Below are 288358 nucleotides of genomic sequence, written 5' to 3' on the forward strand. Positions count from 1 at the left end.
CGGAAGTTTCGCCCCTGGTCCCACTAAAAGCTTTAAACCCGACGGGCCAGACCCTGTCCCATGTCCCCCTCCCCTCTAGGGTTTTGACACAATCTGAGCAAACTTGTGTATATAGTATAAATCCTATTTTAAAATACTATAATATATATATATATATATATATATATATATAATCCAAATAGAAAGAGTTGATATCACACAGTCAAAATAATTCAATAAAAAAGCAGGAAAATATACAGTTCCAAAATATATTTAAATATATTTTGGAACTGTATATTTTCCTGCTTTTTTATTGAATAATATATATATATATATATATATATATATATATATATATATATATATATATATATATATATACTGGTTTGTTCAGATTGTGTCGTCAAAACCATGTAAACCCCCCCCCCCCCCCCCCCCCCCACACACACACACACACCTTCCCTACACTGAAATCCGAGGTCTTGGATGCGTCCATTGCTATATGCATACATATTCTAATGATACTTGTAATTTGTATTAAGAAATTGAAGGCGTGTTAGGGGTTGATAACGACCTGTCAATATTCTTGGTAGAGAATGTGTACACGAGTGTACCAAGTGCATACACCACACAGCGTTCACGAGTGACCATTACGAAGCATGCTCAAGTTCATGAAATATTCACTCAATGCATGTCGATACGGGGGAGGCTTTAGATAGTGTCTCCCTCCCTCGGGGGGGGGGGGGGGGGGGGGGGGGGGGGGGGGGGGGGGGGGGGGGGGCAGTGTGGTATCCCGGGTCTAAATGCCAAGGGACATTATCCGTACAACCAAACACAATATTTTACCACTTAACTTTTTAGAGTTATCTACCTTGAAATACGTGCATTATCGTACTGGAAAAAGTTTTTATCTTATTTATTTTGTTCGTTCAATAAATTTGTTATAAAACTCTCTATCTCTGAGCAAACTTAATCAAACAGGACATGAATACCCAAAGCAAGAATAAAATATGTGCGTGGTTGATTATGGTAAAGACAATGGGAAGAAAATGAAATCCTACGTTTAAAATGGTATTTATACTGGTGAAAAACGCCAACATTTCATAAAGGAATGGATGTCCAATTTATGAAGGTTGTCTCTAATTTACAAATTAATACTGTTACCCATTTGATATAGACGATTTGAACTTATCTATTAATTTTGAAATCTAACTTCCCCCGACCTTCCACTATACGGACAGGGGGAAACTTTTAAGTTCATTTAACTTGAAATATGAAATTCAAAGTTTGCAAATTAAAGAAATAAATGTACCAATTGAAAGGAAGAAAAGGATCCCTGCAGTTATTTTCCATCAACAAACAACATTAAAGGATGCAGGATCGTTACAATTTAAAAGTTTACAGAAACAAGAGGCCCAGGGGCCTTATAGGTCACCTGAGTATCATGTAACAACCTTCCAATGTTTGAATTAGGTTTGTGTTTAAATATAAGAATTTTACTTTTGGATGGAAGAAACATTGAATAACTATGTGGTCAGCCCCGCCTTTGCACCAGAACCCCTGACCCAGGGGCCATAAATTTCAGTTTTGAAAGAAGCATCCTTGATCATCATTATCATACTATTAGTTTGTCTACTTCTTCATCCCATGGGTAGTCCATATGTTTGATATGGTGACTGTAGGTGGAAAGGATAACGCTTTAGAGCCCAGAAACCATATTGCTACTTCAATGTCCAGTGCGCTTGACCTTTTGACCCCAAAATCGATAGGGAACATCTTCATCCTATGGGTAGTCCATATGTATGATATGGTGACTGTAGGTGGAAAGGATAACACTTTAGAGCCCGGAAACCATATTGCTACTTCGATGTCCAGTGTGCTTGACCTTTGACCTTTTGACCCCAAAATCGATAGGGAACATCTTCATCCCATGGGTAGTCCATATATATGATATGGTGACGGTAGGTGGAAAGGATAATGCTTTAGAACCCGGAAACCATTGCGTCTACAGACGGACGGACGGACGGACAGACAGACGGACAACCCGATTCCAGTATACCCCCCCCCCCCCCCCACAACTTGTTGCGGAGGGTATAAAGAGGCATCCTTGCTCATCATTACCATGCTATTAAGTTTGTCTACTTAATACCCAGAGACAGAGAAGATTTTCAAAGAATTTCTACATTTTCACTATATGACCAATAGAGCCCCACCCTAACACAAGAACCCCTGCCCCAGGGGCCATGAATTTCACAATTTTGGTAGAGGGCTCAACGCTCATTATAATTATGCCCACAGTTTGGCTTCTTGATGTCCAGGAGTAAAGAAGAAGATTTTTTAAAATTACACTCATTTTGATGGTTTTTGCCCCACCCCTCAGGCCCCAGGGGGCAGGGACCACGAATTTCACAATTTGTGTTCCCCTCCACCCACAGATGCTATATGCCAAAATTGGTTGAAATTGGTTCAGGTGTTTCAGAGAAGAAGCTGAAAATGTTCAAATGTTAACACACGACGACGGACAAAAACAGATAGCAATAGGTCACCTGAATGAATTCAAGTGACCTAAAAATGGGGCAAAATATTTCAGGATTCATTTTGTGTCTTCCATAATATGCCGTAAATTTTTGGATAATTTACGATATACGCTAATATAGAAAGAAACAAAGGAGCGAATTGGTCCATTTGCACTCAGATAAATAAATATACACGGCTAACACCCCCTTCTCTCTCACACATGAAATACTGCATAGGATAGAAACAAGAGACAAAGCATATGAATTTTCATAAAAGCTTTATTATATATAGAATTTTTTTAACATTCACCTCGCATGAAGTACATTAAACTGATATTACGCTCTGCTTCCTGTAAAAGTATATATATGTCCATGGCAAAAACAAGGCAACAGAACATTGGAAGCACACAATAATTTGGTGATGAAGCAAAGTTTCCAAGGGAAACCAGCCAAAGCAAATATTGATATTACAAAACAGTCAGGAGACCCGACCAACAGATTGTCAAATAAACAAGTTATAAAAATAAATAAGCAGTTTGACTTCTGCCATTTTCAGGTCATTTTTTTGCACTTATGTAACTAATGACAACATTTTCACTGAATTTAACTTTGATAACAGGCAGGGAGCAAATAACTTTTTTTTGGAGAAAGCTGTGAATGTGAAGAGTTGTTACTTGTAGATAGAGAGACAGATATCTAAGTTTGTGATCTCTAAACTTTTTAAACATTCATTTAGTTGCTTCTTCAGCTGAAAAATGGACAATAACCATTATAGATGATTTCAAATATTTCTCATTTAGTTCCTATCAACACTAAATAATGACAGCGTAATACGAAATCACAATCAAACAATCCATGTTTTTAAAATAATCACACAATTGTGAATTAGACCATTCTAAAGTTCCAAACCACTCCTGTAACAAGTTCCTAAACACTAAAATAATATCATTTTGAAACAAACAAATTTGCAATGCATGTTTTACACATGTAAGGTATTAAACAAAGAAAAAAATCTGGCATTGCATAATTGAAATTGTGAAAGATACATATATGATTAAGATAACCTGAATGGACGAAATCGATCATTGCTGATTGATTTCCCTTTATTGTGGCAGTGCTGGACATTGTTGAGTTAAAAATAGACTTGATTGCAGTATACAACAGTTTAATTTTGAGAAGAATTGAACAGCTCCACAAAACTATGACCATTTTCCAACATACATTCATTTTGCAGTCAACATCACAAAACAGAAACAAAAGACAATTTTTACATGCTGCTAATGTAAAATATCTGGGGTTTGTAGTCATACATTTACATCTGAAATTTTTTTCTTCATTATAAGCATTTTGTTCATAAAAGCTATAACATTGTAACCTCAAATAAAATCGAAGACATATTGTCCTGCAATGAAATAATTAAAACACAATTTTGTTCCTTTGAATTATTTTCAAAAAGAAAGGAATACAAATCGTGTTCATTAAAAATACCCAACAAAACAGGTAATAGATTTAAAAGAAACAGGGATTCCTTTTAGGCTTTAACACAGTCTTTAATTTGCATGCACTCCTTGCAAATTTAGAGCAAGGGAGAAAACTGCATATATGTCAATAACACAATATTATATGGCAAGAGTTATCTATCCTTAAATGCGTATCCATAATCATCTAGCGTGCTTATAACTCATGATCACAGCATACCGCTATTATCACCATTGAAGATCATTATGAGTAATTCAGAAACATCAATTAAAACAAAGACATATATATTATCTAAATTCAATTAAAAAACAAAAATAAAGCATTTGAAACTTGAACATACTTCAACCTCTGGAAAGAAAATCTACATACATAAATAAAGAATGTAAGATCTAAAATAAAATCTCTGCCATTAAAAGCAATTAAAATATAACTATTCCTCTCCTTCTCTTTAATTGCGGCCGCACTCAGGACACAAGATTTCGCCTTCATTCATAAGGAAACCCTTCCCCACCATGGAGGTGTCACATTTGTAACACACAAAACAGTCGCTATGCCAGTGCCTGTCCTCAAAGGAAATGAACTTTGTTCCTCCAAAACCTGAAATAGAATACATGCAACTCTGTATTATTCTTCTACATATCAATTTTCAATTAATGACATCAAAATTTCATTCATGTTCAGAATGACCTCTTTACATTGTTTTCCAAAATTAGGATTATGAAAAACTAGATTTTATCACTTTTGAATTTGAACAGCATTCTCTACAAAGCATCAATTTTGTTTTACATCTTCACGTTCCTTATGTGAATTCTCATTTCTAAATAGAAATTAAGTAATGAGAAAAAGCACAAATTATGAATTTGCAATAATTTATAAATATGCATTCTGTGACATTGCTTAGGGAGGAATGCTATATATAGCAGATAAATTTGATATGGATGAAAAGTGGAGGATATGTGCAACAATATTTTGAAATTGAAAGTTTTCAAATTGCCTTTTTTTGGTCAAAACAAATGCAGTTTGAGTAGAAAGCAATTTGAAAAAAAATTTAAAACCCCAGCTGGACTCGAACCCGCGATTTACAGTTCAGCTGTCGATATGCTAACCTACTGAGATACTCAGCTATAGGCAATGATATTTGAAATGAATAGACAAATATTACTGATATTTATTTTTTCATCCATGTTTTAAAAAGAAGTCGGCCATTATGATGAATACCTCCTTAATTTTCACACCATAAGGAATCGACAGTATTGAGAATTCCATTTCACTATACACATCAAAAGGAAATTCCTTCATATGTTTGATTTTATTTCTGATCTTTAGCAATCAAATATAACAGGTGATTATATAGTTCATTTATATAGAAGCTGAAACATGTTTTCATTTATAATTAGGTAATAAAACATGCAGAGATATGTCAAAGAATTGCCTTGTTTATATGCTGTTAGAATTAATGCCATGTACAATATTAATGCCCTGAGTGAGAGAGATTGCCTGGAATGACTGGTTTCTTTTGTCAAAGAGATTGTGATTCTCTGCAGGGCTTTCAATACCAATCAAAAGGCGACAAATCATCCAGCAGTTTAATTGTCAAAAATCACCATTGTCAACATCTCTCCCTTGGAGCAAACAAAGCCTTTTCTATTGGAGTTTTACCTTATTGATTGGAGCTTGAATTTGCTCCTCAAAGCCAACCTTTATAGATTGGAGCTTGAATTTGCTCCTCAAAGCCAACCTTTATAGATTGGAGCTTTGCTCCTCAAAGTCAACCTTATAGATTGGAGCTTGAATTTGCTCCTCAAAGCCAACCTTTATAGATTGGAGCTTTGCTCCTCAAAGTCAACCTTATAGATTGGAGCTTGAATTTGCTCCTCAAAGCCAACCTTTATAGATTGGAGCTTTGCTCCTCAAAGTCAACCTTATAGATTGAGTTTGAATTTGCTCCTCAAAGCCAACATTATCAATTGGAACTAGAATTTGCTCCTAAAAGCCAACCTTGTAGATTGGAGCTTGAATTTGTTCCTCAAAGCAAACCTTATTGATTGTAGCTTTGCTCCTCAAAGTCAACCTCATCTTTTGCTTTCTTACTCCGTTTTTGCTTTCTCATTTAAAGCTGAAGTGTCACACAATTTGCCTCAGGCACCATCACCTGCCTCAGACTTTATATTCAACACTAACTTCCTGAAAGCCCTGCATTGCATCACATTCATCATATCATGTGCAATGGGTAGATTTTAAGAGAGGAAGGGTTTTACAAATAGATATTTTTAATTAATATGACTCAGTTTCAGAGATAGGTAACATATGCTAGAATTTGATTCTTATTTATACATTGTATAATGCTTACCATCAAAATCTAAAAACAAAAGGTTCACTATCATTATGAATACATCGAGTTCTGAAGTACAGTTACATTTCAAACTACGGTAAAAGTTAAATGTTCAAGTTAAACACTGTGCAATCTGAAATGATTTGTAAAATGTACACATACCAGTACTGTAAAAAATATTTTGTAAATCTAAATATTGTCTAATCCAAATTTTCCCAGTGCCAAGCATGTCTGGATTAGACACGTTTCAATGTAATCAAGGGGACCAAAAAGATATTAATATATATAGCTATAACTATAACACCTCCCACCCCCAAAAACCATCAACTTGCAAAATAGAATTTTGACTTTGAAATAAATCATTATATATCTGATTTTTTTTTTTTACCTGTAATAGCTTTGGAACATCGGCAGCATTTCTTGGCAAACAGCTCCCCGTAACACTCCGCACAGTACGGCTGGTCATCCTTGGACGTGAACTTTTCCTTGGCTAGTTCCTTACTACACTTGGTGCATGTAAAGCATTCTCTGTGCCAGGGCTGGTTCTTGTAAGCCACACCCCCCTTATTAATCACCTGTGAAAAGTCATGAAATAAGTCATAAATACCAAATAAGTTAGATAACCAAAATTGCGTGAAGAGAAAATATCATACCACATGAACACAATAAAATTCTACATTCTGAGATTTTTTCCATCAAGAGATACTGTATAAGTTGAATTTTAGCAAGAGGCAAATTTAACAATTTTTTCATAAATATGTGTATATATATTTAACGAGAGCTAATTTTAGCAACTTTATAATTCCAAGATATCTATTACCTCTGATATGAAATAAATTGTTACCGACATTCAATTTTAAAGATTCATATCACTCTCACTAATAATGCCAAAATTAAATCCTCGTTAAAAATTCTGCTTATATGGTAATAGGAAAGTATGAAGACTTCCATATTTGGAAAACCATTCTAATTCTCGGGGAAGCATGAATTCAACTACTGTAACATAAAAGTCAGCTATACCACTGTGACAATGTCCTGTACAGAAAATACGATAGCTTTCAATCCTGCTAATCTTACCCCATTACATTTGTTGCACTTTTGAGCAAACTGTTCCTCGTAACATGGGACGCAGACAGCATCGTTGTCACGTGGTATGAAGCTCTTGTTTCTGATTGGCTGCTTACACACCATACAAACAAAACACTCTTCGTGCCACTGTTTCCCCTTGTATTCAAACTTCTTCATCCCTGTTAATAAGTAGGAGAAATATTTCAAAGACTGGTGCCGTATTGACCTTAGTTATCTCCCTTTTTAATCACCAAGGAGGAAAAGCAAAACAAAAACAATGGGCAAAAGGAAAATTAATTTACACTGTTTAAACTTAAAACACTTAAATGGAGAAGAGGAAACAGAGTATTCTATGGAAAAAAATAAGATAGGAAAGGTAAAACTAAAAAAAAATAGTACATTGTACTATTATAATCCCCATAAGATAATTCATTGTCTTGTGTATTTAGAGAAGAAAAAACATGCTGAGAGAGCTAGCATGTTAAAATTGTTATAATTTTATAAATATCTCAATTGTTTTGTAGCATAATTCATTAAAGGTTCTTTTTTTTTGGTGATATCTGTAACTTGTGACATATATACATGTAACAATGATTAGAATACAGGAATACACAGGACAAAGAATGTCGGTCTTTGATGGTTATTATTAGAAAACACAACCACTAGCATTCTGTAAACAGCAATAAACTATCACCTGCAAGCATAATTTACACACTAAAAATAACAATAAGATAGGACACATTTTGAATCCCCTCCCAACTTCAAAGGAAAGGTTTCATTATGTCCAAATTCATATACCGGTATTTTGATCGTATTCAGTTTTTCTGAATAGTATTTAAAAAATCGATACGGAATTATCGACTGTTAAAGTTAAATCAAAATTTAACCATACACAAGTTATACATCAAACAGAGGGAAGAAAAAGAAGAGAGAGGGAATAAGTCTTCACCACGTACCCTTGTCTAAACAGTATAGTATACAAATCAAGAAGAAATCAGAGAATAAAACACGTATTTTAGGTGGCCAGTGAGCAGATTAATTTGCCAAATGCAGTCAAAGGCATTAAGATTGTCGAAAGAGCCATTTCAACATGTTAGTCACCATCTTCACTAACCAACAGTTCCGATCACAAGAGGAGCGGATCAGACCCCTGGCTATTGAAGATGGTCAGTCACATGGCTAACACGAAGGGAGACAACTCAACACTGAATGGCGGCCATATCCAATTGCTCACCTACAGTGGCGAGTTGCAAAAGCATATACCAGGGATCTGAGGGTGAGCACTCAGTATGTTTCTCTAGAAAGAAACCACAATCATTAGCAATTAATATGGGAATTTATTTTTTAAAAAACAATTAATCAATAGGGATGCCACACTGAAAATACAACATTTACTCTCACTTCCTCATTCGTATATGGTGCATCATACAGCGCATTTAATAAACTAAAAGGATTATAATTTCTGCACCTGAAGAAATATTTTTCCTATAAATACTGATCAAGATTTCATCGTCATTTAGCAGCTTAGTTTTGTCACCCAATCATGCCTGTGTTTCTACAGTAACCAAGGGAGAAGCAAACATCGGAACTAAACACAAATGTGGTACATATTTTGTAGTACGAGTTATACCTCATTAAAACTTATACGAAACACACAAAAAAAGGGCAACAACAGAGCTGTGATTACTGAGATATTTCTAACTAGATACGTAGTTACACTTCTAGTTTGATTTGTAAGATCAGAGTATACACATTAAAATCGATACACCGAGTTATATACATATATCAAAAACCAACTAGCTACTAAGAAAGAACGAGTTACATCTGCTAGGAAAGTCTGAAACTTCGTGTAATGGAGAGCAGTTGAGCAGAATATAGAAGAAAATATAAATGCAAGGTGTGGATTTTGGATCTTAATCACCAGGGGTTGTACTTGAAGAAAGTTTCGAAACAACTTCCGAATCATTACAGCTATTACTGTCAATGGACTTCAGGTTCTGATTAATACATAAATGATCTTCATCTAATTGTGCTGTGTACATATAGAAGGAGAAAAACATATTGATCCCTCTTTTGAAATAGAATAACAACACCCTCCCGTCCTGTTCTAGAAGTGTCCAAGACTTTCGAGTGTGGCTATGGTTTAATTTGAGTGAGTAAGAACCTGCCTGAGAGCCAGCGTTAGCGAATTGCCTATCATGCCAAGATAATATACAAAAGCCAGAGGACTGTGTATACCTTCGATGCCTTTTTCTTCATCTCCTGAAGCCACGGAAACAGAAATTTTAACACATTGCAGAATAGTACTGGCAAATACAATTTAAATCTTCTCTTTCCATAGGTATATAGTAAAAAGAGAGCATGCACCACAAGGATGTACAAATATATGTATAGATGTTTTCAGAAATGTTAAATTGATAAATTATAACTTTAATTTCATTCCAACTAAATGAATAAGAATCTCTTCAACTGAAATAAAATCATCAAATTAAGCTGACATGTTAGCTTTAAAAAATCGAGTTATCTCCCTTTGACCTTCAACCAAAAACAACCATGCTTGCTGTACATGAAATTTCTGATTCTCGTACCAGATACTCCAAGGATGAAACCTATAATTGATGCACATACAACCAAAATAGTTTCTGTTGAAAAAAAAAATTATTTTTGGCAACTTAAAATCTCCAATATTATCACTACCAGCTGTTTAAAGAAAATACCCTGGCAGCAATCAAATAATTTGTACTTGAATACTATTATACTCTGGGTTCATATTATACACGACAAGCTACTGCATGAGCAAACATCATCCCTTTTCAGAATTGAAACTACCCTTTTACAAAATGTAAACCATTAAAATTTTATTTGTACTGTTGAAGAAGTGCATATACCTCCTTTGAATGGCTCCCCGCAGCCATCACAGCGAGCGGCAAAGTTTGTATCGTGACAATCCGAGCAGTAGATGTTGTCATTTTTGGGAGCGAACGGTTGATCCACAAGAGATTTCTGGCACTCGAAGCACTTAAAGCAAAACTCATGCCAATGGCGATCCTTATAGGAGAGATCCTGAAATACAACAGAAACCATTTCAGAATTTGAAGGTGAAATTGTTGAATCAAATTTTTAAAAAGCGTCAATTCATTTGGATGCTTGATGCTAAACAGACATCTGTATTGTTTTTAATTGGTTGGAATTTCTATTGATCATCACACATGTATCAATTAAGGGAGTGAAAAATTATCTGTTTATTTTCAAATAATACCAGTAGTCATACATTTTGTATATAGAAAGGATTCACTATTGTATATACAGTATCCTTAATTTACAAATTTATGCACTTTGATCCTCTTCAACAAAACTGAAAGCATCAGTCACTAAACTTTTTACCACTTTTGACAATGTCCTTGTTTACTAAACAAAGTGTTTATACAGCAATTCGATCATTGCTATATATACCAGTAAACCAGATTTGGAAATTTTCAATCTGAAATTTTGAAAGAAGTGACACAGGGCACTGCACTACTGTTCAATGCTTGTGGTAACTGGTGCACAGTGCAGCTGTACGCCAAATCATAACATATACTGTGTGCTATTGACAAACAAAAACACCCTAATGCTCGTTGACCACATTGACCCTGACTCGGCATTCCAACATCAGCCCGTATAACAAGTGCTCCCAGCATTCCTTCCTTCTTACTCATTGTGTGAAGTCTTGACTCAGCTTTGGCAAACATCAAATTCATAGAATATATTACGTGTTGCTTCATTAACTCAACCTCAATCCTCATCAACATCTGTTCTCATTTGGGCGTCTCACTTATTATAAGATTTCTTTTGCATGATATTTAATTAACAACTCATTTTCTTGTACTTTATCCAAAACACTGAAGGCATCGAATGTTTGATCCCGAAATACAATAAACATTTTATAAACGTACATTGCTGTACGATTATGGGAGAGTATGCAGAACACGGAGTGCAGTATATGCAGTGATTATTTTTTCTTGAACAACAGATGGTGCTTACTAAACATCTACACACTACCACATTCCACGCCAGTCTTCGCTTCTCCAGCAGTGTTTATAATGTGATGATGGTTCACCATCAACCTGTTGTTAATGCACAGAATGTCTGGATTGCCATCATTTGTTGATTTGTTTTAGGACCTGAGTGAGTGACATCTCATTTTCCCATGCAACTTCAGAACTACACGACATGGGTGTGAAGCCCCCTCAGAGACAGGGAAACATTCAAATCAAATTAAATCTTTATCCTCCTCCTCCTCATCATTATTGTCATCAAGTGCGATGTTTCTAAACCTAATATCCTTATATTAATTAATTTAATAGTTGCTGCACCACAGAATGTATTACTTTCGCAAAATGTCTGAGCACAAGGATGAAGTGTTTTGAATTTTCTATACACTACTGTAGTCCCTAGTGTATCTGCACTACAGGTTTAAGGTAGCTCGACACTACATCAAGGCTTATACTCTTTATGACACCACGTCACAAGATGGCGATTTGAATGTATTGTGAAATTATTTGTATCGATCGAAATGTTTGTCTTATTCACATCATAGCTCAGTGGTTATAGCATTGGTCTGATGAACCGCAGATCCTGAGTTCAAATCCGCCAGTCTTTTGTTCATATGTACTGAATTTTTGTTGTTGAAAACCATGTTTTTTATCCAAAATTGCATATTTTCCACCATTTTGACATAAGTATTCATTATATGTCATCATATCTTTCATAATGAAATCATTTCGTGCTGATTTGAAAAACTCTTTCAAGATGTAGTGAGCCACCTTAAGAGGCGGGTTACAATGCCACCCAAGTAACCTTTAAAAATTCATGATGTTAGTGTGTCTCTGGGGTCAAAATTAAATCTACACAGTATGACGATGCTATAGCATGTTAATTTGATAAACTGTATCATTAAAAATTAAAATGATTTTTCCTTAGACTTGCTCAAGTCTCTATGTTTAATAATCAGTGCTCTCTTTAATACTTTTTGATAAGGCCAAACATAGATTTTGATTTGGGGAAAGGTCATAAAACACCCTACAGAGGGAAACATGATGACAGATTTAATAAGGAGGCCAGCTGATAAGCCCTGTGCAGGGTTTACAAGTCTCTATGTTTGGTGACATTAAGTATGGTAGAGAGCAGATATTTAGACTTCTGAAACAAAGTAAAATTTGGACAAAATGATAAAGTAATAAATGCAACATAGAGACTTGAGCAAGCGTAATTTTTCCTGTGTGTTCCAATGTAAAACTTTAAAGCTTTATTGCTACCCAGTGCCTTGTCTTCCCCGACAGTCATGGTTTGACCTGTGTCAATCCAGACTGTATTTTGACTTTATAAATTTAATTGAGTGGTTCAAGAGAAGATTTTACAAACACCTCCACCATTATTTCCCATTCATCTCTCCCTTGGAATGGGCAGGACCCTTCATATTAACAAATTAAATGTTCTCCACCCAAAGGAATATATTTTGCTGTGTTTAAGACTCAATGGTTCTGGAGAAGAAGTTGAAATTGTGAAAATTAAGACAACACCAAATTCACCAACTTTGGTATATTAGTCTGTTGCATTCAACAGACTAGAAAGCCTCACCTATATATAGCTCTGAAGATTGAGCTAAACACCACTAAAGAATTATATATAATACACACACACACATATATATAAATATATATATATATATATTATATATATATATATATATATATATATATATATATATATATATATATATATATATACATACATACATATACATGTATATATATATATATGATAGATAGATATAAACTTAAACTTCACAATTATATTTTTATATTTTTGTGAACTTCCTTTAAATCTCATCCTATTTCCTTACAGATACACGATCTAGTTTTTTCTGAACGTAATCTGATCGTAAGAGTGCACGTTTTAATTATAACTTACTCATACTTTTCAAAATGCACAATCAAAAGAATTCATGGCTGAATATTTCGCTTGTAATCATAATGATAAATTCCTTCATCATCATCTCCATCCCTGGGTCCCTTAGTGCAGGTACATTATACGTGTACTATTAATATATATAGTGTGTGAACCACAGGGAAAAATTCCACCTTTCCCAGATTATTATCATAAACCCCTGATAAAGAGAAAACATGATGTTCAACAGAGTCATTGCCTCATCATAAACTACATTTATGTCAATATGTTTATGAGCTATTCATTTCTTAAGTGAATAAAAAGATACCATATAACCAATTGTCAGTTTTTACAGAGTCTGTTTGGAGTTCAATCACAGTACTAAAACTTAACAATAATCCATTCTCATTGGCCTAAGGACCCGATTGACCTATTTGCCCTTTTATCTACACAGATTGCTGAATGAAAAGTTTCAATAAGAAATCAAACAGAAGCTGCAGAAAAATCAACAGATAATCTCTCTGCTCCACGGGATGATGACAAAATGAGATACAGATACAGGCTTATCACAATCCAGGAATTCTACTCAAACACCCTTTTCCCAGCATGCATTGCATGAAAAGAATGACAGGATCCCCCCCCCCCCCCCCCCCCCCCACTGCGCCACCCTCACCGAGAAGCAACACAATAATCCTCCATTACGAACACCAAGTGGTTGAATGTTTTTCCTCTCTAATAGATGATCTGCCGCATCATCAAATCACAACATGCCTATGTTATGCTACAGGGAGATTTCCCTCCTGATCTGCAGAAGATAAAACCCCAGGAGCACTTATCAATGATAATTTTGACAAAATGTTTATGTAGAAATGCAGACATTCTGAGAGAAGAGTAGCTGTATAAACAGAAATTATGTAGCCAATTAAATAGAATGTAGATATGATATATATCTGATGTCAGGACACCGACTGTAATGAATGGGTTCTGACACATCTTATGAAAGTTTTTTTACTCGGAGTTCAAGGGGCATTTCAGGCAAGGGGGCCAATTTGAATTAGTAAATGTATTTTACCACTAAGATTTGAATCAAAGATTTAACACTTCAGGGTGATATTCAAAATTTTAATCATAAATTGAATAAGTCAGACCAGTGGGAGATCCAGGATTTCCAAAAGGGGGGGGGGGCATGTGAAAGTCAAACATTAGCCAAAATACTAACCATTTTGGGTGCCAAATCTGGAGTTTTCACCTATACATTTTAGTAATGCCTTGTGAATTTGTGTCAGAAGAGAGGGGGAGGGGGTTCTCCAGGACCCCCTATAAATTCGCCACTGCGAATGGTCAACCCCTTTCTTCACTGATGCACTGCCCATGGGTGAAGTGTCAAATAAACCAAAACTTCAGTGTGCTGTATATTGTGTTTGTCAATTTGATATTAGTTTTCAATCTTCTTAAAACATCCATACCGAATCAGTAGTGTCTGCAAGGTCCTATAAAATAGCATTGATACGATTTCTGTATCTCGGTAACAATTTCTGGATGAATGGTGAAAGTTTCCTCCCTGCAGGTAATTAATGGTAGCATAACCCAATTAGACAGAGTAACTCATGAAAGTTATTCTGGTACCACGACTACAATTCCTAAAATATATCTCCACGGAATTCCAATATTTCATGACGCAACATTCAGATCAATACCAGATGGTGACTGCTTCATCAATAATTCACCAGCCCCACCATACATCACATATCCCCCTCCCACGGTTACATACTTCGTAACCATTTATATAGCACCACTTCTGTATATACATGTATATCATTTTGGAAAAAAGCAGTTCTAAATTCTAAACCTGTGTGACTCCTTTAAACCAGAGGTAGGTAATTTTTTTTAATTAACCTTATATAAGCTAGTAAAAGCAGTAAAAATATTGAGTCTGAGGTTTATGAATTTCTGCATTCTTGCACAGTATAATCCATAATGATGACCATTACACAACAATGGAAGTAAGTGGGTGGAGATGGATGTCAGAGCCCCTCCTAAGATGCGAACCTATTTTTAGATTAGTGCAATAACTCCTGCAGGAAATCGACCACCTCAGGGGAAAATTATAAGAGGTGAATCCCCTCTCATGAAAAATTTCTGACATCGTTTTTGATTATAAGATTTCAACCTTCTTCTTCTTAGAAAGTGTAGAGGGAAAACTTTACCAGCTGCCAACTGCACAACATGGAACAATTTGCCAACTAGCTGTATTCTACAACGTGCTATTACAGCTTACCATTCAAGAAAAGATTACAAGCTTTCTCTGTTTTGTCTTATTAGAAGTGGCAGTTTCTTTGCCTCAGAAACACGTTTATTAAACCCACAGGAGGCTGCTTCAACATCTTACGGGACAAAATACAGACAAAGAGTGATACACCTGCACTTTGTTTTAAAAACTGCCAAAAATCAAAAGATGGTTTGGAAATCGTTCTTCTTTCCTCAATCACATTTAAAACAAACGGTAAGATAGCATGTTTATTGTTCTAATGTTATTTAAATTTTTTGAATTGCATGTTTTATTTGTTATCATGCATTCTCTACGGTTTTACACTTAGATCACTAGGTATATTTTTTATATATTTACCAATGTTCACAGGATGAAACTATGCCATTCAGTCGACTGATTTAAAGTTCACTGTAAGGTCAGGAAAGGTGACTGAATGACAGAGCTCTGCTATACAACTTCATTTCAGTAACCATTCAGTACCTTTCAGTAACTATTCAGTCATCTTTCAATTAACGAAATGGCATTACATTCCATCTTGTGGTTTATGTTTAAACATGTAAAATACCAATGAAATTTCAACCATTTGGTTGTCATTGAACAACTAAATATATCTAAGCATCTGAGTTAAAACAAAGTTTGTCTTCCCCATGTTGTAAGCTTGAACCGTGATCTTTCTGTTCATCAAGAAAGTGTATAGTTACAAAAGTTATGAACAATTTCAGATTCATTGACAGACAGAAAAACAGAACAACACAATACAGGTCCCTGCATGAAGATCTTGAATCATTAAAATTCATCCACTTTATGTTACAAATATTTCAGCTTACAAAATTACAAACCTTGTAGTCGGGACCTATCGGTTTCTTGCACTCCTCACAATTATGGGCATATAACTCCTGATAGCAGGGGATGCAGTGAGGGTTCTCGTCCTTGACGATGTAACGGCAGGCCACCAGCTTCTTGTCACAGTTGTGGCAGGCTAGGTGATCTTTGTGGTAGTTCTCTTCCATAGCTTTGGTGTACTCTCCAGAAAATATCAGCTACAAAAATCAACAGGATTCATTATAGCACAAAATATCAGCTACAAAAGTGAACAGGATTCATTATAGCACAAATTAACAGCTATAAAAATCAACAGGATTCACTATAGCACAAAATATGCTACAAAATGAATACATGTAGCAGTATATTCAAAAGACATTTTACACATGATACAATAATGTACTAATAGAAGGCAAAACAAGGAAATGAAGGACAATAGTCTTTTCTCATTGATATAATATCCCACCCCCCTTCTTCACTTTTTATAAATGTACATTTATGTACCCTGATATTATCTAGTGGAACCCGGAATAGCGAGATCAGCTTTCATCCATTGTTGAGCATGAAATTGCAGCAAAAACCTACCAGCATTTGATAAATATATTGATCTGCGATAAGCATGCATATGGCAAATGCAAAAGTGCAAGAACCTTGAATCTGCAGACAGTTAGTGCTGTATAGCTTAGAGGACCTTTGCAACCAAATATTAAGTTATCATGTAACAATGTCAGACGCATGATGGACAGAAGGATGCAGATATCAAAGGAGAGAGGGAGGGCTGGACAGAGCTTGTCACCAGGCATTAAAAAATTCACCTTCAAATTGGAGAACTATTTAGTATTTCTAAAAGAGGAAAAGCACTCAGTCTGACAGTACAGCATAGCATAACTATATGAATGTGACTGAAACTGACAGGAATCCTGGTCAAATATTAATAAATTTCCAGATCATCAGAAATCGATTTAATATTAGAAAAATAATTATCAAATGGTTAATTACAAAATAAAACAAACCTATATATCTACGTACAATTTCTATATGGATACCAATTCAGTTGTCAAAGAAACATACTAAGCTCCAATATAACCATTGGTCAATAACCCCACAATATCACATAACAAAAAGACTGCTTCGATCTTCAGTCAGAACAAAATAGTATATTATTAATCCATAAAAACAATTTAAGTGACATGACTTCCTCATCAAGCATAATAAAACGCACAAAGTATCCCGGAATCTCTCTCAGGGCTGCAATCACACAGGGGACATGTAACGAGACATGTACGTTATGGCCAGTTCATTGTTTCAGGAAACTGGAACACCTGTTTTTGTCTATCCTTAATATCTTTTCGTTTAATTTGAGACCCCTTCCTCGATTTTTGTTAACATAGCTTCTGGATATAGTCACCACATAATTTGTCAATTAGACGGCTTTATAACCTTAGCTGCATCAATGCACACTAAATGCAGGGAATCTATTTCAAGCTTGCATAACCATGGAAACCTATCACCATGATTCATATTACCAATTTTCTGGTCACAATTTCCGTTGTTTTATTGATATTCTGTTGGCTTAAAATGTTTTTAAAAAAAATTTAGCTCAAGGAAATTCTAAAAGCTGTAAAATCTGTCTTCATATTCCCATTTCTATTTTACAATACGCACCTGAAACTGAGAGGAAATAACTTACAGTTTAAGCATGGTCATTACAGCTGTCAAACGAACTTGTCAGGTTGAGAAACTGTTTTTTGGAACTCTCAGAATGTCCCAGATTTAATTTCCCATCTACTAAGCAAAGACAAGGAATTCCGTGATTCTGAAGATCTTCTTACTTATGTGAATTCAAAGCAAGTTTAACAAGCACAAGTGACTGTAACAAGGACTTCCTGGGGAGACTCATTCAGGAAGAATGTCTATTTGATAGAGGTCTGCAGAATAACTCACTGCTTGTTTCTCAATATAAGATAAAGCCCTGTAAGACATGCAAGAAATTTATCCATGTCTAATTTCTCCTTTTGTGATTAGAAAATGTTTAATTGCTTTTAACGATTCTACAGATCAGACAAGAGATGAACATTCTAGTTAACTACCTCATTATAAAGCTAGTGGGGATAATACGATTTCTTTCAATCTTTAAAACATTAGACCCACAATCAATTTTTAAAAAAACAACATTTTTAACAATTTTTTGAAGCCTAAATAGTTTTGACTTGTTAATTATTTAGAAAGAAATATAAAATACCCTTAAAATTATCATTAACTTGAGATCCCTTTACAGTAAAAAAAACTTCGTACTATAGCATGCAAAAAAATGAACGTGTAAAAATTATGCTTACCTAGAGGAAAAGCTTTTGGTTTAATTAGCAATCAGACCTCAGTGAAACGAAAGTGAAAAGTGAAAACACCAAAGTCTGCTGAAGAGACTCTGCCTAATCAAACGCAAGACAACGGAGAGGGGAGTTTTACTTCTAAATTAGTCTTGGAAAAGTGAGCACTTCAAAGAGTGTCGTGTGCAAAATGTACGAGTGCAAAGTATTAGGAAGAATTCCTGCGAGCTCTCTGATTTTCCACAGACCCTGTCGTTGTGTTTTATGAGATGGCTACTTGCGTAGAATCTCTCCATTTATTAATCCTGTTTATCAATGTTTGGATAGCAGAAAAGAAGCTGGTACATTACTGAATAATTAAGTATTTAAAGCTACTGTCAGTGTTCAATGCAACATGGTTCCATATAGCTCAGCTGGCAGCTATTAATCTTATTCATTCTGCTGACTAAAGCAGTCAGATTGATTAATGAAAACAGATTCCCCAAATTTAATTGGAAGACCATAAAGAACATGTATATATCATATTTGTTTTTTAAAAAATGCAAGATTTCAATTTCCAATCTGAATTTCGATGTTTAAAATTCATCAATTTTGCATCAATAAATGTGAAATATTTAATGAACACTTCTATTTATGATATACCCTGAAACTACATATACCACATAGATAGATATACGAGTTAATGGCTGGTCACAGTAACCCTGCGATAAGAGAACTGACACTTAAATTAGCGCTGACAGGATCCAGTTCAATTCTTGATACCAGCACCTCATCAAACCAAGAAGTTTAACATAAGTATATAGTGCCTGTTTCTTCACCGTGTGCTCACCATATTATAAGTAAAAGTTGCGTGGGTCTTTCAAGTTAATTCTGTTATGACCTTAAAAAAGAAGGTCCCGTGTCACAGGAAGTGTTAAAGGCACAATAAAAAAACCCTCACTGCTATGGCCTTGATTGCCATCATCATTCATAGGTCAAAATTTGTGGTATACTTCACTTAACACCGAAGTCTATAGACCAGTGAAACATTCTCAAATGAGGCTAATTAAAACAATATACAAATACCGGTAATAAAACATACAAATTACATGACATCCCTCTGCAATGTCCTGACTATTATACTCTCGTCTGGGAATGACTACATGTATTTCACATCATAACCTCCATCATTTATGTTCAGCATCATAACACTTCCATCTCCCACCAGCTTATGACATCGTAGCATTAAGTGGTAAAAGTATAGGACAAAAACTCGGCAAGTAGGATGAAGGATATTCAAATATTTCATCTGATGCATATTTTTTCAAAGCAACAAACAGTTTGTGAATCATTTACATCGCGTATATATCATATAATTAAGAAATCTATGGATGGCAGGAAATAAAACTCAAACAGTCAATCATATTAAAGTATCCGTGGATTTAACTGTAGCTTAACAATCTTCATCCGTCAGGATCTGAGGGATGTTTAAATTAACCTTTAAGTAAGAGAATATACCATGCAATTACATGCTGAAGTCTTATCAATTCAAAGAAGTGGAAAAATCACCCAGAGAACATTTGATATGAATCCTCCAACAATACCCATGAATCCTCTGACATTATAGATATCAGGGGCGGATCTAGGAATTGCGGTGAGGGGAGCGCAACTTAATGTGGCTCCTGAATTTTACAGATTAATACGTCTCTTACGTAGTCATTTTTACTAGGTATATTTTTACTTCTGTCATTTCTAATATGGTGAAATTAATAAAATGACGCAAATTTTAAGGGTTTTTGGAAAAATGTAAGTTCTCCCAATAAATTTAAAGTAATTCAATAAATCAGAAGATTTTGTCATTTATTTCTCACCAAGTGGATGAAATTATTGCTTCTGTTATCATTTACAGTTTTCTAAACAAAAGATCATGATTTACCTTAAATTTGAAAATTTTAGGGGGAGGGGGCGTGGACTGCAAATGTCCCCCCCCCCCCCCTTTAAATCCGCCACTGGATATGAATTCTTGATATTACTAGATAGGAATCCTCCTAGTACAACATTTTAAACAAAACAGCTAGTATCTTATTCCTGTTTGGTGTTCAGAGGAAAAATGAAAATGCTCTAAAATCAGTTATTTTTGTTGGGTAAAATTTTTGTGGTCCAAATGAGAAAAATAAGCATGTTCACATGGACTCGTCATGGTTAAGAAATCTGACTCTTTAATCGTTACTCTTATTTGTGGAGAATTTATATTTGTAGGTGTGCTGACATTTTGAAAATTCAGGGCAACGATTTATAAAGCAGCTATTGATTTCTTAAAATCAGATATGTAAGGCGGTCAAAGCTGCATTAATTTTTTCCTGGTGCAAAATTAAACAATACATGTATGAATTTTATCTGCACAGCAACAAAGTGAGTCATAAGCAAAGTGTAACAGATGTTTGCATGTCTGTATTTACATAGATAATTATTTGTTTCTTGCGTAACATTGCTGTAGTTCTTACAGGTCAAATAGTGGAATCACAGACCAATAATTAAGTCAGTAATTAAAATTCTATTAGTTATGAAAATATTAAATATTGACAGGATATTCCATTTCATCATTTCCTCCCTAACGTCTCTGACTTGCATCCCATCTCTTAGTCTATAATATCTGAAACGACAGCATTATTTGGCAACACTTATCAGTTCTACTTCAGCAGTAGCACTGGCGGGGAGGGATCTCCTCGTCGATTACTCATTTACCGTCCATAGTGATCTCCCACCCAACACTACACAGAATTTTATCATCACTGAATCTTCCCTTCCCCTTACATCAATTGTTTTCCCTCATGATACTATTGACGGCTTGCCAAGGGGTTAATAAACATATTAATGATCAAATTCCCATCTATACAGTGATTGGATCTCAGTTTCTCATCGCATTCTTCAGGAGTGTAAGAAACTCAGCCGCATAAACAGGTAGTTCTCGCTCGGGGAAGCTATAAACGACTCGAGATATATTATCTTACAAGTACTTCACAAGTATAGTGATTAGTATCAGGAAGCGTCCTGACATAAGTCCTGAACATATGATTCCTAGAAGAGTATATCTTCACTGAGACAAACTGTCGTCTAGTCATACTAGAACAGGAAGGGAGAAAATGCGCAGGACCAGACAGGGATTTGCAGGTGAAAGTCCTGCCAGGGGCAGCATCTGGGTTGTGTGTCTTTGAGGGCAAAGACAATTTAAGGAGGGAGGAATGTAGCGGTCAGCCGGGTCTGATCACCAGTGACCGGTTAGCTTTGTTGGTAGAGCACCTGACCAGAGACTCAGGGGGCCCAGGTTCGAATCCCTGTCTGCTTCATTGCATTTTCTCCCTTCCTGTTACTACAATACATTGAAAATCTATTGAAGAACATCTATGGGTTTTTGTTCATGGTGGAGTGGGGAGTATACTTTTGGTGCACACATTTGTGTACATATGTAATTATAGCTAAGAATGCTTAATTCACTGGGGTTGTAAATTTTAGTACATGCACCAAAACACACACACATAAACATGGAGGGGACATTAACTATAGACAGTATTAAACATTGATTCAGCTAGCACAGTGAAACTTGGATGTGTGCATCAGAATTTTGAGGAGGAATACATAGAACTATTGAAACTTTTATAGCATTTAGATAATGGAATCCAAAGAAAATGATTTATTTATCAGCATGAACCTTTGGAGAGTCTATAAATTTTAATCAAAGAGGATTTCAAGTGGTCTTGTTCCATGATGTGTGGAATGTCCGAGATCTCTGACTTTGGAACAAGTGCTTACTCCAAGTTCTGAGTGTAAACAAGTGGTCATATAGATATAAACGAAACTCACAACAATGTCAAATTGTTTATGACAAGCATGGACTATAAAATGTGCCACTACATCAAACTGTTTTCCCACCCCCATCTCCCTTCCATTGGTCCAGTTTGATCCATATGACAAGCTGTTGATATCAAACTTCTGAAGCATTCTAACAGGATATTGCCTTTAGCATATATTTGAGGAATTTGTCTGGAACTTGTGATCCTTTTTGAACCCAACATAACGATAAGTTTAATACACTAATTTCCATTTTGTGTAAGCAGTTGTCAGGTGTATGTATAAAATGATCTTTTGAACAGTTTATTTACTCCTTCGTGAAATACCTAGTAAAATGAAAGACCTGCAATTATGTCTTTAGGATCAGAACTTAATACGCGCTTACATGTAGTTCAAAAATACTTATTCAGTGCCAATCATCGTGCATCATCATTCTGCAGCTAATGAACAATTTATCTCGTAGATGAACTCAGTATAATATTTTTATCCCATATCCTAATGCTCAATCATGGTATCACATTCTAAAGTTTGCTTTACGGGTGGCAATATCTATATACCAGAAGCCTGTTGATGTGATATGCGTGGTCAAACAGCCATGCAGAAACATGACATCAGAGATATTGTTTTGAGACCACCTGCAGGAGATCCCCAGACTATATAACATGCTCTGTCAAATTAAATTTCAGTAGAGTTTTTTTTTTTCAAATTTAGAAACATAATAGCTAGTGCATCTGTCTACCAATATGATATGCTTCAAAATGACTGCAAAAGATTCGAATTACTCAAATATTATTTTTATAAAACAACTTGAGGACCATATATAAAACATGTACAAATTGTAACTGGAGGAAAGTGCAGGTACAAGATGTTCCATTGAATCACCTGTATCAGGTATGGAAGACAGCGCAGGTAACTGTAAATTCTACAGCGCAGGTAACTGTAGACTCTACAGCACAGATAACTGTAAATTCTACAGTGCAGGTAACTGTAAACTCTACAGCACAGATAACTGTAAGTTCTACAGCGCAGGTAACTGTAAATTCTACAGCGCAGGTAACTGTAAATTCTACAGCGCAGGTAACTGTAAATTCTACAGCACAGATAACTGTAAATTCTACAGTGCAGGTAACTGTAAACTCTACAGCACAGATAACTGTAAATTCTACAGCACAGGTAACTGTAAATTCTACAGCACAGGTAACTGTAAATTCTACAGCGCAGGTAACTGTAGACTGTACAGCACAGATAACTGTAAATTCTACAGCGCAGGTAACTGTAAACTCTACAGCACAGATAACTGTAAATTCTACAGCGCAGGTAACTGTAAATTCTACAGTGCAGGTAACTGTAAGTTCTACAGTGCAGGTAACTGTAAATTCTACAGCGCAGGTAACTGTAAACTCTACAGCATAGATAACTGTAAATTCTACAGCGCAGGTAACTGTAAATTCTACAGTGCAGGTAACTGTAAGTTCTACAGTGCAGGTAACTGTAAATTCTACAGCGCAGGTAACTGTAAACTCTACAGCATAGATAACTGTAAATTCTACAGCGCAGGTAACTGTAAATTCTACAGCGCAGGTAACTGTAAATTCTACTGCACAGATAACTGTAAATTCTACAGTGCAGGTAACTGTAAATTCTACAGTGCAGATAACTGTAAACTCTACAGCACAGATAATTGTAAGTTCTACAGCGCAGGTAACTGTAAATTTAACAACGCAGGAGACTCCATCATCATCATGTGCTCCAGGTTTTACAGACATTTTTTTGTTTGAAAAAGTTTAATACGTACGCTCCTCAGACATCATTTTCATAATGGGATTTAAATTCTGATATAAAGCATTTTCTATGGCAATTTAAAACATTATTTTGTGCAAGAATACTTCATAAAGCGCCGCATACGCGTAATAGCACTTCACGAGCTGGCGTGGAACATTGCTGTTCATACCCTCGTGTGTTTTCAAAAATGAAATTTATTTTTTATATTTAATACATTTTACTTTGAAAATCGTTTCTGTCAGAATATTCCGAGCCATACTTGTACGTGCATGTACTATATTTATCCAGTGTTCTTAAAATTTGCCAGTCCTAAAGGTTTTGACTGCTTGAAATGTCCTTGGACAGGTAAAATTTACGTTATACATTCCATTATTCGGACTGACAAAAATCTTGATATGTTTGATACCACAGAAATAGATTTCAAGTACTCTGTTTATCAAGATTCATATGCACATTGTTCACATTCACAAGGAAATGACTATAATTTCAATTGGTAAAGATATCGAAGGTAAAAACATTGGAAAAATATACTCAATGTATACATGTAACACAAAATTTGATTGGTTGATCAATCAGCATATATAGTACATTAAATAAATTTATTTCAAATATCATATTCTGTCCCAAACCATTGTATATCGTAAAATATTGCATCATGCATTATATCCTTTATTTGATTTATATATATATATATATATATATATATATATATATATATATATATATCTTCATAATTACATGTAATCTATCTCATCTAGGGAAATCCTGTATTTTGGGGGGTTCAAATTTAGACATGTAATTAATGGTCATTTAGCATACAGGACTCATCACCATAAATTAAACCAGATGGATTTCTAAGCCTGAGGACACTATAATACATTCACTGATAAAAAAAACAAACCAAAGGAATTTATAAAGTTAAGAGATCAGTTATATTCACTACCTGAGGAGGGATCAGAATACTCTAACCAAAGAGGAAAAACCTTATCAAAATTCAGCAACCCCACCCCATCCCCACTCCAAAAACTAAACAATGCTGGCTCATGAAAACAATAACAGATTGGTTGACAAATGGAAATTACCACCAAACTATATAGGTGTATTCCGCCATGGAGATAATGACCGTGGGAGAGGAGGGAATTACTGTAATATAGGTGTAACAACGCTTCAGTACACGTCTTAATTAATTCACACAGGTATGTATGTGTATGCTGCCAATATGCAACTCAAAGGTGGAGAGGTCACTTAAGGCTAACCTATTCTTTTGAATTCAAAATACCCTGGGGACACACCATGGATGAGCCAGATGCCTATAATGGTGAGTGCATTCCAAAAACAAAGGGGAAGGGGGGCACTAAAGTAGGTCCTTCTTCAGATACCAAAGAGGTGTTGATAGAGGTAAACACTTGTCTCCTTTATCAAGTACACAAATCTGCCTCATACATATCTCAACCCACACACCTCAATGCTTATAGTAAAGTACATTAAGCACTTATTCTGCCACACGACCCAGATATTGGAGAGATATGTTTGAAGCAAAGTTACATAGAACTATGCCCGGTTACATAATTCTGACAATGAGCATTATGAAGATTAGAAAATTACCGTGGGCTGTTTCTCTGCCTCGATTCTCTCTACAAGTCCATCCTTGGTGTCCAAGGAACATGCTTCCATCCTTTCTTCCATGATGATAAACAGAAAATAAACACCTGTTGATTTGGGTTCAACGGTTTCAGATCAGTTTCTCTGCTTCTCACTTCTAATTCTACTGATCCAATCCCAAGTTGTTTGTTTTGAAATTTAACTCCGTTATAACGGGTACTTTCTCAATGCAGGAACTTTAATAGCCTAGTAAAACTACACCTTTTATTGTCATTTAAAATGACTGTCGGCAGATTAAAATGTTATACGTGCAAGTCACACTGTCCCACACACAGTCACAAGGAATGCCCCTGGATCCGGCAATTCGCAGTTATCCCAATCAGCTCTGAAACCTTTTGGTTCTGTTGGACCTGTATCATCGATTTACTGTATATATGAAGTAAATTCTGTATATCATAGTATACCACAGCTGTCTCCTGTACGATTGTTTGACAGTTGATAAACACAACCAATAAAATCTTTCGCTTTGAGTGATTCTCAAAAGTAAACAATTGATATATGTCTCAATGCAAAAGAACCATTGCATTCCTGGTCAGCATTGAGCTGTTAACACTTATATGTCCTGGAAAGTCTTGTAGTGTAGGAATACCTACCCAGATCTCGGTCCAAGTAAACACACTTCAAAAAAGCGAATGTCCAGCCCCTTTCATAAAAATGTCAAACCCTGAAGGCCTGTCCATGACACAATTCGCGAAGGCGGCTATAATTAACTGATCGGACCATCCCCAATTTTTTTTATTTTCATCGCCAGACACCAGAGGGAGACAAGTGTTGCAGGACGTGACTCATGAGATAACAGGCAGGTGAAAATTTTTAAAGGTAGAATTTTGTTTACGCTACACCTGGAATTTAACAAAAGCCATCCTGTATCAAAACTATAATACCAAGAGACATTCAGGTGTTGCCACAGGCCACTACAGAGCAAGGTATAACCTCACGACAGCTCCATGATGACTTCATTATTAGAATTATTACAATCAGTGACCACTTATTACTTAACCCTGCTGGTAGTGCTGGGGTTAGGAAGTCAGAGCACGCATTTAATATAGTGTATTTGTATAGTGTACTTGACAAGTTTGGTAATCTGCAGTACTGTAAATAGAATAATCCCCATTATATGGTACACCTAAGTCATTCTGAATTAAAGATTGTTTCTATTAATGTCCACTACTGCAGCTTGATAAAGCACACATGGTATTAAATGTACAATGCATTCAGATTTCAAACTTATTAAGGCAGAAAAAATCAGTCAAATTTTTAAAAAAAAATCACAACCTTGTTGTATTAGTTAAGATCACAAGAACGTGCAGGTAGATATGCATTACTCACACCTGATTATTGTGTAATGCTTTATATGGGTTATTTAAATTTCATATACTCAGAGAATGTTGATTTCAATCATTCTGTATATGCTCAGTGTCAAACTACAGAAAGTTAAAGGGTATACAAGTAGTCCGCTTTCAAAATGGCTGTTAAATGTACAAATGAAATCATCTCAATGAAATCATCTCAAAATCAGCTGCCTCAGGGATGTGCGTCTCAGGAGTCTGGCATGCATCATATTTACTATCATAGCAAATTCTTCTTCATGCCTTAAGGATAGATAAACAGAAACTTACCAGGAAGAAAAACTTGTGAATCATATTCATTTTTACATTTATTTTTTATTAAATAAATGACACACATAAACTCTTTGTTCAAACAAAATTTGAATTCAATTTTTTTTTTTTCATTTTTCTTGCTATATATTGGAGGAGATTAGATTACATTCACCACTATATCAAAATGAAGGATCTATCCCTGGGGAAAAAATATTAGTCTGTATCCAAGACATCCGAAAATGGAACATTGGGCCCTTAATTACGACAAACTGATAAATGCTGCGCATTGCAGCAGTAATAGCTAAACGAGACTATCATTGCCTTCAACTTTTTTTGTTACTAACAGGATAATCACAATTCCAAAAATTTTAAGTGTCACCTGTCGTGACCTTGATATTGCATGTGACCTTAAAATAATTTTTTACCATAAAGATTTTTGAAGTGGCCATTTGTGCAAGTTTGTGACTCCATAAAATCATCCAAACAGACCTGTGTACCATACAAGCAATGAATGAGGCACAGGACAGACTGTGTGTACCATGCAAGCAATGAATGAGGCACAGGACAGATGTGTGTACCATGCAAGCAATGAATGAGGCACAGGACAGATGTGTGTACCATGCAAGCAATGAATGAGGCAGTGACGTAAGACAGATGTGTGTACCATGCAAGCAATGAATGAGGCACAAGAAAGACTAAATGTATCAAAATGACATTGAGATGACGTCACCAGCTGTAGGTGATCACAAATTTAGCACTTAGAGCCATAGCAGTGAAAGTTCTTTAATGTCCTATCGATCACCTGCCCATCATATGAGACCTTCATTTTTAAGGTAATCTTCTAAAAACCCATAACACTCGCATACAAATGCGGAGTGTTTAGTTTGGTGAAGGAGCAATCACTACCAACGTTTACTCCAACTCACTACCTCTCGGCACGAGGCTCATTTTACATGTTTGTATCAGTATATTGTTCACATGAAATCAACTCACTACCTCTCAGCACGAGGCTCATTTTACATGTTTGTATCAGTATATTATTCATATGAAATCAACTCACTACCTCTCAGCACGAGGTTCATTTTACATGTTTGTATCAGTATATTATTCATATGAAATCAACTCACTACCTCTCAGCACGAGGCTCATTTTACATGTTTGTATCAGTATATTATTCATATGAAATCAACTCACTACCTCTCAGCACGAGGCTCATTTTACATGTTTGTATCAGTATATTGTTCATATGAAATCAACTCACTACCTCTCAGCACGAGGCTCATTTTACATGTTTGTATCAGTATATTATTCATATGAAATCAACTCACTACCTCTCAGCACGAGGCTCATTTTACATGTTTGTATCAGTATATTGTTCATATGAAATCAACTCTGTACCGATGATTCCTGTCGATTGTACAACTTTGGAGGGTGTGCATCTAGTAATAAATAAGGTACAAGTCTCTCAGACAAAGAGATGGATGGGCCACTCGAAATTAAGGAGGGTCATCATGATATTATTCATCAAACCTAGAAATCACATCATCACATGTGACAAAAGAGGCAAGGGAGATAAATCTTATCACCTCTGCAGATTAGGACACACAGCATTTATAAAAACAATTCACTGATGTCACTAATTTATGTGAGGGATGATAGTACAGAAATCAAAATAACATGCCAACTAAATTTCGTATGTAAAAAAAGAATTCCTTAAAAAATGAGAGTTAAGAGGGTGGAAAAGGAATGCACATCACAAGAACATATGCAGGTTTTTAACAGCTTGAAATCTCTTAAATTTCCGATGAACCAGAAGTATCTCCTTGAGGGTCAGGAAAACAATAACATACACGACATGTGCCAAGTCTGAAAAGGATGACTTGGGAGAGAAAGAAAGAAGGAAAGAGAAGACTATTAAGAAGAAAGCTCTGCCCATTCCCATTCAGGAATATTGTAACTGCATGAACTTCTTTCATCAATGTTGATGGGATTTGTGGTGTGTGAATGATCAGGCATTAGTGTGGTAGTTGTACTTAGTTTAGTTTTATATTTTTATATTGCCATTCACTTCAATACATATTGCACTGCACTACTTACTAACTTTGTGTTGTGTGTTAAAGAAACCTAAACACCCTTTTAAATATAATGGTTTAATCCGTAAGGGTCCAGTTAGAACATAACTCGGATTAGTTCATGTACCTCTTAGGTGTCATACTTGTTCTGTCATCTGATTGGTCTTAGTATTTTGTTCTAGCCAATAGGAATTCCTGGCGGGAATTCCTGAGTTCTTTTTATGAAATAGTTCAGGAAAATCTAGTTTTGAAAGAAATTCCAAAGGGTGTTGCCACTATTGAGTTCTAAATAAGCATAAAGTATATATTTAATTTATAGAGGATTTGCTAACACCAACAACTGTAAGTAGCTGATAGTTTTACTATATAATTAAAAGCAAGTAATGAATTTAAATAAGTAATTAAACTTTTCTTTATTCATAAAACTTGTGTGCAAGTCATGAGTGAAAGATTTACTGAAAGTAGAATTGTGGAAAAACATAATTTCTGTTCTTTAACTAAATAATGAGTTTTATGTAATTTAAATGCGCAGAGTGATATATGTGTACAGAATTTAGTATTTTAGTAAATTATTCAATAGGTCATCATAAGAGTTTTAAGCAGCTTCACCTTGATTTCGGAAGCTGTAGCCCAGTTCCATAAACTGGTATGTACATGTACATATGCAATTCACTGCAGTACATTATATTCATTTTTTTAATATCAATTACTTATAATTGATGGTTCAGAGAGTTATGTCCTTTGACGATAAAATGATGACCAATATATATATTTGTATCATTGCATATATCATATGTTTGATAGTGTCTTTTGTCTTTGTATTGTTTGTCCTTATATGTTTTTATTGTTGTTATAGGGTTTGTTTTCATTGTTTTCAAAGTAAACGAATCTACGACCTTAACCATCTTGTGGATTATCTTTATACCCAAGACCGGTTACATTAGGACAGAATAGACAGGGAATAAACAAAGAACATTAACTCTTACCTCATCACAGGCGGGGCAGCGGGGCCGAATCTGTTCAGCATAATGTCTTTCACAAAATAACTTCTTTGTGTGACAACAATAAAGCAGGTCTACTAAGAGTTCCTCACACCTCGAGCACACGAAACAGGCGGGGTGCCAACACAGGTCTGCCCCCAGTTTAGGGGCGTAGACCGCCAGATCTGTGCGCTCAATCTCTCCCTTACACTGGTCACAGGTCTGAAATCGTATTTTGAAATTTTAATCAAAAATTACGATGAAACCTCTTTTATTTTGATATTCTATATATGTATGAGGGAAATGATTACATCTTCTATTGCAATATACAGTTGACACTCTACACTGACTATAATAGAATAAAGGCAATAGTCTTTCCTGGATTCATACACAGATTCTGAGATTTATGACCCTATAAAATTAAGTATCTCACTAATATGATCTTTAACAGTATGAATTTCACTACAAACATTCCCTAACATCTTCAGTCCAAAGCTGCCTTCGCGGGTCTACAGACAGAGGTTTTCAAACTGTAAACAGACGCTGGTCTACAGAGGTCATAATACTAAACAGACAGAGGTCAATGAGACTAATCAGACACTGGCCCACTGCATTCATTCTTTTCTGTTAAGGAATAATCCTCAAGGTTTGTAGTCAGTTATTGACTGGCCAGCTATATAGAGGCTCTGATCAGTGATACATTTATTCTAGCTTAACATTTATATGTTATAATGAGCCTTTTTTTAATTACATTTTATTTGTATTCTACTTTTTGTCAAAATTTTAATTCCAGAGTTAACAAGGACCAGAGACTACTTTATACAGAAGCTTAAAATTACCATCCAGCAAGTCTGCAAGAGTTATGTTTCATTGCAAAGCAAAATCTTAAGGCATTTTATCCAATCAATAATCAGTGCAGGAGTATTAATAGAAACACCAGCAGAAGTCTGCAGAGGTCTTATCCTCTATCTCCTTAATGTAATTGCTATTGGCAAATTCAGCCATCATGGCAAATTATTACAACAATGATAAGATGCTTAATCCAGTAGCATTCATCATTGGGCATTCACTGACAAATCAATTTTGCATCAATGTAACACAAATTTGTCTGGTTCCCGTTCAGTTGTACGGTCCTATCATCCATCAATGTTTGGCCTGCTTCACATCAATGTTTGTCCTGCTTCTGAGATTTTCATAATGATATGTTCTTGAACACCAACACAGACATTTAGTATGGGGAGTACAGTTAATTAAATTATCAAAAACTGTCAAACTTTATAGAGATCAATTTGAAAATAAAATTTTTAATACAAATGTCAATCAATGCACTTAATAGTTCATCCTATGAATCCTTATAAATGTATATTAAGCTGTATTTTTGCTAAAAGAGACAATTTCATTGAAGCTTTAAATTATATCAGCTTTGTCTACACTAATATTAGAAACATAGAGATACTCTATATGCACATTAGGGGGACATTTCAAAGTCACAATCACAATATAATATCAAAATTACTGTAGTGCATACTATATATCAAAAATTGGAGACTTGTAAAAAAAAAAAATGTACAAAAATTGCTTTTGTTAAAAACAAGTGTCGATCTCCTATAAGCTCCCAAATTGAAAGTGCTCCAAATTACCCACTCCCCTTAAAGTACAGCATGGTATTGAGGAGAAAGCATGAACAGGGACATAGACATTATGAACTGCACTATGAGCATTGAGGAAAAAGACAGAAAAAAGATTCAACATCAATGTGACCAATGTCATTGTTGTATGTGATACAAAACTAATGACTGTTATGCTGAAGTACCAGTAGGAAAGTGCAGAACATACTCTTGTACATAAAAAAAGCTATAAAACACTCCTCTTTAATCCACTGTAAATTGTAGACAAATGTTAGATCCCTGGGTCAGAATAATGTGCATCATTAAATAAATTAATGATAAAGTAGTGTACAAAATTTCAAGGCTATCAGATAAGCCATATATACATGTAGGAGAAGTGTTTGCAAGCTATTATACACCCGGCTCCACCCCTCATAGATCAGATATAACTTTAAGGATAACAATTGGATCCTCCTGTCCTGAAAATATGCACATCTACAAGCAGCAATAGAGCATTGTACAAAGTTTCAAGTCTATCGGATAAGCCATATACAAGGAAAAGTGTTCATAAACTATTTTACACCCTCCATCCCTCTTAGATCCACTGTAATTTTAGGAGAATAATTGAATCCTTCCGTCCCAAAAATGTGCAAATCTACAAATGGCAATGAAGTACTGTACAAAGTTTTTAGTCTATCCTATAAGCCATATTAAGGAGGAGTGTTCACAAGATTTTGTGACGGACGGACAGAAAACACAAAAATATGTCCCACCCTGAAAGAGGGGATCGAGACATAAATAAAGAATCATTTGGCAAGCTGATTCACACGTACCCATCGTACCTCCTGAGAGTGGTAGTAGCTAGTTTTAAAACGACAAAATATTACGACGTTTTCTCCGCAATACAACTATAGTAACCAGTACATTATGTCATCCTTTCTTATTGAGACGTCATATAGTGTGAAGTGCACTGAGGTCAATTTTGCACAGCAATTTGATTTTAAGCCTTAACTATAAGCTGCATAATTATAACCTGTGTATTGAGCACCAAATTCACATAAACTTAGATCATTAAAGATATCTTTAACTATTTGAAGATGTCATATCTATCCATTTAATGTGTGCAACAATTCATTTAAAGATCTCTTCAAATAATATAGGATTAAACATTCTTTTTGAAGAATTTATCGATGTGTAAACTCCGGACATTTTACTCACAAACTGAATAAAAGTGCAAAGCACTTTTATGTTAAGTTTGTGAGTAAAATGTCCGGAGTTTACACATCGATAAATTCTTCAAAAAGAATGTTTAATTCTTATAATTCCAATTCATTCACTTTATTTACAATTGCAAAAATTTGAATAGTTTCCCGCACTATGTTATTTGTTTTCAGGCGTGTATGAATACATCGCGTTTTCGGATTTATTGATGTATAAACTCTTGTTCAGTTTTATTTTTGTCCAATCAAAACAAATGTAATAAATAACATTGGAATTATTTAATGATATCTTCAATTCTGAATTATTGCAGCCATTGAATTGTTGATAGCATTAATCATTCTGCTAAATTGATGAGCACTACACCTGAATTGTTGCTCTCTTCAAATGAATTGTAAGACACATTAACTCAATTAATACACACAATAATTGAATTATTGCTCTCCATGCAGTGCAATAAATCTTTCAGAGAGAGCAACTATATAATCTGTCTTTACTCCCTGACATATTTCACGTACCGACAGACTGCCAGCCTCCTGGACCATTCCTATATCCATGGCGATGTTGTCCCTGAGCTCCCTGAAGATGTTGTACTCTTTCTTCTCTACACTGGAGGTTAGCATTCTACAGTACTCCATGGAGAGGTCTTGTTTGGGGAGCTGCCTGATGATCTGGACGTCGCGGTACCTCTCCCCGGGGTGACCCAGAAGCGGGATCTTGTGGTTGGGGAGCTGTTCCATATATTCCTCAATCTGAAATAGTGAATATTCAAGTTACATAAATCTCACATAAAAACTACAAAAGTCTCACAGCAATACAACACAATTAGTCTCACGTCGAGACAACACAAGTCTCACGTCGAGACACCATAAGTCTCACATCGAGACAACACAAGTCTCACATCGAGACAACACAAGTCTCACATCGAGACATCAAGTCTCACATCGAAACAACACAAGTCTCACATCGAGACAACAAAAGTCTCACATCGAGACAACACAAGTCTCACATCAAGACATCACATGTCTCACATCGGGACAACACAAGTCTCACATTGAGACAACATACGTCTCACATCGAGACAACACAAGTCTCACATCAAGACACCATAAGTCTCACATTGAGACAACACAAGTCTCACATCGAGACACCATAAGTCTCACATCGAGACAACATATGTCTCACATCAAGACATCATACGTCTCACATCAAAACAACACAAGTCTAGCTTCATGTGGCATTACTTCATGAAGCACATTAATGCTTCATGACAACTATAAAGCTGGTGTGTGCAGTGTTGCAGTTATCATACCCTCATGTATTTTCAAAAATGAAGTTCTTACAATTATTCTACTTTCATTTCTATTGGAATTCACAGCCATTAAGATAGACGTACTATATTTATCAATATTCATACACACATTGTTCACAACTGCAACACATTCATGAAGAAATTTGTAAAGACATTAAAAGGCAAAAACATTGGAAATGTAAATATTTTCATGTTTAATACCATACAGAAGCTCTGATGATTGGCTTTTATAGAGATAGGAAATCCACAATGTTGAGGTTGACAAACTTTTCTAATTGTACTTGACAATTATTGAGTCATACTGGTAAATCACGTAATGCAGCATTTCTTATTTTACAAATGTAAATGTCAGAGTCAGATATACAATTTGTACTGCATGTAATTCTTCAAGAAATGTGGAGAAAACAGTGTTAAAAGGAAAGGGGGTATGGGGGCAAGGAGGGGAAAAGAAGAAGGGAAAAGGAATGGAAGAAAGGAGGGAAAGACAATGGAGGGAAAGGGCAGGATAAGGGAGAGATAGACCCTCCTGTAAACCCCTCCCAAGAAATGCTTCAAAAATGCAAACACCATGCAGCTGATGTGACCAAAAAAGCCAGAGTTTAAAGAGGAGCCATTTCTTTCTGAAATTTTGGCTGACATTTATATTTCTGGTAACTGAGAAAATCAAACTTCTATCAGAAGTTTATGATAAGATCTGCGCACTTGAGCTCTCACCTCAGGTGAAGTAATAAAACAAGATCTTTTTAAGACCTCTATGATACCCATTAAGATAGTCATCAAGGAAAAGAAATGAGCAAGAACTCAGACTTAATATTCCTGGCCATATCCAATAAGATACATTGCACTGGAATGTATTAGCACTGCTTTAATGAAGAAAGACAGTTCATTTGATGCTGATCTGCATGCAGACAGACAGACAGACAGATAGATATCCGTGTGTGTGTGTTTATAGACCTACCCTAAATTAACCTTACTATCAAAATCAAGCCAATTGATAAGATTATCATTCATTCAATATCTATTCACAATTGTTTATTCTTGCTGTGTTTACAATAGGCATTTGATGTTACATTACAAATGCCTATTAGTCTCTAAGATAAAACTTATAATACATACGTGCAATACATGTAACATCAAAGCACGTCTGTTTCATAAAAATGTAAAGTTGGGTTAAACATTCTTTCTTACAAGCCTTCTTCAATAAATTCTCTACCTGTGAGATGTACCCCGCAGGTGTTACATGCATTTGTATGTGGAGGCTGCGATTATATCCAACGTCTGCTCCTGTATTTGATAATTTGTTGTGTATAGGTATGTGTGTGTGCATGTTCATCAAATACATCTAAAGTTACAATGTGCAGTGGGTATATTGATATTCAAAATTGGCCTGTCTATATCTATACAGAAATACATCTTTTTCACCTAATACTTCAAGCCACTGTAACCACATTAGATTTCAATCATTTTAAGAGATAAATTTTATTTTGGAAAACACATGAGGGCATAAACAGCATACTTCGATGTGTATGTTAGCACTTCAGGAAAACTAATAAATGCTGGTGTGAAGTGTTGCGGTTCATAACCCTCATGTAATACATCTTTTTTAAATAATTAACATTCTATGTTCATTTCTGTTGGAATTCCCGGTATAGCTAGAATAGACGTATAATTTATCATACATTCATATACACCTTGTTCACAACTTCCTTGCATTCATGAGCAAATGGCTATCATTACAATTTGTAGAGATATTGAAGGCAAAAACATTGTAAATGTAAATATTTAAGTGTATCAACATCATGTAAGTTTACTTTTTTGTAAATATTTAAGTGCATCAACATCACGCAAGTTTACTTTTTTGTAAATATTTAAGTGCATCAACATCATGTAAGTTTACTTTTTTGTAAATATTTAAGTGTATCAACATCATGTAAGTTTACTTTTTTGTAAATATTTAAGTGCATCAACATCATGTAAGTTTACTTTTTTGTAAATATTTAAGTGCATCAACATCATGTAAGTTTACTTTTTTGTAAATATTTAAGTGTATCAACATCATGTAAGTTTACTTTTTTGTAAATATTTAAGTGAATCAACATCATGTAAGTTTACTTTTTTGTAAATATTTAGTAAATATTTAAGTGTATCAACATCATGTAAGTTTACTTTTTTGTAAATATTTAAGTGTATCAACATCATGCAAGTTTACTTTTTTGTAAATATTTAAGTGTATCAACATCATGCAAGTTTACTTTTTTGTAAATATTTAAGTGTATCAACATCATTAAGTTTACTTTTTTGGATTACACTCCACAACAAAAAGATGTAATGCTGATCATTTTAAATATATCGTTGTAGGGCCGGGAGTACAAGATGAAGGTGGTCTGTTACGTCAATTCAAAAATATTTTACTCGTTAATACTTATTGAAGTACAGCATTAGAATGAGGAGGCCAGATACATAAAAACGGGGACCTAAATTAAACTATATGTATATATGAACCTGAAGAAAAGAACAAAATCATCATTAAAACATAGCTGTAAATACTTCTAAAATCACATTAATTTCGCCCCTCTGAATTGCATGTTTAACTGTTTAGCTCGTCTCTGGAACATATAATTGTTACATCGTGAGTTAATTGATACAGAGTAGGGAATTCTAGTGCTATTTATAGACTAAATGTGATATTTTAACTATCACATTTTTTACAGAAATCTTTTCCCTAAGAATCTTGTCCATGAATTCTTATTCAATTTATAGAAAAACCCATTTTCTTTTGAATCGAGGGTATTTACTAGGAGCATTGATTTTCCTTAATGCCAACTGTTTCATGACCACATTTAGTGTCTGTATGCACCTCAAACATGTCCTCTGTTTCTTGTTGAAAATGTAGCCCTAAGTGTACCAGAATTTACTGCCACAGAGGTAATACGAGATCAGCATGTTTCAATATCACAGAAATATTTACAATGGTGAATCTCAGACACACCTTTGATCTAGACGAACTGCATTGTTACATAATCCCAACACAAAATTGAACAGACTGTGCACAAAGAAGCAATTTTAAATCACTATACAGGGTTACATGCATTAAAATTCCTCTGTAGTATAAGGTAAATAGATTATAGTTGTGCACAAAAAGAAATCAGCCAATTTACAAATGGAGAAAAAGTTAATAAAGTATTAAAACATGAGGCTCAGGGACCTTAATGGTCACCTGGGTATCATTCACTCAATCAAATTAGAAGTGTTTATAGAAAAATCCATTTTGTTTAATGAAAATCCCATATAATGTTTGATGCACCATGTGAATCTTTCAAACTCTTGACAAACTACATGTAGATCTCCTCAATTTTTTGTGAGGTCAAAACAGAAAAATAAGATATATGTGATTATGATGTTTCTCCAATACAAAATTACCGCCTGGACAAATATTTGTAACGTTTTGGAAGATACGCGATATTGAGCTTGAAAAATGACCATCATCCAGAGTGATGACACAGTCTGGTATAAGCCAACTTTGTGTCAAATAGATGAGCCTCTGATTTTGATTACAAACTTTTTACTTGATTAAGATAGAGGGCTCATGGTGGGTGTGACTAGTCGACAAGGGATGATTACTCCTTCTAGCCACCTGATCCCACCTCTGGTATGTCCAGGGATACATGTTTGCCCTCCTCTCAACTTTGTATTCGCAACAGGAATTACAAGATTGATCACTGTTTATTATCTTCACCATTTTCTTTTCTTGAAATGTCTATTGTTACAAATTCAAGGCCTGAAACAAAAGTCTTTTTACATCTTTACCGGTATCCAGCTGACAATGGTCAAATGGCCTTGGTTTGGAGTCAAAACTGATAGTCTGAACAAATCTGTTATGTTTCTTTTAAAAAAAGTTACCCTTGACCTTGACTTTAGTACAGGGTAGTAACACACTGTGTGGTCATTAGCAATCTTAATGTCAAGATTGTGCTTCTCCAATGTCTCTCCATTACAAACCTTTGGCCCAAAAAGTTGATTCAGATTTCTTTTATCAGCGACTAAAATTGAACTTGACCTTTATAATGGCCAAATTCAGTCACAGACAATGACAAATTCTCTGTTCATGAATAACTTTGAGGAAAGTATGACATTGCAATGTCTTTCTGGTATAAAGTTATAGCTAGACATGAATTTCTAACATTTTCACAAGTAACCTTGACTTGATGGTCAGTTGACCTTGCTTCAAGGTTATAATGACTCATTGTCTTGTCAAAAGCAAACATATAAGCTATTGTTTAAGAGTGAAGACTAACTTTATAGATGTACAACACATTTTCAGTTCATACGCCAAATAGCCCCACCCTGAGGCTTTAAACATGATTCCTAATTCTGGGCCAAAAGGTCTCAAAACTCTAGTAGCTGGCTTCAAATCTCATTTTATGTGCTACATCCTCAGCAGTAAAGAAGATCTTTAAAGATTTCATGAATTGTCACGGTAGGATCCTCCTTGAGGCTTAAAGAACCAATTTAGTCTAAGGGCCATATCAGCAACTTCAATGCACATTAAAACTACACAAGTTGGTTTGTGCTTCATATCCAGTTATGAATAAAGAGATTCTTGAAGAATATTTAATTCTAGCCATGTTAGTAGTTTTCCCTCTGTGATTAATCATGAAAGTATGACCTTGACCTTGAGAAATCACAGGCATCTTCCTCTCACCATGGGGACCTTGTGTACCAGATCTGATTATCATGGCCTTATTAGTACTCTGGTTGAATATGTTATCAGGTTTGATAGTCCTAGCCTTATTAGAACTGTTTCTATCTTGTTCTGCAGTGTCTATGAAATTGACATGTAAGTTTAACCTTGACCTTAAAAATTATATGCTTCTTCCTTTGGTCATTGGAAACTTGTATACCATGCAAGATCAGATTATAGCCTTATGACTGCTGTTTTTAGTCTGACCTACACAGTGCTGACAGACAGATGAACATTGTTATATAGTGTAGTAGTTAGCTGGCTATAAGGACCATGGATATCGGCCCGAGTAGCTCAGCGGTTAGAGCACCTGACTATAGTGATGCAGGGTTCCTGGATTCGATCCCGGTCCAGCAATAAATTTTCTCCTCTCTCCTATACTACTTTTGGTGCCGTTGACCACCCCTGCACTGCAGTTTCTCCTGCCAGGGGCGAAAAAGAATCTGGGTTGTGTGTCTTTGAGGGCGAAGACAAATTAAGGAGGGAGGAATGTAGTAGTAAGGGCTATACGGACTGTGGATATCAGCCTGGGTAGTTCAGTGGTTAGAGCACCTGAATAGTAATGCATGGGTTCGGGGTTCGATTCCCGGTCCAGCCACAAATTCTCCTCTCTATAATAAAGGAGATAAATTTTCTCCTCTCTCCTATACTACATTTGGTGCTGTTGACCACCCCTGGATTTGCAAGTGAAACTACTGCCAGGGGCAAAAAAAATCTGGGTTGTGTGTCTTCGAGGGCAAAGACAATTTAAGGAGGGAGGAATATAGTAATTAGGGCTATTACAGACCGTGGATTTCGGCCTGGGTAGTTCAGTGTTAGAGTACCTGACTTAATAATGCATGGGTCCCGGGTTCAATTCCCAATCCAGCCAAAGATTTTCTCCTCTCTCCTATATATACAACAACAGTAAAGTTACATGAACCGACAGATGAACAGACACACTGCACCATACCATAATACAACCTATTTATGATACATGTATAAAAAAGGGTATCATATAATATGCAAGTAAATGTTCACCTAATAACCCAAAATATTTCTCATATGCCACTTCATTAAGTCACTCAACATCTAAGCGGAATCTTTTATCACATTTTTTGCTGGAATGCTATAAAAATCTTCTATCTCTCCCCACCATTTTGTCATAAAAATTTCCCTGGCAATATAATGAACAACATGCAGCACAATATTCATCAAAGGCTCATTACATTCCAGAGGTGAGCACATATCACTTTATTGACTAGGGAAAAAACCGAGAGTCTCAATCTAGTTACAAGTTTATGAAGTGTTGGAAATATTAGATTCTTTTCATGTTCCTATCCAAGTTCATCTTAGTGTGTGATACTAACAGCCTACATTTGTAACTTCATTTAATGAAGATTAAAGCATCGATTCAGACTACATGAGCTGTTTGCCAGTAGTTATAGATGAAATCTTCTATGTGTAGGCATATCTTTAAAACATATTGCCATGCACTACATTAAGTCCTTTTTATTATTATTCCTTGGGTATCTCCAATACACCAGTTTCGAGATACGAACTCTTCTGTATAGGAGGTGCATTTAGTGGAACTTTGAATGCCTAAGTGGGACAGAGTGGATATACAGCCAACGAGGAAGACGATGAAATGTATTAAAAGCGGCTTCTCTTTAAATATATAAATGTGGGAAATACTAAATACTATCGAAAGAAATGTTTTACCGAAGTGGAAACATACAAACAATGTCATATTTGCAAGAAATATCTTGTATATGGTACTTATGACCAGCGAAATAATGTGATAGGATAAGAATTCTATGTATTTAATTACCTCCTTAAATACTTATCACTTACTTAGTTTGTGTATCAGTCGAATTCGAGTTATCAAACAGCGTATGAGAAACTTACTGAGTACATTCTCTTACGCTGTGATGAATATCTGTCCCACTCCCGCGTGTAAACAAATTCTTTCGCGCCTTACTATGTACGAGAGTTCTCCAAAGGGAAATAACTCGGACGTATCTCGAAACCGGCGTATTTGAAGAAAATGAAAACATATACATGTATTTACATAGATATAGGCTAAAATTATGTCAATCTATTTCCTGTCAGTGGGTGACATTTTTAAGTCATTTGGTTCTTCAATTCAAAAACGCATTGGGTTTCAGTGTTCAAAGAAATGTCAAGGATTACATACTATACACTGAGTTATAGCTTCTTAGTATTAATGGGGCTAGGAATCATACGTCATCTGTTTGATGAATATACCAACAGACGGAACTACTTAAAACTTGAAATACATTGTACCAACAGACAGAACTTATACCCACAGATAGAACTTATACCCACAGATAGAACTTATACCAACAGATAGAACTTATACCCACAGATAGAACTTATACCCACAGATAGAACTTATACCCATAGATAGAACTTATACCAATAGATAGAAATACCAATATCTACCAACAGATAGAACTTATACCCACAGATAGAACTTATACCATTTAGATAGAACTTATACCCATAGATAGAACTTATACCCACAGGTAGAACTTATACCCACAGATAGAACTTATACCCACAGATAGAACTTATACCCACAGATAGAACTTATACCCACAGATAGAACTTATACCAATAGATAGAACTTATACCCACAGATAGAACTTATACCCACAGATAGAACTTATACCAATAGATAGAACTTATACCCACAGATAGAACTTATACCCATAGATAGAACTTATACCAATAGATAGAAATACCAATATCTACCAACAGATAGAACTTATACCCACAGATAGAACTTATACCAATAGATAGAAATACCAATATCTACCAACAGATAGAACTTATACCCACAGATAGAACTTATACCAATAGATAGAACTTATACCAATAGATAGAACTTATACCCACAGATAGAACTTATACCCACAGATAGAACTTATACCAATAGATAGAACTTATACCCACAGATAGAACTTATACCCATAGATAGAACTTATACCAATAGATAGAAATACCAATATCTACCAACAGATAGAACTTATACCCACAGATAGAACTTATACCAATAGATAGAACTTATACCAATAGATAGAACTTATACCCACAGATAGAACTTATACCAATAGATAGAACTTATACCCATAGATAGAACTTATACCCACAGATAGAACTTATACCCACAGATAGAACTTATACCCACAGATAGAACTTATACCCACAGATAGAACTTATACCCATAGATAGAACTTATACCAATAGATAGAACTTATACCCACAGATAGAACTTATACCCACAGATAGAACTTATACCCATAGATAGAACTTATACCCACAGATAGAACTTATACCCACAGATAGAACTTATACCAATAGATAGAAATACCAATAGATAGAACTTATACCAATAGATAGAAATACCAATATCTACCAACAGATAGAACTACTAAAAGCTGGAAATACCAAAAATACCAACAGATAGAACTTATACCAAATGATAGAAATATCAATAAGTAGAACTACCAATATATAGATATGAAATACCAACAGACAGAACTTTTACCAACAAACAGAAGAACTGCCAACAGATGGAGATAACAACATATGAAACTATATACTAATCTCGACTGGATATTTGGACTGACGCCTTCACCGAACCTCAGAGCAGGCCTTCGTAATTTACATCTTGAAATTTACTTTCAGCTTTGGTAACACTGCTATTTGCTTCAAATAAGTTATTTGACTGTTAAACTAACTCTTTATCACTATTAATTTTGCATTGCTTAACTTCTAGGTATGAAAATCCCAAAATGAAAACTGTCACTTTATTTTCCGTTCAAATGAGGACTCCCATTAAGGAATTGTTTATCTCCCAATACTGAAGAGTTCCTTTAGTCTGTTTTTTTTTTATTAAAGATATGTAGTAATTGACCATACCTACTGTATACCACTAATGAAGAAAAACAGACAATAGGAACTTTTCAATAGGAGATAAGCATTTCCTTCATGGAATTATGAAATTCATAAATTATGAATGGTCGACTGCTCTGAGATTCGGTGAAGGCATTGGTCCAAATATCCAGTCAAACAGAATTTCAGCCAAAGTTGATGCAACTAATTACCAATGGATGGAACTACTAACTACTAAAAGATGAAACAACAGAACAGATATGGAACAGTGCGTGCCCATTCCAATAACACACATCCAATGTTAAAGCTTAAATCTAATGACTTTTTACCTGTTCAGAGGTCAAGCCTGGGGGGATCCAGGTATACCCCTCCCTGAGGGTGCGGTCCTTTGTGACCTGAGCGGTGGGGTCATCATCTCTCTTCCATCCCAATCTGTCGCGAATGTTGATAAAGTTTTCGTTGTAGATGTCGTGTAGATCCCTGGGACATTTGCATACATTGCATGTATTCCTGTGAAAACAGACAAAAGCACACAGCTTTCAATTTTAGCTGCACTTTGAAAATTAATTTTAGTATCTTTTTGAAGGTTTTGAATCCACACCCCCAGGGGGCCAGGGACCACATTATTCAGAGTTTGTTGTTCTTACCCCCAAGATACTATACACCAAAATTTGGTCCAAGCGCATTCTAAGAAATTGAAGATGTTCAATCGTTAACACACAGCAACAGAGAAGTACAAATCACAAAAATATGAGCCATCAATGTATAATCCCAAATTTTTAGGATTTTATGATGCATTTGCAGTTTGGGTTTTTTTGGGTTTTTTTTTTTTTACAGAGGAATGGGCATTTGCAGTGTTTTGATTAGGAGTTGTAACTTTACATATTGCATTTTCAAACAATTTGGCAGATCAGCCAAACCAATAAGCAATCAATCTACTGCTGCAGCACATATATGTATACTAATTATTAAAGTGACATTGTAGTTGTGTTATCTATTATATCAAATTGTTATTGGAAGGGAGAAAATGCAACGAACGAGACTGGGATTCGAACTCGGAACCCTTCAATCTCTGTTAAGGTGCTCTACCAAGGTATATCTGGCCACTGGCAATCAAACACAGCTGACCGCTACACATAGACTTTGATTAGTTCAATAAGTGGTTTAAAATATGGACTCATGTCGAGGGATATCAGCCAATGACACAGGGTAATATTGACTGTGTTTGTAATGTAATCATGATAATATACTATGAATGGTTACCTCCACTTGTGCTGAGTAAAACCTTGACACCTCTCTCCACAGGCCAAACATGGCTGTCCTTCATCCACTTCATGCACCACTATATCCTACAAAATTACAAGAATATCGTCAGACCACTATATCCTACAAAATTACAAGAATATCGTCAGACCACTATATCCTACAAAATTACAAGAGCATCGTCAGAACACTATAATCCTACAACATTACAAATGCATCGTCAGACCACAATGCCCTACAAAATTACAAGTGCATCATCAAACCTGATACAAAGTGCATGTATAGCACTAAAAGTGAAAGTAAGGGGTCCCTCCAAATGAGGCCCTATAACAGAGGTCCTGGCATGTCTAGATAGGCGAAGACATGATCAAAAGTTACCTGTAGACAGGGGGGGGGATCTAATGAATTTTAGATATTCTTGCTGAAACATTTCAATCAGTAAATTACTGATCACCCTGTTTTACACAGTAATTCACTCTTCTGCTCCGAGTTCTCACTGACATGCATGCACCTTAATTACACAGTCATTCACTCTTCTGCTCCGAGTTCTCACTGACATGGATGCACCTTAATTACACAGTCATTCACTCTTCTGCTCCGAGTTCTCACTGACATGGATGTGCCTTAACATAATATTCGTATACACTAGCTGTCACAAAGTTCACAACGATCTGCACGACCAGGGCTTAGTTTATAAACATATAAATTTTCAACAGTTAGATTAAAACATAAAAACATAATAAGATTTTAAATGTTACAAAGGTACAATCAGAGTCTGGAAATTTTAATTATTAAAAAAAAAGTTAACTTGAAGAATTCATCAAGATACTAAAACAATAATATATACTATATGTATACAATTAGCCACATTTCTTCAATATTCAGTCTAATTATCAGACAGGTGCTCTTCATGAAGTAATTAAACAAGTCAGTGAATGAATTTGGGGAATCACAAATCATACATACCCTGGCCATGATATTCTCCATTTTTTTTTTTTCAAATACAAGCTTAAATTAATGCATTACACTCCCCAAATAAAGAGTAGTTGTGTATATTGCCATAATCGCATCTATCAGTCGTCATGTGCCAACAGAGGCGGAACCACATTACCTAATTTTGCATTTATAATTAAAAGGCCAAAGAAACACCTGTACGTTAATATTGCACGGTTTTATGAATAAAATACTCCCCCTGTTAACTCGGAGTGCATGCCAATGCTATATAGAAAAATGAAATATTTGTTACATAATTCCCATTGCTTTTAATTTAAATCCCCCGTAAGAAATAAATATTGATAGAAGCAAACCCCAGGAAGTGGATGAGTACAACCTATCTGCATAAATTGTGGTCTACACGGTGCAGCTTTTCGGAAGTTCAATAATGCCTGCATGAATCCACGTTATAAAGGTAAAAGCTCGTCAGAAGGGGATTGTTTTAATTCAATTGATATACCAAAAGATGTTTTCAAGTGAATCCATGGAGCAACCATTAGGATTACATATATTTATGACTCACTGAAGAAAACCCCAAAAAGCACTGATATATATATACATTAGAACAACCATTACTATCAGACCTTTAGGGAAAAATATTTCAATTAGTATTATAAAGAAGAGGAAAATTTTTATTTTTATCAGTGGTTGAACATGCTGGGTAATTAAAAGAGTGGAAATGTACACATTTAAAGACCCTAATCAAAGCGTGCTAATCTCCGTAAGATGCCTGGTTATGGGTCAGTGAAGTGGTTTATCATGATCAAGAACTCCCCGCAGAGAGGAGAGAATACAAAGCCTTTCTGAGAGAGTAAATATTACTTTTGGCAAATTATACACATCAAACTTTCAAACCACCACATTTCTGAGAGTTTGTTATTAAATATAACCTCAACTCTAGACTTAAACACACATCCCCATCCCCCAGGAGAGTATGAAGTGTAAACTACCAATATGATCTAAGTACTCAATAATATGGCACTTAATCAAGAGATTTTTTTCCTTCATTTCTAATTTTGGAATAATGATATTGGACTGTCTGTACATGATGCACCTAATTATCTCTACAGATTTTTAATAGGGACTGCTTAATAAGGTAATCTCCTGTCATCAAAGGACAACAAATGTCAAAAGATGAACATAGTCAATAAAAAAAACCATAGCGTTAATAAGTTTGTCAATAAAATCTTTTACTAAATGTACACCTCGCTATAAGAGGAAATTTCCTCTGAAGTGAATATAGACATTTGTTGTGTGTTCACCAGTTGTTCCCGAGTTTGATTCTCTACCATTCCTAGCAGTCATGCAGCGTTTAAGTTATAACTACTATATGTAAAAGACGAACAATTAATGATTAAGGAGACATTTTGAGAAGCTGGTTATCTCACCTCTCAAACCACCACTATACGGTGCTCAATAGAGTTCACAAGTCTGGTTATCTCATCTTTCAAACCACCACTATACGGTGCTCAATAGAGTTCACAAGTCTGGTTATCTCACCTCTCAAACCCCCACTATACCTCTCAAACCACCACTATAAGGTGCTCAATAGAGTTCACAAGGTTATCTCATCTCTCAAACCACCACTATACGGTGCTCAATAGAGTTCACAAGTCTGGTTATCTCACCTCTCAAACCTGTGACCACTATAACGGCTCAATAGAGTTCACAAGTGGTAGATTCTGGGTTCAAGTCCCCACCACGACAGATATACGAGTAGTTAAGTCATATGAGCCCCTACTTGTTGCTTTGTGAAACTTTACTCGTTAGAATATATTAATTTGAGTGTTAGACATGTCTCTAGGTTTGGACGATGTGACACAAATTTAGACCCGTTTCCCACTCAGGTCCATCTAGCAGTGAGGATTCTCTGTTGTGTCAATGTCTAACCAATGCACAGGCCTCCTTATTTCATGGTCTCCTCTGAAAGACTTCTAACGCTGAGCTCTTGGCAAAAGAACACTTGCTCCCTATCTTACAATGAACTGGGTATGTTGCAGTCTGGGATGGAGCTCATATGCCCCCCCCCCCCCCCCCCCCCCCCCCCCCCCGACACACACAAACACATCCCCCCCTACAACAAGTGAATCTGCTACCCTTTCAAATCGTGGAATCTCTCAGATGGGACTTAGAAAACTGAAGTCGTGTGTCAGTGACAGTATTTGCTGGCATGATATAGCACCTTATATTCTCATGCATGCAATGACCTGGATCTGCATAGGAATAGTTCTAAATTTGCTACATTTCATCTAGAGCTGGGGATGAAATTTTCTTGCTAAGGATGTTTAATATGCAATAGACAAGACCAAGATTTATCCACTAGGATCCCAAAGTCCTTGTGCAATTGGACTACTCCTCTCTGAGAAATCTGTCATTTCAAATAGTCATGCTCAAATTAAGATTTAATGGGAAGTTACAAGTTACAGATTAACTGCTTCTGTTTGTCCATCTGTCTGTATGATGTTTGTTTGGTGAATTGTGAGTTTAACCAGGTTAGTTTGATAAACTGACTAAAATTAAGTGATTAAATTGTGTTAGAGATATACTGATGGTGTCAGATTTTAAACTTGATAGGAGTGGAAATGTCTGCATACCTGTACAGCACATACTTCAGGTATTCTACATTTCCTATCAATTTTTTTCCAACAATTAGAAAGTACTGCTCTTGGTTTCCTAATTATTTTTTAAATACTGATTTTTCTTATTTTTAGCTGGTTGTCGTGTCAGACCATGAAAATATACGACCAATGAATAAAATTACACTTCTCATGAAATTCCGCATCAACAAAACTTTTGACAGAGATAGCAATGTGACTATATCATTGATAAAAGTTAAGATTAGAAACTATGTGTAAAACAATTATTACCACTAACCTGAACACACGAAATTACAATTTTGGGAACATTTTTGAGGTCCATTGTGTAAAATCCAAACAATCAAACATGTCTAAAAGATAGGCCTTCGTCACCTGGAGGCCACACCTGTGAAATTTAACCCCAGAGGCCACAAAGTTGTAGTACAACTCCTTAAATGTTTGAAATTTCAACAACGTTCAATATTTGTTCACCGTTATCTGGTGTTGGTTGCAATCAGCCTTATACACACACTCAACCATTACAACACCCAGGTTTTCGGCCACCAATTCATCGTCATTCTCTCTGATGACCTTACTGGTAACAGGCCAGATAAGATGTCATCTGGAGGACCTTTCACCAGAAACAGAAGGCAATTATGCTGATTGCATACCATCAAATCTCTCAGTAAATAATTCTGATAACAATCCCGGAGTCCCGACTAAAAATCTCCACCAGCTCGTGGTAAAAGTAAGCTAATCCCTTAATATACATTTCTAATGTGACAGAACGAACATTTCTTTCCAAACTGTTAAATGGCAGCGCCTAAAATTTCTTCTTGTCATATTCAGCCAAATAAGGAAACTGAGAGGTAGCTTGATCATCAATAACAATGTTCCCAATACAGATTGGATATTGTCAAGGAGATTTGCCATCAATCTAAGAGATGCTCCCATCTCTGTTACAGTCTCATGATAGGATTTTCTTCAGCTTTCTGGCAGGGGGGATGTTATATAACTGTTCAATAATTATCAGGCCGGTAATTAGTGATTATAAAAGTATCGTCAAATTGCAGTGCAGAGAGGGTAGACCCCATAAAACAAATGGAAAGTGAACATTTTGTAAAGTGCTTTGTTTTTTCCCGAGCATGTTCGTTAGGTAACCACACAATCTGAACACATGTCCAGAAAAATTTAGTACATCTATATCTATATACATGAATGGTTTTTATTCAGACAACACAGGGATAAATGGTTGGGCCATATTTTTATTTATCAAGTATGTGCGACCAGATACAAAAAGTACCGGGCTGTATTGGACAGATGATTAAGCAGATAAAACTCAGTCTTTCTATTCTGTACAATATACATATTGCCTAGTTTAAGTGAATGAAATGTTGAAGGTCTCTTTCCATTATCCAATTTACTACGTATCAAAACAGACTACGAGTGGAGAGAGAGAATAAATCTCACCTAGACTTTATCTAAAGGTAATAGTCTACTAGACTTATTATTCAAGCATGCTTAATGAATCAGCCATAGGGCATTAATCGCAAAATCTACGGTCAGCCATCAAATGAATAAAACTGTGAATTTAACCACAAACTTACATTCATTCTTATGTATCCATCAGCGAATTCACTTCTGGGAATAAACTTGTCAAAATATCACACTTGGGTCGGGAAGTTTTATAGCTCCACCTGGTGAGGAACAACTAAATTCAGCGCCTGCAGATTCTATTTCCAAGAGTGCCTATACTGACTTCAAAGATCGTTATCATCTTTAACCTGCTCCCTTGTTATACCATTCTGTCCTATACTGCTAGACTTGATCAATTACTAGGCATCTATATAACATTTTTATGATGTGTCTCACACCTCTCTCTCATTCATATTCTCCCTGCAGTGTACTGGATGTTCAGAAGATAAAATACTTGTATATTTTCATTGTATTCTGATGTAACATGTATCGACAGGGGCGGATTATGGATCCCACCTGATGCTTTATTCATCGCAGTTCCAGCGTCCACTCTTAAGGTCAAGCCTATACAATACCCAATCAATAATATCACACACTACAGTAATATTACAGCTGTTTATGTAAGAACTTCCAATGGAAAGCAGCAGAAACATATCCCAATGCTTGAAATGTTTCAGAAGCGGTCTCTCTCTCCCTTATATTGTTCTGCTAGGGTTAACCATTGTGGTGAATTCAGAGCTCTATAAATGCTGAGAGTATGATGCAGTCGGAGGAATCAATTCAACTTCCTTGCAATTCTTCATTAAGGATCAAGGACAATCAGATCAATAGTGTGTTGTTCATCAGTCCAGAACCACCACAGACAGTTGGTTTAAAGCAATCATGTCTTCTGCAACATCTGCCAAAGTTGAGCCCAAGTGGTAAAATACAATGGTATAAGATTACAAATTAACACGTCACTGGTTCAAATCCCACCTTAATCATCAGGCTACTTATCAGTTATGTTAATGATACTCTCCATGGACATAGCAATTTATCTACATTGCCTCCATCAATCCAGCTTTTATTGATCGTCAATCCAGCTTTTAATGATCGTCAATCCAGCTTTTAATGATTGTCAATCCAGCTTTTAATGATCGGAATATTGGTTCTACTCAAGAGATGGGGGGGGGGGAAGAGGGGTCTATATCTGCAACATCACACAAGCACCCTCAGAGTTTCAGACAGTTAGGGAGTAAGTATGTATGCATCTGTGTTTTAAAAGGAAGACAAGTTATCCATTACCACTCTGCACATTAGTATAGCCTATTTATCTAAACAAAGGGAAACAACTCATATGCAAAAACACAATGTCACAGAAGTTTGGGCTCATTAATTGATTCATCTAAACTTTGATAAACCTTTTACAGCATCTTATCAATTATTATATGTGGTTCTCTCTCTCTCTCTCTCTCTCTCTCTCTCTCTCTCTCTCTCTCTCTCTCTCTCTCTTTCAACTCTTCAGAAGTATACAGATATCATTATTTTCATAGTACACTACTGCAATTTAACAGCCCCCTGCTGTCCATTCCTTCCTCTATCTCAAAAAACATCGAAAGGGAAATAACTCAAAAAGCATCCAAAGGGAGATAAATCGGTGTGTTCATCTCATAAGCTTCCGAATGGCTGGGTTTTTTAAAAAAAAAAACCAACAAAAACATAATAAGTCTGGAGATCTTTATGTTTTTGCCGACACACCTTAGGGCATTGTGACCTATTCCGGTATCCTAGCTATAGTCATTTAATGAAAGAGAGAAAAAACACAGAATTGTTTCACTAAGAATTATCTGTGGTGTAAACTGTAAACCCGTTCCCTAAATTGAGGGCGCATTGTGTAAGCTTGGTTCATAATCAGTCTGTAAATTATTTACCTTAGGACTTAACAATGCCAAGTCAAACACTGTACTTACTCAATAACAATTGTTGTGTGTCGTTAAAAACCACATTAACATCTTTGGAATGATACGGTGAAAGGATCAAAAACTATTAGAGAGAAATCTTCTTTTTTTTTACCTTGTGACTTCACTAAATGACATGCTTAAATAGTATGCCTAATTAACTTTTTGTAGAGTTTAGGTTAAAAGGGTAAAATCCTTACAAATTGCCTAGTAAAACTTTGTTAAAAATATTCAGTCCCCAAAAATAAATAAAAATAAATGAAAACGTTTCTGTTCTTTTAAATAGGCAGGTGGATATAAGTTTTTTGATTATCAAAAAAAAAAAAAAAAAAAAAAAACACCCATCAAACCCACGATCAATATATATCCATGCCTAAGCGTGCATTTTGCCAGAAAGAATTACACATGATAAAATACGTAATTCACCTGCCCCTGTTGATAACTGCTGCGGAAAAAATCAATACATCAATAGAAATTTTGCTATAAAATATTTGAAACTGCATGTTGTATACAATTTTAAAGATTTAATCACGAAGTAATACTTTCTTCTTTTTTTTTACATCTTTTATTAAAAAAAAAAAGAAAGAAAAGAAAGAAAGAAAAAAGAAAGAAAGGCAGATCAATGTATCATTATCTCGATATGTCAATCTTTTAATTAGAATTTTGTTAATTAAAATTAACAAAATTAAACTTGAAGGACTTGAATGTAGTGGGTGGTCATAAACATGTAGCATAATTTAATTACAATGACGTTCAATCGCGACAATAGAGGTCTGCGTACAAACGGGCACCTGTTATCTCGTTCTTTCGTACTAAGAATCGAGGTTACTTACCGGTTCTTTGTAAAGAAGGGGTGTATCCCCGCTGTCGCGATCAGTAAAGGTGTTATCCACTATTTCCGAAGTCCCCTCAAGAATCAACAATCCTTCGCTGTCTGCTCCCGCCATCGGAAAAAAATTCAGAAATTGGGCAAGGTATGGGGCGCAGTTGTTGTCTACAATTAAAAAACGCTTGAAAGTGCATGTTGCATTTAAGCATGACGACTTATTATACACGTGTAGACGTGTGCAAGATCTATACAGGGTGTGTCGAAGAAGCCCCTCTCCCCTGGAATTAGCGAAGTATATATCATCAAGATTTATGAAAAAGAATTGACATTTGTACTGTGCGCTAATTAAAGAAATAATTTATGTACAAAGTGTTTTTCAAGGAAGTGTATACAGGAAAGATTTGTTTGAAATCCTTCTCTCATTAACATTTAACATAATTATACCGTTATTTGGCGTAACAATTTTATCTATACTCGCTGTTTAACTATATATATTAGGATTCATCTTATCAATATATAAACCTATCACTTTTAATTAAACTTCTTTTTATGACATCTGGACAATGCAAAACTTTGACTGACGGTGCTGTATGCTACTGCATTGTCTTCAAGTCACTGACTTTGGCCGAGTTTGGACTGTCACTACATACATGTAGCTCATCATTACAGATTGATAGAACAAAACTAGTATACAAGCATTTATCAGGCAGAAGGGCTTTGGCTAAATTAAGCCCCGACGTTGTAAATGGCAGCGGGAATGAATTTTGAACCGATAAATTGCATAATTGCACTGGAGGATCACACACACGCGCGGTTTAGGAGTAGGATTTTGAGCTTTGGATTAAATTAGACCCTTTACACCTCCACCCCCCCCCCCCCCCCCCACCCCACCCCCGGAAAAAATCTGTATCCGCGCATGTTATATAATGGGGGGGGGGGGGATACAGTGATGCCGTTTTCAGAAGTGAGCGCACGTAAAATTAGTTCTTCTGTTTATTAATTGTAAGTAATATGAATGAGTCTACTTTCCCTGCTCCCCCTTGGTTCAAAAGATATAACCAAGGGTGATGTTTTTGTAACGTAGGTCAAGGCTCAAGGTCACAAGTCTTGATACAAATGAAAAGCTGGTTGAGAGGCGTCTAAAGAAACCATCAAATCCCTATCCCACTTGGTTCAAAGGATATGTCCAAGATTAAAGCTTTAGAAAAGTATGTCAAAGTTCAAATCTAACATCACTAGGTCACAAGAATCGGTATCTGATGGAAGCCAGGGTCATAAGGATATATATATTGTTTATTCACCAATCAAGGACCCTCGAGGGGCATGTACAGGTTAACAAGCAATTAATTGTAATTATGATTAATTATATATGTGACATATCAAAGCCCTATGAACCTGTTTGGTTCAGAAGATACATATGTAAGCAAGGTTAAAGTGTGACGTCGACGCCGCCGCCGACATCAGGGTCATGATATTCGTCCCGGCAAGCTAAAACTCATATAAAACAATCCCCAAATTCTGGAACTAGAACGGCTTCCCTAGATGCTTTTAGATGATACAAATAGTACTTGAAATATTTTCTCTAAACATCACTAAATGATATGCCGTAAAGAACATGCATGTTTAGGCTCAAGTGTTTTTGTAAAACGTCACGCATGATCGTGCTGATGTAGTGACAGAGCTGTAGCTTATAGTGATAGAACTGTAACTTATAGTGACAGAACTGTGGCTTATATTGACAGAACTGTAGCTTATAGTGACAGAACTGTGGCTTATAGTGACAGAACTGTAGCTTATAGTGACAGAACTGTAGCTTATAGTGACAGGAATGTGGCTTATAGTGACATAATTGCGGCTTATAGTGACAGAACTGTAGCTTATAGTGACAGAAATGTGGCTTTCTGTCGATCCCGAGTTTTGTCGAGAGAGCTACAGTCCATATCTTACATTGGTGTTTAAATGAGTTTCATTCTACTGGACTTTGTTGTTTTTACTCAACATGCATGCTCACGTGAGCTGTTCTGATAACGTTTTGTCTGTTGTAAACTCTTCATATTGCTCTAAAAAATGGGGCTAGGACGGGGTACAAGAGGAGTTCAAGGCCGTTCAAATGAATGTACTCCCACCCCCACCCCGGACCTAGACGGGACCACAATAGGTTTCAATTTTACCTAGCCAGAATTTTTTTATAAATTCATTGAGAATCTTCTCAAGATCAATAAAAGTACTATACATGTCAAAGTAATACGTAGACATCTTCAAGCAGTGTATATTTAAGAAATAAACTTCATTTTTAAAATTACATGAGGGTATGAACTTTAACACTTCACAACAGCACACTTTTTATGAAGCTCTTCATGAAGTATATCCAGTGGCGGTTTTAAGGGAGGCGCAACCGCCCCCACCCCTAAAATTTTCAAAATTAAGGTAAATCGTGGTCATTTGTTTAGAAAAATGTGAACGATAAAAGAAGCAATAATTTCTTCCACCCTCGGAGAAATAAAGGACAAAAACTTTTGATTTATTGAAGGATTTTTATTGGCAGAACTTACATCCCTCCCCCCCCCAAAAAAAAAAACCCTTCAAATTTGCGTCATTTTATTGATTTTACCTTATTAAAAATGGCAGAAAATAGTAAATATTACTACTTAGGAGACATATTTCAAACCCTATCAAATCTGTAAAATCCAGGAGCTTTCGGGGGCTTTGTCCCTCTGGGCCGCCCCCACCAGGGCTTCGCCCTGGACCCACTAGGGGCCTTAACTAACGGCCTTAACTAACCACAATTCCTGGATCCGCCCCTGATGTCGGCTTGAAGCATCGCAGTTCATGCTCTCATGTATTTTCAAAAAATGATGTTTATTTTATATATTTACATTCTACTTTGAATTACTTTGAAATTTCCAACAGACGTGCTATATTTATTTGTATCCATACACGTAATGTTTACAACTGCAATGCATTCACGATAAAATTGGCTACCATGCATCAGAATTTGTACAGATCTATAGGCGGAAACAATGAAATATAAATATTCAACTTTGTCCACAGCATGACTTCTGGTACCTGTTCGGGACCACATGAAGGTCCATGGATAGCAATGTATTGGAAAATTCTTAGAAAACTTTCTGAATTCAGAATATCACAATGGTACGAATAGTCGAATTCTTTATTTAGTATACGGATTCAAATGTGTTTATCTCGTGACACCCAGGGTCATTGTGGGGATATACGAGAGGTTCAAGTTATTACATAGGAATACACGCGGTAATTCTTCTAAAATCTTCTCAATGATTCGGTCTGCTAGATTATTACGCGAAATTTTCATTCAGCGTAAATTCAAGTTCGTGGACACCAGGGGGAAACTACATGCACAAGTATAGGGTTAACGGTTAAAATAACTAAGAATATCTAAAATATTTCTTTAAAACTGTTCTTCTCAAGAGCCATGAGGGTATGATTTATCAAATTATTATACGTCTTCAAATATCAATGTAGATTTAAGTTTGTTTACATCATGATTGGAGCTGCTTTTCTTGGGGAAAATATGGATGAAAAGCCGTGGAGATTTCAACGGTGAAATATATAAAAATGTATTGGTCGACAATGGAAAAACCATTTTCAGTTCAAACTTGAAAAGCATTTGCAGCCCAAAGGTTGGGTTGGAGGATTCCAAATTGAATTTGATTCAATGCTGTGGATGACAGCCGTGTGTACGCTAATGGTTTCCGCTTCCGGTTATTTCAAATGATGTAGATACATCTGGCCAGGGTAAAAGACCGAAATCAATTTTTGCTGTTGCATTTTTATCATGTAACATACCATAAAATAGGTCTTCTAACCATTATACCAACTTCGCAAGCCAAGAGTTTACGATCCGCTCCTGTCTTCTACAGATACAGTGGAGCGAAAACCCTCGGCTTACGATATTATTATAATTGTAGAGCTTTTTTCGTTTCAAAATCATCCATTCTTTAATAAAAAGAGTTGCATAGCTTGTATATAATCAAATAAAACAGAAGCAAAATACTAATGGAATACTATATTTGTATTTAATGAAGGACGAGAGACGGACATTCACACACGTTTCAAAGGGTATAAATGACTAATTCATCGGAGAGAGAGAGAGAGAGAGAGAGAGAGAGAGAGAGAGAGAGAGGGGGGGCTATATTTACAGGCATCCTTTTCCCTACTTTCTCCAATATTTACTATTTAATGAAAATGTAATATACATGTAATTCAACGCGTGTTTGAAATAAAAAAAACCCATAATTTTCTCATATATATAGAAACTTGTACAGTGTATTAAATTAAATGTTGTACTGTTCTTTTTTTTTTTCAACATATACTTGTATCTGAGTACCTACATGTATAAAGAAATCAAAATAGTTACACACTCCTCTGGTTAATGATACGAGGAGTTAAGAGTCAATTGGTATTATCTTTCTAAATGTTTAGAAACCTGAACCTACCTTTATCCAGAAAGACTGTAAAAACAGATTGGAAAATAATGGCCAGGCGAAAGCAAAGTTAACGGTATTCTATATTTTCCTGTACATATTCCGAAAACAAGTGCGCGTGCGATATATATCTGGTGGTTACATTAAGACATATTTTTGTTCACGCGGTTGGCAAAACTGCACGGGTCTATCAATTGATCGAATTGGCGGATGTCGGAGCCCAAATTACCACTTCACCATTAATGAATTTCCATGTAAGAAAGACAACAATTAAAAACACCATCTTTTCTTTCTTCCTCAAACCGCAATGACTGGGACATAGCTCAAAAGGTTCACGTACCAAGATCAGTTTCTCTTCTTCTATAATGAATGAGCGGGAATATCTCCACTGACCAAGAATTTAATGAGAAAAACGTGTAGTGGCGTCAAGAAAGTTATCAAAAATCAGTCTTCACTGGACTCTGTCAGAAGATGCCAACTAAAAATTCACAAATCATCTATACAAACACACACAAATATATGATATTATCTGTGTGTCATTTTTATCATATCTAAATAATCGATGACGTTCGATAGTTATGATTTTAAAATTAGAATCACATCATGTGAGTTTCAACTTCTTTCAATTTAAGCGGAGAGAATGGAGTAGGTGCGAAATTCTAGAGAAAGGAGTAGGTGCGAATTCTAGAGAAAGGAGTAGGTGCGAAATTCTAGAGGAAGGAGTAGGTGCGAATTCTAGAGGAAGGAGTAGGTATGAATTCCAAAGGGGAGAATGGAGTAGGTGCGAATTCGAGAGAATGGTGTAGGTGCGAATTCGAGAGGAGAGAATGGAGTAGGTGCGAATCGAGAAAAGATATTGCCAGATTAGGTGCGAATTCGAGAGGAGAGAATGGAATACATATGAATTCGAGAGGACAGAATGGAGTAGGTGCGAATTCGAGAGGAGAGAATGGAGTATTTTTTTAGAATTTAAAAGGAGAGAATGGAGAAAGTGTGATCTTCATGGACTTAATTGAAATCTAATTCAATTTCTGTACTGTTACTACATCCGTTCACGTGTACTTTCTCTGTAGTAGAATGTGAATATCAGTAGATATGTTTTATTACCATAATACATAATATGAATTAGTTTACCGTGAACTGTTCTTTGAAAAAGGTGTTCAAAGCTTGGTCGTATTTTGAATAGAAATATAGAAAATTAAACGGGATAGAGAAAAACGAGCGCAGTGATGGAATGTTGAAGATAAAACGTTGGAAATAACGTTATATTGGCTCAGATGCTGCTTAAGCACCCATTTTATTGGACTACAAACTGTTCCTAAATATTTATTTATCTTTTACACTTAAAGGGGCCTGACAACGTATACGGTAGTACGAGAGTTTATGTAATCTTTTAAATTCCACAAACTTCAAGCCTCAGACATTACCTGCGTCTATGGGATGAGTGTGACCTACTGACATTACGAGATCAATTTCACTTACGTTTATTACTCGCCATCAACGAAGAGGCGAAATGTTGCGCTTACTGTATTCAAACAACTTGCATTGTTAATTTTTGTATATACAAGTTTACCTAACAAAACAGATCCTTGGAATAGATAAAATAGACATCGAATTTAAGTGTACAGGGGTTACTTCTGCTTTTCATAAACAGGGATGGTTCTCTAAACCCTTTCTTCAGAAAGTGTTGATCTGAGAGAGAGAGAGAGAGAGAGAGAGAGAGAGAGAGAGAGAGAGAGAGATTAACAAATGGTTAGCTTTCAATTCATTAGCATTTATAACTATCGAAACACATGCATGTAATTTTAATTATTTTCAATTATGCCTTTAACCGTACATGGTTTGAGGTTTGTTTCCATTGACACGGCGGAGGTGGGGGTGGAAGGGGTGCAGTTTCTTCTACGTACTTAATGATTATCAGAAAGGAAATAGTATAAACCTCTCTCTCTCTCTCTCTCTCTCTCTCTCTCTCTCTCTCTCTCTCTCTCTCTCTCTCAGACTAATTCTCTCCTAGCTGTGTGACCCTTCCTACAAGTAATGTATGTATTCAATTCTTAAGTGTTTATGGTAAGGAATTGTATTGGCTCATTGTCAGTAATACTGTTTTCTGTGAACATATCTGTACATGTGAATACCTGTAGAAGTGAAAAATGATTTATCTATTTATTTATTTTTCTTCGTTTTTTATTTGTTTATTTATCATATGAGTTCCATCAGATAGGTCCACTAATGGCATGTTAACAAAGTAAATTAATAGTACTTAAAACAAAAGAAACACTATAGAAAAGTGTTCAGAATTATGTACACACGTAAATAAACACTCCAAGGGGAATAAAAACATCTTAAACAGCTGTTGAAAGCAGAAGGCGCCAATCAAGGAGCGACACAAATGGCTTGCCGCACAAGTGTAAGTGTGACTCTCTCTCTCTCTCTCTCTCTCTCTGGTGGCTCCTGTCACGTGTCACACGTTTCTTGGACTGTGTAAGGTAACTGCTGGATACACTATAGGACGATGTGTACAAAATGATACGCACCCCACCGAGGCAATTTTGATACCAGCCCACACACAGATATGTAGATATCGATATCCTCTAAACACTAAGTAACCAAATCAATTTTTTTGACTTGCATTTAGAAAATCTGAGTTTACACAGAATTCGTTTATCTTATCAAACATATATTTTCTGGCATTTTGCATGGTTGCACTACATGGAAAACAAAATATCATCACTCTTCATCCATTTTACTACACGAGCAGCTGAAACCTCTGAAACATTTCCTTTCACGTAGTGAGGTAACCTGTTAACCTGTACAGTCATCATCCTGTGAGGAGAAATTCGTAATGTCTTGAACAAGTAAAATGCACAGGTACCTGATGTTTGGACCCGCAATCGATACATCTTTTTAATGTGTACAAGAAATGTGTGAATTCCCAATTACAATGTACTTACAAACTTTTAATTGATGTACGCGCAGTGTAACGTAAAGGTAATAGGAATTGGGTTATTCTGAAAAAGTTGGAACATGAGTTTTCAACTTCGTCTCAATCATGTTTTTTAATATTTTGTTTACTATGAATGTTCTTCTTATCTTTTAGAAAAATTTTCACAAAATGCCACAAGAACAAATAGATATATCAAACTAGATTTTTTTCCCCCAGAGTTGAAAAAATTTAGTGATATGCCTTTTATTACAATGGCATTAAGGATTGGAACTCACTCTAAGATGAAATTAAATCCATCAATAATCAATCGCAAGTTTCAATTTAGAAAGGAAGAAAAAAAAGCACTTGCTGACAAATATAAGGTATATGGCGTATATATAATATATATTTAATCACTCGTTCTACTAAACACACCAAACGAACGTATAATAAAAAAAGGGGGTGTAATTATTTTGTACCTTCTCCATTTAACCGCCTTCATACTACACACAACTTGTGCTGTCCCTTTTAAGGAGAGAGACTAGTAAGTTGTTAGAACTTGTTCCCAATCCTTTTGATTTAATCAATAAAATATGTTTAAAACAAAAACAATTTGTGTTTAGTATGAAGTGGTTTTGGAAATAGGCCTATATGAAAGGTGCAAAATAATGGCAACCCCTTTTTAAATGAAAATGGTTGCATTTATTCCATCACTAATATTTTTTTATTTACATTGAAGAGAGAGAGAGAGAGAGAGAGAGAGAGAGAGAGAGAGAGAGAGAGAGAGAGAGAGTTTATCATGTTTATTATAGACATTTAACTCGATATGACTAATTTGGACCCATCCTTGAGTCAAAAACCCGAGGTTGCGAAATTTTGGTATCCTTTTTTGCTTCACTTTTAAAAATATTCTGAAACTTAATTTTTGATAAGTAACATTATGAATAAGCAAGGGACTCGATGTCTGTCCCCTCCTCCTCCAATCTAATTAAAATTAGATGTTAGATCCGCTCACATAGATTGCTCCTCCTCCTTCTGCGTTTAGATTCGCCGGGGTGAGGGGGTGGGGGTGGGGGTTACAACAAAATGTACTAGGGTCATTATTAAATTTTGCAGAGTTTTTACTGATGCCATTAATGACAATATGAAAAATTGCATTAGAAAGTACACTTCTACATGATGCAAGTTTATTTTTAAAATGGAACATGTTAATCATGGCATTCTACAGTGAAAGAGAAGATGAGGATCATTGACGGTCTCAGAACGCCGATTTCGTAGGTTGGGGCCAATTTTCTTCTTTAAATGTATGACAAAAATATAAGGAAAAAAATTGCATTGAAATATGACATCTTATTTATACTTGATTCATGGATATTCATTTTTTCCCATTTGTAAACATAGCTGTAATATCAGTAAAGATTTTTTGGGAGTTTCAGTAATGTTAGAGTTATCTTTCTTTGTCTGCAGAAATGACCTTTACCCTTGTACCCTACTTTCAATTTCAGTTTGGAAACAAAATGATTGCATACGCTTTAACTACTGTTGGCTTACTGTATCTTGTGAAATTGTATTTTGCACCAGAACCAAAGCCACTCGCAGGCGTATATAAACAGCCCAGTGCGCGATACACGATAAAATACTGCTTCTTCAGGTTGATTTTATGGCTGAGACAGCGAAAAAACAAGAAACTGAAGGCAACGTCGGGCCAGAATGCTGGGTATGGGGTGCGGTCTAGAAGCTCGCCTGAAGAAATGGATCAAGTTCAAGATCTTCCAAGCATTGATGAACACCCAAAGGTAAAGGTTCTCAGGAATCCGCCATGGTATTGGTGGGTTGTTTTTGTTGGGGGGGGGGGGGGGGGGGGCTTTTCCTTTTCTTTGTTTTTTTTTTGGATGATTTTTTGAAAATTTGTTTTGCTTTATCCATGATAATGTTGTTTTCGATTTGTTTATTCATTTATTTGTGTGTGACAGTGTGTTTCTTTGATGTTTTTTATTTGTTGGTTGTTTTTTTGGGGGGCCGGGGTGGGGGTGGGGTGGGGGGAGTGGGTGGCGGTCTTTTTATAATTAGTTGAATGACCCATATCTGTCGATATCTAAACTGCTCACCTATCATCTGCTTTGGACACAGAAGTTGTACAAGCATGTACCATTCACCTGTGCAGTCATGTGATACTTCAGTACACACATTGTATTAAAGGACTGGATGTTGTACATTAGTATGTACATGTAATGAAGAGGTCAGAAGGGTTCAATTGCTGGTGGCCAGCTAGATCAGTTTGTAGAGCACCTGACTAGAGATTCAGTGGGCCGGATTCAAATCTTAGTCTAGTTTATAGCTTTTTCTGCCTTCCTGTTACATTTGGTGCCATGAACCACCCCTGGATTTGAAGGTGAAAGTCCTGCCAGGTGCAAAAAGAATCTGGGTTGATGTCTTCCTGTGTGAAGACATTTAAAGAGGGAGAAATGTAGTGGTCAGCTGGGTTCGATTGCCAGTGTCCAGTTAGATAAGTTGGTAGAGCACTGGGTTCGAATCCCAGTCTGGTCCGTTGCATTTTCTCCCTTCCTGTTATAGTACATATTCATGTATAGTTTTAAAGTACTTTAGTAAACATATTGTTTTATAAAACAGAAATTTCGTCATTTTCAGGCAGTGGATGCTGTATATTTTAATGGAGGAAACAAAGATGGTTATTTTCTGGTCACTGCCACGGCCAGGAGACAAGACAATGTGGTCCAGACATTGCTTTATCTCAGGGTAATCCTGTTACAATTCATTTAGTAAATCAATCAATGTTAGAAAATACCTGTATGTTCCGCCCCCATTCAGAGTGCTTCCATTGGGCCGAAAACAATGAAATTCTTTTTAATATTAAAAAAAAAAAGACTTAGAAGCTTTCTATCTAAGGAGGAATATTACACCAGAGAGGTTCTAAGTTGCTAGAACTTGTAACCAATCCCCTTGTATATAATCTATACAATAAAATATGTTCAAATCAATCAAAGAATTTTGATGTGGATGAAAAGTGGAGGTTGCATACAACAATATTTTAAACTTGAAAACTTTCAAAATTTATTTAGTCAGAAATTGTAGATTTAGTAGAAAGCAATCTTAATTTTTTTTTTAAAAACTTCTGCTGGATTCAAACTTGTTCAGCAGTCGACATGCTCACCTACTGAGATACTGAGATGTATTTGAAAGGAAGACATATATTCCTGATATTTATATTTCAATTCATATTTTAAAAGGACGTCAGCCATTATGACAATGTAGTATACTTCCTTAAAGAGACATTAAAGAAAAGGGATGGTGATTGACTAAGATTATGATGGAGAGGACTTACATAGGCACTATTAGACAGATTTCCCACTGCCCCAATTGAATTCCATATAGTGACAGTAATTTAGGTTATTTATATTATTAGACACCAGGTCTTGGAATCCTGCAAGGTACCTTTATGTCGGACAGCACCAACCTGAAGGGAACAGATCCCAAATCTTACGCTGCTGGAGGCCTGAAAATGACTCCACTAAAGGCAATGGAAGAATGGCAGCTTACCTTCTCAGGGAAAATGGTGTATGTATAATGGACTGAAGGTTCCAACAATATGCTTTCTTCCTTTCTTGACTTTAGATATTCCACATAAAGCATTTTTTTTGGTGGTAATCAGAGAGGTGTTTGTGTTCAACACAAATTGAGGAAGTCTGAAATCTTTAAACGTCATAGATACAGATAGAGGTGAATGAGACGGTCACTGTGTTCCATGCAGTTTATACAATTAACAGAACAAGAATGTAACTTCATGCACATATATCTCTATCCATATGACATGCTGTATACACGTACATGTATATGATGGGTTCATTTTTCCATATCTGACATATGAAGAAATTATTGATATCCAGGCCAAGTGCCCTTATAACAACGTAAAATTTTCTAAACATGTCTAAGACTTGTGATGTCTCGTCCGTAATTGAGTGAGACAATACAATACATCGGTCAAATTTTATTAACTTTTTCTTGTATTTTCAGAATCACCAAGACGGGAGAAGAAGTGGATGTGACCTTTGACCTTTTATGGACAGCCTTTACTCCGTATTTTGATTTTGATACAGACATGAATCCTGTCACAATGGCTGATGCTATATGTAGAGAGACTTGGTCAAGGTCATATTTTGATGACCTCCAAAGGTTAGAATGAATGGTTTAATAGCCTTAAAATTTTCTAATATACATGTATGTATGTACATTGTGTACATGTAGCAGGGAGTGAAATTGATAGTAGATAATTATAAGAAAGCAGAGTAAAATGTGAAAACAAGGGGAGGGAACTTATGGTAATTCAACAGAGTTATTAATCTAGGTTATTGTTAAGGAGGTATACCACATTGTCACAATGACTGACTGGATGAAAATATGAATATCAGCAATATTTGTCTCTTCATTTCAAACATCATTTCCTAGCTGAGTAGCTCATTAGGTTAGCATGTCAACTGCTGAAATGTAGATCGCTGCTTCGAGTCCAGCAGGAGTTTTGAATTTATGCAGATTGATTTCTACTAAAACTTCACTTTTTGACTAAATAAAGTGAATCTGAAAGTTTTCCATTTTCTCTGGTGTAGTATTCCTCCTTAAAAATTGTTTTTTTAATTTTTGTTTGTTTTTTGGAATGCAGCAGATTCACCCAAAACTATCCGACTCAATTTGCCACTTTTTAAATTTTTTTTATCCATTTTCATCCAATCAATATTCTTTTGCATGTCTCGGTTATATACATGTAGACGCTTATCTTTCTATAAATCAGTGAAAGCATCTTAATGACCATGAGTGAAATCAATATTGCCAGATGGGAGTTGAGATATGATACACTATATACATGTAATTACCTTCATTTAATTGTATGTCTTACCAAACAAAAAAAATTACCTACCTACCTACCTACCTACTCATATTAAAAATAATTAGTTGCATTATGGCAAAAATTAGAATTTTTTAAGGATGGCCAAATATAAAACCAGAGAGCCTATGTGTCAGCTAGCAATTCAAAGATTACATTGGCGATAAAAGGTTTACTAGTTCTCTTAGCTCAGTCACATGTATTGTGTCAGTGGACAGAGTAAGTTGTCTACTAACTGTAAAGAGGAGACAGGTCCTGGAGTGCATTATCAATTAGAAATAAATTTCATTTTTGAAAATAAATGAGTGTGTGAACTGCAACGCTCTTCACGCTGGCATACTTTATGAAGGAAGTTAACACTTCATGAAAAGTATGCCGGCATGAAGTGTCGCAATTCAGACCTTCGTGTATTTTCAAAAACTAAAATTTATTTCTTATATTAACATTCTACTTTCATTTCTGTTGGAGTTGCCAGCTGTATAAAAGAGACGTACTATATTTATCAAGATTCATACAGGCATTGTTCACGACTGCAGCGCATTCATGAGGAAATTATTATTATATCATCACAATTTGTAGAAATATCAAAACAAAGGTAAATGTACATACATGTATTCTTCTATAGACTGCTGTTCCATTGGGGGAGAGGGGGATGGGTCATCCTCCAGTTAGCACCAGAAACTTCGAATAACCATTTGTTTATACTACACAGTACTTAATCTGAAATCTATTGAATATATAAAATTTGATGACACATGTACCATCCAAATATTTATCCTCTGTCTATAGCTCTCAAGATTTGAACTCTATTAGTACTTAATCTGAAATCTATTGAATATATAAAATTTGATGACACATGTACCATCCAAATATTTACCCTCTGTCTATAGCTCTCAAGATTTGAACTCTATTATATAATATATATTATATATATCTATCCATATAAAAAACAAACTATTTGATATAGGTTTGGGTCATATTTGGTGTAATCAAGAATATAATGGCGTATATTGTAATACTTATTTCCCAATAATTAAGCAAAGAATTTCTGATATTTTTGTGCAGAGTATTGTTGAACAAATCAACTCCTCACCAAGATGTAAAATTTATATGTACATTTATGACTATTTTTCATTGCAATTTTACTTGATGAAGGCTATACCACATGTTTATAAAAAACATATTAGTAGAATTAGAATGTCTTCGCATAATCTTGCCATTGAGAGTGGACGTCATTTTAATGTAGCAAGAAATAACCGCTATTGTAAACTTTGTAATTTAGATATTGAGGATGAGTTTCATTTCATTTTAAAATGCCCTTGCTTTATTGAATTACGCAGGAAATATATCAAGAAGTATTATTGGAAAAACCCATCTGTTTTTAAACTTATACAATTATTAAGTGTAAAAAATTTCAAAGAGTTGTGTAATTTGGGGAAATATCTTTACTGTGCCTTTAATTTACGTAATGATTTACTTATGTAGCATTCTCTGTCTATAAATTCACATCAGTATTATGTAACATACCATATAATGTCATGCCATGCCATACTATACAATTGTTAACTTGTTTATTATTTTTGTAAACATGTATGCCATAAGACGTATGTCTTCAGCAATAAAGAATAATAATAATTATTAGTTACATAAAATGAGTGAATGGTGTGCCTTACTTTAATCAGGGCTTACCAGACCCACTATGATCAATGTGTCTTTATAGTTCCGTAATAATGAAACCAAAGGGGATTATAGGTTTCCACTTCGTCTGTCTGTCCATCTGTTGAGTCAGTCTGTCCTGCTTGGCTTTCCGCACTTTTTTCATCATGCTTTGAGTTGGAAAGCTGAAATTTAATCAGGGTTCACTAGAACCATTATGAACAGTGTTGTTTATTTTCAGTTAGGGTTCAATAGACCCATTATGAACAATGATTCTTATTATCTTTAATCAGGGTTCATCAGACCCATTACGAACAGTTTGGTGACATTACTGGGACAGTTAAAATTAGCGGACATGCTGACGTCAAACTGAATGTTTCGGGGGTCAGAGACCACTCCTATGGTGAGTGGTATTTGTAGAATATGTGAGATTGTATGTATTGCAGCTATCTTTAGAATAAATAGACCTTAATAAGATGCTGTGTATCTGAACATGTGTATGTATATTAAATGTAATTATTGAAGTAGGATTCAGTCATACACACATGTATTGATTCAGAAGCAAAGATTTGGATATATCAAATACATGTAGCAGCCTGTGTTTCCTGTAGTGAAACCCAGAGTTTTAAAGAAAGACCAAGTCTTTATTTTCTTCCTATTAAATGAATATGTATATCAAATATAACTTCATATGATTTGTTTCTGACATTTGTGGTCATGTAAAGCATGTGGCATCAGAAGTGACACAATGTCTCTAAAATTTTTAGTGAAGCACTAATTGTTGTGAATGGGTTTTTTTTTTTACTTCTGTGTTTAACACTGTAACAGAGAGAGGAATCTCTGTCACAAATATGTCTTGTCTAAGCCTGCATTGAATGTTGTGAAGAATAGAATTATACCAATAATGATGGAAAATGATCACCTTTATGATTTGGGAATTCTAAATCAATGTAGATTTGGTCAAATAAGGATTAGCAGCTTTGTTCCATCAGATTTTGTGCACAAAATACACATAATTTGGAAGGAAAAGCATTGATCAATGTTAATTCTAGGGAGCAAATCTAGCCCTTATTCTGAATACTTCTTTGTTAAAACTTCTTTGTATAAACTTCTTTGTATTTTTCTTCTGTCTTTTTTCTGTCTTATGTTACCATGGTAACTGTTATTTGTTCCCTTGTAGCAGATTTGTGGAGGGATGTAGTAAAGTTGCCTGTAAGTTTGTGTGTTTGTTCTTCAGTCTTCTGAATGTGTACACGATCTCTGTCTTTAGTCTTCTGAATGTGTACACGATTTCTGTCTTTAGTCTTCTGAATGTATACACGATTTCTGTCTTTAGTCTTCTGAATGTGTACACGATTTCTGTCTTTAGTCTTCTGAATGTGTACACGACTTCTGTGACAATGCTCACCCAGAGCTTGTCAAACTTGCTGGAATAGTACCTTGTAGAAAGATTTTTATATTGATATTGGTTTCCAAGGATACAAATGAAAAGTCAAGGTCACTTGAGAGAATTTGTGTTGGTAAAAGATTTAGGCCAAACTTGTTTTACTCTCATTTCCCCTACTTTTGTTTGAGTCATAACTTTATAATGGAGAGATAATAGAGGCTTATACTCAGCTCAAAGGATGGTATGTCATGGCCCTGACCCGTGATTGTAATCATTCTCTCTTGTAGAAGTTCATGTGTAAATACATGTGTTTAAATACATGCATGTTGGATGAGCCTCATGCTATTATTGATCCCAGTTTATTCAAATTTCATTAATCCCAGTTCATCTAAATTTCATTAATCCCAGTTCATTTAAATTTCATTAATCCCAGTTTAGTTAAATTTCATTAATCCCAGTTCATTTAAATTTCATTAATCCCAGTTCTTCAAAATTTTATTAATCCCAGTTCATTTAAATTTCATTAATCCCAGTTCATTTAAATTTATTTAATCCCAGTTCATCCCAATTTTGTCAGACTTTAAAGTTGCTGGAATGATACCTTGTATAAAGTCTTTGGTGCCCATTGGTTTTCAAAGTTACAAATGAAAGGTCACTGGAATTGAAATTCCAAACTTTCTTGTGTACATGATATAGGCTTCATTTTTCATCAAATTTTATCAGACTTACAGAAAGAGTACAGGTACTTTGCTATCTTAGTGCATGTGTATTTCAATGACCAAGGTTGCTGAAAGAGTAATGCTAAATTCTGTGTACAAGATTTAGGTTACATTTTTTACTCAATTTTCATGAATAATTAAACCTTGCATAAAGATTCGAATATATTATGGTTTACAATAAGGGGTGTAAAAGCTCAAGGTTACTGGAAGTTTAATTTCCTTAATGTAAACAAACTATTTGTTTAGAAATGTATATGTGTTTGATTTCGAACACATACATGCAAGGATACTTTCTTACAACAAGATCATGTCGTCAGCTGGTTTTCAAGTATGAATATCAAATTCACATGTATTGAATGGAAATTCAAAAATTCCCAGTGTTTCTGATTTCAATAGTACTTTCAGAAATGCTGTCTTATGATATGCAAAGATATTCCCTGCTTTGTGGAGCCCTTTAATTTGAGAATGCTTAGTCATTCTACAGTGTTTTCAATATACATGTAAGGTAAGGCAGTACACATATATGTTTCTGTTGGCAGGCAACATCCGTGACTGGACAGATTTACACCGCTATGCAATACAGTATTGTACCTTAGAAGACAAGACTGCCATATGTCTTGGGGTTATATCCATGCCAAGGTCGTTGTCAAGGTAAAAGATAATACACTATCCAATTAACGAGGCATGCTACACCGGAGAAATTTGATGTAGATGAAAAGTGGAGGATATTTATAACAATATATTGAAGTTGAAAATTTTCAAATTTACTTTATTTTGTCAAGAAATACAGATTTAGTAGAAGGTAATCGGAAAATTTTTTAAAACCCCTGTTGGACTCGAACCTGCGACCTACAGTTCAGCAGGCGGTATGCTAACCTGCTGAGCTACTCAGCTAGGTATTTAAAGTGAAAAGGAAAAGTCGAATATTGCTGATATTGAGTTTTTCATCCTTGTTTTTAAAGGAAGTCAGCCATTATGACCATTTTTTCATAATGGCTGACTTCCTTTTAAATCATGGATGAAAATCAATATCAGCAATGTTTGTCTATTCATTTGAAATATTCTCACCTAGCTCAGTAGCTCAGTAGGTTATCACATCAACTGCTGAACTATAAATCTCGTGTTTGAGTCCAGCAGGGGTTTTAAATTTCTCTCCGATTGCTTTCAGCTAAAACTGCATTTTTTGACTGAATAAAGTAAATTTGAAAATTTTCAATTTCAAAATATTGCTGTACATATCCTCCACTTTTCATCTACATCAAATTTCTCTGGTGTAGCATACCTCCTTAACCTGTAATCGAAAAGGCTCTTGAAATATACAAAATGTTTTTTGTTAAAGATTGAGTATAAGTGCTGAAACATCTCTACCTAAACAATCTGCTGTAAACTATGTTTGAGCCAGTTAATGACATTTTGCCTTAACTAGAGACGAGGATTGTCACACAGTGTATGATTAATTTGCAGGTTAGTAATGGGGTATGTTTTTCACCCTGACGGTGAACTGGACACAGTCACATGGACATCTTTTGAACTCCATGAGCATGGAGAAGATGGAATTCCTCCAAAAGAATTCATTGCCAAATTTTCTGCTGGTATTAAAAAAATATTTGCTCTTTTATTGAAATTCGCATCTTAATCAAAGAAGATGTATACTGACTTAATTTGTATAAACAGTCCAGACCAGAATATACTTCAGAAGAGTGTCCCCTCCCCCCACCAAGGATTAATTTTTTAATCCTGGATTGTGTTAATCATGCATTAAATTACTTTAAATTAAAATTTTATATATATTCTGTGTTATTGATCCTGTAAAAACTTTAGAGAAAGCAATGAGGATGGTAATTTACTACTGTCCAATATTTCTGAATAAATCGAAATCAATCTTCAAAACTCGCATTTCTATACCTTTTAATTGTAAAAATTAAGTAATATGTTACATTTTATCTTGCGTCACCAGAAGGATAGACAAATCCCGTACAGGACCAGTAACTCTGCATGGTTACTTGTCTAGTGGACCAGCAAGTTAATTTATGCTATTGAACACTGCCTTGCAGACAGCAGACATTCCCTGCATCTCACTAGGTGTCACTAGGTGTAGTGTATATACAGCTGTACCAGCAGATCATGTACAATTCTTTTTTCTTCAGGTGGAAAAATGTACAATATGAGGTGCACTGTTGTGGACATGGCCCGGTTTTTCATTGGCGAGGGGAAGGATGCCAGGATATTTGAACGTTTCTGTGACTACGAGGTGAATGAACAGAAGGGGTGGGGCATCAGCGAGTGGGATTACAGGTAGTGGAATTTATCGTGTATTTTATCGCTTAACTTCTTTAATTCTTTTCATTGCAATGTATTTTTTTTATGATCCCCCAACATTCAAATGGTTTATAAAACTCAAAACTAGGCTTAAACTGTATGTAAAGTAAGTTGAAAATATTGATATAACTTTGATTGATACTAGTATTAGAATAGACACGTATATATAGTTTTAGTAATTGGAATATGTATACAGTACAAGGCCAGAAAAACAATGAAGCCAATGGATTCAGACTGTGCCTCAGGATGTCTTTAAACGTTTGGTATTTTTTTTTTTCAGGAACGGCAAAAGATTTTTTGATGATGGAGAAAGTATATGATGCAGTACACATTGTATATTGGATGTGATAAACCACAAAGTACTTTTTAAAATTTCTGCTTAACAGATTTTGTGATGTTCATGATGTAGGTATGCGAACCCATGCATAAGAGCAGGGAGATATATAACAGACTGAGATATGTCAACTCATTCGGCGGCATGTTAACCTTAAAAAATATGTGGCAATCCCACCTATAAATTCTTAATTTCTATTTATTAGTTTAATGAATTTAAACTAAATTAAGTTTATATCATTCCTATTATAAATTGGAATTGAACATAAAAAGTTTTGAAATTATTTGACGATTAATAAATGTGTTATAATTAGCAAAAATTAGGCAAATTGTAAACATCAATTGACTGAAATATCGATTTTGGGTCATGTATCATTTATAATTGAAAGTTCACCTTCATTTTACTTTCAAGTGATATATTTTATAAAAATATGTTCCAAATGATTTGTTGACAGCTAGGATTTAGAAGGTTTGAACTTGATATTTTTGATTTTTGAAATGGTATACAAAATTCAAATCGGAGTGCTGTCGGCTGGGCTATAATATGAGACTTCAAATCAGAGTGCTGTCGGCTGGGCTATAATATGAGACTTAACCTGTTATCTTGTGTCTCTGATATGAGAAACTAAAATATGACAATATTAGTCTGTGATAACAAATAAAAAAAAATTCCCTGTTTTCTGTTGTTGTCTGTGAAAGGAAGTCATCTAATCTTTCTATCTATTTATCTAATTATCTCTCTCTATCTACTAATCTTTCTATCTATTTATCTCTCTATCTATCTATCTTTCTATCTATTTATCTCTCTCTCTATCTATCTAATCTTTCTAATTATCTCTCTATCTTATCTTTCAAATATTCACCTACCACCAGCTTTATACTTGAAAGATTTCCCCCTTTTACATGTTATCAGTAAATTTATTGATACATTGTACATGTGTAATGTGGCCAGTGAGCTTTAATACATTTTTGGGGAGGTGAAATACAGTCAAAGTGCTAATTTATGTACACAAGTATGTAGTGCCAAATTAACACAAACTCCAATAATTGAAGATATCTTTAGTAATTTGAAGATACATTGTACATGTATTATCAATTGAATTAAAGATCTCTTCAAATAATTAATGATATCTTCAGTTCTGAATTATTGTGCACATTATTTGAATTGTTGATAGCACCAGTTATTCTGCTGAACTGATAAGTGCTATAATTAAATTGTTGCTCTCTCAAAATGAATTGATGATATCAAGAATTGAATTAATGTGTGCTACAATTCAATTGAAGAGAGCAATAATTCAATGAATGTCCTCAATAATTGAATTACATGTATTGCTCCATTCAATTGAATTGTAGTGCACATCAATTCAATTAATGTACGCAATAATTGAATTATTTCTCTCTTCCATTGAATTCATGATATCCTTAATTCAATTGATGCACGCAAAAATTCTTTTAGAGAGAGCCACTATCTTATTAGAAATATCTTCAATTCAGCATTGCTATAATGATCTCTTTAATGAGATCATCAAATCGTTTATACCAAGCACTACCTGAAAAGTATGCCAGCACAATTTGTAAAGATGTCGAAAGCAGAAACATATTGGAAATGTAAATAAATATGCCCACATTTTGCAGGACTACATCAATATTTGTCCACCAGTATTCTACCTGTGTGTGATGTGTCCAGTCAAGATTCTCATTGGCAGAAACATGATGATCCATTAAATATTAGATAGTCCAAAACGTCCTTATTTTTTAATATTTTTTTTATCTATCTAAGACTGACCTTGACCAAAATACAAATTGTGTTTTGTAATACGGGAAGTATATCTAAAATGTGCTTCTGACTAATGCAAGGCAGTCTGCATGGTTGGTTGTATATTGTTTAACATCTCTCTCGAGAATTTTTCACTCGTATGGAGATGTCAACATTGCCAGTGAAGGGCTGCAAAATTTGGGCTTGTGGTCGGAGCTTACAGCCTTTGAGCATGTAGGGAGGGATCTTTATCGTGCCACACCTGCTGTGAAACGGGACCTTGGTTTTTGCAGTCTCATTCCAAGGACCGCCCCATTTAGTTCGTATGGTTATATGTTGTAAATGTTTCCTATCTAACATGTAAAGTTCTGTCTATAATACATTCTGTAGTCTTATTCATCCAGATTTAAATGGCCAAAACTTCTAGATTTATTGTATCTGAAAAATATACACTAAGAGTTGTATTTGAAAAATATAAGATTTTATTCCAATTTATGAAATCAGTTTGTAATACTATAAAAGTACAATGTAGGAAAATAAATAAATCACATAAAAGAGCTCTTAATATCAGCACTTAATTATCACACTGCTGCTAACGAATCACATTACATGCATACAGCAACATACACATATTTTATACATCAGTACATACATAATTACAAAACATGTACTTCCAAATACACATATATAACCATATATATACACAGTTATTTAACAAAGCTGAGCAAAAACAATACATCTAGTGGAATGTTGTTCGTAAAAAAAAAATCCAAATATTCTCGGTTATCACAAAGCCTACCACTGGGAAATATTGGCCTATTAATTTGTAATGGCATTTCAAATTGTGTTGAATTTTCTACATGGGAAACATTTTTCTATCAAGATATAACATTTGAACTTTGTAAAGTTTGTGATTTTGCTGAAATCAAGCACATTCGTGGATATTTAAAAGCAAATACATCTGTTTATAACGCCCAATCTGGCAATTTACAAAATCTTTACAGATTACATATATCGATATTCCCATATGGCATTTTAAACATGTAATCAACTACATGAAGTTCATATTGCCTGTTGTAGTATATGTGAAAATTTGCTCAAAAGCTTTCAATAGAATGGCATATTGTACACAGTTTCAAGAATTTGGGTACACAATGCAAATTCTCATGCCATAATACCAAGGTCAACACGAGTATGATGTTATATTACAAAGGTCAACACAAGTATGATGTCATAATGCAAGACAGGTAGGCAAAGTAAATATTGATTATCTATGCGACCTTTATAAGTAGCCATTTTGAAAATTGAATTGCGAGGTTGAATTATGCCATTAATTCTTTGTCATCTGACATGACAGTTTACATTCAGCAAGTGTATTTGGAGTTTTCCTGTCTGTGTTTATTACAATATGCTTTATATGCTCTCGGGGGTCCAGAATTGGTTTAATAAATCTTTTCTATTTTGTCTTGATATCTGATAAATTTCAAATAATCCCTTGGAAATTCATATGATCTTTGTATATTTGAAATATATGTGTACAATAGATGTACTTCATTAACAGATAAAGAAAAGCAGACCTTTCCAGCTATTTGCTACAGAACTGTAGAACTCTGGGAAAAGATTGGGACAGATTTTTTTTTTTTGTCCAGAGAGAGAGAGCAGACCGGTTCTGCAGCTATCCAGTTCCTGGAGTACATATATCTCATAGCAACACGGCTGTAGTTCACTATCAAAGTGAAAAACATAAAAAAAAAAAAAAGATGAGAGAGAGAGAGAGAGAGAGAGAGAGATATGTATGTCAAATAGACTTTACAATGAAACATAGACTAATTATAAACTGTTGAATAATAAGATTTTTTTACACTGTAAACTGACCATAAAACAGATATAATTTACATTGTACATCATACATAATTATGTAAAAAAAAAAAGAATTTAAAGGCTTTGTTTTTTCATTCATACTTCAAAAATAGAACCTTGTGCAATTTATGTCTCAATTTAATAATACAATTCCAAAGAAGAAAATCCACAGGCTGAAATGTGGAGAGTCTCAAACATTGATATATTCTCATCTTGATCCATAAAAGGATACCCCCCCCCTCCCCTTTAAAAGTGTACCTTGGAACACATGTCAGGAATATAATAAAAACTACAATTTGTATCTGCAGGACACTTATGGGACACCCCCCCCCCCCCCCCCCCTGTAATATCACTTTGCTTTGCATGTAACACTGAAAATGACACACAGAACAAAGTGATAATTCAGTGACAAGGTACAAAAGTTAGCTGTAAAGAGAAGTTGTTCACCCCACAGGCAATTATAATGCTTGGGTTTGAATTTACTATAAATTTCGAACCCAAGTGACTGACATAATTGCCTGCAATTCATCTGATACGATTGAAACTTAAATCTAATATCACACCAAAATGTGCTCCCGTCCATTAGTCCATCACAGAATCTAATAAATCTCCAATGATTGCATAGTAAGCACGAAAAATAGAGGAATGCCACTATAATATGCTACAAATAACACTTATTGTTTGTTTTTTTTCATTGCACTTTCTGGAGAAAAAAAAAAAAATACTGAAACAGTACTATATACAGCTTGTATAATAAAATCCAGTGACCTACCTTATATAGGTCACGATGTTTACATTGAAACTAAGCAACAACGAATTGCTTTAATATATCACTAGGATGATTAACCAAATCTGGAGACAGATAATTATCTAACATTTACATGTATATATACTGTAAATAAGAAGTTAATCTACTTATGCAGAATTCCTGGATTTTCTACATAATTGGCCAGCTGTGTAATAAAAATCTCAAAAATTCCATTGCACACTATATCTAAAAAGAAAGAGATGGAAATTTGTATCTTGCAAATGAGTTCTAAAACTACAAAACACATCATTTATTTCAAATTTTTAGATAATAAAACAGATCAATCCAGAAAAATGCAAACATCTTTCTACGACTAATGTGGATAGAATTTCATTTATCACAATTTCTAAAGCTACATGTAGATCTTTGATCTTTTTTTTTTCACAATGAACAGGGAAACAGAGACATATAAAAAAAATCATTCATCTGATTTGGATCGGATATTTATAACAGTAACAAATAATGCTGAGCTACATATAAAATCATGAATAAATACTAACACCAAGATTGAGATTGGTCACAGGCGTGAGTACGACCCCCGAGGTGTTACTGTGTATGGAGGGAAGCGGTTTATCAGTAAACCCAGCATTCACCACCCCGCCTTCCTCAGGCACTGATCCAGATATGGTGGAAATCTCGGCATCTATCGGTGGAAGGTCGGACTTTTTCTTTGATCCTGACGGCATGTTGATGTCACTGGATAAATGCATCGCATGTCCTCCATTTCCCTCTCCGGCTTTGTCTGTCTGTCTGTCTAGTTCTTTTCCTCCTGTATTAGAGCTTCCATTGGATTGAGTTCCTCCATTACTCACTGTTGTCCCTTGTGATGGGGCACTGGGATCCTGTCTTGGATAATTGCCTCTACCCTGTAAATCCAATACAACGATCAACAGTGAAATCACTGTATGGGAAAAACTGAGTTACTTCATCCTATCAAATGTATGGGGGAAAAACTTTGCGTCATTTTAGATATTGCCACTTCACTTCATTGCAAGGAGTGAGAAAGTAATGAGGTTTAAGAAACTCTGTATACAAAATATGGAATTTTAAGAATATCATATTAATTTATGTCTTCATAGAATTGAACTGAGACCAGTACCTCAGAATTTGTTTACGAATACATATGTACATGTATCATTGTCTGCAGAACACAGAGAACCATCAATAATATTGAGTGTTTTACAGATATCACTGTACATCATGCTACATGTACACTGCATAAACTTTTTTTTTCAAACAAAGTAATCTATTGATAATTATTCCTAATTCACATATTGGAAAGAAAATTATCTGAGGCTGAGGAACAAACCGTAATGTATTCTCTTGGAACTCTTCGGTTATATTTCTTGTAAGCATCACAGCAGATAAGCATCATCATAGAGCCAAATAGCAGACTAGTGCTCAAGAATGTGATGACCCATATTACCTCTCCAGCAAGGCCTGCAATAGAACATTATAATCAGTCCTGACATTCATCACCTAGTCTATCACATACATCACCAAGTCTATCACATTCATCACCTAGTCTATCACATGTATCATCTAGTCTATCACATGAATCATCTAGTCTATCACATGAATCATCTAGTCTATCACATGTATCATCTAATCTCTCACATGTATCATCTAGCCTATCACATGCAACACCTAGTCTATCACATGCATCACCTAGTCTATCACATACATCACCTAGTCTATCACATGTATCATCTAGTCTATCACATGTATCATCTAGTCTATCACATGTATCATCTAATCTCTCACATGTATCATCTAGTCTATCACATGCATCACCTAGTCTATCACATGTATCACCTAGTCTATCACATGTATCATCTAGTCTATCACATGTATCATCTAGTCTATCACATGAATCATCTAGTCTATCACATGTATCATCTAATCTCTCACATGTATCATCTAGTCTATCACATACATCACCTAGTCTATCACATCCATCACCTAGTCTATCACATCCATCACCTAGTCTATCACAATCATCACCTAGTCTATCACATGTATCATCTAGTCTATCACATCCATCATCTAGTCTCTCACATGTATCATCTAGTCTCTCACAGGTATCATCTAATCTCTCACATGTATCATCTAGTCTATCACATGAATCATCTAGTCTATCACATGTATCATCTAGTCTATCACATGCATCACCTAGTCTATCACATGTATCATCTAATCTCTCACATGTATCATCTAGTCTCTCACATGTATCATCTAGTCTCTCACAGGTATCATCTAGTCTATCACATCCATCATCTAGTCTCTCACATGTATCATCTAGTCTCTCACAGGTATCATCTAGTCTATCACATCCATCATCTAATCTCTCACATGTATCATCTAGTCTATCACATGAATCATCTAGCCGATCACATGTATCATCTAGTCTCTCACATACATCATCTAGTCTCTCACATACATCATCTAGTCTATCACATGAATCATCTAGTCTATCACATGTATCATCTAGTCTATCACATGCATCACCTAGTCTATCACATGTATCATCTAATCTCTCACATGTATCATCTAGTCTATCACATACATCACCTAGTCTATCACATCCATCACCTAGTCTATCACATCCATCACCTAGTCTATCACAATCATCACCTAGTCTATCACATGTATCATCTAGTCTATCACATCCATCATCTAGTCTATCACAATCATCACCTAGTCTATCACATGTATCATCTAGTCTCTCACATGTATCATCTAATCTCTCACATGTATCATCTAGTCTATCACATACATCACCTAGTCTATCACATCCATCACCTAGTCTATCACATCCATCACCTAGTCTATCACAATCATCACCTAGTCTATCACATGTATCATCTAGTCTATCACATCCATCATCTAGTCTATCACAATCATCACCTAGTCTATCACATGTATCATCTAGTCTCTCACATGTATCATCTAATCTCTCACATGTATCATCTAGTCTATCACATGTATCATCTAGTCTATCACATGTATCATCTAATCTATCACATGTATCATCTAGTCTATCACATACATCACCTAGTCTATCACATGGAACATCTAGTCTATCACATGTATCATCTAGCCTATCACATGTATCATCTAGCCTATCACATGTATCATCTAGTCTATCACATACATCACCTAGTCTATCACATACATCACCTATTCTATCACATACATCATCTAATCTCTCACATGTATCATCTAGTCTATCACATGTATCATCTAGTCTATCACATGTATCATCTAGTCTATCACATCCATCATCTAGTCTATCACAATCATCACCTAGTCTATCACATGTATCATCTAGTCTATCACATGTATCATCTAGTCTATCACATGTATCATCTAGTCTATCACATGTATCATCTAGTCTATCACATACATCACCTAGTCTATCACATCCATCACCTAGTCTATCACATCCATCACCTAGTCTATCACAATCATCACCTAGTCTATCACATGTATCATCTAGTCTATCACATCCATCATCTAGTCTATCACAATCATCACCTAGTCTATCACATGTATCATCTAGTCTCTCACATGTATCATCTAATCTCTCACATGTATCATCTAGTATATCACATACATCACCTAGTCTATCACATACATCACCTAGTCTATCACATCCATCACCTAGTCTATCACATCCATCACCTAGTCTATCACAATCATCACCTAGTCTATCACATGTATCATCTAGTCTATCACATCCATCATCTAGTCTATCACAATCATCACCTAGTCTATCACATGTATCATCTAGTCTCTCACATGTATCATCTAATCTCTCACATGTATCATCTAGTCTATCACATGTATCATCTAGTCTATCACATGTATCATCTAATCTATCACATGTATCATCTAGTCTATCACATACATCACCTAGTCTATCACATGGAACATCTAGTCTATCACATGTATCATCTAATCTCTCACATGTATCATCTAGCCTATCACATGTATCATCTAGCCTATCACATGTATCATCTAGTCTATCACATACATCACCTAGTCTATCACATACATCACCTATTCTATCACATACATCATCTAATCTCTCACATGTATCATCTAGTCTATCACATGTATCATCTAGTCTATCACATCCATCATCTAGTCTATCACAATCATCACCTAGTCTATCACATGTATCATCTAGCCTATCACATGCAACACCTAGTCTATCACATGCATCACCTAGTCTATCACATGTATCATCTAGTCTCTCACATGTATCATCTAGTTTATCACATGTATCATCTAGCCTATCACACATATCATCTAGCTGATCACTTGTATCATCTAGCCGATCACATGTATCATCTAGTCTCTCACATACATCACCTAGTCTATCACATGTATCACCTAGTCTATCACATGTATCATCTAGTCTATCACATGTATCATCTAGTCTATCACATGTATCATCTAGTCTATCACATACATCACCTAGTCTCTCACATGTATCATCTAGTCTCTCACATGTATCATCTAGTCTATCACAATCATCACCTAGTCTATCACATGTATCACCTAGTCTATCACATGTATCATCTAGTCTATCACATGAATCATCTAGTCTATCACAATCATCACCTAGTCTATCACATGTATCATCTAGTCTATCACATGTATCATCTAATCTATCACATGTATCATCTAGTCTATCACATACATCACCTAGTCTATCACATACATCACCTATTCTATCACATACATCATCTAATCTCTCACATGTATCATCTAGTCTATCACATGTATCATCTAGTCTATCACATGTATCATCTAGTCTATCACATGAATCATCTAGTCTATCACATGAATCATCTAGTCTATCACATGCATCATCTAATCTCTCACATGTATCATCTAGTCTATCACATGTATCATCTAGTCTCTCACATGTATCATCTAGTCTATCACATGAATCATCTAGTCTATCACATGCATCACCTAGTCTCTCACATGTATCATCTAGTCTCTCACATGTATCATCTAGTTTATCACATGTATCATCTAGCCTATCACACATATCATCTAGCTGATCACTTGTATCATCTAGCCGATCACATGTATCATCTAGTCTCTCACATACATCACCTAGTCTATCACATGTATCACCTAGTCTATCACATGTATCATCTAGTCTATCACATGTATCATCTAGTCTCTCACATGTATCATCTAGTCTATCACATGTATCATCTAGTCTACACATGTATGATCTAGTTTATCACATACATCACCTAGCCTTTCACATGTATCATCTAGCCTATCACATGTATCATCTAGTTTATCACATGCATCACCAAGTCTCTCACATGTATCATCTAGTTTATCACATGTATCATCTAGTCTATCACATGTATCATCTAGTCTACACATGTATGATCTAGTTTATCACATACATCACCTAGCCTTTCACATGTATCATCTAGCCTATCACATGTATCATCTAGTTTATCACATGCATCACCTAGTCTATCACATGTATCATCTAGTCTATCACATACATCACCTAGTCTCTCACATGTATCATCTAGCCTTGAAATTTTGTACAAATGACTTCATTATTATTTAATGATATATATATATATATATAATTCAATAAAAAAAAGCAGGAAAATCTACAGTTCCAAAATATATTTAAATCACCAGCGCTTTCTGGACTTTAACATCCATCCTCAGGTGAATACAAATTTTTAAAATTTAACATTTAAAATTTGTATTCACCTGAGGATGGATGTTAAAGTCCAGAAAGCGCTGGTGATTTAAATATATTTTGGAACTGTAGATTTTCCTGCTTTTTTTATTGAATTATTTTGACTGTGTGATATCAACTCTTTCTATTTGGATTATATATATATATATATATATATATATATATATATATATATATATATATATATTCATAACTGATACATGTACTTCAGCATAACAGTCATTATTTTTGTATCATACACAACTATGACATTGGTCACATCAATGTTGATTCTTTTCTCCATCTTTTTCCTCAATGCACAAAGTGCATTTCATAATGTCTCTGTTTGTGCTCATGTTCATAAAGTCTCTGTTCATGCTTTCTCCTCCATATCATGCAGTGCATTAAGGGGGCTGTTTTATTGATTGTATATAATTTAACGTCCCACTCGAGAATTTTTCCCTCATATGGAGATGTCACCATTGCTGGTAAAGCGTTGCAAAATTTAGGCCTATGATCGGCGCTTACGGCCTTTGAGCAGGAAGGGATCTTTATCGTGCCACACCTCCTGTGACACGGGGCCTCGGATTTTGTGGTCTCATCCGAAGGACTGCCCCATTTAGTCACCTCATACAAGTATGGGATACTGAGGACCTATTTTAACCCAGATCCCCATGGAAATAGGGGGTGGAGGTGGTTGTAAATTGTAACACTTTCAGTTTGGGGAGCTGGGGAGACATTTGTTTTTGACAAAAATGAATTATATAGATAATAAACTATTTCAATGAACAGATATGTAGACAGCAGTGAGCTTTATACTAGATGAACGAACACATGGATTAAGGGCTGAAGAGTATATACTTAAAAGTCAATTTACTTCACAGGTGGGAAATTAACAGAGCTCACAAACAAAAAATATACATGTAGCTATTAATAAAAAATATAAATCATACCATCATCAGATGAGCTGGTAGAGGTACCATTAGATGTCATCAATTTTTGTTGTGTTATATGACCATCAGCACCATATTTTCATAAATATAATCTAAAAGAGATCATGATTTGGATTTATACATTAAAAACATTACTGATGGAATGTGGAATATGAAAAGAAAGTTTATACAATACATTGTATTAAAATCCACACACTTGGATCAAGGAAGTTTGATGCAGAATTTTTTTTTTAATGGAAAACCTTGTGACCCTTGCAATGTCACAGTACATGTCCTAACTAGAACCCATGCTGTTCTGGTCAAATGGCAGTACTGTAAACATATGGCAGTGTTTGATGACTTTCTTAACCGCAACTTCCTACTGTGTGATGGGCTACCACTTAGCTAATCTCAGTGAGATTCGTCGAGGCTGGATATTTGGACTGATGCCTCTTTCGAAGAGTCCAAATATCCAGCCTCGACGAATCTCGCTGAGATTACCGTTTCGCTTGATCAATAAAGGACTACAATGTTGTACAAGAGGTCACGGGTTCACATTAAACCTGTCACCCACTTATAGTAGAGTTACTATAGAATTGATACCTGCAAATAGTACTTACTATATATATAAAAACCTCCCTTATATCAGATCTGAAGGTTATGACTCATGTGTCTCTTGTTACCACCGGCATTATCCTGTTATTCGCTCCGCGGAGCGAATAATATTTGACGTTGTTGACGTTATTTATTAATTTGTTTTCGTACTAAATTGCAATGTTGCCCATTCAATGAACATCACTGGGTTTAACCCGTTAACGTAAACAAATGTACATATCAACAACCTCTCCCAATGACTTAAACAGGGGGTCCAAAATAATCGCCGCACCAGTATTGGCCATTGTGCCGCTGGTCCTACAACATCTTGAATGGCCATCCAAGATTCGTGAATGTGTCTGTTGCGTGATAACATTCTGCTGTCGTGGTATTGATTAATAAATTCCCGCCGCACAAAATTTTTAAATATAGCGTTGATTATGATTATGATTATGCCTTATTTTGTAAACCACGTCTATATATATATACTTCTGTGATTCACACCGGTGCTAAAAATTTTAGCACTATATTCACTGAAATTCACCTGAAATTCTTCCCTTTTTAGAGCGTTATAGCTTGAAATTGGAAACTTCGTCTGTATATACTCCTGTTATTCGCACCGGTGCGAATAATTTTAGCACTATATTCATTCATTAAATGTCGTATTCATTGAAATTCACCCCCAAAACTTCCAAGCCCCATTTTTTATATACTCTCCCCCAAAGAAACCCTTTCCCCGGGAATTCTTCCCTTTTTAGAGCGTTTTAGCTTGAAATGGAAACTTCGTCTGTATATATATACTCCTGTTATTCGCACCGGTGCGAATAATTATGGCACTATATTCATTCATTAAATGTCATATTCATTGAAATTCACCTGAAATTTTTACCTTTTTAGAGCGTTATAGCTTGAAATGGAAACTTCGTCTGTATATATATACTCCTGTTATTCGCACCGGTGCGAATAATTATGGCACTATATTCATTCATTAAATGTCATATTCATTGAATAATTATGGCACTATATTCATTCATTAAATGTCATATTCATTGAAATTCACCCGAAATTCTTCCCTTTTTACCTTTTTAGAGCGTTATAGCTTGAAATTGGAAACTTCGTCTGTATATACTCCTGTTATTCGCACCGGTGCGAATAATTTTAGCACTATATTCATTCATTAAATGTCGTATTCATTGAAATTCACCCCCAAATCTTCCAAGCCCCATTTTTTATATACTCTCCCCCAAAGAAACCCTTTTCCCGGGAATTCTTCCCTTTTTAGAGCGTTTTAGCTTGAAATGGAAACTTCGTCTGTATATATATACTCCTGTTATTCGCACCGGTGCGAATAATTATGGCACTATATTCATTCATTAAATGTCATATTCATTGAAATTCACCCGAAATTCTTCCCTTTTTACCTTTTTAGAGCGTTATAGCTTGAAATTGGAAACTTCGTCTGTATATACTTCTGTTATTCGCACCGGTGCGAATAATTTTAGCACTATATTCATTCATTAAATGTCGTATTCATTGAAATTCACCCCAAAACTTCCAAGCCCCATTTTTTATATACTCTCCCCCAAAGAAACCCTTTTCCCGGGAATTCTTCCCTTTTTAGAGCGTTTTAGCTTGAAATGGAAACTTCGTCTGTATATATATACTCCTGTTATTCGCACCGGTGCGAATAACAGGAGTATATATATAAGGCCGATCTTTCAAAATATCATTCATATATTTCTGAATAAATCTTATATTTAAAATACAATACGAATACAAACGCTACAAATAAAATAAAACTTCAGATTTTCATGTTTATTACGAAGGTATATTCTCTCTATTTAGTTGCACCTTCACCTATTTTTAACACTTGACCTTCTCAAAATGGATGGTACTCGAGGTTTTGCTTTTTGTTTCAGTTGCTATTTTTCCTCCATTGACAGTTTTGGCGTAACGTCAACAACGTCAAATATTATTCGCTCCGCGGAGCGAATAACAGGATAATGCCTTACCACCATTTACAGTCCCATAATCATCCCAATTTAATGTAATTTTCACGATACTCAACCAGTCAGACTGTTTACAATTCCTGTTTAGTTGACAACAGTCAACGTGATTGCGAAATCTAGAACATGTGGTTATTTAGGTCATGTTATCTTGCTATGCGTTACATACACCACAGATTCAATTTTCAACATTGAACTAAATCATATCTGTTTCTACCTATCAAACGGATGCGATTCGTTCACTCCAGCTGGCTAGTTTCTGCATTGTTTACACCAAAATCCTGATCAGCACCAAGTACAAATGTTACACTCAAGATTAATGCTTAAGCTCTTTACTTTAAACGTTTAACTGATTACAGATTAAGAAAAAATCAACTGGAACATATTATTTTCGTGAATGAAACATTTTGAACTTCATAATGTGATATAGTTTTCTTTATACAAATTAGGCAATACCTGGGGTGGTATAAATTCAACAAAATTTTATTTCAAGATGCATGTTATAAAATAAATTACATAGTTTATGAATAATAATATTTGATTTCGAACAACTTATCTAGCACCTGTCGGGTGCAGACTAATACCCTAAAGTACTAAAGGCACAGATCTGGAGTGATGTCCATGCTTCTAGTTCAAATTGTGCAATATATAACAGTTGTAAAATAAAATTATGTATACGTGTTTTATATAGTTCTTGAAAAACGTTTTGAACCTTGTATATTATGAATATATGGTGTTCCTTAAACTCGGTTATATAGGTCTATGTTCCCACGGGTCTTTAGCATGCTCGTCGTTCATAAACTGCACGAGTGTATGAGTGTGTTTTATAGAACAAACGAGTACCAATGGATATCAACAAGATAAAGAATAATTTAGTGCACAGTGTTTCAAATGGCGAGGTTAGTAATCTTGAAAATAAAGGTGGGTGTGGTAGGAATCCGGGAAACGCCCCTTTTACAAAATACTGTAGTGTTAAATCTAGGATCTAGAGAGGGCACACAAATCGTGTTCAAAAGGGCACTTTTCGTCGCGGCAAGACAATTTTGGGGCACTTTCATTGTATCTTACTATGATAATAATAGAATAATCATTTAGCCTCTTTAAATGTTAATACCTGCTGCCTTTATTTCAAACTTTTTAATCAGCCTTGTGAAATAAAGAACAATTGTTTATATTAGCAAATGTTTTTGAAAATTTTATAGAGAAAAAAGGGCATGGCGCCAGCCAAAAAGGGCATGACATGGCGCCATGCTAGTTTGCTTTAGATTTAACACTATACTGTCAGTGTCTGTACTGTACCTGTGTTAGACACACAGTGCATAGTTTGTCTCTTTCAGGTGTCCATAGTCCCATCCATTCATTTTCTGTTAAAAGGTAGTTACTTTTGGCAGGATATTATCGCCTCTTAAAGAATTAAACGATGTTTGTATTGGCAAGAAAGGAAGAAAATGCACAGACCGGGATTCAAACCCCGATTCCCAGAATCAATCTCAGTTTAGTGTTCTACTAGGTACAGTTCTGTACCTCCATGGTCATAAAAATTGCTGATCTATCTGGTTGAACTTGGTTGACCACTATATATCTGTATATTCCTCTCTCCTGTTCAAAAGATCTTAATTTGCCCCAGAAGATGCCTGCAACTAAGAATCTTTATCATTTGGCATGGTTCTTTATACCAGGTCCAGCACAATCTCTATATTTAGCTATATAGCTTTACAAAACTATATGAAATAAAATATCTTGATTGAGCTAGTTTAGGTGAATTAGATTGAATTTCTTAAGCACGTTTTAAAAGTGCAATGGCATAGCCTAAAAGTCGTCTGATGTTTATACTTTGAACTAACCATAACACTATTCTAATCAGAGTTCATAACAATACTACATTGTTTTAAGAATTTTCATGATAAGGGATTTTCTTGGGTGTTGTTAAATGTCCATGTCCCTGTGTGTGTTGAAGCATAGATAATTATGATGACTTTGGATATCTCGAAGTTGTTTCTCATCCTCATCAAGTTTGATATAATGAGGTTGGACTGTATGTGGTTTTGATCAGTATAAATACTTTGAATATATTTATTTTGAAGGATGTCCGGTTGGAGAGTTTTTGGGAGAAACAGACCTGTGTGATCCTGTTTATGCGACGATTTGGATGACCTACATGTCGCCTCCACATAAAGGAGGTTTCTAGCATTCATCCACGCCTGGAGGCCAACAATATTCGCTTTGTTGGAATCGGTGTGGAGCAGTTGGGGGTGGAGGACTTTGTCAAAGGAGAATTTTTTAGTGGAGGTTAATACATATAAATTCAATACTCTCAAAATAGAAAGGATGAAAAGCATTAAAAATTACGTATTGTGGTAACTGATGTGATCCACCAAATACAAGTGTCACATGCGAGGGCATCATTAATATTTTTCCTAATTAAGACAGGGATGAGAATGAGAGAATTTTGTAATCTAAATCAGTGCTAGTTTTAATATATCACACTGGATTATGTATATATAGAAAATACATGGATTAGATCTTTAGAAAATTAGTTAGATTACTCTTGTTTCCAATAAGAAATGTTGACTTTATGATACATTATTATTATATTATATATAATCCATAAAATAATGTAGAAAAATCTACACATTAAGTATTAGTATAATAAGAATAAAATAAAAAAAACGTCTGAAGAACTAAAGAAAATAGTTGAGTTTATACTCAATCAGCTCTGTGACTCACACTCACAGATAAGATTTTAATTAGATTGTGACACAAACTCATAGATATGATTTTAATTAGATTGTGACACAAACTCATAGATATGATTTTAATTAGATTGTGATACAAACTCATAGATATGATTTTAATTAGATTGTGACACAAACTCATAGATATGATTTTAATTAGATTGTGACACAAACTCACAGATATGATTTTAATTAGATTGTGACGCAAACTCATAGATATGATTTTAATTAGATTGTGACACAAACTCATAGATATGATTTTAATTAGATTGTGACACAAACTCACAGATATGATTTTAATTAGATTGTGACACAAACTCATAGATATGATTTTAATTAGATTGTGACACAAACTCACAGATATGATTTTAATTAGATTGTGACACAAACTCACAGATATGATTTTAATTAGATTGTGACACACACTCACAGATATGATTTTAATTAGATTGTGACACAAACTCACAGATATGATTTTAATTAGATTGTGACACAAACTCACAGATATGATTTTAATTAGATTGTGACACAAACTCACAGATATGATTTTAATTAGATTGTGACACACACTCACAGATATGATTTTAATTAGATTGTGGCACACACTCACAGATCTGATTTTAATTAGATTGTGTCACAGATATGATTTTAATTAGATTGTGTCACAGATATGATTTTAATTAGATTGTGACTCACACTCACACATGATTTATGAATAAACTTTTATCTTGTAGAGTTGTACATCGACCTGAAAAAGCAGTGCTACAAAGACTTAGGATTCAGGAGGTGATGAACTTGATACTTTTGCTGATCATTTGATTGGTGTGATTTCTATATTTAGAAAGTACAATGTAGTTATGTTCTTAAGTCACATTCAAACATACATGTACCTACATTGATTTCTTAAAGTAGTGATAACTCTGAGCATATAACTACCAGTATTTATTTCTGAGCATGTAAGTAAATGTCAATTCATTTGCCATGTATATGTATTGCTACATGCATTCCGTCTGTTTGAATTAAGACTTTTAAAGATTTATAAGAAAAATATTAATTATTTTACATGTTTTTTTCTCTTTTAAAGATTTATAAGAAAAATATTAATTATTTTACATGTTTTTTTCTCTTTCAGACTAAATATATTCTCTGGAATAGGGGCATTGTTTGCAAAGACAACGAGAGATGGTCTTGCAAAGGTAATGTTTTCATAAATAGGCAAATCATTATAAGCAACGTTTTCTTGTCTTTGGTACTCATATTTTGGCTTGCTTCAAATACATAGTATTGTCAGTTTTGATATTACAAATTACAACGTATTTTTCACAATTTTGGTAAATAGTATCATAATCACCACAATTAATGCCAAAATGTGATGCTCTCATAAGGTATTTTTAAAGGGGGCCTCCATGGCCGAGTGGTTAGAGCATCACGCTCAAAGTCACACGGCCTCACACCTCTGGTTGACGCGGGTTCAAATCTTGATCACGCTGGTAAGTGTGAAAGTTTCCCAGTTTACTTGTGGAAGGTCGGTGGTCTCTTCCCAGGTACATTGTATCTGGGTTCTCTCTTCCACGAATAAAAACTGGGCGCCACCAGATAATTTAAAAATTGTTGAGTGTGGCGGAAAACAGCAAAACGATTGTAGGGTTTTTACATTTGAAATATGTACAATAAGTGTTGAATGGTACATGTAGATGTTTATATGTATCAAGAATTTAAGATACACTTATAAAGTTCCTTGATATCGTTTTTGTTGGAGCTCTCAAGGTTGTATACTTTAGTCACTTTTTCAGATAATGTTAAAATTATTGCACTTTCAGTCCCTAAATGATAGTTAAAAGGAAAGGCAACTCTAACCACATTGTTGCTTTTCTGAACCAAGTATTACTTACTGATAACGTAAATGACAGTCTTTGACAACAATAATCCTTGCTTGACGATTAAATCAATATTAATCTGTCATATATTTTAAATTACCCGCCGCTAAGAGAGCAGCCATTGAAGTTTAATTCATGACGTCATACCATCAGTTCCAGTCTATTTCATCAGCAGCAGTGTAAATATGACAAGTCACGAACAGTTAAGTTTGGAGTCATATAGATTTTAGCCCATTCTTTTGCAAGAAGGAATTGAGAAAAGAAGACATTTATTTGAGTCGCAGACCAGGCAGATGGTACACATTTCTTCATACCAATGTCTCGAACCTCATCTTGTCATTACTCAAATGATGGATCCTCCGTTTACATAGTCTTTTCTTTTCAGATGACTTGATTGGGTCACTGACAGGAATTTGAAGAGAAAAACCTTTTTCACATCTCCCCTTTTACATTAGTGCAATTAGAAGGCATCAACCTCTTTATTTAAAAAATCTACCACATGTACATCTTTGATGACCTTAGAATCTTATCAAAACTGGAACAGATGGTGTAACATGAAAAGTATTGATTTTTGTGGTCTTGAATACAAAAGAGTTCCATATCATGGCAGCTAGCCTCTATAGATGGCGGGAATTTCAATTTTGAACATTTTCAATTAGTACTCGGAAACTGATCTAGTCTGTATTTCATCAGATTAGTATGACAATTTTTTATTATATAATTAATCCTATCATTTATCATGTAAATATTTTTTGGGTTGCCTTCCCCTTTAATATTCAGATACACATTTATTTTACTCACCAGGCTAAGGAACAGAACATCGATGGAAACATGAAAGGGGACGGATTTCAAAATGGAGGGGCCCTTATTGTTAAGGCTGGTAAGTTAATTCTACCAAACATAGAATAAAGTCCATAGGAAAAATTTGAAGTGGATTTTTAAGGATGCAATGATCCATTTCCATCTTTTTATCTCAGAGTCATGTATTTCCCTATATGGGTTGTAATAATTATAAAAGCGACGAACTAGAAGAGTAGAATAAATTATCGACAAAATATACTGAACATGATTGTATAATGTACTAGTTTGGCAATTTTCTTGAAAAGCAAACAGTTTTTCACTTTTACCAAATGAATGATTGCAACATATCTGAGGTAAAAGCAAGCATATCATCTCCATGAAGATTTGCTTCTGTAATCAAACCTTGATCAAAGTGAAACTGATTCCCATATTATTTTGAAATACTAACCCTACTCTAAACAGATGTACTTTGTACTTATTAATTACATGTATTTCATTAAGGTGGGACAGAAGTGATATACAGCTATAAGCAAGAGGATCCCAGTATTTATGTTAGTCCCAATGACATCCTGAAGGCCCTGGGGTTAGCGGAGAACACAGAGGAATCAAAGGTGGAGGAGGCCTCAGGAGGAGGATGATCTTAGTGGATGCTTGTGTCGAGTCTCCTTAATCAGGGAAATACAAGGGGATTCCACAAGCATTGTTCTCTGTACATTGTAGCGATTCACATGCAGCACCAAGTGTTGGGGAAATGCAGGAGGGAAAGTTAATTCTGGATATCTCAAAATTCCATATCAGGATCATTGTGGTATTTCCACTTTCAGTATCACTGTGGTCTTTCCACTTTCAGTATCACTGTGGTTTCCACTTTCAGAATCACTGTGGTCTTTCCACTTTCAGTATCATTGTGGTCTTTCCACTTTCAGTTTTGATAGTTCATGGGAATTCATGAACTTTGTTGAAGTTTCACAAGTTTAAAAGGTTTAATTGTAAATATGAAATTAAAGCACAGTTTGGGGGGAACAAAATCCCCCGTTTCCTTATCTATTTCATACCCTTGTTAAGAAAAAAAAAAAAGACTCCATCACATTTTGTAGAAAGCACTATTGGGGTATAAACTGCATTGCCAATTTGATCAGTGTAATGCTACCTGTCCTCTAATTGTTTATAGGTACTGGCATTTTCTGAAACAGAGGCACAAGCTATGAATCCTTTTGTGTCTTAATAGAAAATGTGCATCGTTAGCTGTTTGTATTTTTTCACATTTTGGTGCTAGTAGTAGATGTGTATTAATGAACTTTGATGCATGTAATCCATTTACAAAATCAGGTTTTACTGTGTGATATTAATACTGTTCTATACATTTCATACTGAATTTCATGTCAGAGGATCATGCTTTGGAAATTTTTTTCACTCAATTGTTTAATATTTTTAAACAGCTGAAAGTTGAAATACATTTCCATATATACATTAGACTAAAGTTTTCAACCTTGGTAAATGGTTGTTGAGCAATTCAGTTTTTAAAAATGATCGTTTTATAGGAATGTATTTTTATGTCAGACATATAGTATACACCACACTTATATCGCTTGGGGCCTAATCACTATAGATATATATACTCTTATATATATAGTAATTAGGCCCCAAGCGATATAAGTGCCTGTGGTATACACATGTAAATCTATCGGGAAATTAGAAATCAATACATGGGGTACTGATGATAAAGGCAGATTTGTCTGATGATGGACTGATGACGTTACTGACCAGTAACCCGGAAACTGGGAGGTCAATAATCGAGAAAGTATCCATCCACAAACCTGTCCTTATCATCAGTAGATGATGTGGAGAAACAACACATCCAGACATCATTTCACTTGTGTCAATCATGAAATGCAGTAGTGTACATTTTTTTCCCCATAAATTTGATATAGTAGAATTGTATTATGTATGTGCCTTAAATATTACAATTTCTCATATTTTGTATTCTCATTTTCAATATTTATATTTTTTATTAAAACTCTTGCATAACTTTCCATATACACATAATTATGATCATGAGGACATAACATTTTGGAAACAAAAGCACATCATTTAATTCATGAGTTGTGCAAATATTCAATGTACATGCAACTTAATGGGAAAGTAAATGGACGTATGAAGTCATAATCTCAAACTGACTTACACGAAAGTGGTTATGATGGAAGGGGTTTCATTTTGTACTTTGCCATCAAGATTCATTTACAGAGAAAACATTCCACAGATAAAGAAATCTCCATTTCTTGTGTACATTTATTTTGTATTGTCCTTAAACATCTCCAGACGGGGGAAAGTTATGCTACACATGTATGTATGTAAATAAATATATGTACATAAATTCAGTTTTGACATTTTATTTTACGTCCATGATTGTGATCATGATGCGTGTCTTTGGAATCATACCAAAATTTATCATTCAGTAAGTCAGGTATTTCACCGTGCAATGCAGGCATACTTGCTTCATTTTTATATAAACGGTTTTTGTCTGAAATATTAAATAATAATATCAAAGTTAAGTGGAAGGGTGGGGTGTGTTTAGGTGTTAGTTTGAGCAAACGATGGTCTTTTGTAATTATGTTGTACGCGAATTTAAAACTAGAAAGTTTCAGGAAACGGTTAGTATGTACTTTACATGTATTTCCAATTTTGGATCCATTGAGGGTTATGCAATGATAATGTGATACACGAGAGGATATCCACGTCAGTTAATTTCAATTACTATAGTGATGCATACCCGCCATCTTGCGATAATACTACATGTATTTCTTTTGCCAAAGCATCGCTATACATATCCGCCATACTATTTCTTTTACCAAAGAATTCCGATATGTAACACCCCCCCCCCCCCCAAAAAAAAACCCCACACCCCTTTCATCAGAAAATGTTGCTAAAAATAAGGTAAAAATAACACATTTTGAGAATGGACCCCTTTTGAAAACCAAAATGAATGGTAGATCCCCCCCCCCCTTAAAAAAATTCCTGAAACCGCACCTGGGACAGGCCTTTTCCTAGTCCGTTGGACATTATCACTGTAACGATAGAACATTCTATCTAACGCCGCTATACTCCTGATATAGAACATTCTATCTAACGCCGCTATACTCCTGATAGAACATTCTATCTAACACCGCTATACTCCTGATAGAACATTCTATCTAACACCGCTATACTCCTGATAGAACATTCTATCTAACGCCGCTATACTCCTGATAGAACATTCTATCTAACACCGCTATACTCCTGATAATTGCCAGAGGCCATACTTCTAAAATAATACTTGTATCAAGAATTTAACCATGGTGTAATTTGTTTTAAATGATTTATTTTGTAAAGATCATATGACAAAATGAAAAACATCACGTGTTCACACTTACATTCACATGAACGAGACATCAGAAAATCTACACAAGTAGATGCACTGCATTATGCACTGCCAGATGACAATAACTAGTTGGAACAAATGGAAGACTCTTTTTAAAACAATTTTTAAAAAAATACAATGTGTAAAACAAGTTCCCAATATATACATGTATAAATGAATTACAGGGATTAGAACAAAAGTTTAAGAAATAAAAAACAATTTTCACCATACGATAATGAAAAAAACATTTGCATTGTACAGAAAGACGGAAATTAAGTTTACTGACCAAACTGTAAATAAGATGCTACAGTACCCCCCCCCCCCCATGTTTAAACATACAAGAGGTCCACATGTCTTATTGGTCACCTGGATACTTGTTAAAAGCATCACTAGTCCTATTAACCCAAGAGCAATGCAACCTAGAAAAGGTTTCCTGTCTAAGCTAAATTCTAATATTCAGCAACAGTATAAAACAAGATGTGTTCTTATAACTTCACTGCCCTCAAAAGTGCATACACTGATGAAAAGGTTCACATAATATATGTATTAATTAACATAAAACGATATGACTAATTTGGACACAAACTTGAGTCAAAAAGCACTACCTGCTCTTTATAAATATCGATCTTGTTTCAATAGCACTAAAGAAGATGTTATTTAAGTGTTTTACACATAAACACTATAAACCCAGTTTGGCCCCGCCCTGAGGTCAGAACCCCTACCACAGGGATAATGAAATTTACAATTTTGGTAGAGGCCTTGCTGCTCTACATCACTAATTTTTCTTACACATGTGCAATTGCAGAGAAGAAAACTTTTGAAAATTGGTAAATGTTTTGGCAATTTTTGCTCAGGCCCTTGGGGTGCAGGTGTCCTGAAATTTACAATTTATGTTCCCCTTGTCCAAAAGATGCTTCATCCCAAGTTTGAAAAGAATTGGAAAAGCAGTTATCAAGAAGTTAAAAATGTTCAATTGATAACGCACGACGACGGACGACAACCAATTTCAAATGGAAAAATGGAATATATACACATCAATGAAAGGCACACTTCAATAATCTAATACCAATATATATATCATCATTTACAACACGGGAATATTGAGCAAACACATGTACAGTTACACTTATCAATATAGGCAATCTAATTAAAGAATGCCATTGTATCTAATTTTGATTATATATATATATATAGAGAGAGAGAGAGAGAGAGAGAGAGAGAGAGGCGTAATCTACTTTGAAATCTGACAGTATGGACACTATCGACGGGGAGGGAGTTCATTTAAACAAATCCCTGTCCTTGGAATTTACACAACAACAATCAAATAATAAATGCAAAATGACTTAAATTTTATGGCTTGGGTTATAGAATTCTGTATTCTACATGCAATATATCAATCTTTCAGCAATAGTAAAGTCCAACCTAAGCGACATATTTGCCTGTGATCTATGCTATAAAAACCCAAACCTGTTCGTAACACAAAATTAAAGAACTGTGGAATCATCATTGTTCGTGGGGAAACGATGTTCGTGGATTTTGTGGGTCATTCATACCTACGAATTTACGTGTCCTCGAACTTTTTTTATTTAAACCACGTTATCTCTCCTTGTGACATCGTATTGCTTAACCACGAAATCCAGCAAAACTTTGCTTACCCACGAACATTGCCCCCACGAATAAAAATGATTCCACAGTATTTCAGAGCAGACCGTTCCATTCACATTTGATTTGCACCATATGCCTCGTCAGAGGGAGCGGAATGGGGTCGTTCCAGACCGAGTCTTGGGACGGTGGACTTTCACATTGGCTTGGGACGATGGACTTTCACATTGGCTTGGGACGGTGCGTGGATTTTCACTTGTCGGACTTCCCTATCTCCTGACTTGCTGATATTCAATAGGTCCTCCTTGTCCTTTGAATTCACCGAACTGATTTTGAATAATATTCAGCCACACCACGTCATTATATTATGTACATGGTATTGTAGGATTACTATTGGATTTAGTAATTAAATACACAGTACAATGGGGACTTTCGAAGATCACACAGGTAGTTATTGTTTACATAATCTGACGGTACATAAGTGTAAACATCTATGTTCTTGGGAAAAAAATTGTTCGAATAAAATTTTGACAAAAAATTTTACGAAACAAAATACGATACTCTAAATGAAAATAAAGGATGATATATTTCTTGAACATTGGTACCTGGGAAAATAACGAAAGAAACAGATATATGTAGTGTCCTATGTACTATATCACTCATAACCCGTAAAACCGACAAATCCTACAGAATCTGTCACATTGTGACACGATCACAGAGCCATTTTGTAGTCATTGGTCTCTGACGCCACTTGAATGTTTGAACCCAGGAATTTTCCATCTACATTCCACGTGACGCACAGTGAGTGTCCCGGCACAGTCGGGTTTCCAGCGTCATTAGTCAATCAGTAAGTTCATGAACTCCACAGATACAAGGAATACTATTCCTAGGGAAAAAAAGTTCGGTACAATGTGAAGTGTGTGAATGTGACAAATTAAATCACTTTATTATGATGAATATTTTTTTTCATAGTTAATCTGCAAATGTTTAACTTTTATGATGAGGTCTTTTATCACCCCTCCAATATAATATTAGTAGTGAATTACGTATGCATAATAACAACATAAAAAAAAAACCACCACCAAAAAAAAAAGGGCGAAATGAACCAGGGATGAAAATAGTTCAGCATACAGTTTTGACTTGCACTATGGTAAGCGGTAACCACAAACACCGAAAGTATGGATAGCGTGCATAGATATGATGCACATAAACCCACCAACCCCCGTAAAACAATAAAATATAGATATGAATACAATTTCTCAAAAACATGTGATATAATTTCCCCACCATTCACCTTCATAAATCATTCTGAATAGTCAGTTTGATAAACTTTCTATAAGCTTTTAAGATGACCGCTTTTGAGCAGTCTTAAATACATGTACATAGGCTATAGCCTAGATAGATAAATACCCCGTATATTAGTATGGTGGTCATCTCAAAAGCTTATCAAACAGAAAAGACAAAGACTCTCTTACCGGTTAAAACTGCACGATTTGTTGATTGGGAGTTGGATTTGCCGGATTGAGAATCAAACTCCGATGATGGGATGGATAAACAATCATCCAGGTTACCTTAAATCAAAACCATCAAAATCTGCATTTAAGTTAGGAACTTCCAAATACAAAAACAAAACTCTGAATAATATACATATATGCATGGAAATACTTGTAAGATACGCGTGAAAACACGAGTAAGATACGTTTATTAATATCATAAGGTAAACTATTAGGGGTTTCTTTTGAAGTTATAAGAAGGGAACTCTGGGAATTCGATCTGGATTAGTCACTAGGCATGTACATGTAGTTGTTTTGGAGAAGAAATCGAAAACGGCACAATTACATTGTATAAATCATTCACTACATCGTCGGAAACCCACGGTTGATTACGCTTCGTTCCTCTGGAGAGTGGGTTTCCGACGATGCATTCACTATGGCATGTAGAAATGTGTTCTATCTGGAAAGTTTCGCGCCAAATTGTGGCTTGTTTTCCATATCTTCACCATTGAAATGATAGCCATGTCCTCACGAATGTGAACGATGCGTGTACGAATCTTGATAAACACAGTTTAACTTGGTATTTCAACGGCTGGGAATTCTCCCAGATGAAATGAAATAAAATTAAAATGCAAATATAAGAATTAAATTTCATTTATGAAAATACATGAGGGTATGAAGAGCAATAAATATGATCGATACCTTGAACAATGTCCTCTGAATCACACATCAGCTTGATGTTATGATTTACCGTTAGTAGACAATATCGACTTCGGAACTGTTCACGACAGTCTGGCAGGGACGAGAGATTTCCTGGTTCAATTTCTTTACATTTAATTGTCTGAAAATGTTAGTTTATATACAGCTTTTGAATCAATAATCTCTTTCATCAGCATATATAATTAATTGGAAATTTGGTATAAAATAGATAAATCATTTTTATTCTTACCCCATTATATACATCACAGTAATCCCCACTGTAGTCTTTCTCACAAACACATATAGCATCATCAGCCAAGGCATCATCACCCTTGTACTCTGCGGTCAGATTTCCGTTATTTTGACAGGGCCCATTCTTGGAATGACTGTACTTCTTGCAAAATCCAACTAGAAACAAAATATATGAAAAAGAATTACTAATGCTCATGAAATATGAAACTCTGGAGACAATGGCCAAGACCTATTGTGTATTTGATCTTTAATCTCAACATTTCAATTCTATGTCTGCAGGTCCATAAACTTTTTCACAGGAGGGAGAGGTTCCATCCTTGGTCAACTTTGTCAAGAAGGGGATCCAACATATAAACTAGCGTCTATAATTCGAGAATTTTATAACCAAAACAGCTTCAACATATATATTTTGGGGACAAAAAAAAGAAGGTAAAAATAAATAAAAGAAAGTCACACAACAAAACATTTGGGAGTTCTGAGCACCTTTGAAATAGTTGACATCAATAATGTAGTATGTATACTGGGGTGGGGTGGGGGGGGGGGAGAGAAAAAATCATACTTAGAGGCAGATGCAGAACATTTTCTATAATTGGGGAGGGGGTACTATAGTAAATTTAATGATGTTTTGCAGCCCAAAATGAAGGATGCAGCCCTCAAAATAGCAAGAGATAACCTTTTCGGTAAAGTTCTAACAATCATGCGGGTGCAACCTCCTAATTCTCATATATGATAACATCAGACCTAATTCTCATATATGATAACATCATATGTATAAAAAAAAAAAAAAAAAAATCTTGAAGAAATCTCAAACTTTGACAAAAATCTCAAACACTTGAGTTTTCTTTTATTTGGGCGGTCAAAATTTTAGCAAAATTTCAGACTTAAGTCCAAGTTTCGAGAAATCCAGACCACACTGAAGAGTTTAACTACTGAATTAACATTTATACAAACATTTATACTTATTCAAAGGCTATACACCAGCTTAACGACGATCGAAGACATTTTTACTTTAGAAATATTTTAAAATATATCATGAAATCTGTTATAATGACGAAGCAGACTTACTTGTTGTGTGTTCAAGACTTCCGTTTTTCTTGGGGTCTGATGTATCACAGATATCTTTTATCTCCCATACATACATATAGTATGAGCAGATGCACTTTGGATTCAAAAAGTACCCATTGCACATAGTTACCGAATCACCATAGTCTACGAAAACAAATGGAACAAATTATTTACTGTATGATCAACAATAGAAAAAATATCAACATGAATCTCACTTGCGAATGAATACAAATGAAAAATTCATGTTTGACTTCGAACCTAAGGTTTACTCTAATGTATTATGAAGAATAAATATTCCAAGACATTGAACTATCTTTATTCAGAGAAACCCAAAACTGGCTCAGTTGAGTCGTTATATATGTACTGTAAAAAATGTTTCCGGGGGTGGTGGTGTCTTATCCTCATTTTCAAAGTATGACATACTTATAAATTCAAAAATCAAAATCATCCACTTAAATGAAAAATATGGCAAGCCCTTTTACTATTTATTCGAAAATAAGATAGATATCTCTTTAAATTAAAGAGATATCTCTTATTTTAAGAGATATCTCTTTAAAATGAGAGATATCTCTTTAAAATGAGAGATATCTCTTAATCTTAAGAGATATCTCTCTAAAAAAGAGATATTTCTTTCATTTAGAGAGATATCTCTTTCATTTGAGAGATATCTCTTTTACTTTTAGAGATATCTCTTACACTTAAAGATATATCTCTTTTACTTTTAGAGATATCTCTTTCAATTAGAGAGATATCTCTTTCAATTAAAGAGATATCTCTTTTACTCTGAAAGATATCTCTTTTACTTTGAGAGATATCTCCTTCACATAAAGAGATATCTCTCTAAGAATTCCTAGAGATATATCTCTCAAAGTATAAGAGATATCTCTTTAATTGTTGAAAAAGAGATATCTCTCAAAGAGAGATATCTCTTTCCAATATTTTTATTACTTTGAATACTAAAGGAATTCTCCCTAAAACGGAAGCCCGCCAAAGCAAATCTTACCATGATTGGCTGGGGTACCTGTAAAGTGCGAAACGAAATCGAAACGAAACGAAATCTACCGAAACGAAACGAAACCCACCGAAACGAAACGAAACCTACCAAAACGAAACGAAACAGATTGTATAATCGAACTCTTTTAATTATAATAATTAAAAATGGTATCTCAGGCCCCTGTTAAAATTTACACATATAAATAAAATTCGCCTCCCCTTTGATGTAGGCTTTCGGCTTGACTGATACAAAGTTTTAAAAGTTGGAAAGGGGGGGGGGGGGGGGGTAAGCACAAAGCACATAAATACCATGTGCAATTAGCTTCGGATCCATAAATTTCAGAACGGGAGGTTACAGTCTCAAAGGTCAGAGGTCTGGGGAAACACGCTAAACGAGGGATGGGGTCGTCGGCGTTGGATCCGCTTTTGGGCATAAATACATGTTTCAGTATTTTTGTTCTAAAGACACATATATGTATACATGTGGATATTGTGTATTTGTATGTAGTATATCAAACGGTGGATTCTGAATATGTCCTCCCGTTCTCTTTGTGATTTATGCTTAAAATGCCCTTGTTCATAAGCCTTTTCAGTTTACAAAATGCCGACCTCCTCCTAATATTATTACATTAAAAAAAATTCCGTTTTCCGTCCCGTTTTCAATTCCCCGTCTTAGCAACACCCCAAATGTCAATCTCTCACCAGAGGTCGTATTACGCTACGCTACAACGATAACTCTGGGTAGAGATTGCCCAAATGTATAGAGTTTTTCCATTATTGAAAGTACTCGCACCTCAGCAGTTAGAGATAAAATAAGAGGTTAAGAGCTCGTCCTGCTTTCAATTTTCTCAGACACCAGCTTCTTCAAACAATGTATCGATGCCCAAAGGCGGATCCAACGTCGGCGACCCCACCCCTCGTATAGTGTGTTTCCCCAGATCTCTGAGACTGTAACCCTCGGTTCTGAAATGTATGGATCCGAAACTAATTGTACATGTCATTTAATCAACTACGGATATGTACTTTGTGCTTACTCCCCCCCCCCCCCCCCTTTCCAACTTTTAAAACTTTGAAACAGTCAAGCCGAAAGCCTACATCAAAGGGGAGGCGAATTTTATTTATATGTTGTAACTTTCACAGGGGCCTAAGATACTATTTTTAATTATTATAATTAAAAGAGTTCGGTTATACAATCTGTTTCGTTTCGTTTTGGTAAGTTTCGTTTCGGTGGGTTTAGTTTCGTTTCGGTAGGTTTCGTTTCGGTAGATTTCGTTTCGTTTCGGTAGATTTCGTTTCGTTTCGATTTCGTTTCGCACTTTACAGGTACCCTGTGAAATGTACACAGGTAGCAAAAAATAAACACAATAAATTGATGAAATATGCGTGTTAGACTAGATTTCGTCTCTCGGCAACTTGATAATGTTACCCCAACCACCTCTTCAACCTTTTCCGCCATTTAAACACTATAAGTATTTTGCTTGGTTAAAAAATAGCGTTACATCATTTCAATGACAACGCAACAGGGAGTAGTTATTATGATCACCGGGGGGGAAATCTAAAGAGATATCTCTTTTTGAAAATTTAAAGAGATATCTCTCTAACTTAAAGAGATATCTCTTTTTACATTGATAGAGAGATATCTCTTTACGCTAGAGATACATCTCTTTTTATTTGAGATATCTCTTTAGCTTTGAGAGATATCTCTCAAAGAGAAAGAGATATCTCCCAAGCGTAAAGAGATATCTCCCAAGCGTAAAGAGACATCTCCCAAGCGTAAAGAGATATCTCTTTGAACAAAAGAGATATTTCTTGTTTAAAGAGATATCTCTTTTGGTTAAAGAGATATCTCCCAAGCGTAAAAAGATATCTCTCTAACTTACAGAGATATCTCTTTAACCAAAAGAGATATCTCTCTTATTTAAAGAGACATCTTATTTTGCGGATAAATAGTAAAAGGGCTTGCCATAGAAAGAAGTTATCCAAGAAAAATAATTTCAACATGAACAATATTACGTTTGTGAAACACAAATGCCCTCGATAATGGCCAATTCCAATGATGGCCAAGGTCACAATGACAAATGTCTTGGTACCAGTAGAAAGATATTGTCAAAAGAAATGCTCATGTGCACTATGAAAGCTTTAATATTTACCATTTAGAAGTTATGACCAATGTCAAATTTTAAAAGTAGGTCAAATGGCAAGGTCAAAAGTTTAGTACCCACGAAAAGGTCTTGTCTCAAGTAATACTCATGTGAAATATCAAAGCTCTTACACTCACTGATCAAAAGTTATTAGCAAGGTTAAAGTTTTCAAAATGTAGGTCCAACTCCAAGGTCAAGGGTAAAAAATGTTGATACCCACGGAAAGGTCTTGTCAAAAAGGATACTCTGTAAAATATCAAAGCTCTAGCACTTACTGTTCAAAATTTATTATCAAAGTTAAAGTTTCAGACAGAATGACAGACAGGACAAAAATCAATATGCCCCCTCCCCGATTTTCGATCTCGGGAGCATAAAAAAATCATACACAGACCATAGGTTCTCGACCACTTGACCTAAATTTACAAATATATTTATCTATATCCAATAAAATATGTACCATCAAGCAGTATCCATTTAGATGTCGAGGATCAAACATGTACTTTTTCCTCGGTGTACTTGTTTGACCCTCGATGTATAAATATGTACAAGTTTCTAATGGTGCACATTAATTGAGAATATAGGGAGGGGAACATCTTTGTATAAGAAATAAGAAAAATTTAGGCCCAGTGGTTGAGAAGCTGTGACAGGGACTGGCATAAATCTGTACTTACTACTAAGAATTCCTTCACATTGCTTTTCGTAATTAGTCTTGTTGAATATTTCTGCAATATATATACATTTTATGATATTTTCACATGTGAATCTCTGTATGTAATGGCATGTATTACATGCACGACACTATAAAAACAACAAACAATCAAACAAAAACAACACCCCCCCCCCCCCAAAAGAAACCCCACCATGTCATTCCTCTCATTTAAGGAGGAATACTAAAGCAGAGATGGATTGACTGATTGTTGTTTAACATCCCGCTCGAGAATATTTCCCTCATATGGAGACGTCACCACTGCCGGTGAAGGGCTGCAAAATTTAGGCCTATGCTCGGCGCTTACGGTCTTTGAGGAGGGAGGGATCTTTATCATGCCACACCTGCTGTGACACGGGACCTCGGTTTTTTAATGTTGAGGTTTTAAGTGAAATATTGTTTACATGATTTGACAGCAGCGAACTCAGACTGACTCTCTTATCAGATTCACTGCTTATACGTTCTCACGGATTTTTATTCACATCTAATGAGCTGTTTGTTGTTCTTATAATCACCGTGGTCTAGTTTGTAAATTGAGTTAATACATAACATTAGTACCAGCAACACGCGTTCTCTTTATTTCTTATGAAACTAAGAAATATTACAGGTTTTTGTTGACTCATCCGAAGGACCGCCCCATTTAGTCGCCAGTACAAGCAAGGGGTACTGAGGACCTATTTTAACGCGGATCCCCACGGGACCTACAGCAGAGAATGCAGGTAATTTCTACTAAAGCTGCATTTTTTTGACTAAATAAAGTAAAATTTTGAAAGTTTTCAATTTCAAAATATTGTTGTACATTTCATTCATATCAAATTTCTACAGCAAAGAAAGGAGAAAGTACGCTTATACGAATGGAAAGTGGATGATATGTACATCAATACTTTCAAATTGAAAACTTTCAAAATTTTGCTTTAATTAGTCAAAAAAAATGCAGCTTTTAGTAACAAATAATCTGAAAAATATTTAAAACCACTAGTGGATTCAAACCCGCGATCTACAGTTCAGCAGTCGACACGCTAATCTAATGACCTACTCAGCGATGCAGTATCAAATCTAAAAGAAATAGATAAATATTGCTGACATTTATATTCAAGGAAGTCAGCCACTTTATGACGATGTATGGTGTGTGAATGGCATACAACAACGTACATGTAATAGAATATTGACATAAATGATATAGAAAGTAAAAAAAATCCACCAGTACTTAATATGACTTTCCACCTGTTGTACATGTAATTTCAACATACGAGTCAATTAAAGAATTGGTGCTCAAAGTAGAATGAAGGGGGATACATATACATAGCATACAAATTTTGATAAATGAAGATAACGGTGGGGTCCAACAGGTGCCCGACAGCGTGTCGACAACCCGACAAAGCGCATTAAAGGACACATTGCATGTTTTTAAACTTTTTAATTTTTTCAGCAAAATTAATTCATTTCATGCTTAAAACTACTTTACATGTGTTTTAAATGAAACAGTTTGCGTAGTTTTCGAGTTTGAAAGCGATGAAATTCAAATCTTGCAATATGCATATTTTCTTCGATAGTTTACGCGCCATTATCTGTGACGTCATATGCGACCTCGAGCGAGAAGATTTGAAAACAGTTGATAGCCATTTCATAAACAGATTAGATTTAATTGACAAACAAACAATTATCACATTAACAACTTGTAAATAACACTGCATTAGGGTGTTTTGTGCCGTTTAAGGGTGTACTTGCTGTCAGTAGAGAGGATTTGGACTGTATCTTTTTTAACTGTCGAAGGAAGGTATGAGGGACAAGACGTGAATATTTTTTGTCGGCACAACGACTTTGCCATAAAAACCCCCAGTAGAATTTGTCCCTGTACTTTTTAAAACAAACACTTGGACAAAGACGTAGATAAACTGCGAGAAAATGGTTCTATCGAAGCTACGCACTGTTACATATAGACCTACGGCATATGCTTTCCGTTCTGCTCTCGAATTCAATACACACTCGCACCAAATGACCTTCACCTTGTAACAACATGTAGGCAGAACTTTGCTAGCAGTGTCTACCAACTGGTAGTTTTAAAAAAGAAATTTAAAGATAAAAGATAATTGAACTTTCAATTATAAATAATAAAATATAATATTTCCCGACTTTCAATTGAATTATAATGCTTTCATTTTTTTTTAAGGAACGCGTAAGTGTTTACAACAACAGTACGCCGCGCTCCCACTTCCTAAGTAACAACGTGTTGATAACAAAAAATAATGATTAGGCGTAATAAAATTGTTTTAATAAAATAATTTAAAAGTATTGTGATTTTCACAATAAGTTTGATTATTATTATTATTATTATTTTCCGAAATGCTCCCGTGACAGTAGGCCTAGTTGTCAATGATACATAATCGTATCATAATTTAGGCCTATCTAACTTCTCCAAAAATAAATTTAATAATAATTGCACTGTTTATTTTAGAAAAGCAACAACGCTAATTACAGTTGTTTACAGAAATGGCATTACCAAATTGTGTTTAGACAGTGATCCCATGTAAACATTATTTACTCGCAAATTTATGCAGATTTCATACTCGCTTTTCTCGCTACATTTGGGTCGCTGTTTGTATGCACTGGTGGCTAAAAGATATAAGACTCGGGAAATTTGTCAACATCGAAATAAATGTTATCCATGGTAAATAAATTAGGCCCCTAAAACCCGAGCATTTAAAAATATCTAACACTACTTTTACAACAAGTTGATCGACGAAGGTCGCATATGACGTCACTGTACCATGTGACTACCTATCTAATTAACTAGGCTTTTTGAAATCGGGGCTTAGATTTAAGTCCGTATTGTAGCTAATTATCGCAATACTTCAGCGAACGAACTATTACAATTAATTTCTATAAGCATAAGGAAGACAAAATGTATATAATTCTGTATACTTTGAAAACACGAGATGTGTCCTTTAAGTGACGAAATGTGCGTGGGTTATTTAAAAAAAACAAACCTGGGGCTTATACAGGTAACTACATGCTGGTTTACACAGAAACTGACAAGATACATGTATAAGCTTTTCTCTGAATGTTGGTAACATCTTGCAGTACAATGACTTACTAGGACCGAAGGATCTAACTTCGCGTACTGAATGTTGGACAGTGATAATAATGGTCGACATTATTATCACCATTGATCATCATCATAATCATTATCACCCATAATCAACACCACAATTAATATACATATTTACATGTAATGATCAATCTAATTAGAATCATACCCTTTGGTCCGCTCACGTATTTTGCTACATGTGTAACAGTGTAGTGATATATACCGGTATGAGAGGATCAAAGGCTCTATTGTTTGAATGATACAATGCTACATTTTAAAGTATTAAAAGTGCTCCAATAATGTTCTCATCACTGGTCGTGTGTAATAGTAGACAACAAATAAAACTTACGTTCTTCTACTTTGATGACCGTGACATTAAAGGAACATTCTGAAATAAAAGATATTCATTCTCGTAAAACATGACATCATACAAGTATTCAATTTTACCTCTATTGTGTGCGTGAGCGTGTGTATGCGTGTGTGTGCGTGAGTACGTATGTACGTCTCAGTTAAGAAAATAGAATCGTGTCTAAATCCATGGCTAAATGCTGAGACGTCCTTGAACAAGAGTGGTCTACAGATAGATAAGTGCATGCTCGAAACAGCAGATGATCGTATTTCTAAAAATCCTACTGTACCGACATTACTAAAGAAGCTCATTATGACGTATGCAAAACTTAAAAGTAATTCCTAAACGCTCCGGCGAAAACATTTCACTATTTACAGTATACTTCTACGATGTAAATCAATAATAAAACGCAAAATATATCAGGTTCCATCCATGGACATTTCAATTGTTTCATGTTATTTCATTAAGTTTTAACATAATTATGATTAAACTGAGCTTGAAATATAAGAATCTAATATTTCTCGCCATTATGTAGAAAACTTCGTGAACGCTCTAATTCTGATCAGACTAATCTCCTACAAAATTAATACAATAAAAACATGCGTGCTCAAGGTGCATTTCTTTACAACATAAAAAAAAAAATCATATTTTACTTATGTATGCATGCTGCAGGTAGCTGCAGAACCGTAGCTCTCTGGGTCTCTCCCACCCCCCACCCACCCTCCCGGAGAGCTACAATTCAGCAGCTACGATGTAAACTGATCAGATTCACCGATGTTTCAGGTAAGTTTATGAAGAGTGGAAAATACAAACTAACCTCTGGCGTTAGTTAAAGATCCAAGGAAGAGTAGAAGGACCGGCAGAAACTCAATCATTACATCCATTGGTGAATATGTATGTGCATATCTAGAAAACACAAATTCATCAATTACTGATATATACAACATTTGGTTTAAGTAAACAGTTATACGAAGAGTAAACGAAATTAAAATATTCAATGTTTCTTTGTTCCTCTCACAAATTACTGATACAATAATTAATTAATGACGAATTAATTAACAGGACAGAAACTATGTGTCTGCATCATCATCGACTGGTGTTTGAATTTCAGTGTGTGAAAACCATGCTTGTATGGCATGTCAAACATTGCAATATTTGATCTTTTCCATTTGTATTGTTAATGTTTCATTTGCTTTTTTTTTTTTTTTTTTTTTTTTTTTAATTCTATTGTATATTTTACATTTGTACATGTATTCTATATGGGGTTTTTTTTGGTTGGTTTTCAGTTTGTATAAATTTTCATTTCTATTCTATTGTAAAAAAAAAAAATCATATCCAGCAGGCATTTATATAATTTTCATTTATATTATATGGTTTTTCAATTGTGACGTCACAGCAATGCGTCAAATTCGCTCATGGATGCCATTGTATTACATCCGAGATCTATGTCGAGTGCGCGAGACATTCGAGGAGTTCCGATTGCCCTTGACACCAATAGGGGTTATCTACTCCTTACAATGTACCAGTGTTCCAAGTTTGATTTCTATCAAGGAAAGGGTTTTCCGGATTTTGAGCGGACAGTATCTTCCTATGTCTAGTGAAGATTGAACCTTGCCCTTTTGACTTCAAAATCAATAGGGATCCTTTTCAACCCATATAACCAACCCACATGTGAAATATCATTACGATCAAGTCAAAGGTTCTCAACATATTGAGCAGGCAACATATGATCTACCGACCGAAGGACCGACATACTGACGGACAGGTGCAAAGCAATATGACCCTCTTCTTTGAAGGAGGCATGCTTATACAATACAAACGGAAAATATAGAATAGAAATGGAAAATTATACAATACAAATTAATGGAAAATATAGAATACAAATGAAGAAAGGCTGATAGGCCTTTATATCGGTGATCTGAGTATTAGTTACAATATCACTAGTCCATACTGATGAAAGTCTTTACATAATACATGTATACTATATGTTATATCAACAGTATATAACCCTAGAGTCAAAACTCTGAGGTTGAACAATTAACAATTTTGGTACACCTTTTTCTGCTTTTCCTAAATATGCATTTAGGTTGTTTTTTTTTATTATCCACTAAATTAAAAAAGTAAATCTTTCAAATGATAAAAGACAATGATCACTATTATAATTTTGGCCCCACCCTGGAACCAAAACCCTGCAGAATTTACAATTTTGGTAAAGGACTAGTACTACCTGCTCCTTCAAAACATCTATTAAGTTTCAGATTATCATCAATAAAGAATATATTATTCAAGTGTTTTACACATAAACACTATACATATACCAACTATGGTCCCGCCCTGGAGTCAGAACCTCTACCTCGGGGATCTTAAAAATTACAATTTTGGTAGAGAATTTCTTTGTAAAGAAGAATATCTTTTTTTTTAAATATTGAACAATTTTAAGCAGTTTTAGCCCCGCCCCTAAGGCCCCTGGGGTGCAGGAGTCCTGAAATCTACATGTACTATTTACATGTATGTCCCCCTGTCCCGAAGATGCTTCATACCAAATTTGAAAAGAAATTGAATGGTAATTATCAAGAATTTAAAATTGTTCAGTTGTTCACTCTGGACGACGGACGCAATAGGTCACCTAAGTGACTTGAGTGACCTACAAATTATACAATACAAATGGAAAAGACCAAATATTGCTACGTTTGGCATGCCAGGTTGGCTTGACACGCGATTTCAAGAACCCCGTGGTTTTGTCAACATGCTCTCTGATATCGCAACAGAGCTCTTTACACAACAAAGTGCATCGTCATAACGAATCGATATTCCAAAGATACACCTTCCACAGAAGCCCTTTATGAACATGTATATATCATTATATATTCACATATGACTTATCTCTCTACATTGTGTGTAAAATCAGAGCCTTCCATCTGTGCAGAGTGCTCTACTGGATTTATATTTATATATTAAGATCGAGGTCATTCAAAACAAAGGTATAGATATATATTGCAGACATAGTCAAAATCGAAAGTAAACATAGCTTTTGAAGTACATGTATTAGTCAAAATCGAAAGTAAACATAGCTTTTGAAGTACATGTATTAGTCAAAATCGAAAGTAAACATAGCTTTTGAAGTACATGTATTACCATTTTGTTTTGAACTGGAAACCCCTCTCCTTCATCTTGGTAAAGATAGAAGACAATCTTTATAATTGGTTTCCTAAGTATTTCTAAATTCCAGATTTTAAACATGGATGGCCAATGTGAAAAAACCCATGAAACACTGATACTAGGTTGCTCTGCCACAATTTATTACTGTACAAACACTTACAAAACTACTTTCGCTTTGCTCATAAAGAAATCTACAGATTCTTAATAATTTGTTTTAATTTTGTTCTCCATACTTACAGGGATGATTTCCCATCACATGTTCTTCGTTGCATGGACAGCGGTACCATGGACAGCTAAACGGGAAATCGATATTGCTAACAAGGACACAAACAAATGGTCCGGGACTCCACTGTTAAATCTGCAGAGCAAAGATAGGACCTGTCACACTCACATGATGCAAAGTTAAAATGATATTCACGTATGAACGATGATTAGCGAAGCATTACTTAATTAAACAATATCTTGCTATGCATGCATGCTGTGAATGGACAATCTGCAGGACGTATTATATACACCCCCTTTCACCATGTTTACTAAATAATAGTATCATTAAAAAAAAAACCCACCATTTTGACATCGTACTACAATGCGTGATGTCACAAAATTTATATTTTACATTTAATTTTTTGGACAGTAATTAACATGTCAACCGGTAAGCATTCACTTAATGAGGGATATATACTTATAATAACAACTATACAGTTGTCAGAGGTATATATAAGAGACAATATGTAGGCTTTAAAAATATACACGCAATATGTTATAATGGAAAGAGCCATATAGGAGAGACTATCAGACCATATCTGTATAAAGGGCCTTGGTTTATTTACCAAACTTTTGCCTCCATCCTTTGATTATGCTGTTATTTGTTGTTATAATAAGGACCCCATCGGAAATATTCGTGGGTTATCATTAGGTGCAAATCAATGCAAAGATTCAACATGTATCTGTGATAATTAATACATTTATTTCATTTCAACTTTGCATAATATTTTTAGATAATACTGGATCTCTCTCTCTCTCTCTCTCTCTCTCTCTCTCTCTCTCTCTCTCTCTCTCTCTCTCTCTCAACTTGTAACATAAAGCATTGTAACATTAACGCTTTTGCAAAATCCATCCTTTAAAGGACACATGACACAAAAAATTATTTGTCTCTAATCATTGTCTTTATAATCCTTAAGTCAGATTCTCACATTGAATCTGTTAAACAAGCATCTGATAACAAGGCACAGCTGGAAATAGTAATCTGTAAACACCAGCCAAAGCAGTTCTGCGAGCAATGCCGACAGTTAATGAGATAAGAGTCACGTGTGTGTTATATACGTCAGAGGTGAGCTTCTTGCAAATTCTCACCGTAACGTATTCAATACAATGGCTGAAGACTTATCAGAACTCTGATTTATTTAAGATATACCAAATTCAATTGCAGTAAAATATTATTGGAAATCCTGTAATAAACTTAAACTTTGATATTCACATTTGCAGCAGATTTAGGTTGTTGATCCTCCTTCCCCCCCAAGCTCTAAATTGCTAAACATATATAAATATGTACCAGTATGTATATCATGTATATATTGAAAAAAAAATCAACAAAAATTCCGTATATGTCTAATGAATTGACATCATGGCATTCTGAACCCCTTATCTATAAAAATGTATGTCACATATAAATAATGTAAGAAACCTACCATAAAACGAATGTAGGAAAAAAAGTCACGGATGAAAAATCACAGGAAAATAAGTCACAGGAAAAAAAGTCACAATATATATTTTGTATAAAAATCATAGATGTATGAAAAAAAGTCACAATATATATTATATTATATGTATAGGGGAAAATTCATAGTATATATTTTGATAGAAAAGGGTCACATATACAAAGGGGGAGAAAGTCACAGTATATATATTTTGAAAGAAAACTATATATATATACCTTGGGTAGGCCACTCAGCATCGGGTACAGCATCATCTTTTAACTGAGCACGAGCATTAGGATAACCTAATTCAGCTAACCGGGGTGGATAACGAGAATACTGATCTGGCGTAAAGTGTTTCACATATTTTACTGTATTTGGTTAATGTAAGGTCTCTTCTATGACAGTAATGTACCCATGCTTTTTGAAGACCTGCATCTTTGGGGAAGCGAAAAAATGACACATTTTTGTCCACTTTTGAAGAGGTTGAACAATTATAAACAGCTCAATACGGCATCCTTACAAACTATATGAACAAAGAAATATGAGTGTGCATGTTCTTTGTTTATGACAGCATTTAACCCATTACTGGTAATATTAGGGAAACTGTTTGTCTTTGATCAGTGATAAGAAAGATTTATAGTATCTCTTCTGTAGAAGCATATAGCATCTCTGTGCTGTAGCTCATCTCTGACGTCACCCCGACTGTTTCCGATCTCTGGGGTTTAGAATATGCATATTGAGGTCAGGCTGCTTATCAGTACAGTGTTACAGCTTTAGCTGTGAAACGGATGCGTGTTTAACAGATTCAGTGTGAGAATCTGACTTAAGGATTATAAAGACAATGATTGCAGATAAATAATTTTTTGTGTCATGTGTCCTTTAAGAAAATCAAAAGTGATGATGAAATAATATTGCGCGAATTTAACAGTATAGCATGTTATCAGGATATATATACATTTACAGTGTTTAGCCATTGTTATCTACCTATTGTATGTCTGTATATTTAATCAAGAAAAAACCCAACAATGATGTTATATCTGTTTACAGCATGTGATGTACAAAATACAAAGACGTGGCAACAGTGACAATAGCAGATGGTGGTGGATGGGCAGTTTTTAATCAACAAAAAAATTAACAAATCTAACTATTTCTAATAAATCATTTAGTCAAGAGGGACATTTCAAAGCAAAATGATATTCATCTTCTGATGTTATGATAGCCATTTCCTGTGAATGCGCTACAGTCGTAAACAATGCACATATGAGTCATGTATATTGTCAGATTAAAGCTAAATTAGTGAAAAAGTATTACCAATACCGGAGTAAACCCTCCATGTTCAAGTTTATACAACTACATGTATTAAGTGTGAACAATGTTAAAGAACTTTGTAACTTGGGAAAATTTATTTGTGAAGCTTGTGAACTAAGAACAGTCTATAATATGTAATTTGTATCGTCATTCTCCTTTTTTACTATCATTATACTATTGTATTGACATCTGCTAGATGTCTTTGTAAGAATTGGCCGTTTATTTTCAGCCTTGTAATTATTACCCATGATCAATTTTGTTATAATGCTATAAGATGTACGTTTTTCGCAATAAAGAATTATGGAATCTTGATAAATAACAATTATAATGTACGTCTAGGTTTTGTAATGCTGAGTACGGCTGAACTTCCGACAGAAAAATTTCTATAAGAAATGAATTAATTCTAGAAAACACATAACGAGCTTCTTGAAGTATGCCGATGTGAGGATTAGCGGTTCATGCGCACTTGTACATTTGTATTTTCATAAATGAAATCTATTTCTTATAAATTCATAAAACATATTATCAATTTGGTACATATTACGCTTTTTGTAAACTACTTTGCACTTTATAAGCATACTCTGCTGTAAATTATGTCATAGCCTAAAAATGAATTTTGCCATCAAATTCATTTATAAAAGTAGATAAAGCATATACATTATAAACATATATACTATGTTTCTAGGAATGAATATCTACTAAGATTGCATATTATGGCGGACCATAGGAGGCGTACTTTATACAAATCGGTAAAGAAGTTGTCCTATGTTTCCCTCTTTTCTTTAAAATCCCCATTATACCAACAACTTTCTCATTCATTCCTTATACTTATAATTCTTGATATTAAAAAAATGGTTGTTGTGTTGTTGTTTTTAAGTATAGACCTTGACAGAAACAATGCAAAAAAAAATAAATGTTTAAACACACAAAAACAATGGCTAATCTTTGTATTTTATCAATTTTCTTGTATTACATGGTTACAACTACGGACATGAAAATTATCAGGTCACAACAAATAATTATTTAGAAATAATGTAAAATCATTGTTTTTATGGAATGGACAAATCCACAAAAAGCAGGGGAAACTGAAATACAAAGATAAAAGAATTACTCTCAACGTCCCAGTCTAGGGCTGAAACGATACGCCCCCTTCATGATGCGATACATATCGCAATGATTATGCAGCGATTCAATATTTTCAATACGATACAATGTACAGAAGAAACCAATAATAACATTGAAGAAAAATTAATTACCAACATTCATAATCATAATTCTAAAAGCAAAATGTTTCCAAACTGCCAAACGGTAAGATGCCTGTTGGCTCTGTACTCTGCAGTTTAAACCGATAAAGTTCATTATTGTTTTCGTCAAACTCAAGGCAAACATCAGTCTGAATGTTATTGGACTCTATGTTGTCCCTCATGCAGGTATGTTAGATAATATTAAAGTACAGACCTGTCAAGTCTGATGTATTTTTTTTCTTTCTGAACGTGTTTGTAATAAACGTATCGAAAATCAAGGCAATAAATCAAACATTGAATTGAGCATTTATATTGAACAGTATCGATATTTCGGTGAATCGTTTCAGCCCTACGTCCCACCAACATGCTTATTTTTCTCAAATCACGAAAATTTGACATTAGAAAAATAAGTATTCCTACAATTATAAAACGTTGAACAACTGTTGAATAACCGATCCCCGAATTGATGAATTTCATTTTACAGTGTGCATTTTCAACAACAGAAATGCTTTCAAAGTGTCTTTTATCTAATAAAGAATTTTCCAAAATCATTTTTTTGCAATACAAGCAGCAATGTAAAAGTACATGTGTAACTAATCAGAAACAACGATGTCAGTTCTTCAGCACATTCATACCTCTATATGGAGATAAATGAGATTTCTCATATTATCCAATGGTAAAAAAACTACTATAAAAACATTTACAGAATCACGTGGTTTATTTAGATATCTAATTATATTTTTTTAACAATGTCGTTCGGCTCGAATAGCCACAGTATAGATACATGTATATTAATTGTATATATTGGCAGTAATTCGTGATCTTCGCGAACGTGTAATTTCATATGACAAAGTTGTGCTATATATTCGTCTTCAAACGTTCTTAAAATTTATATCTCAGATAATATCAAAGTCTGTTAAATGGGATATACCGTAATACACCGACGTTTTACTCGTCCTTCTCGCCAGGGATAACGAGGTACTTTTTCACCAGGAGATTTGAGATATTGATTTTTGATTCACGGAATCAACAAAAAGCTTTTCAATGCACAACTCAAAGAAACATTTGATAAAATTTAAACATTTCCCAAAGTTCTGTTCCCAGCCTACATATATCGAATCACTTGTGCTTTATGTTTTCAGTTCGACGGTTTTTTTTTTTTTTTTTTGGTTTTTTTTATTTGGTGTTCTTTTTCCAGTCTGTTTTCCTTAAACAAAAATATACGAACTAACTTCATCTGATTACGGGCTGTATAAAAACCAGAAACGGACAAAGGGCATCTGTTTTACCGATGCTTCATCTCTTTTGTAAGTGTATTATCTGAAACATCTGTGGGATTCTTTTGTAAGAAAGGGGTTTATAAATTACAATCAGTATGTTACACAAATCAATTGATTCATAGATATACCGAATATAATTTCGTTTGAAAAATACGCATTTGTAACTTTCAAGAAGTATGTTTATTTTTAATTAATAATATACCCTATTATTAATTAATAATGAAATTAATTAATAATATACCTTAGAGGTTTGGTTTTCTGTGGTCATATCAGAAGCATTTCACATGGGATGGTGCACAACTTTCTTACATTGTAATATATTTCATTCGCTTTTCCCCCATTCTCTCTTTATTACTGTGAAAATACATGTACAATGTAAATTCAATAAGGATTTTACAAGGGCTGAGCTGATTCTAATTCATTGTTGTTTATACCCTCCCCCCCCTCTCTCTCTCTCTCTCTATATATATATATACAGAATTCATGTATATATCTAAGAAATTCATGTATATATATAAGAAAATAAGTTCATAAAAGCATTGGAAAGGCCACGACACTGTTGATTATCTAAACCTCAAATTTTCGATGCAACCCGCGTCTATATTATTATATTTATTTATTCACCAATCAAGGGCCCTCAGGGGGCATATACCATTCTAACAATAAAACATTATAACTACAGGATACAATACACATACCATATACACATGTTAAGGGTTTCTACATTGACATAGTTATTGGATTACCATCACAATACTGATTGAAAATGTGCTGTACAACAAGTGTGCTATATGGGAAGTAAAGTAAAACAATATCATAAAATGTTGTCACAAACACAGAGGGTACCAAAGGACAGTGCCTGGGCCAAGTCGATCAGACTGGCAGTCTTGTACCCTAAGTGTTGAGACAGCTTATACACAGACACAGAAATATATATATATATATATATATATATATATATATATATATATATATATATATATATATATACACTCTCCTGAAAAATTGAAGAAACTAGTTGAGTATACTCAATCAATTGGCTTTGTGATACTAAAACAGGCAATTCAATATCTGCTAAAATATTGTATTGAAAAGACTTCATGACATTATGTAAATGCGGGTCTGTGACTCTGTGGGGGTTAGTATAGAAAACATCCTCCCCAAATATCTGTCATAATTTGTTTTCATGCACACTTTGTAGTGAATTCCTTAAATTTTTTAAATTTAACCTTTTTGTTGGCGTGCATGAATGTGTCATGTGCATCAATCTGTATTATACCTGCATTAAAATTGGATAAATAAATGCATATAAATATGCATACATATATTTAAACCCCCATTTCTTTTTTAACACCTCCTGAATCGTAGCCTTGTTGCAGTTCATTACGTAATATTTTTCATATGTGAAATATGCAAATTATACGTGTGTGAAATATGAATAGATGTTCTACTTTTATCCTATTCTTTATAAATACTGCCATATTAAAATGACTACCTGTTGACATGCTGGGAAAGTATTGTAACATGGGATATTTTTCCGAACAAAGAAAGGCACCCGGTGAATAAAGAAAATTTACTGTCTCTCTTGGTGATTTACAGGTGAAGTAAAATTACGGTAGATGTAAAAACGAAAGTTTGATAAACCAAAGCTTTACCTGAGTAACAGCAGCACCAGTACGTAACACATTGATGGATGAACAACCTCACTTTCGATTTAGAACATCTTAATACTGTTACAGATAATTTGGGAATGAGACAAAGTAGGCGAATAACGAAACCAAGCACGTTACATAATAATTTCAAATCTATATAATAAACGGGAAACCCAAACAAAAACTGGTGTCTCAAACGACATGCGCAGGAAATATCAATTCAATACAAGATATGTATAACCTTGACCATTATAGTTCATTAGCTTATTAATTACAAAGAAAGTACAGTGTATATTACAAACTACACTCAATAAGTCATAAGGAGTCTAAATGAGGGGGGGGGGGGGGTGATCAAGTCTTCTTGCATAGAAAACCATTACTACACTGTAGATCTATATGGTTGTAAACACACAAAGCGCATGAATACATGTAATGTAGAGAGAGAGAGAAAAGAAGGAGAGATAGATACATGTACATTGGACAGAGAGAGAGAGTGGATGGATAGAAACATTGTAGATAGATAAATAGATAGAAGAGAAAATACATTGGATCAACATGACAATTTGGAACTATTTAAGGTGGGTCCTTAGTCCTGGATTTTTGGGGTTTAGGTAGCATTTTTTCGTTTGGAATCAATAGATTAACATTCAGAGTAATGAGAAAAGGCAAATTAGTTAAGGATTTCCAAATTTATTTTCATTACAGACACTACTGAAGTAATGCACCCTATGTAGATTTTTATGAAATTCATTGGAAACAGTTATCTGTTGTTATTTTAAAATAAAAACAACAACAAAAAATTTAAATTGCATTTATTTATCAGGAAACATGTCAAGAACTAAAACACATGTCATTTTCACTATGTTCATCAAGTTTTAGTATAATAAGTGCAAAATTATTGAATTAGCCTTACTCTCCAAAATGTTAAAAAACAAACAAATATGGACACAATTTCCTTATAGCATGGTTTACATATCATTTTTTCTGGTTATATTAGTAGATGTACATCTGTTATAGTTATTTATGAAAAAAAAATCCATACCTTTCCTTAATAATTTCAAATCTATAGCTTCCAGAGTATGTATACCCCCATAAAAACCCTAAATCTGGCACCATACAACTAAGCTATTCAAAACCACTCATGGATTAAAATTTTATGTAATTTCATGAAAAGACACAGATAATAATTCCTTATCACCTTGGTAAAATGTTTGTGAAAAATATAGGAAATCTATTGCATAATGGACTTGATAAATAATTTAATGAAAACAGAGTTATTGTCCTTGGATTCAATATTTTGAAACGCATAATTGACTATTCAAATATAACTAAGACTTTTGAAATATTTTATGGCTAACAAGATTTTTTACAATAACTATTGAAAAAGACTCCAACAAAATTTATGTTCCAGTCATTAAATTATTGACTTTGCACAATCTTATGACGTCACAGGAGTGTGGAACTACGTTAAGTGACAAAAGAGCTTAATGAATATTTCCCTGGGTCAACCGGGTAGATGTACATGTGTATACGTCATTCAGTGAAGTGCACTAATAACCGGGGTAGATTTACATGTGTATACGTCATTCAGTGAAGTGCACTAATAACCGGGGTAGATTTACATGTGTATACGTCATTCAGTGAAGTGCACTAATAACTGGGTTACTTTAAATGTATTAGATGATTTGTAGTAATATTTATTCATATGTATTCTTAAATTTACATAATTAGGGCATTGAAATGTGAAAACGAAATTCATCTTATAATATGTTAAATGTCATAAACTTCACACAATTTATCCTGACAGTTTTTTTTTTCGTTTTTTTTTTTTTTTTGTTGTTGGTGCTTTTCAAATTCAATAACAAGCAATGAGTGGAATATTATTGAAATTTTACCAACAAGAACTCTCAGTGTATTGAAGACCAGCAGACTTTTAAGTCCATTCTACTTACTCTAAAAAGGTAACACAAAAGTGTGAATAATTATTTAGCTGTGGAAATATACAGAAGGTACACGCCCCTGTTTATTTAAAAAAATTCAATAAAACAGTCAAACTTATTGAATGAAGCCCTTTCAATCAATTCATTCCGCAAAAATATGATAGCAGAAATCACAAGCCTACCATCATGTTTTTCTTTTTGGGAAACGATTAATCAACATTATTCATACAGAGCTAAGGCACAAATGTATCCTTCATTATGATCCTTATAAACGTAATATTAAAAATTTCCATTTCGTTCATGTGGACATAATAACCAAGGTATATATCATCTCTCTCTCTCTCTCTCTCTCTCTCTCTCTCTCTCTTTTATTTTATTCTTTTTTTTTTTTTGCTTGTAAAAATTACTATAAACGTTTTGATCGCCTTTTGATGCTTGACTTGTAAAAAGTACTAATATATATATATATATACATGTATATTCAGCTATTAACAAATTTATAGATAAAACTGGTAGACTCATTTATTTAATAATCATTGTACATTTTACCTGTTAATTATTATCTTGCATGACATATTGTAATGTTTTAGGAGAGAGACTAGTAAGTTGTTAGAACTTGTTCCCAATCCTTTTGATTTGATCAATAAGATATATGTTCAAAACAATTTCAAACAATTATTATTTTGTCCATTTAAACCAAAAATCAATGCGGTTCATCTACTCCTTACGATGTACATGTACCAGTGTACAAAGTTTGATGTCTGTTAAGCAAACGGTTCTTAAGATACTTCAGTGAACAAAACTTAGTCTACAGATCGACCGACCCTCATGCAGGTGCATGCAAAACATGCCTCTCTTTTTCAGGGGAAGGGGGGGTGTAAAACTATCGTGTAATAAAATTGGGGTGTTAGATTTGCCTCATTCAGGAAAAACTTTCAATTGTAAATTAAAGTCATTTTTTAAAAATGTAAAAAATTTGTGAGACTCGTGTATGAGTACATGAATGTATGCATGGTTTATATACATTGCGTCCAGTGTAACGCCCTACTTCACTGTAAATGGACATTAAATATCATAGTTTCTGATTTTATCTCTACACCATTTGAGTACTTCCGCTTTAAAAATGAGATGATGCGTTATTTCTCGTTAAAGCTTAATCCAAACAAATTTCTAAAAACTAAATTCAGCTTGAAATTGAAATCATAGGATTAAAAAAAAGTTTACATTATCAAGTCTATCTCATTATTGGAAACACAATTTCGACTTAAAAAGATGCTACATTAATATGTTATATATCACTTTTTCATAGCCATCAATAATGAGCTTAAATACTGTCTACACATCCGCTTTCGATCTAAGGATCATCTATGTACTGTCTATCATACCGTAGCCATGAGTGTGTATATATATATATATATATATATATATACACACACACACACACACACATATACACATGTACACAAAAAAACCCTCTCGTGTATTTTCATCATAGGGATTACTTAAATTGAAGGGGGAAAAGATCATAAAAATTATGTTTATTGTATAATAATGTAATTAATGAACACTGGTACGTGTTCATGCAGTATGCCGACGTGAATCGCAGTTTATACATTTCTAAATATAGTTTAGAATTATTTACATGTGCCATACAATCCAAACACCCATTGCCTACATGATTACGTACATGTACAATGTCAATTGCAAGGAAGCAATGTATTCATTGATGTGGATAAATCTAACTAGACGATGCTCCACACTTGAAGGAAAGGGTTCTTAAACAAACAATTGACACGTCGGATTACAAAGTGCCATAAACAGGTCGCCGACCGGTAGTGTTAAATGTACTCCGTATGGTGAAACAAAATGTTGCCAAATCCCGCTAAATTTGGCGTGCTCTAATAAATGAGAAAATGATAAATTGTTCAATCTTTTTCACAATGAATTACAGTACATTACGAAATCGCCAAATGTTTTCAGAGGCAGCTACACTTAGAAACAATCACAGCAAAAGTTTGTAAAATCACCGCAAAGGACGGTTGCATAAATTTCATTCCAAATTATATTTCCCACAAATTTTCTGTTTTGTTTATTATTATTTTGCTTTTTTTCTTCGTTTGTTTGTTTATGTGTGGGGGTTGGGGGGGTGTTAAGTTTTTGTTGTTGTTGATTTTGTTAAAAACATATATTGAACACAGCCGGTGATCAGTAACGAACAACATATTATACATAATATAAATATGATTTTTTTTTTCAAAACAGCCATCGTCGGACACCCACAGCTTATCTTGTCTTCCTCTCGAAGACGAAACCAGACAAATGTATCTGCGACATACGATGGAAATCCACAGATGCTTAATTGGGTTTTAAGACATGAATACACATTTAGCCTGTAAAGTTATTCATATGTGTTAAATACCAGGCACTTGTGATTAAAATACAGTAAATATTTCATAATACATGCATGCATTAAATATATATCCCGTCTGAAATCTTGCATATATCATTGGAAATTATTGGTATTAAAAATAGACTGAAAATCTATGTATTCCCAACACTATCTAACCACTCGACGTATCCAAATAAACAGAGAGTAGATCTCCCACACGATAGGTGGTTTTAAAGCTGACCCGTGAACATTTTCAACAAGTGAACAACGATATCTTAATTTCATTTCACAAAGAGAGAACATGATTACCCAAATTCACCAACTGATTTCAATCCAAAATATAGTTTTTCTTCTGTTCTAAAAGAAGGTCCTTATCAAGTATAGGCTGCACAGTTACATGTAGGTTCTTCCCGACCAGATCATCTACGCACAGTAGGCGTAAATATTGATTTTAATACTCAAATATAACCGATAATTATACCGAAGTCGTCAAATGCATATATCAATCTTGACTTTTAATACTCGATGAAAGTAGAGAATTTATGAAAGTACATGCAATAAAGAAACTATTTCAATTTGAAAAATTCATCAGCAAAATACACAAAAACCGGGCACGTGTCCTAGAAAAAACCACACAAAGTAAATCTGACCTAAATATTAATACACAGTGGTGGAGGAGTGTGGTTTGTGTAGACATATTAAAACTGATAAGTATGAAAAACTTACAGTGATTAAAGTTATATCCCATTCAGTTCATCTACACATTCAAGAATCACGGTTTCCTAGTCTGACGTATACTGACTGTCGAAAGAAACTGTCAGTCAAAAAAAAACTACTTTCGGTTTCGTAAAGTTATCCATGAATATTCATAAAGTGAAATCCGGCAAAGGCAACATCAATGTAAAGTTACTGAATGAGCTTCCGTTACAAGGTATACTAAATCTGAAGTTTCCACATACCCTCTTTAATTTATTACTAGTATCTCACAAAAAATGAGCTATGTAATTATATACCAGTGTGACCGTTGCACGCTGGAAGCGAAGCATTACATATAAAAAATTTCACCTTTGCATGTAATTATAATATGTATACGATGTGACCGTTGGACCGAGCGAAGCATGTACGTAACTCCGTGTCCCGAGTGGTAATCATCCGTTAAGTACGGTAGATTATGATTCATTTAAAAATATATATTTTGAATGAACTTTCCTTGCGCTAAACACCCAGTAACATCTCATTAAAGGAGTTTATATGGGGACAACAGTTTTACATGATCCGCCTATTCATTGAACGCGGGAAATAAAACGCAAGGCGACGTAAACTGTGCATTGTGACGTCACACTTAGCCTCGACTTTTTTCTCTTTTTCAAAGCAAACTATTATACCGAGCGAAGCTCGGACGGGCCGAAGGCCCGTCCGCGAATCAAGGCTTTAAAGGTAACACGTATGTAAAAGAAAAAAGTCAAACTCAGCCAAAGAAAAAGAGATAATCTCTACATACGTTCACTGAAATTTTCGTGATCCATATGGGCGCCGCCATTTATTTTTTCATTACCTGCTTCAACAGTTATTCGTAATTTATTTTGAATGCCAATAATAGAAGACTCTGACGTGCAATTCGTAATTTAAACACTCAGTTTGTTCAAAGTAAATAGTATAATTATCATTATAACAGGTTTTAGCAAATAATTACATATAAAACCGTAATACGACTAAATAGATGAACGAGTTCCCGAGTTTCTTTGAATAAGAATATACGATAAAATTACTGTTACTTTTTTACCATTTTGAATTCATTGGTTAATTTTGTTTAGTTTTATAACGGCCTTTTTCGTTGCATACGGAATGTATTATTGTTGTAAAAATAATTGTTTGCTTTGAAAAAGAGAAAAAAGTCGAGGCTAAATGTGACGTCACAATGCACAGTTTACGTCGCCTTGCGTTTTATTTTCCGCGCTCAATGGATAGGCGGATCCTGTAAAACTGTTCTCCCCATATGAACCCCTTTAATATTGAGATCTTACTGGGTTATCAACGCAAGGAAAATTTCATTAAAAATATATTTTTTTAAATGAATCATAATCTACCGTACTTAACGGAATTATGATTACCACTTGGGACACTCCAATGACCATTTCATGCTTCGCTCGGTCCAACGGTCACACCGTATACATATTAAACAACAATAATACATTCCGTATGCAATGAAAAAGGCCGTTAAAACTAAACAAGATTCACCAATAAATTCAAAATGGTAAAAATGTAACCGTAATTTTATCGTATATTCTTATTCAAAGAAACTCATGATCTCGTTCATCTATTTAGTCGTATTACGGTTTTATATGTATTTATTTGCTAAAACCTGTTACAATGATAATTGTACTATTCACTTTGAACAAACTGAGTGTTTAAATTACGAATTGCACGTCAGAGTCTTCTATTATTGGCATTCAAAATAAAACACGAATAACTGTTGAAGCAGGTAATGAAAAAATAAATGGCGGCGCCCATATGGATCACGAAAATTTCAGTGAACGTATATAGAGATTATCTCTTTTTATTTTGCTGATTTTGACTTTTTTCTTTTACATACGTGTTACCTTTAGAGCCTTGATTCGCGGACGGGCCTTCGGCCCGTCCGAGCTTCGATCGGTATTATTTATGAAATTCCCTGGCGCCCAGTAACATCTAAGTATTAGCTTTCTGTATAACAGGTGACCGTCGTGCGTTCTTGATAAATGTCATTCCAATTCTTATCAAATTTGGCATGAAGCATCTTTGGGACAAGAGGGACCTCACTTGTATATTTCACAACTCCTACACCCCTGGGGGTTTAAGTGCGGAGCAAACACTGTCAAAATTAACGATTTTTAAAAAAACCCCAACAAAAACAGTTCTTCTCTACAACCGCACATCTTTATGAAAAACTAAATGCATAGTGATGTAGAGGAGGAAAGCCTCTACAAATATTGTAAATTTCACGATCCCCAGTGTAGAGGTTCTAACCCCAGGGTGGGTCCAAATCTTAGTATTATATAGTGTATATGTGTAAAACATTTCAAAATATCTGTTTTAATGCCATTGATACTAAATTGAAACTGATTAGATATTTAGAAGAAGTGTATCTATAGGTCATCATTTACCAAAATGATCCCAGGGGGTAATGATTTTAGTTCCAGAGTGGGTCCAAATTTATGATAGTGATTAATGTCTTTATCATTTGAAGGACTTCTTTATATTTGCTGATACGGTATAAAGACTAAGTGCATATCTAGGAAAAGCAGAAAAGGACATATCAAAATTGTGACTATCTTAGGCATGGGGTTTTGACTCTAGGACAGGTTCAAATTTGTCATATCGTGTTAATGTATAATATACTTATTATCTGGCGGCCGCCATATAAATTGACTGGCGGCTGCCACTTATTTTATCTGGCGGTCGCCACTTACTTTATGTGGTGGCCGCCTCTGAATTTATACATGGTGGTAATCTCAGCGAGATTCGTCGAGGCTGGATATTTGGACTGACGCCTCTTCCGAATCTCAGACCAGTGTCACATAAAGTGATTCGGGAAATCTTGCCTGAACTTCGGCCGCTTGTTGCGATTAAAATGGGTTAAATTGAATTTCTTGCCCGCTTCAACTTTTCGCCTCAGACATCTTATTAACTCCCTATCACAATGAAACATGCATTTCTTACCTTTACAAGGTGTAAATCCCACAGTAATTCAAGTTGGCTATTTTCGAAACCATTGCAAACGGCCACCATTTCATATTTTACCTTCTCAACACTGAAGAGTTCCGATATACTACTTCATGACAATTTGTACTATGATTGAAAATACAGAACTTACTGGTTGACAATTACTTTGCACAAAGCATTTAAGCATAAAAATTAAAAGCAATAAAAAGAAAACTGTGTAATATTTAATCAATCTATTAGAAGGCGTCCTAAATTATCGGAACTCTTCAGTGTTGAGAAGGTAAAATATGAAATGGTGGCCGTTTGCAATGGCTTCGAAAATAGCCAACTTGAATTACTGTGAGATTTACACCTTGTAAAGGTAAGAAATGCATGTTTCATTGTGATAGGGAGTTAATAGGATGTCTGAGGCGAAAAGTTGAAGCGGGCAAGAAATTCAATTTAACCCATTTTAATCGCAACAAGCGGCCGAAGTTCAGGCAAGATTTCCCGAATCACTTTATGTGACACTGGTCTGAGATTCGGAAGAGGCGTCAGTCCAAATATCCAGCCTCGACGAATCTCGCTGAGATTAACATGGTGGCTGTCAATTTAAAAAAACAATCGGATTCATATTGCTAAGTGATTATTTTTGAAAGATTTAGAATAGTACGCAAACACGTAGCATCGCTTTTCAAAGTGTAGGGACAGTCGGAGGAGAAATTGTCTTCTACAATTGTTGACAAGCAAAAAATGAACCTAACATTTCTCTTTTGCCCAAACGTCATACTCTTAAGTAGGGGGAAGGAGACTCCGTTCGTCCTTCAATTCATCAATTCATTCATTATTACATTTTCACCATTCATTACTACCACCAAAAGAGTGGGATGGGGGCCAATCCGCCAATTTATCTTATTTCACATGTGAATATAACTTAGTTTGCATATGAAAATATCAGAAAATGAACGTTGTCAAAAAAGTGGAGGGTCAGCCCCCTGGTTCTATGTGCCAGATACGTACACATGAAGATTTGCTCGTGCGCGAATATGTCAACATCTGATATGTGAACATTTATATAAATTTGTAAATTAACAGCACAATCGACAAACAATGATGCTTTTTAATTGTATATCACATACAAATTACTAAGTATTGGAAGGAAGATTACAGGGATTGCGCCCGAGAGAGAGAGAGAGAGAGAGAGAGAGAGAGAGAGAGAGAGAGAGAGAGAGAGAGAGAGAGAGAGAGTAAAACGTGTAAAGTGAGGACAAATTTCAACCAATGGACAGACGTTGTGAGGAAATATTAGCTTAGTGAGGACAAGTGGTGTGATGACATGTCCTTACCAATATTCTCTCTCAAAAACCTTTTTTTCATAATTCAAAAGAGATTATTAGATAAACTTTTATAGGTACATGCATGTATCTCCATAGCTATACCTAACATAGTACATTTTTGTCTTTAGAATAAACAGCACTCGTGTGTGTGTATTCTCTTTTACACATTGTGAGGACGTCCTCGGTAGGTTTGGTCGGATAAAGAGATAAAGAGAGAGAGGGGAGTTGAATAACTGCGGCCGCCAGTTAAATTCTATACTCGGCACCTATCGGCTTCCGTACAAACACGCACATAAACACACACACTTTTGAGACGAACCTTTAATATTTTATATTCCCATTTTAAAGATTACTTTACGGATATGTAGTATATTTTGTCTCTTTTCATTTATCGTGAGCCAGATCATCTTTTGATCATTGTTCATGTTACAAAAGTTCTTGCAGCATTTAATCACCAATTCATATAAAACGTTTCTTTCCTCCTAATTATAAATTCATGATAGTAAAAAAAAAATCCTCAAGTGCATTGGTGCTACATCTAGTACAGTGTCTGTCTTCTCTAGGAATGTTTAGTCTATGAGCTGATATGCAACGGCGTGTGAAACTTTTCCTATGTAATTCTAGGCATTTCTCCTGACCAAAATTCAAACCGGACTATATTTCATTTAGTGCTAATGCACTCTATTCCAAATACATGTTTGGCGATGAGAAGAGGCTCACGCTGCATCATTTAAAAAAACATTTATCTGCTGTTTGAACGATAGTTTTTATAAACCATGCATGTAGTTCACATAATATAGTAGCTGCAATAATGTAGCCCTATCCAATTTTTTTTTAATTCTGACGTTTTCGGGATACCTCTCCCTAAAAAAATATATATATATCACAGAGGGCTACATTATTGCAGCTAGCAATATAGTAGAGTGGAGGGGGGGGGGGGGTCATATTCTATACTCAACAGAAATTGACCAATCTTAACGGAGCGTATTGTAAATCATATAATGTTAAAAAAAAAAAAAAAAAAAGCAGAAAAACAAAATAAAATTTTTCTCGCTTTTACACAGTTAACTATATATATACATGTAGTGTAAAATAATCAATCGCTACACTAAAACCAGATCCTGAGATCCGCTCACTTAGATCGCTACACTAGGCCTAGTGTAGCGATCTAAGTGAGCGGATCTCAGGATCTGGTTTTAATCAGATTGGTACAATAGTTTGCGTGTACTTATGAGATAAACTGTATTTGTGTAAATAACAATTGTAAATAATAGTTTTCACCGTTTGGGAATATAGTTTAGACTGAGAAAAACCTATATTTAATTAATTATATATAATACAAATCCCAGATTTACGGCTCGAGTCTTTCATCATATTGCTGACTGCTCTCTGTAAAAATTTCATTTTATGTTCGGATAGTGTAAAAAGATGACGCAGAGTAGATACATAATCTAAAATAAGAATTGCAGTGTCTGCAGCCAGCCTGTACAAATCTACAGGGAGCTTGTTGAACAAATTCATGCTCTCTTTTTGTTGGTGAAAACCTGGTGTCAAAAATTTCTTTATAGTACATGTATAAGTGTTATGACATATTTGTTCATTGCATTAACGCATTCTGTGGACAAGTTTCCATTCACTGATTATTTGCCACGTGTGTGGGTATTTTCGAGATACGTGACAAGCATCAAATAATCTTTACGTAAAGTTGGACTTGGTATATATAGCAATACAACATTAACGTTTAAAGAGATATTCATGATTTTTATGCCGCTGCACATCGTGGAATTTCAATAATTCACATTTATATATAACCACTTTTCTCTTCATTAGTGATCCACACAAACCATATTTTTAGCCTTTACAACAAAATGAAACACGGCCTGATGCGGTGACCTAAAAAAAAAATCGTTTAAAACCCCTCAAATCCAATCAATTACAGGTCACTGGGAAACGAAGTAGTCACGTAAACGAACAATAAAGCTCAAGTACGTCTATACCATATATATTATGATTCGGTTTTAGTTACTTTATAATTACACATAGTCTAATTTGAATCTAAATACTAGTACAAGCTTGTGAATCTAATACCGTACATGCAAGTTGAAATCACAGGGGCTCGGTTGTCAGATATTGAAGTTTTGTATTATTTGTTCCCGAATAATAAATTGAAGTTTTGCATGATTTGTGTCCGAATAATAAATTATATAAATAAAATCCACCACCAAAATCCGCTTTTTTAGAGGTTTTAAAAAAGGTGTATCATGTGTACATTAAAAAAAGTAAAGGGACGACACTCGCCATCTTGGATTTCTGGGGGGCCCTCGATTCACGGCTTGTTTTTAACAATTTCTAATCTCTGCCTACCGGTTTCTGGCGAGATCTATGTTGGAAAAAGATCCAACGACTTCTCCCTATTGTCTGCTTATGTCTACATGCCGTATTAAAGATCCAGTGACCCGAAACATCCTCGATACCTGCCCCTACTTATCGAAAGCAACGGAAGTTTGCATCGAGTGACACGACGCCTACCGGAGCTCTCCATATAATCACTGGGGTGTTCCGAATGCATACGGTAAGTCCAGAGAAATCAACACCGCAAAAACAGCAGCTCTTTAATAAAAAGTGTTGACTTTGCTTTAAAATGGTCACAATTTTTTGATAGACGGCCAAGCTGCTGACAATGGAATGTTTCCATTTTCATATTTACTGATATTTTGGAGAAGCCTAAAATATGATAGAATTTTGTTTCGTTATTTTGAATAAAGTTCTTGCACGTCGTATTTAAGTTGAATTGTAACATTATTTAAAACTTTGAAAACAAACAATGCACACAGTGTACAGTTTTACATATCGGACCCATAGAATGATTCTAAATTGGGGAGGGGGATTTTTATTTCTCTTCTTAAAAGGCTAAAGCAGGGGAAAGACAGCCCATAAAGGGGGTGGGGGTGGTGGCGAGATTACTCTTAATCAATTTCCCTTAATGATAGTGGAAAAAAGTGGATTTACATTTAATTGGTCAAGATAAGTTGAAATGGGGGAAGGGGGTGGTTTGCATGACACCCCCTCCCCCACACCTTCTATCGGCTTGCAACTTGTGTTTGTGTAATCGAACGAACACTGATGAGTTAACGACAATACACTTACAATACTTGTATGGTATATCGTCCTTCAATTTGATATTTATATAGCAATATGTGGATAAACAGGTGTTCTTTTGATCATGTGCCCCTGTGGTACTTTGTGCGTAAGCTAATCTAATGAGAATCATTCAGTTATTGGTATATAAAATCTCTCCCAAAACTTACATAGTTTACTATTTACAGCTTACTATGCTACGACATTGTCTGAATTCTTTGTTCTTCCCTGGAAAACATTCGTTTACTCAATTCAATTTAAATTCAGTGCTTATTTCAACTTAGACTTCTCTAGATTTATCCTATACATTCGGAACACCCCAGTGATTATATGGAGAGCTCCGGTAGGCGTCGTGTCACTCGATGCAAACTTCCGTTGCTTTCGATAAGTAAGGGCAGGTATCGAGGATGTTTCGGGTCACTGGATCTTTAATACGGCATGTAGACATAAGCAGACAATAGGGAGAAGTCGTTGGATCTTTTTCCAACATAGATCTCGCCAGAAACCGGTAGGCAGAGATTAGAAATTGTTAAAAACAAGCCGTGAATCGAGGGCCCCCCAGAAATCCAAGATGGCGAGTGTCGTCCCTTTACTTTTTTTAATGTACACATGATACACCTTTTTTAAAACCTCTAAAAAAGCGGATTTTGGTGGTGGATTTTATTTATATAATTTATTATTCGGACACAAATCATGCAAAACTTCAATTTATTATTCGGGAACAAATAATACAAAACTTCAATATCTGACAACCGAGCCCCTGTGTATAGGCCTACGATTCTGATTGTATATATGTGGAATGAAAGCAATGACAACAACAACAGCAGCGACAACACCACCACCCCCAATAAATAAAATTTAAAAAAAATAAGAAAAGAAAAAGGAGATGTATAAAAGACATGCATACGATCTTACCTGCCTCTTCTCAATGATAACTATCGAGCCTTACACTACTATACATGTCTGTTATATGCTAAAAATAGTATATAGGAAAATCTTAGTTTATAAATAAATGTTCCAGACTTAATACACATCCCACGTAGAATAAATTTTTAAAAAAAAAATAAGAAAAGAAAAAGGAGATGTATAAAAGACATGCATACGATCTTACCTGCTTCTTCTCAATGATAACTAACGAGCTTTTCACTGCTATACATGTCTTTGTTATGTGCTAAAAATAGTATATAGGAAAACCTTAATAGTTTATAAATAAATGTTCCAGACTTAATACACATCCCACGTAGAATTGATAGTGGTAGTATATATATCAAGTGCGTGGAAAAAACCCTCACATATCATAACGTCCAAACTACACGTACATTCCATCGAGGTCAATGTGGGGGCAGACTAATTTTAACAATAAAAAAGCTGGTAAAAAATGTGTTCGTTTCTCGTTAGTCAGCGTATTAAAGGAACTATTCTAAGACAGCATGCATGTCCGTATGCAGCTCCCAAACCGTCGACTTAAATGTCATTGTATAAAAAGGACAAACAAGAAGAGTGAAAACTCGTAACGGGGGACGCGCCGAATACAATTAGCCGAAATCGACGAGTCCTACTGCACTCAAACGAAGACGAACGATTCGAAATTAAGCACGCTGGGGTCTCTGAATGGTTCGTTTCCCGATCCAGTCATAATTTTTTTTTATCTTGAGGGGAATGCAACACCCCCCCCCCCCCGCCCCATTCAATCACCTCCCCTTTTGGATGGACATTTTAAACAAAAATTGTAAATTCATGGAACTATTTTGAAAGCTGTAGCTGATGATCATATTATATTGTTTATCTATAGAACGCTTACTATGATTGTATATATTCTCTGTACAGTGTATATTTTTTCCCAATAACGGTTGTGTGTTACATGTATTAGGTTATAAGGAAAAGAACTCGTAAATTATACCAACTTGCTTCTGATCCTTTTGTATATGTTATATACAATAAATACATTTAAATCATGTCAAACAAAACGTGTTATTTTGTGCCATGGGGGGGGGGGGGGGGGGTCCCTTGAGAGGAAAGGGGGAGGCGGAAAAGGTACCATTTTTTTGTTTTGTTTATTTATTTTTTTTATTTATTTTTTTTTTTTTACCAGTTTTAGTCTCAATTAAGTCACATCAATTTTCTGGTTCTGTCCTTGGTTTTATGAGCTACAGATCTGTAGAGCTCTGAGGAAATATTAAGTCATTTTATCAGAGAGCTACCGATCCACAGTTAGATTTTTACCAGGAAAACTATTAGGTGCAAGCTGAACAATTGAATGCAGTGATTCGTTTTTATTCAATACTGTGTTTACCAATGCGTAAAACAGGGTCGAAATTAACATATGCTCGTCGGGCTGTGACCGATTTTTAAAAAGTCTGGCAGACTGACTGACATTAATTTTAAAAGCATCATTTTGGAAAATTTACTTATGAAATTTTATACACACATTTGGCATGCTTCGATCTGTGGATATCAGACGAATCTGATTCGTAAATATAAACCCCACATTTAAGTGTGTTTGATTATTTCTGGAAAACTCTGTTGGACTGGTAATTTTTTCTGCGGACTGGTTGAAATTATACACCATCAGTCCGGCTGGACTGGTGACATAAAAACTTAGCTTCAAGCCCTGTAAAATGTATATAAACATTTCAGTGAAGTTCATTTGGGCTTACAGATAACACAATGGTCAAAATTATAATATGTGCATGCAGGTATCTCATCTCGGCTAGAGTATTTGTGTAGGTGTAATTCCAAAAAATATGTCTCTGAGCCGATTAGACACCGGACTATGCTCGTACAATTGTGAAAAATGAGATTTTTTAAAACTTACAAATCTACTTTTTGATTCTATTGGCTCCATTTCATGGAGATTTTAAAAAGTTCTCAACTTAGTATGTATTCAAAATCTAAGCTTCTACAAATCTAAGCTTCTACAAATATTAAGTACATTTCTAAAGATCAACATATTTGGCAATCAAAACATTCCTGGATTTTATCTATATTTAGGCGAAATCGGGAAGTCTTGAAATATTTCAATTTTGAAAATACATGAGGCCCGGTATGAAATGCAACGCTTCATTCGAAGCATACGAAGCGCGTGCGCACTTCATAAAAAAAATATACCGGTGCGAAGAGTTGCTGTTCATACCCTCGTGTAGCTGCAATAATGTAGCCCTCTCCGATTTTTTTTTTGGGGGTTTTTTTTTTTTTTTGGGTTTTTTTTTTTTTTTTGGTTTTTTTTTTGGTTTTTTTTTTTTTTTTTAGTAAGAGGATAAAAAATTGGATAGGGCTACATTATTGCAGCTAACCCTCATGTATATTCAAAAATGAAAATTTCTTATATTTACATTCTACTTTCATTTCTTTTGGAATTCCCAACCGTTAAAGTTGATGTACTATATTTATCAAGATTCACACGTGCATTGTTCACAGCTGCATTCGCATTCATGAGGAAATAGCTATTAACACAATTAGTAAATATATCAACATTAGAAATGTAAATATAGTCAAAAATGTATGGAAAGCCGTAGGGTACCCCCACATTATTATTATTTTTCCCTATATAAAATACCAAAATTATAATCTCTTCCAAAAATAAAAATTTCCCCCTATTTGCCGATATTATTATTATATCGCAGCGATAATAATAATCTGTCCCGATTCTCAGATACCAAATTATAATTTCATCCCCCAAATAAAAATATTCTTCATTTATGACATTATTATAATTATAAATACTGCCGCAATAATAATAAAAACTGACCCGATTTAAAGTCACACTTTATCTTTATAAATATAATATTTCCACTTTTATTTGAACGCTACAAAATATAATCTGTACTGACAATAATAATTCTGGACCAGCCAAAAAGACAAGATTATTATTTGGACGCTTGAAACAGAAAACGTTTGTCTTACTCGGATTCACAATAATAATCTCCGACTTCAGATTGGCAGATGTTATATGAAGCGTGAAGTCGGATATTATTTGAAGCGTGAAGGCAGATATTATTTGAAGCGTGACGAAAAGAAGCACCCCATTGAGAGAGATTAGCACGTGACGCAAGCGGCACGTATGATTACAGTACTTTTGTCTGACAGACCTAACCGTTATTCAACTTATTGACTCATGGATAGAGGTAAGGCTACAATAACATGTACATGTGTGATTATGTGCAACGGTCAGGTACCTCATCATCTGTTAGGAGCTCTAAAAAGCTTAACATTGGCCATATTCTCAGACTAGGGTCATAGGGTCAGGTACAGGGACATCATCAGTGGGTTTTAATGAATTCATTCTAAATTCCCTGTTACAACTGATGTCACCAGCATCTTCCTCTTGAAAGAGTGTTCAAGCCATTGTACCCCCATCATTTATTTGTAGCTTGAAAATGCTCCGATAGATAAATATGTATGAATCACTACATGTACATGTATATTATGACCCTATATATCACTGATAGAAGTATAAGTGACACAACTTAGTCGCTAGTAGTAGTAGCCTGTTGTTCTCAAAATAAAATAAGGCAAGGGTATTCAGACTGTCGCAGTCATCCAGTTGCTTTCGGTGGGGTCGAAGAAAAGGGGGGGGGGGGTGCCAAACATCTCAGTACAATTGTCTCTGTAGATCTATATAGTATATTATGGAGACACAATAATGATATTTTAGAATGTAATTAAATTGTACAGTCCCAGGCACATAGTATTGGGGGATGGGACCCTCCTATTATTTTTTTAACATAAAGTTTAACTGTTACATTACTATGAAAATGTTTATGGAACAACCCCCCCCCCCTCTGGAAGTGAATTGAAATGCAGTCATGTTAAATGGAAGGAAAATAACTTTTGTTCACCAAATAATACCACTATCCCCCCCCCCCCCCCTTTGGTCTGTAATGTTCTATGGTGATAAATGTTTAGGAAAGTTAAATTCAATTGTAGATATACTGTAGAATTCATTTGTTGTATGTAACTGATATTGCTCTCTCCTATTCGTAGTTGCTTGATCACATTATACAATTATTGACTTTTAATGAGGTCTACTCGTAACTATATGGAACTAGTCGGGTATTGGTTGACCAAGACAGAGTAGACTGAATTCAAAAGTCAATAAACATTTTATTGAATAATCAGGAATTTTACAACATTTTTGACACTATAGACTATATAGTTCCCGCCTCCAGCAAATATAAACACAAAAGAAGATGTGTTGTGTAAAAAAAAAAAAAAAACCACCATAATTACTGGGTATATGTAAACAGTTTCTGAATCAAAACTGTTTTTAAAAAGTGGAAAAGAGTATTATAACAATAAATATTCCATCAATAAGTAATAAAGGTGTTTTGTCTCTTTGATACTTGGCGTCTGCCATTGTGTATCTTCACAACGACACATCCGTTAAAATGTGCAATTTGATTGGTTGATAAAATTGTAAGCAAATCTACAGTTTCTTAAGAGGGAAACCCGAATAAACCTCCTGGAACTTCATTTGAGGTGAACTCACTCTGAGTTACACCCATTTGGAAAGAGAGTCTGGACCAATCAGAGAACTTCAGTTCCTGATAATTTGATAAAGTATCATAATCTTTAACCTCATGTTACACCAATGGCAAAAAATTGCTTCAGTTTCAATTAACAATATTTACTAAATATTAATGTCGCCACTTTATTAGGCAGGCGGTCTGGGGGCTGCCTTGAGGCCTCCAGGGGGTCCAAAGCAAAGCCCTGGTGGGGGCCCAGAGGGCAAAGCCCCCGAAGCTCCTGGATTTTTACAGATTTTATAGGGCTTGAAATACATCTCCTATTTAAGTCATTTGTACTATTTTCTATTTTTAATAAGGTGAAATAAGTATCAGTTTTATCGTTTATTGTACTTTTCTAAACAAAATACCACGATTTACCTTAAATTTGAAAATTTATTGGGGGGGGGGGGCTGCAACCCCCCCTTAAATCCACCACTGCCCTTGGATCCCCCCTCCCCCCCTTAAACCCACCACTGCCCTTGGATTTCATAAGATAATGTTTTATATCTATATCATATATGTTCAACTACAACAGAATATAATTATTTCTAAACACTGAGAACTTGTTTTCCTTTTGGACCTGGATATAAAATGTATGGAATTACCCTCGACAGTCCCTTTACACAAGAATTGAAATGAGACAGAATCTGCTCTGATGTTAAAATTCCATGCATGGAAGTTTAAAGTTTGAGATTTTGTCATATTTTTTTAAGGGTGTCCTCAAAAGATCTGTGTGGATCCTGGAACAGAGAATGGAATCGTTGCAGCATTTCATTGAATCCTGTTTAGAAGGAAATGGCAATTCAGTTACTTAGGGAAAATCTGGAGCAAATCAAGGTAACACAAATAAAATAGTGCTACATGTATATATCTATGTGAGATTTTACGCACACAGTGACATGATATATTTATTATTAGTAGATCAAGTGAGCTTTTCTGACCATCTCTTGTCTGTCTGTTTGTAAACTGCATTTTATCTTCTCTAGAACCACCTGGCCAAGTTCAATTAAACTTGGCACAAATAATCCTTCAAAGTTGGATAATTGGGATGTTTAAATGGAGGGTCACCCATCCTTCAAAGGGGAGATAATCAAGAAAAGGCAAAAATTGGTGGGGTCATTTAAAAATCTTTATCTTGAGAACCTCTGGCTAGACAAGTTGAAATGTTTATGAAAGCTTGACGACATAGTGTAGATTCAAGTTTAGTCAAATTGTGGCCCATGAAGTAGGTTTATGTATTCAGAAAGGAATATCTTTTAAAAAGGTTCTTTTCCAGTTTGTCATATTGATATTGAGGCTTACCCATGATACTGTAAACCAACTTTTATTCGCATGTGAGAAATTTTCGTGAAGTTTGCGAGAACTTTATCATTAATGTATTTTATATTTGTTTAAGATTATCTTGGTCGCGAATATTGGTCACAGAGAACCAGTTGTAAATTGCTAAATTGTCAACTAATCGTCATGAATAGAAGTTGGTATACAGTATGTGAATTGAAGTTAGGTTATGTCATGACCCTTAGGTTGGAATTACAATGAAAGGTGATGAACGAACAGTGATCAATCTCATAACTCATATAAGTAATACAAATTAGAAAGTTGGGCAAACACGGACCCCTGATACTAAATTGGTTGTCGTCCGCTGTCATGTGTTAACAATTGAACATTTTTAACTTTTTCTTGATAACTACCAGTCCAATTCTTTTCAAATTTAGTATGAAGCATCTTTTGGACAAGGGGGACATGAATTGTAAATTTTAGGATTCCTGCACCCCTAGGACCTTAGAGGTGGGGCAAAAACTGTCCAAAATTGACCCATTTTCAAAAATCTTCTTCTCTAGAACCGCACGTTTAGGAAAAATTAATGCATCAAGATGTGCAGCAGGAAGTCTTTACCACAATTGTAAATTTCATGGTCCCTGGGGTAGGGGTTCTGACCCCAGGGTGGGGCCAAACTTAGAATATAGTGTTTATGTGCAAGTTTGCTGATACTGTAGAAAATCTAAATGCATTTATACCAAGGAATAGCAGAAAAAGATGTACAAAAAATGGTGAATTTCACAACCCAGGGTTTTGACTCTAGGATGGGTCCAAATTAGTATAATCTTTTAATGTTGATATACCTATTATGCCCCCCTTCAAAGAAGAGGGGTATTTTGCTTTGCACCTGTCACTCGGTCGGTAGACCACATGTTGTCTGCTCAATATCTTGCGAACCATTCACTTGATCATAATGATATTTCATATGTGGGTTGGTTATGAGAAGAGGACCCATATTGTTTTTCAGGTCAAAGGTCAATCTACTCTGGACATAGGAATAGACTGTCCGCTCAATATCTTGAGAACCCTTTGCTTGACAGACATCAAACTTGGTACACTGGTATATCTTCAGAAGAAGATGACCCCTATTGATTTTGAGGTCACATGGTCAATCCACTCTTGACATAGGAAGATAATGTCCGCTCAATATTTTGCATTGATGATACTACTATCAATTAAATAATGTGTGTGTATAACTCTTTTCAATTTTGCACCCTGGGGGCATATGTGTTTTACAAACATCTCTTGTATTATGTGAAGCCTTTCATCAGTGTATGCACTTATGAGGGCATTGAAGTTGTAAGAACACATCTTGTTTTATACTTTTGCTGAATGTTAAAATTTAGATTAAATTTCAGAACAGGAAATTATTTCTAGATTCCATAGCCCTTGGGAGTAGTGATAATTTTTCACTAGTACTCAGGTGACCGATAAATTTAGGCCTGTGGGCCTCTTGTTCAATTTATATACTGGGTATGTTGAATATGTCTAGAGATTCATTGTGCAATTATAATAGATTTTTTTTCTATTTTAGGTGCTTCACAATACTTCTATGCAGTTCAACAAAATACAGCGCCTCATTTACAGAGACTCGTATTTAAACAATTTCCAAGATATTGATGAAGATTTTACATGTGTGGCAACATCTATTTTGCATCAGCATGATCTGCCTTGCCTGACACCTTGAGAGACTGGACCTCTGCTCATCATCTCTACATATATCTGAGGGAGTGCATGATGCATTTGATGATTCTTTAACATCATAAGATGTTGTAGAATATACATTTGTTTCCATGACTTTGTACACTTGCTTTTATTGCCAGCTGATTTCTGTTCCATAGTTTTATGTATTTAACTAATCAGATACATTTTCATGTATTCACATTTTCTGGGGGTGTTTTTTTTATCCTTGAAATATTTTAAATGTGGAGCTTTACAGAATTTCATTTGGTATGAATGCTAAAGGCTATTCATGAACAGAATTTGTTCTTTGAACTCTCCCATCCCACTCCACCATCCCCTACAAAAACATCCATGAATTTTGTCCAAGCCATACCTTTGTACTGTTAAACTTGCTAACCACAGGAGAAGTTTACAGATTTTTTTTTTATTTACTATGCATTTATATATTCAAAATGTTTAGCACCTTCTGATATGTATTATTAATGTCAGATATGTATGATTGTGTAATAAATTATATACATGTATTTATTGAATTGTCTTTGATACTTAAAGTGTTTGTGCTTTAATAGACTATGGTTGCCAAAGCAAGGTTCTGATCTTAAATAGTCATGTTGGTTGCTATAATGTAAATTACAGTATGCATCCACATACTTGTATATATATGTTTTAGACACTATGCCATGTGACATTGTTTAAATATTTTAGGGTTAATGTGATTAAGACAATATAACTCTTTGAACCATGATTGGTGTTGATTTCTCCTAAAACCCTCATTATAACAATTATTTAAAAGTATTTTGGAATTGATTCTCAGTTCAATGAAATATCTTTCTTGTGTATGTACTACCAGTACGTCTCAATGGAAAAAAAATGTTTAACCTTCTTATATGGATGGTTTTCTGGTAGTCATTCTTTGTTAAGAAACACTGGACCACTTGAATATGGCAGATTCTTTAACATGTTTTGCTTTTTATTATATTTCATGAATTGATATAAGGTCCATTTCCCTTTTGGGGGTGGCATGGAACCTGAAATGAACAAACTTAAAAGTTCTTTACTCAAAGATACTTTCTACTAAGTTTCATTGAAATGCCAAATGAAAAATTGGAAGAGGACTTGCAACAATGACATTCTGATCAGACAAGCTTATTGAGGTCTTTGGCTCAGCTGTATGGAGTGCCAAATCAATATAAACTCAAATAATTTAAGGCATCTTTAATTATTTTGAAGATACTATCAATTCATTTGAAGTATGCAACAAGTCAATGATCTCTTCAAATAATTTTAACATATTTTCATTTCAGAATTTTTGCATACATTAATTGAATTGATGATAGCAGTAATTATTCTGCTGAATTGATGTGCGCTATGATTGAATTGTTGCTCTCTTCAAATGAATTGATGATATCAACAACTGAATTGGTGCAAGCTACAATTCAATTGTAGAGAGCAATAATTCATTTAATGTGCACTGTAATTGATGTATTGCTCTCTACAATTGGATTAAATATAACATTAATTGACTGCAGATGTATGCAATAATTCTTTTAGAGAGAGCAACTATATAATTAGAGATATCATCAATTGAACATTTCTATGCATTAATTCTTATACAAAAACAGATTAAAATAATTAGATATCATTTATACTGAGCTCCAAATTTGAATGTGAGCAGTATCTCCACCACATTGATATACACATCAATTAGATTAATGAAAAGCAATAACTGAATCGTGCACAAATTTATTGCATGACAATCATGGCAAATATAAGCCAGGGTTTTTAAAGCTTTCTCCTTGTAATCCTAAGGATATGTACAACAATATTTTGAAATTGAAAATTTTCAAATTTACTTCATTTTAATGTCAAAAATGCAGTTTTAGTAGAAATCTGGGGACTCGAACGCACAACCTACAGTTCAGCAGTCAGTTTGCTAACCTACTGACCTACTTGGCTAGGTAGTACCAAAAAGGAATAGATAAATGTTGCTGATACTGATTTTTTTCATCCATGTTTTAAAAGGAAATCAGTCATTATGACGATGTAAGGTACCTCCTTAATTATACATTGTATGCACCCTTAGATGGTTTTGTGAATAGCTGGGAAACAATTAGCTACATGACGTATGTGTACTTAGTACCACCTTTGTGAATTATCTAAGCAGAAGGATGGTCTATGGCACGCCAAATTCACAAAAATGAGCTAAACATAGTTTCACAGTTGATAAACTAGGTTTATCGACTGTAAACTATAGTTTACGGACCGTAAACTATAGTTAACGACGTTAATCTATATTTCACATCTGTAAACCATAGTTAACAGATAATCTATGTTTCACAAGCGTGAACTATAATTAACAATGAAAACGATCATTAGCGATTGCAAAACATAGTTTATCTGATAAATACGGTTTCACGATTGTAAACTACGGTTTACAAGTCATAGTTTATCTAATAAATATAGTATCACAATTTGTGAAACTAGGATTAACAATTGTGAATCTGTATTTATCAGCAAAATCTATCGTTCACGTTTATTTAAAGACAGATAAACTTGGATTAGCATTTGTAAACTATAGTTTACAACCGTTAAATATAGTTTAACGGATGAAAACTATAGTTAACGAATCGTTAACTATAGTTATAACAGTTCGTAAACTATAGTTTACAGTCGATAAACCTAGTTTATCAACTGTGAAACTATGCTTAGCTCATTTTTGTGAATTTGGCGTGCCATAATGGTCATGTATACAAAATGATGTGGGATTTAGCGGTGGAGGTGCTACTTAGTACTGACACGCCCACTCCCCGGATAGGGTTGTTCCTGTACCAGAAATGGACACCTCATGTGATGACACCCTATTCAGTACATTAAGAAATCAACATAAAACACAGATTAAAGAAATCCATGAAAGGTGAAGATAACGAACAGTGATCAATCTCGTAACTCCTGTAAGCAACACAAAATAGAAAGTTGGTCAAACACGGACCCCTGGATATACCAGAGGTGGGACCAGGTGCCTAGAAGGAGTAAGCATCCCCTGTCGACCGGTCACACCCGCCGTGAGCCCTATATCATTTTGCGTAATTAAGCCCTAGGGTGGCCTGTGTTACGAAAAAAAACTGCCTGTGCAGCTGACCAGTGTGTTTGATAAAATTCCCTTTCTATCTATCATGTCACAAAGATATAAAATGTTATACTCCAGTTCCAACAAAGATTTATTCATTGAATTATTCACATTTATCATCCTCCAAAAGAAACACATACCAGGATACCTTTTCGACAAACAATCATTTCCATAATAAAGTCAAAGTGAAACTACGTCACGTGATTTCCCTCTCGACCAACCGCTTGCACAGTCACGCATGAAATAATATCTGCCTTCACGCTTCATATAATATCTGCCAATCTGAAGTCGGATATTATTATTGTGAATCCGATTCAGACAAACGTTTTCTGTTTCAAGCGTCCAAATCTTTTCCACCAACAATAATAATCTTGTCTTTTTGGCTGGTCCAGAATTATTATTGTCACTACAGATTATATTCTATAGCGTTCAAATAAAAAAGATAATTTTTGTTGGCGATGTTCAGTAATTATTATTGTGGTGGAAAGATTATATTTATAAAGATAATGTGTGACTTTAAATCGGGTCAGTTTATAATTATTGCGGCAGTATTTATAATTATAAATAAAGAATATTTTTCTTTTGGGGATGAAATTATAATTTGGTGTCTGAGATTCGGGACAGATTATTATTATCGCTGCGATATAATAATAATATCGGCAAATAGGGGGAAATTTTTATTTTTGGAAGAGGTTATAATTTTGGTATTTTATATAGGGAAAAATAATAATAATGTGGGGGTACCCTACGGCTTTCCATAAAAATGTATGTTAAAATGCCTATGCATCGATACACATGCCAGCTGCATTTTATTTTTGCTATGTCAACAATCATAGCACCTATAGTGCCCATCATATGCTATGATATAATATATATAGATAAGATAAGTTTTATTCCAATTTTGTGCTAAGAGGGCATAACAGCAAGACAGTTTATAAAGAAGGAAATTTGAAAAAAGAAAGAAAGTTTACAACATTAGCTACAGGTTACATGGACTCCAAACTACATATGGATGTAGCATGTTGGGGAAACGAGTACATACATATATGGATTTCTAATCAGGTGTATACACAAGTAAATGGACAGTATCAGTATTATACCAATATATGAATAATAACTATAATGATTTTTGCAGTTTTATAGCATCACTTCTTTTTCTGACAATTTGACAATTACTGGTTTGTCTTCATTAATCATCAACCAAGTAAATTTGTCCTTATTTGTTAAATAAATAAAAAAAATTGTTGAGCTTGTATAATTATTTTATAAAAATCATATTTTAAAAAATCCTATCCCAGGAGTGAAATGAATTCCAAATCTACGACACTGTTTATAAAGTTGAATTTAAGATGGTATGCAAAATTTGTTATTTTCACAGGGTAATAAAATAACACCAGTTAGGCCTACTTGACGCTATCACATTTCGTTGGAAATCGGCCCATTAATATAATACCACTATTGCAATTCGTTAGAAATGAGTCCATTAAAATAATAATGCAACATTTCACTAATATGTACAGTCACTGGCGTTTCTAACTCGTGGTAAATATATAGGAAAATGACATGATAAAAGAATACACTGATCCTAATACTGCGTGTAATTTGATCAATTCGTTATTCTATTTATAGATGCTGGGAATTCTGATGCATCATATTCTGTATAGTCCTTACTTGGCTGATAAAATGATTATCAGTATGTTAACACAAATTACTTTTTTTTTTAAAAATATACGATGTAGGCTAAACATTCTCTCTTATGCATTTTACAAAAATATCGCGAAACACCTAGAAAATACAACATTTGTTTGGAGTCACGAGTGAAATATTTTTGAATTTGAGTGAGGGTGTGAGCATATTGCGCAGCTTCATTTCAGTGTACTTTTCATGAAGCGCTAACACGTGCAGACGTGAAGTACATGTATTTCTATTCTACTTTTCATGAAGCGCTAACACGTGCAGACGTGAAGTACATGTATTTATATTCTACTTTCTGACTTTCATTTCTGTCGGAATTTCCATTCTGCCGTTGAAATAGACATGTGTATATTCACTATAGGCCTATTCATCAAGATCATACGCGCTTTGTTCACTACAGGTCAGCAATGGCAGTGGTGTAGCTTCCATTGAGGCAACCGAGGCAGCTGTCTCGGTAAAAAAAAAAAAAACCCACCTTTTACGTTGTTAAAATGTCGATAGTCCAAAACAATGGAAATATGTGCATATAATGAAAAGGACAGGTATACGATTCTACGCGGACGACGAAGCAAAACTGTTTTTCAACATTAACTTTGTCAAAGTAGAGTATATAGAGTGCATTTGAAAGGAGAGGGGAGGGAGGGGAGGGGGAGGGGGTAAACACATGGAGAGACAGTTAAATAGATGGAGATATATGATACAAGAAAAGTTGAAGTTAAAGGTACCACCTTATAATATATATAAAAAGCAAGTGAAGAAAGGTAGATATATGGTCTGACGTATTGTTATATAGATTCATGTATAAAGTATTAATCTATGTAAAACAACAGAAACGTCCTGCTCACTGCAAAATACTGTCTTCAAAAAGTGAATGCACATAAGACCCCCTCCCCCTACAAATATTTTTCTTTTCTTTTTTTTTGTTGGTCAATTGACACAACCATTTTTTGGGACGGTTTTAATTATTTGTACGAAATAAAGTTCAATTTTGAAAATAAACAAGGGCGATCGTTTACGCCAGCATACTTCATGAGGTGATTTAGCCATCTAGAGTTGTTCACAGATTACATGTAATAATGGTTTGTACGAAACGAAACGCTTTGGAGGTGTAGTAGCACGCCTCAGGGTCTGTACCAGTAAATACACAGATATTTTGACACACCCCCCCATCCTAAGCAAATAATTCCAAGGACAAGATCTATTCAATTTTCATTTGTACTTTGTTTTACCGGCACTTGGGGCATGGATCATACAACACCCAACTAAAACCGTCACCAAACCATCACCTTTCTGATCTGAAATCGACACACTTATATTTTTCCTTTTATGATTTGTAAAAATGCATTCAAGATAATTTAAAGGTAATTTATTGTCTCTGTTACGTATTAGTAGTGGTAGTGGTGCGGGGGGGGGGGGGGGGGGGGGGGTTACATGATAATCCATAAAGGTTTTACATAAGTAGAAAGGTCGTTAAAAATATTCACCCTCAAAATAGAATGCCCTTATATGATTAGTTATATTGACGTGGAGACATCTTTAGGTACATGTAGTTCAAATCCAAGTTTGTTCAATTCAGGAGCCCCGTGTGTAAGATGGGAGCCACAATAGGGGATCAAAGTTTTATGTGGGAATATACAAGAAATTATTATTATCATTTTTTAAAATGAATGATAGTTCATCTATTATGATCAGTGATATGGCATTTTTAAAAACTATTTTTAGCGAAAATTTGTGTATTCCATTGAAATAAAAACACTGTGTGGTTATATGTTCTATAAAAAATACACCCGAAAGACCCAAGGAATTTAACGTTAAAAAATGCACCCGAAAGACCCAAGGAATTTAACGTTAAAAAATACACCTGAAAGACCCAAGGAATTTAACGTTAAAAAATACACCCGAAAGACCCAAGGAATTTAACGTTAAAAAATACACCCGAAAGACCCAAGGAATTTAACGTTAAAAAATACACCCGAAAGACCCAAGGAATTTAACGTTAAAAAATGCACCCGAAAGATGCAAGAAGGGGGGGGGGGATCCGGAATCATTTCTACAAATACCTGTGTTTTTATCTGTCAATTTCATCGTTTCTTTATCTGTCCAGAATTTTCTCTTCGTTCACAACTTTTGAACTATACAAGATTGATAGTTTAGGAACTAAAAGATGGGACCAAGAGCGAACTATGACAGAAGACAATGCCATTCTTATATAGGTCAAGGTCAAATTTACCATGTTCGACGATTTATAATCAATGCAGTCTGTACAAGGTGATTTGTGATTTACCTGTGATATACATAAAAAATGAAATCATAGATGTGATTGTAAAATGTACTAACCTAACGCTGATCGGGTGATTGGATGTATACAATGCGGTTTGTTATTTTCACAATTACAAAACAAGGGTTGACACGTCCTTTTCCCCTACATAGTTTCTGTAAATTAGATTAATCTCAAAAAATTGTGTGACTGACATAATTAATTGAGAATTTCTATCTTATAAATATAATTTACATTGGGAATAACACACTGGTGTCATCCGTTTTCTATCAAGAGCTGTAATACTAGTTAAATCATAAGAGGAAATTCACTTATTTTTAACTCGGTTTTTCAACCTTCGTACGTTGTTCTCCCTCTCCAGTTTAAGGGCTTCGTTTCCACATATTTATATAAATGGTAAATTTAGAAGAATGTATCATGGAATTTATTTAAAAGTACTTTAGAGGTTATTAGCAGATGTCGGAAAATATAGGAAATTTTCAACAAAGTCCTACGATCCACCGTATCTAGAGGTCAGGAATCCCCCGCCAGGATTTGTCCCCAAATTTGGTTATGCTGTAAAGTTTGAATTATCAGATGACAATGAATACTAAATTTACAAAATGATAAGTTCCACAACTTGATAATTAATTCATCTGTTGTCAGCCACTAATCTCATTTTTGATATAAGAAATATGAAAACGTCACTCATAATAAACAAGTGGCATGATAAGATTTGATAAGGTATTTAAGTTTATCTCGTTTAATATGGTAGCGCTCAAAAGTGGTAAGTTCCTGAATTCCTAAAATAGACATGCCTAGATATCTACCTGGTATTCACCAGGCAGGATAGATGCCTGGTATTCACCTGGCAGAATATCTACCTGGTCTTAACCTGGCAGAATTGATACCTGGTATTCACCTGGCAGAATATCTACCTGGTCTTAACCTGGCAGGATAGATGCCTGGTATTCACCTGGCAGAATATCTACCTGGTCTTAACCTGGCAGGATAGATGCCTGGTATTCACCTGGCAGAATATCTACCTGGTTTTAACCTGGCAGGATAGATGCCTGGTATTCACCTGGCAGAATATCTACCTGGTCTTAACCTGGCAGAATTGATCCCTGGTATTTACCTGGCAGAATATCTACCTGGTATTTACCTGACAGAATAGATACATGTACCTGGTATTCACCTGGCATGTTAAATATACCTGGCACTCATCTTTGAGAAATAAAGAAGTGTGGGATTTTCTATTAATTTTCTGTAGGATCTCAGCAAACTTCAGTAGACGTGATGAAAAATAATCGCACGTGATGTTTATTTTAATACAAATTTCTACAGGAAATTTTCTTTTTGGAGCAGATTGTTTGATTTTATATGTACCTGTATGCGATTTTATTTATTTACATTTGCATTCAGAATATTGCCCCAATAAGGAAGGAAATAACCAACAAAATTTTGGGAAATATTTTTGTATAATTTTGTCAAAATCCTACAAGAAACAAAAGATTCAAGGGAACCCCCCCCCCCCCCCCCCCCCAATAAAACCTAACCAACTACGGGAGCTGATTATCAAGGACACCAAAATTGTGTCAGTATACATGATTGTTCCAGTTTTGATTTGGGCAATGGAAATACGAGTGTTTGTTGTTGTTGTTTTTTTTTTTTGTTTTTTTTTTTTATTAAATCAAACCACGTAGTTTGATGTAAGTTAGTGTCATTTTTACGTACAGCAAAAAGGAAGGCATCGGATTCTAATTCAACGTACAAAAACGCAACTTAATACTGATCTTTATCGTGTGATACACGTTCCTGTGTATTCCCCTGTCTCGTAGTTTATATTTCATAGCTTTGTTGCAGAGAGGCTTTTCATCCTTGTATTTCATTACACGCACTGTAGTAACCCAACCAGATGCGACTCGTATGGGAACTTTGTCTGTCGGAGGTTAAGGTGCCGCGCCCAGCAGGGCAGCCAGCAAATAATCAGACAGCTACTAAGTAGTTTGTGAGTATATGCCAATGGAAGAGATATTGTCAATGCAGTGAAACATATACTGTTCAATATCAATGTTATTGACAGAACAAAATTATATAATTTCATAACTTACGCAATATAAAATGATGTAAATCAAATCGGTTATCTGCATTAAAGTATGCCTAATTTTATAAAAATATCATAAAGAAAAAACCCTAGATAAACATACAGACATTTGTCTCGCATTATTGTTTGCTTATTGTGGCGTTGTGAAAGTTGGTGAGAATGACTCATATTGCAAAACTAAAACTGTTGACAAATATTAGGGTTATCGCCATCTACCTACAGAAATTCGTCACCCCCGTCCACTTCCGTACTAAAGCAAAGATCACAATCTGGTAAAATACAGTCCTACTCCGCGAGACGACATGTACATGCACCTCTGACTTAGCTGCAGACCTGTAGCTCTCTAAAAAATATTTTGACTTGTGTTATGTCAAAATATTTTTTCCAGGGAGCTACAGTTCTGCAGCTACCTCTGACTGTGAATTAACTAGTAGCAGAGGTGTTTGCCAGACCTAGAGAAATGGGAGAGCCCACTAACACTTTTTTCAGAATTATTTCAAAATTCACATCCACGCCCTATGCGTTCTCTTGAAATCACCTATAAGCAGAGAGAGAGAGAGAGAGAGAGAGAGAGAGAGAGATGCCCCACTTGTGTAAAACATGGTGTTTACAATGTTTCACTAAGGGTCTGTGTTGCATGAATGATGATAATATAGACGTGATAAAAACTTCATCTACGTCTAGCTGCAGAATAGTAGCTCTGTAGGGAAAATTGGATTGTTTCCCCCATTGACTTACAGTTCCGTAGGTAACTTTTATACAGCGACATTTCTAGGCCTTTAGGAGATAATTTCAGGGGTTGGGGGGTTGGATTCTGAAATGAAACTATTGTTTCAGGTCTAAAATAAAATGACACGAGTTTGATGAAACAAGGCAGTGCCAATATAGTATTTCTTTTATTTTAAACACTTATACATTCATTAGGTCTTAGAGTCATAGACTATGAGCATACATTCTTGATCAAATAAACCTTACCTCAAAAGGTGTAATTTTTGGAATAAATCGTGTCGATACCATATAAGTACAGTATATATATTAAAATGTGGACACCCCTACCTCCGATATATGTTAACGACCTCAAATAAGAAATACAGTATATAGAAATGTCCCTATCGTGGTGTACATGTAGCTTTACAGTGGACGTGGCTGTTTTCCTGGCTGTTTTTCGGAGTTATGTACAATTATAGCCATTTACTAGTAAGTATAGAGTTTTTTTCCTGATTTGTAATTCTATGACGTAAGAGACATGCGATGAGGAATTCCTCATATCTATATGAAAATACTGTCAACATGTACTCAAACTACTTACCCATGAGTGAGAAAATCCACACACATATATAATTACATTGTACTTGTACGGTTACATGAACTTGTGACATTTTTTTTTTTTTTTTTTTTTGCATTGCATCAATACATCGTACAAAAAAAAAAAAAAGAACCACAGCTTTTCTGAAAGTAATACTAACCAAAAATCCTGTGGAAAAGTACTTTCTTTTTTATCCTTGGGTCTTTCTACAAACCGAAAGTTCATGTCGGACGATTTTCACAAATGTTTATTGACTTTTAAAAAGAACTGTGTGAAGGTCGGCAATATACAATATTTAAGTGCTCGGTCTCCTCAAATGGAAACTAGAAGATTTTCCTCCATTAGTGTGAATCAAATACACCAATTGAAAAATAAAAACCTAGAGGTATATGTAGTGATTTGTTACGTGTGTATGTAGTGATTTGTTACGTGTGTATGGTGCTTTTTGTATTGTTCAATATTGTTTGATATTACTTTCTAGTTATGTATTGTACTTTGAACTATGCTTAATATCATATAAATATCTATCTATCTATCTATCTATCTGTCTATCTATCTGTCTATCTGTCTGTCTATCTATCTATCTATCTATCTATCTGTCTGTCTGTCTGTCTGTCTGTCTGTCTATCTATCTATCTATCTATCTATCTATCTATCTATCTATCTATCTAAAGCACAGAAAAAATCATTTATATTAAATATATATATATAAAGCACAGAAAAAATCATTTATATTAAATATTTCTTCACTTGGGGCAGTGATGTTCATTTAAGAGTTCATTGCTATTTCCGTGCTTTATATAAAATACTTCGAATGCAATGTGTATCATATTCAATTGTCACCGAAAGCAAGTTTTATTAGACTTGCTTAGACGGTCTAGCGCGTTGGTTACGCGCTGCCAGGAGATTTGGTTCCGCAGGTCGTGAGTTCAACCCAGGGTAGGTGCGAAAGTGGGTATCCAAATAAATTGAATTTTTCTGTGCTTTATATTAAATATTTCTTCACTTAGGGCAGTAATGTTCATTCAAGAGTTCATTGCTATATCTGTGCTTTATATATATATATATATATATATATATATATATATATATATATATATAATATGTATGTATCACGCTTGATCAGGGGTTTCAACACCCCCCCCCCCTTTAGAGTCCTTAAGTGACACACCTATGTATTTATTTTATTGTTACATTAAAGTACTGATGGGCTGTACTGCCCAAAGTTGTATCAATTGATTAAAACACATAGTACGTATAATCCTACCTCACATGAAAAACTGGAATTGTATCACCATTAATCAAGAAAATCTGATCCATACAGTCATGTTTATTTTTCATCAACAGATATCGTGTGGACGCAATAGCAGGAAAACTGATTGGGGATTTCAAATATTGTATACTGCAAATATGGTGGTAACCCCTCTCAAACTCAATGAATAAGAAAACGTCGGTGATATCATATCATACGACAAGTAATGTTGGCTTAATAGCTTTATAAACAGTTCCATTACCTAATTATAATCACCTGTTTACTACAGTGTTTATAATTGATGTCTCTTTGTAATCAATATATAATACAGTCGTATTTTCCACTACCTTTACAGTTCGATTGAGTTCGACCTACTTTAAATAATTAATAACATAATTTGTTGATGGCGTGAGATAGGATGTGTTTATGACGTTTACGCACGAAAATAGCTGTTTTGTTTTAATTCTTCCCCTTGACATTATATCATTTGTCTTGTCTGTAATTTATGTCGGGGGGTTCGGAGAGCACGCACTTATTGGTGTCGAAATTGAGGATTGCAAACCGATAGTCTGTTATTTCTTTATTTCAACCATTGACTGTTTTGAAGTATAACTTAGCGGCCAAAAGAAGATTGAGGAAGTCACGCAAGATAGTGACAAGATAGACACCTCCCGACTTTGTTCTGTTAACAAAGAACTGGAGACTGTTTTAAACAGGAAATATTTTTTTCTCATCAATATGAATTCGATGGAAGATACATTCACTCGGCCACGCCACCGGTTGACGATAAGCTTGTGCGGGCTTTTCCCCGCCCACAGGTACATGTACTTGTTGACCTTGGAAACGACCGGGAGCTCCTCCTCCCTGATATACACAAGGGTTTTATCATAAGTTTGACATTGTTGCCTTTAGGTTTTTTCAAATGAAATGTCAGAAAAATGAAGTCAATTAAGTGATTCAGACGGTATTTGGGCGCGCGCCATGTGTGGGGAGAGGTGCATATATAGGCGGATCCAGGAATTTATGAAAGGGGGATCTAGCACTTAATCTTTTAGCTACTTTTCATAATGTCCACCCCACACATTTACACCTTTTTGCTTGTGTACATAACATCTTAGGGGGATCTTGAGACAGTTTATACGGTTTGTTAATTTATTACTTGTTCCCCAAGTTCTAGTCATTGTTATCGCTATACTCAGATCTGATTTTAAATTTTAAAAGCTGATTTAAAAATTACTCGCAAAAGGCGAGGGGTCTGGGTGCCGCCTAGACCCTCAGAAGCTCTACGGTAAGTGGTGTAAAATCTCGTATTCTCTAGATCTTTTTCACTTTTAAATTATCTGCACTTCTTAAACAAAACTTGTATATACTATTTAAGAATTCTTAAGTGATATTTGTATCTGACGAAAACATCGTAAATAAATATATCAGTGTTTCGCCTTATTCGTCGTAGAATTAAATGATATACAGGTGTTGATCAATTTGAATGGTGCTATTACATGTAAACTCCACCTTTCATATCATTTGGACGCAAAGTCTCGTTGAAATTGAATAACTTTATTTTTTGGTCCGCAAAGGGGGGGGGGATCCGGACCCACCCCCTCCCTGGATCCGCCCTTGAGGTGGTGGTGATGGTGGGGGGGGGGGGGGGGGTGCCAGTGTTCTGACCAGTCAGAATATCTAATTTACATCACACCATTCTACAAAATAGTCTGACTGTAAAATGCTGTATATCAATATGGTCTTATTTCAGTCACAATACTATCTATTTTCATTGTCACGTTGTTATTTTTAATCCACCCTCTAATGCGCTTATTGTAATCCAGCAAACCGTTGATCAACAGGCCTACAAATTCTCCAACTTTGAAAAATATGTAGGGTTTGAAACCTGGGTATCGTTGAATTAAAACTGCATGACATTTCAATGAAAAATTTACGTGAGTGAAACAGAACGTGTAAATTGTGGGCAAATAGAGATTATTGAAGACGATTAGCACTTTATATTTATTCGTCCTTTATATGAAAATCTAGGAAAATTACATATTGATACGTTTATCATGAAAACCCGTCAATGTATAAATTATTACAATTGTACTTAAATACAAGTAGTATGTGTAATATTGGGAAATTTGTATATGAAACTTTTTTTTCTAAACTGAAATTAGATGCCACAAAATAAACAGGTCTATCCTCAACGTTTCGAGAAACATGTTCTTTATATTATCTGAAACGCATGCTCTATTTCGTGTTTACAAATTGTTATCATAACCTATTGATATCTTTCTCATTTATGTTATTATTGTAATATATGTTTTTTGTAACCTATAAACAGTACTGCTTTTGGAAATAAACAATACAATTCGTGGATAATAAATAGATCTATAGATTATGTTGAACAATGACAGAAAAAATAAGGTTTAAAAACTTTTGTTATTAATAATTGTGCTAGAGAACCTATCCAGAGACTCTGAATGAAGCAAAATTACATTATTGTCTTCCCGTACAAACACTGATTTTTGTATATAATGCTATATATATATACGTTCAATAGAACCGAAATCTTTATTTTGATTAAATCTTAAATTTAGTTTTAATCTTATCAATGGCTATGGTTAAAGTTACATACAAAACTATCCTAATTGTACATTTTTACAACAAAATAAAATTTTCAGATTCAGAGCTAATATTACTTTAATCCCTTAAGCTCGGTCTACAAATATATAAATGTTTCTGTATAGCGATATATTTATTTCCAATATCTTTACCAGTTGCAATGATAGCCATTTCCTCATGAATGTGAACAATGCGCGGATGAATCTTGATATTATAACACGACTATTTTTAGCGGCAGGGAATTCCGACAGAAATGAAAGTAAAATGTAATAAAGATACATAGATGTATATTTCGTTTCATACATGAGGGTATGAACAGCAATACTTCACGCCGACTGGGAAGTGTCGCAGTTTATGTTCTCAGGTATTTTCAAAATTAAATATGTTTAATATGGCACGCAATATAAGTGGTATCATACAGTTAACAGAAAACAATAAAATATTAAAGTTTTACAATAAGTGTGTATTGCTCTATTATTTATCTTACATTTACATGTGTTTTAAAAATAGAAAGAAAAAAAACCCATTGCACGAGGAAGATTTGATCACTGTCAATTTCAGGCGTCATTTACAAGCAAAGAAGTATCGTGTGAAATTTGTTTAATTTCAATAAATACAAAAAAAAAAAAAAAAAAAAAATCAAAAAAAAAATCAAAAATCAAAACAGCAATATATATACTTGAAACTTTATCATAAATCTAGAGGTAGTACATATTAATTTTATATCATATTGCTTATGTACATGATGCACCATTAAATGTATGGTTTGCGAGAAAAGGAATAACTTGAATACGATATATGACATAAAATATAACATCGAACCAGACATGTATGCATAACGGTATTTATGTGATGATATGACAGGACACGAACGTGCACTACCATTCATTATCAGGACTCTCCAGTTGCCCTCACCTGATTGGTATCTAACAAAAGTTACAGTAAATCCCCATCAACTCTATAGGGGATTAGCTTAGTGTGAGACTTTAGCCCAGATTAATGAACAAACACGTAACACCTACAGCTCAATTCTGACAACGCAGAGACAAAGAGGGCTATAACGGGCAACCTTATCTGATGCCACCGATTTTGTAAAAGATAAAAGTTGACACGAATTATCTCAGCGGCGCGAACAAAAGAACACGATAAGTGCATTTATGTTTTTTAGATGATTTGTTGATTTATTTGTCTGGTAATTCACCTCCTCGTATCAGCCTGTAAACATTATTTTGAATCTTTGATCCGGGCAAACGTTCGATTACTGTTAAGCAAATTTAATGATGAAACAGTTTATCAATATGATGGTATCAGTTAATTTGATCAAATGCACTATAAACAACTGATTTTGTGGTCGTGTTTACAATGCTTTGTACATGTAATATGATCGCATTGACATTACAAAGATATTAGTTTGATAACATATAATCAGATATAGAGACCTTTTAAAATTTAAATGTCATAAGAATTAATATTCGCATAATTACATTTTAAAAAATTGGGATGAAAATCGCCTCTTTTGATACTTTGGATTAATATGAACAATTTGCGTGTATTTTACAAGAATTTTTTGCAGCCATGACTGATAACAGAATACAGCATGCAAAACGGGTCCATAAGACTATTGGGCATGGCCATATACATGTACCATACGTACATGAACATAATTCAAATGTCTCTACCCCACATAGTTATATGTATTTATGAATACTTGGGGACTTCATTCATTTCTGGAGCTGGACCCATTAGCAACACTGATCTTTTTGAAAAAAGCAGGCGACAATCAATTCGCTGAAATTAACGAATACTACATGTAGGTAGCTTTACTGTGGTGAATGCATTGGAATGGTGTGTTTATATCCCTTAATTTTTATACACTATTTTCGAACCTCGTGTGCTGCAAAGGCAAAACTTGTAAATGTCCACACCGACTCACCAGTCGGTGAAAACTAAATTTACAGGGAAAAACAAATCGTAACTCAAGTGAAATTGTAGTTCATTGTTGTTAGCTAGAAAGTTATTCAATCATGGACATGTACCTTGAATTTAAACTTAAGAATTACGGACCTTGAATTTAAAAAAGTTCAGCAATTCATTTTGTGCAGATAAAAATTTAGTTTTGAGCAGATGAATATAACGCTAAGCGCTTATAATTGTGTGTCAATTCACATGACAAGGCAAAGGGCTATAACTCTTATAATACAAAAATCGAATTTGTCAAACATTAATGATTTGAACAGTTGGCATTGCCTTTGTAAGCCCTCTCCATACCAGATACGAGGTCAAAATCATTCTGATACAGTATAGCATTTCGTTAGGTAATGTTATGAATACATGATATAGAGTACTGATAGCAGAATATTGCGCAAGTTCGGTTAAGTATAATACAAGTATTCAAATTAATATCATAAAATATCAAAGTAAAAAAATGAAAGAAAAAAAAAATGAAATAAATAAAATGGGACAGGGTGATTGAGGGAGGGTTGGACGAACAGCAAATCTTCCGCTTTCACAATCAAAGTGCAGTGCTTATTTCATCCTCTTTGATTAAAAATTCAGAGAAAACCAGCAAATTTCAATTCTTACAGACTAAACATTTTTAAAATTCTAATTATATTGTACCTTGAAAGAAAGCTTATATAGGCTGTGTCTGCTTGCCTAATCCTATTATGTTATACAATAACAAGGAATTTATTTAAATAAAAAAAAAAATCTAAAAATTACAAAGTGAGTTTTAATTTTAATATAATTTACCGTAATGAATTTTAAAATGAAAATAAACAATGAATACTTTAAGCTTACTTTTATCTTTTATTATCGTACACTTTATGACAAAACTAATTTTATCATTTTACTTCTGTTTTGAGATAGAAATCTTCTCTGACAAGGCGATCCGTTATTGACCTGTGTTTTAGTTTGTAAATAGACATTGATTTATCGCCGTGTCTGTTTCACGGATTCTTTACTCGCAATGTGATCTGGAGATTTATGGCTCGAAGTTAAAGGCCGAAGGCCAAAACATGTCACATTCTCTCCACCATTCTATCATTAAATTGGCTGTTGGCTACGATTTTATTTTGAAATATCAACAACAACGAGAGAACATGCTTGTAAAGGGGTAGTCTGGTATTGTTCAACATTTGTCATAAAAATATCATGTTTTGTACCAAAGTGAAATATCATTAACGGTGGAGTATCAAACTATTGTTTGATGTGATGTGTTTAGGATGAGAGATTATTACGCTATAAATATATGATTATGAATTGATTGATGCCTTGTAATTGAAATTTCTGTGGACACATTTACATGCGTGCCTATACCGCAATTAAACAATTCAAATTTTTATCATGTACCCTATATAACCATAAGTGTCAATTTATGCCGCTAATCCCACGTGAATTAGACTTTCAAATATGGTACAAGTACGTTACAACTCTTATTGAAAATGACAGGACAATCCTATGCCTAAGCTTTATATGATTACCGTTCATTTACGATAGCAATGAAGACAGTTGTCAAGGAATGTCTAAATCATGAACCGTCGATCATAGACCAGTGTTAAACTGAATGAAGATCAATGAAAAACTGTTCTGTTTAATTTATTTAGTGTTTAAGAAAACCAATCGGATATTGTAATTTGTGTGTCTAGACTAATTTGTATTACACGACATATGGAAAGTCTACATCGTGAAATTTGCGTCATGTTTGTAAACAATTCACACCGGTGATATTGACAAGATCACGCTGTACGTGCCATAGAATGTGACCGTGTTCACTCTAGTGAAATTTGAGACTAACGAGGGTGCAGTAATTTGCAAACTCAATTTCTCCGTGTTTCTCAATGTTAATTGTCCCTCGTCACTCTTAAATGAAATGTAAACATGCTGTTCTAAAAAAAATTTTAATTGAATCAAATTTGTGGTAATTATGATAAATTTGTCTGTGATCAATGGTAATTAAAAGTCACTTTTCACACTCCGTGTTCCCTGCGGGTTCTCAGGCTAACTCACACCCGTAGGTCTGTGAAAGTTTGACACTCTGTGTCTCTACTTTGCCGACAATTACAATCAAAACACCGTTATCATGTCAACTATGGCAGTACAAAGTGAGAAAAAGCAATTTCACTTTCACATCCACACGCAATTTGAATAAAGGCTATGATAAATTTACCTTTTATTAAGTGTTTAATTTTGTATATATTACTAAATAACAAAACATAATGTAATTAGTATTTCCTGTGTGAAATGTACTTTATAGAAATTGTAACTTATTTTCACCCTAGGATTAAATTTTTGTACACAGTATAAATGCTTGTATCCCTTCTTTTACAGTTTAATTTACCTAAATTTTATGAAACAAGCAAGCACTACTCCAACTTATTTATTTGGGACGGGCAAAGAATAAAAACACAGATCAACAAAAGTAATGTCTTATTTACAAGGGTTGTTTAATTTTTTTTATCAGCAATTGTTTGCTTATGTAGCGATTTGTACATTAATGGTATTTTCTTGGCGTTTTTTTTTTTTTTGGCCTTCTTTCATTTGGTTTGTAATCATATTATTAATGATCAAAAGAAGTTTCGTTTGCCGGTATATAAAAGAAGAGCACAGAAAGACTTAAATGAAGGTTTGCTTAGCAATGAAGCAAGAACAATAGTGATTTATATCGAACTGTAGATTCAATGATATCATTTACACCTGTTTCTTTGTAAAAGAAGCCGCAATTACCCGGTGGCTTCATGTTTTTTACGAGAGAGAGAGAGAGAGAGAGAGAGAGAGAGAGAGAGAGAGAGAGATGTCCAACTGACTTTTAAAATCTAGAATGAAGTAGCTTTCATGCACTATTTATTTCCATGGTTTCATGTTGTGTTTGACCCCCTTCTGAAAGTGATAATTTTTGACATCCATTAACACTAGTTCAATATGTGGATAAAGGATTAGATATAGACTAAAATAACATGATATAAAATATAATCTGACTTAATCTGCAAACATTATGGAGTAATCTTTTTTCCAGGTCTAAGCTCACGCAAATGATGTTTTCTATAAACAGTACCAAGATGAATCAAAGCAAGGATATAAAGACAGATTTCCATTTTGACTTCACTATATATCGTTATTTTCATTGAAAATTAAGGTTTAAGAAATTATGATATACTAAAGTGCACTTTTGATATTTATATTTTTATGAAATCCAACAAAGCAAAAACAAATATAAATGACTAATGTAAACAAATTTAAAAAAAACACATTATTTTTCTTTTTTTGCTATTGTTCACGTTTTAAATCATGATTATTTTCTTTTTTAAACCATGCTTATTATTATCAATTAGATATCATTTGTATACTGCTATATTAAAAAACAACTATAGCCATTATATTTTAACAATAATTGTTATTCATGTACCGGCATTCAATGTTCAGAAATGTGACTATTCCTGAATATACTATATAGCATATTTGAAATCTCATTTGAGCTCATGTATATTGTTAAGTGTAGATATATGTGCTAATTCTGAATTAATTTTACGTACCGATCTGTTTACGTGCAAATCATGTTTTCATATATATGATTTGTAAAAAAAAACACCCAAAAAACATTCAATTTCTTCTAAATATAGAACTATGGATTAATTGTAAAAGTTCATTATGGATGAAAGAGTTTTTAAACTTTGAACAGTACTTTTGAGGTTGAGAATATTCTGTGTTCAGAAAAATATTCTATTAAAAAAAACAAAAACATTTCCTGAACATTTTCTGAAGTAGGCTATAGTCGCAGGTTTTTTGATACTGCCTATAATACGGCAATCCTCATTGGTTCAAATTGTCACGTGATTAACGGACCCGCCAAATCACGAATTATATTGGCGTACGCTATGCTATCGTCACTTTGGCGTGTGATCAGTGGAATTCAAAACAAGGAAATACAGTCTGACCGGTGAATAAGTTAGGTGTGAATTTATTGGTCTCGCAGTCGAGACGAAGAAGAGGAAAAGCAGGTATGACGAAGAACAGGGAGGATAATATCATTAGGACATTAACATATGTTGACTCGGAAGGTGAGTTGAGCCCACATGATCACGATGGCGACTTTTCAGTAAATGGGTCAAGCCCTCTATCGTCACCATATGCCAACGATGCCGATAGATCTTCAGAGTTTTTAGAAATGGATTTACCACCATTATCCCCCTGCCCCGTCCCCAGGCCAAGGAGAAGACCCATGAAATCGAGGAGATATTCACCGATCCCATTCGCTTCGTATCAGGACGAGGGTCACGAAGGCGATGTCGACGAGGCCACGGAACAGAGAGTTCCCAACCCAGGGACGGAGTTTGCGTCCCCTGCCTGCCCGGTCTCCCCTCCCCATAGGCGTTTGAGAGCATTGCGACTTTTTGATACACCCCACACCCCGAAATCTCTTCTGCAGAAAGCTAGACGCCGCCGCAACACAGACGATAAGAAACGCCAAAGGGAGGAGCGGGTGGAGGCTAATTTCAACCCCTTCACCCCAAACAACAACCGACCAGGGTCCGCTACTGTTAACGGCAAGAGAAACAGGTCTCAATTTGAAAGGTATGTAGTTAATTTTAGACTTCTTTTAATGGAAAAATGAGTCATGAAATCGTGTACAGTAAACTTTAGGAAATGACTAATCAGGAGATGGGAATGACAATGTCAGTGACATGTTGAAAATCAGTGACCAGAGTCAGGTCTGGTACCAGTGCTCGCAAGTTTATGGGGTCTGTCATGGTAATGTCGGATTTGTTTCAGTAAATTGTAGAGCCCAAATACACAGTTTTCCCAATCTAGATTCTATACTGTAGGGTCTTGGAGACAGTATTTAGTAAAGATGCCCATGTATAAAAAAAGAAAACATAGTTTTTACATCAACCATTCTCATATTGTATATCGATTAGATCTCAATCTGATAGAATTCAAATGAGTACAGTTTTGAAATTATCTTTTAGGAGCTTATTGGAAGACTCAGCTGATGAAATAGAGATAGATATCCCATCAACAAAGGTAACATATATATTGATTTTCAATTACATAAAGAAATTTTATGTCTCTCTCAAATAAAAAATAAATCAAAGATCAAGAAGTTGTTAACAGTGTTGCTTTGCATTATTTTATATGTGGTGTACAAGCAGCAAGTACATATATATATATTTTGTCATTCAGGACAATATCTAGATACAATTCTTTTTTCAGTGATTTTGACATTATTTCTGGAGAACAGGTGGTAAATAATTATTTCAGAATCTTTTACCTTGACTAGTGAACTCAATCACAGGTGCTCTTCAACAGGTGGTTGAAGATTAAAGGGATTTTGCAGTTTTACTCAAGTGTTGTCAACATGTTAAGCATTAGTTTTTATATATGAACTACCCAGGAAGCATTTCACCTGCTTATTGGCGACATGTCGCTATTTTACTTGGTTAATTGAACTGAATAAGTTATTGATTTGATTTTAAAAATTTGACTTACCATACATATTATTCTTGTGTCTGAAGTCTCACAGGTGTTGGTTAAAATTACGGTTTTAATTTTCCACTGTAAATGATGACATGTAATTGTAAAATAGACAAAAATTTCGGACTTGGTCAGCTCATGGGTGTTTGAAGTAGTGAAAGGACCGAGGTTGCTATGGATGCCAGTTACATAAGAGTATTAAAGCAACTTGCCCCTTCCGGTTACAGTGACATTGTCGCATCTGATATGAAAAATAACACGTAAATGGTATGTTTGTGATTATAATATAATCTGAAGCAATTAACCTGTTCAATTCTTTTAAAAATTCTGATTTCCAAATTACTGTCGGAGTGTCTAATAAGCATTGACTCGATAGATTGCAGTACTGTTCACTACGCATGCGCAAGTTTTGTAAAGCGTGTCGTGAAAACATTAACGCAAAGGTAAGCTCACTTATTCTGCAAGAAAAAGTCGCAAATTTGCATTGTTTATTACATTCTAAATTCTAATACTCTTTTAAGTTGAAATTTATCATGACAGGAGAGCATTTCCAAAGCTTAAGAAAATACAGTTAATCACATCCAACTCATCTTAGTATAGTTCATTATCACGTTCAGTAATCATTGTGGTTAATGTGCCTGGAAATGTAATTATGCAGTGGGTGTTACAAAGGAAAATGCACAACATGAATGCAAACATTTAGCAATGTTACTTCTGTCCTGCTGAATTACTTCTCAGAAGTCTAGCTTTATCTTAGTTTTATGGGTAGGTGTTAATTAATGCTTGCAGAGTCCAGTGGAAAAACTAGCCTTCATGGGTATAGCTTGGAATTGCTCTAAACAGTGTGAACTTACTGGTAGTAAAAAAGATTCCACATATTGTTTCAATTCTAAATTTATACATAAGATTACATTTAAAAAAAAAATGTGACACCACCATATTATTGTTTTACTAGATTTGAATTATGCATGTTAAAGGTCATAGAGGAACAGTGTTTTTCCTTCATCAGAATTACTTTCGAATTTAGGCAATTTCCCCTTACAAAAATATTCAAAATTTACCAAAATGGCATTAAAATTTCCTAAGGAGATTAAATGATTAAAAATTTATTTGAACTGTATTAATCAAGCAGTTTCATGTTCATGACATGTGCCATGTTGCATAATTAGAACTATCATACATATGAAAATGTTGCAAAAAACGTTATAGTTACATAATGTCCAATTCATGGAAGAATTCAACATTTCATTAATTAAAAAATTTCCATTATGGCCATATCCAAAATGTCAATTCCCCCCAAATTGGTGTGAAAAACACTGATGTCACTGTAAAACATAAACCACATTGCCTAAAGAATTCCTGGTCCTCATGAATATTCATTAATCTTTGATAGATTTTATACAAGTTTCTGAATTATTGATGCCCTTTACATGTAAATGTTAACATGTTTTTACTAAATTGCAATTTCACAGAACTTTACAAAAACCAGAGAAAAATGGAAGGCTAACAAGCAAAAACACCTGAAGTACGAAAGAAAAAGATGGTCACGATTCTTTCAACAGTTATGCAAGTTTAATCAATGCATCAGATACATATCAACAGTTTCTAAGACTTGTTAAGCTTTAACATACAGAAACTTTGCCTTGTTCACTATTTTATTCTATAAGCATCCAAAAACAAGGCGGAAAATTTGTAAAATTGAGACAAAATTACCACGCTTCACCCATGTAGAACTTACTGCCTGCCATGTGGATATAAACTTTTTCTACTGTTGATCATTGACTTGGTGTAACACCTGTGATGCAACACAAAGTTCTATGATGCTTCTTTTTGCAACATGTGCACAAAGAAATGTTTGCATGGATCAACATTATCAGTGGTCTGATTGCAAATGAAACATCAGTTCGGGCAAGTGGATCTGGAGTCAATTTTTCAGTTAGAGATGTGATGTCTGATGTAAAATTTTAAATTCTGTTCGCTACTTCAGGATTTTATCAAACATAGATTGTATTTTGGAAAATCTGTGGTAGTATTAAGTTGTACAGAATGTAATCAACTTGCTGACGTTGGACTTTATAACAAGTTTCATAGCAAACTCTGACCAAAGCATTAGGCCAATTCAACTTAATTGATAGATTATCATCCCCGCCCGCCCCTCAAAAATTGGCCCGTCCTGAATTTTTTTTATTTTGCGAAACTTGCGATTTCTGGAATATTTTCATGTCCGACTCCGGTATTTACACTTCTTGTTTACATTTCCGGTATAGGAAAGTGAAAAGTCACGTGAAGAAAATAGATTTATATGGTTTTCTTAATTTCTCGCGTTCTTACAGACGTAAATATTGAAGAAGTTAGGTATAGTTCTGTTATATCCTTAAATTGAAGCTTATCCTGGAATTAGTGTATGAAAATAGCACAGATTGATATCCATCTGCCATTAAATGATGCAGATCTGTTGGGGGGAAAAACTCGTTTGTCTTTAATATTTTTCTCAGAAAATAAAAATTAAAAAATAAAATCCTCCCACCCACCCCATACTTTTTACTGACCCTAGATGATAATCTACTAATTAAGTTGAATTGGCCTTATGGAAGCATGATTCTTCAATCTCCTTTTTTACATATTTTGGGAAACAGAAAAGTTAAAATAAAAACTATATGAATTGAAAGGGATTGACAAGGGGACTGGTATGGTGTATGTCATACCATTTGAAATTGTCCGCAATTGAATTGCCACTAGCAATTTTTGAATGGCAATTCAACTTAGAAAATATATGAAGATGGTATTTGTTCACAATTTCCCTCTCCCAAACCTTTATTATGCGAGACTGCTTTTCAAGCAGACCAAGAAGTGGTGCATTGGTGCTGATCCCATGGATGCAGTTCCACAAAAACTAGGGAGGAAAATAACTTTATTACAGTTAATGTCTAGTCTGGTTGTAAAGGAAATTTATAATGTTTTGCAGAAAATTGCCCTGCATGAGATCAACACTTCTCGGTACAATGAAGAGTTTTATGAAGTCTGCAAGCTTGGAGATGGGGAGTATGGCAGTGTGTTCAAATGCGTCCATCGACTGGATGGCTGCACATACGCCATTAAAAAGTCCAAAACGCCGGTAGCAGGAAGCGTGTATGAGTAAGTCACTGATAACTCTTGGATATACTACTCTGTGATTGTGTATCTAGATATACAGCATATAAAGATAGAAAAATTTAGGGTCTGTTAGGTAACTGGAAACACCTTTTTAAAAATTTTTTTTAGGCCTAGATACATAGATACATGTACATGGAAAAAAACCCCACAAAAATCTTTTATTTACAAAATGTTTTCATTCTTTAAACTATTTTTTAACATGTAATTTACCAACTACTGGACTTTGATGTATTTCTCTCTTGCTTTTGATTTATCTATCTAGATCTATTCGTCTGTTTGTCTGTCTGCCAATTCCTGTAATTGTTTTTTCATTATTGTACCAAAGTATGATGAAGTTGACCAAAACTATGTGTAGATGTCATTATATTTATTTTGTTAATTCCCTGATGATTAAATGTACTCTGATTATGATTGTAGGAGAAATGCCATGAATGAGGTTTATGCCCACGCAGTGTTGGGGATCCATCAACACGTTGTGCGGTACTACTCGGCTTGGGCAGAAGATGATTACATGTATATCCAGAATGAATTCTGCAATGGTATGATATAAAAAAAAGTTTCTGTAGAAAAACATATCAGATTTTGTTAGTTTTATTCCCCCCCCCCCCCCCCCTTCCACTTTTTTCTTAGAGTGTCTATTATTCTGATGTGGCAATGATTTTCAAGATGACCCTATGTATTTTAAGAAAGGCATTCAAAATAGTAACATATATTACATCCGCTAACAGGCTCATTTTATCGTAATCATATTTCAGTGTTTTTTCCCGGGTTATTGTTTCGTTTATATATGTATACTGCTGATATATTCAATTAAAAAGAACATTCATCAAATTCCACTAAATTATGACTGCACTGATATTTTCTTTTCTTTTGAAATCGCTAAATTTTGATTTTGCTAGTACCATTATTTATAGTACCCTGTTTCCATCCTAGGAATGATTCATGATATGTACAAGATTGATTGGGCTGTGGTAATTATATCGATGACATGGTTGTAGGTGGCAGTCTAGGTGAAGTTCTAGAGAGCAACAGAAGAACTAGGACAAGCATGAGTGAGAGTGATTTCAAACAGATCCTTCTACAGGTAGCCCAGGGGCTTAGACTGATTCACTCGCAAAACCTTGTCCACCTGGACATCAAGCCAGGTCAGTAGTTGTTTTGTTATATCTCCTACTGTATGGAGTATTATTCTGCCAAGACGTTATTTTCAAACCAAGGGTTAAGTTTGAGTACAAATTTTCATGAACCTCTGATTTTGTACCAATTGGCAAAAGTGAAAACAAAAGTCATGTGAATCTAGTTTCACAAATTTGTAATCTGAAAGGCTATAAATATGACTGCAATTTAAGCAAATCTTAGTTGTTATGATGCTTGTCCTCAAAGTTCCTATCTATGGTTTTTTGGTGCTTGATCTGAATCACTTTAATGTTTAAATAAATGATTATTACAGTTCTAGGACTTTCACATTTCACATGTGTTTTCCTTTTGACAAAACTTTCTTTTGGTTCCAAAATTTTTCACATATGTTTGATTTACTTTTAGAAAACTTCAACCTAGTCATAACTTTTGAATGGTTAGTGACGGGGCTTGCATATATTTAACATGTACATATGTAAATCCTAGAGACAAGACCTTTCTTTAGGTACCAGAATTACATTGCTGTCATACGGAGGCATCAGTGTTTCACAAATGCATCTTGCTTTTTCTATGAAAGAAGTCTGAAAATTATGCAGTTAATATTTTGCATTTTTTATTATTGAACACAATTTGCATAATTTGAATAAGAATAAGGACATGTATAATTATATATACACTTTTGTTAAAGAAGTTTTTAAGTGTCATGTGAATAATCTTAGAGCATATATATATATAAAAACATCCCAGGTCCTAATCTTATACAATATTACATGTATGTTTCAAGAAACAATTTTACAGTATAACATTTTGAATTGTTAATGATAGATCAGCTCAATACAAATTAGATAACAGTGAATAATAACAAAAAAAAAAATATCTTAATTTGCTCTGATTGCATGTCAATTCACAAAAATTTCCTGTGTCTGGGGCTTAGGCAGCCTCCAGACCCCATTCCCTTTTTCAGTTTATAATCATTGATGTTGGCAGCTCTGAGAGTATAGACAGTGAAACACACTTATAACAAATATACTTATAATGAATTTAGGCTTGTTGCAAAGTGATATTTTTTTCCCAATGAGGGGAAAATAGTGAAAATTATTTTGGATATAACGGAAGATCTGTTATTCGCTGGCCTTTAAGGTTAGCTATAACTGTGCCTTACTGTATAACTGGAGTTAAGCTTATTGGTTTAGTTTGCAATTATTACCAAATATACGGAAAAAAAATTATTGACAAATTTTGATGTGTAATTTTTTTTTTTGAACAGGCAATGTCTTTATACACAGAAACGAGAAATTCTTACGTTCTCCTGAGAGTGGTATGGAGTCGTGCGATGAATTTGATGATGAAGAAACTGACGAGTCCCCCGCAATTCTCTACAAAATAGGTATGATAAACATAGCAGATTTCTCAACAAAAGCTTATCATGGTGGCACTACAAACTCTTGTGTAGTTTTGGTTAATAGAAATATTTCAGGCTATTTTATTAGAAAGTTTTGAATTGTTTAGGTCAAGATTTTTTTTCCTGACTGACTATCAGTCATTTACTTTAGGAAGTTTGCAAAGTCCCAGACAGAACTGTGAGAGTCAAGATGTAAAATGTCTTTTTCATTTCACCCGCTCAAAATATGATCGTGAAACAAGGAAACACTCACTCTGTGGATTTGTGTAGGGTCAAGTGTTTGCTTCAGCCACACACCAGTTAGAGTATGACTTGGTAATTGAATGAAAACATTACTTGTCTCCACTGAAGCCTTCGTTATCTAACGGTTTTCTCTTTCCTTGATTTCGTTTAAAGTGTGCACTGTCAGCTCTATGATAATGTGATGGTAAGGAATACTTGTTAACGCCGAAATGATACCTAACCACCCAGTTTTTATTTTGGTTTTTGTTTGTTTGTTTGTTTGGTGTTTATTACTTCTTGTTTCACCTAAATTGTATTTCTTGGAAGTCCTTAGTTTTCTAGTTTTAGTTTATCATACATTGGGAGATACTTTAAATACGGTAGTAACATTAGGGGGTTGTGGGAGGTTGTTGGCAGCCTTGAATATTACTTATTTGGATTACAGTCTGGTATCTACATAATCATTCCATGTTTCCATAGCAAACAAAATAGTTTTATTCCTTTTGTGTATCATATGGAATATATTCGTGTATCGCCTACAATGTTATAATCTTTTCAGCCCTTCTTATATGAACAGACATTGAAATTTTTATCATTGCCATTTTGCATGGTTATGGACAACTTTGAAAATAAATGTGTGTCTGCTCATAAATTTTCTTTCCTGCAAACACAGAGATAAAAATCATTTAAATTGTAGATCATAATCATTATGTAGATAAAAGACAACATTTGAATATTTAAATATATTTCATTAACAGGTGATCTGGGTCATGTGACATCTGTTAGCAATCCTACAGTTGAAGATGGAGACTGTCGATATCTGCCCAAGGAAATCCTGAATGATAACTATGAACACCTGACAAAGGCTGACGTGTTCTCTCTGGGGGTCACAATGTATGAAGCTGTAAGTATCCAGATCTTATTTAAAAATTTTTAAAATATTTTTATGCGCTTAATTTCTTTGTGGTTTGACAAAAATAAGCATACGTGTTTGTACTGGCTTGATTTCGTGGCTTAAGAGTTGTAGTTGAGATTCTCTGGTTCGTGCATTTCAAAACGTGAAAATTATAAAAACTACAACTGTAGCAGGTTTTTTTCTGCAGGGTGATAAATTTGGCTTATCTTAGCAGATTAGAAAGCTTTATGGCAAAATGTCACTTGCACCCAATTGGGAATTAAGTATTTGCAAATTTATTCTGCTAAAATTATTATCATACCTTTGAACCAGCCAATCACCAAATTTTATACCTGGGGAAAAGCAGCTACTTGTCATGGTATTGTTTTTGTCCATCTTTCATTCAGTCCAAAACTTTACCCTTCCTAATAACTTTTGAATTAAGGAAAGTAGAGGATTATTAAATATTTAGCAAAATGATAAAAATATTTGAGAACTTTTAATTTTTTTTTCTTCATCAAACTTTTCACTCTCAACCATTTTTGTGAGGGAAAATTTTTCATTTAAATGGATCAGGATCAGTATTAACATTGCATTGGTGTTCATAAAACGAAATGAATGGGGATCCGTATCAACATTTACGTGGAGACTTTGTCCTCTCAACTGTTGATCAATACAGATGGTCATTCATGGTGGCATGAATCGCATCTTGTTTTCATTTTCTTTTCTTTTTTTTTGAAATATATTAAAAGTGGATCGGCTGTGGAGGCCTCAAAATCAAACATAAAAACTGATTTTAGATAAGTCTATTTTGTGTTACTGCTTCAGTAGGATTAGATGTCTTGATATTGTGGAACAGTCTTATGATTTATAACTTTTCTAATAGGCAACTGGTTGTCATTTACCCAAGAATGGCGAGGAATGGCACGCAATTCGCCAGGGAAAGCTTAGAAAAATCCCGCATTTCTCCAATGAAATCAACAGTCTTTTAAAGGTCAGTCTACTGTACAAGATTATATTTATGAGATTGTAAAATTTGAGAATTTAGAGCATGGTATTCTTATCAGTGTGTGATAAAACTCTTTGTTGTCAAGAATGAAGTTACAATGTATACAAACATTGGTGAGAAAGCTGTGTTTTCAGTGAATGCCAATTTATTATAAGATTTCATGTTTAAAATAATTTTCATGATTGACAAAAGGTTTTATTTTAGAGAGACTTTCATATTGTGAATTTTTTTTTCTGCAGAGCATGGTACACCCTACCCCGAGTTGTCGACCCTCTGCAATGGCCATCACGCAACACTCTGCCCTATGTCCACAGGCCAAAAAGTCACGAGCCCAGTTACGCAAGGAACTCAACGAAGAAAGACTTAAAAATCAAGTGCTCTCAAGGTGATTTTACTCTTTAGGACTTCACATAAGTAAATCACACATTATGTTGCCCAACGTATGAGATCACAACAAAACAATATCCAGCTTCACCAATGTAAAGTGTAATGACATATCTAGAACATCAATCATTTATTTCATGATAAGCAACCCATGATGACCAATTTAGATTTGTTTGTTTTCTGTTAAAATGGAACTTCTTTTAGGGAAATTTTTTAGTATTTTAGCAAAATTGATTTTAAAAAGAGACAAATAGCTACAGTTTTGTCACTTTTTCACAGCCATTTTTGGTCCATGGGGGAACCTACTTTCTGCAATAGATTTGTGGATCAAAGAATGCAGATATTCAGTTTAAAACTCTTATTATCAAACACATCAGATTTGGTTTGGTTATAATTAAACACAGCACTGGTACACACACTGACAAAAGAATACAATGTGTAGAAAGCGCTCAGGAAAACGAGTAGCAATGCTTGTCACAAATAAACTAATATTGAAATCAAACATCTATTTTTGATGCAGTGGATTATATTCTGTGTTGCTAAAGAGTTCACATATAATAATTTGCTTGATAGAATTTAATCAATTGAAGCAATTTCATTATCTTCAGAAAACTGTTGGAGGCAACACAGTGCATACCAAGGCCGTTCCGAGGATTCAGGGGGGATAATGTTCCGATCGTCACACCAGTGTCGCGGAGAACTCGCCTTCTGGGGAAGAACATGAAACGGAGTATGAGTCTCTCAGCATTCTGACCTCACCGCTGACAACAGCCACGGACAGTGCAATAGTGTGACTTGGCAATTGGTTGACTACGTGCAGAATTTCTACAGCTTGTTTTTTTCTATCATTCTCTTCACCGCTATTAAGAATTTAAGACTGATAAGCTGCAAGGATGGAATAGTCTTCTCTGTCACTGGTTTTTGTGTAGAGAGGTTAATGCGTATTTGTTCCTAGACGTAACTATCATGTGTAGTTTATTTATGTATTTCATCTTCCTATCAATGGAATACGAGTGCCAGTATTGTTTTCGCTCACTCTACCTTTAATACATAGAAATCTGTCATAAGATACATGTGTAAGGTTTTGATGTCCTGTCACCAAATCTGTTATCTTGCAACATAGAATTGGAATTTCTCCTTTTCTAAATGTGATATTTTTGTATGCATGTGTGTGTGTATGTGTGCGTGAACAAACATTTTTGATTGAGGAATATAGATTTGTATAGATATATATTTTGTCATTGATGATGCATGTCATTCAATTTATTTTCCATGAGAGTACTTGTCTATTCCGATAGATACATGTATAAAGAATCTTGTCCCGATTTCCATATTTTGATTGGATCATTTCATTCATTAGTTGATCAACTGCATGAAATGGAATTAACAAATTTATTTTGTAGAATAGTCTCCTGTGAAGTTGAGCACTGGGCCCTCACCTTGAAGCATATTTCGTGATAACATAGTTTTCTGTGAGTTAAGCACACAGGCCACTTTTAGACATATTTTGTGATAACAGTCTCCTGTGAAGTTGAGCACTGGATCCACCTTGAGGCATATTTCATGACAACAGTCTCTTGTGAAGTTGAGCACTGTCCCACCCCCTCCCTTTCACACATATTTCATGATGACATAGTCTCTTATGAAGTTGAGCACTGCCCCACCCCCTCCCTTTCACACATATTTCATAATGACATAGTCTCTTGTGAAGTTGAGCACTGGGGTCGCATTCAGACATATTGCATGATGACATAGTCTCCTGTGAAATTGAGCACTGCCCCACCCCCTCCCTTTTAGACATATTTCTTGATTACCTAGTCTCTTGTGAAGTTGAGCACTGGGGCCACATTCAGACATATTGCATGATGACATAGTCTCCTGTGAAATTGAGCACTGCCCCACCCCCTCCCTTTTAGACATATTTCTTGATTACCTAGTCTCCTTTGAAGTTGAGCACTGGGGCCACATTCTGACATATTTTGTGATGACAGTCTCCTGTGAAGTTGAGCACTTGGGCATTCCTTTAGACATTTCATTATTTATAGTCATAACCATTCTCATACTTGTATTTATTTTTGTTAAATAACTATTAGTGTGATTGCATGCAATTTTTTTATTCGGTCTTAAATATGGCATATTGATTGAAAAAAAAACTTGATATTGTAAATACACACCTATTCTACATGGGATGTGATTGTTGATATGTATTAATTTTTGACTCAAATGTTAATTCTTATCCTGCCACATTTATTGTTATTTACCAAAAATTGTGTATTCACGAATGTAACCAGCAGTGTATAACAAATTTTTCTTGTTAAAAAAAATATGTATTTAAAAAAAAAAAAATGGGAGAAAGATTTGGGATTTACAAAAAAGCACCTGCTGGTTAGATTCATAGAGTAACTTTAATGAGATCCTGATCACAGCAAGGTGCTCAATGATTGTACATTTTCTTAATAAAGTTTTAATAATAAATGTTTTTTGTATTTTTGACTTCTGTATTGTTTTCTTTAAACACAAAGTAAACAGGACCTTAAAGGCCTTTACTAGATGTTAAAGATTTCAAAAAGTACGAGAGCCTTGAAACAACACCTGAAGTCATAATACTGAGTGCCTAAGGCCAAGGGACCTGCTTAATGATAAAGTTTTGTAATCAGTACCACCAGGTAAACTTTTCTTTTTTAGCTCACTTTCAGCCCTAGTGAGCTGTTCTGATCTTTTGTCTGGCATCAGTCTGTAAACTTTTAATATTCATGACTTTTCCAAAATTTTAGGCAAGCTTGCCACACAAATTGCTTGGGTAAAGAGGATTCAAATTTGCCACACCCTTTTTGCAGTGAAGAAAATCAAGAGTTTGTGAACATTTTGTAGCATCTTTTAAACCACTGGATCAATTTCCATCAAATTTGGAACAAATCATCCTTGGGTAAAGGGGATTCAAGTTTGTCCAATTAGGGCATTCAGAGGGGAGATAATCAAGATAACGCAAAATAGGGCAGGTGATTTAAAAATCTTAAGGTTAATCGATCCTCGTGTGATGTCATAGATTTTTGCAAAAATCTTTATCAAATTAAACTTTGTGCATAAAGGAAATATATCTTCAGAGGAATTTTATTTACTACATAAAATAAAAAATTTGGTAGACTATTGATATTGAAAAAGTGTATATTTTCTATAGATATTAAATCATTTCTTTATAATTAAAAAAATGTTGTCAAGGGCAATAACTCCTATGCTGGTATTTCTTCTACTGCATGTCTGTCTTGCATGATTTCCCTAATATCCACAATTAATTTATACATATTTATGAATTAACAGTTTTCTTAAGCTGTTGACATTTAAAATTTGTCATTTCAATAAGATTTTATCTATTTTAATTATTCTGTACAACGAAAATGTGTGATTTTCTGATGTTAACATAAACTTCCGTTTTTTTTTTTTATGTCTGACATCTTTAAAAATGTGGCAACATACACATTTTCTATGGTTATTGTTTAAATTTAACTATATTGAATGGAAATTAATACAGTTTTTGCACTTTTAACCATTATTATTGATAAGTCACATGAGGATCGATCGACCTTAAAAATAACAAGGCCAGAAAAGTTTAAATTTATATGAATGCTTCCTGACGTCATGCCTAATGACTGGGTGTTTTTGTCTAGTCTGTCTGAAACTTGAACTTTGCACATAACCTTAATGGAGACTATTTTTAATAGAGCTCCCATATTTCTATTTTACCTTAACCTTGATCTTGCATTTAGACTGACTTTTAAGAAAAGTTAATTTAGGCACCGTCCTCTGAACTGTTTAAGGTAGAAATTTCATGTATTGTATACAAGCTTTATGGAAAGACCTTACATTTCACACCATGATTTTTTTTTTTTTTTTTTTTTACCTTGTATCATGTTCATGTCGTGACCCTCTGGTGCTAGGTTAGAGACACAAATACGGGTTCAACATTTTTATGGAACTAAAGATTGCAAAAATTCTTCTAAAAATCACAGTAGCTGAACAACAGCAGGACCAAGGCGATTCATGTGAGCGATAAGGCTCATGGGCCTCATGGTTGTTTGGTTTTGTGTGTTTCTTTCTCAAACTCTAGTTTTTTTTTTTTTTGTTTTTTGTTTTTTTTTTTTTAACAAGACAAGACTTGCTTTGTATCGCTTGAAAGTTAAAAAAAAAATACTCCAGGGAACGAGAAAACTGGTTGCTAACGAGTATGCGACACTGGACTTGCAAAGGGGATGTTGACCTGATGCTCTCTTGAAATGTACATTTATATGCAAAGTACACCAACGTTCTCTATGATTTGTTGAAACGAAATATACAAAGGCAAAATTCGAAGATTGAAAAATTAAAAACATCCAATCAGAATTGTTTCATAAGTAATGAATGCATGCCGAATACATGAGGGTTTGAACTGCGACGCTTTGCATATTCATATGATGGATTTTCATAAACAATTATGTCTTATATTTAAATTTTACTTGAATCTGTCGGAATTCCCAGGCGTTAAAATTGACGTACTACATATTTATCAAGATTCATACTCGCATTCATGAGAAGATGGCTATCATTACAGGTTGTGAAGATATCAAAGGGAAAAACATTGGAAATAAATAAAGTGAAATTATCAAACTGTTTTGAGGCCCGTTAAGGGCGAAAAGAGTCTGATAATTTTACACTATGAGGCATACATATATATATGTAGAGTGTACTTAAAAAATGGCTATTTAATATGGTGCGCCAAATTAACATAAACTCAAATAATTGAAGATATCTTCAATTATTTGAAGATATCCTCCATTCATTTGATGCGCGGAATAATTCAATTTAAGATCCTTGAAATATTTAATGATATCTTCAATTTGGAATTACTTCGCGCATTAATTAATATGAATTGGTGATAGCATTACAACAAGATAGTTAACATGATTATGAACCCCTATTACATGTACGGTATGATCTGAAGAGTAGTCCATGTCGGGCTGCTTACACAGCTCTTAAAGGTGAAAACCGGAGTTCGTCAGGGGCGCTGTCTCTCCCCCTTTCCTTCTCGCTATTGACTGGGTAATGAAGACAATGACGGCCAACAGGAATCCAGTGGACACCTTTCAAGCAACTTGACGATCCGGACTTCGTAGATGACCTGGCACTACTGTCTCGTACCCGACAACAAACGGAGAAGACCAACAACATAGCATCCACCTCAACTCAAGTAGGTCTAAACATCAACAAGGGGAAGACCTAAATCCTCAAGGTTAACACCATCAGCAGCAAACCAATCAAGCTGGAAGATGAGATACTAGAAGAGGTGGAGTCCTTCACATTCCTGGAAGATGAGATACTAGAAGAGGTGGAGTCCTTCACATTCCTGGAAGATGAGATACTAGAAGAGGTGGAGTCCTTCACATTCCTGGGAAGTTCATCGACCAGCTGGGCGGAACTGATGCTGATGTGAGAGCCAGAATAAGAAACACCAGAGCAGCATACCTACAACTGAAGAACATGTGGAATTCCAAAGAGCTGCTGACTTTGCAGACCAAGATCAGGCTGTTCAGCTCTTGAAAACGTCAAACCAGTTTTTTCTACGGAGCTGAAACCTGGAGGACAACAGTCACGACAGTCAGGAAAGTCCAGGCTTTTATTAATTCTTGTCTGCGAATGATACTCCAGACCCACTGGCCGAAAATTATCAGCAACCAGGACCTTTGACAGCGAACCAACCAACTCCCTGCAGAAGACGATATTCTAGGACGACACAGGGGTCGCCGCAAAAAAAAAAAAAAAAAAAAAAAAAAAATCAGACAGAAGGGGGGGGGGGGGGGGTAGTAGTATCCATACTTCGGGTGCCTGTGGTGTTACTGTTGTTACCCTTTTCAGTCTATCATATTTTCCGGACTTTTTAGCTAACTAAAGCTAAAGATGTAAATTTTTCACAATTTCATCTTTTTCACCAGAACCATTGCGTCAGTTTCAACTAAACTTGGCACAGATTATCCTTGGGTGACAGGAGTTCAAGTTTGTTCGATTCCCTACCAAGGGGAGGCAATCAAGAAAAGGCAAAACATAGGGTGGGACCATTTAGAGATTTTCTGAGAAAACATTCAGGTTTGTCCAAGGCATGGCCTTCAGGATTATGGTGTTGTCTTATAGGAGCGTCAAGTTTTACATGGGAATAAATATCGTAGTTAAAAACCTTCACAAGAACAGCAGGGCCATGATTAATAGTTATCTTGATATGTAAGCATCCCCAGGAAGTAGAGATTAAAGTTTGTTCAAGTCATGACTACCGGTGTGGGGTGGAGGGGGTGGAGTAGGATGGGATAACAATAAGGCAACAAAGTTTTATTTGGAAATACATTTGAATTTTTTAAAAATCTTTTCCAAAAGTATATTATTAAGGAAGCATCGTCAGGAAGTGCAGATTAGATTTTTTTTAAAAATCACGAGAGAGAGAGAGAGAGAGAGAGAGAGAGAGAGAGAGAGAGAGAGAGAGAGAGAGAGAGGTTAGGATGGGGCATCAGGTTTTACCTGAGAAAATCTAGGAAAATATATCCTTTGAAATCAACATCCATGGGTAGGATTGGGCCACAATACGGATTCAACCCTTTTTGAAAATTTTCTTGATCCGCCCCTGCTTTCAGTTTTAACTTATATTAAAATATACAGACACCGAATCCCTCTCTATTGCTTGAAATATTAACATGAAATTGTGTTTCAATTAAAAACTAGTAGTTTTAGTTTTAGTGATGAAAAAATATACCCACAAAAAAGATATTTCCTGAAGTTTGTAGGATTCTTCAATTCTGATATCTCAACCAGGCCAAGATTTTTTAATTTCTTGGTTGATGGAGTTTTTCTTCAAAAAGGAGGAAAAAAGCAATACTGATTTTTAATATTTATCGTTGTTTTATTTTTATTGAAACATTAACACCATTTTCGTAATTAAAGTGGATTTAGTTGAAAGGTATGTTTTATCTCGAAGAGGAAAAGATTTCAGATTTTCGGCAACGTTTTTCTGTTCATCTCAAACAATGGTTGAAAAATTACCGCTATCAATTATGCAACAACAGGACATTACATTATATACAGCATATATATTCTTTTTCAATAGCACTGCATATCTCGTTTACGTTAGCAGCAAAAATATCTTTATCTGGATTTTCTATTCGTAAAATTTAAAATGCATGTTTTTAAATTTCGGTTTAGCATGTTGGATAGAAACGGCGGAATTAAAAAGAAAGTAAAAATTTGCATAGTTTTTTTCCATTCCCCATAATTTAGCCTAGAGTCGGCGGATACGTAAAGCCAGAAATAAAAAAAAGCTGTGGCCTGAACTACGGGGAGCAACACAGCATTTAGCGATAGTCCACTTATACAAGATTTTGAATTATAGTGGTGAAACACCAACAGGTGAAAAGAAATGGAACGAAAAAAATTTCAATTACAGACCAAAAATGGAGAAAAAAAAAAAAACATCTTAAAAATGTTTTTAAATTAACAAATGATAGCAAATTACAGTAATTGCAATATAGATTAAACCAACAAATATTAACTACCATACTTTTTATAAAAAATTAAAATAATCAATCATGTATGGTGTCCGGATAGAGCCGTGTGCAAAAACGTAATAGCACGCACTATCACGCTAATACACATCACGCGCCGTCGTGCTGTCACGCTTATACACAACACGCGCCGTCGTGCTGTCACGGTAATACACAACACGTGCCTTCGTGCTGTCACGCTAATACACAACACGAAGACGTCGCTGCCACGGATCTAATGGGGTGGCATGCAACCCCTTTTTGAAAAATTATATTGATCTGCCCCTGCTATCAGTTTATTTACAGACACTGTATCCTTCCTTTCTATTTGAAATATAAACATGACATTGTTGCGTTCGATTTAAAAACTAGTCTCTTCTGCATATTAAAAATGTAACTGAATTTGAAGTCTGGAAGGTTATTTTGAAATCGTTGTGGTCATAGACGTTCCTTTTGCTAACGCAATACAATGTTTTGATATCTAATGAAGCGTCTTTAATTTTAATGCTGAAAAAATATACCCACAGAAAGTTTAGATTATTATGCAATATACGATACATAAAGAAACTATCTGTTCTCCAAAGAACGAAGTCACACAGAAGACCTAGCCGCAATCTTTTAGAAGATCTTTCAAGAACCATTGAGATAACAATTTGTGAAAATAAATCTTCAAACAAATATATATCTCTGGTTCATATGAACAGTTTGTTCGATTATTGGGGACTGCATATTAGACGCCTATATAAATATGTCCTGAAGTTTGTAGCGTTCATATATCACAAGATTTCAACTACAGGGAGCAACACATCCTTTAGCGATAGTCAAGATGACATCTATTCCTCTATAAGATATCTTCTATTTTGATAAGTTATCTAATGAAATTCATAAGATATCTCATATAATTTACAGCTTATAAGATATCTCATAAAATATCTAAGATATCTTATAAACTGTATCATATATATCTCATAAACTTTATAAGATATCTTGTATATTAAATAAAATACCTTATAAAGTTTATGAGATATTTGATAAAGAATAGAACGCAGCTATGTTAAGGAGTTTGAAATGCGTTCAAAACATACATTCATTGGTAGTAACGATCGTTACTATCATCCCAAGATGGCGGAAGGAAATTCCGGAAAGACCACATTTACTTATTATATTTGTTTGTATTGTTTATTTGATTGCGAATGATATGTAAGTAAGAAATATCATACACTAGCAACAATTACGATCAGGTGTTATTTTATCTTTTATACGGCTCATATGAACAGAAAATTCGTCGTTGAAAAAAACCCAGCGAGGATGATAGTACACTCAAAGTCAATAAAAGCGTGCAATCGATGTCGCCGGCACTTTATTAGAAAATAAGCTATATCAAATCATATATTTTGTATGCTATACATTCATGGACCCATAGCCTTCCTAGGCATGGTATACTTTTTATTTCCCCTTTACTTATAAACTTGGTAGGAAGCATAGATACCCTAATTTTGTAACATACGTGAATGTCGCCGACTCAATTTTTAAAATTGAACAAGCAAATATAAAAATCTGAGAGCGTGCTTTTTAATTTTCTTTGCGTTAATATCATTTGTATTTCCTAAATTTTCATTCAATAAAAGTTTAACACCTTTTGCGTATGATTTTAAGCAATGGTGTATATATTACTCCATGTCGCCAGATTATATTATGTGATCATAGGGTCAATTAAACACCCAATGTATGGACAAAGATTTCGTATTATCTTTATGTTTTTGATCTATTTTGGCGCTAAAATATTCAAAAACTGTGGGAAAATATTCATCAAGCGATATTTGGATGTGGCATTGAGAAGAAGTCATCATTATTCTCAAAATTTTGCATTCTGATTTTAGAAATGTAACATACGATACAATAAACTTTTTATGAAAACGTATTTGCAGAGCAAATGTTGCCCTCTTTTATGAAAATATCGTAGTGTGCAGAGAATGAAAATATAAGCATTTCTTTTGCAGAAGTCATTGGTTGGTCTGAAATTTGACAAACGTGTCAAGATGTAACATTCGTGATGTAATATTCGTTACCGAGAAATTAATTAAAGGGAATGATAGAACAATTTCCGGCGTATTTTTGCTCTCTCTCTGCATGATGTGATATACGACATGAACGTCTACTATGAACATTTAAGTTTGAAAGTCAATACGTGTTAAACTTTGAAAATTAGGATTAATTTTCCCTTACGGTAAGTACTGTTACAACAACTGCAATGTTTGATATACAATATTGATTAAGCAGATGGAATGTTTTGGTCTCAATTTGTTCTTCTGATATCAAAGAATGTATATCGTATTCCAAATATCTCGAAATTCCTCTGGTGTAAGAATTACATTGAGTAGAATGCTGGTAACATACGTTACTCAAAGTAACGTATGCTACTTAATGAAATGCTTGATTAGACATCAAATATTGAACTACATATTGACAAAATATCATCTTTAATGATATGTTTGTTGAATATCAACTATGTTATGAAGAAACAAATGTGTTATTGTTCCTGTATTCACTAGCATATACAGATATCCTCTGCAAGAAATACAGGCCATGTTTTTCTCTGCTACTGTCCTATCTATGATACATGTAACTATGCAACTCTACATTTATCAATTTGCTAGAATTCAGCATCTTTTCATAATATATCTTAGAAATGAAGGAACTAATCTCTGATGATTGTTCTATGCAATCTTATAGAGAAATCATTCAAAAATATTTTATCTGAGTGTAACGTATGTTACCAGAAATTCCGTTACGTAATATTATTCTACTTGTTTTTAACAATTTTTTTTTTTCCAGAAATGGCGCTTGTGAGAGCAGAAGTACAGAATAACTACCATGAAAAAAATGTATTAAAACATAAGAACAACCATGAAAAAATGTTTTAGAAATAATATTATATGCTCCCCTTGTGGCAATACTGAAAAGGTAGAATGTCTGTATAGACAGTGAAAATAAAGGTTTAACTACCGGTCAAAGGCTACCATAATGATACATGTAAGTTTTGTCTCTCAAAATACTTATAAGCAACTGGTCACTTGAGTAATTTTGTATGACCTTTGACCTTGTGACTTGGAATCCAATGGGGGTCATCTCAAGGAAAGATTTCTCAACGGACAATAGCGTATGTCCAGAGTAGTTTAACCGTTGTCCTTTTGACCTCAAAATTAATAGGGGACATCTATGTCTTAAGGTCCACGTTAAATATTCATTCATAACACCGCGTGGTGGATTATACTGACAGTTTCTATGGAAAGATATTCCAAAATAAGCAACAAAAACATAAGATTCGGTATACATTTAATCAAAATGTTGGGAAATTAAACATTTTCTTTATATTACTATTGTAAACAGATTGTTAGAAATGGGTAAATATGATTCTTTCCATTTAAAAAAAAAAGAAATGATGTGGTTATAGTAATGAAAGGAAAAATAAGAAACATACGTTACTTTCATTGTTTATTATAACAAAGAGCAATCCAGGTTTCAAAATATGTGTCTGTTATTTCTAGAAGAATCATAAGCATTTATATAGCGAAACATCAATCTTTTACTTTTGTTTTAATCGCATATTTATTGCAAATTAACAAATTCAGAAGAAAAGACACATTTGGTAAATTTATTTGCTTGTCTACGTTATATTTCTATTAAAATTGGTATTTCCATTGAATTAAGTGATGTCGTTATGATTTTGCAACATCAATCGTAAAGAATAACTGATGGTGACATCGTTTTGGCATAATATTTTCATGGATGTACTGTTGTGTAAGTGTTGAAACATACGTTACATAATTATAGCGCTACTTCATTTACATACAGAAAAAGCTATCGTTCTATATCTATTGCTAGTCTTTTGTTTTCATGTTTCATACATATTGAACTGTTCGAGAATATTTGTTAATCAATTTTATTTTCTGCCATTTCAAAGATATTGAAAGTGATATCTAGTCATTTATTTTGCGCTCTTAAAATCTTATTGCTGACTTTTACAGCAGATAATTTCTTGTTGTGTTGATTAAATATTTTCTTTGAAAACCTGTATTTATTGTCTTTCGCATTTAGAAAAATATATGCTCAGTCAATTCCAATACAAGTTATGGAATAATACATGGAGAATTAATGTATATCTTACATATTATCATGTCAAGGACTCAGTAACGATGGTTACATGTGAGAAAAATCTCGAAAAATATACCATACTTTGACCTACTGTAAAAATAAATCTGTCATACTTAACTTGAAACAATTTGAGGTGAGTGTTCAACAGATATTTACCATTAATAAACGCATGTTACCATATATATTTTGAATGGTCGATAAAGTATGATTTTGAAACCCTCAATTGCACGCTTTTATTGACTTTGGGTGAGTAACGGAAATGAATGATGATAGTAACATAAAACTTTCGTTACTATCATCCTCGAGAAGGTCATAATTACTGGCTCAAATTGTGCCGACAACACAACTGGAACAAATTCCGGCAGTACTTAACTTAATGCGCAAGTAAGTTTAACCTAGGCCTATACACCGATGAAATACCTAGTCCTTTAAAAACACATTGCTCCCGTATGATGGATAAAAGTGGGGAGACTTCCGAATGTTGAACATGTAGACCTGTACATACTAACATAGAGTCGTACGCAGTAGTAAACGCTTGGTAAAAAAGGCTTTTCCCTTCCCGGTCTTTAAATACACCCCCGCTTCAATAATACAGATAAAGCATTTCGCTGAAAGTTTTGCAATTAACTTGTCCAACTTAAACGTATTCAAATTTTTCGCTTCGAAAGCATGTTTTTCTATGCTCTCTAACACTGGAAATATGGGGTCTTTTCATTGGTTGAATATTGAAATAAGCAATTGTAAAACGACCAATCGCATATAGAAGCCGTGACACACCTTCCAGCGAAAATATCGGCGTTGTGCCCCACGGGAGGTAAACGGAGTGCGATCGACCATGGATTTCCGATGATGGATCTCTGGGAGAAATGAATTTTGCTTCGTGTATCGCATTTCCAGCAACCGGTCGGAACCCGGGACCACAATATAGCAGCACCGGGAAGCGGTGTGTGGGAGAGAGAGAGAGAGAGAGAGAGAGAGAGAGAGAGAGAGAGAGAGAGAGAGAGAGAGAGAGAGAGAGAGAGAGAAAGAGAGAGGGGGTCTATCACTGTAAGAAATACTCATTTCATTTAGTTTTCAGAAAATTGTCAAAAACCGTTAAATCCCAGAAGTTTCGCGGGGGCGGGGATTAGCGATTGCATTCATGTTCCACCACAGTTCCGCCCTTAATCCGTCAGAGACGTATATGATATCGTGCTCAGACTCTATAGTTTAATTAGCTTCTTCTGACCTTTGTACCTTGATGCACACATTCACGTAGTAATGACCGAATTTCTAACGTTGACCTCGCAAGCATACAATTATGTTGCACACTGTTTTTAATCATGTTGTTTTTGTACAAATAGTATATCAATAGGTAAATAATCAAACAAGCCAAGCTATTGCATGAGATTTATATATAGTTTCAGTGGTTGTTTCGTTCAGACAGCTTCCGTAAACTCAAAAGGTTAAGAGTTTACGAAAACAGCTGATCGTCTGAATTGTTTTTTCATCTTTCAATTGTACAGAGGCATTGCTCAATGTACTCATGGGAGTTTAACTTTTTTAAACAATAAAAGAAAAAACAATTAAAGTTAAAAAGAAATAATTACTGCATACACATTGTAAATCACAGTAATTCCGCTGGGATTTTGAGTTCAATATTGATTTATTTCCACTAAATGCGAAGTCGTCATTGTTCAATGAATTTATCTTTTCATTTATACGGCGTTAATAATGTGAAGTAATAAGCTCTTTAATTTTTAAATCATAATTTTTTTATTGCATGGGGAACGATGTCTGAGACATGCGTACTTTCAAATAAAACGATGATGTGAAAGGGCCCACACCGCAGTGCGTGATGACTTGGGGAAGTTGAACAAAGTTCAACTCCCTAAATATTGTGTAATCAAGTGGCGGGTCTAAAGGGGAAGTGGTGGGGGTTATGAGAATTGCACCCCACCCCCACCCCCGTTTTGGTTTTGATAATAATTGAACAGAAAAGTTTGTTTTACAAAAAAAATCTCCAACCCCCATTCTGGGTTGAAAAGATACCAATTTGGGTGGCAACTCCCCTTTGAAAATTTGGATGCGCTCCTAAATAAACATTCTGTTTGATAGATAGACTAACTAAGGCTTTATCGTCATTCAATTGTTTTATTACGATCTAGTTAGGAAGTCACAAAACGTAGGTATGATATTGATCATATAGGTCGTAATTATTGTCCTAATTATTGTCCAAATAGTACCGGTCGTAAATTGGGTTTTCTCTGATCGGGTTAGTATCCCTTTTTTCACGACACATCTTTAGTCAAAATGTGGTATTACAATGTACTTACTGAATGTAGCTAAATTGGTTTTGATCAGCTGAATTTCCTTCGTCAGTATTTTGAACTATTTCCATCGGCAATACATGTATTGATGCGATCCTAGAAAACGCTTAGATTTAAGTCATACGAGGACCGTTCTGTGGCCGCATAAGGATTTCAATCTACTTTCTACTATCTTTGAAAATGAAATGTAAAATTTAAGTAGGTCTAGTTTTAGCATTGCAAAAAGGGAGGGGTGCGTGAATGGCAATTCAAACCTGGAAGAGGTTTGATTTAAGATACTAAATATTGAATGAAATACCGGTACTAATTAGAGGACAATTTGGGGAAAACAAATGCTATTACCTGTGTGTAGAGACGCGCAATCCGTATTGTAGATATTAGCACACTATCATGAACAGGCGTACGTAATGGTATACATCTAGTTATGCAACTTATCGCGCTTGATATGCAACATGATAAAATGTGCATCACATGATCGCAAAACTCAACGTTCGTTGTATACATGATACATGTATATATCCTTTCAGAAATTTTAAGAGGTTGCCAACTCTAGCTGCCTTTCATGGACACCTCCCCTCCAATTTTGTTTATCACTTTTAATGATGAAAATTATATCTCCGTTTAAAAGGTTTCACAAAAAAAAAAAAAAAAAAAAAAAAAAAGAAAGAAAGAAAGAAAAAAAATAATAATAAAAAATTAAGGTTATACATATAAAATAATATTTGATAATTATGTGTTTGGAGAGAATATCATAATGACTGAATACCGAATTTAACATGATCCCCGAAATATCTGCTTATTTTCCCCCCTCTTTTAGATGGAAGTCTATACGCATGCACTATAAAAAATTTCTTGGGACAACTTCATGAGTAGAGTGATCGTGAGTCGGATACGATCTAAAGTCGGACAAAGATGCTGATTTTAATAAACTTCATGCGATAAATTCAACTTCCTTCATGGTTGACTTAATAAAACAATAACTAAACTTGAAAGAGTGGTATCCCTGTCACAGTTAATTTACACCTGACCACCAAAAGTACTGAAAACCAGGAAAATCAAAGATCCCTAAAGTAATATTTTGATCGATCAAACTTGTGAAACTTAGCAAAAAGTGTAAAAGAAATCAATTTGAATGTGTTAGTTACAAATTTCTAATAACTCTAACATTGAAAATGCAAAATTCACATGTTTCTTTTAAAAAGATTCAATTCGGTTTTGAAATATTCAACTTGAGTTCGAACACAATAAATCAATTTGAACTTGAGTCGGACAGTAAAATCTTGCTATTTGATAGTCAGACACTGTGTAAGTTTATATCAACATTAAGAATCACGTGAAAATTTGTTTTGAGAATATATAAGGCCCACATATAATGTGAGAATATATCTTACTTTCCATGTTAAACAAGATGTACTGTGAGCAATGCTCACTAAGAATACCCCCCGTTTACCCCAATCTCCCAAAGGGTGTTGTTAATAGGTATAAATAAACTTCAGTATTATGATCCAAAAGGTATATGGTGACGGTAGGTGGAAAGGATAATGCTTTAGAGCCCGGAAACCATTGCGTCTACAGACGGACGGACGGACAGACGGACAACCCGATTCCAGTATACCCCCCCCCCCCAACTTGTTGCGGGGGTATAAATATAAATTAACTTTACATGTAGAGATAACGGGAAATGAACATAACCACCACCCCCTCCTTTCCTGATTGCACGTAGAATCTTTTGAACTTTTGGTCAATATTTAATAAATGTATGTATTTTCATTAAAAACTTTAAAGTTTGATCGATCAAAATATTAATATTACTTCGGGGGTCTTTATAAAATTAAAATCGTAACACAGGAAGGTAAAGTACTTGACTTAAAAAATCCAGTCACGAATTATTTAAAATCAGGTGTAATGAATCGATTATTATCCTTTAAACATTATAAACTATCCAAAATCCTGCACCATTCACCAGTTCTAAGGATATCATTTTATTTGAAATGCATAAAATCTGAAACTAAAATACAACTTGAACACCTGTCCCACTTACCCCAATTCAAAAAGGAAATAGTCATGTGGAGAATAATATACATTTAAATAATTGTTTTGGTAATTATTGTACTGTCATTACTACCAACACCTTAAATGAATAACAAAGATTTGGAAACAGCAGTGATTTTAACAGGAATGGTTGAGAATAACCCCACTCGCAATTATTTTTAGAATTGCACAATGTGTTTATCAAAATTATCAATTTGTGACGTCACAATATACCAGACCACAACATCCGGTACGTTAATTCAATTTTCGTAAATATTCTTGTCAATTTTAATGTGATAAGATATATATACTTTGCAAAAAAAAAAAAAAAAAATAAATGTTTAGATCAATATTAACTTATGAAATTTCCCGCTTGTAAGTATTTTATAAGGTGCATGGTTGCATTTTTGTAAAATCCGTCATGAAAATAAATGGTGTCTTTATCCCGAAGAAATTTCTTATTCTGAAATTCAATGCGTCATTGATAAATTGCATGGTACTCAACATTTTTTGCGACTGTTTGTTACATTTTACAAAATTTAAATTATTGGAAAGTGATACAAGAGGTCCATGGGCCACATCGCTCACCTGAGTCACCTTGGCCCATATCTGAAGACTTTCCATATATATTTGCATGTAAAACCTTAGTCCCTATTATGGCCCAAACTACCCTTTGCAAACTTGAATCTACACTATGTCAGAAAGCTTTCATGTAAATGTCAACTTCTTTGGCCCAATGGTTCTTGAAAAGAAGATTTTTAAAGCTTTTTCCTATATTTGTATGTAAAACTTTGACCCCCCCCACTTGTGGCCCCATCCTACCCCCCAGGGACCATAATTTGAACAAACTTGAATCTGCACTATGTCAGAAAGTTTTCTTGTAAATATCAGCTTTTCTGACTCAGTGGTTATTGAGAATTTTTTTAAACTATATATTTGTATGTAAAACTTTGATCCCCCTTGTGGCCCCATCCTACCCCCGGGGGCCATGATTTGAACAAACTTGAATCTGCACTATGTCAGAAAGTTTTCATGTAAAAATCAGCTTTTCTGGCTCAGTGGTTCTTGAGAAGAAGATTTTTGCCATATATTTGTATGTAAAACTTTGAACCCCTATTGTGGTCCCATCCAACCCCCGGTGCCCATGATTTGAACAAACTTGAATCTGCATTATGTCAGGAAGCTTTCATGTAAATCTCAGCTTTTCTGGCTTAGTGGTTCTTGAGAAGAAGATTTTTAAAGTTTTTCCCTATATATTTGTATGTAAAACTTTGATCCACCCCTTGGGGCCCCATCTTATCCCCGGGGCCATGATTTGAACAAACTTGAGTCTGCACTATGTCAGGAAGTTTTCATGTAAAAATCAGCTTTTCTGGCTCAGTGGTTCTTGAGAAGAAGATTTTAAAAATTTTTTCCTATATATTTGTATGTAAAACTTTGATCCCCCCTTGTGGCTCCGTCCTACCACCGGGGCCCATGATTTGAACAAACCTGAATCTGCAATATGTTAGGAAGCTTTCAGGTAAATTTCAGCTCTTCTGGCCCAGTGGTTCTTGAGACGAAGATTTTTAAATGACCCCACCCTATTTTTGCATTTTTGTGATTATCTCCCCTTTGAAAGGGACATGGCCCTTCATTTGAACAAACTTGAAAGCCCTTTACCCAAGGATGCTTTTGGCCATGTTTGGTTGAAATTGGCCCAGTGGTTCTGGAGAAGAAGTCGAAAATGTGAAAAGTTTAACAGACAGACAGACAGACAGACGGACAGACAGACAGACAGACGACGGACAAAAAGCGATCAGAAAAGCTCACTTGAGCTTTCAGCTCAGGTGAGCTAAAAGACGTTTATCCATATAATTTAAACAAATCAAATTGTTAAATAATGTGTATGATAACAGTTATAATATCTACATCGACACCCCCCTTCTTATTGCGTAACATACGCAAAATGTGCTTACCTTTCGGACCAAAGACTCGATAATTGTTCTGTTTATTTCCTCTTCATCTGCCAAATTTCACTTTTTAGCAGACGACACTGAGGTAATGTTTTCAACAGAAGAATTTCATACTAGGGCTATAACGGATTTTTTAGTTACAGATGAAAAATATTACAGTATCCCAGTTACCCCGATGTCCCCTGTGTCCGACTTGTAACGAACCTCGATATTGAGAGTTTATCGCACCTGAACACTGTCATGATCGTGTGCAGGATTGGACAAAACAAAATGGCAGACGGCATTTCCAAACAAAGGTAGGCTCTTAAAACTCTCCATTTTACCGACTTATTAGACGATGAATTTATGAATTTAAAACACTGCCTGGCCAAGGAGACATCATTAAGTTGATTAGTTGTTGGAATTCTTACTCATGTACACGTACAACTCTAAATTCATTGATCGAAGTTGACGATGTTGCCTCGATAGAATTCGAAGCGGGCGAAGATGTTTCTAATCATGTTTTCATGCATTTTAAGAGAGATACTTTAGGTAAAATAGACTCTGTACATATCTATTGATGAAAACTTGAACCAGTGTATGCGATTTGTCCCTTAAATTGCCTTGGTTAGATAGATATCTGGACTTGAACATTTGCTAATGTGCAGGATTGGACTATGGTCGTTTCCACGATAAACGTGCCGGATTGGACCTCGATTTTGGTTCAGGATTGGACCCTTTCTTAAATACATGCATTTATTTCTTACAGATCCAGTCAGGAGCGGACTTAAGCTTAAAAGTTGCAAGTAAATGAAGTGGGTTCTATTTTATGTCTCCTAATAAAACAGTTTTGACAAACCTAAAAGAGTACGTGGAGCAAGGAACTATCAGTAAGCCGGAAGAGCCAGCTCGAAAATCTTTACGTGTTTGAGAATTGCACCGCGCACATGAATCTAAAGTTCTGCCACACGTTAGAAGGAGTCTTGTTCTCGAAGATCAACATGTTGAAAAGTCTTCATTTTGCAGAATCAAATACATTTATATTGTATATACACATGTAGACCATGTTCGATTCCCAACCACTTAACATTTGTGATATCTGCATGGAATTATTAAAACTGAGCATGGTTTGACGTATAATAATCTCTTCAGGCATGATGGTTTACATTTCACAAAGCTGTTCAATGACAATAAAGACAATAAGATGTTGAGGTGTTCATGTTTCAATACTTAATCATCTGTCCACATGCACTTATGCCTTTCGTATGTATGCTTCTTCTGGAACCAGTTTTGATTGTTAAAGCGGGATTTATTATCTTTTGAAAAAAAATTCCCTTTCATTTTAATTCTAATAATCTTGAGTGCATATGTCGTGCAAGATATCGAGGCCAACTCACTTACAAGGATAATTACTTACTGTAGTAAATATCAGCATTTTTGTATTTTAAAACCTTTCGTTTCTTGTAATTACATTAAATTCAACCTTGGAGTGCATATACTGCTGAAAGAAAATAACAAGATGTGTTTGTGAAACACAAATGCCCCCGATAATGGCCAATTCTGAAGATGGCCAAGGTCACAAGGGCAAATATATTGGTACCAGTAGAAAGATCTTGTCAAAAGAAATGCTCATGTACAATATGAAAGCTCTAATATTTACCATTTACAAGTTATGACCAATGTAAAAAATTTTTTTAAAGTAGGTCAAATTTCAAGGTCAAAAGGTTCAATACCAACGGAAAGATCTTGTAACAAGGAATACTCATGTGAAATATCAAAGCTCTATCTCTTACTGTTCAAACACAAGGTTTTGTAAAACATGTATCACTGAAATTGAGGATGAATACCACTTTTTGTTAGTATGCCCTATATATTGTCAGATTAGAGCTAAATTAGTGAAAAGTATTACTGGAGTACACCCTCCATGTTCAAATTTATACAACTATTAGTTTGAACAATGTTAAAGAACTTTGTAACTTAGGAAAATTTATTTGTGAAGCTCTTGAACTATAAAGAACAGTCTATGGTATGTAATTTGTATCGTCATTTTCCTTTTTTACTATCATTATACTATTGTATTGCCATCTGCTACATAATAATAATAAATAATAATAATAATAATAGCCTTTATTTATCCAGGATTACACAAATTAAAAATATAGCTAGTTTCCATTGTGGTCCTACATATGTAGATATCTTTGTAAGAATTGGCCGTTTATTTTCAGCTTTGTAATTATCATCCATGTTCAATTTTGTTATAATGCTATAAGATGTATGCCTTTCGCTATAAAGTTATTTATTTATTTATCTAATGATATGAACAATTGAATAGATGCGCGCTTTAATTAAATTGAAGCGAGCAAAAATAGCAAAAATTATATTTTAATTGATGAGCGCATCAGTTCAATTAATGCGCGTAATAATTCAATGGTTGCGCGCAATAATTATTGCCCTCTTCAAAAGAGAAAGAGAGATCAATTATTTAATAAGTGATATCTTCAATTCAACATATCTACAACTGAATTAATGAGGCCTTTAAATGAATTGTCGTTCTTTTTTTTTTTTTAAATGTTCGCATTACATGTAATTCCTTATACAAAATCGTTGCGAATAATTGAAGATGTCTTCAACTGAATTCAAAATATCATCAAATCAAGCAAGAATCTCACCACTTTGATGCGCGCATCAATTAATTGATGTACGTATCAATACACTTGATGAGAACAATAAGTGATTTGATGCGTGCATTAATTGAATTATTGAGCGCAGTAATTGAATGTGATTTTTAAAGTAATGAATGAGTTTACCGGGGTTTAAACAGCCTCATTTAATTAGTGTAAGCATTTCGCATTCCAAATGATCAAGTTTTCCAATACAACTTGTCATTGGGTAAAATGCTGTCTGACATGTTTCATACCAATTAATTGTTAAACCGTTTTATATACATGTACACTGATTTTGACTACGGATTACTCCGTTTACCTTATTAAGATACAGGATTCACGGCGGGCGTGACCGGTCGACAGGGAATGCTTACTCCTCCTAGGCAACTGATCCAACCTCTGGTACACCCAGGGGTCCGTGTTTGCCCAACTCTTCTTAAATTTGTATTCCTTTATACAGGAGTTATGATATTGATCACTGTTCGTTATCTTCACCTTTTCAACTTCAATTATCTGCGTTTTTGTTAATTTGGTGCTTCATACTTAGCGGTCCTTAACGTTGAGCTGATGGTTGATGGTCCTTAATGTTTGAGCTTTTAGTTAAAGAATCTTACACATGTACTTAGAATGAATTAAAAAAAAAAACACCACAAAATTCTTGCTGCATATTTATTACATGATTTACTAAATGGTTCCTTGTATAAATACGTATGTACATCAAAGCAAAATGTCTGCCCCCAGTTTCGGATTTGTTTCATTGTTCACACTCCATTTATAGCTGGCATTCGCAAGGTTTTCCCTGTGAAAATGACAGAAAACGCCATCAGCATGAAACACACGTCTGTATTATACATGTGTATATGGAGTGCATAAATTAATATTATATGATTATTGACTTTACTAATGTAATGGTTGACCAAGACCTACGATACACGACCTCGGTCAATCATTTACCTGACCACCATACCTCTTCAAAAGTTAGTAACAGCTTTATATCTAACGATCTATAGTAGTCTTCACAATATTTATTTCTATTCAACTAACGAGTAAAAAAATGTGCATTCTGACACATTCCAACCAGGCATATATCATTGTTTTTTCAAAACGGGGTGGGGTGGGGGCAGTCGTCGGAGAAGTTCTCAAAATCATTGACAAGAAAAGAGAAAGGATTACACCAGATCTTCAAAATCCTAAATCAAAGGGGGTGGGGTGGGGGCTAATTCTTTGCTACATGGCTTCGTTTCATAAATTTCACCAGTTCAAATAAAAAAAAAATCGTGGGGTGGGGCAGTCACCCTTTATACCTTTATTTGCTTATGAAAATCACAGGTAATGTTCATTGACAAAAACTGTGGGGGTGGGGCATTTATCTATTTGTTATTATCATCAAGAATCATATGCACTTTGTAATGACTACCATTATGAATTGTAATCATATCAAAAGTAAAAGCATCGGACATGTAAATATTGAGATTTGACAAACACTGACTATTCCAAACAGAAAGTTAGGAGGTATATGTGAATCGTGTACTTAGGTTTTCGTTGTTTTGAATATGTATAAACATCATGAAGACATTCATGGGTAAGTCTATCAAACATCAAATTTAATCCAGCAACATGTTCACCCTACAAACAACCTATCAGGACCCAGTTGCACGAAGGTTAGTTAACTTTAACCGACAGTTAACTTGCCATTAACTCTCAGTTGTACTTAGCTAACTTTTGTGGAACTGGCCCATGGACAGCAAGGTTGACCATTAATTTACTGTATTAGCGTGAAGAACCAACTTTTCAACAACAAAAATCATTTGAATTTTACATTAGTTCAGTCTGTTAGAGATTCATACTCAAGAAATAAAATCCGATAGAAATTCTGAAAATATCTCACCAAAACTGCCCCCCCCCCAAAAAAAAAAGAACACCCCAAAAACCACACAAACACACACACACACACCCCCAAAAAAACCCGTTGGCTTATCTATTCGAGAACACTCATACTCTTAGTTATACAAAGTGATAGCTTACCCTTTTCATTTCACAGATATATCGGTTTGGCTGATTACAGTCTCCTAGATGCCAGTGATAATCATACGCTTGAAAGAACATGCCACACATGTAGTCTCCGGACGCTTGGTTGACTGGCTCGCCCCCATACCAGTCGTACTTAGTACAGGCTTGCTGAGTCAGACCCCACCCATAAGTCTCCTGTCCAGGGTGAAGAAGTTCGTTCAGACCATTCCAGGCTCCCCTTTCAACTGCGAAGTGAGACATTTAATTTCAAGTTTTATTCTTTATAACGTAAAAGTGGATTTTTTTTTAGCGAAACACAACTTTTGCGATTTTTCCATAAAGGAGGGTATATACGAGAGCTAATTTTAGCGAGTTTATAATTCCAGGAATGGTATAACTATCACCTCCGATGGGGAGTAAACTGTTAGCGATATTCAATTTTATCGACCTCACCACTCGCTAATTATGCCAAAATTAAATCCTCGCTAAAAATCCTGCTTACTGAGTATACGGGTATTCAATTTAGTTTCCACCTTCTTCCAAAGCTCAAAGTAAAATTGGAATATGAATTGTCAGAAAAAGCACGATTTGAATAATAATCATTTATCTGCAAACTACAGAATGTTAATTAACCTCATCAACATCAGCTGCATCAATGTAAACTATCAAGGGAAACTTTTGATATAAAAATTGGTTTAGGATGGGTAACGTTCAGGCCAATTTATTTTTGACACTCTACGACTCATGATGAAAGTAACGTTCGTCATCTTGACCAATAATTCCCCAAAAAATTTACCTTGCATAGCCGTCAGAAGTCTTCGAAGGAAAGCATTTTCATCAGCACTTTCTATACAAGCTAAATGAGCTTTCATACTTGCACATTGTATCTGGAAACAAAATGATTTAGGTATAGTTAGAACTACAAGTAATTGTAACGGGGACCATTACAGATGTTGATCAAGCGTACCCCATGTAGAAATGGCTTACAATCATCCTAAAAGTTTTATAACCTTAATCCCTTGAAGAATGATGATAGTAATAGGAAGCGGTAAAACTAGTTTGACGAACATGATTAATGTAATATATTCATGAAACAAATACATGTATTTATTTTAGCAAAGTGGACAGACACTGCCTACATGATCCACTTCAATTCTTTTACGTATATCCAGGCAGATACACCGGTTCCAGGATTTACACGTTTTCAGGAATCAAAACATGTAGGTTCAATCTCTCACCAGAGGGCGTATTACGCTGCGCTACAACACCTCCGTCAACGTCTAAATGACAAGATTCTTGGCAAACTTACCTATACCTATAGCATCATGGATAATAATTTTATAAGTTTAAGTTTTATGCTTTAAATCTTAAAGTAGGTTCACAAAAACAACGAACTCCATGATTATACTAGTATTATTGAATGAATGAATATTTATATAAACCTTCTAATTCGCTCAGGTGTCTCATATTTACCATCTTCTGATTTTAAAAAATTCAGAGAAGTGTTTGATTTGCTCAGATATTATCATTACAGTTCGATATGCTAAGTTAGTTTTTGTACATTTTGATATAACTTTTTAGACGTTGATAGAGGTATTAGTGGAGCGTAGCGGGAACGATAACTCTGGGTAGAGATTGATGTAGGTTTGCGAAGAAAGGTGGCATTCTCTCACCAGAGGGCGCGTTACGCAAGCTTCCCGTAGTGCTCGTAGCGTACGGAACTCTGGGTAGAGAATGGAAAGGTGGATGTACCTGTAGGCTATGCCTGTCTACTTCTCTAAAAAGAGGTTAATCAATTTAAACAAAAAGAAAGTCAGTTGCATGTAATTACGAATATCTATACACAGGAATTAATAAACGATATAAAAGAAGATAAAATGATACAGGTGCATTATAATTTAACATACGGCTGCATTAACCCACGGTTTTTGGTCACTGCTTAACATATAACAGCTGCCATGGTAACCAAACCATCCATATGGGCATGCTTCGGGACCTAAGTCAGGTTCTGCATGTCCAAACAAGTCGTACTCTCTCTTATTCGGAGAAAGACCCATTGAAGCTGCCGAGGCGTAACCAGGACCCGCAGATGATGCAAGGTTAGGCTTGTGTGGATTGGGATCCGAGATAGCAGGACCATTTGTTAATAAAGAGTCTGTGGAATAAGAGCATGTTGCATACTTAGAGCAAGATCTTAACCACTTTCCTTGACATCATTCTGAAAACGTTATATATACCTTAATTCTGAATAGATATGAATACATATACTAGTAGCTTAGTGAAGTTAGACGTAACTCACCATTTTTGAATAATAAATTTTCTCGTCTTCAAATTTTTGGAAATATTTCTCTTAACCAAACATATGTATTAGGGTGAGTTTTTCACGAACAACGACGAAAATGGTGATTCTATACTACCAGCATAGTGCATGTGCGCAAAAAGTTAAAATTTTACAAACGTCGATTTGATTAATTGTCTGAAAACAAATGTGAATAGAGGCAATTTGATGCTTGTTAAAGGCTGTATGTATGTGATACAGAGGAAAGACACCGTCCAAGGTTTTATTGCATGTCGTGTAGACAGATTGAAGAACTTTGATTTCTTTTACTAGTACTCTTCTTTTTGTTGCTTTGCATTCATCTTTACACAACATCGAGTCTATTGCACACATGTGTATCGATGACTTGTCGGTATCGAAAACAGTATCAAGCCATTGTGCACTTTGCTTCTGTTTAAGAAATGGTGCTCACTTTTTTTTTTTATCGAAAACAATATCAAGTTTTCTGCATGTCGATATCAATTTAAATATGAAAGAAATCGTGAGGAATGCTCATCGGAGTAAAAGGGTTTGATATCAAAGCATTTGTGTACAATGCCTCTAAGGAATAAGTGGGAAAAGGATGGGTCGATATCGTTATAACATCTTTGTCTTTTTATATATTTTGATATTAGATTATCTTAGATTTCGTTTAGCTTAAATCTAATCCCCATGTTCAAATCAATTTCAAACTGCACCCAGTCCTTTACAAATTAACCCAAACAATAACTCCCAATCATAACCCTACCATATAACCTTAACCCCCTCATCCTGACTCTAAACCCTAACCTTAACCCCCTCACCCTGACTCTAAACCCTAACCGTAACCCCCTCACCCTACATATTATTGTATTAGATCTAGGGATATGTATTTTCATCATGAATATTAATGTTTAGTCAATAAATGCGTTTTCTAAATGCATATGATTTTCATGTCATTACATATACAAATGTGCATGTATATTTCACAGTGTGTAAAATACATTATTGCAAAGAGTTTCAATCAAGACGTGTTATCATTATTTTTTTAAAATTTTCATTTCAATGAATAATGATTTCTTAATATAATGTTTTAAACGTAGGGAAATGGTTAATAACCATTACGAAACACCATCAAAACTGAAAGAATTTTTATAATGGCATGATTTCATACAATTGGACAGATTTCCGCCATCTTGGCGTCTATATATATATATATATATATATATATATATATGTATAGCCAGTCACGTGACTTTGCAATAGGTTCTGTTCTCAAAACACGAGTTACGGCACGTCAAACTTTCAGTATGATAAGTGCGGTCACATTCACTCGGTAATATTGCCAGTTATATTGCTACAAATTAAAAACTATTTCACGTATTGAGAAAACTGTGCCTTGCTCTACCGTCATGGGTTTCTAGCAGGGCCATGCGTGCGAAAAATTGCACAATAAAGATGACAATCTACCCTTACCTCCTTAGGATTCTCTAGAAACGTTCATCAGTAATTTTGTAATTTTTGTGATTTATCTCTAATCATCAAAATTTTGATCGCAGTGGGAAGAGTTTTTGTGCATAGGTTCATTGATTTTGAAAGGAACAGACGAACCTATGATCTGTCGATTTCTAGAACTATAAAATGTGTTACTGAAGTGAACTATATATGTATGATTAACAATTCAATCTTTTAGGACTTTTAAAAATGTCAATAAACCCAGATAATCACTGGAGAGAAAAAAAATCTTACAGGTATAGTTAGGCATTTGGATTCAAATTCCTCGATTTCGAAAAGATATAGTTTTTATTTTTTATTTAAAAATTGATAACAATAGAATAAAGATGTAGAAAAGTCTCTGCAAACAAGATACATGAGAGGTGAAGAAAACGAACAGTGATCAATCTCATAACTCCTTTTTCATTCGTTCTTTAATAATGGATGACGAAATGTGGGTGTTGAAATACTTCACACATTTGGATTTCAAAATGACCCCCGGATATTGTCTGGGGCTCCTTAATCAAGAAAATATACTAACAACTCAGTGCTATTTTGCAAATACAAACACTTCCTTTTGGATAATTATGACAACATCGTGAAAAAAAATCTCTTGTGCTTTACTTTTATTTCAGTGCGTAGGATGACTCTTGAATCAATAAACATTAAAGAACCTAATGACATACATAAAATATCAAGTAGTAATTCGCCTTCATTAAGATCATTCTCTCTAGAAACAAGTCCCGATTTATTGAAACACAATAAAGGTCTGTGAAGCATATTTTGCAAGACCCTTTTCTCAATTAATCTGGTACTTCTATCGTTCATAAATAAAAATCTAAATCATTTCCTAGTCATTAAGGCGAACAGGAGTTGTAGCTATTGTCAACTTACAAGAGTCTGAGCGAGTCAGACTGAGGAGCACCACTCCGACGCGGGTAAACCCCCGTGAGAGCCGGTGATGGATGCTCAACTTTCCCCACACATTAGGTTTTATACCAGAAAACCGACTACGAAGTTACTCTTCTCAAGGGGAAAGAGGGTTTACGTAAAATGAATATTTCCCCATTTTAGCCTCTCCGTACTTTTGAATTAGAGTTTAAGAAAAAGTCTATGGAATGTCAATTTCAACGTATTTTACATTTTAAAAGACAAAATACATGTAGAGAAAAGTTAAATTTTGTTTGTGCGTCATGCGCACGATATACATGTAAAACTTATACAGTACCAATTTTGATGCACCAGATGCGCATTTCGACAAATAATGTCTCTTCAGTGATGCTCAACCGAAATGTTTGAAATCCGAAATAACTATGAAGTTTTAGAGCTAAATATAGCCAAAAACAGCGTGCCAAAAAAGTGGAGCCAAATTCGTCCATGGATAAGAGCTATGCATGAGGGAAATAATCCTTAATTTTGAAATGAATTTCTAAATTTTATAACAGCAATTAAATATACATCCGTATTTTCAAGCTAGTAACGAAGTACTTAACTACTGGGCTGTAGAGACCCTCAGGGACTAACAGTCCATCAGCAGAGGCCTCGACCCAGGGGTCATAATGTAAAACTTATACGGTACCAATTTTGATGCACCAGCTGCGCATTTCGACAAATAATGTCTATTCAGTGATGCTCAACCGACATGTAAAAGGAAATATTGCTATTTTCCAACCTCATAAGATTTAACATAGTCATTTGTACAGTGTGAAGCATATTTATAACAAAGATCTACCAGTATGAAGCGTGTTTATAACAATGATCTATCAGTATGAAGCGTGTTTATAACAATGATCTACCAGTATGAAGCGTGTTTATAACAATGATCTACCAGTATGAAGCGTGTTTATAACAATGATCTACCAGTATGAAGCGTGTTTATAACAATGATCTACCAGTATAAAGCGTGTTTATAACAATGATCTACCAGTATGAAGCGTGTTTATAACAATGATCTACCAGTATGAAGCGTGTTTATAACAATGATCTACCAGCATGGGGAGTGTTTATAATAATGATCTATCAGTATGTAGCGTTGCAATTTTAAAAATACACCGGTATCACAGAACGATGAAATATACATGTACGTGTGATCCCACATGCTCTCCATTCCATACGATAATTTGTTTATTCTACCACGGTTATTGCATATATCAAAGCTGCGGTCATTATTCTGTGATGTACCTTCATACGTAATATTTACTGATGACGAGAAAAACTTTACTAACACAACAATAAAGTCGATAACTGATAGTTCAATTTTATAATTATAAGAATTAATTGACATATGTTACAAAAAAAATTTGAAAATGACTGAAGAATATTTGTCATTCTATATAAATCAATCATTTCGAGATCGATACACATGTAAACAAACATGGCGACGCACAGACAAATATAATTATCCTCTTCCACGTGTGTGCAGTTTTCTTAGACTGTGTATTTTAAAGCAGCTGATATAATCCGTTAACATCAAACTAATAACTTGAAATATTTTTCAAAATCGATCTAGCGTACCCTACCATCTTGCCTTTTTCGTCAACAAAAAAGGTGTAAACCTAGTCCGTTTCGGAAACATCCATGACGTCACGTACATGTACACGTTTCTGAGCCGTAGTAAATTCTTGTTTTCGTGGATGATGCAGGATAAACTCCTGGTCTCGAGATGTTGTTTCAAATATTAAAGCCTCAGCTAACTCCTCGGCTTTTATATTTCAAAACAACATTTCTTGACCGAGGAGGTTTCCCTCAACATTCACGAAAACGCGAACTTTATTTCTTAATTATATACATGCTTTTAGAATATATTTGAAATCGGGATAGGGGAGCACACAACTTGGTGTGCAATATATTAATGGCATGTAAAGGTAATGAAGCACGGAAGAGCTATTGTTTCCGGAGAGAAAGTTGACTACGTGAAATGGCTATAATCAAGTATCGGTATATCCACTGTAAACTGTATATGGACCGACATAGTGCTTTCTCCAAAGACACAATTCACAACATTAGGTGACCACGCTGGAATTTGAACCATTGACCATCCGATTGTCAAACTAGAGCTTTACACTTTCGACTACTGAGCCAATGCGTCGCACGACATTCATAAAGGACAAAACTAAATCTAATCTACATTTCCGATATATTACAAACACTAGCGTTGTTGGTTTCTTTTTCTTCAAGGCTTAATGAGATTTGTAATTGGCGTATATCGACAACTAGAAAGCAGATAAATCAAGTTCTCAGTATTCTTTGACACCAAAATTGGAATTTGAAGAAATAAGTACAAGGTTAACGGAAATAATTTTCTGTCATTTTATCAATTGACTTTTCCAGAAAGCAGAATACATACGTAAACCTCCATGTTCTGCCAGTCCGCCCGCTGAATAATCCGTCCCCACCGTTGCAGCCACTGTAAAACATCAAAAAACAGTCTGAATTGTTTTATGATAAATTCTATATTTTGGTAACGTTGAAAAGGAAATACCAAGAATTTAATCTCGCCACGTTTTCGAACAAATTCAGAATGAACACTGCATTCTACTCAAATTTCACTTTGAACAGACAAGCGTAGCGCTGTAGTCAATATTAAAGTGTACATGTATTTATGTATTTTGTTTAATTTGAGTGTTAGTTGTTTTATGCCCCATTCTAGAATTTTGTACAGACGCAACCAGTTCAATGCATGATGTTCAGGACCGTAGCAATGAGGGTTTTTTTTATCGTGCCTACGCCGATCATGAGATTCAACCTTTTTCTTTTTTATTGTAATATCCAAAAGACTCAGGACATTTACTTTTATTGCCTGGAGTTTGTGGTGACGGAACATCGCTATCTACACTAAATGCTTTAGGTTTGATCGGTTTATCGAGATTCAAGTCTACTTGATAAGTTTTAGGTAAAATTATCCCGCATACAGTGTACGTGTTGCAGACACTGAAATAGTATGAAAACATTATTTCTTGTGCTGGTTTACTTTTCGTAGATTTCCTCTGATATGCTTTCATTTACAACTACAACTAAACTCAAATAGCAATAACTAATTCTTCAGAAACTACCCCAATCTGAACGGACCCACAAAATCTTATCCCAATAAAACAAAGAACAAGAATAATCTTACATTTACCAAAATTTGCCCCCACGAAAATAAATGGTTCCCAAACATTTCAAAACAGATGGTGGCATCATACCATGGTAATCAATACAAACTTTCGTTACTGTCAATACGCGAGTACGATAGACTGTTTATAGTGTTTTCAAAATAGTTTATAGCATTCTACGATAAAAGACAAATCACAGCAAAGCTTATCGAAGGAAAAACAAAACCCCCCAAAAAATCAAACAGTTGCTCCGATTCGATCTTGACTTTCACGTAATTTAGTGAACACGTATAAAAGCTATCCTCTCGAGCAATCAGGATCAATGCGTGAACTGTACATCACTGTTTATTTCGCTACAGAGGCGAAGGAACATACTCTATTTAATTCACTCAGGCGGAACTTACCATCACAAATGACGTGGGATTTCCCATCATAAATAATAACTTTGAATGTATAGGGCCGAATCGGGATTAAACCTTTGATTCATGAACGTTTTGATTTCTATTGCAAGCAACCTCTAACGACTTTCTCCCCACTGATTGAGAAATTGACACCCTCATTAAAATGAGTACTAGTAAATCATTGGATTGACCCAGAAGTGAACAGAAATACCTTACCTACTATAATGGTTACAGAGGCCGAACACAAAATCTGCAGACAGTTCATTTTGAGCAACTTAGACACTAAAATCAAGCCTATTCTCACTTTTATACTTATTTTGTCCATCTCGATGAATTTATATGTTTTAATAATGAGTGAACAGATGGTATGAGGTTTTAGATATCACTTATCATTTCGATTTTATGTTAATGAAATTATTTGTCAGGGACCTCTATAAATGATATTATAACAGCCATGGGAAAATATCAATTAGATACAAAAAAGGTATGGTTAAATCACAAAATTATTCCAATTAACGATTATGATCTGCATGTATCTTGAAAAAGTACTAGAATTTGAATTTCCTTTTTTTTAAATTTTCAAAATTCAAATATGATGTATATGAAATTATATGTACATGTATATAGGTAAATGTCTAACTTTTGACCCATATTTATAAGGAAAGTTATTACACGCAATTCTATATCACAGACTTACAAGTGCATTTGATATATATGTATACCTTTGATGGAACGTGGCAGAATAAAGGTAACGAATATACCTACTCAGATTGTCATTCTGATCTGAGATTTTTAGAATGAATTACTGCTTATCCATGTGCTTAGAAATTGTAGCATTTCGTTTCTTTGTACTAACAAAATCCCGCGAAATATGGAGGTGCGGAAGTGGGATTGGAAAAGTCATAGTTACACATAATCTATGTAGATCCATTCATTATCACCAGAGAATCCAAGACAGCAAAGAAGGGGGGGGGGGGGCTCGAAGGTCTGGCGAAGAATAAGGGAGGAGGATACAAACACAAGGAAAATGGGGATTACCACACTTTGATTTAAGAGGAACAGTACAGACCTCGGGTGAAGGTGGATTGACGCAGGGAAAAGTCCGACACTCAGTAAGTCTTCTTAGGAATGAATGATCAAAATTAAGTGTAGAATAATTGGATATAAAATGGTTTTAAGATATTTCAATTCTAATAGACTTGCATATGACCATTCAGTGTGAACATAACTTCGAAATACTGCTGGGCTTATCATCGGCTTCAAAAGAGCAACAATTTTACAAATAGCTGTTCAAACTATAGGTTATTGACTTCCTCAAACCAATTTAAGGTCAACTGACCTACACCGAAATTCGTCTAGGATTTGAAGCTCTGCAAAGTAATACTTCAACCGGCAACAAGTATCGCACAAGAACTGACAACAAGTACCGGGCAAGAACTGGCGATAACTACATCGCCACTCTGTGCTATTCAAAAACGTGTCTCCGTTTCGTATAAACCTACAGGAAACTAGGCTGAATACTGTTTGGCGCGCAAAAGATATATAAAGTTACTATGGTACCGGGTTCAATTCACATGGGGCGACTTTTGTTCGTACCCGAGTTTCGACTGTTATATAACGTATTGTGATATTTGAACTCTACTTAACTAACCATGCCATCTACGATGGTTGTGTTCGCAATATGTCTGTCTTGTAATGACACTGCGCATGTGTCATTTTGCAAACGATGGATGAGATTGGTTGGAGTATTATACATAGGAGTAAGAAAGATTATTGGAATATTTACCCTATTAACTTGGGTACGATCGAAGTCGCCCTAGATGAGAAGTCGTAAATTAGCCCTGATTAAACATCTAGGGCCAGTTCAGTGGAATTAGTAGGGTAAATATTACAATGCTCTTTCTTACTCCCATGTAAAATACTCCAACCAATCACATCCATCGTTTCAAATCTGACACATGCGCTGTATCATTACAAGACCGACATATTGCTATCACATTTACCCTCGTGGAAGACAGGGTTAGTTGACTAGAATTCAAATGCCACAATACGTCAGAAACTCTCTTCGTTCGGTTGCAAGTCGGGTAGCCTGAGTTCGTACTAAGGTTCGAACCGAAGTCGCTCCAAAAGTATGCCATGTTTGAGCTAAATTGAAATATCAAGATGAAGTTGTTTGTTTCATTTTGTACTTCTGTATAGGCGGTATATAAATATCTGCAGTGGGTGACCAACGTGTTTATGGCCTCAAATCCACTGACAGTTCATTTAAAATATCTTTTTGCCATGCATTTGCATCATCTCCGGGTGACGACGCCAGAGAAAACACAATCTTAACCCCTGTTCAGTATTGTATTGTTGAAAATTGGTAAGAACAGCCAAACAAGGTCAGAGACATGTTTGCTTGGTAGTGAGGTCTTGTAAGATTTTAAGACGAGGTAATATATCTAAATACACGCAATTGCACATGTCTGCTAGGAAACAATTTGAGAGATTGAGCGAAGGAAAGGGAAGGGGTGTGAACATACTCTTGAGCACATTTTTACTGATTTTCTATGAGAATGATTTTGATGAAAAATTCGAGAAACGTTCCTATAACTCTAAACGTCCCTATAACCCTATACCCATGATCATATAATTTTAATCGATTTTTAATTTGATATAAATTGGAAATGAAATGAAATGAAAAAAAAAATACCCTAGTTTGTTGTGAACATATTTTGTTGATAAACATCAAACGGATCCGAAACAAGTTATGACAACTTACTAGTCCCTTCTTATATACAGCAAAGACCTATCATACTAAGGAATCGTAGCACTGTAAAATTATATGAGAGTTCTACATGTTTGAATCTACAAGATTCATCAATAAATTTGTGTACAACAGCAGTGATGCTGTGGTTCCGCTCTATAGACAAATTATTGACACAAAGTAAAAAGTGTATATAAAATCTAAGTCAAGTCAAATAGACAGTTGAAAAAAAATGATTTGGAGTATTAGAATATTTTTTCATACAACAAAGTAATGGTATGCCTGTCCGTCCCTCTTTTCCACAAGAATCATCACCAATAGTATTTCGTCTAATTAAATCACAATGAAGTACGCAGTGGTGTTTCAATTCGGTGTGAATTATATCAAGAAAACGACCATCAAATGCAAAGCAAGGCGATGGATTTGAAAGATTTGTATTCATTTAGTGAGTGTAAAATGCTGTTTATTGATATTTATTTGGTTTATATTTTTACAAACCTCTTCATTCCAACCTAACCAATGGATATAGGATATTTTCAAAGCTATCTGTAATATAATGTTTAGGACGGGTTAATTAGGGTCTGTTTGGGTTAACATTTAACTCCTTCGGAGACAAACGATCATCAAAATAATTATCTATTTGTAGCACGTGCACCAGTATCACGTCACTGACATCCATTTGTAAACAACCACACGACATCGCGAGGGAATTTACCCACCCCCATTCCCATCATTCTTTATACATGTTGACATTTTCTGGTTATGACCTTTTTTCTAATTCAGTGCGAATTGATGTTCTCAATAAATGTACATGTACTTTTGTATAAAACAAAATGTAATGTTCAGCACTATGCCGGGTTTTAGTCTATTAGTACACTTCTTGTTTTCGGTGTAAAAGGAAAGTAGTCAATGTCATTTAATCAAACAAATGTTTAATTATATTTCTATTGGCTGTGTCAGGGGAGACCACTCATTTATCAGATTGATATATATATCTCAGATATTTAATTGAACACACACCAAACTAACAACTCAACTTTGTGACAAACGGGATGATTTCATTTTCTACATCGTTAACTTCACATATGGTGTTTCTATATCTCTCAACTGATTCGACACACAGGAGCTTGTTCTGCGTAAGATCAGTTTCTAAATCGAAGTAGTCTTCTAACAAATAAGTTGATGTTACAGGGGTTTCAACAGTCTCGTTTAAAACGGGGATCCGGGTTAAAATAGGTCCTCAGTACTCCTTGCTTGTGGTAAGAGGCGACTAAATAGGGTGGTCCTTCGGATGAGACCGCAAAACCGAGGCTCCATGTCGCAGCAGATGTGGCATGATAAAGATCTTGTTCAGCGTAAAATTGTTTCTACTTATTTTACTTTAATCTATCTGAAAGTATGACTTCACAATGAAAAATTCTTGTCCTGAAGGGATATACAAAATACATGATGTCAGTGTGGTCCGGTCTCTTTCGTGGCCTAGCTGATATCTTTGACGTTGTATACTTTGTGTGTGTTTTGTGCATGTCCACACCCTTTACTCAATATTGTATGGCAGTTGTGGCGTATTTTGTTAGAATGAGTGAAATTTGGAAAGTGAATGGATCGAGCAGAGCGATCTCGCCTATTTAAGATATCCGACTACCTTCAGTGCGTTTATTTAAATCGATGGATTCTACAACAATAAATGCATTCTCAGTACGTTTCAGTCGTTATTGAGTTTTATCTTCATGATACAAGGTTAGAATTAAGATATATTTACATAAACATTGTGGTTAATCACTAGTATTTAGAGTCAAACGAAAAATCATTTACGTAAATATTATAAAAAAAAGATAATTGCGATCAACAAAACACCCGTAAATCAAATACATTTCTGATGAATGTATGTAGTGTATTTGTAACTAAATTACATAGAACTAACAATAAAATGGAATGAAAATTCTTATGAATGTGAAATAAATAGTACCCGATATCAAATTTCTCAATAATTGAGCAACAAAAAATACGTAATTGAATTTTCAGCTCAAACCTGAGAATCAGATCACCTTTATAAATACATATTAGTATGCAATACCAATACTGTATGGCGACTCATTGCATATGGAATCAGTGACTTGATAAGAAGAGTAACAGATAGAATCTAGGACCGAATCATGGTCACTGCAGAAGTCAGATTCAGGGGTCGTACCGAGGTCAACAGAGAATGTTTCAAGGTCACGTTGAAAAGACGCGTCGGCTGTGTAGGTTTGTCATCACAGACAGTCGATGTATCAGAATAGCTAAGTTGCTGAATAAACGGAGTGCTTTCATAAATTTGCAGAGGGGAATATTTCTCATTGACTGCTTTAACATCTGAACCGGCTGAATGAAAAATCTGCTTGTTTGTAAAATCACACTGGGTATTATTTTCGATATCTGTATTACTTTTCTGTGCAAAAGGGGCTGTCGTTTGTTGATATTTTGTTAGTCCTAATACACAGAGCAGCTCGGGAGGTGCTGGCGACATCCGAACTTTGGGTCCAAGATAGAGAAAGGCTGGAAAGATTTTTGGTTTGCACTAGTATCTTCTGTAGATTTTGATTCTTTGCTCATGTTTTTGTTTTCTTCGGGGTTTGCAGTAATGTTTTGTAAAATCCCGGGTTGAATTGCCTGTGACGTAATCCCGGGTTGAAGTTTCAATATATCTTGCGAATTGCCAATGCGAAGCTATTAAAGTGTAAATATGTTAAAAGAGTATTTTATAGACTTTAAATAGTTTCGAATTCAATGTTGTTGACATCTGTATTAATATAGGGAGGTGACCATTCTACATTTGATCAAGTGCCTTTTTATGGGATTCGAAACTGTGACTGTGAGATGTATGAGAGTTTGACTTATAGACGGGCGATTCTACTTTCACTTTGAACGCCAAGTTGAAAAGAGCATGCTGCATCTTTGATGTAAAATATCTCGAAAATGCTTCAAGGACTCTATTGCAAATTTGGTCCTGTTGGAAAGCTTAGAATATTTGCTGAAAGTTGAAATCTGTCATTATACTGGGATTTTTTTCTGAATCACGAGTGGTTGAAAATGGGTATATTTTCCTCATTTTTGTTGATTTTTTACCGGCTTCCAGGATGGCATGTGCCTGAGGGTATCTCAACCCATTTCCAGGCTAGCAGCAGATTTCATCATGGACCTTTAAAAACTTTTACATGTGTACTTTCAAGAAACTTATACATTATTTTTGAAATTTGGTTGCCATGGTAATAAAATCTGAAAATTAAAACAAGGGCTCTTGAAGGCGAATTTTGCTCTATTTCATGGTACATGTAGTTTGAGACCTGGGCTGCCAGTGACGTATTCCCGGGTTGAGCTGCCTGTGACGTCTTTGTTTCTTGTGGCCCCTGATTAATTTTCTTTCCGTTTTGTGATGCAAAGGTGACAAGCTGGTTTCATTTGAAATGATGGAATTCAGATGATGAATCTTCTGTCTGCGTGGTTGAAATGGGACGGGCTCTCTCGCCTGCGTTTTCGTGGTTGAATTGGGACGGGCTCTTTCCCCTAAGTTTTCGTGGTTGAATTGGGACGGGGTCTCTCGCCTGCGTTTTTGAGGTTGAATTGGGACGGGATCTTTCGCCTGCGTTTTCCTAAAGTTTTGAGGTATCCTGTTTCTTTGTATTTGTTGAGCAATCACTCCGATAGAGTTTTCTGTCTTTTGGACCTATGCGGGTTCGTCATGGTATTGTCCTCACATTCGTGTTATTGCAGTAATGGATTGTTTCCAGCTTATGATATTATGTCGACACTAAGGTCTTGCAACTGAAATGCTGCAATTCGTTTGCAGGTGGTTTTATTTCCTTTAAAGTTATTCATCCCTGATAGCGTGTTGAACCTCTCTACCATGTTTTGATCTCGTGGGTAGAGATTTCGCTCATAAGTCATTCCGTCGTAAAATTCTATTAATAGAACTTGCACTGGGAACATTCAAACTTCCGCTAGAGTTTATTTGTCCACAAGTAATGCGGCCTCGACGGGGAGTTTGTGGGAATATTGTCTTCAAAGCAGATGCCATTTTGGATAAGAAGTAGTCTGATTTCGCGCGCAAATATCTCCGGGTTTTCTGTTTTATACTTGACGACCATGTCCACCACGACGTCAGTAGATACTATGGGTTTGGATCCGCCCGCAACAGATGGAGCTATCGATCCTGTATTTTGATACCGGTTTAGAAGCTTGCTCACACATCCATGAGATACTTGGGTGAGGTGGGAAATTTAGCAAGACTTTACGCCATCATGATGCAGCTTCAGTATCGTTTCGCAGACGCTTTCCGGAAGTGATTTAACCATGAAAACCTGCAATTTATATAATATAGAATATTTGTAAATAATGAAATCGAACTGGATTCTGGAATTTTTTTTCTTCACATGGGATTTGATATGCAATCAAGACTTGATAAATTTTATGAGAATTCACAGTAAACATGTATTGGTGATTGGAGATTTGCTGGGTTGACTCCATGCGATTCTTTGTAAGTTTGAAATTGTGTAATATTAAATGAAACCTACCATTTGTGTCAGAAATTAGATTTTGAATCGTTTTACCGGGAGGATTCTGATCAATGAATTGAATGTTGGTGTCCTCCATTATGTCTTGAAAAATGACGCAGGTTCCCATACTGAGATATTTTTGGGGTTTGACTGAATTATTTTGATACGATTTTATATATCTATTCCTGAAAATAAAACTGACCAATTGCGTTACTTAATTTTTGGCACGAGAATTGCATCCCCGGGTAAGAGAATCGCATCTCTCCGGGAACTAATTGAATTATTCGAAACGTGCTAGGTGTGAATTGACGAATGCACGTTTGTTTTCCATTAATTCTTGCAGTGACACTTTATCCATATAGCTGTAGGATAGTCTCCATCAGAAATTCGTCACTCAAGATGACAATTAAAAGATATTTGTGCGACAATAATCAAGATTATTTGGTGCATATCAAATAGTCCACAATTAATTAAGATTGGCTAATACAGTTCCTACCGTTTACGAAATAAACCTGGCTCGAACTATCTTGCCTCTTACAATTCCGCCTAACGGGGAACGAGTTAACTTTTCATTCTGCTCAAACAATAGATTCAACACATTGTGAAAAATAAATATCAAACTTGTATCACTCTTGTCATTCCAGCTGCTAAACAGCCTATGAGGGATTACAGGGCAGCCAGTTAAGCTTCGACACACCTACTGGTCTATTCAGATATTAGGTTAAGGTCACTATTCAATTCGGGCAGTAGGTCAGATGTCTTGCGGTTGGTTGTGCTGTATATTAAGTTTAATTTAGCACACTAGCTTCTCTAGGTAAATTTAGCATACCCTAGGTCTGGTCATGAAGCCAATTCTTTTATTAATTCAGTTTTGATGAATGAGATGAAGAGACATGATATTTGATTTTTTGAAAAAATGATTCCAAAACATATGTTACACTTTTAAACTGTTATAAAATTTTAATACCTTAAGTTACAATTATGAAATTTACAACATATAACAAAAAGGATTTAAATTTTTTGTCAATGCATACATTTGTCACAGATTCCTTGTTAATCACCAAAAACTTTCTTCGGAATAATATATGTCATTTTACAACATATGTTCCAAATGACGTCCCTTTGTCTTTAACATTATTTGAACACGATTTCTCAAGTTTTTTACCACAGCTTTACATGTATCAACAGAGATTGATCTTATTTCTCGTGTAATTGCTGTTTTTAAGTCTTTTGTTGTTTGTGGGGAAGGAGAGTACACTCTGTCTTTTAGATAACCCCACAAGAAGAAATCAAGGGGGTTCAGATCGGGGGAGTGCGGTGGCCAAACATTTGCGGTACGATAAGAAATGCATTGATCACCAAACGTGTTGTCAAGCCACTGAAGAACACAACCTGCAGTGTGTGGCGTAGCACCGTCCTGTTGAAACCACACATTATCGAAATTTACAACTTTTCGTCTAAGAGCTGGTAGAAATTTTGATTTCATTAACTTTAAGTATCGTTCAGAATTTACCGTCACTGCATCGCCTTCGGTGTCTTCGAAGAAAAAAATGCCAATTATTCCGCTTGAATTTAATGCAGCCCATACAGTAACTTTCTCACAGTGAAGAGGTTTTTCCACATAAAAATTGGGTTTCGCCGAACCCCAGAATCTAAAATTCTGTTTATTGACAACATTATTAAGATGGAAGTGGGCCTCATCGGAAAACCATATGGCATCTGTAAAATTTTCAGAGTCGGGTCTACTTAAAATCCAATGGGTAAACTCTAAACGACTTCTAATGTCTGTCTCTTTTAAATGCTGCATCACACTTATTTTGTATGGAATCAATTTTAAATCAAATTTGAGCATTCTATGAATACTAGATTTGCTAACGGTGCCATTCAGTTCATGCAATACCCGTCTAACTGATTTTTGTGGAGTTTCAGCAATAACTCTATCAATGGCATCAATGTTCTCTTTGGTACGGGCACTCCTTGGTCTCCCAATACCAGAATTGCGTCTTGTGTCATTTGTGGTGCCTTTAACTTCAAACTTCCTCACAAGTCTGTAAATTAGCATTCTGTTGAGCACTTTCATTCCAGGATGTTGCTTTCTCATGGTTCTAATGACTAAAGTAGCAGATTTACACTCATAGTAAAGTTTGACAATTTCTGCCAGCTGTTCACATGAAGGTTCCATCTTGAAAATGGGATGACGTCATTATGACGTCATAATTAACTGACTATTTAACAGAATTTCCCGAAATTTTGTCAAATAAAATTTATATTAATAAACTAGATGTTGACAAAATATCTTTGTAATTGCTTTTGTTTTGATAAAGTTATAGATGATTAAAAGTGTAACGCATGTTTTGGGACACCCTGTATTTTCTTTTGCAACTCGCCATTGGAATAGTTATCTCAGTGCAATAATGATAATAGATAGCTAGAAAAACTGTCCAGAAATGAAAAATGGCGATCGAGGCCTCGGCGAAAAAGTTGAAATATTCCTTCTTTTTTTTTTTTTATCAAGGAGTGCAGTATTGGTAGGATCTAATATAAAGCAGGAAATTAGAAAGATCTTAAATATTCACTTTTATGTATAAAATGTAAAAAAGACAGGGTTATTTGGGGAAAAGAATATATATTTATTGTGTAATGATCTTCGTGTTCTACTTTGTTTTGATTCTATAAATAACAGAAACGTCGACCTCTAGGAGTAGTATTCCACCGTTACCACCTGGCACTAAGCGGAGATGGTAACTCTAATGAGCGACATTTTAATTCTAAAACAACAACTGACCACAGTACCCACCAAATTGAAATTCGTTTATAGTCACTCAAATCATATATGTGACACATGAGGTTCGGTACAGGTATAAAGTTTACAAATGCATGCGCTTAACAGCAAGGAGAAAAAAAAACAAACCCCAAACCAAAATACGTTATCTTTTTTTTCTCTCCAAAATTAAAACTAGACTTGTAGAGTTACATAGTTAAATACTGGTATATTACCGCTGTGTATAGTTAAATACTGGTACATGGTATATTACCGGTCTTGTATAGTACGTTGTTTTTACTTAGCGTCGTCATTCGTGCTACAACATTTTAACATCCAACGGTTTGACACAAGAATATATATAATGTGTATGAAAATGATTGCGTTAAACGCTAAGAGTATTGCGTTTAATCATTGCGTTTAATCGCAAAATTTTGTGTTTTTAAAAACGCAATAAATATTTTTTGCGTTTAAACGCAATCTTTAGCGATTAGCCGCAATGATAATTGCGTTTAAATGCAATAAAAAACGCCTTTCTATGTGCTGTCCTCAACAGTCTTCCATATCAAGATTTAGCTCTCACATTTATGATATATACGAAAAACACAAATTGATATAAAATCCTGAAACATATCTTTGCAACTATAAACTAGTTCTTGATTCCTAACTTATTTTGTTGCGTATCTTTGCATTACTTTATAAACTGGTGGATATTAAACAAATTTAAAGCAAATACGTAGAATTCTGATTTTAGCCAATTTCAAAACATAGAAGCAAAGTTTGCTTTTACGACGGCATTTCTTTAACAAATGGAGGCATCGTGAAGCCTTGCATACACAGTATTTTTGTATATTACACGTGCATATTACAAGATGATATTTTATTGAAGCAATATTCACACTACATTACATACATTAGGCTGTAGGAAGTACGAAATTCTAATTGTTTTTTTATAGTTGGGTCATTAGATGCTTACAGGGGATGCATACTTCTCCTAGGCACCTGATCCCACCTCTGGTGTGTCTAGGGGTCCGTGTTTGCCCAACCCTCTATTTTGTATTGCTTATAGGAGTTATGAGATTGATCACTGTTCATTATCTTCACCTTTCATGAGAGAGAATGTGAATCGGGGGACCAAGATTACTTTTGTGAAGAGAAAAATGAAAATGAAAAACAATTGATCTTAAAAATTAAATTTCTTCAGTGTATTTAGTTCAGAAAGTAAAACATCTTTTACAGAATCGTCCCAATCGTGCAAAACTGAGGACACGTTTAAAATCAAATCTGCTTTCTAATATAGTTGTTCAAGATAACATTAGTTCGGAGAAAATGCTGTTGATGTACGGCCTTGCTCGGTTCATTTCCACCAATATCCATATTTGCTGTAACACGCAATCTGTCGCAGGTAATATCCCTATATCATATCTGCCTTCTAGTCCATTTACTTCATTTGAAGCCTTTAATCCTTTTTTATTTCCACGCCTAAGTAAAATAATCAATAACTGAAGAAATATATCGTTTTCCCCTGTGATGAACCTTAGGAAAACGTGTCGTAGGGAGAACATTAACCCGATTGATCAAGATAACGGAATAGATTTAAGTACAAATAAAGTTATCATTATGTATCCGGACACTATGTACAATGTGTATGCCTCAAACGAAAAGTATTATTGGATTAACTAGCACTAGTGTTTTATTTTCTCCAGGAATGTTAAAGGAAAACTTTTAGGTTGTTAGTGTTATGGGGTGATAAAAGCAATGACAACTCGGGAAAATTTGCATATTCTGCGAAGGCTGTTATACAGAAATGACCTCCAGCTTTCATTGTTCTTGTCTCCCTTATTTAATGAAAGAATGCTCTTCTCAACGAAATCAGAACTCGAATTACTTCATCGGCTGTTTGTTTGTTTTACGCCCCGTCGAGAATTTTGCGTCAGTAGTTGTAGGTGAAATACCACAAATTTTGACCTATGCTTAGCGCTTACGGCTGTAATAGTAAGAGTGTGTGAACGCCTGCCACGAGACGGGACCTTCGTTTTTAAAAGTAGCAATTACTGCCTATGTTTACGCACAAGCAGGGCTCAAACTCACGACTTCCAAGGTTGTAAACCCTTGAGCTATCGCGACCGGTTAATAACAAAGAGTAGAATATAGAGAAAACTCATATCACTGGAAACTTAGTAAGAGGATGGTATAAATAAACCTGACATTTATTTCTTATATTTATATTCTCTAATACATAAGTAATTGTGTCAAGTTGAAAGGTCAAATCATGTAAGTACCTGTAACACTTTAGAGCAAAGGTTTACATTGATAATGTAAATGCCTGTATTACTTTACAACAAAGGTTTACATTGACAATGTAAGTACCTGTATTACTTTACAGAGGACGCATAAATAGATAATATGATCTTGATATTGCTCAACTTCTTAAAATGATGCAGAGTAGATGATATGGAAAGGAAAAGTGACTCGCGTGATTTTCATGTGAAATTCGCATGAATTTCACGCGAATATTTCGCATGAGAAGAAGACGAAAAGTGAGCCGTAGGATATTCACATAGTTTCCATGAAAACTATTGCAGGGAAGTCATCTGGACGTGATCGGTCGTGTAATGCGAACATCAGTGACATATGGTGGTTACAATCAGAGATATATAATGTGTGATTTAGAGCACGATTGGGATAGTAAATGAAGTTGACAGAAACTGATAATATTAACTGACGTTATCAATTTTATGTGTGTAAAACAAGAAAAATGTACAAAATTATGTTTTATAAGATTTGTTGACGATAACCGAAAACTATTATATATGATAAAATATGATACAAACTATTTTTTGCATAAAATTGGCATGTTTTAGCATGTATAATATGCAACTAAATTGGCATTATATTTGCATATGTGATATTTCGTATGAGTATCGCACTACATATGCATGCTATTCCAACAAAGAGGAATATGCGTGGATAACGTGTGAGTCGCTTTTCCTAGTGTGCACGTAGGAAGAATAAAAAAGCCTTATGTAATACTAGTGTGGGCTGCTCCCAAAGGATTTTATTTGTATAGAAATACATGTATGTACAAATTTAATTTACATGCAAACATGGCTTTTAGTGTTGTATGGTGTTACATAATAGGAATTTCTTAGAATTAGATAACAGAGAACTTTGATCGCATTTCTTCCGATATTTTTTTTTGCATGCATATGGCAAAAGCATTCCACTCGTCAAGAGGCAGATAATGTGAAGTCGAGTTCGAAGCAAATTCACTAGGGCATTGAATTCTGTGATAACACCGTGCATATAGTTTAATGTTCGACAATGTATCACTAAGTGGTTGCTGAAGAAAGCTGACTAAACTCACAAATAAATAAAGTCAAGTCATGGTCTCCAGGCGACACTCAGAACGATTATACAGAGTTTTCACGACATTCGTGTTGCAGGAACGTACTAGCGTTTTATCAATATGGGGGTTGGGGATTGGAAATGACGCTAACTTCACAATTGCCTGAAAATTCTTGACAAGCAAATGGAATAGAAAGAACAGGGGGGGGGGGATCTCCTATAGGTAGTTCTGCTCAAACCCGTTCTTACGTACCTGTGCTGTACGTGGTGACTTTATATAACGTCCTTTACTTATACATGTACATGTATCAAAGCTATAGTTTGAGATGAGCAAAACGAATTGTTGTAATCCAAAGGAATCAATGCTTGTCTGATTTCCCAAGATTGTGTTATTTGTTGTTAAGCTAAAATCTTCATTATAATGCATTCAATTGCAACGTCACTGTAGAATATATCGTACGTTTCATACCATTCTTTCCATATTGATTTTGACTGAGGATTACTACCGATCGAGAAAAAGGGGTTTATTTTGGATGTGATCGGTCGACAGGGAATGCTTACTCCACCTAGGCACCTGATACAACATCTAGTAGTCCATGTTTGCTCTGTTATGGATTTCGTATCTCTAAAGAATTTATGAAATTTATCACCTTATTTATCTACCTTCAAGGGAGGGCAAGGGTATGGAGAAAAAATGTATCTCCCGAGTGATCAGTTCCTCTATTATGAAAGGTGAAGATAACGAACAGTGATCAATCTCATAACATTATACTATTCTAAAGAGCATTCCATGAAAATACATACTGAATAAATAACTCTTGTAAGAAAGTGTCCATATTTAATATAGAAAATAACATTACAGGATTTAATACTGGCATCTGCAAGGTTTGCCCTGAAAGGTGTAGAATGAAATGCTTTGAATACCATATAATGCAATCGATACAATTCTGAAAGAGTTGGATACTCTCATGAATTTCCCTTTCAAACACATCTTACACATGTACTTTATAGCCGTTGTAAATAAGAATATTTAAAGTTAAATAATTAGCTCAATTTAAGAGATTTAGTCAAATAAATGATATGGTTTATACTATTAAAAGCTAAAATTCAGATGAATACACGTGTTTGTAAATACAGTTATGCTAGAATCATAATACTACTGATAGAGTGAAATTGTAAACCCATACCAATTTCATTTCGCAGACATAGTAATTTCTCTTCGCACAGCTATCAACATGCCAGTGATATTGATAAGATTCCCAGAATGCACCGCAATTCCAGTCACCTTTGGCATGGTAAACTGGTTCCTGTCCGTACCAGTCAAATTTGTGACATCGCTTCTTGCTAAAGCCCCAGATCCATCGGTGTTTGTTGGGAAACAGGCAATCATTCAAACCCATCCAGGCGCCGCCGGTTACTGTAAGATTTTACAAAATGAATATACATGTACTATGACTAACGGCATTCTCAATAGTTACTTCATGATGTTTGCTTTTGATATTTGTATATTTATGATGTATGTATAAACATAATAATTATATACGAAAGAATAAATGTCACCAATCCATTTCATGTCGAAAATTTCTCATATTTAGATGTTTGATATATGAAAGTCTTCATATCTTCTTACTTCTGTATTCAGCGAGATAGCGCCGTATAAACGTGTTTTCATGAGCTGCGTCGATCATGACGAGGAATCCTCCCTGACTAGCACATTTCATCTTTAAAATAGTAAAGCCAAGTAAATTAGTAAATACTATTAGAAGTACTATGCATGAAAAACAACCAACTGTTACAAAAACATCATGCAGAATCTAGTCTACTAAACCAAAACTGCAGGTTAAAAGGATACACATGTAATGCAGTGCAAAGCCATTCAGTGATAGAAATTGAATGCTGGAAGATTTAAAATGACCTATGACCTTGTAAATGTAAGACGATTTTTAGACACATTATGTACTGATTATTTTGACTCTAATGCGGATCGTTCACTCTCTTATTTTCGTACAGTTCTGTAATATATCCACCTTTTTATGGACATCTTCACCTACATGTCCCTAAATGAGTGAAAAACTCTCAAACGGAATATTGAAAAGAAGGAAAAACGTTTCAATAATCATTCTAAATCCTCATCGAAAACAATACCTCTGCCTGCCACCATGACAACTGGTCTCTGCTGAAATAGTAACAGCTTCCGTGGTACAGACTCCACCCATAAGGACATTGTCCAGCCACAACCTTAGCTGCTGCGTACCCAAATTTGCTGTATTGTGGGGCGGCGCCATATCCGGCATGGTGACCACCTCCCATTGAACCACCTAAAGATGGCCCGCCATAAGATGGTTCGTTGTAGTTAGAACCCGGGACTGAAATATATAAAATGCTGCTCCTTAGTAATTTTCTGTACCCTTCAATTCATCTCTTATATTTCTACAGTATCAAAACCTTATGCCTATTTTATTTTCGCTGGAGTCTTTATTTTCACTATTTTAACAACGAAAATGAATTGGTAGCAATAATAAAGTGGTGTAGCAGGTATGCATGTGCATGATCTCGAATCTGATGTGTACGACATGAATATATTTGGGATGTTTTTCTCTGAAAACTCAAGTATTTCAAAACTGAGCAAGGCAATGATATTCCATGAAAGGGAATTGGATACGGTCATTACAACGCGACTTAATTAATCACGTTCAACAGCTACTGCAGATGTAAATAATTACATGATTTATGTATTTCTCATCAACATGATTATTTATAATTACCTTTAAAACAGTATCTACATGTATGTAGTGTTTTGATGAACGAGTGTTTAAGGTTAAAAAAAAAGTGTGGTTAGTTGAGATGATATGTTGTGTCAGTAGAATAGAATAAAGGGAAGAAGAACATCTTCCTGGAAATTTGAACGAAGGTCAAGAGTATGGAGAAACACGTCCTTCCCGAGACGAACAGTCACAAGTCCTTCATTATAATACACATATTCTAAAGAGCATTTCTTGATATTAAATTAGTACTGTGGACGTTAAAGAGGTCATTATTATGAGCATTTGAAAATAAAACAATTGTATTACAGGTGCGTTAATTTATATTACAGGTGCGTTAATGTGCTTTATAAAATGGCTCTGGATGAAACTCACGTTTTGGTATGGGTCCACACTTAGTTCCTGTCCAGACAAATGGTGATTTGCATCCACACACACCCTTCATACAGCGGAGGTTTCCGAGACACACTCGGCCTTTGTAACCGACATACCCATTACATTTACCACCGTTTCCTAAATCTAAAGAAAAATCAGTCAGCAATTTAGCAACTTACTACACAATGCAGATTTCAAAGAGGGAAACTTTAGTAACATATCAACGTAATTTGTTTTTTTTTAATAGATATATTCGGTATTTTATGAATACAAATATTCGTAGTGTTTTTTCTATCTTGTATTCCTTGCACTAATATTCATTTCCTGATGTTAAATTATAAGATTATGAATTCCCAGTACACTTCACAATAGACGCCTTACACTTGTGACAAGTTTTTCCGTTCCAGAAATATCCAGGAGAACAGATACACTTCTTTTTACACCGAAGTGTACTTCCGCACACGTGACCTTTGTAGGCAGCCAATGCACATTCCCCGCCATAGGAAAGTTCTGACAAAGGATAAAATGAGGTAATCTGACTTATCCAATCATTCAATATGGAAAATACAGAAGAAATGTAAGCGAAAGCATTGTATTCGAAAATTGAGCATTCCAGTTATGTGTTTGTTAATTTATTGTAGAATACGTTTGTTTTAGATTTAAACCGGAAAGGTGCCGACTTGGTTTGGATATCAACGTGACGATACAGTGGACTGCATATAAAATGTATCATTTAAAGAAAAAATGCTGAGTGTGTACTGAGGGAAAGCCTGTACTGAGGGTATGCTTCAAGATCACAGCTTCTCAATGTAAACGCACTTTGATTAATTTGTTCCACAGTGAAATATTTATGTAAGTATGTTTTGCTTCTCGGGTTTAGAATCATTAATTAATTTATTTTATTTCTATCGTCTGTCTAACAAAAAAAAAAAAAAAAATGATATAGATAGATAAAAAGGTAAAAATAAACCATACGAGATACGCAGGATTCTCCATTCCAGAATTGTGTGTTCTTACAAGACGCCGCTCCACCTGCAAAATAGGCGTTCAAAATACAATGTGCAATGAAAAAAAATCCAATAAGTATAATTTAAACATTGTTTACATCAATACAACAATCATTAATTCTTGTTCGGTACTGGAATGTATATCATAGATGACTATTTACCGCCGCCTCCAAAACCAGAATCGAAATCGTCCATCCCATACTGGGCGCCTGCAGAGTAACAAACAGGAATATTTCAGCTTTCAATGGCAAATTTTGAAACACAATTTGATACAAATGGGCACCGATTATGTTAAAAGAAGAAGAAAAAAGCAACCGCAAAATCATTTTCGCAAAAAGGAGATGATTTCACAACTATAGTGTAAAATGGACTATTGTAAATCAAGATTGATTTCACTTACTGGCGAGTCCGACAGCCACAATGCCTATCAAGAAAATAGGGTTCATTGTAGAGTTTGGTTGTGGTTTTACTGTGCCTGCAGTGACTTTTATATACCTACTAACACACCTCATTTGATAAATCTACATATACTCGCTGTTTAAAAATGCTTATACTATCAGATGTTACTATTTCTGTACTATATTTACTCGTGTTTCTACAAGTAGATTTTATTGCGGGACCAGAAAGTCCGTGTCAATGTTGAAGCTGTTCCGCCCCTTAACCTGTTCAAGCATACCAAGTTCACGTGAAGACATGCCTCAACTCACTCATAAAATTACATCTTTAGGGCGTCGATATTGTAGAAAAAATTTATGCAGGAATATCACCCTGTCGGAATATCTACCAACAAAATAACAAATTAGTATCGAGCATAAATATGAGGTGGCCATTTATTCTTCTGGTTCTTTCTTTTGCCGTCATTGAAGGTAAAATACTTTGTTGAGTATCCTTAAGATATTTTTCTGGTTTATATTTGGCCGTTTTTGTTTTAATTCATGCGTATTTTTGCTATAATTTCAATCCGTTCATCATGTATAAGTGTATTGGATATAGTGAAATGCTTTTTGTTTTTGATAATGATAGCTTTGTGATTTTAAAACATTTCGCAAATAAAATTTATTACTTCTACAAATAATATTTTTAAACAGAATGCAGTCCATCAAAGACTATCAATGTACCAAAGCCTAAACTTTCCACGAAAGGAAACACAACAGTTAAGCATGCGAAGACTGCTCCTTCTAAAGCAAGTCAACTTGTAAAGAAGCCAGACTCGAATCCAAAGACGCCATCAACTTCAAAAGATGCAAAGGCCTCCAAAACCAAGGTGACCACCACAAAGATCAAGGCAAAGACACCAGGAACAAAACCTGCCATTCATGTGCATATTCTGGCCGACACATCGCTCTCAAATGACAATAGAACTACAAATTCAAGCAAGTCAACAAATACCACATACAGTAAGGTAGTGGATCACACCCCAAAGGACTATACCATTGTTGGAGAGTACAAGATATTCAAATATGAAGACGATCATTTTAAAAAGGGTGACTGTCCTCCATATTGGCACAAGTACGATGGGAACTGTTATTTGTTCAGCAGAGATCGATTGAATTGGTATCTGGCATCTGTAAGTGTGATCATACCAGTTAATTTAGACCTGCTAAGTACGTTTAACGATATAAAGAACAGTTTTTAAGCATACCTAAATATAAATCTAGGTGTTAAAGGTAGTTAGAATTGATTTGATCAAATGTCATCAAGATTAGAATTTAATGAACATTCAATCTAATTTACTTTGGAACCCTTTATGATTCTGATTTCATGGCAAAATAGCAGTGCTACGTTTTTAGTATTTGCATTATTGTGGTTTTTTTAGTATTTAAATTGTCGTGAGTTTACTCAGTATTCGAATTGTTGTGGGACAGGAGGGGTTCAGTAAAGAAGAATATACTATAAGTATATGAATGTATAATAAAAATGCCAGTATTTAAAACATTCAATTAGTAAATAATCCCCTCACTGGTATTTTTTCTCACGTTACGTGAACTTTATTTTACAGATGAAATGTTTCAGTTTGGGAGGTTTCCTGGCAACGGTGGAAAGTTCTCATGAAAACACGTACATCATTAATCAGCTAAAGGCATATAAAAGTATGTATTGAGATAATATCGTAATTTCCCATTATTAAATATATGCTACATTATAGTAATATTAACCACCTTGTGTGCGAGAGAACCGGACTTGATTCACGAGGTATGCTGAAGCGTTAACTTAATAGAAACACGCGCTTGCCCGTAGAAGAGAAAGTTAAGGGTCTCTCCGATGAAACCTTAAAACCGAGGTGTTGGCACGATACTGATACATAAGGTTCATTTCAAGCTACATTATTGTACGTAAATAATGGAAGTGTTTGTATTAAAGTGTTCTTAAGGTTGGTTGGTTGTGTATTGTTTAACGTCCCGCTTGAGACTTTTTTACTCATATGAAGACGTCACCATTGCCGGTATGGAGTTGAAAAATATACTTTATTTTGTACAATGTTGCATATATAAGCGTTTCTCGCCACTTTCGTTCAGGTGGCCAAATATCATCACTTTTCTAAGCATATTTGATTGGAAATTATGGTCTGCTGTATGATCAAATTAAGGCATCTTCATTGTCATATCACAATATTACAAATAGATGAGAGTATTCTTGGTCGACATATACGACCCGTATGCATGGTTTCTTTTCTAAAACTATTTGAAATGTTGACATTTTACCTCACCTGAGCCAAAGACCAAAGTCAAAGATCAAAATGTGTTCGTTGTCTGTCGGAGTTGTCATCGGAGTTGTTTCATTATTTCATCTTCTTCTCCAGAACCACCGGGTCAATTTCAACCACTCTTGGCTCAGAGTATATTCTGTTCAGTTTTGTTCAAATGAAGTGTCATATCCATTTCCAAGCGAAGATGATTAAGAAAAGCAAATAAAAAAGGAAAAAAGGAAGAAAAGAAAGACAAAAAGAGAAACGAATTTGAGCATTTTAGATCTTTTTAAGGACCATAGGTCCAGAAAAGATGAAACGTACGTGGAAGCTTCCTAGCATGATGACGTTTTCCCTAATCATGGGCCTAGGGGCATATTAAATCTTCATCACAAGAGAAAGCGAAGGGGCAATTTTGATCAGTACAGCTAATAACCTAAAAAGGATGAAAAGACCATAACGATTTAGAGACTCAAATACTAATTTTGTATCAATTTTAGATCATTATAGTACATAAAGTATGCTAATAACAAGTCTTTATAAAGATGCAAATGTCTTATTATGTCTATTTTTATCCAAACCACAATAACACAGGTGTTTGACGATTTATAATAATTATTTTAATTTGGGTAGTTAGTGGCACCGGTCAAAATGGCTGTGATAAGTGAAAATGCAGACGGTTTAATAATTTTCAGTCACTTGGAGATATTATGGCCTTCAGTTCATGAATAGGGGTACGAAATTCAGCTTAGAAATGATATCTAACGCTGTACATTCTATGTAATGGCTTGTTGCAATACTCAAACATTCTGTTTAGTCGTATAGTGGCAAGACCCAGCTAAAAGTCGACCAAAAAATAAGTATTTTTCCGAATTCATTTATGCATATCTTGGGAAGTGTACGGAATTTCGGGATGAACTTTGGTAGTAATGTAGATTGATTATGTATGAATATATTTGAAAACAATGTGACTGGTGAACCTTGTTTAACTTTCTCTTCGAAAATCTATATTGTTACCAACTCTGTGACGTCATATTTGAAAATATGGATAAGCTGGGGATGAAAATCAAGTTTCATTTACATTTCATCATGAAAGGTAATTGAATTCGAGGAGGAATAAATCTAACACAATGTCATAATTGATAAGTTCGTTTAAAACATGTATGGAAATATGAATATCAGTAATATTTGTGAAAGGTGAAGATGACCAACAGTGATCAATCTCATAACTCCTATAAGGAATACAAAATAAAGGTTGGACAAACATGGACCCCAGGATATACCAGAGGTGGGATCAGGTGCTTATGAGGAGTAAGAATCCCCTGTCGACCGGACACATCCGCCGCGAGCCCTATACCTTGATCGGGTACACGGAGTAATCCGTAGTTAAAATCAGTTTGCCAAAAACGACCTAACAATCGGTATGAAACACGTCAGACAGCATTTGACACAAAGATGCAAGGTGAAGATAACGAACAGTGATCAATCTCATAACTCCTACAAGCAATACAAAATAGATAGTTGGGCAAACACGGACCCCTGGACACACCAGAGGTGGGATCAGGTGCCTAGGAGGAGTAAGCATCCCCTGTTGACCGGTCACACCCGCCGTGAGCCCCATATCCTGATCAGGTAAACGGAGTTATCCGCAGTCAAAATCAGTGTGTCAAGAACGGCTTAACAATCGGTATGAAACACGTCAGACAGCATTTGACCCAATGCGAGGTTGTATTGACGAACTAGATCGTTATAACGACCATAGAATTTGCGAAATGCTGACTTCAATCGAGACTGTTGAAATCCCTGTACCATCAACTTGTTTGTCAGTAGCTTACCTCGATTTAAAAACTGACTATACCCAGAACAAGCTCTTGTGTATCGAATTAGTTGAGAGATATAAACAGCATATGCAGGTGATAATGAAATGTTGCTACATAAATATGGGAAGTTGGCGAGATTTCTTTATTCTTTTATCCGTTTTATTGTGGTTTTTTTGCCTAGCTGGGTAAGTCAGTCAATTAATGTGTGCACTGCTGATATGTGGATCGTGGGTTCGAGTTCAGCAGGGTTTTTATCTCCCCCATACTTTCCCCTACTAACACTGCATTTTTTGACTAAATAAAGTAAATTTGAAAGTTTTCATTTTCAAAACGTATCCTTCACTTTTTATCCATATCAAATTTCTCTGGTGTGAAATTCCAAGAAAACTAAGTTGTGTCATGTTAATCAATCAATCAATCTATCTATCAATCAATCAATCATGCTTGTAGTAATACGAGGAGCATGGATGGGGCTAAACACAGTTTTATATCCAACGAAACACAATTGGTACTGGGGGTTTTCAGGGAAACAAAACCTTGGATTTGATTGGTTCGGATACGAGCCAGTTTATAAGAAGACAGGCGATAACTTATGCGGTATCTTCTGGAAGACTTACCACTTTCATTGGCACGTGGAGAGCTGTTCTCAGAGAAACTATTACGTTTGCAAGATTAAGCTGGTAAGTAAGATGGAGAGATGGAGTTTCATGGTATGGCAGCACAAAGTATTGGTGTATTCATTGAAATAGTGAGGATATCAAGATAAAGTACATGTATTTCTTTCTGTAGAGGATTTGTATTCCATCGATTTCCTTTTAAGATATAGAAATCACATGCTTTGAAAATCGATATTTTCTAGATGTAAATAAGAATGAAAAAATAAACTTGATAATGGATGTTTGTAACGGTTAGATCCAGTCATTAAGTTTATATTGTGTTTAATCCAGTCATTAAGTTTATAATGTGTTTAATCCAGTCATTAAGCTTATAATGTGTTTAATCCAGTCATTAAGTTTATATTGGTTAAATCCAGTTTTAATTTTGTAATGGTTAAATGCATTCATTACATTTATAATGATTCAATCCAGTCATTAGTTTTAACTTTTATAATGGTTCAATCCAGTCACTACTTTTATAATGGTTAAATCCAGCCTTTACATTTACAATGGTTAAATCCAGTCACTATTTTCATAATGGTTAAATCCAGTCACTATTTGTATGATAGTTAAATCAAGTCATTATTTTCATAATGTTTAAATCCAGTCAATATTTTTATAATGGTAAAATCCATTCATTACTTTTATAATGGTTAAATCCAGTCATTACTTTTATAATGGTTAAATCCGGTCATTACTTTTATAATGGTTAAATCCAGTTATACTTTTATAATGGTTAAATCCAGTCATTGCTTTTATAATGGTTAAATCATGCCATTACTTTTATAATGGCTAAATCCAGTCATTGCTTTTATAATGGTTAAATCATGTCATTACTTTTATAATGGTTAAATCCAGTCATTGCTTTTATAATGGTTAAATCATGTCATTACTTTTATAATGGCTAAATCCAGTCATTGCTTTTATAATGGTTAAATCATGTCATTACTTTTATAATGGTTAAATCCAGTCATTGCTTTTATAATGGTTAAATCATGTCATTACTTTTATAATGGCTAAATCCAGTCATTGCTTTTATAATGGTTAAATCCAGTCAATACTTTTATAATGGTTAAATCCAGTCATTACTTTTATAATGGTTAAATCATGTCATTACTTTTATAATGGTTAAATCCAGTCATTGCTTTTATAATGGTTAAATCATGTCATTACTTTTATAATGGCTAAATCCAGTCATTGCTTTTATAATGGTTAAATCCAGTCATTACTTTTATAATGGTTAAATCCAGTCATTGCTTTTATAATGGTTAAATCATGTCATTACTTTTATAATGGCTAAATCCAGTCATTGCTTTTATAATGTTTAAATCCAGTCATTGCTTTTATAATGGTTAAATCCAGTCATTACTTTTATAATGTTTAAATCCAGTAATTGCTTTTATAATGTTTAAATCCAGTAATTACTTTTATAATGGTTAAATCCAGTAATTACTTTTATAATGTTTAAATCCAGTGATCACTTTTATAATGTTTAAATCCAGTAATTACTTTTATAATGGATAAATCCAGTCATTGCTTTTTATAATGGTTAAATCCAGTCATTACTTTTGCCAAAATCGACTTTCACAGCAGACAAATGTTTTCTTTTACAATTTCTCAACATTGTATTTTTCATATTTTTTTTCAGAAAGAGACTTGCTCGTGTACATTTTAAGAAAGGACAACATAAAAGGGAGTGTACACTAGATTTGTTGTCATAAAAGGAAATGTTCCACGTTTGTGAATTGTGTCGTATTTCTATTTATAAATAATATTCTGGTTACTACGCACAAGGTCACGAGATCTAATGGATCGATTTCGAATTATATAGAATAAGATAAATGTTTTATTTTATGTTTAAAACTGAATATGTAATTATATATTTTCTATGAGACTTCTCTTCCGAAAAGAGTATTGTTGACTTACCTAGAAGAAATCTTCACCGACAAATGACCATATATATTAAATCTTCATTACAAGATGAAGTAAAGGGGCGACATTCTGAAGGAGTGAGTGAGCAAAGTTTTAAAGCGAATGAGCAATAGTAGTTTCGCTCTCGTTGCCTTTGAATTTGTTCCCTGGCCTTCGGAATTTCACCCATTCGCATAGTTCAGAGACCTGTCAGAGAAAAGACACATTTTATATCGTATCATGATACGCCTGATAAGACAGGGTCATACATGACATAAAATGAAATGTATTTCTGATATCAACATGAAAAGGTGTAGATAACGAAAAGTGATCAATCTCGGAACATAAGGAATACAGAATTAAACGTAGTCTAAACACGGACCCCTGGACACACCAGAGCTGGATCAGGTGTCTAGGAGGAGTAATCATCCCCTGTTGACCAGTCACACCCGCCGTGAGCACTATATCTTGATCAGGTAAACGGAGTTAGCCGTCGTCAGAATCAGTGTGCCAAAACGACTTAACAATTGGTATGAAACACGTCAGACTGCATTTAAACATTTAACTCAATAATGTATTAGTTATAACGACCATGAGATTTTGCGAAATGCTGACTTTAAACAAGACTGTTGAAACCCCTGTAACACCAATTTGTCAGCAGTCTGCTTGGATTTAAAAACTGATCATAAGCAAAACAAGCTCATGCGCATCCAATCAGATGAGAGATATAAACACCATATGTAGGTGATAATGGAATATTGCTACATAAATATGGGATATTGACGGTGGAGAAGCTGAACGCATCCCGTTTGTCATAAAGTTGAATTGTTGCCCTTCAAAAAATATCTCAATACAAAACAGATGTGGGATACTCTGTTGTGTCTTTTATTTCGAGTTCACTGGGATATATCAATTCGACATCAGAATGAAAATTGAATATGATTATTGCTAATATATGTAGATAAACCGTTGTCGATATATCTAAATGTCGAGCTGAAGGTCACACCAAGAGCTTTTTTTTTCTTATGTAGAAGCTTTTGAGTAAATTCTACCTCTGAAGAATATAAAAACATGTAAGCTAACAAAATAGCACAATTCATGTCCATGGGAATTCTAACAGACTGTCACCAAAGATTACGAAGATGGTCAATGAGGAACTCTAGCATCTTTCCGAATACGTTTGCGCAGAATCAGATTGATGTTCAATAAAACATTTTTTTTAATGACTGATCGCTAGATATGAATGTTTTCTCTCCTTGTTTAGTGAACAGGGGAAATAATTTTTAATTACCAAAAAGGCTATCTGTTATTTCAACGGACCCATTAAACATATTTCCTGATGACATGGTCATAATAAAGTTATACTATGACAATTCTCTTACTAATTGTATGACACAATTATCAAAACAATTGTGTGGTAAATTTATATAGTTGTCAATATATGCAATTGGAAAAGAGAAGCATTTCAACCAATACATTCTTCTAGAACAAATTCGTGGAAATCTGTTAGAAAAGGTTCTCAGTATCCCTTGCTTGTCGTAAGGGGCGCCTAAATGGGGCGGACCTTCGAATGAGACGCTATGGATGTATTGATGGAAGATCTGAATGGAAAAGCACGTGCGACTCATTCTAAAGACGTTGTGGAATCTACTTCCGACTTTTTCAGTCTAAGGAGCCCGACGTTAAAATTGCAACGAGAAGAGCCCTACTTGTCGATCTGTTGATAAATAAATGTACAATTATCACATTATCACATTGCCATGCAACAAATTTATGAACAAGTGAAGTTAACAAACAGTGATCAATATCATAAATCCTATAAACAATAGGAAGTTATGAGAATGACAGACACGGACCCATGGACATACCAAGGGTGGGATCAATTGCCTAGAAGGAGTAAGCATCCCCTGTTGACCGGTCACAAACACTATGGCGATATTTCTGATTAAGTACTAGTAAAAAAGAATCAACAGCCAAAATCAGTATGCCAAGAAAGGCCTAACAATTGGTATGAAATTCGTTAGACAGCATTCAACCCCATATATTTGCAAATTAAATAATTATGCTGACTTTAAACAGGACTGTTGAAACCAATTTGAGATTCATTTATTTGTCAGTAGCTTGCCTTGATTAACTAATTGATTATATGCGTAGCATGTCCTTGTGTATCGAATCAGTTCAGAAATATGAAGACCATATGCAAGTGGTAATGGAATATAAAAAGCTGACAATTAAGAAGCTGAAATCATTCTATTTGTCATAAAGTTGTGTTATTAGATTGCCGTTAACATAAACATATGTTCAATAAAATATTCAAAGATGTAGCAGATATGGAAGATTATAAATCGTGTCTGTTATTCAATTTCACTGAGAGCATCGACACATGAATGAAAATTAATATTGTTAATAGATATAACGTTGTCAATAATCGTTACCATGGAAACGGACTCATACATATCAACAAGAGGCCCTTGGGCCACATCGCTCATCTGATTTACCTTGACCCATATTTAAAGATTTTTCTTATATATTTGCATATAAAGTTTTGATCCCCATTGTAGCCCCGATCTACCCCCGGGGACCATGATTTTAACAAATTTTAAATTTCACCATGATAGGAGACTTTTATGTAAATTTGTACTTTCCTGGTCAAGTGGTTTTTAAGAAGATTTTTAAAGATTTCCCTTATACATTTGCATGTAAAACTTTGATCCCCTATTATGGCCCCATCCTACACCCGGGGGTCATGATTTTAACAAAATTGAATCTGCACTATGTCAGGAAGCTTTCATGTAAATCTGTGCTTTCCTGACCCAGTGTTTCTCGAGAAGATTTTGAAAGATTTTACCTACACATTCGCACGTAAAACTTCGATCCCCTATTGTGGCCCTAACCTATACTTGGGGGTCATGGCGTTAACAATCTTGAATTAGCACTATGACAGGAAAGCTTTCATGTAAATTCCAGCTCTTCTGGCCCAACGGTTGTTAAGATTTCGAATGAACCCACCCTATTTTTACATTTTTGCGATTATTTTCCATTTTATGGGACATGGCTCTTTACTTGAACAAACTTGAATCCCCTTCACCAAAGAATTCTTTGTACCAAGTTTGGTTGAAATTGGCCCAGTGGTTCTGAAGAAGAAGATTTTTAAAAGTTGTCAATGTATTTTCACTATATCGCTATCATGTCCCCTTCGAAAGGGTAATGGACCTTCCTTTGAAGAAACTTGAATTCCCTTTACCCAAGGATGGATTGTGCCAAGTTTGGTTGAAATTGGTCCAGCGGTTCTTGAGAAGAAGATGAAAATGTGAAAAGTTTACGACGACGACGAAACCGACAACGACGACGGACAACGGACACATTTTGATCAGAGAAGCTCACACGAGCCTTCGACTCAGGTGAGATAAAAATGACGTTTCCTGTTAAAATAAAATATCCATTTGATTCAGGTTTAGATTTTTTAAAATAATGCAGTCCCACGCTTCCTGTTTGAAGGGTTTCAAAATATTTTTTCAACGAGGGTATTTTTGATGATTGTTGCCATAGAAACGAACTCACAAATCTATCTGTAAAATGACCTTTTCTGGTAAAATAAATATAAGTCTATCTATTTCACTTATGTTTTAAAATTTCTTAATTACCCTGAAGTCAGTTTCACACTTCCGTTTCAACAGGTTGTGATTTATGATGTCTCCAGCAAGGGTATTTTTGATAATCGCTATCATGAAAAGGAACTCACAGATCTATCTGAAAATGACTTTTTCTATTGAATTAGATATAATGCTATCTATTTGAATCATTTTCAGATTTTTCTAATTTTCCGAGGTCACTCCCACACTCCTTTTTAGACAAGTGATCAATTTCAGTGAATATAATGTATCCAGCATGGGTATGATCTATGTTCGTTTCCATGAAAACGCTCTTTTCTGTTAAAATAAATAAAATGATATCTATTTCCCTTGTTTTAATTACTCTGATGTCAGTCTCATACATCCTTAAATAATGTAATGAGTTAATCCCTTTCCGAGTGATTGTCTTTTCTAAGTCATTACCAGTGGTATTTGCAGCTGGAGTGGATGGGTCAGAATTTCTATTTTGTGTGTGACACTCTTATTGGCAGACTTGTCAATTTCCGTGTTTCCCCTAATGTAGTCATCCTCTGACACAGTTGTTGAAGAGTGACATTCATCTGAAGTATAATTTCCAAGTAGGTCTGTGAAATGACCCTATGTACTTGATGGGAAAGCAGCCGGTGCATTACTATCAGGTTTGTGTTTAGGTGGAACATCCATGCAAATGACATTCTCTCTCAGCCACGAGTTCCATAGTTCGACCGCAGTTTGCGTGATTTTTTCGAAGTCTTCCACAGTAAGATATGGACTAGCATTTCATAGCTGTATGGTTTTGCTAGATTTAATTTGACCAGTTCTATTCAGTGATCTTATGTCAGCTTTTGGTGCAGACTGCATGTAAATCATCTTACCTGCTATATTTCATTAATTAATTATTTTGATTATAAAAATGTATTAGAAACTGAGTTAAGTAGATATTCATGGAAGGGAGCCAAAATCCCTACTGCTATTTAGAAATCGGGGGCACATTATGACATTGAATTAATGAAATGCTTTGCTATGTGTTTATGGTTCGAAAAATGCAAAGAAAAAAAAAGCGAGGGGAAATGTCACATGACAATGAAATTATCCACTATTTCATAAAGATCAGTGTCAGAAACTGTGCAAACTTTCACATAAATTACGCGAACGGCACAGTGAAAACACTGTAGAATTGTACACTTAACGGTGACATCCTTGGCGTAATGGTCGGTGTCTAATCACCCCAGATTAGGTACAGATGATCAAACAGACGTTTGACAGATGGAAGTCAGGAGAGTAAAAATTGTACATCAATAAATAGTTGGTGGATGATTCGGGTTATGGTACCTCGATATTATATCTTATCTACTAATGATTTCAAGGTCACATGGTTGATTTTCCGCTTTCTCACTGCAGGCCTAAAGATGGCATATATTAGTAATTAGGGTAATTTGAGGTACCGTTCAACAAGTCCTATGGTGTGCTCAGAAGCACTACCCTAGCTTACATTGAGACCAACCACCGGTTATAGTGGGACTCTTGTGATGTTTTAATTCGATAAACACGTACATGTAACTGTACATAAATCGGCGTCGATCGCTCATATTGATCATATAATGAAACCGTAGCTTTTTTTTTGGCGCCAAATTGGCGGAATGTAATGAAGATGAGATAGATATAGAAGTCGATCCTTCATGGAACAAACTTATGTCTGAATATCCTAAATCCAGCCTATCGAAAAACCTGAATAAAAGGTCAGGAAAAGCCAAACATTCCTTATTCAAGGAAATCGACATGGGACATTATGAAGGTGAGGCCAAAATAGTAACTTTTCATACAAATATACAACGTATGCATCCATGGATAAAAACCGTGGATACGTTTTATTACGACAATTTGGGAAAGAGAGAGAGAGAGAGAGAGAGAGAGAGAGAGAGAGAGAGAGAGGAGTTTAATATGAACTGGTATGACGACCCGGAAGTATGGAAAAATTCGTCTGACAGTGCAAACTCCATTGTCATTGAAGTTTTCAACAAAAACAACCTATTGTACACCGTAACCTTCTTTGTGACAACAGGTACTATCAGAATACAAGATCTAACTATAAGGGCTTTATAGACAAACATTTCCCCATTCTAGAACAAACTGTAGATAAACTTTTGTCTTACGAAAACAAGGAATATTCAAGATTAGAAAACCCCCTTGTCTCCATCCAAGATGATAAAAATAAAGAAACATCAGAAAAAACACTTGATGCTAATGAGCAAGATGTAAATGATAGAATTGGTAACACAGGAGAATCCATAGTAAATATACTAAGAATTGAAAATAGCTTAATGGAAACTATTGGAAAACTTGAACATGGCCACAATTGAGACATTGATGGTGTAGTTAAACTTATTAACCAGAATACTGACCACTGTATAAAGAAGTTTACTCAGGTGATCGAGAGCTGTACTAAAAAAAAAATGGACAAGAAACTGAAAAACGCAGAAGAGACAAAACTTGAGAGAAATGAAAAGAAGCTGTTCAAATTAAAAGAAACATCCAGGAGATGTTGAAAGAACCAACAAGTTAATACAAGTCATGTATCATTATGGTATAAATGTTTGAAAGGTAGTCACATGCTACAATCTGCCACACTAGGATGGTGCTTATTTTCAATATTGTATTTTCTTTATTTTTCTGTTTTCGAAAGTAATAACTTGGAACTTTATTTTTTCTTCTTTTTTTAACAATAAGTACTAGAATATACATGTAATTGTCTATATCGCTTTCTTTAATCTGTATGAGAGTGTGAGTAAAAGGTGTATATGTATTTGTTGAAAATGATAAAAAAAAAAAAAAAAAAAAAAAAAAAAAAACAAAAAAAAACAAAAAAAAAAACTTAGAACTTTATATTAGTACTAAGCCTAGATTTGTGTGCCACTCAAAACTTGTTTTCTTCTTCTGAGGTACTCGTATAACTTTTATTGTATAAAATGAGTTTATCCTTTGTTTACTCATCAATTAAAATGGGCTTCTGGAAAGTTGGGGGCCTGTTAAGCAAATCATACAACAAAATGAATGATGCAACTTTCCTCAAACAAATTGAAAAGTTTGATATTATTTTTTTTTTTTTAGCTGAAACTCATATAAGTCGTGAACAAGGAATCTACAAGATTGGAAACTACTATAGTCACTTTGTCTGTAGATCTGCTTCTAAACATAATAATAGAACTTTTGGAGGGTTAGCAATGCTTTGTAAAAATGAATTTAAACCTCATAAAATTTTTAAAAAAAACCCCCACAAAAGCTGACTTTCAGTGAATAAAGCTGGCAAAAGATTTTTTTTTCAATTTTGATAAAGGTTTATTCATTTGTATGATATACAACCCCTCAGAGACTCCTCATATTCAAAGGGTATCGATTACGATATCCTCGACTGTATTGAAAAAGGAATATCATAGAAACAATGGAAACATTTTACAATGTGGCGACTTCAATGCCAGAGTCTCAACAGATTCAGATTTTATTGCAAACGATGAAGATGAGTTTCTCCCCTCTATAGACAATAAAATTACAAATTGTCACAATATGGATTCTAAAGTAGTCAATAGGGGTAAAAACTTATTAGATATGTGCATTGCGAATCAACTGAGAATATTGAATGGTCGTACTTTTGGTGATATGTTTGGCAAGTACACTTGGTTTACACCAAATGGCTGTAGCACAATAGATTGTGTTTTAGCTTCAGAAAATAATTTATTATCATATTTGATTTCCTTTGAAAATCTTAAGTAGCTGGGCGTTTTCTTTATATACATGTACATACAATATACTCCACTCATATTGAAGTGGCTAATATTGAACTATCTGTTGTATTGAAGTTTTGTTTTTTGCTGTTTTCCGCCACACTCAACAATTTTTCAGTTATTTGGTGGCGCCCAGTTTTTATTGGTGGAAGAGAGAACCCAGATACAATGTACCTGGGAAGAGACCACCGACCTTCCGAGAGTAAACTGGGAAACTTTCTCACTTACCGGCGCGAGCGGGATTCGAACCCGCGTCGACAGAGGTGAGAGGCTGTGTGATTTTGAGCGCGATACTCTAACCAATCGGCCCGTTATATTGAAGTAAAAATCCCCAGTAACATTATCCATATAGTTTAACATTAGTTATATTGAACTTAGGATATAATGAACCCCTGAATTACAGTATATCCGAAGTAGACTATCTAATTCGGACCTTCATACATTTGTACTATTTAATATGCCCTCAATTTTGATATCAATATGTCGTCAATATTCAGATATCAGATACTAATAGGTTGAGGTTGAAGGCACGAAGTGGATGCCGTATTGAAATATCAACAATCACTGCTTGTCATGTGTATAGCCCTGAATTAATCACATTTCGTACACAAACACTCAGCTCCTAAAGGTTTTTAAAGCAATTCATGAAATAAGAGTTCTTTCTATCAAAATATTTATAAGGAGCTAGCTGATTGCCATAAGCGTGATACCTGAACATGTACTGGTACTCGCTCACCAACAGAAATAACTAAATCATTACTTGCAATGTGTATACATGTACCTCCGAATTAATTATATATTTCAGGCAAACACGCATGTCTTTAAGGCTTCCATAGGAAAGTGCATATACTGACTTTCAAAAGGTATACGTAGCTGATCTCCTTAAGCGTAATATCTGAAAGTTGATGCCATATTGAGATACCAAATTAAGATCACTCCCGTCATACTCGCAGGTCCTTAAAAAGGTTTTCAAAGGAAACTTGAAATTTTTAGGTACTTTCCTTTAAAAAGGCATCAGTAAACGGTTTCCATTTGCATAAGATGTATAAGGGTATGAATTAAACATGTATATAATACAAACAACAAGCTACTTTTGACTTGTAAAGGAAAATTAAAATTTGAAAGTCATTTCCATCACAATGTATAAGTAGCTGATTTCCCTAAGCGTGATATATGAAAAATTATGATTATAAAGACATCAAAATCACTCCTTGTCATGTGTATAATCCGGAATTATAATCAGATATTTAATCCAAACACCCAGGTCCTTGAAGCTTTCACGAAAAACTTATTTTTTTTTTTAATACAAAACATACAAGTAGCTGATCTCCTAAAGCGTGAGATCTGAAAATTAATGCCATTTTGGAATACCAAAATCACTCCTTGTCATGTTGATAGTCCTGAATCATTCATAAAGTTAACATAAACACGCAGCTCCGTAAGGTTTTCACGAAATCTTGAAATCTAAGGGTATTTTCTTTGAAAGGTATAAGTAGCTGATTCCCTTAAGCAGGATATTTGAAGATTGATGGCATGTTCAGATGTATGGAGATCTAGAATTGGATTTGTATTTAATGCAAACGCTCTGCTACCTAAGATTTTTATAGGAAACTTGAAATTTAAAGGCAAGTTGCCTCAAAATGTATAAGAAGCCGATTTCCTTCAGCGTGATATTAGAAGATTGATGGCATATCAAGATATTAATATCACCCCTCATCATGAGTATAACTCAAAATTATATATTTTTTCTTCTCTGCAAACACTCATCTACTTACGATTTTCAACAGAAATTTGAAAAATAAGAGATTTTAATATATCAAAATTTAGAAACAGACACGATACCTGAAAAATGATGCCATATTCAGATATTAAGATCATTATAATCCTGAATTACCAAAGACAGAATATTGTTTAAATAGGGTAAATGCCCCCCTACCGACGCCCCCAATAATTGATAAATGTAATATTCGAGAGAATGCGCATTTAATGTTGTTTGACCTTGAACTGTGACCTAAAACAATGGTTTCAAGTCACCATGTTTACCAGCAACGAATCGGTTTGAAGTTTCGTTGTTCATAGAGTTGACATGTGTAGTTTTTATCAGGGATAAAAATAATCTTATTCAGAACTCTGTTGAGTATTTTAAAATTCAATTCATAAACATGTAACATATATTCTCTATATCACATAGTAAATTTGGGTTTGATACCTGATCAGGATATAGGGCTCACGGCCGATGTGACCGGTCGACAGGGGATGCTTACTCTTCCTAGACACCTGATCCCACCTCTGGTGTGTCCAGGGGTCCGTGTTTGCCCAACTATCTATTTTGTATCGCTTGTAGGAGTTATGAGATTGATCACTGTTCGTTATCTTCACCTTTCATGTAGCTATAATTATAAAATCAACAAAGAAAACACGGTACAACGTCATCGATGCGGTTCAAAAAACATCAAATATGGGTCACTTCCGGTAATTATATACTTTCATTTGCATCAATTAATCGAATGCTAATTTTCATTCATATGTCGATTCGATGTATCCCTGTGAACTTGAAATAAACGACACTACAGAGTCTTCTACTTCTGCTTCATACTTTGATATTTTATTGAAAATACTCGTAGATATTAACGGCAAGCTAACAACTCAAACGTTATGATAAACGGGATATTTTCAGCTTCTCCATCGTCAACTTCCCATATTTATGTAAAAATATTCCATTATCACCTGCATATGGTGTTTATATATCTCAACTGATTCGACACACAAGAGCTATTTCTGCGTATGATCAGTTGTTTAATCAAGGCAGGCCACTGACAAACAAGTTGATGGTGCAGGGGTTTCAACAGTCTCGTTTAAAGTCCGAATTTCGCAAATTCTATGGTAGTTATAACTATCTAGTTCGTCAATACAACCTATCATTGAATCAAATGCTGTCTGACCTGTTTCATACCGATTGTTAGGCCGTTCTTGGCACACTGATTTTGACTACGAATAACTCTATTTACCCGATCAAGATATAGGACACACGGCGGGTTTGACCGGTCGACAGAGGATGCTTAACCCTCCTAGACACCTGATCCCACCTCTGGTATATCCGGGGGTCCGTGTTTGCCCAACTCTCTATTTTGTATTGCTTATAGGAGTTATGAGATTGATCACTGTTCGTTATCTTCACCTTTCATATCATGAAACTTTTCTTGTGTTAACACATTTATGCTTGATATACATGTAACTGCATCAAAATATCTAAAGAGGTTTGTTGTTTTTCAATATTCAAATACAACATTTGACTTTCAAACTTGAGAGTTATCTGCCTAAATGGGATACCGGAAGTGACGTTGTTTATGATCACAAGGACAAAGAAGGGAATGAGCCGAAAAATGGTCGCAAAAACTATCGAATACTGTGAGTTATACGCGTTGATGAGGATTATTGTTATGGTGGATTAATGGCATAAATATTGAAATTGCTGGATCAGAAAGAACTACGGGATGGTGACGATAATTTAGCAGAATTTCAGAGCTATTTTGAATCGAAGATTTGAGTAAGAATTAGTTTCATTCCTTATGTTTTTGTCAGGGGTGGTATGGTAGATCTATATGTACAGTGTATACCCATATTTTTTTTATGAAAGACAAAATTACCGGTTCCTGTGATAGGACTTTATTGATTGACTGAATATTGTTTAACGTCCCTCTCGAGAATATTTCACTCATATGGAGACGTCACCACTGCCGGTGAAGGGATGCAAAATTTAGGCCTATGCTCGGCGCTTATGGCCATTGAGCAGGGAGGGATCTTTATCGTGCCACACCTGCTATGACACAGGACCTCGGTTTTTGCGGTCTCATCCGAAAAACCGCCCATTTAGTCGCCTCTTACGACAAGCAAGGGGTACTGAGGACCTATTCTAACTCGGATCCCCACGGGAACTTAAAACGGAGGTCCCGTGTCGCGGCAGGCTTTGGTACGTTGCAACGTATAACCCTGAAATCTAAACATAGGTCTAAATTTGAGGTACATTTGTAGTTCACCTACACCTGGTGACGTCTCAATATGGGTGAAAAAATCTCGAATGGACGTAAAACAATCAATCGATTAAAACTAACTGGCTGTCAATCCATTTTCACATGTCCCTAGTCCCGGGTTTAAATTATGTGTTTATCTCTATTACCGGAAGGAGAAAAAATCGAAAATCTAAAGTCGGAAAATTTGGAAAAATTAGTAAGCGCACATTTTGCTTTGACATTTCATTTTTATTCAGACATGTTTTCTTATTGATATCAACAAGAATAATCTTTTTAATCAAAACAAAAAACTTTGCGAGAACCAAAATATGCGTTAATGAATTTCTTCCAAATTATCCAACTTCGGATGTTCAAGTTTGTCTACCGCTGATAGAGATGAACGCATCATTCAACACCGGGATTAGGAACAGTTAATTTCCTTGTGACGAGTTCAGACAGATGCATGGAAAGGTCGCATGTGACGTCACTGTACCAAACGACTACCTAACTAATTACCGGGTAACGAGATTTTTTGAAATTGGGGCTTCGATTTAAATCCGTATTGTGGCTAATTATCGCAATATTTCGGTGAACATACTATTAGAATTAGTAGCTGACTTCTAGAAGCTAACTTTTCTCTGTTGAGGTAATCAGGTAGTAGTAAGTTAGTACTTTACTGATCTATTGTTTAGCCCAGCGATCGTGTAATGATTTGTTTTTGTTTTGCTTTAATAATAGGGCGTATTCAATCTCAGTCTTAGAATACGCCTATTTATCTCAGGGATAATTCATTGTATAATTGTGACCGTGTTTTACGGAATATTTACGCCCGAGCATAGTCGGCTCTAAATAAATCTCCTAATATATAAATAACCTCAGTTACGTCATATCCGCCTTTCTATTCTAGCAGCCGAACAAATTGGTAGGTCAAACCATTCAGACATCTCGATTGCTTTTGGATTGAATATTACACATGTGCTGCATTTTTAAACCACCTACGACATGCTTATCTCATATCGGGTGCATAATTTATCTGTAAGTCAGTCAGGTTCAATTTTATGATATATTTATCTTGCTTGTATTTAGTCTTTGCAAGCGGTTGCTAAACCAAATGCTTTTTATCTGATTGATTGATTGAATATTGTTTTACATGTTCAAGAATATTTGATACTTAATTTTGCACGCAAATTTAGTAATACCATGCCAAAAACAGCCAAGGTCACACAAACCGGCTATGGATGACCAACATCAATGCGGGGAGTAGCTATACTATAAGGCCACGCATCAACGACAAGTTGTCGTCTCAACATCCAATTCAGTGTATATAAAAGGAAAACTGGTCAAACATATATCGTTAAAAGACTTGTAGATTCTTCAAATTCATACGGAGAACATGCCAAGTTTTGTTTATTACGTTTGAAAACATGTTAAGCTTTTGGACAGTGCGTCGTCAAAAAGCTTGAATCAAATTATTGCAATAGCTTGTGACATTTCAATACCACTTATACGTGTTTGAAAAACTCGAGAATGGAACGTAAGAGAGGATGTACACCGTACACAAAGAACCAACCTCTGAGACGCCGTCTACCATAGTAAATAAATAAGCGACATTTATACCACGAGCCGCCGGGTAAAACGCTTAATTAGGTTTAGATTATAGGACATTTAATTCACATAACATGTCCTTTATGTCTTTAGTTTGCCAGTAATACAGATTGAATGGAAAATTGAGCAAGTGGCTTGGTGTAACCTCAATCAACGGCGTTAAGTTTTTTTTCTTTTGCCTGGAAGAATTCTGTGCAAGACTTTTGGAAACCGTTTATGGAAATATCAAGTCCTCGAGTAAATAGTGTAATGTTTCAGGATACCACGTTCACGGAAGGGTGAAAGTAGTGATGAATGTTTAAGATATAGGCGCAAAATGGATTTGCGACTTTCGGCATTAATCTAATCAATATTACTAATATTGTTCCAATGATGAATGCTGATTACAAGAACAACCACCCCTTGGGTTAACATTACGCAAAGGAAGATACTCTAGAAAAGAAAAGGAATTTCAAATATTTATTCAAATTTGATCTTGATTTCCCAGAACAATGAAGACAGTATAAATAAAAGACCGCTTTATAATTATGTAACTTGATAAAACACTCTCTACATTGTGTCCACAGGGTACGATTTGCTTCACGAATGTGGGCTTTTAACGGATATCACACATCTTTGTCAAGGAAATTGGTCTAGAGTATTTTATTATATTTCAAGTCATTCTAATTTCAGTTTAAACACTATGAGAGATGAATGTGACCATGCCATTATTCTTATTCAAAACAGTATAATGATCTATCTATCTATCTATCTATCTATCTATCTATCTATCTGTTTATCATCTATCTATCTATCACCTATCTATCTATCTATCTATCTATCTGTCTGTCTGTCTGTAAACATGCCTTCGAAATCCGCTGTTTGGACATACTTTGAAAGATTGCATGATGGATAAATGGTGAAACGTACTGATTTAGGAAGACTTGTACCCTCTCAGTCCTGGGTTTGCTTTTTTACCGAATACTCGACTATCGCTGGACTAAAGCCTCCGAGTATTCGACCATGCTATCCGAGTAAAGTTATACACAGTGTTTACGGTAGTTCCGGATCAGTTTTTATCCATACCTTGCATGTGCAAATAATAACGGGATTCATCTGAATATCCACCTATTAATCGAAACGAAATTTTCCTAGCTTCCATTTGAAATAGGAATTTCTAATTTACTACTCTACTTACACCCTTTTACATCTTTACCAGCATTATGAACTGCAACAAAACGATACATCTATTGTATGTGTAGACTTCCAAAGGAACACACCCTGAATGTTTAAGATTATGTATGAAATTATAGACATGTTAAGAAAAAAGTTTTTGAATAACTTTATAAGCATGCAAGCCCTATTCATTGCGGTTGGCTAAGTTGACCCCCCCTCCTCCTTATAAAAAAGAAGCATAAGTTTTTTTGGAACTTGATATCTAGAAAGATTCGATATGAGTGTTTTGAGTAACATTTAAACTACTATTCAGGTACATGTAAGCATGACCATCGTCCGATATTGATGTCTGCTTTCGTCTGCAGAACGTAAATGTCTTAGATGATTAATATGCATGGTTTACTTAATTGGTACCATCGCAAAACCTCGATGGGATTTGAACCAATTAGAATTTGTGTTACATATCCGTATACGGCGACAGCATAATGTATTAAATGGTGATTCTTCATGCCTGCGGTTACCGAGTAGTAAATTAACCATGGACGATACTGAAACATAAGATTCAAAGCTGAAAATAGCAACAAAGAAATGTCTATGTACGAAATTTTTTTCATAGTTAGCAAAATAAGTCATCGTCATATCACCGATGGACAGGACAGGACATGTTTAGATTTAGCTGAAAATCCAGGTCATTAATGCATATCACAGTTGTTAGACGGTACTAGCGTATGTCTCAGATCTGGATCAAATTGGTTCAATAGTTAACCTCATTGATACTTTATCTTGTAGGGACCGCTTTATATTAAACAAAAATATAGTGCACCACTATGTCACGTAATATGCCTCTACATGTACATGTACAGATGTACATGATGCATATTTACCGCCTTCCAAGGAAGACAGTATCATATAGTTGAAGTATTTTACAGTCTTCGGACAATAAACTTCCTCTCCTATGTGATTGGTAATTTATTTCATTGGTTGAAATTTTGTTCAACGCAAGGGAGATAATTTCGTGAGGATATAATTTACGTACGACTTAACAATTTTACAGGATTTTCAATCTTAAAAAGAGAGAGAAAAACGAAGAGAAGAAAGAAGTAAACTTGCAATTAAATGAAACTAACATTTTGTTCTTATTCATAACAACTATCAAACACGTTACTATAATTCAACAAATAACAGAAATTGTCTTTTTTGCACGCAAACCTCAAAACTCTCCTTGATAAAAGTTGGGCTATTTTCAGCTATTTAGTAGTCATTGTTTCTTGTGTGTGAAAAATTAAACAAGCTGAACATTTGTTTTTTACTGTTATTTTTATGTTGAGAAGAAACAATGCTTTTTATTCTTAGTACAAATACATGTATCATGTCTACTTCGAGGTCATACTAGAAAAAATATCGTACAGTAGTTTCTAGTACCTTTTTTTTTTTTTTTTTTAAACTTGATTTTATATCAGATTTACCATTTTAGAAAAGTCTGATTATGTGGTAATTCAATAGAAACATAAATACTTAAACCATATCATACATTTTTATCAGTTTACTGTATGAGGTTGTTCCTAAAGACGGCAAGCTTTGTTTATACTTGTTATATTTGCATACACCATGAGCTATCAGCACACCAGGTTTGATGCATCGTCGCAAACCACGGTTTTGAGTCCACACACGCTCCCTCAATGATGATGGAGAGAATCGATTAGAAGCACCCGTGGGTAACCGACGATGGGTTTGATAGAGGTAGGCACTGTAGTCTGCATGATATGATCCGGGCACATTTTGAATATGCACTGCTATACAATTAGCAAATGACCTACATTTGAATCACGACACACTTTCTCTCCGAAATATATGAACATTTACTGTCCATGTTTGATGGTCAGTACTCAATTATAACCCAGATACGATTTGAATTTGTAGTCATAAGTTTTCAAAATGAGGTCACGGCACTTTCCCCCAAGATACATCAACAGGAAAAGTCTGGCGGAATAACTCATACCATAATACGGCCTGTCAAAATATGGGGGTATAACAAATATAAGATGTGCTGTAATTTATTTCGCGATTGCCGGTGGGATATATTTTCGAGTATTCAATCCCGCTCATCAGATTACGAGACAAGAAATTTTCATAAAACACGTTTGCTTCAATCGTCATTTCATATCGCGCAAAAAGGCGGTGTGTTCCGATACAGGTTTTCAAAGTGTACATGCTTTTCTGCGGAATTAATGTTTTCATTTCTGCGGGATTGTTGTGAATGCGTTTTTAAAATATTTCTAAAATTAATGAAATACGTACGTAATTGGAGATTAAAGTTATTGTTCATATTAGCCTTACAGTTGTATAATATCTAGAAAGAAACCAAGCGTATTAACATAAATGCTATAACAAACATTAGAATTGCCAATTTGTACTGCGTTAAATTCGGGTTGAATTTATTTCATTTATTACTTTATATCTATAAAATATGCAATGTTTTGTGGATTGGAGACTATTCTACGGATTCATACAACAAGTGATATATTCAAATCATCTGGAAGTGATAAGGAGAGTTAAGTCCAGACAAGTGAAAACTCCAAACATATATACCTGTACATATTTGCCGTTTAAAATCATTATCCTTATGCGTTAAATTCTTTCTGCTAACTAATTTTGTTACAATAACAATCAAGATATTTTAATTTAAGTACGAATTAACAATTAACTCTTCGTCCTGAGGTAGCAGGGGACAGTTTCGCACGATAGGCCCGTGAACTTTTTAAAAAAAATGTAAATACCCCATATTTGAAGAGATATTACATGTGCAAAAATGTATACAATAATTTTAGGATGCATGTCAAATGTAGCTGAGTGCTTAATACAAATGTTGATAGACAACATGAAGGTGTCACCATGATTCCTAGCATATAGATGGGTGTAAATACGAAACTAAGACACGTGGTAAGTTGCTGAAGAAATTCCGGTGAAAACATGCATGGTCCAGCAAAAGGTCTGTAGGTGAGAGGGAAGGTGGATGGCCCCATATGAAAGGTAGATTTTTGAGATGGGCAGATAGGGTTCTTGATTGTGCACAGTGTCTAAATCCCCATGTTTCGTACTGTGATGGTGTGGGGTGGTGCGAATTAGCCCAAATGAGAGAAAATCAAAGCAAAAAAGGGGAACCTGCTCAGAGCATGTTTTGTGCACCAGCACCAGTATTTATAGATTACATGTAATTTAAGGTCATAATTTATTAACTACACTAATATGAAATACAAGTATTGACATAAAAGGGAAATATGATTTTTTATTAGTCTGTCATAATCTGACATTGATGTATACCCCTATCCATATGTTTCAGAACCAACGAAACTGTCCCCTGCCACCGGAAGGGATCCACAAAATACGTATCGTCAGTGTGGTCTGATCTAAAAATAGATGTATAAAACGATTTTTACCCAGCTTCTGCGTTCTGGTATAGTTGACGTGTGCGTCAAGTTGTATCCTTGTACGTACATTGTAATCAGGACTTCTTATCATTTATGACGAACGATTTGAACTTTTATCTAAATGCCAAACATCCTCTTTATTCGGCGTGAAGTGAACACCAGGCTTCCATACAACGGCTTTTGCAATAGAAATTTACATTGTATTCTCTCAATACGTTAAATACTTGTGATACACTAGATGAAGACCACCATTATTTCTTGTAGAAATACCAAGCATGAATCAGATAACAGATAAACTTCACGTTGTAAATATTCATGTTCAACTGTGGGGTGATGCTTCGTTCAGTAAAAGACGATATTTTTTCACTTTCATTTGTACTTTTATAAAAAGTTCTGCAGTTCAATCTTTGACATGGATTTCTACAATAAGAGCTACAAATCGTTCTCTAATATCAGGCACGCATCATCATTTTTCAAAGTGTGTAACTGTAAGGGTCCGAAGAAGTTGATTTCAGAATAGTCTGAAATTCTTGATGAGTAAAGTTGAAAAAAGGTTATGTCTGCCCCTTACCCAGAATTCAAAATCCTAAATCGAGGTGATGGGGCGTTCCTCACTACACTAACAGGAACTTTACATTCTTAAGACATTCAATACTCCAGTTTACTATGAATAATCAAAGTACTGAAAGTAATGATGGGAGTTTATTTTATGTAGATTTGCACCAAATACTTCTGGAATTGAGAATAATAATAATAAAAAAAAAAAAATAAAAATAAAAAAATAGAGAAGTACGCTCAAAAGTCATAAACTTACGCTAAAACGTATGTTGTGTCTCTATAACAATCAACGCCCAATTAATTAAGTCTACCTACATATAGACACTGGTAAGTTACACCTTGTGTGGATTGTATTTTACTATTCCAACATATTGTATACTCTTAGAATTGCTCAATTCTGTCAAAATATGTCACTAAATTAATATTCTAGCATTCCCGTGGGGACACAGATTAGAATAGGTCCTCAGTACCTCTTGCTTGTCGTAATTCTTGGATTTATGGTAATTTTTGAATTTTTTTTCTATAACTCCTCCTAAAAAATGGGGAAAATGATTGACATGACTTAGATATCTAAAGAATTCCTCATTGCTTAAACTTGTACTTTAACCTCAGACATTCACTTATCCTTTATCTTTAAAATTGTGAATGGTCTTACTTAGATTGATTGATTAATTGTTTAACATCCCGTCGATAATTTTTCACTCATATTGAGACATCACCAGCTGTAGGTGAAGTACCACAAATTTAGACCTATGCTCAGAGCACAGGGCCGTAGCAGTGAAGGTTCTTTATCGTGCCAACGCATGCTGCGACACAGGGCCTCCGTGTTTAAGGTCATATTGCCGGTAATACGTAAACAGATTACGAACTATTTGCTGCTAGCGCTGAACATTACATCTGTTTGTAAAGAAGTGCTAAGGTCCACACCACTTTGAGCCGAGCGACTGCATAGAGGAGTTGCTAAAATCAACTCCCAAAATTGGGAAGTGTGAAAATCTTTGTCAAAAAAGTGGGTTCCCCTCCCCACGAATGTTTCTTAGTTATATACATGTATACTAATTCTTTAACGTCATTGTGTATATCATGAAACACATGTATTTATATTATTGCCATGTATATATGTGTGGGGAGTTTATAGAAATTGTTCCCGTGTCACGGCAGGCGTTGACACGTTGAAGAACCCTCACTGCTACGACCATAAACGCTAAGCATGGGTCTAAATTTGGGATATTTTACCTACAGCTGGTGACGCCTCATTATGAGAGAAAAATTCTCAATGGGAAGTAAAACAAACAAACAGACTGACGGACAACCCTTTGTGATTGCAATTCAGTATGTCTAAACCGAATGTTAAGGTAGATATGGATATTGTGCACAATATGATATTTCGTATAGCAATTTTTATTTGTTAAAGACGTTTGTGTTGTGTAATCAGACATAACGATAATAATGATAAAACCACACCAAGGAATCGGAAATTTGTCAGACAAGAAGACGTTATCAAAATGTAATGAATACAAAGCCTCTCTATATTATTGTATCAAGCCATTTCTGCTAATATAAAAATTGCAAAGATGTCAAATTCAATCACTGTAATAGCGGTGCTAATAAACACAATAAACAAAGAATAATTGGTCCCAAACATGAATTTAATTTGATGTGGTTAAGGCAGTACTTCTAAATGCAGACGACAGCACTGCATTAAAAATACGCCATGAATAGAAATTCTGCGGATGATTTCTTTGATAGTTATAACATCTTTTTAAATCGAACATTACTTAGCGAAGTAATCAGATTTTAAAAGCAGAGATTTCCTACATGGAGTAATGAGATCATGGGGCTTATCTGTGAACATGTTTCAGCTGGATTTGAAAAAAATAACTAAATGACTGTTGCCAATGTGAACAGTAAGCAGTAGTAAAGATTTCTGAACGGTACACATTGAAGTATAAGTACCTAAACAGTAATTGTAGCTAGGATTTCTTTTTTTTTTCTTCACAAATGCAAACTAGAAAAATACGAATTAATTTTTTCTTCGAAATTAATTATGCATGGAAATATCTGAGAAACCATTAGTGATTGCAATACTTGTATTAGGATATCCATATTTTTTAAAAATTTTATTCATAAAAGTCATTGAAAAAAGAAACGAATTTAAATCAAACATTGATGTTTCTTAAATAAGAATCGCTACTTTGTTTCTTTTTATAACTTTTTAAAAAGATTTTTCTTCCTTTTGAGAATAATTTATCCATATTGATCCTTCACCAGCTGTAGGTGAAGCCCTTCAGATATAAACCTATGCTTGGTGCTCAGGTCCGAGGCATTGAGGGATCTCGAATTTTGTCAATGCTTGTCGCGACAATAGACCACGTTTTTCAAGGTCTCATTTGAGAACCTCGAGACTTTCACCGCCAAATGCATCTAGCGAAGGAGTAGTACTGTCCGTTTTCGTCTTTTGTTTGACACGGCCAGGGCATGAACATGGCTTAAACCCACGGCCGTCTTGTCACGAAGCGAATGCTTTTACCAACGCAAACGGCAGAATTGTTAATAAACACAATTAATTGGGGATTTGCTGATACTGTTGTGATGACTGAGTAAAACTATAGATTTAGAATCCCAGCTTTAGTATGTATTAGCATCGTTAAGGATGATTTCTGTCAGGTGGTTTAAGTGGTGTAATTCTGTTGGTGACCCGATTTCAGCTCTCCAGGCATACAAATATAATTATATTCGCTGAGGTTTAGGGTTTTCTCACAAACCTCCTATAATCTCTTCCTGAAGTATTATTGTTACATAATGTTGTATGTAATCCATTTGTAACTTTTGTCTTATTTTTCCAAGCCATGAAGAGGCTATAGACTCTGAGAGAGAGAGAGATATATCTCATTAACGAAGCTTTGAGAGGTATCGCTTACCTGTATCCTAGATACCTCTTACGTAAAATATACCTCTTTATCTCTCAAAGTTAAAGAGATATCTCTTACAGATTTTCAGAAAGAGATATTAAACCTTGAGAGATGTCGCCTAAAGCTAAAGAGATATATTTACCGTTTAATTACATTGATATCTCCCATGCATGATCGTCGTCATTTACGTGACGTAACACACTACTGCTCGGTTTGCGGATAAGTTCGAGTATGTCGTTGGGACATAATTGCCACCAAGCTGAGTCTACTGATAACTACTTCAGGACCCGAGTCAGGATCCAGGTACAATTCCTGAAGACAAAAGAATAGAGTAATTATTGATATATGTGGAAGGATAGAAAGTCTGGGCTTCAAGACCATAATCTGAGAATAGACTTAAGTCTAAACGAATCGAACCAACTTTTGAAATAATTTTCATAAAGAAATAAAAAAAATTTCAGTGAATGTTTGCATATTTTATTATATTGCATGTTGTTGAGGGTAACATTGAAAATTTTCACCCCGAGAAAACCATTGTCAACCGAGGCGTAGCATACTTGCTTTTCTCTTAATTTTGCATCTTTAATAGGATTTATGAGATTGATCACTTTTCGTTATCTTCACCTGCTCATGTACGACCACAGAATATCTTAAAGAATGTAAAGATCATATAACTTACATAATGATTTTTATGGAGTGGTATAGACAACGGAATAGTGAAAGAGAAGAGCCGCCATGTTACATTAACTTTGGCTTTTGAAGACAAACAATGTGGTAGTTCTAAAATCATTGGTGAAATTTGTAAAGAATATTTTTAGTAGTGCCTGCTCATCCTAAACTAATGTACATACACCTGACTGTATGTTTATCTACTTTTTAATACTTGTATATTTTGTGATGCTTACCTGTAACCTACGTTTATATACATTGTGTACACACAGGTCACGTGCTACACATGTTAGCTTGATGACGCGACCTCTAACTATAGAATGAGTTTATATAATTATGTATATATTTGTTTGTACCTCATGCACAAGAGTTCTGGGTTTGAGTGAATACAGAATTGAATGTAGAATTCATCTACATTTTAATTGTGCCCTTTCAACCAATTTACCATCTTCACAAGTCGAGGGTTATTGATTTGTTACCTCGCACTAACCCTTGACATCAGTCGCTTTATAAAAGTTGGGCTCATTAGACCATTACGCAATCCACTATAAATAAAACATCCAATGAAATCACTGCACCTTGTCATGGTGTACAAATGAAATGACGTGATCTCATACTGCTGTATTGATAAACATCCGGAATTGTAATATTTACACCACTAATTACGTTTATTAATAGTAGATCAAGTTTGGAAAACTTTTTGCTTAAGACAATATTGCTTAAACGATTGAAATAGCCATAACTGTAGGTATCAATACACGTGTTTTTATTTGAATCTCTTGCTTCGCGTTGTTATAAATAGAACCACATTCTCATTGGTTCCCATTCTTATGTGGAAAAATCAGAACGAGCCCAACTTTTATATAGCGACTGATGTCAAGGGTTAGTGCGAGGTAACGAATCAATAACCCTTGACTTGTGAAGATGCCAATTTACATGAATTTGAATTCTCAGGGCCGTAAATTACATGGAGGCGGAGGAGGCAGCTGCCTCCTCCAACTTTTGAGCCAAAAAAATTAAAATTTAAAGTTTATTAGAATTTATGTTGTTTCCAATAACTAAGAACATGATACCTCCCTTAAAAAGCATTCCAAATCTTTCTTTTAGAATGAGTTAGTCAAGTAACATCTTAGAAGTCCCTAGAATCAAGGATTTTGCACGAAACGTGTTCAGTGTGCACAAAATGTGCTCAGCGTCTGGGGGCCTGGGCGGCCCCCAGACCCCGCCTAATTTCCTGCCTCCTCCAAATTGAAGGTTAATTTACGGCACTGATTCTTGAGAAGATGTTAGACAGTTTTCTCTTCTCTGTCTGTCACCAATCTGTCCTTAAAACACTCTTGTTGTGTATCTTGAAGACTTTATTTCACATTTCAGAGATTCCATATGCAAAAAAGAGTAGTAATCAGTCAGTTGTAATAGACTGTGCGTAATCAAAAATGTTTTAAAATTGCAGTACTGAAAAGAAACATTGCTTAGAATTAGACGAAATAAACTATAGCATATAAATTACATGCGTAATTTCCTACTGTATGAATTGCTTTTCAGGCGATGTTAATTATTTATCATTATTTATCATTAACACCTGACTGACGCAATTGTTATTATCACCCATATTGCAACTCATGCTTACACTCCTAAATCTCGAAACATCTTCTGAATTTCTCTTTTATGTCAAAACACTTATTATCACCTTATCGCTAGGAAACTCATAGAAAGCAAATCAATACACTTTTTCAAGATGATTCATCATCTTTACGTTTTATTATTTTCTTCATGCCCTTTCTCCTTTTTGCTCGCCTGGACGATTGTCCGGAGATCTATTGTAATTCCCCATGCATCATCAGTGCCCCCCTAACTGTCGTGGACAACAGGTTAAATGTCTTTCAGTAGGTCATTGGAAGACAATACTAACACTGATTGATTGATATTTCGCATGGATGGTGTATTTATGTAAGCAGTCAGGAATCAGATTCTTCTAATCATCTCTCTTGTGAATAACTATGATAGTTTCAGCAGCAGGTTCATTCCCAAGAGTTTCGTATGATTTAAACTTGCAATAACAAAGCAAAGGCGGACACTTGCAGCTATTCATGATTCGGATGCCAACGTTGATTTTCACTTTTGACTGAGGTTTGAACATGTTTTAGTTTAGAGCTGTGAACATGCTTTAGTGTAGAGGTGTGAACATGTTTTAGTGTAGAGGTTTGAACATCTTTTACTTTAGAGGTTTGAACATACTTAAGTTGATTTTTTAGCACATTCGAGCCTTTCTGGGCCGCTGTAAATTCAAAGATTCAATGCTTTGAAAATATACTAAACCTTTTATTTCATAAAATGGATCATGTATACAATTTGTTTTTGGTATTTAAAGACATTGGTATCAGGTAGAATCGCCAAAAGTAAAGTTATTTTTCAATCCTTATCAAAATTTAGTTAAAAAATCATACCCTGTCGACCGGCCATACTTGCCGCGAGCCTTATATTTTGATCAGGTCTACGGAGTAATCTTTCGTCAAAATCAATATGCAAAATATCGTCTAACAATTGTTATGAAACACTTCAGACAGCATTCGACCTAATGGCAGATTTTCTTTGTAAATGGGACCATTATAACGATTATAGAATTCGCTAAATTCTGTCTTTAAAAACGAGATTGTTGAAATCTATCTAACTTCAACTTATTTTTCAGTGGTCTGCCTCGATTTAAAACTTGATCATACGCAGAACATGCCCACGTGTATTGAATCAGATGAAACACACATGCAGGTGATGATGAAATATTGCTTTAACAATTTGGGAACTTGGCAAAGGAGAATTTGAGGTTACATGTATACCCCGTTTTCATGCGAACTGTTACTTTTTCATTCACGTCTATATTCCATTAAGGCCTAGTTCGATCATCAGCCATAGTAGTTGTCTAGTTGACTTCCGAAACTTAATTGCGCATGCCTAACTGATTTCCGGACCTACTGAGGTTTAAACATTCAGTAAGCATAGGTTACTGTGTGGTAGACCAGGCATTCGCAGTGACACCCCTTCAAATGTCGACCAAAGGAAGTTCGATCGTACTTTGCTTCAACTTTAATTACTAAAGTCGATGATCGAACAAGGACTAAATATCCAAATATCATAGCATGAAGCAGGCGTGGAAGACTCTATGGTGTCTTTTATTTTTAGTTCCCTGGGTCATATCGTATCGACATATAAATGAAAATGATTTGTGATTATAAATAAAACGTTTCCTAAGTCGATGTATCTAAATGTCGTATTAAAGGTCGCATCAAGAATTTATTTTCTTCTCATGTAGAAGCTTTTCAATAAATTCTGACTCACAAGAATACATATATAAGTTCCGTATAAGTTTTAATTTACGACCCCTGGGTCGAGGCCTCTGCTGGTGGACTGTTAGTTTCCGGGGGTCTCTACAGCCCAGTAGCTAAGTACTTCGTTATTAGCTTGAAAATATGGATGTATATTTAATTGCTGTGATAAAATTTAGAAATTCATTTCAAGATTAAGGATTATCTCCCTCATGCACAGCTCTAATCCTTGACGAATTTGACTCCAGTCTTTGGCACTATTTTCTTAGTCCTTACAAGTTTATTGTTATTTCTGATTTCCAATATTTCGGCTTGAGCATCACTAAAGAGACATAATTATTTGTCGAAATATGCATCTATTGCATCAAAATTGGTACCGTATAACTTTTACATATACATTTCATTTAGTAAAGAAGCACAATTCGTTCCCATGGGAATTCCGACAGACTGTTGGAAGACCTTATCACCGAAAACTATATGTATTTGTATATTGTCAATGAGGCTTCAGCATTATTTTGATATCAGCTTTAGAGCACTTGTTTGTAGAGTTAGAATGGTGTTTAACAAAGTAATTTTTGGATGGTTGATCACAAGATATGAATATGTCCGAGTTCCATATTATAGAAGAAAGAACGGTATATGAAGCCAAAAAGCCTGCATTTAATCTATCATGAGGAATGGTGGTGTAAAGTGTTGAAACGTTGTACATTTTGATATTGTTGATTTAGGAAAGGCTTTACGATGTCAAATTTACTAAAACGTTCTTTTGGAGATTTTGGAAATTTGCATTTGATTTACACAAATTCTTGCATATGGTGTGGCAAAATAAGTTCTAAGTAGTTTAAAATATCCTAAAGAGTGACGATATTATGGACTTGTTAGTACATTCATTGGATCCTGTGATTTATTGTATAAAACTGAAATCAGGTGTTCCAAACCATCGGACGACGCGGAAGTGCATCTCTGAGTCTGCGCTGCACAAACTATAACTAGGAGGGATTTTTTAACGTGTATTACTTAATTAATGATGTAAGATTACCTTTGCTAATCAAATTTAGCAAAAGCAGATAAAACACTTTTTGTAAAAATGCCATGAAGTAATTATTAATATCACAAAGAAAAACCTAAAACACGTGTCTCTACCGGCCTGATATAAACAGATAAGAGTTATATTGTTTCCGTACGATTGGAGAGAAAGGGATTACACGTAGATTAGTGTGACAACCCTGATTCTTTCCGGAAATCCTTTATCCGCGCTTGCGGATATTTTTATCCTTTTTGAGTGCCTGCACGCGGTAATTTGGCAAGTCCAATTTACAAGGTCAGCAGAGGGCAGTTGTATGTCTCCGTCTTGGAATTAGCTCTTTGATTTTTTTCATCAAAGATTGGAATAAAATGTAAGCGATAAATTTTGGTACAATCGTAGTGAATGCATTGTGTGCATGGTATCACTCTGGACTATGTTTACAAGGTCATTGTATCTATGGTTTTCCTGTTTTATTGATTATAAAAGATAAAACTGAATAGGAGACACACCAATCATACATTATAGTTATAACACCTATGCAGTATAATCTGTAAGCTAGTCAAAAGCAAAGTGAAAGTTCGATCGAATCAATATACAGAAATTATATACATGTATTATGAAAAGATTGTGCTGAAAATACAGAAAACCTCTCTATACTGGATAACATCCCAAAGGTACCTTTTACTTGATTAAATGATATTTTTTTTGGCCTTCATCCATCTCATATTTCGCTATTCGATATACATGTTAATTAACCGATCATTCACGGTCTTCACTGAGTCGAAAACATCCTCAAATGCGACTCAAAAGAGATTCTATTATGAACATGATAGAGGTACATATAAGGATTGAAGAATCAATCTTAAAAGACAAATATCACACTCAGTGTAGGTAAATATACATTGTGTGGACAGACTGGTTGCTAACACGTCCGCGCATGCTAGGTAAGTCAGATCGTAGAGAGCAGGATAGGATAAGAGGCCCATATGGCCCCATTTTTCACATAAATTTCAAAATTGTACTCACTTCAGTGAAACCTTGTAAAATCTTGTTTCAAAATAATGTCTTAGTGAAAATTGATGCTAGGAGTAACGGTCGTGAATGTAAAATATTGACGTAAGCCACAAAATTGAAACAAATTTGAGAAAATTTAAGGTTTTTAGATGAAAATAGCATTTTGTTTTAAATTTTACACATATATTAATTTGAAAAATATAGATCAAATGTTTGGCTATCTATCAGTTTTATAACATAGTTGCAACTGATACTGGTGTACACAATCTGTAAGTTTTATAGGTACGCAAGTGTGGGTCATGTATTTTCTGAAGCAACAAAGTTTTGAATTTGTTTGTATTGGTATACATCACTGGTTAGGGAATTTCCCTTTATTTGAAAATTACTTTGTTTTAGCGAGTATACTGCATTTTGATGATTGATTTGTTATGCACTTTAGATTGTTTTAGCCATGGGTTTTTATTAGTCTGCATGTTGTTTAATATCCAATTTGAGAATGTTTCACTCATATAGAGACGTCGGTAGTTACACAGATTGCGCTTTTATTTCTAAATGGCAATATGCAAAAGTATGTGGAGATGGAAAAAGTAAAAAAAAACAAACCCAAACAAACCGAAATGTTTCTGACTTAGTGCTTTTATTTGATTGATTCCTGATGCATATTTCCTTAGAAATAATCAAGAAATATTTCGGACAGTATTTGAAAATACATCAAGGTTTGAATTGCAACGTTTCACGTCGGGTAACGCGCTTCGTGAAAAGTATGCCGGGGTGAAGCGTTGCAGTTCATACGATCATGTATTTTCAAAATGAAAATTATTTCTTATATTTATATTCTACATTAATTCCTGTCGGAATTCCCAGCCGTGATGAAATAGACGTATTGCATTTTTTAAGAAGTTGTTTACAAATGTAACGCGTTCATGAGTATGTGAGAGGGTAGTAAAACAATGTAGTCGCCCATTCTGATGCGTTGGTTTCCTCCGGGTAACTTATTTCATCCCACGACGACCCGTTCGCGTCAATATCCAACTTGTAGAGGTACAATGTAGTTTGTTACTCATGGCAAAAATGAATAAAGCTAAAAAAAACCATAATAATGAAAAAAAAAGCAAAAACAAAATCCCACTGTTACTATAAGCAAATTTTCCCCGCCCTAACCTCATTTATCCGTCTACTGAAACCTAAAATGGTGTTTGACGATAAGACCCGTGACAGTATGGACATTGTTTCTTTCATTAGTTTGTAGGAAGTGTTTATTAGTCCAACACAACTGTCAGCACTATACATGCTTAGAACTTCTAGCGGCAATATTACCCTGCAATCGATTTAGATCATGTACATAAAATCGTGTAGTTGTATCCTGCGCTACTTACACGCCTCACAGTCTCACTGTGATTTGAGGGAAATTAAGACCGTGTCATTTGGAACTGGAAACTTAATGGAGAATTAAAGTAAGTTTTCTTTATTCAATATATAACTAGACATACTTTTTTACACATTTTTCCTATTTGGAAATTAGGAGGTATTTGGTTATTATTTGAAGTTTGATATATACCTTCATGTAATGGATGAAAAATCATTACCAATATTAGTTATGCAAACATCAGCTTCTACCCAAATGAAATAAATGAACAATTGTTCTCCTTTATCGTCTATGCTCTTTACTTGTATATGAATATTGAAATCTTTCCATTGCGTTTTAAAAGTTGTAGCCCCGCTTTTATCAAATGCCACAGTACCATTTCCTTTCTCAGAGATTCAAGCTCATTGTCTTTGAACTGTATTTCTGATTTGATAGACAAGTTACGCATCATTTGAAGTTGGCGGTTTTGTTAAACAATCTGATAATTTTAAAATGCTACGACGCCCAGGGAATACAGTGATCTGCGATATTGCCATTGTCTCTCTGCTTTACGTACATTTGTATGATAAACCGTCTCATATTACTTTCAGTCCTCTCCAGAGATATTTGTGAAATATATGTATATGATATACAATATTCACAGATATAATATTTCTTATCTGTATCTGTAGGAGTTGTGTCACAAATGTGTCGTAGCTGGTAGCCGTTAGAGGGCTGAATTTATGTTCTCTGACAGTGAAATATATCATGTAATCTGAATACATCTATATTAATTACATGTAAACAGTAAAGCACATTTTCTAGTTCTGTGTAATTGATTGTTTTAGCATCTTGAACCGAATGGGTACCGTAATTATGTAAATAATCAATATATTTTACTCGAAAAGGGGTGAGAAATGATTAAGAAACGAATTTTGAGAATTTCTTGCGTATCATCCAATATTTTGCCTGTACAGGTTACAAAAACATGTAGCGCAATCAAAAAATCTGTTGAAAATAAGTTTTAAAACTGTATTTTTGTTTTGTAAATGCCTTTACTGTAAAGAAGATAAATGCTATGAAGAATTTCATTTTCGTGGAATGAGCGAATAGAAAACGGTAATATATATATATATATATATATATATATATATATATATATATATATGAAACTGAAACATTGAAGACAAACTGCCTGAAGAGCCGTAAGGCAAAAGTAATAGGAGGAACTGATCGTTGATTATTATGTGACCATTTTGGATTTTATTCTTTTAAATCATATATACATATATATATATATATATATATATATATATATATACACATTTTTGTAAAGCTTCTGAAGATGTAATGAAAGCGCTAAAGCTTTACGGAGGATTTCTGTGTTTTCTTTTCATATTTTTATATATATATCTTCAACTTCAAACGTTGCCCTTCGTCATTTTTTTCCCGGACTAAAAACATCTTGATTTAATTCTATCGTAAAAATACTTATTGTAGAATTAACTTTGGTTCTTTTCTTCTTGCTGGTGATAGGATTTATACTTTGAAATACTGTTGATATGATAATTTACCTTACTACCAAAGAGAAAATCTTCAACAAAACAATCATCCTAAAGTCTGTGCAATTTTGTAACACTACAAGTACACTACAAACGTTCATACATACTTTCATTAACTACAGTACATCCTTTCTTACTTTCATTAACTACAGTACATCCTTTCTTACTTTCATTAACTACAGTACATCCTTTCTTACTTTCATTAACTACAGTACATCCTTTCTTACTTTCATTAACTACAGTACATCCTTTCTTACTTTCATTAACTACAGTACATCCTTTCTTACTTTCATTAACTACAGTACAATCACTCTTACTTTCATTAACTACAGTACATCCTTTCTTACTTTCATTAACTACAGTACATTCTTTCTTACTTTGATTAACTACAGTACATCCTTTCTTACTTTCATTAACTACAGTACATCCTTTCTTACTTTCATTAACTACAGTACAATCACTCTTACTTTCATTAACTACAGTACATCCTTTCTTACTTTCATTAACTACAGTACATTCTTTCTTACTTTGATTAACTACAGTACATCCTTTCTTACTTTCATTAACTACAGTACATCCTTTATTACTTTCGTTAACTACAGTACAATCACTCTTACTTTCATTAACTACAGTACATCCTTTCTTACTTTCATTAACTACAGTACATTCTTTCTTACTTTCATTAACTACAGTACATTCTTTAACTTTTATTAACTACAGTACGGTCTTTCATTCTTTGATTAACTACAGTACAATCGCTCTTACTTTTATTAACTACAGTACAATCATTCTTACTTTGATTAACTACAGTACGGTCTTTCGTTCTTTTATTAACTACAGTACGGTCTTTAACTTTTATTGACTACAGTACAATCATTCTTACTTTTATTAACTACAGTACGGCCTTTCATTCTTTTATTAACTACAGTACGGTCTTTCATACTTTCATTAACTACAGTACGGTCTTTAACTTTTATTAAGTACAGTACAATCATTCTTACTTTTATTAACTACAGTACGGTCTTTCATTCTTTGATTAATTACAGTACAACATTTCATTAACTACAGTACAGTAATTCTTACTTTGATTAACTACAGTAAATATACTCAGTACTTTGATTTATCATAGTTAACTATAGTCAGCAGTAGCTTACTTTTCTAATACTTTTTGTACCTTAAGAATCCATAAAATGCATCTAGATTACGTCAATATCAATAGCTTCCACCAGATGAAAATATGATTAGAAATAATAAAGTTTTTAGGTGTGAGTTGGTGCCCCGTAAACAGAAGAATATTTGAAAGTGAATTCTCCTTACACAAGTTAGAGGTTAAGGGGACAGACATAATACGAATTGGAAAGTTACTTCTCGACATGAAATTAAGGAGGCATCGCCTTCACCCAGGGAGGTGACCAGACGTGTGTGTTATGCCATTAGAGAGATGATTCTGTGTCATGCTCAGCTGCCTCAGTACACTTTTGAGATCTCTATGAATGAGATACAATATTGTGTCGTAATTAAAATGACAATGTTTGTTTTACTTCCCTTCAAGAATATTTGACCTATATTAAGATGTTACCAGGTGTAAGTAAAGTACCGCAAATTTAGACCTATACTAAGCGTGCAGGGCCGTAGCTGGGGGGTGTTTAACATGCCAAGGTCTGTTGCGACACGGGACGTAAGGAGTACACAGTAAACCAACTGGGCATTTTTTCTTGTGCTTTCTCAAAGGAGTTTGCAGTTGATATGAAAGTGAAAGTTGATATCAGCCTCAAAATAGCAAGGTCGAAATGGTTGATAAAAGTGTACAACATGCAATTACTTGGCTTCCTAATGGTTTATTTTACTATATCAATATTTGAAAAATATGCATTGCAGATTTTAATCCAATGGGATAAAATCTCTTAGCTCGTACTGGTAATTTTTCTACTTTTACTTTTCATCATTACATTGATTGATTAAATTTCTTAATCAAGAAAATCTGATCCGTCTGCGTGTCAATTCTTTATAATATGATCAGAGTTTTGTCTATTGAATTTTCGATGCGCAGAAATACCGTAGCGGATATAAAATCAACTTCTCGTGTGTGACAAATCGTCTTTCGAAATTTCTTGAGTGATTAACTAACATTTTGGTAGATTAAAGCGATCTCTACTCATTTACCCATGTTCTTCTCTGAGTGTCTGTCATTCCATCCGTCACACGCATCTGACTAGTAGATATTTTTTTCTACGTTGACTCTTTTAAATAACAAGTTGTTCAATTAAATTTCGGATGTCTTGTCCATCTAACTATTTTGTGACTCTTCTTATCTACACTAGCAGGATTTGTAGGGGGGGGGGGGGGGAATAGGCTTGGGGCTTCTTTTTTGCTGTTGTTTTTTGTTTTTTTTTGTTTCTTTGTTTTTTTTTTTTGTTTCTTTGTTTTTGTTTTTAAGGTTTTTTGGATTAATTTCATGAGTTATTCTTGTTATTCTTTATATATAATAACAACAAATAACTGATTTGTTTATCTTTATGCACTTGTCTGGCATAATGTCAAATCTTATACTATCTTCTTTGTGGTCACTGGTCTACAGGTAGCTGCAGAACTGTAGCTCTCTGAAAAAAATATTGTGACGGAACAGAGAGCTACAGATCCACCACTTATAAAAACCTTCGATTTACGGCGCACAAAAAGCTGTGCACGGTTGAGACCTGATATCGTTGTATTCTTGTGTTGCTGTCTCATAGAATTAATATTTAAAAAAATTCTTAACATATTTTCCTATTATACTTGTTTCTAAACATACCTTCAAATATTCATTAAAGCCTCATACGACCCGAAAACTCAGAGCTTCAAATAATTTCGTTTCTTGACGTAGCCATGTTAGGTAGCCTGTTGCTATTGATATATATTCATAAAAATCGTTATAAGTTATGTATTTGCTCTTCAATTATTATCAACACGAATAAATAATAGAATTAAAAAATACAGTTTTTCTTAAGGTAAAATAAGCTCTTGATTAATGAAAATGCTACAGAAGCCCATTATGGTCCTTAACACTCGTGTGGTAGGGATGGAGACCAGACCAGACTAATTAAAGCCGCATTGCCGTGAGTTTAGATACATGTATTTGAATAATAATCATTTAACGGAACTGGGATGATATATTATTCAAAAAATTTAGCTAAAGTATTTGTAGGGATATTAGTTCACATCTAGACGTTTGTGTGCAAGTATGGAAATGAATCGAGATTCGATTGACTGGCTACCTAACATAGCTATGTCAACGAATGAAATCATCAAAAGCTGGGAGATTTTGGGTCGTATGGGGCTTTAAAGAATATTTGAAGGTGTGTTTGGACATAAGTATAGTAGGAAAATCTCTTAGGAATTTTTTTAATCAAATGTATGAGACAACAACACAAGAATACAACGATATCAGGCCTCAACCGTGCGCAGCTTTTTGTGCGCCGTAAATTGAAGGTTTTTATAAGGGGTGGATCTGTAGCTCTCTGTTCCGTCACAATATTTTTTCCAGAGAGCTACAGTTCTGCAGCTAGTCTACATGTAATTTGAGAAAGTTGGTTGTCTATTTTGTAGGTATCCGTCTGGCTTAACACATTTTTACACGTACACAAACCAAGTAATATAATACTGGAAATAATGATCACAACAGATATCATATATATATATATATATATATATATATATATATATATATATATATATATATATATATATATATATAAAAGATGAAGATAAAGAACAGTGATCAAGATACTTTGTTGATTTGTAAATATACTACACAAACTTGTGTGTCCTAGGTATGTTAAGATCGATTTTTTCAATTTTGAGAGAGTTTTGCTACTTCAAAGTTTATTTGTTTTCTGAGATAATTTCCTGTACCTTTGATTAAATCTGTCATAAGGTTGTAAGATGGTTGCTTACATCGTAGATCTTCATTCTTGACACTGGGGTCGGTTGGTCATGAGAGAGATTATTTTGCGATCCTCCTACCTTAAGTCATGTCAACAAAGTGAGTATCACGGGTGAATAAACTCCTGATGTTCATACGCTTGAAAATAGTTCCTTGTGGATTCGCCTTGTTCCTATACCAAAGTCATTTGGACAATGCCAAAATCAATTGGTGAAATATGGTTCATAATTTTTGTCCCGTGTATGCCATTGATTGATTGATTGTATATTGTTTAACGTCCCGCTCGAGAAGGAGACGTCAGCATTGCCGGTGAAGGGATGCACAATTTATGCCTATGCTCGGCGTTTACGGCCTTTGAGCAGGGAGGGATCTTTATCGTACCACACCTGACAGAAAGGTTGCCTGTATTACATGTATGCAAAAGGGAAGACAACGAACAGTGATCAATCTCATAAATACCATGTAGAATATAAAACTTAGAGGAGTGCAAACACGGACCCCTGGATATACCAGAGGTAGGACAGGTGCCTAGGAGGAGTAAGACCCCCCTGTTGTATCAAATGTCAGTTGTTCATTTCTTATGAACCTAACGCATTGTGCATGACTGTAGAGTCACCAAATTGGTTTTCCTTCTTCTGATCTATACATTTTTTTTTTTACATGTGTAATTAAAATCAGCGGAACGTGTATCAATTGTCAATTCTGTTTGTATCATGTGTATAATTTAACATACTCCAATGTCTGTAACCTACACAGTTATAAAAATAAGTAAGTATATAGATTGACATTTTTTTTAAACAAACTACATGTACGAGAACGGAAATTTAGGATCGAGGATTAACCTTTCCATCTTTCCACAATAATGCTTTTGATTCCACCATATTCATATATTGTAATGGTTCCATAGTGCAGACGTAGATGCATCTTGTGTTTTCTTGTACGGGTAGAGTTAGATATGTTGCTACTAAGGTGGAAGTGAAAACGTTTTCATCCATGGAGTTCGTTATTCATAGATTATCATTGTATGCCTCCTTGATGGTCCCTACTGAGATTTAATAAGGGTTAAAAGAAATTCGATTTAATGATCAATGGACGTAAATGACCAGTAACTAATGGGATAAAAAGCAATTATGTCCTCGTTTATATTTTCCTAATAATCTCCATCCATTGCAAGCAACGGGAGAAATATTTTTGTGTCAAAGTTAATAGGAAATATCGATTTTATCTCACGTAAGAAGAGTATTGGTGTATAAAAGGCGACTTTCCTTCTTTATTAACCAATAAGGATGGAAGTAATAGATGTTTGTCGTTTTAAAAAAAAATTGCGGTCACGTTATGTTACACTAAAAAATGAATGAAAGCATTTATAGCCGGTCTAATGAAGTTTCCATTTGGGAATGAAATAGTGAAATATGCGTTTATTTCACAGGTCTCTGTATTATGCATCCATTCAGTATAAGAGTAGGATCGCGTAACAACAAACGTTTTGTAAGTATCACATAGCAGTGCATGATCCCTGTCAGTTCCAAGTCAAATCGATTGGATTGCGTAATAATCTGCATTAATATCTTACGTCAAAAGTTTATACATAATGAAAAATTGAATAAATAATGATAAATATATATATATATATATATATATATATATATATATATATATATATATAAAAATAGAATTAGATAACAGGGCCGTAACTGCCGATGAGGCAGACGAGGCAACTGCCTCGTCTGATTTTTTGGCAAAAAAGAAAATAAAATTATATAAATGTTATATTATAGGATATATGTTTAAAATGAAGACAAGCACCTTTGTCTTTGACACCATATTACGATTCTTTACATAGTACAAATGAAACACAAACATGATAAATTGGGATTTAAAAAGTGTCATTTTCAGTCGTAAAGTCAATCGGCGGCCCCCAATCCCCTGCCTCCCCTGATTTAGAACCCTACTTACGGCCCTGGATAAGTTTATACATGTATATGCTGCCGGAACCATGTACGGTCTTAAAATTTCAGTTGTATCGCTTTCTGCATTTATTCGAAACATGTCAACGATCATCTGCTTATAAAGATTTCTTTATCGCCGCATCAAACAAATCTTCATTCTTGTCCTCATCCTCGAGTCTTATCACAGTGTCAGGAACAAACTCACCTCCAGTATTCTGAACAATAAAGAATACTTTTTGCTTCTAGCTAGCGTCTTCAGTATTCACAACTTTTTATCCGCGTTTATGTCGCCACGTGACACATGTATAGATGAAGAAAGAGTCGAAATAAATTTATAATCGGATATTTTTGGACGGCGGATATTACTTTTTAATACAATGATCCATTATAATATCGATCTCTTGTAAACAGATGGCTGAACCAGACAAACTCTACTACATTTATTGTTGTAACTTAAATTCGATAACTCTCACACAATAAAAATACAGAGAACTAGAGAGAGAGAGAGAGAGAGTACAAGAATTAATTCAGTCAACCATGATATTAAGTTTTACACAATTAGAATGATTCAACTGAAGCGAAAGTGAAGTTAATGGGTATCTATTCATTCGATAGCCAAAAATCAAATTTTAGATTCCTAAGTTAAGGCATTATAGGAAAAAGTCCAGAAAACTACATGTGTAGTGACAAGAGTTATCTGTCCTTTAGAATGTTAGTGTAATGACAAGAGTTATCTGTCCTTTATAATGTTAGTGACACGAGTTATCTGTCCTTTATGATCCTAGTGACAAGAGTTATCTATATTTTATAATGTTAGTGTAGTGACAAGAGTTATGTGTCCTTTATAATGTTAGTGTAGTGACAAGAGTTGTCTGTCCTTTATAATGTTAGTGTAGTGACAAGAGTTATCTGTCCTTTATAATGTTAGTGTAGTGACAAGAGTTATCTGTCCTTTATTATCTTAGTGACAAGAGTTATCTATCTTTTATAATGTTAATGTAGTGACAAGAGTTGTCTGTCCTTTATAATGTTAGTGTAGTGACAAGAGTTATCTATCTTTTATAATGTTAGTGTAGTGACAAGAGTTATGTGTCCTTTATAATGTTAGGGTAGTGACAAGAGTTATCTGTTCTTTATAGTGTTGGTGTTGTAACAAGAGTTGTCTGTCCTTTAATAATGTTAATGTTGTGATATTCAAGGGGTTCAGTGTCAAGTATTTTAACAGTATCAACGTGTATGTACTAAAACCATGTAGAATTTTAATCTGCCAACCATTTTCCTCAGCAATATTTCTCCAGACCTCTTCATTTAAATTACTCTTAAATTTTGCAGATATTTGTAGGCGTCGGTGAGTAAAATGTTTCTAACTCATATGTTGAATACAAGAATAATCTGAGTATGAATACACCGTTGCATCAGATGAATACTGACATCACTCAGTTTTGTGATTCACTTGGTAAAAAGATAGCATGGCGACTGTTTGGCTTTACGATCAGAACTAACACTTGCAGTGGCGGATCTAGAGGTTTTTGTGGGTTTGCAAACTCCCTTTGTTTGAATAGTTCAAACTGAATTGACCATGTATTATTTTCTTTACCATTTTGGTGGTCCTCAACAACTATCATCCAACTGGAGCGAAAAAGGTGCAAATTTGGATTGCACCCCGCCCCCTTGACAATTTCCGAAATCCGCCTCTGCATCTGTAACCTTTTTGCATAATTTCAGAACTGTCGATACAGCTTTTCACGAATACAATTCAGTTAAGAGTATTCTGTGCTTTTACCATTACACGAACGTATTTTGGGCCTTTATTTTCTTAAGGTCCATGTTATGTTAAAACTGCAATTCATGTATCATTCTTCAAAATGAACATAAATGAGGCGAAAGAATGTTCGGATCTACCTATCTGCCCCTAAAATTAGCTTCATCATACTACGGAAAAGAATTTTGAATTTTTAGTATATGTATATGACAAATTAAAAAAGAAAGGACTACAGCAAACACGGTCCATTTTATAGTCATGTGACTTCATTAATCCGTATCACAGTTTGAATAAAAAACATGAAATGACCATCTTTCCAATATTGTTTTAATAAAATCTGACTAAAGTACAGACCTACGGACTGTACTTTAGTCAGATTGGTTTTGATTAGAAAAAAGGTTGTTCACGGCCTCCCCCTGAAATAAGATATTTGGTACATTGTAAGGCGATACGATTAATTGTGTATAAGACGTTCAAGGTGACATTTGTCAAATCCTAGTAGAAAATTTAACAGCACCAATCCTTTCATTCTCAGTAAAAGGAAAGGTGCTAACTATAGAATAACAAGGCACAGAATTTGTTATGTATAACTTCGAAACTACATTTGTCACAAATCAATATGACAGGTGAATGATATAGTATCTCGGTAAATAAAGATATGGTTTTCTTTGAAAATGTAAGATTATTACAAAATCCAGAAAATATTTTCAAAATCCCATTGGAATTTTAATTTTCCAATTTGAAATTATATTTTCCATTGGATTCAAAATTCTTTCAGGAAGATATAAAAATTCAATGTTAAAGTCAACATTGTTATCTGACAAGTCAACATTGTTATCTGACAAGTCAACATTGTTATCTGACAAGTCAATATTGTAATCTAGCAAGTCAACATTGTTATCTGACAAGTCAATATTGTAATCTGACAAGTCAATATTGTTGTCTGACAAGTTAATATTGTTATCTGACAAGTAAACATTGTCAACTTAGCTATCTGACAGATCAACATAGCTATTCAACAAGTCAACATAGTTATCTGACAAGTCAACATAGTTATCTGACAAATCAATATTGTAATCTGACATGTCAACATTGTTATCTGAAAAGACAACATAGTTATCTGACAAATCAACATAGCTATATGACAAGTCAACATAGCTATATGACAAATCAACATATTTATCTGACAAGTCAATATTGTAATCTGACATGTCAACATTGTTATCTGACAGATAACATAGTTATCTGACAAGTCAACATAGTTATCTGAGAAATCAATATATTTATCTGACAAGTCAATATTGTAATCTGACATGTCAACATAGTTATCTGACAAGTCAACATAGTTATCTGACAAGTCAACATAGCTATATGACAAGTCAACATAGCTATATGACAAGTCAACATAGCTATCTGACAAGTCAACATAGTTATCTGACAAGTCAACATAGTTATCTGACAAGTCAACATAGTTATCTGACAAATCAACATAGTTATCTGAGACGTCAACATTGTTATCTGACAAATCAACATAGCTATTCAACAAGTCAACATAGTTATCTGACAAGTCAACAAAGTTATCTGACAAGTCAACATAGTTATCTGACAAGTCAATATAGTTATTTGACAAGTCAACATAGCTGTCTGACAAATCAACATTATACAATTATTGCTGTTTTTGAGGTCAAGACACCTGAGGAGTACAATATTCACCTAGCCCGAAGGGCGAGGTGAATATTGTACTTCGAAGGTGGCTAAATCATCGTATTGACCCCAAAACAACAATATATGTTTTATTCTATGATTAAAAAACCCTTCAAGATTGTTCTTTGCTTGAATTGTAAGTTTCAACGACCTATTTTTGGTCCTATTTGGAAAAAAATAATTCCTTATGTTCACCTGGAAGGTCTATCTTTGGTCCTATGTGAACAAATAATTCCTTATGATCACCTGGAAGGTCACGTGCAGGTAAACATAACGTAGTATGATCTCTACATTGTTGGATTTCAGCCAATTAGAGAGCTAGGAATTATTCAATAATATAATAAAGCTATTTAACCACTCAACATAGTTATCTGAAAAGTCAACATAGCTATATGACAAGTCAACATAGCTATCTGACTAGTCAACATAGTTATCTGACAAGTCAACATAGTTATCTGACAAATCAACATTATTATCTGGCAAGTCAACATAGCTATCTGAGAAGTCAACATTGTTATTTGAGAAGTCAACATTGTTTTCTGACAAGTCAACTTAGTTATCTGACAAGTCAACATAGTTATCTGACAAATCAACATAGTTATCTGAGAAGTCAACATTGTTGTGTGACAAGGCAACATAGTTATCTGACAAGTCAACATAGTTATCTGACAAATCAACATTATTATCTGACAAGTCAACATAGCTATCTGAGAAGTCAACATTGTTATTTGAGAAGTCAACATTGTTTTCTGACAAGTCAACTTAGTTATATGACAAGTCAACATAGCTATCTGACAAGTCAACTTAGCTATCTGACAAGTCAACATACATGTAGCTATCTGACAAATCAACATTGTTATCTGACAAATCAACATTGTCATGGTTAATCATAGTACCTGTACCAAAGCATTAAACACCAAAATGGTGTCTGAAAACAAGATATGAGATAGGCTCCGGATATACAGCTAAGATTTGTTATCGATACAGTCATACATGGGACCAAAGAGGATTAGTACCTGGGAGAAATATGTAAACAAACTGTAACATTAATTCACCACTTTCCCTCATTTAAGAATATATCAGGGTTAAGACTTCATAGGCAGAAGGATAATTCGTACCCTAAGGTAAGACCCAGGGTCTCCCCATTTTAGTATGACCCGGGTCACCCTATTTTCTACACAGTTTACTACGCTATAAAAATAGTCCCACTCAAAAGTGAAAGTACAATGCAGACAATGTGTAATGCACACCACCAAAGGAAAATGGATATTGAACAAGTCATTATTGATCATTTACATGTCATCATTTCAAAGCGAAAAGTGGTATAATTTTGAACGTGATAATTCACTGTTATTTACACCCTCCAAATTTTCCCAAATGCGAGAATGTGATATAAACCTAGCTTATAATAAATACAATACAGTGAAAGTGAAATGAACTTGGGATATCATCCATGTATTTATCTATTTCTTTTCAATTTATTTACAGGTAATTATAAGATAATGTTGCACCTGGAAAGAGGGGGATTGATCTCTGGTCACCTTCGGATTTCAGACATGAAAATTAAATTATGTTAATATGGATTATATTTTATGATGCTACAACAGTGTCAAGGTGAAATGTATATCTCACCTGAGCCAAAGAATGAAATGAGCTTTTTTACTTTTATGTGTTTGTATTTTTTTTTATCTACTGGGTATATTTTCATGAAACCTTAAGTAAGGGTTGTCCAAATTCACATACAGATGATCCATGGGTATTTCGTCTAAATTACGTTATGTTCTGACTTTGTAATTAGAATTGTTGTAAATAGAAATTATAACATGATAAGGCGTGTCTGTAAGATGTGTATAAGAGATAACGGGAAGTATGGATTTCGGACATAGAAGAGGATTGGTCATGTGGTCACTCTATCTGTTACTTGGCTATGTATTTGAAATAGGAATTTTAAAAAGGGCGACCTAAGGTCATCCATATACTGAAATGCCAGTTACATCACGACATATTTCTATTATGTGAAATTATACATTGTATGCAATAAGGTATATACCAAAGGTAACCGTTTTATAACCAGTGCATCTATGATTGACCAAATGTTTCCTTTAAATGGGTATTACATCGATGGGTGACATTGATGTAAATATCATATAAGGTTACTTCAGGTCACCCATTGATGTAATGGTCATATAATAAGGGTTACTCTGGTCATCCATTTATGTAAATATCATAAAAGGGTTAGCTCTGGTCACCCAATGATGTAATGGTCATGTAAGGGTTACCTTTGGGGTGACCAGAGGTTTCCCTTGTATGACCATTATTACATCAATAGGTGACCAGAGGTAACCTTTTTATAACCATTGCTTCTATGGATGATCAACGGTTACTTTCATATGCTTGTTAAATATATGGTGACAAGAAGTAAACCTTTATGATCATTACATCAATGGTTGACCAGGGGTAACCCTTATATGATATTCCATCAATGGTTGACCAGAGGTAACCCTTATATGGCAATTACATCAATAGGTGACCAGAGGTAACCCGAATATGATATTTACACCAATAGGTCGACCAGAGATAATCCTTATATTACCATTATATCAATGGGTGACCAGTGGTAACCATTATATGATCAATATTTTATAATTCTGACCACGGGTAACCTTTGCATAATCAACAAGTTGGGAACAATTCCCCTACATCGATAAAGTCCCACTAAAGCATATTTCTTTGGTTTTATATAATGATGAAATTCATACATCTGTAAGCATTGAAAACAAATGACTCTGTCAGGAAAAGAAATATAGATTGATAATAATAATAATAATAATAATTAATAAACATAAGAAAAACACAGAAAAGTAGAGAGATCTGATGAAGGGATTCGTAACAGAATGTAAATTGGAGCATGTCTACCTGCCGAAATATTTGTGCTTCGACAATGACAAAGTCATGCAGAAAGTAGGCATATTCACCCTTTTCTAACAGATAAGAGTTTTACTTGTATTTATTATTACGCGCATTCATTTCGAGATATAAGAACTACTGTAACGTTTCTGGGTTCAAAGATTCGGTTGCTCTGTCTGAGCAATTTGAGGAATAATGAAATAAATGACAAAGCTCTCAATCAAGTATTTTAATTAAAAATATGTACAAATATCCTATTCAGTCCTGGAGCGCGTGCGCTTCCTAACTAAGTGAAATAGCATTCACACTTTTCGTAATAAAAACAACAAAGTCTCGAAAGCCTTATACAGGCACGTAAGACTTGTTAACCAAGTTTGATTTCTCACCTAATCTGTACACAGGACTAACTCTGGTCGACTTCAGTCTGGAACTGACTAAAAGCTCTGATGTCGCTGCTTTTATACCCTAATTAATCACGTGATCCCGGGGGATCTAAAGGGTGCAACAAACCGGAAGTACTTGCTCCACAGACAGAATGGGATAAATTCATTTCGATTCCTACTTTTGTTTCACTACTTTCGGGTGACCCCGGGTCCTGCTTGAGGGTACAAATTATCCTTTTGCATTTCGTGGATTCTTTCAAAGGTCCTTTTAAAATGTTTCTTGTGGATGTTTGTTTTATTCTAATAAGTTTTTCGATTTTTGAAAATATATTTTTGGGTGGATATTATTTTATATTTACATTTGCAATGTTTTTGCCTTCGATATCTTTGAAATGATAATTTCCTCATAAATGTGAACAATGTGCGTATGAATCTTGATAACTATAGTACGTCTATTTTAATGGCTGGGAATTCTCCTACAGAAATGAAAATAGAATGTAAATATGAGAAATTAATCTCATTATTGAAAACACGTGGGAGTTTGAATATCAAAACTTCACACTGGCATATTTTTCATGAAGCACGCATCACTTACCGTAATTCATGTAGGTGAACGTCTGTCAAGATGTGCAAAAATATATGGAAGAGTTGGTAGACATGGAGATTTGCTATATGCCCACTAGTTGTATTTGTTCTGTGCTGAAATGTCAACAATACTTTTAAGAAGTACACTAATAAAACATTTGGTGAATGAATTGAACAAGAAACACTGGCACAATCTGACGATGATGCATCGATTTTTATACGATTCAAAAGAATGCATGGAAGTCAATTTACAGGAACTCAGTGATTTCAAGCAGTCGCTATGACTAGCAGTAATTTACACGAAGTCATTGGTAAGTTATACCAATTGTAAACAAGAGCCATCCTATTGATAATTAATCTAACGTTCTTTTTTTTCCACGAGTTTCAGGCATGTAATTTTATACCAAATTCGACCGAACGGAAGAGGCTAGTTAAAAAAACCCAATAAAGTCCATTCAAACCTTGTTTAAAAAGTTGGGGGAACTCGTGCTATATGACATATTTTTCTGATGAAAAGATTTTTAGCAAATTTAAAAATGTTTTTCAAGTCAACCGTAGAAAATATAAGTGTAGCTTTCCAAGAAAGTTAGGATGTCAATTAGTAGCTTTTATTTTAAAGTATGTAAATTTTAACACTGCCTCTCATTTCTAAGAATATTCACTTGAATTGGCTGGCCGCACTGCCATACAGATCGACTTAATTTTCCCCATATTAAACAGTATTTTCTTTGATGAAAATTTTGCCAGTATGATAAACTATGACAAATAATACGATTGTACAATTTCGACTAATTATATACCGGTATTAAAGGAGTCTTGGTCTACTGAATGTAAGGAGAAAATGATGATTTTCTAGTGCATATCTGTCTGTATCGCTATATGTGTCCCATCAACAGCCTGCAGGCCGTACACCCTATCACGCTGCCTTGTAGTAGTTCACTTTCGAAATCCCGCGTACAACATCACGTGGTCATAAGTATTTCGAAATGAGGCGTTCACTATCCGACTCGGAGAATATATAATTAAATAGGAAATTAACTTAATTACTTTTTAATCCGATTGAGTTAAATTGCATAATTTGCATAAAGTGTATAACTTGTATAGCTTGATATAAAATGCATGCTTTTTATTCCTACGGTGATATCCAAAGAATACGGCATATATAGCTTTAAGAGTCTTTCCATTGTGTATACCAAGAAGTATTTGACGTCATCAATAAAGCCATCCTCCAGTGGCGGATCTAGACAGTGGGATCGGGGAGGAAGTGGGGGGGGGGGGGGGGTTCAATCCCCTTTTCGTTGCATTTTCTAACAAAGATGGGTCAACTTTTTACAATTTGGGGGTCTGCAAACTCTTTCAGTATGGGGTGGAAAAAAGTACCAATTTTCCAATTCATCCTTCTTGGATTTTTTTTAATCTGCTGATAACATCATTTGATGTAATAGACATACAATGTACATTCTCCTGTAAACGTACAGACATACAATGTACATTCTCCAGTAAACTTGAACATACATACAATGTACATTCTCCAGTATACATGTACAGACATACAATGTACATACTCCTATAAACATTCACAGACATACAATGTATATTCTCCTGTAAACGTACAGACATACAATGTACATTCTCCTATAAACATGTAACAGACATACAATGTACATTCTCCTATAAACATGTACTGACATACAATGTACATTCTCCTATAAACATGTATAGACATACAATGTACATTCTCCTATAAACATGTAACAGACATACAGTGTACATTCTCCTATAAACATGTACAGACATACAATGTACATTCTCCTGTAAACGTACAGACATACAATGTACATTCTCCTATAAACATGTACAGACATACAATGTACATTCTCCTATAAACATGTACAGACATACAATGTACATTCTCCTATAAACATTAACAGACATACAATGTACATTCTCCTATAAACATGTGCAGACATACAATGTACATTCTCCTATAAACATGTACAGACATACAATGTACATTCTCCTATAAACATGTTACAGACATACAATATACATTCTCCTGTAAACGTACAGACATACAATGTACATTCTCCTATAAACATTAACAGACAAACAATGTACATTCTCCTATAAACATGTAACAGACATACAATATACATTCTCCTATAAACATGTAACAGACATACAATGTACATTCTCCTATAAACATGTACAGACATACAATGTACATTCTCCTATAAACATGTAACAGACATACAGTGTACATTCTCCTATAAACATGTACAGACATTCAATGTACATTCTTCTATAAACATGTACAGACATACAATGTACATTCTCCTATAAACATGTACAGACATACAATGTACATTATCCTATAAACATGTACAGACATACAATGTACATTCTCCTATAAACATGTAACAGACATACAATGTACATTCTCCTATAAACATGTACAGACATACAATGTACATTCTCCTATAAACATGTACAGACATACAATGTACATTCTCCTATAAACATGTACAGACATACAATGTACATTCTCCTATAAACATTAACAGACATACAATGTACATTCTCCTATAAACATGTACAGACATACAATGTACATTCTCCTATAAACATGTACAGACATACAATGTACATTCTCCTATAAACATGTACAGACATACAATGTACATTCTCCTATAAACATTAACAGGCATACAATGTACATTCTCCTATAAACATTAACAGACATACAATGTACATTCTCCTATAAACATGTAACAGACATACAATGTACATTCTCCTATAAACATGTAACAGACATACAATTTACATTCTCCTATAAACATGTACAGACATACAATGTACATTCTCCTATAAACATGTACAGACATACCATGTACATTCTCCTGTAAACATGTAACAGACATACAATGTACATTCTTCAGTAAACATTAACAGACATACAATGTACATTCTCCTATAAACATGTAACAGACATACCATGTACATTCTCCTATAAACATGTAACAGACATACAATTTACATTCTCCAATAAACATGTACAGACATACAATGTACATTCTCCTATAAACATGTACAGACATACAATGTACATTCTCCTATAAACATTAACAGACATACAATGTACATTCTCCTATAAACATGTACAGACATACAATGTACATTCTCCTATAAACATGTACAGACATACAATGTACATTCTCCTATAAACATGTACAGACATACAATGTACATTCTCCTATTAACATGTACAGACAAACAATGTACATTCTCCTATAAACATGTACAGACATACAATGTACATTCTCCTATAAACATGTACAGACAAACAATGTACATTCTCCTATAAACATGTACAGACATACAATGTACATTCTCCTATAAACATGTATCATCCTTAAAAGTTTGTTATCTTTGTTGTCGAAAAATTTAATGTTGAATTGGGAACCGATTTTCTTTTTTCTTTTCTTTGGCAATGAATATGCCTGCTAGAATAATAATGTTTAACAAATCACAAGGCAAAAGTGTATAAAGAAATTTCCTAAGTTTTTTTTTTACGTTTCCATTTCACAGATATACATCTGTAGTTAAATTATGAGACATGGAGATTGTTATTTCTGTAAAATCAAAGACATCCACAGGAATGGCGCTTCCGTATCCAAGATGTCAGCATCATTTAATTTATGGACTATTTCCAAGTGCGTTGCCCACAGAAAAGTGAAAATCGTGACTTTAAATATTTAATAATCTCTAAATTATGTCTTGAGTTTCATGTGCCGCTTAACAACCATCATGCTATGTATATGCCTTAAGCGTGTCAATCAAATGGAAGGATATATAATGAAATCGAACAAGAAAGAAATCATGACCTACTATAGTTTTTTTTTTAAAAGAAGAAAATTCAGCAGAAAAAAAGTTCTTTCCATATTCCTGAAATACTAGAAACTGATAGCTAATATTGCCCCATGAGAGCAAAATAGGCAATATAATATCAACTATTGATTAAGACTATCTTGAAACCAAGATTACACTGATAAAAAAAACAACTTCATCCAGCAATTACTCGGTTTTAATATTATTATTTTGGTTATGAAAAAAATACCTTTGAATGCTTGGTTGTTCGGTATTGATAAAACATCCATTAGAGAAAGAGAAACTGAGCATATGACCAGATGTTAAAATTGTTAGTTCAAAAAATATTCAATTTTCCTTCATTCATGCAGTTACATTGTACGTTAATAGTGTGCACAAATGGCACTGTCGACAAGTAAATTACTCCAAGTAATTAATCATATGTTTGGGAACTCTGAGGAATTCGGGATCATTTTGTAAAACACATTGATCTGGAATAGAGTGTCCGTAGTTTGTACACAAAGATGATAAAAAAGCGAAGAGGGTAATAAGAAATGCCAGACCTGGAGATGGTTTTATGGATATTGAAGATAAATGAAGCATAATGACTAAGGTTTATCGGATATAAACATACAAAGAATGGGTTCTTGTCTCTAAAGCTTGTTTGTCAATTTCTACCAAGATTCCGAATCTCTTCAGATGATTGGCATAGAAATTTACATGGAAGACGAGTATAGCTCTCCTTATAATAGCTCTGTTCTATGTATATAATTGGTCGACTCGTCAATATTGTTTTTGTTCGCATCCCTGATAAGGTATCCCACTCAACAGCAGAGGAAAAAATGTGTGAAATATTAAATACGTCAGGCTAAACTGTATTTAGAAAGAATGCATAAACTAGAATAAGAGAAATATGGAAAATCATTTAACTCTGTCAGTTCCTATCATTATGACTATCGTTTTCGTCCTTTACTTTCCACACGATGCCATTCAGTGACGTCATTTCAACTCATTCATTGTCAACTGACAGACATCTTGTGAGTTGTTTTTCATTCTGAGTGGGTTTGCAGACATTATGCATGCGTGCACACGTGATGAATCTATTTCTTTTTTCCCCTTTTTTTTGGTCTCCCGTTTTAGCGAAACGCGGGGGATATCAATTTAGGTCTGCCCGTCCGTCTGTCAGTCATTCTGTCTATCACACTTTCGTTTCCAGACTATATCTTTCAAAGTCCTTAAGCTTTTGCAATGATATTTCATACAATACCTCACTATGAATTGAAAAAAAATATCTGTATTGATTTTGAGGTCAAAAGGTCAACGACCAAGGTACATAAAATGATTTGCAAATGACAGCTTTAGTTTTCTACAAGCTTGTACAATGACATTCAAGGTGATGGGTCTCTGTACAACATAAGGAAGACCTAATTGACTTAGAGATCAAAATGTGAAAGGGCAAGGCCACAATTCCTTTCAGATATAGAATTGCTCAGGTTTTTAAGTTTTAGGTTATTGAATTTAAACCATGACCAACAGGAATAGTTTGGGGCTACAATAGGGGATACAAGTTTTACGTTAGGATATGTCAAGTGAAAGAGGGTCATGGTTAATGATATTTATATACAAGCATCCTCCGTTAGTGTACATACAAGTTTGTTTAAGTCATGGCAGGGAAGGATGGGACCACAACAGGGGAACAAAGTTTGATATGGTAATCTATTGATGAAAACATCTTTAGAAATCTTCATCTCAAGACCAACAGGGTAGATAGATTTCAGTTTATTCAAATCACGGTCCCGGGGGTAGGGTGGGACCACAATAAAGAATCACATTTTTACTTGGCAATATTTGTGAAAATTTCTAATAAAAATATTCATAAGGTCAGCAGGGCCATGTTTGTTATCATTGATATGCAGTCATCTTCATGCACTGCACATCTAATTTTCTACAAATCAAATCACATGGGAATATGTTACAATTTTTTAAACTTTCCTTATCAAAATCACTGATTAGAAATATCAATACGCAAGCATTCTGATGTAGTGCAGATTCATAATTGTCAAGGGGTGGTTTAAATCGGAATTAAAGTTATATGTAGGGAATTTGAATAGAAATATTTTCAAGAGTGGCAGAGCCATACTAAATGACATCGATAAGCAAACGTTCTGAATTCTGAATTTGTTTTCGTGGATGCTGGGTTTAAGTTTGGCTAGAATCAGGAATCAAATTTTACAAAACATATGAATATATAGGGAGGGGGGATACCTAAATAAAATCTTCTGTACAACAGCAAGGTCATGTTTACAAGTCATACTGTTACTGAGGCATTCTTGTGTTGTGTGAATCTGTGCATCAAGTTGAGTTAATTCACAACTCCATGGAGTTAGGATGAGGTCATAATATGAGGTGAAAATTGTCATGAGATTAACGAGGACAGAGATCCTTTGTAGAACAACAGCTAGGACCTAGGTGACTCAGGTGAGCGTTGTGGCCCGAGGATCTCTTGCTCTTCGTGTTGTGTCTATGTTTTATCCTGGAGTAAAAAGATCACCGGCATACCTCATCTTCCTATTGTCAAATTCCTGTACAGTAGACTTCTATCAGAGTAATTTGTCCTGTTGATTCTCAAGTTGCCATGTCTATGGAATCTCAATTAGTGAACACCCGAGTCTACAATTGCAATCTGATGTGATGCAAACTTTATATTCAGACTATTCATGGAACACATTGACGTAGAATCATTTGAATTGAACGTTAGTTGAAAAACTAATTCAAGAAATATTTTATTCATTATATACATAGTATAATACAAAGAACAAGCTTAAACAACAAGCATGCTATGACAACGACCGTTCTGTCTTTCGATTAGTTAGTTGCAAAACATCTGGTATTCGTGTAGAGTAGTAATTGCCAGCCTCAGATACAATTACTATTTTTATGGTGACTCAATGTTTCCAAATAAGTTTTAAATCTGATACCAGTAAATGAAAGCTCTCTGCTTATTCGAAAGCTAGATACACTCATTTTTAAGAAAGTAAAAGAAATAATTCGTTTTAACAAGTTGATATTTTTCTCTGTCAGAGATGTCCGTCGTCTACCTGGGTCATGTATTATTCATTCATGAATGCTTATATCATTTATTGGTGGATTGCCATTAAGTTTTATAAGAACGTGTATGTGCATAATATCGCGAAAATCTGCATCTAGGCTGGCTGGCTGATTTTTTGGGGGGTGGGGTAGATACCGAATTAGCTCTAAACTTTTGACAAACCAATGTTGTACAATTCGAACATATATTAAAACGATCAATAAAACTTTATATTAGGTAACACTTTTCATTAATTTTGGTCCCTAATACAGCAGCAAAACTATCTAACTCAGCTGGGTGTAAGCCAATTGCAATAAAATTTGAATGATATGTAGATAAAACTATGTGTAACAGTCTATAATTGTTTTTTTTTTAATTTCTGAAAATCGTAAATACTAAAATAACAAGGCCGCTAACATTAGGTCAAATTAAAAACATTTATTGATACTATCAGGCGCCATGCTCGACAGTATTCATACGCCTAACACACAGTGATTCGGTCTTTGCAGTTATAAGCAAATAGCATTCAAACTTTCTAATGCTTATGAAAGATGAAGATAACGAACAGTGATCAATCTCATAACTCCTATAAGCAATACAAAATAAATATTTGGGCAAGCACAGACCCCTGGACACACCAGAGGTGGGATCAGGTGCCTAGGACGAGTAAGCATCCCCTGTAGACCGGTCACACCCGCCGTGAGCCCTATATCCTGACCAGGTAAACGGAGTTATCCGTAGTCAAAATCAGTGTGCCAAAGGATTAAAAAGTAATTGTAGATATATTACTACATCTACTTAAGGTTATAAGTGACACATCGTTGATCTACACGTATCACTTTGTAACATAAATATGATCAATCACTCTCTAACATATTTTACCAATTATTCTCTACCTTATCTTTCACCTCTCATTTTTTTTTTTTTTTTAATATATATTTACTGAAAAGGAAATACCAAACATAACCATTCATTAATTAGAATTTTTTTTCAATTTATCTAAACATTTGAATTTCCAAGAATGAAATAAAACAAGACTGAATTTCGAATTGTGTATTTCTACAGAAAGTGTAGTGCAGTGTTCCACCTAATTGTCCCCATGAGATCTATTGATTTTATTACTTTTTCAGCTATCAAAATCGACTGTTCTCCAAATTAAAATAAATGTCTTCTTGCTTACGGATTAATCGCTAACTAAATGATTTAAAATTATCCAGAGAAGAGTAGAAAAATTAACAGCACACTATAGAAACAGGAGACGTGGCTAATTTGATTCATTTTGTAATTATTTCAGTCATCGGGGATGCACCCACGCTGAGTGCGTACGAAACCAAATACATTTGTTAACAATAAAACCAAAGTTAATCATATACAGAATCACACACACACACACACACACGCACGTACGCACGCACACACGCTTGCAACTGACTCGAATAAAGAACAAATGTAAGGAATTTATATGCATTTTAGCACCCCGATGATGAACTCTAGACCTTAAATAAAGGGGGTCATGCGAAATCAATTTATTTCATTTCGTTGCGTAGGAGATACTAATATATCAGCGCATGTTCCTAATACGGATTTAAAAAAAACCCCAAAAACTCATCTTCAATACGAAAAGGATGATTTCTGTAGAACAGTACCCACAGAGTGTTGCTCCTCTGTCATAACTTTGAAATACGAGGTGTTCCTTCGTCAAATGTTCGCTGTTAGAACTGAAGACAGTGGATCTTTAGGGTGTTATCTTAAAGACCCATCTCATGACCGTACGGTCAGTGAAAATGTAAACGGAGCCTAATCTAAACAGATGTTATTTACGTGGAAGTCCCCGGAAACGGCGGGAATTAGCATTATAAAAAAAATTTCAATGTAATGTTAACATGGCACATACCTGTGGACGTTTAATATCCCAATAAATCAATCAATCAAACAGTAAAAATTAATCCGGATTTCTACATTTGCAAAGGCAAAGGATACTTCAATACCTATCGAGAAAGTTTCTTCATTATCTACTAATGATATGCTCAGTCCAATGTACAATCCAAAATTCCAATCTCAACATTCAAAACGTAGATTTTTCTCGACCCCCCCCCCCCCATTTAAATATGAATGCAATCACGCTCTATACATTGTATATTAAAGATATTACGATAAGCAGCTTTGAAAAACATGGGATACATATGATATTATTTGTCATTCACTTTATAATTCAAATGTGCTGCTTCTCTCATCGACAGAATTTGGAAATTATTTTTTTTTAAAAACCTAGAAACACGGCATATTTTAGGGAAAAGTTGTTCAGTTTTTTTGAAATACACTTTATTTATCTTCATTCAGTTCTTTACTGTGTTTCAGTACAGTGTCAGTGTTACAGTATTTGTGAAAGCTATTCAACATTCACCGTCGTTTTCATAGTAAATAGTCTTGAAAAGAATATATCATAACATTACTTATACTTTTGTAGGAAGATCAATGGATAGTCAACATTTAAATATCAGCGATGCAAACAGAACGAGAGACTTCGGAGACAACTTGGACTTCTACGACACCCCAAACATTCCCGAAGGATTACGTTTTGCCGCTTACATTCTCAATGAACACAGTATTCCTATACTTTTTTCAGTAGGAGTCTGCTTCAACATAATCATCATCATCAGCTTCCTCTCCTCGGAGTTAAACAGAGTGTCCACATGCTTATATTTTGTAGCCTTGTCGTTTGTTGATACTGCGTACCTAGTGCAGATGATGGTGCCGTGGGCTTCACAAAGATTATACAACATCTACGCCGTGGCGGGGATCTGTCAGTTAACTTACTATCTCCATTATCTCAGTACCTTTATGGAGTGGTGGTTGATGGTGCTAATGATGATGGAGAGGACGCTGTTTCTTCTTAATCGAAAGAAAGCGAAAGTGTTATGCAGCCCGTTTCGCACGAAATGTACCATTATTTCAGTGTGCGTCTTTTCGATTGTATCCCATCTGTACTTGACGTGGACGAGTGCCGTCATAACGATCCGCCATGTTGATAACTGTATCATAATTCCCGAGAATCTTAAGAACATATATTTACTGAGGAAAATAGATAGCTTCTTCTCCTTCATTGTCCCATCGATATGTGTCATTGCCATGACGACAGTGTGCATTGTAAAACTTTGTGACAAGCGACGAAGTCTTGGGAGGCGTCCATCGCATGCAAGCTTCAGACGAACAAACTCCAATCAGCGACCGAGCAGTTTAGTGCCTGACGACAGAGGAGTGATTTACCTTAAAAAATTCAATCCACGAACTTTCATGAGAAGTGAGAGGGTGACAGTGACGTGCTGCATTCTGTCGGCCATTTTTCTCCTTTTGTGTGTGCCTTTCGACTCCCTGAGGACAAGACTCACGTTTGAGGTCCAACCCGATTATCTAGATCAAAAGTGGTTGGAGATCTTAAGTGTCTTCTCAGCCTTTAATTATACTTGCAAAGCCTTTGTGTATTTTGTGGTTATCAAAGAATTTCGTCAAACTGTTTGGGTTTTGTTGAAACGAACAATTTCACCTTGTCGTAACATTAAATTCTCTCTTAAGTTTCATCTAATGTGAAAACATGATCAACATTGTGCATGTAATGTATCACCCCCACCGTGTCTGTATGAATTAAAACACGTATCAAAACAGTATCAATTTCTTTCCAATCAGCTGGTTTTGCAGCAAAGATGATCACAGATATGTTTGCCCTGTACGCTGCATTGGAGTTATTTGTAGGAAAAGTCTGAAAAATGAAATATTTACATGTATGGTTAAAAACTAAAAACGTTAAAAACGCTGTGAAGAGACATCAACAAAACAAATATGAACGACCTGTGATAAATAAGAATGAATAACACACGCGCACGCATGCATATGCACGCACGCACACACACATTGATATGGATGAAAAGTGTAGGATATGTACAATATTTTGAAATAGAAAACTTGTGATTTGGGACTGGCCCATAGAGCTATAGATTTACAGCTATTGGTGGAAAATATTGGGACAGACCCAGAGAGCTACGGATCTGTAGCTACACATTCGGAAGCGACAATCATAGAAATGCATAAAATGGAGTATAATCCGTTATTGTTCACTTTTCTCTTCGACTTTTAAAAGATATTCATGTCTATAAAGCCAAACAGGAAAACCAATTACAAAGTGCCAAGAAATATTACTTTGTAAAACTGATTGAACCTTACATCTTGTGTATATATACACAGGGGCAATCAAGGAAGTAATTTGCTTTATATTACATTCCATGAACTCCAGATCAAATGCATCTAATTCATCATAGCTACGTATCTCCGCTTCATCATCACAAGAATGAGCAATTGTGAAGGACAATATGGACTCCCTAATGCATTACAAGAAACCACAAGACTGGCGACCTTTGAAGCTTCTAATCAACATACGAATGGAATTCCCTTTGACTAGATATACAGGGAAAATGAGACCAATCAAGTTTCTCCAATGGCTGTATCATCAAACTCGCACTAACTCTGAGATTAACCAGTTGCTTTGATAACATATACTTTACTCAGATGAAAAGAACGGGTACCCGTAGGTAAGCCATCAATGCATACTGTTCAGGGGAGGGGGGAACTAAAAGTGAACCGCGTTATTGTGACCCCAGAGAGAAGGGAGATTATTGAACTGAAGACATTGTTAACAAGATAGAAAAGTAAATACAAATGTACAGAATGCAAAAGAATTTCCAGTAATAGATGTAGAAAAATCTACCGGTCCGGATTACGAGAGAATCAGCAGGAAAATTCCATGTAGCAGTTGTAATCAGGGGAAATTCCATATAAAATCACTAGCAGATACTATCCGGGGAAATTCCATTTACCTGATCAAGATATAGGGCTCACAGCGGGCGTGACCGGTCGACAGGGGATGCTTAATCCTCCTGGACACCTGATCCCACTTCTGGTGTGTCTAGGGGTCCGTGTTTGCCCAACTGTCTATTTTGTATTGCTTATGGAATTTATGAGATTAATCACTGTTCGTTATCTTCACCCTTCATATAATAGTACAGAATGTAGAAGAATATTCAGTAGTAGATAAAAAAAAAACATTACTAGTCTGGATTACGAGAGAATCAGCAGGGAAATCAGGGGAAATTCCATATAAAATCACTAGCAGCTGTAATCTGAGAAAAATCCATCTAAAATCACTTGCAGGTACTATCCGGAAAAATTCCATGTCAGCACATCAACAGCATCAAAATGTATGATTTTTTCACACTTTACACTACCATTCCTCACAATAAATTAAAGTCTAGACATTTTAACATCATAGACAGTCGCTGCTTCAACAAAAATGGAAAACAGAAATATTCATATCTAGTGAGCAGTCATCCAAAAAATGGCTTTGTTAAACACCACTCTAATTACACACTCAAGTACTCTGATGTTGAAATAAAAAAAAATATGCTGAGTTCCCCAATGACAATATCTTCTTAGTCTTTAGTGATTAGGCCTTCCAACAGTCTGTCGGAATTCCCATGATCACCAAATGTGTTCCTTTGTTTAAAGTCGGAATTTCGCGAATTCTATGGTCGTGATAACGATCTAGTGTGCCAATAAAACCTATCATTGGGTCATATGCTGTCTAACTTTTTTCATATCGATTGTTAGTCCGTTCTTAGCACACTGATTTTGACTACTGGTAACTCGGTTTATCTGATCAAGATATAGGCTCATGGTGGATGTGACCGGTCGACAGGGGATGCTTACTCTTCCTAGGCACCTGATATTGGAAATAGATATTAACGGCAAACTAACAACTCAACTTGATGACAAACGGGATTTGCCGTTAATATCTATTTCCAATAAAATATCTAAGTATGAAACAGAAGTAGATGACTCTGTGGTGTCTTTTATTTCGAGTTCACAGGGATATATCAAATTTATATATGAATGAATCAAATTTGTATACAAGGTCATTGGTCATAGTAAAGACAACATACGTAAATATTGAAAACGCCAACCCAACCAGCTGTTGTGAAAAAAAGATAAATCGTACCAAGGTGTGACAGAGACGAAGACCTAACAATTTCTAAAAGACACTTTCGAATGCAGGAAAACGTTAACCTGTACTGAAAAAGTGTCATACACGAAACATTTTCTTTCGAACAAAATGTGGAAATAAGAACTCAGAAAAGGAGCCCTAAAAAGAAAATATCAATGAACGACAAACAAAATATGACGTCACTGTATTTGTTGTTTGGTGATGATCTGTAAAATCGGTCGTCAGCGCATATTCTGCACCTCCACATGCTTATTATTATACTGCTAAATAAGTACATGTTATTTCTATCTGCTTTGATGTTTTTAGATACATGTAGATGCCTTTTCAGCCAATTCTGAACAAATTCGGGTTAATTGAATCTATTGTTCATTCATGTATTTCTCTGTGCAAGGTTTCATAAAGATATTCTAAATGTACATTATTTACATAGGGAAAGAATGAACTAATAGCCCATTCAGGGAACTGAGAGTTTATGGTACCAATGATAGTTACTCTCGATCTACTACTGTTTCTAAGAAAGTGTTACATGTACATGTTAGAGACACATATATGTTTAGAAAATAGATATTGGTTCTTTGCCCTATCGTGTTGGGTTTTTTCCATTATACGGACAGGATTGAATAGTATTTATATTCAACAGTTGTCATTCATTTGCAGACAAAAGCAAAGTATCCTGAGGACATGCAAATTGGACAAAGAAACTTATCGAATTTTCCCTCGTTCAAACTAGGGTGTATGGCTTGAAATAACAGTGTTTTTGATAACAAACATAGTGTAAGAAAAAGAAACACCGGGTCACGTCCCTAGAAGCACTCCGAATTCTTCAACAGATTCCTCTCCGATTCATTATTTACGGAGTAATTGGATGTCTACTTACAAAGTGTCCTCTAGCCACGTGGATTCAGAAAGGTTACTTGAATTATTTAGCAATATCATACGGGCAACAAATCCTCGGTGCGTAAGTTTCTTTATTCACACTATAGCAAATACACATTTTTCACAAACTTTCTAAGTAATGTTAGATTTGAATGTATTGATTTCTATCAGATGTAGATACACGTGCAGTAAAAGGTAAACTAAATTTCACAGGATGTTGAATTAATTATAAAGGGAAAAATAAGATAATAATGTTATTGTATAAAACCAGGAATACTAGGAAGACAGAAGAAAGGCACTGAAGATAAGGAAGAGTGGCCTACGGGTCAAACTAAAAAATCCTACGCGATGATTTTGATACAAATCAGCAAATCTTCCGCTAGAACGTCATGCATTCTAAGATATTTCCAAGTATTTTGTAATATTACATTTAAATAAAAATGTAAACAGTACAATTTTAAATACCTACTTTATCAAAAAGCATATGCAAGAAGTAATGTATATAAAGTGAAACTTCTCTAAACCGGCCGGCTTTCGGAGCGATAAAAATGGCCGGTTTATAGGGATGGCCGGTTTACCGAGAATTCAGCATTTAGAGACATTTTATCTCAATATTGTCAAAGTAGGTACTGTTCACTTTGTTCTGGTGATCTATGATAAATTATCAGTAGAGATCAAATTAGTCTGTTTCTACCTACAGGTACTTATAAATTCTCGCTGAAATCATTTAATTTGAAACTGAATATCTATAACAGGATACTTAAAGAAAACATTGGAATTCCTCTTAGCTATAAACACTCTGTTTACATTGATCGCTTATATCATTAACAAATTTGTTTTGACGTTTTTAAAAAGTACAGTAGTAAATATGAAATTGTAATTTGAATATTTCTTATGAATTTTAAGTCTATGGAAACCAAGAAAATTAATTTATTATTTAATAATGATCATTAACAGCCATGGGTTTGTTCTTTATCAACTACCGCTTATATTCATGCGATAGTTTGGTGCAACAATATGGCGTTTGATACTCATTCATTCAATATGTTCCTAACTGGGTTTTTTTTTTTTTTTTTTTTTTTTTTTTTACACTTTATACGGAATTTGGAAGGGTCTCTTGGATTAGTCACTTGTCACTTAATACCCATGATAGCACAGGTAAACAATAGAAATTAGGGAGTCCACTCGTCTTTTTCACACCTCCGGTAGATAATTTCCCACCTGGCCTGTGGGTTGGTCAATTTGCACACCTGGCCGATTTTGATCACCCTCTGGCCAACATTTTCTAGTCTTCAAAACGTGGCCGGTATTGTAATGGTAAATTACACATGTTTGTTAACATATGTACTTTAAAAAGTGGCCAATGTCCGGTTGTCAGGGGTGGCTTTCTTTGTAAGGAAATGTTAAGATTTCTTCCGGGACTTTGAAAATCGGCCGGTATTCAGGGAGAACCGGTTTTCTGAGGGGCCGGTTTGGAGAAGTTTCACTGTATATTTATGATATATATCAAATTCATTGTGTTCAGGATTTTCAAGTGCAAAATTCTAATAGTTTAAGCTTGAATTTCAGATTACATATCAGTGAGCATTTTTATTTTCATCCATTTTTCTGACAATCCAAATTTTTCCCAGTAGACTTTTGTTCAGCTTCGATAATGTTGAAATGAGTCAGACGAAAGATTGAGCTCTTTCAAAGTGACAAGTTCTAGAACAAACGCATTTGTTAAAGTCATTATTCACACAAAGCTTTACCCCCGAGGTCTTACTAGATTTCCACATTCTATGTAAATACGATGATCCTAACACGCACCACGTGTGCCTTAAATTATGTGGCTTCTGTCCTTGTAAGTTATTGAATAGTATCTAATGCTATTGAGCTGATGAAGACATTTGCCTTAAAAGAGGGCGTTGCACAGAAGCGGTGACTTTCCCTTATCGGAGCTCTGTGTCTGGTATTTAATTAATAATACCTGTAGGATTTCCCATTACTAAGGGCAAGCCTAAAACATTTTGTGTCAATACATTGTAGTCTAAACATGATTTTTTGAAATCGTGAAAATTAAATGGTTTTATTTTTCTGAGTATTAAACACAATGTATAGGGTTACGAGTGTATCAAATATTTAATACTCTCTAATGCTACAGTCTAAAAGCTCTGATATACTCGTGTACATAACTGTAACTGACCACAAAACAAAATATGGGAAATTCAATACGCATTGATAACGTTCAACATAATTTTAAGTACATGCACCTGAAAACGTTGATTTGCCATAGCTATTTGCGACTGGAATACATATTATATTATCAATTCGAACTGTTTAACAGTTATTTAAACCTGTTTGGCATTTTTCTTTCAAAGCTTTGCAAAATTCAGTTTTTCGTAAAAGACATGATGCTTTTGTCAACACTTTCACTCAGAACCCCCCCCCCCCCCCCCATAAAACTTCTCCTTCTCAGCCTTGACTATTAAAACACAGGTATTACATGCTGTATCTGGCGTGCTTGTTGCAAGTCCCATTCACAAACTAAACAGTGTCCAGGTTGGAAGTTTATTTCAAACTCGGAATATTGTAATAAAAAGAGAAATGATAGGAAACATTCATAAAGATTTGAAGTGTGTTTCAATTGAAGAAAAAATTTAGATGGAAAAAGTAATATGAAAATATAATCTTGTGTCCGTGTCGTTAAAAAAGACAATTTCTTCACATATTATATTCCGCGACCTTATCCACAGAACCACGCAGACCATAACATCCGATGGAAAATTAACGTACAGCTGAATTTGAAAATGATATCAGTGAAATCATTTCGATTTTTTGAAATTTACAAACCAACAAAAATGCCTTCGTAAAACAAAATTTCAAAGAGAAAGTATTTTAGTGGAAAACTCAAAGAACTTGTTCATTCTGGATTTATTTCGTTTCACGGAGGCAGTTTTTTTTTAATTTCGGAAATACCCCTCCATTTTAACACTAAAAATCATATAAATCGCTTATTGCTTGATTTAAACTCAAATTATTTTGGCTAATTCTTGTTAAGGAATTGGCTCCTGAGCTTTTGAGCACAACTGCGCAGGATGCTACAATTAAGTATTTAATGGTTCAATAGTGATCCCATTGGTGCAAACATATTACACATCTAATACTGAATCTTGTCCAGTTGAACAGTTTTGTGTCAATTCATAATTTAAAAGGGTTTTCCAGGGGCTATATTTTGTTGCGAAAGGATTCAAAAAGTTCTACATCCGCATGGTATTTGTACAGTTTCTGTTCCATCCAATAGACAGCGTATCTTCTATTGTCATCTCCTATACGCGTATTATAGTTCTATAATTCAGTTGAGACTTGAAACTAGTATAAATGTTGTAATTCATTAAATTGTTACGAGATTGATCACTGTTTGTTATCTTCACCTTTCATTTGGTTGATATATTTTTCCAAAGAGAACACCGATTCTTAAAAGAGTCTAAATTAATCTGCTCGAACCTTTGTATAAAAATTCAGTATATGATTTAGAAATTTGATCTCTAGCTCCCATTTTTTAAAGTTCCATTTTAGAATTTAAGACAAGACCTTGGAAATTATCTGAAATTTTAGAAATTGACATTACTCCTAATGTGTCCTTTATTTTATGTAATGATTGATTTATGTTGTGTTGACATAACAGAAAAATCAAGTTTAATTGAATAAATCTTTAGTCAATTTTTAGAACACCGTAGCTCATTAACAAGCATTGCGACCCCATTTTTTCTTTTTGATTTTTGATTTCCTCATTCTCCTTTGTTGTAGAAATCAAAAATACACTTCCCAAAAAATGTTTGAATCAAGACTTGAGGTTTCTATTGATTTTATGATATATTTGAATAACTTAATTTTATCAATCCTTCACGCAACACCTCTAGGGAACTTAACATGAGACGTGCCACACCTTCTTTTCTTTCATTTGGATTATAATGAATACTCACGTAGGCATTGCAGATGCAGGTATTGCATTAGAAATGGTGTCAGATGATATACTTGGATTATATTGTTCATAAGTCTGCCTACACGAAAAGGAAGATAAAAACTTCTCACGTTTTGTATAGCTACGTGTTTATAGTGTGTCAGATATCGATATACATGTACTCTCAAGGAACGTATTCTTCTTCAGAAAAATATCTCTAAGGATCAGGGTGTATTTGTCGTGACTACATTTTTTGTATATCACAAATCTTCAGTTTTCTTCATTCCCCACGATGGGATTACTCCGTAATTACCATATTGATACATTATCCTTTACGATTCTTGACTTGGGTGACACTTTCCATTGTAATGTTTATGGTACGTATTGCAAGATAATCTGTGATAAGCTGCTACAAGTACATATACTTCCTTTATAACTATCATTTCTGTAATAAACACAACTATATTGTGTACAAGAAATATTAAATATATTATACAAAATGCAATAAAACTGTGCAGGAGTATACTAGTATTTGTTACGTTTGTTTCTTTGAACGCTGCTTTGCCTGTTTGTCCAAATTTTTCACTCATGTAGAGCCATCACGAACTTAGGTGAAGTGCAACAGATTTTTACTTATATATATAAAGCTTATGGCCGCAACAGTGAGGTTTCTATAACGTCCCAATGGCTACTGCGACAAGGGACCTCCATTTTGTATTGTCATATTCGTAAACTGGTGGCTTTTATTTCTAATGCCGGGTGCTAGGCGAAGGAACAACACTCCTGTGTTGAACATCTTAGGTTCATACAGGAATGACCCCGGGCTTTCTGGTTGAGTTTAACGACTTGACCACTAGGCTAAATCGACAGTGCAGTGTCAGTTTAGGAAAGTTGTTACGAATCTACCCACCACCGATCCGTGAAATCCAAAATGGAGTGACATTTCCAAGTTTGAATTGTTTAAAAATGTAACGCTTAAAGCATTATTCAACATGTTGGTCGTTGATACATCATGCTGAATTCAACTCAGAGTAAAGGTATGATTTATAACTGTCACATAATCAAAGCACGGTATTTCTTGAATTCTGTCGATAACACTTGATTGAATGTTGCGATGACTGAGGCATGTAATCTTCCAATCACAATTAATGGGATCCCTTCCTTCTCCGGGGGGTTTGCCATATCCTATTCGCGTTTTCCCTATATGGTTCTTACTCTCAGAGGGAAAAGATACAGAATAAACGCAATCAATTGTATGAAACGCAGTGTAAAAATAAATCACCGAGATCAGTCCTTAGTGATCACGCTGGCGGTTATCGGTCTTTAATTTTGCTCTGTAATTGGACAACTAGAGAGGTAATCACGAATATGCTAATCCAAAAGAGCGTTAACTTACCGAACTTTTCATAGATAAATTGTTTTCAGATCACTGTGCAATGTTTGGATCTTTTTATATTTTTGCTAGGCATCTGATCCCACCTCTAGTATATCCAACTAGTCCGTGTTTGGCCTTTCTCTTGATTGTGTACATTTTACAGGATTTATGAGATTGATATAAGGCTCACGGTGGGTGTGACCGGTCGACAGGGGATGCCTACACCTCCTAGGCACCTGATTTCACTTCTGGTGTGTCCAGGGGTCTGTATTTGCCCAACTATCTATTTAGTATTGCTTATAGGAGTTATGAGATTGATCACTGTTCGTTATCTTCACCTTTCATTGATCACTGTTCGTTATCTTCACCTTTCATTGATCACTGTTCGTTATCTTCACCTTTCATTGATCACTGTTCGTTATCTTCACCTTTCATTGATCACTGTTTGTTACCTTCACTTGTTCATTTGAATGAATATGAACTTCTCGACAGGACGTAAAACTCCTATACACTCAATAAGTACACATGAATTACAAACATGTGTAATATTGATGAGACATACTCTGGATATTTCATTGAACAGAGAAGTTAAAGGCAATCTAACTACTAAACGTTTTGACAATTGGGATGACCTCAGCTTTATAACCTGTATATGGTGCTTATGTCTCTCAACTGATTCGATATGGAGAACATGTTCTGCTTATGATAATTTTTGAATCGGAGTAGCCTTCTGACAAATAAGTCCATGTTAAAGGGGTTTGAACAGTCTCATTTGAAGTATGTCGAAAATTATATGGTAGTTAAAATTATCTAATTTTGCAAATACAATATATCATTGGTTGGAATGTTGTCTGACGTGTTTCATACCGATCGGTAAACCGTTCTTTACATACTAATTTTGACTAAGAATTACTCCGTTTAACTGATCAAGATCTAGGATTCACGGCGGGTATCACCGATTAACAGAGGATGTTTACTCATCCTGAGCACATGCTTCTACCTCTAGTGTTTCCAGGAATCCATGTTTGCCCTACTCTCAATTTTGTATTCTTTATACCTTTTATGAGATTGATCACTATTCGTTATTCGTTATTCGCAAGTAGCGTGCCTCGAATAAAAAAATCAAACGTAGAACATGCAACTACAACATTTCATTTTCATCTACACGTGGACTTTAATCTCTCAACTGATTCGACACACGAGAGCATGTTCTTGGTATGATCTTTACATTATATGATGTCACAATGACAAGAACGTCAGGACGTACAGGTATATTGTCGTATCGCGGGAAAATGTCATATTTCGTTGTTATTTACAACCGTTAAGTTGTATTTTGTGTACATCTGCTTGTCAAAAATTATTTATCATTTTTTCTTTTATATTATTCAAGTGTCCAATTTTTGATATATGATATTGTATGCGCTATCATGGCAATTTTGATAAAATGTTATGACCTTGAAATCACCATTATGTTCATATGAATTTGGAATAAGAAAGTCATTCGTGTGTAAACAACGACTTGGCGCAAGTGGAAGACAAGGATCGTTTGTGAATATTTGTATGAAACCATAAGAGAAAAACATGTATCTCTGTAAATGTCACTAGGGAAAGGTACGCTTTATTTTGATGCTGTTATATATCGATCATTGTTTGTGAAAACTATCATTAAATTTGACGACATTCGACATTTTTGGTATATTAACGATGCCAGGAACTTTTATGACACCCCCAGCATATGTGTCAAAACAGGGAAATTCTGTCTGGTACATTAAATATTTCTAATCGTCTTTCCAATGAGCATCTGTAGAGCAGCATAAATTTTGAAGAGATGGGAACAAATTTGTGAAGTGTCATTTCTACTACCCTTTTTATAATTCGGATACACTTTAACATTGCTGCGATTGATACATAAATACAGACAATTGACGATAGGGAAGCTGAAGTCATCATGTTTGTTATACAGTTGAGTTGGTAATTTGCAGTTAACGTCTATGTTCAACAAAATATCTAAAAATGAAGCAGATGTGGAAAACTCTTAAAGTGAAGATTTTTGATAGATAAAACGTCATTGATATATCTAAATGTCGAGTTGAAGGCTACTGAAAGATATTCTTTGTTTTCAGTATTTGAGCAAATTTTGCTTCATAAGAATAGGAAAACAAGTTCGCCAATAAAGAAGTACAATTTGTGCCCACGGGAATTCCAAGGGAATGTTGAACGACCTGATCACCAAAGATTACGTAGATGATGTTATCGAAGAACGTTAGCATATTTTTAACATCAGAGTACTTGTGCATAGATTCAGAGTGATGTTTAATAAACTATTTTTGTGTGAATGACCACAAGATATGAAAATTGAAGATAACGAACATTGATCAATCTCATAACTCCGATAAGGAATACAAAATATAGAGTTAGGCAAACACAGGCCCCTAGATATACCAGACGTGGGATCAGGTGCCTAGGAGGAGTAAGCATCCCCTGTAGACCGGCCACACCCGCCGTGAGACCTACATGTTGATCAGATAAACGGAGTAAACCGTAGTCTAAATCAGTGTGCCAAGAACGGCCTAACAATCGGTTCGAAATACAAGACAGCAATTGACCCAATGGAAGCCTGTATTAGCAAACTAGATCATTATAACGACTATAGAATTTGCGAAATGCTTACTATAAACGAGACTTTTGAACCCCTGTAACATCAACTTGTTTATAAGTAGCCTGTCTCGATTTTAAAACTGATCATACACAGAACAAGCTGTTGCGTATCGAATCAGTTGAGAGATGTAAACACCATATACAGGTGGTAATGGAATATTGCTACATGAATATGGGAAGTTGACGCTGAAATCATCCCGTTTGTCATAAAGTTGAGTTGTTGGTTTGCCGTTAACGTCTATCTTAAATAACATACCTGATGTGGAGGACTCTTTCGTGTTTGTTTTAGTTCACTGGGA

The 288358-nt window shown here is 34.7% G+C and overlaps 10 protein-coding genes and 2 long non-coding RNA genes across 35 annotated transcripts; 7 read left to right on the forward strand and 5 right to left on the reverse strand.

Annotated features, from left to right (window-relative positions):
* Positions 1 to 2756: 2756 nt before the first annotated feature.
* On the reverse strand, positions 2757 to 52704 carry LOC125673871 (four and a half LIM domains protein 2-like). Of its 7 annotated transcripts, none has more exons than XM_056158586.1 (11): positions 52502 to 52665; positions 44687 to 44772; positions 43753 to 43933; positions 33989 to 34222; positions 30652 to 30867; positions 16411 to 16611; positions 10263 to 10437; positions 9613 to 9636; positions 7384 to 7553; positions 6695 to 6881; positions 2757 to 4571 (listed from the first exon to the last, which is right to left on the reverse strand). In XM_056158586.1, the coding sequence occupies exons 1-11, from the start codon at positions 52613 to 52615 to the stop codon at positions 4423 to 4425; spliced, it is 1737 nt and encodes a 578-aa protein (XP_056014561.1). In that variant the 5' UTR covers positions 52616 to 52665; the 3' UTR covers positions 2757 to 4422. The 7 variants fall into 7 exon arrangements, with proteins under 7 accessions (XP_056014561.1, XP_056014566.1, XP_056014563.1 ...); XM_056158591.1 differs by lacking the exon at positions 52502 to 52665 and adding an exon at positions 49863 to 50629; XM_056158588.1 differs by lacking the exon at positions 52502 to 52665 and adding an exon at positions 48554 to 48725.
* Positions 52705 to 61303: 8599 nt separating this feature from the next.
* Positions 61304 to 71869, forward strand: LOC125676912 (uncharacterized). 2 transcript variants are annotated; one of them, XM_048914780.2, is made up of 9 exons: positions 61337 to 61676; positions 62530 to 62637; positions 63305 to 63456; positions 63913 to 64071; positions 66727 to 66836; positions 69079 to 69190; positions 70004 to 70131; positions 70687 to 70834; positions 71139 to 71869. In XM_048914780.2, the coding sequence occupies exons 1-9, from the start codon at positions 61350 to 61352 to the stop codon at positions 71176 to 71178; spliced, it is 1284 nt and encodes a 427-aa protein (XP_048770737.2). In that variant the 5' UTR covers positions 61337 to 61349; the 3' UTR covers positions 71179 to 71869. The 2 variants fall into 2 exon arrangements, with proteins under 2 accessions (XP_056014568.1, XP_048770737.2); XM_056158593.1 differs by lacking the exons at positions 70004 to 70131; positions 71139 to 71869 and having other exon boundaries at positions 61304 to 61676; positions 70687 to 70832.
* Positions 71870 to 73411: 1542 nt separating this feature from the next.
* On the reverse strand, positions 73412 to 85215 carry LOC125676949 (uncharacterized). 2 transcript variants are annotated; one of them, XM_048914826.2, is made up of 5 exons: positions 85099 to 85196; positions 82303 to 82394; positions 76925 to 77055; positions 76116 to 76481; positions 73412 to 75801 (listed from the first exon to the last, which is right to left on the reverse strand). In XM_048914826.2, the coding sequence occupies exons 2-5, from the start codon at positions 82340 to 82342 to the stop codon at positions 75796 to 75798; spliced, it is 543 nt and encodes a 180-aa protein (XP_048770783.1). In that variant the 5' UTR covers positions 82343 to 82394; positions 85099 to 85196; the 3' UTR covers positions 73412 to 75795. The 2 variants fall into 2 exon arrangements, with proteins under 2 accessions (XP_048770783.1, XP_048770782.1); XM_048914825.2 differs by having other exon boundaries at positions 73412 to 76481; positions 85099 to 85215.
* A 1819-nt stretch (positions 85216 to 87034) lies between these two features.
* Positions 87035 to 92668, forward strand: LOC125676318 (prostamide/prostaglandin F synthase-like; the record flags this gene model as incomplete). Its single annotated transcript, XM_048914200.2, has 5 exons — positions 87035 to 87170; positions 88351 to 88402; positions 88749 to 88812; positions 90298 to 90373; positions 90796 to 92668. Coding segments are annotated over 5 exons (465 nt in total), but the record flags the coding sequence as incomplete, so codon positions are not given.
* Positions 92669 to 93632: 964 nt separating this feature from the next.
* On the reverse strand, positions 93633 to 164909 carry LOC125677531 (uncharacterized). Of its 16 annotated transcripts, XM_056158604.1 has the most exons (13): positions 164835 to 164907; positions 159257 to 159322; positions 130016 to 130075; positions 129820 to 129877; positions 109476 to 109596; positions 106897 to 106985; positions 106080 to 106118; positions 102608 to 102658; positions 98803 to 98946; positions 97736 to 97893; positions 97489 to 97627; positions 96769 to 96864; positions 93633 to 96179 (listed from the first exon to the last, which is right to left on the reverse strand). In XM_056158604.1, exons 5-13 carry the CDS (start codon positions 109523 to 109525, stop codon positions 96130 to 96132), a joined length of 816 nt encoding a protein of 271 aa, XP_056014579.1. In that variant the 5' UTR covers positions 109526 to 109596; positions 129820 to 129877; positions 130016 to 130075; positions 159257 to 159322; positions 164835 to 164907; the 3' UTR covers positions 93633 to 96129. The 16 variants fall into 16 exon arrangements, with proteins under 16 accessions (XP_056014579.1, XP_056014569.1, XP_056014570.1 ...); XM_056158594.1 differs by lacking the exon at positions 159257 to 159322 and having other exon boundaries at positions 164835 to 164902; XM_056158595.1 differs by lacking the exons at positions 159257 to 159322; positions 164835 to 164907 and adding an exon at positions 148067 to 148150.
* Positions 109478 to 115228, forward strand: LOC130052737 (uncharacterized). Its single transcript, XR_008801120.1, has 2 exons — positions 109478 to 109656; positions 111983 to 115228. It is a non-coding gene; the product is annotated as an uncharacterized LOC130052737 (long non-coding RNA).
* Positions 132857 to 137938, forward strand: LOC125677532 (uncharacterized). The gene is made up of 3 exons (XR_007371173.2): positions 132857 to 133028; positions 135125 to 135248; positions 137266 to 137938. It is a non-coding gene; the product is annotated as an uncharacterized LOC125677532 (long non-coding RNA).
* Positions 154705 to 169936, forward strand: LOC125677530 (wee1-like protein kinase 1-A). Its single transcript, XM_048915638.2, has 10 exons — positions 154705 to 158341; positions 158737 to 158791; positions 162207 to 162376; positions 162812 to 162933; positions 163393 to 163539; positions 164799 to 164918; positions 165914 to 166059; positions 166937 to 167044; positions 167299 to 167444; positions 168052 to 169936. The coding sequence occupies exons 1-10, from the start codon at positions 157770 to 157772 to the stop codon at positions 168194 to 168196; spliced, it is 1731 nt and encodes a 576-aa protein (XP_048771595.1). The 5' UTR covers positions 154705 to 157769; the 3' UTR covers positions 168197 to 169936.
* An 18842-nt stretch (positions 169937 to 188778) lies between these two features.
* Positions 188779 to 198648, reverse strand: LOC125676316 (perlucin-like protein). Its single transcript, XM_056160988.1, has 6 exons — positions 198600 to 198648; positions 197235 to 197294; positions 192006 to 192253; positions 190895 to 190985; positions 190114 to 190343; positions 188779 to 188887 (listed from the first exon to the last, which is right to left on the reverse strand). The coding sequence occupies exons 1-6, from the start codon at positions 198646 to 198648 to the stop codon at positions 188861 to 188863; spliced, it is 705 nt and encodes a 234-aa protein (XP_056016963.1). The 3' UTR covers positions 188779 to 188860.
* A 13993-nt stretch (positions 198649 to 212641) lies between these two features.
* On the reverse strand, positions 212642 to 216489 carry LOC125675804 (brevican core protein-like). The gene is made up of 9 exons (XM_048913607.2): positions 216321 to 216489; positions 216082 to 216129; positions 215889 to 215945; positions 215295 to 215423; positions 214914 to 215057; positions 213922 to 214142; positions 213407 to 213497; positions 212964 to 213193; positions 212642 to 212668 (listed from the first exon to the last, which is right to left on the reverse strand). Exons 1-9 carry the CDS (start codon positions 216430 to 216432, stop codon positions 212642 to 212644), a joined length of 1059 nt encoding a protein of 352 aa, XP_048769564.2. The 5' UTR covers positions 216433 to 216489.
* Positions 216490 to 216737: 248 nt separating this feature from the next.
* Positions 216738 to 222757, forward strand: LOC125676315 (uncharacterized). Its single transcript, XM_048914198.2, has 5 exons — positions 216738 to 216786; positions 217009 to 217487; positions 217920 to 218010; positions 220877 to 221106; positions 222731 to 222757. Exons 1-5 carry the CDS (start codon positions 216738 to 216740, stop codon positions 222755 to 222757), a joined length of 876 nt encoding a protein of 291 aa, XP_048770155.2.
* A 28379-nt stretch (positions 222758 to 251136) lies between these two features.
* Positions 251137 to 276804, forward strand: LOC125677314 (uncharacterized). Its single transcript, XM_056158607.1, has 2 exons — positions 251137 to 251535; positions 275623 to 276804. Exon 2 carries the CDS (start codon positions 275631 to 275633, stop codon positions 276741 to 276743), a length of 1113 nt encoding a protein of 370 aa, XP_056014582.1. The 5' UTR covers positions 251137 to 251535; positions 275623 to 275630; the 3' UTR covers positions 276744 to 276804.
* Positions 276805 to 288358: the final 11554 nt, after the last annotated feature.

This window comes from Ostrea edulis, chromosome 3, assembly GCF_947568905.1.
Source record: "Ostrea edulis chromosome 3, xbOstEdul1.1, whole genome shotgun sequence".
Classification (NCBI taxonomy): Eukaryota; Metazoa; Mollusca; class Bivalvia; order Ostreida; family Ostreidae; genus Ostrea; species Ostrea edulis.

Coding starts and splice junctions, on each gene's coding strand:
- LOC125673871 (XM_056158586.1), bottom strand. CDS start 52,615: ATGGCGGGAGCAGACAGCGAAGGATTGTTGATTCTTGAGGGGACTTCG. Junction 10,438..16,410: donor CGATAGGTCCCGACTACAAG/GTTTGTAATTTT, acceptor GTTGTATTTCAG/GATCTCTCCTATAAGGATCG. Junction 9,637..10,262: donor CGGGGAGCCATTCAAAGGAG/GTATATGCACTT, acceptor CCGTGGCTTCAG/GAGATGAAGAAAAAGGCATC.
- LOC125676912 (XM_048914780.2), top strand. CDS start 61,350: ATGACCTTTACCCTTGTACCCTACTTTCAATTTCAGTTTGGAAACAAA. Junction 63,457..63,912: donor ACCTTCTCAGGGAAAATGGT/GTATGTATAATG, acceptor TTGTATTTTCAG/AATCACCAAGACGGGAGAAG. Junction 70,835..71,138: donor ATCAGCGAGTGGGATTACAG/GTAGTGGAATTT, acceptor TTTTTTTTTCAG/GAACGGCAAAAGATTTTTTG.
- LOC125676949 (XM_048914825.2), bottom strand. CDS start 82,342: ATGACATCTAATGGTACCTCTACCAGCTCATCTGATGATG. Junction 77,056..82,302: donor TACCAGCTCATCTGATGATG/GTATGATTTATA, acceptor GTTCTATTGCAG/GCCTTGCTGGAGAGGTAATA. Junction 76,482..76,924: donor TTCCAAGAGAATACATTACG/GTTTGTTCCTCA, acceptor TTGGATTTACAG/GGTAGAGGCAATTATCCAAG.
- LOC125677531 (XM_056158605.1), bottom strand. CDS start 109,525: ATGGTACCGCTGTCCATGCAACGAAGAACATGTGATGGGAAATCATCC. Junction 106,119..106,896: donor ATCTTTAACTAACGCCAGAG/GTTAGTTTGTAT, acceptor CTTTTATTTCAG/AATGTTCCTTTAATGTCACG. Junction 102,659..106,079: donor GGTCATCAAAGTAGAAGAAC/GTAAGTTTTATT, acceptor TATATATTGCAG/AAATATTCAACAAGACTAAT.
- LOC125677530 (XM_048915638.2), top strand. CDS start 157,770: ATGACGAAGAACAGGGAGGATAATATCATTAGGACATTAACATATGTT. Junction 158,342..158,736: donor AACAGGTCTCAATTTGAAAG/GTATGTAGTTAA, acceptor ATTATCTTTTAG/GAGCTTATTGGAAGACTCAG. Junction 167,445..168,051: donor AAAAATCAAGTGCTCTCAAG/GTGATTTTACTC, acceptor CATTATCTTCAG/AAAACTGTTGGAGGCAACAC.
- LOC125676316 (XM_056160988.1), bottom strand. CDS start 198,648: ATGAACTGTCTGCAGATTTTGTGTTCGGCCTCTGTAACCATTATAGTA. Junction 192,254..197,234: donor GGCAGAACATGGAGGTTTAC/GTATGTATTCTG, acceptor CTTATTCCACAG/ACTCTTTATTAACAAATGGT. Junction 190,986..192,005: donor AACCGTGGGTTAATGCAGCC/GTATGTTAAATT, acceptor TTTTGTTTCCAG/ATACAATGTGCAAGTATGAA.
- LOC125675804 (XM_048913607.2), bottom strand. CDS start 216,432: ATGAGGTGTGTTAGTAGGTATATAAAAGTCACTGCAGGCACAGTAAAA. Junction 213,498..213,921: donor TGTCATGGTGGCAGGCAGAG/GTATTGTTTTCG, acceptor ACTATTTTAAAG/ATGAAATGTGCTAGTCAGGG. Junction 212,669..212,963: donor ATGTCTGCGAAATGAAATTG/GTATGGGTTTAC, acceptor TACACCTTTCAG/GGCAAACCTTGCAGATGCCA.
- LOC125676315 (XM_048914198.2), top strand. CDS start 216,738: ATGAGGTGGCCATTTATTCTTCTGGTTCTTTCTTTTGCCGTCATTGAA. Junction 217,488..217,919: donor TGAATTGGTATCTGGCATCT/GTAAGTGTGATC, acceptor TTTATTTTACAG/ATGAAATGTTTCAGTTTGGG. Junction 218,011..220,876: donor TCAGCTAAAGGCATATAAAA/GTATGTATTGAG, acceptor TCATGCTTGTAG/TAATACGAGGAGCATGGATG.
- LOC125677314 (XM_056158607.1), top strand. CDS start 275,631: ATGGATAGTCAACATTTAAATATCAGCGATGCAAACAGAACGAGAGAC.